The 288,358-nt window shown below is 40.3% G+C and overlaps 1 protein-coding gene across 5 annotated transcripts; it reads right to left on the reverse strand.

Annotated features, from left to right (window-relative positions):
• Positions 1-2,547: 2,547 nt before the first annotated feature.
• ALCAM (activated leukocyte cell adhesion molecule) lies at positions 2,548-121,943 on the reverse strand. Of its 5 annotated transcripts, XM_075104581.1 has the most exons (17): positions 121,594-121,943; positions 37,036-37,136; positions 34,043-34,262; positions 29,883-29,947; positions 29,365-29,452; positions 28,310-28,492; positions 24,053-24,180; positions 22,218-22,347; positions 16,437-16,549; positions 15,398-15,533; positions 15,189-15,322; positions 13,588-13,720; positions 12,817-12,855; positions 12,401-12,518; positions 10,429-10,485; positions 5,608-5,724; positions 2,548-3,909 (listed from the first exon to the last, which is right to left on the reverse strand). In XM_075104581.1, the coding sequence occupies exons 1-16, from the start codon at positions 121,697-121,699 to the stop codon at positions 5,637-5,639; spliced, it is 1,839 nt and encodes a 612-aa protein (XP_074960682.1). In that variant the 5' UTR covers positions 121,700-121,943; the 3' UTR covers positions 2,548-3,909; positions 5,608-5,636. The 5 variants fall into 5 exon arrangements, with proteins under 5 accessions (XP_074960682.1, XP_074960654.1, XP_074960672.1 ...); XM_075104553.1 differs by lacking the exon at positions 10,429-10,485; XM_075104571.1 differs by lacking the exon at positions 10,429-10,485 and having other exon boundaries at positions 13,588-13,716; positions 15,185-15,322.
• Between the last annotated feature and the right edge of the window lie 166,415 nt (positions 121,944-288,358).

A 288,358-nucleotide genomic window follows, 5' to 3' on the forward strand; every position in this document is an offset into this window, starting at 1 on the left:
GGTTAGGAGAAGCACATAACTAGAAGTTATGCACCTCCTGTGTTCCCTCCATCACCTTCTGCCTGGAGGAAAAGATCTGTGTGAAAAAAACCTGTATTGGGCAATTCTTGGAAACAGCCACCTGGATGGAGACACATGCTCGTCAAAACAGAGCCCAGAAACCATTTGCACAGATGTGGTTGACACAGGAGGTCATGATCTCATTTCATATGGCGCTGCTTAATCTTAGCTGAGATAATTACATACATATGGCTGTCTAAACATGAAGTCAACAGGAAGGTACCCAGCCACATGTGGTACTACAAATAAATCAGATTTAACTCTAACAGCCAGCAGCTGAGGATATTAGGTGAGTATCGGATGCTCCCTGATGAAATTTATCATAAAGAAAAGAACGAGACAACAAATTTACATTTATTCTTGCTTTGTCTGTCTCTATGGGCTGGTACCAATATGGCTGAGACTCACGTTAGGATCTCATAATGCTCACGTAATAACCACTATAGAGTTTACTTATTTGTAAGTGTATTTCAAAGCATGACAGAATGAAACCTCTCTGGCCAGGAAAAGGTGTAACATATTGCCTAAAATACCTGTAGCGCTGGGTTGATGCTGGCAAGTCATGGCTAACCTACAGGTGACCAGGCGTGGATGGCTGGTTTTACCGGCAAGCAGTCTGGTAAGCATCGAACGCTAGCGAAGGCTCTGACCAGCCGTGAGCCCCAGCAGGGCAGTGCCTGGCGGTGCGCTACAGCCCTAGAACGGAGGCCGTTCGGTAGCACTTGGAACCAGAACAGGAGGTCCCTGATGCGTTGCCTTTTGCCGCATTGGCCCTACATACGCTTTTCTTTCTTTTTTTTTGTTTTTCCCAGAAGGCCTCACCTCTGGCCGCACCATTATCATGTTTCTGTGTGAGCGTTTTAACAGTGGTTTATATCCACTGCAGTACAGCTATCGTTCTGGATTTATTGCTTCTGGGGAAGGACTTACTGAGCTGCTGGGGAAGCCCGTGGGGTGTTTTTGCACGACGCTGCCTTCGCCGCGTGCAGGCACACCTGCTGGTTGGTGCCAAACTCAGTGGCAGTTTCCTGTACAGCCACCACACACTCCCTTAACTTCCCAGCCTTAAAACAAGAGGATCAGCTATCGCCCGCTCCCCCTTGCCCTGATTTTAAACCCTTTGTAAGCAGGGTTTCTTTTTCCTTCCTGTGTGTAGCAAAGTGAAGGTGAACTCCGGAGTGGCGTACGAAACCAGATTTGAACGGGCCCCCTAAGACTCATTGCTAGGGTATTTTTTTAACCAGGTCACAAGTAGAGACCCGCATGATGGCCTTCTGGAAGGTTTCACATGCCTGCCAGGCACGTGCTTTCCTCCACACGAGCGCCCGTGCTCTCTAGTCTACAAGAAGGCCTACACACCCACACCGAGCCCCTCGGGCTCCGCGGGACTTTTCGTCCCAGCCAGACTCTAGGGAGGCGCATTTGCAGGATCAGAGTCGGCAACAGCGCGAGCTCTGGGTGAGCGCCCTCCCTCGTGTCCGTACGTGCTCTTGTAAACGGAGATTTCAGACAAGCGAGTGAAGACATACTTCAGTTTTATTGTTGTTTAGGCATGGATAGAAACATTAATTCTTTTGCGCTCTTGGTTCTTGAAACGTGCCTACAGTGAAGTCGGAGCGGTGAAAAACCCGGCTCCTAGGATTGACGACTTAAAGTGCATAGGAGATCTAGCAGAATCTCAAAAGGCGAGGAGTCGGATTTATTCCCTTTTCGTAGCTGTGGAAGTTGAAGGACTTTTTTTTTTTTCTTCTCCTCTCCCCTGTATTCCCCAGACAGCGGTATGAGAATTTTCAGCCCTTCCCTATGCTTTCCCTTATGGTCTTTGGAGGTTTCTTCTCTGCATTTAAGAACTATTTGTAGTGCTATAAACAAAGACAGGTGATGTTTGCACGCTCCTTCACAGGACTCCGTTACAGCTTCTCCTGTTTAGAGTCACGCCCACTGCGTCGGTTTTGTTTTCTTTAAAAACGTGATATCACTTGGCAGTGTTCTCGCACCAAAAGAAAAAGATATATTTGTATATAAAGTAACTTTTTTGTGTGTCCACGTTTTATTTTGGAAAAACAGGTGTTTAAAAATTTTAGAATTTTTTTAACAAAATTCTAAAAAGAAAAAAAAAATCACAATATTTACAGAGATAACAGAATGGCTTAGCCATGCAAAACAAATCACTTTGGTTTTTTTCCCCCCATTTTACTTTGGTTTAAATATTGACCAAGATTATAATTTTTCCCTTTTTGCCAAATAAACCAGTAACAAATCAAAGTTTAGAGGCATGTAACAGGATTTCCCTCTAAGATTTTGTACAGCATAGAGTTTATAGGACATCTTATGTATTTAATCCATGCCAATGCACTACAGGAAGCTTTTATTAAGACATCAGTCACTACTGCCCAGACATGTAACATTTTACAAATTTACAAGTAACAGTGTTTTCTTCCCCCTAGATAATGCAAAAGTGGCAAAATACATTTCCTAACGTCCATCTTTTTCTTTTTATTTATTTATTTATTTATTTATGCCTACCAGTCTATAAAAACTTACTTTTTCCCTGGATATTTGTAAATGGAAACCTGATGTTCTGCTTGCTCTGCTGCTCCTCCCCATCAAAGCCGCCTGTTACTTTCTTCCAGAAACTCACCTTCCGCACAAGATGAAGCTTCTCTCCCTTTAGCACAACCTCCTATTGGCCATTTACCCTAAAATGTTTTCTCATCAGTACCATTCTAAAAATTCCCTCTCAAGCATAAAACATGTTTATAAAGTTACAAACTTGAATGTAACTGAAGATACATAGACATTTCATTGTTACAATTATATGTACTGTTTGATAAATTAGGTACCAGTTAAAAACACTCAAATTATCTCAAGGTGCATTCAATATCTGTAGCATAGTTAACAAAAACACACAAAAAATATATATATATTTTCCATTTTTGTGGGGAAAAAAATGCAGCTTTGATATGACCGCTTTTTGAAAAAAGTTTCCAATTCTGACTGGTATCTCTTTTGAAACGAAGAAAAGGTACAGTACTTTAAGGCAGCGGATAACATAAAGGAATCAAGACTAATCCCGATTTATTCCAGTTCCTTATCCTAATTCTAACATGAGAGACGACTGATAACGTATCAATGAAATGTGTGATTTGCTCTAGAAGAAAGGCATTATTAGCCACTGTCTGTACACAGGCTAGGAACTTCTCATTGTGTTCCTTGCTCCATACCCAGCCTGCTCTGTGGAAACTCTTTATCCTTTCTGGCTGTTTACCTTTGCGTGGTTTTTAAAGTGTTCGCTTTTATTAACAATTTAGTTTATCCTTGTCACAGCTGTCAACCTTCCCCTTTACTGTGATTTCACGGAACGGAAAAGGAGCTCGACGTTTTCCTTTAAGACAATCTTACACTCTAGGTACTTGCTACAAAGCAGAGGCTTCACCGATAACAATCAGAATTAGACATGTACCTGCTCAAAGGGTGTCATAAAAACAAGTGAAATAAAACCATTACACTATACATCAGATTAACAGCAACTCCCAGAACAAAGCCTTACAGTGTATAAAAATAGCTACGTAAAAAATTTACATAAAGGCAAACAAAAAGAAATCTTCAGTGCAGACATTTACCAAAAAATATTTCGAACAGAACACAACATGGTGACCTATTACCATGGCTGTTGCCAAAATTAGTTTGTGGTGGTTTTTTTTTTAGCTTGATATAATTGTGTCTAAAATCCCTTTGAAAACTTGGTAGTATGATCTGTTTAATACTTGAACCATGAATAGCTGTCACTTCTTTGTATATGTTTAAATACAATCCACGTTCATGCTTCAATTGGTCTATATGTATTCTCTGAAAATATGAAAGACAAAGCCAGTTAAACATTTTGAAATGTGCTAACCAAAATAACTACTCGGTATCTAACCTTCGCATAAAGAGCTACGTGAACAGTACTTTCTTCTGCCGTTCAATGACGAGAACACTTTCTTTCCCGGTAAGAATAGCTGTTGCAATATCGTTCCAGTAAATCCAACAAGGTTATCTGGTAAGTAATGGATTTATGGATAAGCTTTCTTTTATGTAGATCTACTGATCTGAAGAAATAAAGTAATTAGAGTAAAAGACTGCACTGAAGGCACAGGATGATATTTGAACTCCTGTGTTCAGTAAATACCCTCAGCTAATTTCAGCCCCATCTAATCACCTCAATATTGCAATGTTGCAGAAGGTACCAGATCTAGAAGGAAAAGAAAAAATACAAAGCAAGCCCTAACCACAAAGATTACAGAATTTTCTCATAGAATTGCAGTAGAAATGCTGGGTGTTTACACTGCAACATTTTCAAGATCCAAATTAATATTTCACTTCCAAATCGTTCATAGGGCATAATCTTGGTATTCCCAGTTCCCTCTTTCAAACTAGTAAAACAGTGACGTTGCTAGCAAAGAGCATACAGCAACGCTCCACCTCTTCATATACTATATAATCGTTCTACCTAGTGAATTCTGAACACTTAGTGCAAAAATAGCGCCTTGTACTTCAGAATTTCAGACAATACTAGCATACTGAAATCGTTAATAAGGAGAGCTGTCTTTATTTGAAGGAGAAATTTTTTCATCTAAAAATGAAATGAGGCAACTCTCACAACACACCCCACTGAACACTTGCCACTCTCGTTGTTAAGAGCAGTTGATGACCAACTCAAGAAACCTCAGTACGGTTAGCTGGTTTCCACACTCTTGCGCTAGAACAGCGTTAATGTAACATGGCCTTCGTTGGTCAGAAAAATGGGCTGAACCCCTACCTTGGGTACTACGGGGAGCGCAGCAGTGGTGTATGTATATGTGAGCACCAGGTGGTGCTATTGGTGCTTTGTAACGCTCCCGGAACTCCCAACAGAACTTCTGCATCTACCTGATCATTTGTATATGGTTTATTTTATAGAGATCCCAGCTTGGGAAACCGTCACAACCGTTGCATGGTTACTAACTTAAAAATACAGTGTCTTCTTCCAGGGTAAAATTGCTAATAGCGTGAGTGTGTGAAATCTTGAGTAAAAGAACAGTTTTTTTGGTCTAAGCAAAGCTTCATGCCTCTTGCAGTGATGATGAGTAAAGCTGACTGAGGACTTAGAAACTGTTGCTTCCAGTAAGGGAAGAAGGTTCTTGTGAGCATTTCAAGTCATAACTCAAAACCTTCTAAACCATACCTAAACATACTCTTCATATACATACACAGGCGCATGTATACCACGGTGATATATCATACCAATTTGTACTTCCCCAAGTATGTGGATTAAAATAAAGCCAAGTACTAAGTTATGTCTAAATGTCAGGCTTCTTTAATACGTGCGCATGCAGGTATGAATTCTTAACTGGCCAGGGGCTCGAGTCTGCCTGTCCTAATACTGCACCACTCAAAATCACTCCACTGGCTCTCAAAGGGGAGCAACAGACTCCAGGCTGCCGCTGTGATGGCTAGACAGAGATCACTACAGAGAAATGGCGGACAGAGAGATGTTAAACGCTGCAGTATGAAACACTTACTTACCTGGAATGACGACTGACATATTTTGTCTCTTAAGTTTCAGATTTATGATTGTTTTCTTCTAGTTTTTTGTTTTCTTCTATATTTCCAAGATCTTTGTCTACATGTTTTGACGCTGTCCTATAATGAAAAATTGAGGTCATTTTTACAGGTCTAGAGCATTTCTTTCCATCCTCACATCAACGACACCATCTCCTCCCCTCTCAGCAATAGATGAAATTCTTACAGTTCTGATCTGAGCAGAGCAATAGGCTTGCATATGTCTGTAAATAGACCAATAGCACCAGTTCCCCCACTGGAGCTAGCACCATGTATAAGCATGTTTTACTTCTGGAGGAATTCAGAATCATTCTGAGCTAACAGACATTTAGTGAGGTTAAACCAGTTGTACAGATCCACGTTTCTTGACAAATTAATTGCGTAGGTTGTTTCAATAAACAAGAGTTTGCTTTAAGGCGTACTAAAATGTTACAAGTGAGGCTAAGATATCTTGATCAACACAGCAATCTTTTGTGTGCTTGTAGTAATTGACTTTCAGAGCCCGTGCCAAACGGAAGCTCTTTGAAGAAATTAATGAAAATTCTACCACCACCAAAAAAACTCACTCTGGCTTCCAGATCCGTGCTGGCTACGACTGACAAGCTTTGGGTAAAGAAGAGATTGTGTAGATGGTTGGGGGGGGGGGGCGGGGGGGGAAGGAAAAAAAAAGAGGTATGCCTCATTTAAAATAGCAGGTCTTCCTTAATGCAAGTAGAGGAGATGAATTAATGAGTTAAGTGCTTAGTTTAGCTTAGCACAATAAAACCACTAAGCCATTCATTTAATGTGTGAGAAGCCTCACTGTCTGCCAAGGTGAGAGATTCCTGCAGCGCTGCGATAACATTTTGAAGGCCGCAATTTTTACAATGTAAATGGGCAAATGTGTTTGAGTGGGACAAAGTAAATCCCTTGTGTCAAAGCAGATTATTGTATACGCATTTTCTCTATGGATAATTTGTCTCCCCTACAGAAAAGTAACGTCTGTTGTGACAGATGCGTGCATATGCTCACCCTTGCTTCAGGGTAAAGACCCGTAGTGACACTGACTTGCAAAATACAATGAAGACACAGGTTAGCAAGCTAGTGTGACATGTCACGCTGACACCATGCAGGTATGTACCTCCCCAAACCGCTGATCCAAATATTTGCTAGTGGAGTGTTTCTGTGCACATCCTCCATCTGAGCAAAGGCCGCCAGCAGTGGCTAAGCACTACATGTGCCCTGAGCTGGAATTAGCCTTGAACAGTACTGTTAAGAGAGTACAGTTTAGTTCTTGTCTCAGAAGAGCACCTGAGAGGGTGCAAACGCACCTAACCCTCGACGCCTCTGGGAGTGCTGCTGAAATGCTGCTCTCTGGGCTGGGGAGCAGCGTGTGAGGTGGAGGGCCGGGGGGCACGGGATTCCGGGCCCAAAAATCCCACCCAATACACTGAATGGGACCTTTCTAAGATCTTTTTGGTTTTAGAGTAGGTTATTTCCTGAGCGGCTATAAGTCTTGGTGCTTCAAAGCTGCATTCACCTTTTACTATTGGTTTTAGAGTGCCTCTGTTACGTTTGTGGGGTTGCCAGCAAGGTGTCTGTGCTGAAAACCCACTTACTGCAAAGATCCAAACTTCTGCTTATCACAGACAAGTTTAATTTTTCAGAGGTTGAGATTATGTCACAAAGTAACTTGTTCTACACTGGTAAATTTCTACTGTGCAGTAACTTCCTACTTTCTTCTGGTATTCAAAACCTGAAACATGTGATGTGCACAGAAGGAAAGGATATAAGATGCAATGAAGAAGAAAATTCAATGCTTTGGTAGAGATTGGCCTTCTGTGATCTTAACCTTTAACAAATCTCTTTAATCCTAGTAAAAAGCTCAAATCCTCAATCAAACAAATCCCTTAAAAAATTAAAAACTTTTTTTTTAAACTGTAAAAAAAAAATGTTTGTTTTGGGTAGAGCACAGGATTTGGCTCGTCATGTGGCTAATGAACCTTTTCCATAAAGAAGCCTTACAAAATTGGAGACAGTAGGGAAAGAGATGGAAAGCCAAAGAATCTGGACTCGGGCAATTACCTGAGCTGCAATGAGTTGGAGGCGAGAAAGCGGTATATGCACGTCTGCCCTCGTGTAACCGCTTATGTCTGTTGTTGGAAACAAGGGAGCCGACTGGATGGACTATTGGCATGGCTCAGTGTGATCTTGGGTTTTTGGGGTTTGTTTTGGCCTCTTATCAAGAGTTTTACAGTGCCCAAAGCAGACTGGATTTCATATGCCCTGACACTAACAGCAGAGGTAACTCTAGCTAGCATTACTGGTCTTTTGGTTAATATTGTTCAGTGACTAAACCCAGCAGGTTCTGCAATGAGATCAGGTTTTGATTTTTAAAGTGTTCTATTTTTGTTCTGGATTCAATGAAACTATGCCCCTGTTCACTAAAAGTCACCTCCATTTTCCTAAAGCCAAAATGGGTGAAAAAGGGAGATTTAAAAGGCAGGCAACCAAGAACTCTTTTGAAGGATGGTATATACCACTTGCTTGAAATGAGAGCAGCAGTAGTTTTTAATGTCTGACAATCAGATGGATTTCGATTCTCAGTGCCCAAGACTGAAATACAGCAGCTTAATGCTGGTGGTTTGGTGATCTTGCTGACTTTTTTCTTCTTTTTTGTTCCCCAAATACTGATATCTAGGCGGATTCACCAGCTCAGCACAAGCAATACTGCTGCCTTTTTTAGTGCTATCTAAACAGCGTTATTAAGAGACAGAGGAGGAATTTTGCACTGAGTTGCAGCAGTGTGATCCACTGGCTGTGCTCTGCCAGCAGCAGAGGAATAGGCGACCCTGGCATGGCACCAAACCTCAGGGCCCGACAGACGTGGCCTGGGTCTGTAACAGAGGAACGGCCCAAAACATGGGTTTCCATCACTTCCTGAGGTGACTTGAGGCAGAGGACAAACGGTCCTTTGTCAGCTTAACATTCAACAACAGTTGTTCCTTACTTTTTTTGTGCATTAACTACTGTCAGCTTGCTCCATTTGCAACTCAAGACCAACTTCCCAATGATATCTGAGCAGCTGGGCAACACAGTCCGGATGGGTGCAAATATTCCAGAGGATTTGCTGAAAAGGGCAAGACAGCCCACTTTGCCCAGGCTGTCTCACACACTTTATCTATGGTTCCACAAACAAAGCCTGCACCTTAGCATGCTCTGGCCCCATCATTCTGAAGAGTGAGAATTGACTTGTATGAATATGATTTTACTTGTGTCTCTACACTGTTTGTTTTTTTTAATTCATTTGTAAAACATGGATCATTCTTAGCTCTTGCTAAAATTATGAGTCATATTTTATATGCTTGCTCTTCAGGAAAATAATTATCCGCAGGGAATCCTAATCAAAATATCTCTGTAAGTAGTACCAAAGTGAGGTTTTTAATTTCCTTTGGAGTGTGCGTGTGCGCACGCGCTGAGGGGCCATTGTTTTCAGGGATTTTGTTTAGATAATGTTCATAGCATTGTTTTTAATACAAAGACCATTTTCCATCTCAAATGTTTTGCCTGCACATAGATGTTGTTGGGTTTTAATTTCTGATTTCTTTTAATCTCGCAAGCCTAGTCCTCACCCTCAATACTGTTTAAGGAAGGAAAACTGCAGTGCTTTTGTCCTTGTTGCCCAAGCTTGCGATAAGGACAGGTAATTATTTTCAAATGTCCATCAGTAGGAAAAAAAGGCTGAGATATTAGAAAAACATTCCAGTTTGGAAACGAGTGACCATTCTTTAATTTGTGCCACTTTTGTTGTAGTTGTGTGACATGAAGTGACACTTTCAGAGATGGGAATTGCACAAAAACCAACACAAATGCTGAGTTTGTTCAAAACATACAGCAAGTTTCCTACGTATTTGACCTGCCATATTTGGATTCATATGTTAGTTTCCTTAGAAGTACCAGAAAAGCAGAACTGTTATGCGTCAAGCATTCAGTTTCAGAGACACTAGTAACATTCTTGATTACTCTGACCTAAGAAGAATTTAAAGAGTTTGGTGTGCTCTGAGTATGAACAATCTTAAGGCTGCTGCTGTGCTCTGCTTTGCTGCGTTTTGAACCACTGTAACCTTGATCTAGCTTCACATGACTTGAGATTTGTGCACCTCCAAACCCAAGGAGCAAAAATGTGACCAAGGTCCAATCCACACACGAAACTTCCATGCCTAGAGAACAGGGATACAGGATGCTGGGTGCATTCTTTTATTTCTAAACCTTTAATTTGTGCTGTACTCCCGGCTGTTTCTGGCAAGGTGAAAATTTAATATATGAAGGATTTGCTGAAGATGGGTGTCCAAGACTCACTTGACTGAGGTCTGACACAAAAATTTTAGAAAGATTCTGAAGTGCTAAGTTATATTCTGTTTGGTGCAAATTAATTTAAAAATTCCTTCTTGGAGAAAGGAGAAACCTGTAGGAAACAAGTCTTTGGCCTTCTGCTCAGATGAAGGAGAAACATAGCATGCTGGGGTAGGAAGCCTCAACTCTTTATTCAAGAGGGGGCTGGTTGCGGCATGTGGAATACAGATGAGTCCCTGATTTATGGGATAATATTCATAGTGAAAAGAATATGTGGCAATAATCAGCTTTTGCATCAAGTGGAGCTGAGGCAGTGAATAACTGTATAAGTGATTTATTGTGAATATATTCCAAGGCTACAAGTATAATTCCTACTTAGTGTGGATGACAAGACAATAGAAGATTATACAAACCACAACACCAATAATGAAAAAAAAGTAATGTTTTTCTTGCCTCGGCAGACTTGGAAAGTTCTGTGCTGCTGCCTTCTCAGACTTTCCTTTGGCGTCACTTTGGGGATAGAGATTAGGTGAGTTACTGTTCAAGGGTGGGTTCAAAAAATAACTACTAACACTCTTGGCCTGTATGGAGATGGAGGGATTGAAAGGTGCTTTTTGCACGGTCTACCCTGATTTCTAGTCTACAATTCATGCTGAAAACTCTGTCAGAATAGGTACTGACACTCTGCTTGCTCTTGCAAGTATGGTGTGCAAAAAGCAGAGAGGATAACAACAGATCAACCTAAATATACGCTGAGAATAGGAGATTGTCAGTGATGATGCATCAATTAAGGGCTCCAGAGGCCAGCAACCATGCATCACATAAGACGACTATTATTTAACTAAAAAGGGATTTTTATTTTGTTCGCAGTCAACCTGTCTAATCAATTCTAGGTCTAATTTTTAGTCTAAGCTTGTAGAAGAGAAGTTGAGCATGAGGAAAAGAAGTGGTGTCCAATTAAAATAAACTGTATCCTATCTTTGAAGCTGAAAGAGATATCTTAAGTCATAAAACTCTTCTCATCAAAGAACATGCTATATTCTAAGATTCCTGTTAGCTCTCCCCACTAAATAATGGTACAAGAAAAGATACATCACTTTCTTTGCCCTCCTTATACCCAAACCACCTCTTCCAAAAATCCCAAACCAGTGAATCACAGTTTCATGAGTCCACATTCTCACACTCAAAAGGAAAGACAAAAGAACATGATCCTAGACATTATTACACTAGCAGCAAAGTGTGGGAGAAAGAGCTTAACATTATTAGGACTTTTTAATTTCTACCAAAACAAGCATAAGCTTTGCAAAAAAATATTTTTTTCCCCTGTGTAACATCTGAATATGGTTCTGTGCTTGGGTAATTTATAGCAGTTCTTTCTTTGAAAAACTTCCAAAACCTGCTCAGTTATGGCTGGAGCAAAATCCTTATGTATTCTCCAAAAAAGACTATTCGGAAGCAGATGGAGAATTCCTTGTTGTACTTTCACATCAATGAAAACACATTTGTTCATAGTAAAATCCCACTGGTATATTTTAGATCTCATTTAATCTAATTTTAATGAAAGGTCATAGAAAGAACAACTGAACTTTAAGATTGCTTCTATACCTGTACAGATTTGTGCATGTGATGCATAACTACCTTGATCTTTCCTGTTAAGAAGCAGCTCTAAGGTACCCTTCAGAGCACAAGCCTGCCCTCAGTTCTCCCTGGAGACCAATGTACGGGGATAAGGCCAAATGGCATATAGTCACGGCTATCTTAAGATGGAGAAACGTGATTACTTTTTGAGAACATCCCGTTTATTTTCTAAAGTGAGCCTGTGTGATAATAAAGAAATTTGAAAGCAAGCAGGACTCACTGGCAAATCCTGGTCTATGCCTAGGATGGCTAAAACATATTCTTTTGGACGACAGCTTCTAGTTTGTCAGCAACGCAAGGTCTATCTCTACCAATTTTACTTCAGAGATCTCTAAGTATATACGGACAAATGAATTAAGGATCTCTCTTCTCCCTGAGATGGTTTAGACTTTTTCTGTAATTTAATCCATTTTTAAAGCAAACAAGCTGCTCAACTTCTAAGTGAAGAGCTTCTAGTACCAAAAGCCACACAGAGGTAAAATAAGTAGTAGGTACTACAATTAAACGCAAGAATCAGCACAGACTTGGCTGTCACAAAACAGAACCTCATTACAGGTGATGATCTATGAAAAGTCTTGGAGTCCCACCTCCAGGAGATGTGTCCTGTTAAGCATTAGCACAAGCTGATCAGAGGTACCAGGTTTCCTTTCTCTATTAAATCCACCTACTGTAACAGCTTTTCCCCACTCAGACTACTGGAATGCTGCAGGAAGGAAAACAGGTGAACATACATTTCCACTTATGATTTTGTTTTTCAATTAGTATCAAGTTTTCCATAAATTCTTACTTTGATTTCTTCACATAGAGCCAGTAGACAACACCTGCAACCAGAGCAGCCAGCAGAAGACCGACTACAATCCCCACTATTAGCTTTGCCTGGTCATTAACCTTTTCGCTATTGTCATCTGAAGCAAAGAAGAAAAGTTAATGAGGTGACCTATGATAAAGCATGACACCATTTCTAAAGAATTTCCATCAGAAACAAGAAAAGGGGTCACAAAGGAAAAATTTTAAAAAGTAGGTGTTGTTCTTAAAAACACATTTAAGGCTTCAAGGAAGTCACATGCTTAGTCAAATATGGCACTAGCTATTTCAAATCAAGTCCAGCTTCGAGGGACTGTGGAAATTGTTCTGTGATGCTACATAGGTCTTGAACCGAGACAATCAACAGAAAGGGTTACAGAGACAGAAGAGCATACATACCACTTCTATCCTCTGGCTCATCGTATTCTGGAATGCTTACTGAAATGAAAAAATGTTAAAATTAAGACAAAATGTGTTAGACCTGAACATCACTTTCAATTGCCTATTTACAGCAACGACAGAAATGCTGAAACTTAATGCAGTGTTTGCCAAACAACAAGGTAATTAATCAATACCTTTAAGCAGAAGTCTTTCCTTTGTAACTATAATATAGCAACTTGAAGAATCTTTTTCAAAACCAGTAATACTAATCTCTGAAATATTTCTGACTGAGCATTTCTGTGCTACCCTTCCACAAACTGTAGCTTCTCACCACCTTTCATCACTGAAAAGTGACATTTGATTAAAGTCCAGTACGGCTGACATCTCTTCTGAATCAAGGAATACCAGTAATAATAAACTGGAATTTGGGGACTAAAAGATTATGTAAATTTAGTAATGAATACAGACTTTAATCTTCGTAAATAATGTATTATTTTGCAATATTTTTGTACTATTATGTTGTAATATTGTGTTGTAATATTCACAAAAGTAAGTAATATATTGCGTACACGAGATAGCTAGCCAGTCACGAAGCCTAAGTGACTTAATCCAGAAAGCTATCAATAAATTTTATGTAGGGCCGATCCAGACTGGACTCACAATTGCTTGACTTAAGACAAAAAGGTTAAATATCTTAGTAACAACAATACTATGCAGACCTCCTCTTCATTTGACTGTGAAGTGTGGGTAGTTTATGTGAAACTACAATGGTCTCTAGAAGACACTCACTAGCAGAGACGTTCAGGGAGGTCACAGTCCTTTCCAGCTCATTTTCTGCAATGCAAGTTAAAGTCACATTTTCCTCGGGAGCAATTACAATTTTACTGGAAAATTTTCCATTAACATATTTGGTCTCCTCTGTCTGAAAAGGTAAAAAAAAGAAGATTAGTGTCTGTGAAAAATGCAAAGAATAATACGTACATTACCTGTATTACACATTGAAAATGTTCAGAGGGAAGTAACTTTCACCTAATATTGCAGTTTTCCAAACAATAACGATATAAATAATGCATTATTTCATTAAATGGTAATGTGAGTATTTGCAAGAAAACACTTTGGTGAAGATATCCAATTATAGCTACGTTTTGTACAGTGTACGCTGTAAGACCACTGATAAAGAGGCATTTTTGAGAAGGTTCACATTCTGTATTTGCTTTTATTTCTTTCAACTACTTGAAAAATATTCAAAGGGACAAAATTCTTAAAGAAAACCCAAACCCCAACTTCTAAGTTCTCATTTCTTTCCATCTCGCTGTTTTTCATTCCTGTCTTCATAAGGAAAATAATCACTGTAAGTTTTTCACTTTCTGGCATTCCAAGTTGGTTCCACACTATGCGTTCTTTTGCCAGGCTGCACATATTTAGTAATACCTGCAGTGCCTGTACTGTCATAGTGAGTGAAATTGTTCCTTAAATTTGCTGTACATCATTCTTGGATTAATACAATGTCCAAAGAAAATGATTTTCAATCATTTACATGGCTTCAAGACAATTCCTGGCCTATAACTTCAAGTAAATGGACAAATTTTGACAGCTATACATAATTTCTGTAGGATTACAGCAAAACCTAATGGAGTAATGAAATCTACAGGAGCACTGTGCATTGTAATTCCAGCTTCTGACTGGTTCTATAGATGTCTCATTTATTTCTCCTGCTAAGGCAAAATACTTTGCATGTGATTTGGTAATCAACATGAAAATATGTCAGTTTGCTCATTTTCCAGGTATTCTTCCTGCTGCTTATGGGTACTCCTTATTTCTCCCCCAGGATGACTGCATCATGGTTCTGTTTCCAATGCAAAACAACAAGTATAACAAAAACAACTACAAAAATTAGGATAAAAACTGCAATGCACGTAAGGAACTATATTGACTATTTTCTGACTTGTACTTGCCATCTTTAATTACATTCCACCCAGTTAATGCCTCCATCAAGTACCCTTTTGCTTTCTAATACAAGTTCTATAGTTCCATCATTATTTGTAAATTCTGTATGCAACGGCAAAATTGCCACATTACCCAGATAAAATGACTAAGTACCCCCACCTAAAAATGTATATTTCATTTGTAAACTTTTCTTTTTCCTTCCAGCTTTGGCTTGTAGCCAGTGGATCTTCCGTGCCTTCACCTGCTCTATTCAAAAAGACCTTTATAATCAGAAATCATCCATGTAAGTACCACGTAGCTACAGCTACCACTTAACCTTCTCTTAGATAAATGAAATAGACTTAGTTTCTTCAATCTCACTGCCTGGAAAATAGTCCTTGGCTTTAAATCACATCTTCTGTGCACTATCTTTTGGTGAATAAAGTAATAAGAAAGATACTTGCTTTATTTATGATGCTTCCACTACCAGTAACTGTCCATTGCACTGCTGGTTTGGGGAAACCTTCCACATGGCAGACAATTGTTTTAGACATTTTATTTGTGTTGGTTTTCTTTGTCATTTTGATTTGAGGTTTTCCTACAAGAACAATATTACAGTTAACCATTTTGTTTGAAAAGGATCATTAATAACCATAGCTATCTGCTCCCTTACCTTCCACAATAAGTTTAAGTGTCTTTCTTTTCTTTAACCCTTCAACCTCCTGTAGAGTAGTTTCGCAGATGTAGTTTCCAGCATCCTGATATTGAAGACTTGAAAATGATGGACTTGTTTGCATTCTGGTATTGTCCTGATAAAGTAAGGAGTTAATCTCTGAATTCTAACTCCGAATACATTAACCTCTAAATTACAAATGTGACTACTCTCAACAGAGTTTTTCATATGCTTTGGTTGATTAGAGCCTTACTGTTGAAGTGTTCCCCCATTTATAACCACATTCAAATAGCTGACAGCAACATAACAGCATGAAAAGTGGAAACTACCGGAGGTTTATAAAAGCCACCTCCCTTCTTCTTGAACAAATTTGCTTTCAAATCAAGGGCATAGATGTGATCAATTGTTAGTTCTGAGCTTTTCTAGTGGGCTAGACAAAAACACAAGTGGTTCAAGCTGTGTGAGACACAGGCAACTCTCCCTCTAGGAACCAGGGTTACGAGATCAACGTATGCTACTAAACAACTATCAGGTATCATTATTTTTAGTACCCAGCAGTATAGGTTTAATTTAAACCCACGATCTATGACAGCTACCTTTTTCACCAGCCACTGAACACCAGTTGCTAACATCTGATCCCTCAACCTGCCTTGCTGCCCTTTTATTATGGTTATTGCAGCCAAGACCAAGCCTGTCTCTGAGAAAATGATTAATGAATCCAAATTCCTCCAAATGGGCTTTCCTTCTTAAAAGGATCTGATCCTGATTCTCAAAGGGCAAAAAGTTGTACAGTAGGCTTCACTTCTCTCCATTTGAAAATCGAGCCGATAATTATAGTAACTGATTTTCAGTCATCAACCTGAGTCAGTAGCTCTCATTTTAGCAATATGTGTAAGGCTCGTTTTAACAATATTCTTTAAAAAGCCCAATAAATGACTGACTTCCTTCCTTCCTTCCTTCCTTCCAAAACACTGAAGTAGCAGCAGTAATATGAAGAGATGAACACTCAGATGAAGTGTGAAGTAGATGAATTACTGACCTTTATCCAAAACACAGTTGCATTTCTACTAGAAGAAATCGTGCATGACACAGGCAGGGCCTCTCCAATCTGTTTTGTGACTTCTCCGCTAGGAGTAAGCTGCAAATCCAAATCTGGGATAGAAAGAACATTTGTCAAAAGTTCATCTCAGAATGCCTGGCCACTTCAAAGGCTTACCAAGGAAAGAAAACGTTACTCATTAAACCCAAGATTTCAGTCCTTCAATAAAATCTAAATCGATTTTACAGGGGAGAAGAAAGAATTATTCTAAAATAGGCGCTGCAGAACATTCACTTTTTTACTGTCATTACAGGCTAAAAAGAAAGCAAAAACTCACTAATCACTAGACAAATTGATAACTTTTTTTCACTTTGTACTGCTGAAAGGATGACAGGGAAGGTGCAAGAAGCAGAAGGAGTACTTCACATAGCAGCATGTGCATCTTGGAAGGGGAAGCACAGACTGCTGTGAGGGTAGCTTGCTATGGACCAGGTAGGATTTTATCTTTAGCAGAGGACTCGTGCAGGTGGGGACAGATTAACCTGAACAGTAAGCATGGAGAAGAGGATAGGAGGACAAGGGGTAACTTTCTAAAATCTGATAAAACAAGTTGATTTTTATCCTCAGCGTCTGGAGAGAATAAGGATGGTCAATAGAGGGTGAGACATGACACTGACTGAAGGGGCAAAGGGCTAGGGAGCTATACACGAGGCCCTTTGATTTATTTGTTTTCATTTGTAACTTAAAAAGCCATTTTTGTGTAACTCAGAGTCCAAGCTTTGCCTGACCTGTTTTGGCTCGAGGGAAATTGCAGAGTCAGGGAAAGCTGTCTTTGACACAAGGCAGGGTGACAGCCAGTAACAAAGAGGTCATGAAACACTGCTCTAGATTTTTCCTAGTATATGGATCTGGTGGGCTAGCAGTTTCCTTTACAAATAATAATTAAAAAAAAAAAGCTACACGGAAAGAAAAGCAGAGTTTGCCAAGCTAAACCTCTGTTTTGCTCCCCTCTCACAGTGCCTTGCTTGTAAGCCAAGTTGCCTGGTTGAATGACTATCACAGATGTGTGCACGCACACAGACTCAAACGGCAAGCCTGCACGATTTCATCACGAATATAGTGCTTGCTAGAAAATGACTGCAAAAGATCCTTTTGGCTTTTAAGCAGAGTTTAAAAATAGCTTAAGGCAAAATCACAGTTGGTAGGGGGAAGCGAAAATAGTGAGTTTTCCTTAACAAAACAGTGAACTTAGCTACTGGCTGGATTCAGTGGTTGCCCTGGGAACACCATTATAATTAAAGGCAGAACTTCAGGGAACAACTAAGGTCCATCCTCCTGTACTATTAGTCTGCATTATTATCTGTGTTAGAGTCTACTGCCTAGTCTGAGAGGTCACAAGAACTGTACTTGCACCTGTGCATGAGTAAAGCAAAGATCTTACTGAAGAGATAAAATGGCATTTTGTTTCTGTATCCTTACGGGTATTTCTCCCCCTACCTCCCCGAACTAGTAAATGCAACCCAACTGAGAAGGCACTGCAGATCTTACCATTGCTTCCACAAGAAGAAAAAAAAAATAAATCAAAAAAGGATTTGTATACAAATTCAGGTGGTGCATGGGATGTGTTTCTTCTTGCTCCGTTACTCTTGAGCATATACTAACAAGACAGAGGGGTGGTTGAAGAAAAAGCTGAGATTTCCCACCCCACGTGACTTTCCTTCAACATCTACTTAAACCTTTTGTTCTTTGAAGCAAGACAACACCTCAAACCCAAGAGATCCCTGAAGACCATAGAGGAGAGATTCCCTTCACATACACCCCAGGACGCAGAAATTCATTACATTTTTGGCTTTCATCTCAAGCAAGACTGACACTGAGCCCAGAGCAATCCTTCAACCCAGTCTTCCTCCAGGGTACCATGCCTGCACCCCTAGCACCCCTCCCCTTTTTGTGATATAACTGAGACTACAATCCCTCTCACACAGTGGTCTTGGTTGCTATAGAAGTTCAGGAAAATTTACAGTGAGATGAACTGCACAGCTCAGAGCAGTATTTGTAAGGTGATTTATGAGGCAAGTATGGAATTAAGCTACTATTTAACATAGGATCCCCCCTAAGAACTCTATATACAGCAATTTAATTTGCATGAATATTCTGCCTGTTTATCTGTAGGGTCCACAGAGAAATGCGATGTAGGTACTTTTTCCTCTCAACTTACACGGTCCATTAGTAAATTATCTTTTCCTGGTACAGAAGTATGAGGAGAAAATATTTCTTGCATACAGAAGACTGTCAAAATTCATTTTCCTTGCTGTTGAAAGAGAAACTTTGTTGCAAGAATTTTCCGTGCATTTCCCGTTTGGCTTTGAAATGTTCTTCATAAACAAACTTCTCATCAGGCACCATTTTCAATATACACTAGCTCTTAATGTGGTCTCACTTGAAGTCTTGCATTGATTTCAGTGCTGTCTTTGCATACCAAGTAGCAGAGGCAAGCGGCTAAGAATGCGTTGTGCATGTATTACCACATCATGTGAGAGAGGTATGGAATTAATGTGGGGAAGACTGGAGCAAACATTTCAGTTTTGAAACTCTACTGCAGATATAGGACAGGCTCCCAGCATTTAAAAGAGGCCTCCAATGGAATACTGTGCTACAACTGGGAAAATTATGCACAGCACTTGCCTGTAGCCTGAACTCCCCAAATATACTAGCAGACAATCAGAAACTTCTCCTAGTATACCGACAATAGATTTTTTCCATGCAACATTCAAAAGTTGATTTCCCCTCTATTTTCAATGAGTCTGTAGCACAAGAAAAGACTATAATATATACCTACAGAGAAACAAATATGCTAAATTTCTAAAACTTTTCATTTACTGGAAGGTTCGCAAACCTGTTTCCCCAGAAAACACATTTTAGCAGAAAGAAAAAGCATCACTAAGAGGAAGTTCCACAGCCCTACTCCATATGGGGTTGCGTGTGCAGAAACTGTTATAATGAGATTAAAGAAAAGGGAATGTAGATTGAAACAGACACCCATTTCTTCATAGCTGAGGGAAGGTATGCCCGTGCTCTACCACCAGGTGCTTTCCTCGCCTCGCACAGGTACACTTCTATAGCAGTGGTTGTAAACAGCTTTTGCCCTGGCCCCCTCCCTTTTTCTTCCTGGCCTCTGCCAGTTTTGCTCACCTGATTGTGGGCAAACTCAATCAAGGCACAGAGCTGGCAGAAAATTAACAACCTAGTGTAAAAAGGCCAAACCCACAGCATAAATCCCGTCCTGTTGCTCCCTCTGTTGAGGGACAAATTATGCCAACCACAAGCACTCAATTCTGCTGGGCTTCAAACGGGGACCTTGCTACACAGATCTTGCATCAGATGCTTTAATGTCAGTTTTCAGCTTTCTGTGAAGCTCGTAATTTACATTCATGGTAGAAAAAAAGAGCTTGGTATTGAGCCAGAATGTTTTGCTACAAAAATATTTAAGTGCTATAATGTGCTAATGTATTTTCATACCAGCAAGAAGCTACCCTACCTAGACACTGAAAGGAACCAGTGTCATTATAATGCTCAATAAAATCTGTTTGGGAAAAAGCACTATAGCCGAAATGTAACAAATCACTATAAAAATAGATTCACCTATTTAAACTAAAATTATTACATTGCCTGTTTTGTTCTGTGAGATTTTTTGTTCGGTTGGGTTTTTTTTTTGTTGTTGTTTGTTTGGTTTTTTTTTAAAGTGAAAATAAAAAAAAAATCTAAAGTGCCAAGATAAAACGTGAGGAAACAAAAAGGTCTGACTCAGAATGAAGGCTTTTTCAGTGTAACAGCATAGACAGGAATATTCATCCATATGCACAAAGGTAAGCAATAAAGCAAAAGAGGGAGAAAATGCAGGATTTGATAGGCCTTAATAAGTATTATTTGAAGGAGAAAAAACATCATGGAGGCATAAAAAAAAAAAACCCTGAAGACCTAACACCAAAAATATGTAAGTACCTTAGAATCAGAAAGCACTAAAAATTAGGGAGTTATGCTGGAAAACTAATATAAAGTAAGCAATTGAAAGATGGAGGAAGATACTATAAAGCATCTATGGATTTTATTACTTTTTCAGAGGAGTTCCTTCACATGAAAACATGCTGCGGAAATGCTTTAGACCAGCGTAAGACAGGACATGGAAGTAGCGTTAAGACAGACTGTCACACAGCTCCAAAGGTCTGAGCATTCAGGAAATTACAGAACTACTCCGGGCCACTGCACCTCGCCAAGCAAAGGCTTTATTTCAGATAGAGGTGTTTAAGAAAAACAAAACAAAACAAAACGTATCCCAGGTGAAGCAAAGCAGCAGGGAACTAGATTGTACCCATGAGTTCTGAGTAGCTGCACTAGCTGCCAGCACCAGATAGACTTCTGTCAAGAAAATACATGCTTCTCTTCTGTAGTAAAGCTCTTCTGACATGTAGACGAAACAGCAGACAAATGGAAACTGGCTTGTTATAAATAACTGGGAGCTGAGGAAGCCATTCTGTAGAGTAATTATTTATGGAAGTACAAGTAGACACACAGTCCTCTTGGAGTAAAATAAAAGGGTCAGTTATACCACAGCATACGACCAGCAAGCTACCTTTGATAATGGGCAGCTAGTGGCAGTAGTACAGAGCTCCCTTCATATCTTACATACCCTGACTCATGGCAAAGAGAAGGGGTGGGTAGGAAAATAGCAGATGACCTTATTAAATACAAAATATTCATTAAATGGAGTAGTGTAATTATTCATGTACAGGTATATTCATGTACATGCACTGTACTTTTTCCAAGGGAAAAAAAAATCAAACCCAAGTATACAAACATGAATTTTCTTTTTATGTAAAGCCTGGAAGCCTTTAAACTTCATTATCCATCACGTCCCTCTGAATCTGTAAACTATTAAAGGTATTTATGCTACTGGGAAGATTACAGACCATCAGTGTTTCTAGAGGAAACCTAGTACCATTAGACTGAGTCTCATTTCACAGCTGGTGATAGTACAGCAAAGCTTGAAAGAGTTCCTGCTCTTGTTTTCTCACATAAAGACATTAAAAGCAACCACTGAAAAGCAACCATTGCTTCAATGGTTGAACCAGTTCAATGGCTGCTTTTAAAGCGGTGCCGATAAAGTGTGAGTAAATACTCTAGTATCCAGCTAAAGAAACTTTACTGAGCTCTGTAGCTACCACGATTCTGGGAAAAGTGAAAAAAGCAACTTGTCCTATGTGAACATAATGAATTCTGAAGTCTCTTCTCTAGACTCCTTACTCGTTAACCTCATTCAGATAAGATGAAAAGGGTATTAGACTAATGTGAATTTCACTATGAAGAATGACCTTCAGTGATATCGCTGTGGGCCAGCTTGTGTGTCTGAGTACATTCTAAGGCACAGCTGGAGCTATATATATGTTCACATGAGTGAAACAAAATACCAGAATTTTCACTGTATTTGACAGTACAAGACAACCGTATACTATACAAAGGTTACATAAAGCGAGTCTGTATCTAAGCCGATGAATTGAAAAAGTTAAGGTTTTCAAACAGAAATACTTTAGGACGAAGGGAAAAAAATTAGAGAGAAAGAAAAAGAAATTACCTGACACTACTTTTAACCAACCACAACCACATTATTCAGTTCTCCTGTAGGTTAACTGAACTAATCTACCTAAGTAAAGCAGAGAGAGACCATCCCAGAGGGTGCAAGATAGGTTTGCATCCTAACCAGGAGCGCAAAACACAACGACTTACAGTGCACAGTGATGGTGGTTGAGTCCATCATACTTTTGTCAGTCAGAGAGCACTTGTATTCTCCTGTTGCATTTCGCCTCACATCTGTCATTATGTAAGTATCTGAGCTCCTTATACCTTCTGCTTCTCCCTGTGGATGGAAAACAAAACATTTATTGTACAGGGGCCTGCTAAAAACATTCAATTTTGTTGAGTTTTTATTATTATGAGGATCCTGAAATGCTCCAGAATATGTATAGACACAGCATCACTGAAGTGTAGTTGCCTACTAATAATGTTAGGATTATTTCCTGCATGACAGCATAGTTTTAGAAAACACCTGTAATTAAAAGCTTACTCTTTAATTGAATGACTTATTTAAGAGGACATTAAAATACAAAATCTGAAATTTTAGCAGAAAAAAAATGGGAACAAAACAAGAGACTGAAACAGTCTACAAATAAAAGCGTTAGAGAAATCACAACAGCAAAACAAACTGTGTTTCTAAGTCTGTATCTGAAATCATATATTCAGTTTAGGAAAAATAATTAAATGAAGTGTGCTGTATTACACATTTTTAAAGAGCACAAGCAAACCTTGTTCTATCCATATCATGGTATGGAGCCCATAAGGGTATATGCTGACCTACATGCAGTTACCTCCAGAAACTGGTGTTTTGAAGTTCCCCAGCTTCCACCTGATTACAACTGACTGAATTAGGCTGGCTCTGAAACAAGCATAGAATGAAACCCTAATTTGTATCTCTGAATCCAGAAAGGAATTTACCACATTTGTCACAATATCTGCAGGTCTTGCAAAGAAACCATCAATTCCAGCTCTTCTTGAGAGAAAGGACTAACATCAGGTAGCAGGGAAACTGAAGATAAGACAAACTGGGGTGTTTAGCTCACTCACTGTGATCCTGGAGCAAAAAGAGATACCATATGCTTTTCCCCTTGCATATTGTGAGTTTCTAAGGTGACTCACTGAACCTAAATGGCTGTTCTGAGAGAAGAGGACTTCAGCTCCTAGTTTCCCTTGCTGTTCTTCAGCAATTCAAACCTGCCAGAGTCCAAAGTAAGTAAGGATTATGTTCAAAGGGCGACATGCAGTGTTGGAAATACGTGACAGCATGTCACTGCTTTTGGCCTCTCTCAAGATCAGCTCTGCTCACTGCTGCAGTAGGAACAAAAAAGGGATATAAAATAGCAGAGAGAGAAGCAGGACATGGGAAGCAGGACTAGGAATCTGAGAATATAAAGCCACATCTGCCTATGGATTTCACCAATACTAAGAAGATTAACGGAGCCAAAGTCTTTATTTTTCTCAATTCTCATCTTACAGATTTGACAGATTTGTCCTACACTTTCTCCTGTGCTGTTGCATTGGTTCTTTTTTGTGGTGTTATGCCACCAAACAATTAATTAATTAAAGACATTGCTTGAAGATTCATCTGTGAAAGTCCAAAAAAAGCTGAATTAATTTCCTGTACTTTCACTGCTGGATCTTTGGCTGTTACGACAACAGAAGAGGTGATTTTATTCAAAACGGCTTCTTATCAGAATATCTGATGTTAGGAAATGAAGCCTAACAGTTTTTAGAAGGTCCAAACCCCAAAAACCTTCAGGTGGGACGGGGGAAAGGAGAGGTTCTTTCAATATATTTTGCCAACTCGGGTGAGGCGTTCTCAGAGTCTGATGTAATGGTAATGGCCAATGTCTATCTTCAGCTTTAGTCGCATCGAATTCCTTCCTTCATTTGTTATAAAATCACATGTACATTGACATGTAGCAATGTCTGTAGGAAGGGATGATACAGAGTATTTCACTACACAGTGACAGTGAGGCAGGACTTACTGGAATGTAAAACAGGAACTCCTGTGGAGGAGGGTTGCCATTTCCTGAGCACTTCAGAGTGATGTTATCACCTTCTTTAATGGTACTACTTTGTGGCAGCACTTGAATAGTCACCTTCTCTGTTGGATCTGTGAAAATAATGTACACATTTAAGAGCTTCTGCAACAAAACACAGAGTAACACTATTGCATATGATATTCATGGCCAAAGAGTACGTGATTTTTATCATCAAGCAGGTGAGGTATCTGCATGTGTAGATCTTTTTATAAAAGAACTGAAGTTAATAACACTTTCTATATTTTTGCAAATGAAGTAAGCACAAAGAAGCCATGTGACACAAGTCATTTTCCTTCGCCAAGATACCTGTAACTGAAACAGCAGTGATTACAACCATGTCACGTGGTTAGAAGAAAAAAAACCCGATCAGTATGAATAGTTTCATGGTGCAATTTCATTATGAGGGATTAACTTGTCCTCTGTGAAGCTCACTGTTTGGAGGACTGCAGCTATCAGCAAAACAAGTGAAGCTTCAATGCCTTGCGTTAGTACTAATAATAGCCTTCTTGCATTAAAAAGAAAGAAATACGAACTAAGTGACTATGTTCAGCCTATTCTATATGCTGATCACTACAGGCTTTCAGAAAGATGAATTTGGTGAACATAATAGGACCCTTAACGTAGTCAACAGAACTGTAAATGTAACATACTTCTGTCATGTTCAGTGAAGTTGAACTATAACTTACATTTTACTTTGGTAATTTTTTAAAGGCAAACACAGAGTATACTTTAATAGATGCTATTCTTCCTAAATAGAAGCCGAAATATAATTTTTCAAAAACAAAGTAAAATGAACAAAATTAAAGGAAATAATGTGGGCAGATAACTCTCACTGTTTCATTTTCAATTAATACATAAAATTCTACCGAAGATGCCAGTCTTGCATTAAGACACAGTACAGTGCACCTTTATTAGACACTAAAAAAATCTACACAGCAGAGACACCCTTGCCTGACAGTTGATTTTGGGTGTTTAGTGAAGCGTATGCTCTACAGCCCTTCTGACCCTTAAGGCATTCATCATGTCTGTCTTCTGCTATGGGATTTCTCAATAACAGGACCTGCATTCTGCTGTGGCCTCTCGATGACTGAGAGCCCTTACATGGCTTCTCACTCCTCCTCGTAGGAGTGGTGGTACTGGGCTGCAACAAGCCACATCCTCCCTCCTTCAGATGCAACTGCCTTGGCTCCCTTCCACGTCCAAACGGCTTCCAGCTCAATACCTTCAGAGCTAAAGCACAACTTCCGTCTGCTTAGAAAAGGGAAGTCCAGCACCGCTACTGGTGTGGAATTCAACAGATGCAATCAAGTAGCTGGCCAGGAATCACATGCACGTCTCTTGGCAGCTGCTGGGCCAAAATCCCAGTTTCAGGGGCTGTCTGGTGAGTGAGCCTGCTGCAGGAGCTTGTCTCGCCCTCTGTCAAGTCTATGTGAAGGTGACCAAATGTGAAAAAGCGATCGCGAAGGATGTCTAGAAATACCCTGGAATTGTTTATGCTTTGTCTCAAGACTGAAAAGGGATGAATTCTAATGAGAAAGACTTTAGGACTTTAATTTGGAACAAGTTTTTCCACAGAGATGAACAGAACTGGATTAAAAATGGACACAATTAAACAAGAATGACACTCCTGTAAACCACCAGACTTCCCTGTAGGAACATCTTACTCTTCTATCTACTGCAATCAACCAGGAGATTTTTAATTTAATTCTCTAAGCTGGAAAAGAAGAATAGATCTACAGAAGTAAATAGGAAATGACTAATTAAATTGTTCTCTAAGCTGAACAGGTCACCCTTCTGAGGAAGACACAACCTGACGACTGTAAGACACAGTATTCAATGCAATGCTGAGTGCTGCTTAGCATGAGTAATGTGCTCCCCTACTTTCACTAACAGGAGGAGCAGCCTGGTGAAGGCATATCTTGCCTCGCAGTGGCACATATCCCTGGCTTGGCCCATCTTAGCTGGTGCTTTTGTGAAGCTGAGACTTTGTATCTGCTTTCTGCAAGACCAAAATTCTGGGAGCCAGCACCAAAAGGCAGTTATTTAGTAAATGAATGCTGGTACCCCAGACCTGCCATGGCCACAACTGACATCATTCTGCGCAATTTCAAGAAAAATACCAATGCTGGAAGCAGCATGAGTATAAAGTGTCTTTGACACATCTGTTATGTAAAGGAGTTTATGCATAACAAGACAGACGCTTAATAATAGGTCACGATTGGAAAGTTTGCCTGACAAACATTATCTTTTTTACACTGATCAATGCTGAGCAGAGCCCAACACAACTGGGGTCTAGATAATTTAGGTATCCGAGATACCATCTAACCATCCAGCTCCAGGAGTTCTCTTGTATGACTCACGGTACTTTTGGTAGCTTGCTTGCTACAGGTGCAGAACAGAGCCCACAGTTAAGTACTGATAACTACTGCTGGCTGAGCTAAGTTATCCATTTCCAACTAGCACCCAGCTTGGTAGAATTAATTCACTCTTCTTACATTATGTTACAGTGGCTGTCTGCTTCGAGGATATCAACTAGCTATTAAACACCTGAGTACTAGAGACTGCACTAACCCAGAGCTTAAAAAACAACCAAAAAACAAACAAAAAAAACCCCCCAAAAACCCCAACCCCAAACCAGTAAAACATTTCTTAAATCATGACTGAACAGGTCTTTAAAAACATCTTGTGCAGGCATAGTTCTAAGTATCCTCTCCCCATTTCTTTACGATAAACGGGTAAGTTGCAAGGAATCTCACTAGATACCAGAATGAACAGGTGATCTTTATGATTTCTTTTTCTACTTGCTTCAGAGATACAAAACATGATAGTTTTGACAGCCAATCTAAAAAAAACGAGGCTGAAAGACTTCCATTTCTTAGAGTCTGCCATTTTTTTCATCTGCATTACGTTTAACTCAAAAAAAAAAAATCACATTTATTGAGAAAGAAACTAATTAGGATCACTGAACCAAATTAAAAAACAAAACCAAATCAGACATGTCATTATCATCAACTAACATCAGTCAAGAAATCCATCTGTTGAAGCTTTGGATGTCTATTAATAGAGAGTTTCAAAAATTCATTTGGAGATGCATTTGAGCAGAGTAAGGAAGTTAAAGCAAATGAAAATACTCAGAAGGGAAACTGGGCAACCCCATGCTCTAAAGCCAAACAAAGTTGATAATTGAGGCCTCTTCAAGTACTGAAGGGGTACTTAAGGGTGGGTCTGCCTCCCACTGTTGGCTAATTAGCAGTACAATGAAACTGCCCATCTCTGGAGGAAGAACTATTAAATAGTGTGTTACTAGACCAGGATTAAAAGAGCTAGTCTAGCAAACATTAAATCTTTAATACAGAGTGCACGTGACATCTGGCGCAGTGACTATTCTGCAGTGCTGTGCAGCCTTGTTTTTCCTTCACGTTGGGTAGTTCTTCATTGCAAGTGCAAACAGCACCTGCAATCACAGAAATCTGCAAGAGCCTCATCTGCAACAGGTGAAGTAGCCTAATGCATGAAATTGGTGGGGAAAATGGGGACAGCAGAGCATCTCTTGGCAAGTAACAGCAGCAAGCGTAATCTGAGAGCGAAGGAGAGTTACGATTTCCACAGTCAGTCAGTAACACAGTAAGGGAGTTGCTTTAGGACTTAGGCCAGCTAGAAGTAATTACACAAATTCTCTGCTTAGAAGTCTACCAATATTCAAATGATTCATTTTAAATGTAAAAATCAGCATCTTACAGCTGTAGAGAAGCTACTGCATTTTGTGCAATGTAGTCTGCCAGCATTAGCTGTTTGGCGCTGACTCTGCAAAAATGAAAAACATTTGAGCATCCTAAAAACTATGTTGTGTATTTATTGCATATTACAGGACGGACAGAGTCACTCTAAGCAACGACTCTAACTTCTGTTAAGTTCTGAAAAGCCCATTTCACTGTAACTTTTCATGGTTACCGCTTTCTTCTTGTCAATGCAACCTTGATAGTATTCTAGTGTTAGAAAGAAAGAATTCTCAGCTAAATCTGAAGGTAAGTAAAAACCACACAGACAATGTGCTCAGTCCTTCTTGCTGCAAACCAGCTTTGAAGAAACTGCCTCAACAGGCAAGCAGCAATGTCGCTGTAATTTTGCAAACTGTCTCTGATTTTGCTTTTTCCCATGAGGTAAACTTTATACAGCAATAGATACTTTTTAACAACTTACAGTGAACATCGAAGACAACCGGTTCAGACTGTATTGTTTTCTGGCCAGATGGTCCATAATAAGTCACAATGCAAGAAAACTTGGCATTTGCATCTTCTTTTGTTGGCATGTACTGAAGAGATGATGTCATGGTGAAAAGTCCAGTTGATTTGTCCACAATTTTTTGCAAATTTATGACCACAACTGAAAAGGAAATACCGTTTCAGTGTCACACAGACAGAATTTGCAACCTTTTTCCTACATTTTGTTGCGTGCTCTGTATTTGTTATCTGGCTGCAAACATGCAAGCAACATGACAAATTACCCAAGGACTGTACTTGGACTTGTACTTGGACTGGAGTTTTCCTCCACTATTGCCACTGACGCATTCCAGGAACGTTTTATCAACAACGTGCTCCTAACATACATGTACATTTTCAATCAAATCAAAACAAAAAACTAATTCCAAACTGGTTGTGTATTTTTAATATAAATCTCTGCTTACTTTGTAAGCCAGAAAGGCCTCAAAAATGCTGGCAAAATCAAGTTTTAGGATCACATTTATAACTTAATTTTGTAAGCATTCTCTATTTTAGGGAAGGTAAAATATTGTGGTCTGATCAGCCTGTCAAAATCAAAGTTGAAAGGGAAGGGAAAAAACCTGTTCTTCCTAAATATCCTGGACAGTAAATACCTGCACGAGGAGACGATGTTCTACAGGGTCTAAAACACAATATTGGACAGGTGTGCGACTGAAACAGTTAATACCTTAGAAGTTGGATGTCAGATTTCTACTAGCTACATAGGCTTGAGAATAACCTTGCAACAGCATTAACAAAGGCAACCCTCAGCCCCATGATGTGGTTTTAAAGCTGGAACTGAAAGACAGAGGTTACATGGCATAGCTCGTGTGCTCTAAAAGGCCTAGAAGTTTCCTTCCAGTTTCATCTTTCCATATGAGTAGTCTTCCTCAAAGGAACAGTACGTTAGACTAAAGCAGAGCAACTCTTATGAGCACAGTTCTTCATACACACACCTCTCTGGATTTGGGGACATTGGCCATTATTGAAACGTACCTTCATCCACGGGCTGCAAAACTCTCCCATTTTTGTACCACGTAACATTGCCTTCGGGATAACTATCTCGTGCGACACACTCCCCAAGCTGCAAACCAGACAGGAATTATTCGCTGTTTTTCTGCACTGTTTTAATATAATTCTGTTTTTGTTTATGCTGCTTTGGGTAAAAATTTCTAGAAAATTCAAATGCTTAAACCAAACCATTTTTCTTAAGCAGGGACAAATCCCATCAGTGAGGCTTAGGTACAACATGGAAGAGGGTTCGATGATGGGTCTGAGATTAGGATGATCCCCGCTTGCAGAATCAGGCAGGGCCAATACAGCAGTGGCAAGGGAACTACTCTGTGCTCAGCCTGGCTATAGACCATGATGCCTCACAGGCAGGTGCGCATGCAGAAACGCACGCGCACGCCCCCTCTCTGAGCCTCAGTCCATCACCTCTCCCAGTCTTGACTGTCAAGGGACTTCAGGCAGCCATCAGGTATGTAACTTTAGAGGGAGAATGCTGCTCTTACCATTTGTAGCTTCTCTGTTTCCAAGAAGTCTGCTTGATGTAAGATTTCTGGTTGAGAGGGTTGTTCTAAAACATAAATAGGATAAAAATACTAGTGAAGAGAGCACAAACAGCTGTTTGAAAAATAGAAAGTTACTGCAAGACACATGGACTTTGAGACTAAACAGAACGATCTGGTCTGGTATAGTCTTACCTATACTTTGCCATTAAAAGAAGAAAAAGTGAGCTACTTCTACCTCAATATAACCAAACGGATTGAAAAGGAAAAACCATCACCTTAAAATGTGTCATACTTTCCATAATTAATCCCATGTATACTGACAAGATGTGTTTTAGCCAGGCACACTAGTTCAGCACCTGGGAGGACAGAATCTGATCAGATCTATCTGATTTATATGATCCACATGCTGGAGAAGGAACCAGTGGTACAGAAACTATAGCAACAGAAAAGCAGCTTTACTGTAGATATTACTGTAGCTGAGCTGTCACATTATAAAGGAACAAATTCAACCTAATCGTTCTTCTAATGTTCATTTTTCCTAACTGGGATTGTTACATTTAAGAAATTTAGATGATGGAGATAAGTGCAATTATTTTAACTGATTCTGAGTTAGTTATAACTCTCTTAAAAAAACATAAACTTTTTCTTCAGTGCCAGTATGTCTTCTTATTTACTTTTATTATGTTAGATGGACCTCTTAGGTTGCCAAAGTGGAGGATCTATCAGTGTTTCCATCATAAAAAACTACTTTCTAGAGACTGTATAACTTGTGTGTTAAAATAGTTTGGCCTGAAGCCCGGAATGCAAATTTTTATCTCCAAAAGAGACAGTTTTCCCTGCAATTTTAAGAGAAGAGGGGAAGAGTGAGGGGAACAAAAAAATAAATCAATGTTTATACAAAGAAAGCCACTGCACCCCAGTAGAGTAAATAAGCCTACACATTATATACTTCTACAGACTGTAACATCCTTAACCATGCCAGCTTACAGAATGTTTTTCCCAAATCAAGCACCCTATGATATAACGTATGTATGTCAGTAACCCAGCCCAAAGTGAACTTCACACCATCTTGCCAAAACCCCAGTACACTTAAGTTACTAATGTGCAGGTGTACTGTTCCTGCTGTCGCAAAGATAGCAAGCCTACCCGTTTCCACAATAATTAATTCCCTCTGTGTGCGTGTGCATGCACACGTGTGCATGTGTTTGCGTGCACATAAATGCACAGATATTTTTCACTTGGAAGACTATGCCAGGATGGAACAAGAACAACAGCACAAAAGGGAAGTGAAAGGCAATTAAAGAAGCTATCCATTTGACGTTTTCAAAGAACTTTGCTTGTGGCAAAAAACCAACCAACAAACAAAACAACCACAGCTATACACCAAGACCATCACAATGTCTTCAAAGGGCTAACAAAGGTATTTTAAAAAAAGAAATATGTGGAGATTTATTTCTCTTTTGTTAGTTTTAAAGGAAAAAGGTTAACTTGTTTTCTGTAAGAACCTGTCAAGGACAAAGCAGTTTTATGTCAGTTCAAGCAAATTAGGTTTTACAAGACCATTAACAGGCCTTGTGGTCCAGATTTTCAGGTCCCATAAACAGGCATAGTTGGCTGCCCGTCACAGTCCCCAGTTCATCAAACCACAAACTACACCACCTTTCCCCACCTCGGCTTTTCTTCCTTTCATCTCTCATCTCTCCCAGGAGCAGTTCAGGAAGACCTGCTCTGGGCTTTGGACACCCTCCCTGGCCCCGCCAATGCTCTTAACAAGGGAAGGGGAGGACCTCCTGCTCCATAGCCGCTGTATGGCTCTCCCTATTTTGAGTGCTCCGGTGACCAAGCAGATGCTCCAGCTGACAGGCCGCCACCTGCTCTCTCAGAGTAGCCTCCGAAAAGAAACACCTGCTGCCAGATCCCCACAGCCACAGCATGTGCACCAAGGTAATTCACTATAAAAGACTTAATTGGCATTTACTAGCTCAGCGTCTGAAGCCAGAAGAGATTTTTAACTTGGCAACAGCAGAGCCCACTTTGGTGGGTTTGCAGCTTCAGCACACTGCTTATCTCTTGGCTTACGAGCCTGCCAGAGTACTTTGCAACTCTATATAGGCGCTATAGGAGGGAAAAGAGCTCACTGCCTGCAAAAGCCAAGCGCTGGTGCACCAGGACAGCAGCTCATGTCCACTGGGCTGCTCTGCTTTGGTAACTGGCCATTTAATTCCAGAAAAAAGATGCTGACAGGATCCATCTGGAAAGCTGGTAGAGCTTGTTTGAGTAATCCAGCAAGTGAAACTAGCAGGTGGTACCTGTGCAATGAGCCATTTCGGCTCGTTAGTGCTCAGTTAATCAGGTAGCACAGCTGAGGACGTGACAAGCTCCAGTGAAACGCAGCTTCAGTCACTACTTCTGGGATACAGCTGAGTTTCAGGTACACAAGACTTTTGGTTAATGCGGGTTTGCACTGCTGCAGCCAAGCTCTGTTTCTGTGATTCAACGAGTCAAGAAACTCCACTGGTTACAAAAATGAAGCTTGCAGCCTACTCTCAACTTTTTCGTAATTAGAAGCAGCAAGCAAGAACAAAAAATGAAACCCCAAAAAACAGACTCAAGGAAGTTAAACACAAAGAAGTATTAAGAGAATCCTAAATAAAGCTGTGAACTCAAAATGAAAACCTGCAAAGGTATTTTTTCCTTGCAATGCTAAGTTGGCCATATTACTCGCGTGGCATCCTCTATTCTTATCTTCCTTAGGAAATAGAAGCTTCCTCTATTAGTATTAATGCATACAATAAAACATACAAGCTGTGCTCCATGGCTGAGTTAGCATTGTGTTAGTATTTAGTACAGTACACAGTAATTCAAGCAGTTAGCATTTCGTTTCACCATATACCACTGTCTCATCTACATATTTACTGCTGTGTGGTAAGTAAACATGATAATTCTTTATCATTTCCTTTGAAGCGCTGTGTTTACTATGCATGCTCTGAGCACACTCCTCCCTGTTGTCATTAATTTGATTGTTCTTGCAGTCAAATTGAAAGTGAAACACGGGAAAGAAATGACTGTTAACTCCTAATCTACCTTCAAATTCATTCATGCCACTGCAAACTTCTGCCTAGACACCACCACCGACTCCCTGACACCTTCTCCCTGACAGAAGGGTGCCCTTCAGAACAGGAATTCATGTTTTTCAAGCAAAAGTGTGGTCTGTTTGAAACTGCCCATCCCTGCAAGCAACGCACTCCCGCATCAGAGACTTCTTTTGACTGTGTAAATCTGAATCTGAAGAGCAACAAAGGCCAAAAAAAGCTATATAAAAACATGAAGCTGAGGAAGATTTCCACTGCAGTCACAGGACAGCATTTACGATCACTAACCTTAGCCTCAGCAGATGTGCACCCCTAAAAAGGAGTAACAGATGCCTCCACAAGCTGAGTCAGGGTTTGAGGCATTACATGTCTGCTCTGAATCAGCAACAGGAAGAGGCCAGGTTTGTCCACACTCTTGTGCAAGCCCAGAGCAAGACTGTGCCTCAGAGCACTAGGGTTCCTACTGCAGATCAGCCTTGTGATTGGTTTGTAGTGGTATCAAATCCTAATAAAACTTTGCTGTGCTCTAAAACAGAACTGCAGACTGGTCTTCCTCCTGGAAGTTCAGCAGGGGACAAAAGAAGCATTTGAGGCTGGCAACTTGTTTTCCAGCCTCTTGCTCGCTCACTCGCAGTTCATGCCGTTGCATACTAGCTGCTCGGAGCTGGTTTAAACCTGTCCACTGATCTAATCCTGCAGACCGCACACAGTTAATGCTTCCCTCCTGCTGAAAAATTCACTCTGAGAACAAATGGAAAATAATATGTGCTAATTTTACATTTTTCATTTCCCAGGCCAAATGACATCACATAAGTGAGTCATTATCAAAGCCTAAAATTCTCTTTGAGCCAGCACTTATCATGAATAAACTGCAAGTGCAGGCAGTCCTGTTACGTAAATGCCACCAGTAGATTACATTTTTGAAAGCTGCAGAAATTTGCTAGTCTTAGTAATTTACTCAGGCAAACTTACTTTCTCGGCTTTAATCTTTCCCTTAAGCAAAGTTTCCATAATTTACGATTCAGATGCTGATGAATGTTAATGGTAGTAACAAATAGATTTACTTACTGAAGACTTTGACTATCGTTGGCTCTTCGGAAACATCATCTTCTGTAACTAGCATACATACAAATCTCTTTTCATCACTGATTCTTGCATTCTTGATGGATAACGTATAGTTTTCTGAGAGACTCAACCTGTCTTTGTAGTCTGGTACATCATCATACTGTACATTTCTTTTTGTCGATGATCGGAAGGCAATAAATACTGGAGATCCATTTGGCATTTCCTATAGTAAAAGGATAAACACCTCTGTTTTGCATAAACACTCATTTAGAAGTTCCTGAAGATCTGCAATTGGTACAAACCTATAATTTAAAAAAAAAATCCAAACACTACACCAGATGGCTTTTTTCCTGATTAATTTCTCCTGTACAAACAAGGAATTCAGTGTAATATGAGAGCTACTTTAAGACTGCCATGGTACACATTGAGAATATCATCAGTAGAAATAATTTCAATCCTTTGGCTCAATCTCAGCATCGCACATGGCTTTCTCTGATGAAGGCTGGTGTTTCTGGCACCACCTGCCTCTGTGTGTATGAAAAAGTATTTGAAATTGAAGTGTTCGTGAGCCAGGCTCCAAAGCTTCAGTTTCCTTTTTTTTCCATGATTGTTTTACATATTCATATTGTTTGTCTGGGATATTCAGACTTCATTCCAAATGCAGGACTTAATCAGGCATAACTGCCTATTTTATTCTAAATCAGTTTTTAGCACTTTTTAAATTTGTTTTTAAAGGACCCAACAGCTTGTGGCATGGGAATATATGTTCAATCAAACACTGTTATTTATGCATCTCAGGATAATCTGCAAAATATCATTTTCTAGACATCCTCCCTATATTAATAAGTATGCAGTTACCATCCTAAGAAGGAATACAAAGTTGACAGTCTTGCTCAAACCTACCGTATCAAAAATTTATTTTTATGAGACACAAAGTTACAGGCTGAGTTCTCCGGGATTTCATGCCCTGCCCCACATAACATACACAGAGCAGGGACAGACACTGTCTGCCTTTAAATAAAGTGAGGTGAAAGGTTGACTCCATCTTTACATTTGGTATTGTGCTGGGGGCTGGAAGAGATTTTTGTTCCCTTTTGTCCCCTGCACCTTGCAGCACTGATGCGCATAGTGTTCCCAGGACAATATCTCAGCTTGACTGCAGAGCCCACAAAAGCATGACGACGCTGTGACAAGAGATGAGTGGTGTCAGAGCGGGGCAGGGAGCAGGAGGCAACAGCCGACGTGAAGTTTAAATTCCCTTACAGTCTTTCTCTCACTCCCACTTTTAACTCCCGGATTACTCTAGATGTCTGCCACACAGGAAAGAAAGCTTTGCTTTGACTTGATACATGCAAAGTTGGCTGTCAAGCGCAAACAAGCTCTTAACTCTGTAAGCCTACCCAGCATACAAGCACGCACAGGTAGATGCTGAAGGGAGCAACACCTGCTCCTGCCACGGTGAAAGTCTCCCAGTGCCCCTGGGCTCCCACCAGCAACCCAAATTGCTACTCCCAAGGCAGCACAGCAGTGAACAAGAGTTCCTCCTTCTTCCAATGAAATAATTACTCAACCAAAAAACCTAAACCAAACCCTCCCCCTGCTGAAAACAAGAGTGGCCATGCTGGGAGCTACCCTGGGAGAATGAATATCACTTTCACTTGGTTGTGTGGGCTGTGTCAACAATTTCATACCACAGCAATTGGACGGGCTTTTGTGCACATTAGGTTTTGTGTCCCTTTCCCTTTAGAAGAAGCTGTAACGTCTCCATTTGCTGCTCAGTACTTGTCCGAGATGAGCAATCCAAATGCACCGGAAAGAGATAAAGCATTTCTTTTTCTGAAAACCACCTTGCATCTTCATACAGATGGACTTCTTCCAAAGAAAAGTTGGCAGACTAAAAAGCACATTGCAAAAGTTAGGCCCTGCATCTTCTGAACACATATATGAAACAGTTTCGCTGTCCCTTTTAGGGAAACGTCGTCCACAGACTTCTGACTTCATTTCCCAAAACATGTTTGTGGAGCAGGAGCTCTTGAGTGGATGAGGGCTGCAACACCTGCAAACTTCCAGGTCCAAAGGAAGGAGCCAGGGGGGATTATGAAACACCCCCAGCGACAGACCAGTCTGCTGTAAAATAGGCAGGTGGATGCCATTTAAAAAGAGAGAAAGAGAACTATGTAATTTTAAATCGCCTGTCAGAGTAATCACCACCTGTTATTGCTGGTAACATTTTGGTTTGAGATGAGAGGAGATTTAGATGAACTTTACAGTAGCAGGAAAACCAGTTGTCCCAATGTCAGCCTGAGAAGCAAAAGGGTTTTGATATCCTGGAGGTTTGTTTCACGTATGCTTCCAGGTTTCATTTGACTTCAGTAGGCTTATGCTCCTTTTGCCCCTGGATACCAATCGCATATAGGAGAAGCGCATCCTGCAGTGTTCCTACTGGAGGCTGACCAGGACAACCAGGAGAGCATTGGTGTTTTTGCCTCTGTTATCCACGCATCAGAAATGGCAGACCAAAACCACCAGCAACTCTAAGGTCAGCTCTGCCCTCTTCTTCGCGGTGCATTAAACACACTGAAGCAAGAAACAGTATTGAGTGACTGTCAGATCAGTCAGACCTGGGGCCAGCACTTTCCCAGGGATGAAGCACGCCCTGCTTCAGGCACCCCGCTTCAGAAGTATTCAAACGTACGACAACAGCTCTGTCAAGCAAGTGAGACACCACTAGGTAACATGCCAGATCTCTAATACAGGTTGGCAGAGAACTCCCGAATAATTATTTCTCTTGAACAATGAGATTAATTCCTCAAACCTCTAAGCTATGCTTGGCAGAAATTATGCAGATTGGAATCTTGCAGTTTTACAAACACAGGAATGAATGTCTTCATATCCCAGGCAGAAATCCTATCGATTGGAGTCCTGTAATCTCACACACAAAAAACCACACATCATCTTATACCACTCTAACGTATGTAAAGGTATGCTATACTTACATATTTCCATTTTCCAAACATAAGACCATCTGGCACTTCTAGACGACAAGGCATAGTAATAGTGTCTCCATATACTGCATTTACTGTGTACAATCCCAGAGCTGGAGGAGAAACGGAAAGAGAGGAAACAATTTTAAGTGTTTTCTTGAATTTCCATACGCTAACTAGTGTTTGGTTCACAGCTATTACAAAAGCAGAGCCACGTCCTTTGTAAATGGCTATTTTCCAGCATGTAGGACTTATCCCCAAACCTCTAAAAAAAAGAGGATCCCTGCCACTACGTTTGTTTACTTAAATATTATGACCTTTTTGGACTCATGTTTTCTGCTGCAGTCAGTGGGAGACAAGTGGATTTTCAAACTGGATGAACACTCAACTGGATGAGCACACACACTACAACCAGTATCCACAGCTATTGTCCCAAACTTAAAACTTGAAAAGCAAAATCCCTAAACCTTTATTTTCTTCATCTGAAAACCCAGTCAATTCTGCCTGAAGAGGTTATGTTGCAACGCAGTATTTTGAGGAGGCCAGCAGACAAGTGATATTCTGACTCCTGCACTACATAAAAACTTGGAAAAGAAAGAGTTATTCAAATACTGGGTTCTCTTAAACCCGGGAAACAAACTAGTCTGCTCATTTAGATTTTGGAAAAATGAAGTTAAATGCTTCTATGAATTATTTAAGAACAGCTTTTTTGAAAACTCAGCACATTACTGTGCTAATGCATACACATTAACAGAATAAAACTGACCCACTTATTTTCATTGTCCAAAACATGTGAATTGAAGAAAAACAACAGACCCTGAAGTGATGAAATGTTAAAACACAAGGAAGTTTAAAGGGGAAGATGTTACAATTTGGTGCACTTGCTATAATGCACTTTGCTTTAGTCCTCTTTTCCATAGTTCCCCCTGCTCTGGCAGATGCTTGCTGCTCCTTACACTGGCAGGAGGTTTTGCCTCTGGTGCCTGCCCAGTGTTACTGAACAAGTGCCCTGGCTGCCTGCTCTCACCCATGTCTGTGGCTTTTGTCAGGGTCTCCTGCTCAGAGAAGCAGGATCTCCCCCTTTGCCCTCCCTTCATTTTCAACTGGAGTTAAAAAATCAAAGGCTTGCTGCCAAAGAAACCTTATTTAAGAGAGAGCAGTATGATGCTGGTGATGTAGCCAGGCCTCCAGAAACACCCAGGCTTCTAGAGACGTTAAGTCTTCCAGAGATTCATCCCTTCTTGCTAGAGCTGGGAAAAGCAAGCCTGTTCCCATGCACCCCCGAAAGACTGCAGCCACAGACCCCTTATATTTTCCCAAGTCCTGGGGCAGCCACTGGGATGACCTGACAATTCTCTTGTTTTCTGCATGTATGCACTCCACAGGGAGGTTTTCCATGGGGATTTTTTTCATTTTAAACAAAATAATGTATTTTCAAAGAGCCAAACACCGAATTCCTTGCTTACAATTGAAATTAGAATGACTCCAGCACATTCTCCTCAGACGAGGACTTCAGAGCTCACTGTTAGCACCAGCTTGTATTTATCATTTGTAACACAGACGATCAGGCTGTGATTTGTGCTGTGTGGTACTGCACAAAGAAATAGTATTCAAAAATCCTGCCTTAGAGAAGCTTTCAACCTAGACGGCATCTCACGGTAAGTCAGAGAAGCAGGCAAGCAGGCTGGAGCTTAACAGACTAAAGGAACGCAGGAGATAATAGGCACCACTACCTTATACGTGCATATATATACACATATGTATCTTAAACTTTCCTTCCTTCACTGCATTCCTTTCCAATTAAACAACTGCTGATCATCTTCTGATTCTGTTATATAGTTAGTCACAAGCATACTTTAGGTACATCAGTCACACTATAAGGACTGCATGCTCTAATTTGCTGTATGGATTATGAAGACCAGCTGTTTTCTAAACAACAACGGCAGTCGGTCCACTAGATGGTGCTGAGTAAGTGCAATCTCTAAAAATGAAACAAATTTTTTTTTTAAGAAATCAGCTAACTTCCAATCTTATGGAAATAGGACTGATGTTTTATGAATTCAAACTACAAATGGAAGTAAAATTCAAAGCTGGAACGAATTTTTCCCTTGGTCCTCTCTTGTGCTCATCCTGATCTCCAGGAAGGGGAACAATGCAACTTCGGCTTTGGAAGCTGAATCCCAATTTTAATTTCTGCTAGAGCTAGAAAAACCAGTCCTTTCTAGTTCCTCTCTCCCATGGGTGCAAAAGTACAAAGGACTTGCAAATGTATACTCAGCTAGTAAGCTGGTTAGTACCTGTTCAAGTTCCAGTCAAGTGTCATTTAGTAATCTGAAATTCTGTAATGGTATTCTGCACCACACAGAAAAACAGAAACTGCGCCTCCTGCTAGGAGATAATTCTCTGTCATTAGAGGAAAATAAAATGACTCTGTGGCATCTGTAATGTTGTTCTCTGCTAGACACCTGTTTAACCCCTGCAAGTTGCTAATGTAACAAGTACATGCTACCAAAGACATGGCAAAGCGCCTCATGAGTGTAAATGAAACTGCTTCTGGAAAGGATTTACATTTATAGCATTCAGAGCAGGTAATTGGTGAATAGCCTGATAAAGACTGGCCTCAGATTTTAGAACTCCTCTTTCATCTGAAAGGCATTCCTCAAGATAGACACGCCCCCCAAGAATCAGGTCTTGCCATAAATTCTGCCTGAACTAAAATCATGCAGTGTTCTAGGAATTTGTTAACACAGAACCAGAAAGACATAGGTTTTACCTTAAATACAGAGAAATGGTCCTTACAAGAATACAGATGTAAAATTTTCTCCTCCCACTTCTGTAGCAACAAACCTACTACATTTAAGGAGTGAAAACTTGTTGAATAACTGCAAACTTTCACTGCAGGAACTGCAGTAATCTCTGCAAAACAACTTTGCAAACCTACACATTTAAGAAATAAACAAACAAAACCCACCTCAACTAATTTGGAAATTCCTCTCTCTATTGCTATTAGAGGTATTTGTAAAATGGTGGGATGAAGAAGAAAATGATTGTTTAACTATATGACAGTGCTTACCATCAACCATCATTTTCTGAGAGCCCTTTACATAGTTTCCTGCTCATTCTAAGAAAAAGAAAATGAAAGTGGGATCTACAAATACATGACAAATTGCTCCATGCCCTAACGCAACACAGGGTCAACATCAAGGCCCTCATATCTCATTAAATACAGGAGGGCACAAAAGCAACCGTAGGGAATAACACTGCAAGAAGTCACCAGACATCATGCCCTGCTTTGCTGTATTTGTCATGCACCTTTATGTAGCTAATTAAGAGCTCAGTCAGCTCCCCTGCATGATCTTCAGATGTTGCCTTCTAAAACTGAGCCAGTGCTGTTAATAACAGCAATAATTCAGAGGCAGGATCTCATCCCATACATGCCAGGAGAAACTCGACTTGAGCTAGCTAGAATTTCACCTATATACCAGGTTAATCCACCTCACTTTCCTTCCACGTCTTTAGACACAGGTTTGAGAAGGCTGAGGTTTAACTCATTTCCCCCTCTTCGATCCAGTGCTGAAGAAACTCTACTTTGAGCCAGATGAATCCTTTCCATGTAGGTTCGGACACGGGGAGAAAGCAGCAGCATCAGGAGGTATGATGACTCAGAGAAAGATCCTAGCAGGATGCTGCTAAATTGAGGTGGCATTTGCTGTTGATACTGTTACAGTACTTTCCATGCCCCCACGGCAGTGCTAACTGGTATCTTTCTTTGTCCCCTTCTCTGCCTGTGTATCACAGGGGAAGAACCAAACTGTACCCACATATTTAGGTGACAACACAAAAAATCTGACAGCTTAAAGGCAGAGGAGCTACTGTTCCTCACCAAGAGTGTATGATGCAGGTCATAATTAAGACTAATTATTATTTTCAAATCAACAGAGTCATATAAGAGGAAAGGATAGAAGGTGAACATCTAAAAACCAGGACACTGACGTTTTTCCAAGGACACAACAAAAGCTGTAGGAAGTGTGTGGAAAGCAGCCACATTTCCTACCTCTACCTTCCATTTGAAATACTGAGTTTTTCTTGCCACAAACACCTTCTTTATGTGCTTACGAGCAACGTTTTTGTGACGAATGTAAAACAGACCAAGTGCTGTGCAAACACCCTTTAGATGCAAGATCCACTGGAGACTATGAACCTGTATCTGAAAACTATGACTAGCAGAGGTACTGCCCAAAGCACATCTTCACCTGCCTGCTCGGCTGCCTCACAGCACAGCTTACTTCCAGTTACTGAAGCAACAGAAAACTGGGCAGCTGAGCCTCACTCGATACCCTGGAGTCCATCAATTCAAATGACATTTTACATCTACAAAGGTGTCCTGTATTTTCCCTCTGGACCTAATTCTTTATTGCTGATGCTTCTGCCCCGGCAGGTTCCACAATGATGCTTCCTATTACATTCTCTGGACCCAAGGAGCAAGGTCTCATTACCAGAGAACAGCAGGACACATTGGCCACTACAGTTCTTTGCAGCAGTCATCATCACCGAGCAGGGGAGGTCAATTAGCAGCTTTTGGAACGGAAGTATCCAAACCCAAGAGCTATTACGTCTATTTAGTGCCTGCTTCAGAAACTGTAGTTAACTACTTTGGAAACTGCAAGTTAGGTTTGGCACTCCAAATCTTTACCTGAGGTTTTGGCCCTCCCATCTTATCTTCGGGTAGCCCAGATTAGCTTGTATGCAATATGTTAAGAGAGACTAAAAAGCTCTGCCTAATGAAGCAAATATTTTATTAAAGTGCTTGTTATCAGCTCTGAAGTAGCAACAGGCAGATTTTTCTTTCTACTCTCCCCATCACTTCCTAAAGGGATTTCAGCTATATAGGCATACACACAGGTGCTCTTAAGCATCCATTTAGGTACCAGTCAGGAAACATCCACACTTCACAAGAACAATAACTATGTGCTATTAAGATCAAGAAGTCACCTTTTATTAACAGTACTTGTGGTGGTTTTGTTGTTTTGGGGTTGTTTTTTTTTCTAAGGACAAAGCAGTGTATGAGTGACAGCTGGGTGTTGGTCCAATGGAAAAAAAAAAAGTGTCTGGCATTGAGCAAATGAGACAAGGCTTGACAGCAGGTATTTATGTCCCAGCTATGGATACTGATAACGCCTTTGGTGGGTTTTAACACTGAAAAGTATTTTTCCATTATAATTAAAAGCACTATTTAGAGAAAAAATTGGGAGAGTTCATAAAACCACAGATTGGTTGAGGTTGGAAGAGACCTCTGGAGGCGATCTGGTCCAACCACCCTGATCAAACACGGTCACCTAGAGCCAGTTGCCCAGGGCCATGTCCATGCAGCTTTTGGGTATCTCTAAGGAGGGAGACTCCACAACCTCTCTGGGCAACCTGTGCGACCTGTGGTCACCCTCACAGTAAAAAAGTGCTTCGAGGAGTCATGGAGAACGGGGATGTCCCAGAGGGCTGGAGGAAGGCAAATGTTACCCCTACCTACAGGAAGGGCTCAAGGGAGGATCTGGGTAACTATAGGCCCATCAGCCTTACCTCAATTCCTGGGAAAGTTATGGAACAAATCCTCCTGAGGGGCCATCACAAGTCAAATGAAGCATGTGATTGGGAAAAGCCAACATGGCTTCTCTAAGGACAGATTGTGCTTGACAAACCTGGTGGCCTTCTATGACAAAGTGACTTGCCTGGCTGATGTGGGGGAGGCAGTGGACATTGTCTACCTGGACTTCTCCAAGGCCTTTGATATGGTCCCCCCCCAGTCTCCTCCTGGAGAAATTAATGCATTATGGCCCAGACATGGGGTCTGTGCAGTGCGTGGGGAACCGGCTGACAGGCCGCACCCAAAGGATGGTGGTAAATAGCCCTTTTTCAAAGTGGTGGCCTGTCACAAGTGCGGTCCCCCAGGGATCGATATTGGGCCCAATGTTATTCAACTTCTTTATAAGTGATCTGGATTACGGCATCAAGTGTAGCCTGATGAAGTTTGCAGATGACACCAAGCTGAGTAGGGAAGTAGACACTCCAGAAGGGAGAGCTGCTCTGCAGGGAGATCTGGATAGGCTGGAAGAGTGGGCCAGCAAGAACCTTATGAAGTTCAACAAGAAGTGTAAGATCATGCACCTGGGAAAACACAATCCAGGAGTGCAGCACAGACTGGGATCCACCTGGCTGGAGAGCAGCTCTGTGGAAAGGGACCTGGGGGTCCTGGTGGACAGGAAGCTCAACATGAGCGAACAGTGTGCTGCTGCGGCCAAGAAGGCCAACAGGATGCTGGGTTGCATCAAAAAGGGCATCACCAGCAGAGATAAATAAGTCATTATCCCACTCTACTTAGTGCTTGTCAGGCCACACCTGGAGTACTGTGTACAGTTCTGGTCCCCGCTATACAAAAAGGAAGTGGACAGGCTGGAAGGGGTCCAGAGAAGGCCCACCAAGATGATCAGAGGACTCGGAAGCTTGCCATATGAGGACAGGCTGGGAGAACTGGGTTTGTTCAGCCTTGAGAAAAGGAGGCTCAGAGGGGATCTCATCACCATGTACCAGTACTTAAGGGGTAGCTCCAAAGAAGATGGAGACTCCCTTTCTACAGGGATTCACATGGAGAGGACAAAGGGGAATGGACACCAGTTGCTCTTGGGGAGATTCCAATGGGACACGAGAGGGAAATTTTTCACAGTGTGAACAGTCAACCATTGGAATAATCTCCCCAGGGAAGTGGCTGACTCAGCCACATTGGACATTTCCAAGAGTTGTCTGGACAGGGTGCTGGGCCATCTTGCCCAGACTGTGCTTTTCCTAGAAAGGTTGGACTAGATGATCCCTGGGGTCCCTTCCAACCTGTGATTCTGTGATACTGAAAACAAGCCTCTTCACATGAACTACAACAGGTATTCTCACACACAGGTCACACAGATGTACCCTTGGTCATTAATCTTCTGACACAGCACAGAAAACAGAAGATACACTTCAGGATGTCAAAAGACTGATTAAAGTAAGCAAGAAAAAAAGAGGCTTGTGTTATCAAAATTCATGCATGTGACAGCTCCCATTTCAGTTGAGTGGCTATGATCACTTGCTGTTTCATATGCTGGGCATTAAAAGAGGGAAGCTGGGCAAACACTTAAAAAAGTTCAAACATTGATTATCTTCATCATACAAATATGATTAAAAACAATAGACTCTGTGTTTGTGGATATGTTATCTAATACAGGTTATATAAACAATATATTGTTTCTTATCTCTACCTGTTTAAATAGTGAAACAAATCCACAACGTGGGTGACTAGGACTGCAAAAGGACTACTAGTTGCATAAGAATCATCAATATTATCCAAGAGGGAAACTAACTGCAGATAAACATATCCAACAGTATTTAATGTAATACACTTGTAAAACAACATAACAGAACTTGATGAAGGGTTTCTTATTCTTTATCACAGTATTCCTTCAATGAATTTTAAACCCTGAATAATATTAGAGCACAGGCAATTTTAACACCAAAGGAAAAATAATTCTTTATCATCTTATGAGCACTGATGTAATGGACAGCAATTACCCTTTGGAGTCACCACTGCTAACTTCAGCTCTTTGAAGATGTGAAGAAACTGAATGGAAATGCACATTCAGAGTTTTATTTGTTTGGGGTTTTTTGGTTTTGGATTGGTTTTTGGTTTGTTTGTGGTTTTTTTTTTGTAAGGCCCAACTCAAAACATGGTTGCACTCTGGAAGATGTTGAGGTCCTTTTGACAAGCTGGTCAAAGAAACACCTACTAACTCCAAAGACACAAGTAGCCAAACCCACATGAACAGCAGCACTTATGTACTTGCTGATTTTGGCAAACAGTCTGGCAGATAAGGGAGATGGGGCTTGGCACCCAGCAACATCAAGGCATCAGGCAGTACAGATCAGGAAACAGGCAGGGTATTTAAAGCTAAAGAGGTACTGAAAACACCAGAGAGCAGACATTAAACGACAGCAGACATTAAATGACAGCAGAATTCAGCTATCACTCCCCTACAAGAAGTATTTTGCTTGTTTAAAACAGAGTTTCACCTTATGAATGAGGAAAAGGTCCTGAAGGAAAGATGTCAGCACTTCAGAAATCCTCTTGTCTATGAATACTAACAACTTATAGGCTCCTATTCCTTTCTAATTTCATATAAATCAAATGTGTTCCTTACTGGCACAAAGAAATGAGCTGTAATTAGAAACTAGCTGAGAGAGCCTGTCCCATCTGACCAAGGCTGCACAGGCTCTATCACCTTATTAATAAATAAATCCTCAGCCCCCTCCTCCATCTCTGGTCTAGAGGCTGGAGGTCAATCATGCTTCTCACTGGTCTACTTCTGCATAGTTCAGCTAGTCGCACACGGCACAGGATGGACAATTTTCCTAAACATGCATACAGCTTGGCTTTCTACATAACCCTAAGCGTGAGCTCAAGGCTGGGACTTAATGAGTTTAAGTTCAAAGTCCTGTGGAGCACTTTAACCACAGTTTTCCAAGTCCTACAACATGACCAAATAAAACTCTGGGTGCCGCGTGCCTCTTCACAGACCAGACTACTCAATGCTCTTTATTTCACGGAGGGTATTTCTGCTCTAAGATTTCAAAACATCCAGCTGTTTCAGTATTTCATGGCTATTTTCCCTGCTTCCCACAGCAGAATACAGCTTTCACACCTGTACGCTCCCTTCGTGTAAGCTTCACTTGTAGCTTAATTTGGAACTATTTTAGCACAAGCTTTTGCAAAGATTGAGGGAAATTTCAATCTGCAAGGCAGAGGCCTTTAGAAAGTTATGTCCTTCCAAGAGCAGATGGTTTTGTAGTAGACGCTACAGTGCATAGTTTATAGTGGTTATCATTACTGTAAGCTTTACCCTAGGGAGGTTCACACTCAGCATTTCTCTGAACGTCTTCTGTCATCATCGCTGCTAAAGTAGTACACAGGAAAACACAGAGAAGAAAAGCTGCTTCAGTCTGAATGTACCAAAACACCTAGACTGCATCTAAATAATGATGACTAATAACCTTTTGTCAGCTTAGGAACTTCAAATGTTATATAAAAAGCAATAATCATGAAAGTAATCATAATCATCAAAATTTTCTAGAATTTTTGATAGGTATGCAAAAGAAATTTGTACACAGTCATACTCCTTTAAAATTCAAATGTCCATCATTAAATGCATTATCTTCATCACTTAAACAGATACGGCTTTCCAAGTCAGCAAACCTTTCAAACTACATAAAAAAGCTGTTCCCAGCATTCACTTCTGCAAAGCTTGAGACCAAATGAGCAGTTCAAAGCTCAGTAACTGATGTAAAATGCTACTGTAAAATGAATTACTTGTGTCAGAGCATCATCCTTCCTACCTTCCTTCCCACCTCAGCCTCTGTTCCAATGCCCAGCTCCAAAAGGACAAAGCTAAGACCAATATCTCTGAAAAGTGACCAGCAAAGTTCTGGGGTGCTTGGCAGCAGTAAGCGCATCTCTGCTTTTTAATCTGGTCCCTTTAAACCAGGAAAGCTCAAAAATCTACTAAAGAACTGGACGGAAGACCAGTGAAAGCCACCAGTGCCTTTGTAGTGCATTGGCTTTGTTATAGCAAAATTTTTGCTTCAAAGGGAAAGTCCTAAGCTGCTCTCCACAAACCAACACCCCAAAATATCACCTGTGATTTCAAAGGATCACACTATTTTATGGAAACCCTAGCTTTTGGCTCAGAATTATGTAACTCTGTTTCTCGATTCGGTGCTAATCCAAAACCAGTCAGATTTGTCTTGCAGGCTGATTTGCGGGTTTTTGAGTAAATCTTACAGGTTTTAAAAAGTTACATATATAGGGATGTTGCTGTAAGTAGGAAAAAATGTAGTGTAGTTCCAAGCATATATTTACAAATAGGGAAAAAACATCTACCTACTTAAAAATGTTTGAATTAGTACAAGGCTAGCAGAGGCAATGTTTCCACAAGATCTGGGTTGAACCATGTCAAAAGACACATCTACCGTTGTAGCTGGTGGTAGACAAGTAGTGGTCAGCATCAGAAAAGCCAGCTGTGTTTTTTATGAGCACTATACAGTGCAAAAAGGCTATCCTTCCCACAGTTGATGCTGCAGCTGAAAGGCCACTGTTAACAATTTACTTTGATACGTATTTTTACAAAACATTGCTTAGGATAGTTCTCATAATTCACAGGAAAAGACAAGATGGCCAACATATCTTCTTACAGATACTTCTGTTCAAGACATAGCCATGACTAAAGGAACTATCATTAATTTTTTTTAACATACTGGAAAACTGAGTATAATTTATTAAAATAGTTCCCAACATATGGTGTGATTTTTTACAAACAGTCTGGCACATCTGCCAGGGAAGTGAGTTGTAGCTTACTAAAGTTGGATGATAGCTATCTGTGAAGAGATGAGCAGCAAATGTAAGAAAACAGTTTCTGAGTCAATACTGCAATGAAATTCAACTTTAAAGGGTATACCTAATTAGGCAAAATGGGATCAACAAAGCCTGGTGAAACTTCTCACTCTTTCCGAGGTCAGCCTCTGGCCACTCCCACAGCATACTTCTGTTACACTTCTCAGTTGCCCTTCCAAAGCACTTTTCTATTTGCTAAAACTACTCCAATTGTTTTTTATCTTCTTGTTATGCTAGTCAGCAATGCTGCTGTGTATTGAATAGCTTAAAGGGACTTAAAAGTTTCTATTAAGTCAAATAAAACCTGTAGCTCAAAAATAATTCTCTAAAATCCCCCATTATATTTTGCTATGAATTCTTTTTTTTCATTTTTTTAAAAAAAGTCAATAGATAGCATACTAAAAAAGAGCTGGCCTTCTTTGCTTTTTCATAATTTGATATTGACAGTGTGGATCAATACACCCCACAGGCTAATAGTGCAGAAAAAACCACATAATTTATACATAAATGCTGAATAAAAGGCTAAACAGCATATGTTTTTCATATTGGAACTATGAGAGGTTTTGTTTTGGTACTTTAAATAAGAGTACATTGCCCTGTCATCCCAGATTTTAAGCCAATGCCAAGTTGGCAGTGCACCACGGGAGAAGACTTTCTGAAAAAGGAGGCAGTACTTCTGCTGCTTGTATCCTCCCCTTTGTGTGTGCTGCTGCTTCACTGCAGTGAGAGGCCTGGGAAATGGGGCTGCAATTGTGGAGGCACTGGAGCGCAGATGGCAGAGGGGGCCCAAACCTGCTGGCTCCTTCCAGGGGCATCTGGAAGTGAACGGATTGTTTCTCACAGGGTGAGACACTTGGGCTCCCTTCCTACCACAGGCATTAACTTCTCCCCATCAGCCTGCACAGGATTAAACTGATGAGAAGCATCTGCAAGATGACAAGGAGGTGGTGACTCCATCCCACTGGTCAACTGCTGTTTCTGGGAAAGCGCAATCACAGCAACACGCTAAAACTTTCACTGTGATCGCTATTTAACAACAAATAGTACAGGGGCTGAGACCATGAGCCAAGGTGCTCCTCTCCAACTATGGAAAACACAGGAGAAAAAACCCTTTTCTTTCACACACATTATGGTCCATGTATGCTAGTATAGTATATATTAGCTTTTCTATATACAACTATCACTTGTAAGGGCAACCCTCTAGATATTGGTCTGTGAGGATCCATATGCAGATAAAGAGAACAAATCGCAGATGGACCTTGTATAGATGGTTGTTTTGGAGTTAGGCTCTAATAAACATATAAGCCTTACTGATCTATGCTCCGATTCTTGCATCAACACAGAGGAAAAACAGTTCAAGCAAGCCCCTAGCTTTGGAAAAGCAGCCAGTAAGCGGCATTTTCTTTCCTCTGGCATTGGCCAGATATGAGGAAGCAGTAAAGAGGTATGAGGAAGCAGTAACAGTAAAGTCTGACCCTGAAGCCATCTACTCCCAATCAAATACATGGAAGGGCTCCATGGCCATGTGGGCAGAGCCAACAACAGCATTAAAGCTACTTGGTTTTCCTCACTTGCTTTCTGTGCCTTTTGTACTTTCACTTAGTGAAAATTGCATGGTTAACATACCTAAGGCTTGGCAGTGCAGTAAGTGATAGGAATTATCCATACCTCCCACTAAAAAGGTAAATAAAAGAAAATACTGAGTGTCTTGATAAGTGAAAACTTAGTAACAATTTATATTTTACAAAAAGTGTACTTCCCAAAACATGTATACATTTCTTTAAGCACGAAGGAGTCTCAAGAGGAAAATCAAGGTACGAGAAAGCAAATCAGAGGATCATTTGGCAAAGTATGGTGGTTGGGGGAGAGAAATCACTGATCACTCTAGTTAAAAGTAAATGAATGCAATGGAAAAAAATTAGGAATTAGGAAAAGCAAGGTAACACAAAAAATTAGAAAAAACAATGTAGTTAAATCAATGTCACTGCAGTCATCCTATGCAAATGGATCTCAAGAGCAGACACTGTTCTAACCACTCTCCTCTTGTGAGTTGTCTGCATTCTGCCTACAGTCTTCCTTATAGGAAGAGGCACTTCTCTTCTGCCTGTCTGGGATTCTTCCAAGCTGAAAATTAGTGCCTGACAGTTTTCAATAATATAATTTTTTTTAACCATGCTTGTTGTTCCTCTACTTGAAATCATGATTTGCTCTGTCAGGTAATCCTAAAACAAAGAAAAAGGTCAGATCTCTACTACCCAGTACATTCCAGATCTGCAAACCTCACCCTCTCCATTGCCTGCACATTCACTTGGGCTTTTGCTTACTCATGCTGAACTATCCTAAAGTTTGGCTCCCCAGCTTCTGCCACAGGCTTGCTAACTGCTATCAGCATTCCCCTCTGCAGCAATCGGGGTTTCCAGCAAGCAGGGAAGAATCTGCAAAGGCATCATTTTTGCTTCGCTTTATCAGTGCTCTGGAACATTTGCAGAAGCTCCAACATTATTCCTGTAATAATCCCATACAACCCAATAAGTAAGAAATAAAATATTTGGTGAATGCAAGGTTGACAGGCAGCTTTCAGAAGTGCACAACGCAGCTTCCACTGACACTCTGCTGAGACGGGCACCTGAAATCGTGTATCCAATACTGTGTATCACAGAGACATGGTTCTTCCTACCTGCCCTTCATCAAGGTGGCGGGGTCCACAGCTAATTAACAGGCAGTATCCTGCCATACTCCTCTACTGCAGTCACACTTACCAGACCTGCTGCTTGCTAGTTTTAGCAGTGTTTATTCCCAAGAAACCAGCTGATTTCACCAACAGAGCAAACCATAACTTGTGACTGTAATGTGTACAGAATATTATGTTCAGTGAATGAGCTTCATTTACTTGTGGTGAACACCATGAGCTAATCACTTCCAGAAAAAAAAAAAAGAAAAAAGTAAACAAGGCACCTTACAGAAGTTACAACTTTAAAGGGCTTAGAGGAAGGACAGATTTGTCCTTTTGTCCCGCTGAGTGGGTGGAAAAAGCTGTACATGCTTTTAACAGAAAACATCCAGCCCTTCCAAATCAGCGAAGTACACTGGTAAATGGAAAACATCAGCTTTATGTGCCATCAGGTGGCTCTGGTTGGATGGACACCCCCCCAGCTGATGACAGACTTTTGGCTGCTCCGTCTGTTTTCCAACTGCATTCCCTGCTGATAAGGGTGAGGACAAAGCGACACATATGAGATGAATATAGCCTCCCCGAATCATCAACAGGTCTTTGTCACCTGGAGACAAGATCTATCATTTCACTGACAGCACAATAACATAGGTGTGAGCGGGGAAAAGCTCATTGAAAGTATAATGCTATAAATTCTTATGATTTATGCTAAAATAAGTGACTGACAGCTCCTCTGAGGCTCTCTTTAGATTTAATGGGCTCCTCACAGACACAGGTTTTTAAATTTCACAGATGCCTATAGCCAGCCCTGGTACTGGCAACTGTCTCCTGCCGTAGGAAGATGAGCTGAAGCAGATGTGCACTTTTACCAACAGGAGAAATCAGAATCACCTTCCTTTCTGTAAGTTTCGTCTTTGCCTGCCTTTCTTAAGCTGTATGCTGAAAATTAACAGGTGTGTCAGCAGCACAAACTGCAAACTGTATATAAAGAGTTAACATTATACAGACTCTTATTCAATGGTGAAATATAGGCATATGGATATAGAAATAGGTAAGGCTGGTGTGACTTCAGTGCCCATCATTTCTACTTGTGGATATTACTGACATGTGCGATGGTATGAAATGCTGCTGAACATTGGGGTCTGTTTCCATCTCCTATTTATTTACGTATGTACATGCATATATAAGCTAGGATCTGATGTGCTACTACTTTTCTTCTTTGCATGAATTCTTTATTGTTTTTATGAAACACAACCCCCCCCCCCCCTTGCTTAAAATAATGCTGTATATATAAAACAATGCAGGTCAAATCTGGTGGGTGGGCTCACAGCTTACAATGATTTTTCAGTATAACATAACATTAGACCATATAGGCACTGTCCAGGTACTGAACAAATTGCTCTAAGTCTCAGTTGCCCTCTGGAGAAAAGTATGAAGGTTTAGAAAATGTGAAGTATGGTTCCTACTCATTTTTAAATGAATATATGAGTTACTTTCTAGAATTTTAAACTGTAGGCATTACTTTATGCAACTACAGTATTGCTATAAAGCCTAAAAGCAGCAGCATACGCTTTAAGGCCTGTCTTTAGTCCCAAAAAGGGTACCAAAGAGTTACTGTAAGCACGTGCAAACAGAACCAGTAAAGAAGGTCAATCTTTCAAATATTGACACACATACTTATCTTCAAGAACAAATTCCCACAGCATGAGGACCGGGGGACAAAACACCAGCATTGCTACTAGAAAAGAGTTATGTTGACTAGGCTTCCCTCCTCATTATTACACGTTGTGGTAGCTTCCTGAAAGCCCAGGACCCCATTTATAAGATAACAGAGACACAATCTACCAACTGCTCAGGGATCCAGCCCAGCCCAACCTTCAGTGGAGCATTTCAGGACCCCCACGGAGCCACTGTTACTTCCAGAGCGTAACACCTGCTCAATGAGCCCACCAACTCCAGGCATACAGCACATGCCTCTGCCACAAATAAAACCTGGTACATGGTTTGCAGGAACAGAGAAACTTTGACTATGCGGGTAATACACTATGCTGGTTTTAGGGAATGCGTTCACTACATGCCATTTGTTTTGGCATAGTCCTGAAGAGCAGTATCAGAAATGATGGCAGCTACACAGATTTGGATGCTTGTAATTCTAGATTCTGATGTGAATGGTTGAGTAAACAAGAATTCCTTCAGAGTAACCTGCCTGAGTTAGATGCGTGGCTTCCAGCACCGAAGTGCCACACTTACACTGTCACTGAAACTCTCTGTAAACATGTATCTTGGTGTGAAAGTCGGCCGCTTTCTCTAAATACCTGTCAGAAACTCTTTGCAGAGAAGGCAGTCGCGTTTTAGTTAGTGTGACAGCTTCTGCAGTGCATTATACCCTTGTAAACTGCATTAATGACCGACTGCACTTTTAAGTACAGTTCAACATACTGTTTTGACCCTCATATTTGGGCCATGATTACCAATTTCCTTATCTAGGTCCTGCTGCCATTCATATCACCACTCCTCCCCGAGCAGGAACACAGAAGACAGGTATTCCAAGTTGTTATTTTGATTTGTGGCAGGACCTTTTACCTGTACACTGCTAGTTATCCATTTTTTGACAGGAACCATGTACTAGAGCATTACAATTTTGCAAGAACCATCAAAGACAAGGTGTTTGCTACATAGCCCATATGTTGGCCAAGCACACAAGCTACTGCAGTGCCAGGCTGAAGCAGATCACCTATGGAAGGGCAGAGCCTTTATGCACACTGTCATACCGCAGTACTGCAAAGTAAATCCGAAGCACCTTACTTCTTTCCTAAGAGGCATCTTGTGTTTTCTGCAGATGAACAGCATTCACACAGGGCCTGGCAAGGAACTGCTTCAGCTTTTGGTAAGTTAAAAGCATCCCTGAGTCAGTCAGTCACAAGTCATCCTGCTGCGCTGTGGTTCTCAAAGCATTCGTGCCTGAGGAGGCTCCTGGAGCACCCACTACCTACATACAGCCTTTCTTAACCACTCCTCTGGGTCAAGAGGAGTGCAACTGTGCTGGATACTTGGCAGAAAACACTTCTGAAAGGCCAAAACCATCTCACAGCTACTTCAGGCTATCTCTTAGCGTCAGGAGGGGTGCTAGGATAGCTCAGTGGGGCAAAGGATCTGGCCCCAAAGACAAGAACTTGTTATTCTGTCCTTTGTGAGGAAGCAGAATGATTTTTAATGGTATCCAGCTTCTGTAAAAACATGCACTAATTAGCACACATATTTAAAAAAATGCTCCTATACCAAATTAATCTGATGAAATCCTGAAAACTAATTATTAGTTCTGGAATCTTTTTTCCTTTGTGGAGCCAGATGGTGCCCTCCCTAAAATACCAAGGCTAGAGAATTATTTATGCGAGCTTTGGCCATGTCTGAACAGCTAAGGGAATGATGTATGTTTTTAATGCCCTGATACTGACAACCAGCCTTTTTACTCTAAATTAATGGGAAACAAATGTTGCAGAGTGAAGATAAAAGTGATTTTGCGAAGTTTTATCATTTAGAATTTGCCTCTTTTAAGAGACCAGGATCCTTGCTGAAATGTCAGTATTGGCTTGTCTGACAGAACAGAGGGATGCCACGGCACGTGTGTGTGCTCATGATGTGTGTGTTATGGGTTGTGTGTGCATGCGCAGGAAACCAATAGTATTTCAGATAATGTATCTAATTTTAGGTTGGTCTTAACCGGGCCTGGCCAAAAAAGGAAAAAAAACCACCCCAAAACCCCACAACACAAAACCAAACAACAAACCAGAATAACCCAAGCCACCCTCCAGCAAAGTTGCTGCTGCCTTTAGTTTCTCAGAGGTACAAATCAGCTTTCTAGGCTCATTTCTTTCTTTAACTTTTTTATATGCCTTTTTTCCCCTAACTGCATTTGACATGCAAATTTAGCCTGAAAGATAGATGTTCACAGCCTAAACCAAACCCATAAAATTAAGTGACAGCAGAGAAGAGGCTGGGTTTTGAGACCCGGTGCAGGCACCGGGTGCAGCGCCCCTGGAGCAGGGCTTCAATGCACCCCCTGCTCAGCAGCCGGTCCTCAGTCGTTCCTTCCTGCCAGAGCAGGATGGGGACCCTTGAACAGCAACCCACAGCTGCTGCACACAGGGGCTGCGAACCTGGACCTTCAGAAACAGCGCTCAAAATCATCCCTTTAAAGAAGTCAGTAAAAGCCTAAAAATATCAGACTTCCCAGTCATAGATTACTGTTTTCACCAATGGATCTGAACACAGCTTCCCACAGACATAACTGCTACTACACTTGTTTCAAAACAGCAAATCAAAGGTCCACAGACACACAACACCTTGCCCACCATGGGTGAGGAGGGCTGCCAGGTGCGGCAGAGCCAGGACAGGTAGGAAGAAGCCATGAACAGCTGGCACAAAGAAGCTTTGAATCAGGTGACAGACAACCAGGCTGTAGAGTTGTAGGAGGGTTCCTGCAGCACCATTCACATTACACCCTTGGCATTATCCTATGACACCATTTAATAAGCATCATGCCTCTGCTTTAAGGCTGAAATACCAAATCCCTAACAGTAGCTTCACACGTGAATCTGCATTCTGTGCACCAACACATTCTGCTCCAAGAATTATTTGTCCTCACTAGACAGTCCATATAAGTATCTGAAATTGGCTGCTGCAGTATTGAAATGAGTCCAGCATAAAATTAATACCCAAGATAGTTATTTTTAAAAAAACCCTCAATATATTAAGTACTCTACAATCAAAACAAGGCACCTTAAATCAACCTGAATGCATTGAGTAGGTTTTCATTATCTAGATTTATCTTAGGTACATGTCATTTCTTTCTCATTAAGTTGCAATATGAGCCAATTTGTGCATATAAAAATATTAAAACATATTTTCTTCTCAGAAATGACTAAAATGTGATAAAAGCCCACACAATACTTCCCTTGCCTTGAAGTCTTCAAGAGGGTACCATATGGTTTGTCTGAATCCCTCAAAAGGAGGTTTCCTGAATTCAAACTTAATTTGATTTGGCAGCTTATTCTTTAGAAGATATAAATTCTCATAACATATTTTGAATTATATTCTATCTAACCAAACATTGTTTTGTTGTCATAAGTACAAGCAAGCTTTTACACATTTTTCATTTTCAGCATAAAGGTAAATTCTTCAGCTTTTAGAATGGGCACTAGTATTATTGTCAAACACTGCATCTGGGCACATTATTAATAAAGTAACATTTCATAGGTGCCTCCCATGCCTCCCCTATATCTCATGATATAGACACTCCAAAGATCTGGAGTATGTATTAATCTCTTTCTTAAACAGCCATGCAATCTAAGCAAGAAAGAGAATCAAAGGAGAAGAGCCTTATTCAAAACCCTTTTTTTCTACAGGAAAGCTGCAGCACAAAGCTCTCATGACCAGCAGAGGACAGGCAGGCAGCACTTAGCAAGGTGATTACTTTGGGTTGGGTTCTCCACAGTTCTGCTACAGAAGACCATCCATCCTAGGACTTGTCTCACAGACCAACCAAAATAAGAAAATCAACAACTAATGGCTTTTCTGAAGAAATCAGCTTATGGGCCCAAATGAAACGCACTAAAATATTCTGGGTTTGTTCTGGATTTTACACCAGGCTGAAATCACTTCCTTATTTCTCAGGATGGATACAGCAGCTACAATAGAAATCGCTGTTTAGCTACACTTCAGAGAACAAAGTAGTTTGTCAATATAGGATGCTTCTGTACTCCTAAAAGTAACCAAAGTACAGTTAGTATGATACACCTTCCAGCTAAGGCAAACAAAGCTCGCATGATCGTGCTGCTCATGAGTAGCCCCCAGAGGAAGCGAATGTGTTATGAACTTGACAATTTCCATTAAAGTTTCACAGGCAAATAGGAGATACTTCATAACCAGGAGTGCTGTGAAGCTGGGGAGGAAGGGAAAAAAAAAAAAAGTAGTGGCCAGTGGGAAAAAAGGCTGCAAAACAAGCTTAAATTGACAGGCTACCAGAGCATCCACCCTGCGGAGAAGTTTGCAAGGCTCCCAGGAGGAGACAAGCTTCCATGGGAACCTCCACCAGTTTCACCTCCTGAGGACACACTGATGGGCATGAAGCCATGGGAAAAAATAGCCATTATTAGCTCTATTGCCCCTCATTTACTCAGTTACCTCTCTGCACCTCTATTTTCAGCCATTTCTGTGGAGAAGGGTAACCTGGCACCAGCTGTAAGGCTGCACAGCTGTAGCTCTCTGGGAGGCAGGCACGTGGGAACATCACTCCCAGTGTAATGGACAGATGGCAGGAAGATACAAGGGAGCATCAACCCCTTCCCGGGTATCTGAAGAAGTCGTCCAGCTGAAATGAACCTTAACAGGCAAGGTGAGCTACGATTGTAGACCCGTTTTTCTATCTCCAGCTACTAAGGGACAAGATAGTGGTATACTGTTCTAGCAGAAGTATCACTTCATTAAAGGTATTACTTAAAAAAGCAGGAAAACTACAGGGGACAAAGGTCTTCCACCAAAAATTACATTCAGGTAATTCAGAGGGTGCAGCAGATTTGCTGTATCAAGACACAATCCTAGCTAATCTTACAGAAGCAATTCTAATTAGCCAGGAAATGCGGAACGGTTCCTTTCAGACTGGCTGAAAGAACAGTGGATTGATTTAAATCAAATCACTGATTTTAATCATGGATTTAAATCAACCAAGCAGGACATCTTGATTTAGCTCATCAACTTTAATCTTGTACTTTTTACTTTTTTCCTAATGAAAGCTCATTCATTTTGTTAAGATAATGTGGGGAATTGTAAAAAGCACACACGTTATGTTAAAATGGATTAAAATTTTTGTTCTCACTCAACATTGATGACTTGTGACAACAAAGTTTGAGCTGATTTTTCAAATGTTAAAAAGCATCACTTTTCAAAAATCATTCAAATTTGAAAGCTCATACATGAAACACATTGCAAACTATTTTAGAGATTGTAATAAATGTAGGCCTTGATAAATATAAAGGATTTCTGCTTATGTTTCTTCTAAAACTATTTAGGTAGAACACCCCAAACTTGCAGCATCATAGACTTTTATCTATTTGTGTCAAAGAACATTAGAGCCCAGTAAAAGGTAATGTGTTACGTTATTTAGGGACACCTATCGATAGTATAAAACCTGGTATTACCCAGGACTCTCTCTCTCAAAAAAAAAGGTAAAAGCTGTCAAGATACTATTTTGGCCTCTGTTAAAAAAAAAAAAAAAAAATGAGGCAAGAGTTGGTGCTGGGATCACAATGCTGAACTATTCAGAGTACTTCAAATACAAGGGAGAAATCCTGATTAGATGCTACCCAGAAAAAAAAAAGAAATCTTCATGATGTATTGCGAGGTAAAATAATCCCAAGCAAGTGTCAGCAGAAAGGAAGAGGACACATACAGACAGCACTTGTGCTGGAAAAGACCCAGAGGTGACGAAGAGCAGAGCGGATTTCATGCATAGGTACTTGTAATACAATGTGGCAGCAATGTAGGGAAGAACAAAATGTTGAATGAATGAAACAAGAGGCATTAAAATTATTTAAGGGATGTTTCAGGAGTGTGGGCTTACAGACACATTACATCTGGTATGCCCAAGCATTACCAGTGCACAGCATTGGTGGTTTATTCAATATTGTTTCCCTTTTTTCCTTTATTTAGAGCCTTGCCAGAAACAAAAGTTGTCAGAAAACACTCATTTTGTACCAACGCACACCAAGACATACTTCTCCATAGAAAACTCTGCAAACCAAATGTGAAGTTACATGATCTAAATACAAGACAAAAGTGCTCAAATCTTGTAGCCGAGTAATTCTTCATTTTAATTGTACGGACAATTCTGACTGTTTTTGTTAGGGAAAAGTTTCTGATAAAAAATATCAACTCTTAATCCTTGTGAGCTACTATTTAAATCTCCACCAGAGTGCTAAGGCTCTGCTGAAAATGAGCAATGAAAAAATGGTGACGCTTTATTCATTAGCCCTGCCCTCAGCAGGCATTCAAAGCTGCAGACTCAGAGCTGCCGATTTCCATGTCAATGTCTTAAGCGCCTTTCCCTATTCCCCTTAGCTCTGCAAAGCTTTGAGAGAAAGATGGAGATGGAGCCCATCCCAAATCATTCCAAGCTAAAGCAAACCTAAACAAAACTTAAAAACCCCTGCAAAAGATTAAGTATGTTTGATTTGCTCAGCCATATTCTACCTCAGCAATCTCTGAGGATAATTTTCCCCTTTTACTGACAATGTTTCTGAATAAGAAAAGATTTACATTTGAATTTGAAATGTTAAGATAACTTTGCCATACTTTTCCTTACAAACTGTAGGAACCGAAGCACACAAGTGATAAGAACAGTCAATCCAGAAGCAACATTCAAAAGAAAATAAAACCAAGCTATGGTGGGTAAATGATTTAGATTTAACAAAAACTCCAGATTGTTGGCTTTGGGTGTACTTGTGTCAGATAAATTAAAGTACAGCTTAAACAGCAATGCAGAATTTCTTTTGCTTTACGATTAGGAGCTTCAGCTATTTAGTTTTGCCTATTTGCTTGGGAGATAATTTTTAAGAGCCAAGCTATATAATCTATACACTAGCTGGACTCTGGATAATTGAAGTTATCTTCTGGCAGCTCCAAGAGGTTAATAGAAGAACACAGCTGCGGGCTGATTTGCTGGGTACCGTGGCCTTGGAGGGTTGAAGACTATGCAGACGTTCAACAGAAAGTCTTTGCAACATCTCGAATAGGTCCACCTTTCACGTAACAACAGCATGTAACAGTGACAAAAGAAACCATGGGTACGACGCCACCAAGTTAAGAGTTAAGTTGGTGCCACAAGGGACAAAATAAACCGTATGAACTACAAACACTGCTAGTATATTAGTCTGTAAGTGTCTTTTGCTCACTAATTCTTCTTCCCTGCATCCCTCTCCCCCATAGGATTAGACAGTGCAATTTATACCATGGACCAGAGATGTTTTTGAATGCTGACTTGTTTATGTCACCCTCCAAAGTTAGAAACCAAGTTAATGTAATTTGGTGTGGATGATTCAACCTTGGTTTCCCCTTCCAGCAGAGCAGGGAGAGAGAGGACAGAAAAGCAGTCTCAATTTCAGCACTTCACTTTCTCCACTTAGTGTTCACACCTGCATCTTTTAAAATCACAAGTTTCAACTGAAAGTAAATACTCAATGCATTCAAAAATCTTAGAAAAAAACATACTATCGTAAGAGAGCTTCCATAAATCACACTATTAGAGCAGGACAATGAAGCTGGTTCAAATGTTATTTCTCAGGGCACTGAAGACACCTCATGAGATAACTCTATCATCTAGTCTCACACACAAATTCATCATACAATCAAGAAAAAAAGAAATCAGAATGCTTACCTACACCCCCTATGAACCTCAGCCTGTACAAGCTCCTCTGACAGTAGGAAAGCTGTACAGTCTTACGGCTGATGAATGTATCTTTCAATTCATGTGTTTATTTTTCAAAAAGTAAGTAAGCTTGCTAAAGTCATCTATTAAAGGAAAAAAAAATAACAAACCAATAATAATAGCTATTCCAGCTGGTTTTGTCATACCTAGCTGGATACACCTATGCTAGCTGTCGTAGTGAGCGCAAACAGACGACCAACTTTCCCCGTTTTCCATCACAGATGGAACTGCTACATGTAGCCACTTATCATACCAGAAACACATGTTTAGGAATAATTACTGAAAAATCCCTTACTCTGTACTTTTCACCAGATATTATTTTACAGATTAATTCAAAGCATAAAAGCTAATGATAAGATAAACTACAGACTTAGCTGTTTTCTCTTTGGAAGGACTCTTGCTGCGTGCTGATACACCTGTTTCCCTGCCTCTTCCTTATTTCTTCTATTCATCTATCAAAGAAACAAGCCCACTCTTGTCTTCTGGATACAGGCGCTGGAGAGGAGTGAAGTGCGTATTAACAAGCAGCCTTTTAGCTCAGTCATATTCAAAGGAGCAACACGCTAAAGATAACACTCATGCAAACTATTTTTTTGCCTAACTTCATGTTGTAATTTTTATGAAGAACACATTTAAACAGGTATCGGCAGTCCTATGGCTTTTTAATCCTAGGTATTATTTTTAAATATCTTCGTATTTATCCTTTAAAAGCTGAATTCAACAACAACAACAACAAAGTCTTCTGAATAATTCCTTCTTCAGAATTATGGTTCATCACCTTAACTTGTGGTTTGTCTTTCACCAAACACAGAATGCATCATTCATCTTCATTCTTTACAGAGGATACGCCATCTTAAAGAGAGTTTACATTCTCCTGTGATAACAGTTGCTTCCAAACGAGTGGATAAAATTATTTCCATTTATAACTTGTTTTGCTGGTTTAAAAAAAAGAAAATCCACATGAAAGAAGCTGTATAAAAGTAAAATTATATTAAAGCATTAATTACTCCTAGCAGGAAAAAACAAAAACAAACCCAAAAGAAAATTCAAGAGCTTGATTATTCAATTATTATTTGGGTTTCACTAATAATAAATTAATTAAACAATTACGGTAATTAGCATTTCACTGAATATTTTAGGCCAAATACTAGATCTTTGATAGTTGATTTTTGCCTAAAGAAAAACTATTTTTAATTATAAGATTTACCCATCCAGTTTTAAAACAAATGCATTCGTAATCTTTTTTAGATATTAAACTTCCAGCTATCATCTTTCTGGAGGGATAACTTTAAAATTCATATCTGGTATGAGCTGGAGCCAACACATCTTATTTCAAAATAAAGCTACACTGCAAATAGCAAGTTCAACATTTCATGGATATGTATGATATATTCCTCAATTTTGAATGACTTAAATATACATGTCATTAAGTGTACTCTTCCTTTCCTAGTCACAAAATTTTACAAGCTTATCATCCTGGGAAAAAAAAAAAAAAAAAAAAAGTGTTGCAAAGACTTGAACATTTAGATTTTGGCATATTCTGGTGCTTATGGACTGGAAACCTAACCACATTTGTGACCAGGTTGTGACGCTTCCCTTCCCTGCCACCAGTCTAAAACAAGAGAAGGGATCCAACTCAGCTGTTCCAGTGCAACCAGTCTGGCAAGTGGAACCCTGATATACGAAGATGCTTACACAATTCTGCACAACCCTACATATAACTAAACAGAGGCCTATAAAGATGCCAAATATTTGATCTATTAGGATTCATCATTCTTTCAGCAAAAACTCCTGTAAGATATCATGGAAGGGGGAATGAAACAATATGAAAGATTCAACCCAGCAGATGAATATGGGACTCAAAGCATTAAGAAGCTGCTGTATGCACTCTGAAAAAACCCACAACATTTTAGATAGAGATTTTATATTTAGGATTTCTGGAAAGAGAGAGGGGGGTTACATCTAGGGTATGTATGTACGTACATAACCGTTTATGTATATGCACAATCACACTATAAATTCTAACTGATTTTACTGGGAAATCTTCTTGTCTATCTCAGACTCACATATTAGCTAATCTCCAAACACAATAAAGAAAGAAAGAAAAAAAAAGAACAGGTTAGTGAACTCATTACAATCTCTTGAGATTTCAGCCTTCAAGTTTCCCCTCTTTAAATGCATGAAGAGAAGATGATACGCAATAATTGTAGCTTTGGTTCTGATCTCAGTTGCGGCTGCATAAATCACTGAAATTCAAGAGTTATTCCAGATCCATACTAGAGCAACTGGTTCTACATTTCTAATGTCATCATGTACGTTTTAAAAATCATAGTGGAAGAATTTGTTACGGCCACCAAAACAAAACATTAAAAGATAATAATTTCAAGTCCATATGTCCTTGCCTCCCTCCCTGCTCAAGCCAGTAAACCCGCCGCAGCATTGTCTTCCACACTGCTTCTAAATTAATTCTCTTAAATGCACCAGTCAGTTTTCATGTAAAGCAGGGAGAAAGACTTTATGTAAGCTGAATACCTTAATTTGAAAGATTTACTGCTAGGAAAATTATACATTCTGTATCTAGAGTAACAAGCAGAGTATCAACAGAAAGCCATAAACAATCTATGAATATTACAGAAAGGAAGGTCTTTTGACTAAAGATCTGAACAAGGACACTCATATTTTTGTTCTGCCACCAAAAAATAAATCATTGTGCATTCAGCACTTGGGGCAAAATACTTTCGAACCTTTTTTTTGTGATTAAATAATAATACATTCTATAAAGAAATCATTCTTTAAAATGTTAGATCAGTAAAATGATCTAACGCTTGATTACTGATAAGCAGTTCAGGTTTTCATGAAATATCTAGTTTTAAACTCGGCTAGGTTAAACACTGAGATTGCATATGTGATAAATGATGACAAATGCTATTCTGTCATAAAGGCAAATACTTGTATTTCATTAGTATAAAACAATTACCACATTTTCCATATCATTAGAGTTTCAGCATGAAGGGCACAATAAAACCAACTCATAACAAACCATCCATAAAGTAGTCCCAAGTTAACATGCAGAAACAACATATCCCCAAAATTAAAAGCTTAGCAGTAATAGCAGAATGGTGACTCCTATGGTGCTCCACAAAAATGAAGGAGAAATATAGAAAAAAAATAGAAGTCTTGCATGGGAAGTAATGTTTGAATAGGGTTAGGAAAATGGTGAAACTCCTCATCAGGGAATCTCTTTGCCACATTTAAGCAAGTAACTCCTTAATTGCTATCCAAGAAGAGTTTGCTACAGCTCAGTAAATCCACCTAATGTAGTCACCTGTCTTAGCTCTGCCTCCTTTGGATGCACACACTTCAGATCTTGTGCATGTATCTGGGAAAGCTTCCAGTTAGGAGAATGGCTCTTTATGCAGCCCTCTCGGATCGTAGAAGTGTAGCTTAATGGTTAAGACTCAAGATCTTTCTTCACAGCTTGCCTACTATGCTCACAGTTCTTCCTACCCATAGAGGTTTAAGTTACTCAAACAACATATGGAGTTAAAAGATTACTAACCTGTATAAAGAAAATGTAAAAAATCCAAACCCCCAAGTCCTAGGTATTTTACATTAAGAAATTTAGGTTAACCAAGAGGCACGACCAATTCTTGTTTACAGTAAGAGCATTTCTAAAATATGGCTGAAATTCACAGAGATAACTCTGTCTTCATACAGTTATTTGGTTTTTGGTTTATTTTTTGAAGTATATTCATATCTAACCCAGGTGCCCAAGTTAGAAGTCAGTAGCTGGACAGCAGTTTTCTTGTCTGACATTTTCCTCAGATGTATGTAGTGCACTTAGGTATATTTATTAGTTATTGAGTGTTGGTTTTACCTATAGATCATGAAGCAGGTTGGACCTGTCCTGTAACATCCTTGAAAATCAAAACGAATTCTAAACCAGGCTAGTTTTAAAACATAACGTCTACCTAAACATATACAATAAATAACTTGCTAACACCCACGTGCTTTGGGAACAAAAGAAACCTTGACAAACAAATGCCTTTTTGCCCAAACGTTTCTCCTGCCTTCGGTCTTCACCAAGCAACTCACACGACACTCTCTGTTCAGCCGCTTTCAGATCAATTACTTGTTTCACAACAAACCAAGAGAGATAAGTAATTTTGTTGACTTTTGCCAAAACAGGCCAACACATTCAGGTTTAAGATGGAACAATGCGGGCAGCAATGTCAGAGGCCCAGGCCCACCGAAGCACACTAAATTTTACCCAACCCTTTGTGACAATTACAGCACCCATCCCCCTTTGGCTGATTCGTGTTTCCACTCTAGGGATATATACTACAGGAGTAGCTGCCTCCGAAGTATCCAGGAAACATGCTGTTTAACCCAGCTTCTAACGAGCATTGCAAAATAACATCCTGCCAATGCACTGTTAGTAGAAAAATTCACCAGTTTCCACAGAAAAATCTGAAATTAGTCTGATACTAACAATTCTGCAATATTTTTCTGGGGTTTTATGACATGTCAGCATTATATATCTGGGGAATAAATAAACTGAACAAACACAATAGTTTTTCAGGTGATTCTTTAAGTCACTATATGTATTGCAAGTTGAAATATGAATTTATAAACTGCTTCTGAGATTCTAATCTCTAGCTTTAAGTGCAATCAGTGAAAAAAAATTGTTATAATTTGGTGCCCAACTGTGAAAACAAAAAGCCATTTTCTGTTTTGGAAAAACAAAACAGATTTTGATTTCAGCTCATTTTTCATGAAACATGAGGTGGGAGGAAGCAGCTTTAAAGTGCTGCTTGTAAGTGTCACTTGGAGGCATGGCCACTTAGAAAATTAAACCCCTGATACACTGCATTACAAACGCAATCCTGGGTCTCCTAGGTATTAACCTCATGTTCTCAACACAATTTGATTTGACGGGGCTGCCTGTCACAAAACTACAGAAAGCAAGAATTCATAACTTTTCCACTATAGCACGTTGATCAGTTCTTCTAACAACTTACTGCTATTCCGCCTATACATAAAATCACTATGTGCAAATATCAGAATTACTCCTCTTCAGCTGCTTTTATATTTTCTGTTCAAAAATTATGTGACAGCAAAAAGCAGTCAGCAGAGCAAGCATTAAAACACACATATAATCTACATGATTTTATAGAGATGTCAGCTTATTTTTTATCTGTTATAGCAGATTTGCAATCTTTCATACTGCTCAGATAAAAGATACTACAATTTCTCTCTGCATTTCAAACGTTGGCATTGTTAGAACTATTATAGTGGAATGAAGTAACTTGAAGGCTCAGCCTCTACTCTACCAGGCGCTACACATCGTTGGAGGCAGACTGCCACAAACACCTTGCAAAACAAGCAAATAGCAGAGGGAAAAGACAAAAGGTAAAACATTTCTTCTTCCATCTCTCCTCCCCACACCCTCCCCGTCCTTAAAAGCAGCCATGGAAAGTAGGATCCAGTGAGCAGACACCAATCTGCTTTCGAAGTGCAGAGCTGTACTGCAGAGCTAGGACTGGCACGCCACATGCCACTGCGACGGGGCTCTTTGGTTTGCCAAGAGACCTTTACACGGTGCGCATGCTATTGCGGAACAGGTCACACCTGCTTCTCACAGTCTCACCTGCAGATAGGAAACTTCACTCTTTACAATGGTCTTCCTCAAGCCAAGGCATGAAATTGGGAAAGGGGCAGATCCACCTAATACAAGGGGCCAGAGACTGAAATCACCTTCTCTAACAAGATCAGCCCAGGAATTCAATTCTAAATATGCTGCTTCTGTGGTACCTTGGTTGGTTTGTTTTAAGCAGTGAAAACGTGTCTTGAGGGAGATGGGAAGGAGTAAGAGGCAAGGACAGCTTTCTGCCTAGGGACAGCACATTTCACAGGTGCAAGAGATTTTAAAACCTGTTATGTTCAGGGCTTGAAGCCACAAGCTCTGCGACAGCCTAGAGGCTGGGTCCGGACGAGTCAAGTCAGACAAAACAGACACTAAGGAGAAATAGCTATTTCACGCTTCTCTAGGTCTGGCTTACACAAATGGCACCTCCCTGTAAGGTCCCCTGTTACAAACCCCCATGGATGCCGCCACCAAGGGCTGCTGAAAAATGAACTGTTAGGAAGGATGCACAATCTGCATCCTTTGGTGCAGGATGAGCAACCATAAGCAAGTGATTCAACAGAACACCCAGTGAGGTACTGTTCTGCTCTACAGGTCTGAACGCTTACCACAGATATCTACGCTATTTTTAGACCACATTTGTCTCAACTTTACGCTTTCAGTCTGCAAAGTGTACAAAAAGGGAAGCAGGGTTGGTAAAGCTGTTCCTAGACAATAGCTGTATTATTTTTTAACAGAATAAGTAAAAGTAGCAGGCACTACAGAACAGTACGCCTTAATAAGCCACAGATATATCTTAATGCAGTTAATTGTTAACAAAGAACATTTATAAATCATACTCCTTCTCAAAAATGTTAATTCAGAGATATATTTATGTATGGAACACGACAGCACACCCATTAACATAAATTTAGAGAGTCAGTATTGCTTTTTGGGTGACCAAGGTGACATACGATGGGAAAAATCTGATTTCCTGAAGTTGCCCCTCAATCACACTCTGAGAAGATATCCAGCTCAGCAACCCAAGGTTAAGCACAATCAATTGCACAGCTACTTATGATTATTATGTCTCTACACAACATAACATCCCCTAAAATTCCATTGTCATGGATAAGTGAAATTCTACAATCTGTTGCAAACCCATAGAATCCTCCATTAATTAAAATCATAAATAATATATCTAGAGGTAGAAAAAAAAAACCCTAACCAAAATCCATCTCAACTCATCAAATTCAAAGCTGCAAGTTGTCAAAATAAACAAATAATTTTTTCTTACTATCTGAAGATAACTCAGGCTCCTAGAAGACGGGAAACAAAACCCTTTCACACACTTAGAAATTACTTTTTTTTTTTTTTTAATCAAAAATTTTGAACAAGGATTTGTAATAAGATATTTAAAATATGGATAACCTTAGTTGTGGATTTCTTCAGCTTGCTCCAGGAATTTAGGTCCCTCATCTTAGAAAACAAGCCAAACAGAACCAGCTGAAAAGCATAGGCCCTTTGGTGTATGTTAAACAGACACACGTGCTTAAGTTAAGAGCATTTTCCCTAGCTTTTGCAAGGTATCATCAGACAACCCCCAATCCACTGCAGGATCCACAAGACAAGTTATTAACTGCAATACTCACGCTTCTCTCACTGTTCTCTTTTTGTCCTGCCCAGCTGCAGAAAACAGTGGATTATAAAGTATTTCTTCTTTGTGTACGTAAAATAAAAGTTCAGGATATAACTCAGCCTGCCATTTCCCCAGCTAAAAACTAACCTGAACTGGACTCATCTCCATCTGGAAGGAACACACGACAGGACATTATGGGGGATAAAAAACAACCTCACATAGGACTTGTTATAGACTCAACCCACGTGCTTTTTCACTAACATCAGCCTCCCCAAATAATTCCACTGCACTCTAAAAACAGATTGTTAAGAAAGTAAGCTGTATAAATACATTTTTTTTTTTTTTGTGCTGTTAAACATACCTGAAGTCCTCCATGTCATTTTAAACAGTCTTATAGTCTAAGGCCCATCACACAATTTTTAAAAGGAACAAAGTAATGAATTATTTCTTCACTCCGCTGTATTTGTTGGCATGTCTGCCAGGAGCTCCATCAAGGCTCCCAGTGCTCCTTTGGACTTCCACTTGCTGCTTGCAGGCATAGAATGTTAACAGTAATGTGCTCTGAAAATCTAGCTCTTGCCGAGTACAGAAGGAGCACTCCCAATTCTTCCAGTGTGCATCACTCATAACTTTGTTTTATACTGAGGTTTTTGGAAGAGGTGGAGAATACAGCAAAGCACAAGCAGAAAGTTAGTCAAAGACACATCTCTAGGATTAGCCAGCTCTGGGTGGACACATAACCACTGTGCACCTGAAGATACTGTAAAATCACACTCATAGAAAAGTCTGGGCTGAAGGAGTTTTTAGAGATCATCTAGGGCAACCTTCTTTCTGTTCAAAGAAGGGCACAGATCAGGTTATTCATGGCCCTGTCAAGCCAATTCTTAAGACCATTTATAGTGAAATGCTACATTTTTGTCTAACTCCTTCTCAAATTAGGTTAACAACTGTAAGAAGAACACTCAAATACCAGACAGGTGTTGACTCTGATAGAGGCCTTTCATTTTCACTGATTTTCATTTATTAAGTCTTTTCACTGAAGGAAGAACATCTTCTAATATAATTTCAAAACAGAAAGTAAAAGCAAGGTTTAAAAGTTTCTTCAAAACCACCCAATACCCTCCTGCTCCAGAGTTTTAATTACAACATGGAGATAACAATACCAACGAAGACACAGGTCCACAGATTTGACCAAAGCATCCTAAAGGCCCTGTGTTTCAGGTGCCATTTGGTGCAAAACCCAAGCCACTGTACTGTTTTCCAGCTAGAGACAGAAAGAAGCTGCTGAGCTGTTTTATAATTATTGTGAGACAGTGGAGACAGTACTCCAATCCCTCTTTTGTGTTAGACTTAGGTCTGTCTAAAGCTTGCTGACATCAATCAACTTCAATGAATGTTGGATCAGGTCAACACCTGAGAATTCAAGCAATTTAATTAAGGCTTTGTCAATCTTAAAGTTTCTTCAAGAAGCAGCTAGCCATTAACTGAAGAGGACAGGTTGTTCTTTTAAACTTGTAAGGCTCTCCCTCCAGGACCCGAACAAACATTTTAGGTCCTTAATCTACAGTTAAGGTTAATCTGTTTTAACAATTTCCTAATCAGCTAAGATGCTCCAGATATTGATGAGAACAGAAGCAGAACACAGCCTTGATTAACTGAAGGGCAAGTTAACTTTTCATCTGAATCCTAGGACACTACAAAAAGAACAGCTGGGACAAGTAGGAAAATTTGTCTCCTGAAGAGTAAGGAAAGATCTGAAACACTGACTTCTGAGCAGAACAAATAACTACAGGAAAGGCACTTGGAAAGAGAAGAATTACAACCAATCAAGACTAGAAGGCTCAATGGTGGTTCCATTAAGAAACTCAGTGTCAGATTAAGACCACAGGGAAGAAAGACCTTCTGAATGGCAGCGTTGTTAAAAGGAGAATTTTAAGAAAAAAGAAGAGACAAGAAAGAGATATGACTTCAGGGCGTGAAAGAAGGCTTTTTTTTTCCCCCTGAACTCCGCACCTGATTGCTAAAATAGGCGCTATTTGCACTTTAAGTGGCCACCTCTATAGATTTTATCAAAGACATTTAGTAGGAAACCAGGATCACCATCTACTTGTTAGGAACAATTACACCAGTAGTGTAAGAGATGCCTGGGCTGCCAGTCTCCAAAACACATGAGCACCAGCTGGGAGGGCACTTCATCTTTTGAGGTTGTGAGAAACTATTCTGACCTTGATACTGGGAAGCAAGAGAAACAGACTCTGCAGCCAAAAGATGAAGCCAAGAACTTAACACTTGGTCGTGAAAGGAGTCATTCTCTAGCACATATGCAGACAGGACACAATCTATACCATGAAGTTCGTATGAAGGAATGCCTTACTTCATTGGTATCGTAACCTACCACTAGCCATAGCATCTATTATGCTAAGTAGTAGCATTTCTTGTAACACAATCCGCAACAAATCAAATGAAATACATCTCCAAAATAAAAATGAGGGGAAAAAATGCTGATTTACTATTTAAGTAATGTCACTCGAGCAATCTGAAATTCCTGTTCTTGTTACTCAAGGTTCCTCTCGTAAATACCACTGAAAGAAGCAGATACGAACAAAGCATTGGCAAGGAAACTATCAGGAAAAAAAGTGAGGAAGTACAAGCAACTGAATGACAAGAGGTTAGATGACAATAAAATATAACTGATAAATTTTTAACTGAACTGAATGCGATGCAATACCAAACACTGACAAAATTAACAGGTCCCATGAAAAATTGTTTCATGCTGTAAAATAAAATTTTAAACAACATTGAAAAAACTTAAGAACCCGAATTTCTTCTGACTCTATTAAATCACTAAATACTTTGAGGATCTTTAGCTTCCTAATCTGTAAAGAGACGTTTGGGTACTATAAGACATTACACAATTCTGTATTAAGGTTTTTAGAAAATTACTGAGACCAGCATCTTTTGTATATCTGTTGAAACTGTGGTTTAGTAAGTTGTGAATGTTGCTGTCTGTGTGTTTTAGCAACATCAAAATCATCTCTTTTTTTTTAGCATGCAAATTAATTGATTCATGAACAGTCCTTCTTGAGCTGTACAAATAAGTTGTTCCTACCAGTATCTAAAGCATACAGAAAATCTACAACAAAAACGCATCTGAACACACTACCACTCTTGCCTTTTCTATTCATGCTGTAAAATTGCCATTTCAGCTCCTCAAGAACTGCTTTAAACTACACCCCCCACTTTTCTCACTTTAAAAGGTAAGTATTATCAGGGCTAAGTACGCATTTCAAAAATTTTACTGATTTTTGTATGCTGGTGTAAAGCTTCCTGACTAATTTGCTATTAAAACACAGAACTCATAAAACTCAAACTTAGGATATTTATTGCACTGTATTTCTGTAACCCCCAACAGAACCATCTACAGCCATTTTCTTACTCTAAGAAAATTAATAAAGCAGTAATCTCAGGTACGACTAATCTCACCTAACTGTAATTACCTTCAGTATGGGCTTTTATACCACTCTACCATCACCTTTATGCTTAGTTCAGAGGAGAAGGTACTTCTAGGGAACTGATAATGAATGGTCTTCCTTATAGTGAATCACACCCTCTTTACTGTGAAAAAACACCGTTTGGACAGCTGGCTCAGATGTACACATCCCCAAGCGGTCAGCTAAATTCCTGTGACTCACAGGATTAATTATCTGAATACTCAAACTATTTGTAAAAAAAAAAAACAACAAAAAAACCCAAACAAAACAAAACAAAAAAAACCAACAAAACCCCCCACACAGACAACAGTCATTATAAAGAAGTTCTCAGCAGAAGCTGACAGTCAAATATACTGTGCATGACCTTGTTACCGTTCCCAGCCCTGCCTCAGACGGTACCATTACACACCCAAAGCTACCAAAAGTGCTCCCTACAGAACAGGGCTACCCAGCAAATCCACACTTGCCAGGGCTCCAGTTCTCCTTGTGCAGCAGACCTCCTCCCTTAGCTGTACAATGAAGTGACTTTGCGTATCTGAGGAGGTCCACATACACAAAGTAACAACACACTATTATAGAGCCTGAAAGACTCTTCACTTACCTGGTTTTCATTCACATGCCTGTAAATAAGTATCCTCACTTCTATCGCACTGGTACAAATATTCAAGCTGATTTTGTAGAGTCACTTGTTTGCAAGCTGAAATGCTGAATATGCAGTTTCAGTATTTTAGAATTTTTGCAGGCAAAAAGTAAAGGTTTCTAGTAAAAACGCTGACAACTTGCTGCAAGAGCTAGCAATATCTTTAAATTTATACAACTAGGAAAAAAACCAGGCATTTGCAAAATCATGTCATAGATCAGTGTTGAGAATATTACTTTTCACAGATAACGTAAGTGATGGATTTCTTTCCCCAAAGACCAGCAGATATTTCACAGACATTGAATACAAAACAGAACACCACACAGGCATTTCATCTAGTCTGCAGTATTAAAACATTCGAAGTGTTTAGAAGATGTAACAATGACATCAATGTAGAAAACTTTGTCATTGACACATCCGTATATAGCAACCCATATATACAGATTCTCTAGATATCTCAGTTAAAAACCTACATAACTTTTGAATTACTACCATACCCCCAAGATTAAAAAAAGATGCAATCATTTATGTTACTTCTTCAAATTAATAGCTTCCGTTAATAATAACTAGAATTAGTAACACAATTTCGCTGTTAGCAAATACCAATGAAATTTCCTAGTGAACATTTGTGACACTGCAGATTTGGCTCTTACAATAAGTAAATAAAGGTTGTAAAGTAAATAAGAAAAAAGTCGGTTTATAATTTTAAGACTGCAACAATTAAGAACTTGTGAACAGCTGATTTTTAAAAGGAAATTCTGTTCCTGTGGGAAAGATGGGATTAACAAAACAACTCCTTTCTATTCATGTCTCTCCAACAGAGGAAAAAAAGATAGTATCTTTTTGTCTGTAACTCACAGAAAGGACAGAGGCACTTTCTGCTTCAAAGGAAAAATCCCCATTTTTTCCTCACTTGTTTTTGGACAAAGTTTATCTAGCAACATTCTGGTGAGGCTAGAAATATCAACAAAATATTTTAATATTTATCTGTTTCTATCTACCATCCCAAACAACATAGTCATCCGCCACATGCTCTCCCTTTAGCATTGTAAGCTACTACTCCTCATCTTGTGATAAGTAACTCCTTAAGTGACAGTAACTCCTTATGTGAAAGGTTTAGAGGAGAAACCATGAGGAGTGGCTAAAGTCACTTGGTTTGTTCAGCCTGGAGAAAAGGAGACTGAGGGGAGACCTCATGGCGGTCTACAGCTTCCTCACAAGGGGAGGAGGAGACGCAGGTGCTGATCTCTTCTCTCTGGCGACAGGACCCAAGGGAATGGCAGGAAGATGTGCCAGGGGAGGGTTAGGTTGGATATCAGGAAAAGGTTCTTCCCCCAGAGGGTGGTGGAGCACTGGAACAGGCTCCCCACGGAGGCAGTCACAGCACCAAGCCTGACAATATTCAAGAAGCATTTGGACAATGCCCTCAGAGACATGTTGTGAATTTGGGGTTGTCCTGTGCAGGGACAGGAGTTGGACTCAATGAGTCCAACGCAGGACATTCTGTGATTCTATGATCTTTTACAGAGCTTCTGGCTCTCTGAAATGTCATGATCTTCTCTTTCTGATCTAAGCTCTTTCCGATACACATGAATTTTCAAATTTCCTAGCATTTTTTCAAGGAAAGATCACCCTAACTGATTATGACTGAAGACTATCTCCCGAGGTGGTGAAAAGCTGAGGGAACTTGCTTTGAGACACAGCCAAGAAACATCTAGTTTTGATGTTTAAATGTGCTATCACCTCTCTCAGACCAATGTCTAATTGTAACAGATCCTTTTTTGCAGACTGCACTAACACAACACCTGATCACATTTGTTTTGCTAGTGCATTGGTACATCCTTTGCCCTTTGGTGGGGGGGCAGGAGGATCTGTATTATTTACTACCCAGGTATTTTGCCTCCTCAGAATATCAAGATTAGGTATTTGGATGGACATCTATCCACTCTACTGAACAGGGAAATCAGCTGATACCTACTGATCTGGGGGACGCTTATAGGAATTTAATCTTCTCACGTATCTACACTGACTGACTTGTCACTGGTATCAGTAACTCTGTGAACTTTATTAACCGATATGTGACCCTTCACAGGGAAGGATAAATGCTGCCATTCTTTTTCTTCAGGGAGATCACAAAAGTAATGTATACAAATAACAGTCTTCCCCCCACCATACAAATAAGGATAACTTATGTGGTACCATGTGTTGTCAACTCTGTTCAACTTGATGGTAGAGAATAATACTGCTGGGACAAAAATGGATTTTGTTACATGTTCTGACCTATGTCTGCATTTTCCTCCTACAATGAAACAAGTAACAACTGAATAAGATTGTTCAAGCATAAGCTATACTGCCATCCAAGAATCAAGGCTGGGAAAAAGCAGAATTGATGCAGATTATATCAACATACTGTATTAAGGTCACTAGACATATACTCTCTCCAGAGTTTTATTTCCTTCTACCTTACACCTTTGCACTTATTCTGTGAGAGCTGCACATAAGCTAAGAGCAAACAAATCCTTGTTACGACCGCTGTATTTTACATCCCTTCTGGAGTATGAAAGCTACCTCTGCAAGGTATGTGACAACAGACTGTAAAGGTTCAGGGGTGTGACTTTACCCTGGCTGTCTTTCACAGCCTCATTCAGGTTTTAAATTCAGTGGTTGAGGTACAGCATAAAAGCAGTTTCTCCCAGAAGGGCTAGATGCACAGAGAGGAGTTGGATCTCTCTCCTGTGTCTTGGACAAACCTCTTGAGTGCATGACAGAAGATAATCACAAAGACTGACAGATTGGGATACAGTGGGTTTGCATAGGCTTTTATTTTTCACTGGGTAGATAGCTGTTTTGTAATCGATCCTTTATGGTCATTAAAATCACACACTTTATTTCAAAATCAAGATACATGCTCTTGAAGATGAAATGAGAGCAAATAGACTGGAGGCTAACTCTGTCACTCCCCTGCCCTTCATTCCAGTACCATGGGAAATGCTTAAGGAAATCAGAGGAGAGAAGAGGCAGTACTCTACAGAGACTTGGGACACAGTTGTCTTCCTTTATCATAAAAACTGTGAACTAAAAGAAGTCTAACTTTACATAGGAATTTAAAAGAAAAAATGTTTTGGGGCAATTTTAAGTGCATTGGTTGCTCCCTGAGAGATGCCAAAAAGCAAATCAAGAGAAAACACTGCATACTTACTGGCTCACTAATATGTGACCTTGTCAGAATTAATTTGCTCATGCAGTGGGACTACCTGAGTGATCAATTCTCCAGGAGACAGCTGTCCAAAATCGCTAGGGATCTCCCACTGGTGAACTTCAAAAGCATAACTGATCTGTTATGGCTCTGTTTCTGGGCAGGAAGCACTTACCCTCCTAGTTTTATCTGGGAGGAGATCAACCATTAGCTGGTCTGGTCATGTAAGCATCAAGGAGCTTCAGTGGGGAGTCCTTTGTTCCCAGTCTTGCTTTATAGAATCATCGAATCATTAAGGTTGGAAAAGACCTCTAGGGTCATCAAGTCCAACCACCAACCCAATACTACCATGTCTCCTAAACCATGCCCTGAAGTGTCACGTCTACACATCTTTTAAATACCTCCAGGGATGGCAAATCTATCACCTCTGGGCAGCCTGTTCCAATGCCTGACCACTCTTTTCAATAAAGACATTTTTCCTAATATCCAATCTAAACCTCCCCTGACTCAACTTGAGGCCATTTCCTCTCATCCTACCGCTTGTTACCAGGGAGACGAGACCGACACCAACCTCGCTACAACCTCCTTTCAGGTAGTTGCAGAGAGTGATAAGGTCTCCCCTCAGCCTCCTCTTCTCCGGGCTAAGCAACCCCAATTCCTTCAACCTCTCCTCATAAGACTTGCTCTCTAGACCCTTCACCAGCTTCGTTGCCCTTCTTTGGACTCTTTGTATCATACTGATCTACCTGTTACTGCTTCTTTTCTCTGTAGATGAGCCCAGGCCATACCTCCTCACGAAGTTTCCAAAACTAGAGTGGGAAAGGCAAGGAAAACCAGACACCTCATCCAACCACGTTCCCTCTTCCTCCTGCCCTTTTCTCTCCACAAGCAACAAACCAGATACTCTGAACAAAATGAAAATAAGTTTTCTGTAGATCTCCCTGTTCCACCCACCAAAAGTGCATACACACATTCAAAGCAGGGGACAAGGCCAGAAGTTTCACCTGATCTAGAAACTAGCTCTAGAGAGATTAATCTTAATTAATTACATTGTGCTTTATAATCCAGCAGACAACATGACACATGTGCTACACTGGTTTCGACGATGCTGGAGAAAACTAATTAGCTGACAAAGGGGTAAAAATTGCCTTTTCATCCTTTTTTCCATTTAAAATTAATTGCAAAACGTGTACGAGTGTAGTGTAAAAATGCTGAAGTCAATATAAAAATTGCACACGTAAGGACCCCCATGTATTTGATATATATTTCATACCATTTTATTTTTAAATAACAAAGATTTTTTGAATGAACCAGTTTACAGGCATTTTTGCTATATCTATATAAGCTACCTAGGAAGACCAGTATTAGCATTTCTATTTTTCAGACACAGAAGCTGAACAAAATAAAAGAAAAATAAACTGTTTTACTGAGGTTTGAGCTTAGAGAGCCTGGACTTCATATCCACCAGAGTAATGAATTTGCAACCAAACATGGAACTTTAGATGTCACACCAGACCACAGTCCAGGGTGTTTATGTACAGGGTCACCAGACTGACAGACACACAAACATATCTGCAAACATCTCAGACCACTGGCCTGACATCAGTGAGACCAGCAAGCAGAAAAGGGAGGTGCGACTAAAGGAGCTTAGAAGTGTCAGGGAGACACACACCACAGGGAGACAGCATCCCTTAGCAGCCTGGGCAGCCCTAGGTCTTCCCACTTCCAAAGCAGCTGGAAGAGGAATGCAAATGGTGACTCTCTAATTACCAAAAGCTAAGCGGTAAGAATGTTACTTAACAGACTGAAATTTGTAGGATGACGGTAATGGGACCTGACCTCACTGCATTAGTTCCAGCAGTTATCGGGTACTTTAACTTCCCCTTGTTTCAAATGTAGTAAGCCATTCATTGTTTTCTAAATAGGCACAAGAGTAAGCCCACAGTGTGTGAAACTTCGTTTCGAGAAGGAGAAACAAAATGATGACCCAGAATAGTAAACCTGTCCAGATCTCACAATCCCTAGATTAAAGCCCAAGAATTGGAGAACACAGGCTTACATATTTATGATAATCTACAGATGTCTGAAAGCAAGGCTGGTATAAGACTCTAGACTACATGTGCCCATGTGGTGACAAATCCATTTATGGTGCCAAATTAGTTTTCCAACTTACACTGCTGAGCCCACAGGAAAATCTTGCTCCAGTCATTCAAAATCACCATAATTCAGCTTTGGCAGATGGTTAGCAATGAAGTACAACACTTGGTACCTTATTTTGATGTTGAATCCAGATGAGAGTAGAATATAGCAACCGAAATACACAACTTCAAAATAATACCCTTGAACAATAAGGTAAAAATTACTGACATGTTTAGAAAACGTTGAGTACTGCTGTCTTTAGTGACATTTCTTATTGCAATTGGCAACAATTTCTCAGGAAGATCCTGAAATAACAAAAGTTTCAGGAGTAGGAATTAAACAATTGAAAAATTACAAATTTGCAAGTAAAACCTGTCAGTTTTCTAGCATAAAGACTTTCAAACTCAACCCGCTAGATTATTTTTGCCCAAGAAGAAAAGTCCAGAACAGAGGTCTCTGGTCATGAACCCACAGAAAAAAAACACCAAAGAAACAGGTAATTAAGTGTACTTTTTTTTCCTTAGAAGGACAAAGCACAGGATACCTGCCAGCATGACAGTTTATTTCAATGCAACTACTTAGATGATCTGTTTGTCAGTGAAAATAAGGGCTTTAGAGATCCCTGCAGACTGAATATATCAAAAGGTATGTACAGTTCTCCTTATATTGATGTTTTCATACAAGGTTCTTAGAGGGAGGTACAAAGAAGTCGTAGCTGGCTAGGAGAGACAACATTACAATTATACATTCATATGTAAAATAGAGGCCACACTGGAAAAAGATCAACAATTTAGAGCATTCTCCTGACAAAACACAACTGTCTTATACAGTATATAGGTATATATGCATAAGATCTCCACCTTGTCTGCTTTGAATGATTGAAGTGACCTGGCCTAAGTCATTCCATTTCTGAAAAATGCACACCTTAGAAACAGCTCCGGGGGGGGGGGGGGGGTGAGCGTTGAGTTCTAGCGCTTTGCATTGTCATTCATACTAAACTGCCTTTTTATAAAAGCGGACTTGCCTATACTGAGAATTCAAGAGTCACGTTACAGCTCTCTGCACAGAGCCTACCCTTGGAGGTTTGATTTCAAAAGCCAGACATCGTATTGTGTATTCCCTGCTGACAAGAAGTCAGTCAGAGCCTATTACATCACTCTTCAAAGAGTGGTAAAGCAAACGCAGGAAAACCCCTGAAGTGATCTGATAAATGATTTTGTTAGTTAGTTTGGCACCAGTGTGTCTGGTATCTAATGCTTATGTTACACAGCCTACCAAGTACACCATATTAGATTCCTGCTATTTTGTGTCAACAAGAAATGTATGCTGTGACACAGGCCTTTGTAGCGAAGTATGGGAGGAGAGAAAAGTCAGAGGGGAACACAATACATTTCCTAAATACATAAGGAAATCACTGAATTGTGCTGGGATTGTATATTGCTAACAGGCTGCCATTAGGAACAAAGTCACAATTCAGACTACTAACCCCAAGCATATCACATTGCACCAGCATTGCCTAGTTTTCAAACACAATTTACTATTGGACAAACCCTCGAAACCAGGGTTTCAAAGGGTCTTTGTCTTCCCTTAAAATACATTTCACATAATCTTCACATATACCCAACATCAAGACTAGGAACAAAGAAGGGAAGCAAAGGAAGGGCAATAATGCAGAGATTAACCTATTACACAGAATCATCACAGATTAATTCACGTTGGACAGGATCCCAAGAGGTCTCCAGTCCAGCTCCCTGCTCAAAGCAGGGTCAGCCATGAGATCACATCAGGCTGCTCAAGGCTTTATTCAGGCAGGTCTTTAACCTTCCAACGATGGGAGTCCACATAACCTCTCCAGGCAACCTGCTCCTTCCCACTGAAACTTTCTTACCCTCCCAGTGAAAGTATTTGTTTTCTTTGCTGTCCCATTTCTATTTAAGACCACCATCTTTTATTCTCCCCCTCTGAACCTCAGTACTGAGCCTGGCTGTCTTTTATGGAACCTCCTCCTAGGGAGGAGGCTGCTTTCAGGTGTCCCTAAAAGCCACCACTCTTCCAGGCTGTACAAGCCCGACTCCCTCAGCCCCTCCTCATACAGCAGGCCCCCACCACAATTGCTGCAGTTTATCCGTGTCTGTCTTGTATTGGCAGGCCCAAAATCAGATGCAGGATTTCAGATGTGGTCTAGTGAGTACCAAGTAAAGGGAATAACCACTTCACTTGACCTGGGGCTATTCTCCTGTTAATGCAGCCCAGGACAGTGTTTGCCCTCCGCTTCAAGGGCACACTGATAGCTTGTGGTCAGCTTGTCTATCAAGACCTCTGAGAGATGTTGGTGAAAAGTGAGAGAAAGAAGGCTCTGAGGACTTCGTATCTGTGTCCATTATCACCGAATCACCTGTCCTGATCAGCAACAGGTTCTCATTTTCCTTGTTTATTCTTTTACTGCTCACACAGTGGCAGAAGCCTGCCTTGTTGCCCTTTCACTTTCAGCTCCAGCTGACTTTGGCTTTCCTACCACAATCACTATGAGCCCATGCAACATTTCTAAATTCCTCCTTTGTAGCCTGCCCCTGCTCCCAACTCCCCAGTGCTGCCCTTTCAAACTGAAGCTCAGTTGTGATATATCTACTTTGCTTCCCTGAATAACAGGTAGAAACATTTTCATGCTTGGAGCAGGGTGGGGGGGATGTCAGCCTCAGGCACTTGCCAGGTCACCTGAGATACCCTCAAGATCTTGAGCTCCATCAATTCATGTTTGCTAGTCATTGATTACATCACCAACCAGTTTCTCCTTATTCATGAACCACAGACCAGGAAAACAGTACCCCTAGCTGGTCCATGAGCATCCATGTTAAAAAAAAAAAGTAATTCTAAGTCTACTTCAATAACAATTTTATAATTCTAAGGTATTAAATCTTGTGTACATGATGGATTTGTGAAAAATGAATTTAAGCTGCCTCTAGACTTTAAAGTCTCTGAGTACTTGAGTGATTTGTTTTAGCTACTTTGCTCAGTCATATACTTGGGGCCATAGGAATTCAGATACAGAGCTGCACTTGATAGCAGTGGTCACTGTATCCAGACTTACAGCAGTAACGAGCCTTTCAATGTCTTGAGATTAGTCCATGTATTAGAAAAATAATGTAATATGAACTTTCAGGCTAAGAAATAGTTTGGTATTTATTGAAGCTTAGAGCAAAGCACAGGGAAATAGAGACTAAGCTGAAAAATAGTATCATCAGTATTTCAGCCTCTTTTTACTTAGTTTACCTAAAGCCACCAGACGTGTGCAATGAATAAACAGTGTCTACTCTGCAGAATCTCAATGAGCGTTAGAAAAATATACACTTGAGTGCACGAGCTAAATATTGGCAGATGGAATCCTGCATTTGAATATATGGTAGTTTTGTAGGTAATGCCAAACTGAAAAGAACAAATGCAAGAAGTGTCCAAATTCTTCTTTTAACTAAATAGCATACTTTTGAATGAGGAAGGGTAAAGCAGAATATTTCCTTCACAGGTAAAGCTATAACTAGCTTACTACTACCAAAAGGCTTCTCCGCTCCCACCCCTAGACAGTATTGGCTTTTTGTGCAAGAGACAGCAACCTTTCTACTCCAGCCCAACCCAACTGTCAGGTACAAGTAGTGACACTGGTCTTTTTTAGCAGTGCCATGCTTGATACTTTTTTTGGATGAGGCTTCCATTTAACATATTCAGCTGTAGCTGATGTGGATGACTGTCTGCTAGGAAGAAGACAGATGACCCCTCTATTTTACCCTGAGAGGGAGCTGCATTGATTTTGCAATACCACCTTTTCACTGTTGCAGTTCATGGTCTGGCATTTTTGTCAGTACTGCCACTTATTTCTCATTCTCTTTCTGTGAAGAATTCCCATCTATCGTCCCACTGAAAAATTTCTGTAAGAGAACTCTATGGGAGGTCACATGGAAAGAGGAAGTTATATTTATTTACTGTATCTCTAAGTTGATTTTATTCCCTCCATTCTCTCACAGATTTCACTCACTCACACTCTTGCAATTGCAGACTTGGAAGTACCACGGCACATGTGTCCAAACGGTCTGGTCAGGATCTCTTGTGTGCAGCACAGATAATATGGGATGCTGCCTATGAATTCCTTCTTATATGACCAGCTGGGGTCAACATTTGCTAGGGCACCATCCTTTGCTTCAAGATGTTCCTGATTTCAGCCTTCATAAATCTTAGGAGGGGTTGCTGCTCATTGTTTGCTTCTCCTTGTTTGTTTGAAACATATATTTGCTTTTCCTTTGTGAGCTAACATGAAAGGAAAAAAAAAAAAAATCAGGTGATATGCTGCAGTCTTACTGTGATCATTCTGTTACCAGCAAAAGACAGGGTTCTGAGCAGTCATCTATGTTGTAGTCTTACAAGAGTGCAGGCCCTCTGGTCTTGCTATAAGCCACATGTTCTTGAATTTTACTACTAGAAATGGTGTCCTGGGAGCAGTATACCCAAAACTGTGTCTGTTGTTATCAAGACGGGCTATTCTTACAGTCCTCATCCTGCTCTTTCTTTCGGCACTTTCACAGAAACACACGTATATACATTAGCACTTCCACTTGTACTTCATTCATATGATCTTCATAAGTTCAACCAAATTCAAAGTATTAAGACTGAAATGTGCAATTTTCCTTCCAAGTTCACATAACTGTTATGAGGTAATCAAGACTTGCCACTTTTGAAACTAGTATTTGTTGCATTCATGGTATTTTTGAGGGTCTGAGTAACACTAAGTGTGCAAGGCTTAACTTTGACAAATAGCTTCTTTGTAAAATGCCAGAACCAGAACCCACATCTTCACTCTCTCCTAGATATCTGCGGAAGGACTTTAAAATCTCTTTCACACAGATCTAATGCCCAAAATGCATCAATACTTGTGTTTACAGTAATTGCCTGCAGCACCAAGACGAAAACCCTCCAACACTTATAGATCTGCAGGTAGCTTTTCTGTGTCTAGAAAAGGTAAAAATCAATCCTCACATTGTCAGTGTTAATGAAATAAACTACCACCATAATATAACTGATTTCACTTTGGTCTTTACCTTGTACTGGTACTTAACAAGCATGTGATGATCAGCACACTTAAAGACTTACGATAATAGTTAAGGCACAAAACTTTCCAGAATTTATACGACACATTGTTTCCATGTATTTTGTCTATTTTTTAAAACTGCCTCTAGAGCTGTCGCCTAGACCCTGAAAGCCTGATTAGTTCAATTAAGCTAATAAAGGAAAAAAATAAAGCACATCTCAACCTTCACTTGACATTAAAAAAAGTGTTTACATGGCACAGTTCTTGGCTTTCCTACCCAGCAGAGCCTCTGCAACACAACCGATTAATTAAACAGTGCTGAGAAGTTAACACTGAAGGTTACTGATTAATTGTATGTTAGAGCTGTCTAATCAAGTACTCAAGGCAATAAACAAATACAAAGATAAATTATACACTGATTAACACAATTATTTATAGTTTTATTTTTAACTGCTTGCTTGCCACACAACAGACTTCAACCCAAATAAACAAGGGGGGGGAGGGTGATCAGGATCAGTTACCGCATTTCCCAGCTGGCTATTATGGCTGTTTTCCCTTGAAGTGAAATATATTCTTATAATCCTACTTTGTGCATGGCCATCACATAAGCATATACGCTGAATGAGCAGCCATACAACATTCATTTATCATGTATTTTTGAGTACTACTGCTTGCTAATGCATATCTCCAAGGGCTTAAATTCAGCATTGCAAACAGCTGCTAGCCTTCATTAAGGGAAAGCAAGCAATCTACTCTGAACACTACAGCCTTACAAGAGGACAAGATTCAGACCCCAAAATGATCAACAGCTTTTCCTCTAATTCATAAGCTCTTCTGTCTAACAGCGAATCTCTCATTTCAGGGATCTTTGTGTCAATGTTTGAATTTCCAGTCCCCAAACTGCAACACTTCTCCATCTGTTAAGGCTATTTTCATGGCCGCCTCTAAATCATCACATAATTCATTTCTCCATTTGACAATATCAAGAGATGAATACTAAAATGTGCCCTCCCTCCATAGTTCCTGCGTTGTCCATATATGCCACAGAATAAATCTTTCCCTTATAAGCACTGGGGCAAGTTGATTTACCCGTATCATGGTTCAGATAGGTCTTTTGAAGAAAATGCTTCAGGAAGGGCTCTGAAAGAAGGATACTCCAGAATCATTCTTATTTTCCCCCCAGTCACTGAAAACAGAAGTTTGCCTCCTGCAGAAATGTCATCAGTTCTCCTCCCAGACCTGCCAACCCTGTCTGATTCATACCAAAAGGTCAATGAGAAGACTCTGCCCCTTCTGTGTCCACCAGCCACCTCCCTCCTCTAAAGGAGGAAAAAAAAAAAACCCCAAAACACCTGTGCTTCACAAAAGGCAACCATTACTAAGAAAGCCCAATGGCTTTTACCCATCCCCTGGTACTTTCCCCAGGATTTCCACTGTGCCATAGAAAGATTTATTAGTCATTTTAATGGGCAAAGCCCATTCTCACTCTAAATATCAGCATAACAGTCTAAAGTCAGCACAACTGCCCAAGTACAAATGTCTGTTCTTGTCCTGTGCTCCTCTTTTGTTCTAAGCCACTGTATATCCAATATAACTACAATCAAATCTGCCGTTAAACAACTTCTCAGCTATGAACAAGACAGTTCAAACGTTCCCTCTGTATCTGAACAGACCCGTTTCCCGTCTGTATTACACTAGTTTTACAGGACTCCCTGTCACAAGACTGGTTTAAGACAAGAAGCTCAAGCATGTTGTGGCAGCTAACCCTGTGTCCTCTAATTACACATCTACCACAGCTTGCAACAAAATCCACAATGGGCCATGAATCTCCCTCTTTCTGCAGAGTTGGTGTGCATGAGATCTGACAGCTCCAGCATGCTCATCCTCCCCCACCCTCAAATAACTGCTGTTTGAAGCTGCTCAGGGGGGCTGAAAATACAACAGCCTCAGGAAGCGTGGATCAGCATGAAGTAAGAGAGAAGGTCAAAGGCTGATTGATGTCAACACTGAATATTGTAATAAAATATTAAGATTTGGTCAATTTACATTGATAAAAGTAACAAATTTCATACTAGTGCCATGGTCTATTTTCTTCCATGGTAAAATTACCTTTAGAATTTCTCTTTGCCTTTTTTTTTTTTCCCACTCTGGTTGCAATTACAATCAATCAAGAGCAAACAACCCCATCCCTTAACTCCTGAATTATGGATTCTGTGACATCAGTGTAAATTATACATTCAAGAATCTGTCTTTCCTTGTTTCCAAAAGTGGTTAATTATATAATGTTGGAGAACTGCGTTTTGGAAGGCTAATTTTCATAAGAATCTTTAAATGTGCAATAGTTTGTTTGCTTTAGAAAACAGTTTCACACAGCAGAAGAGCATGAACACCCAAAGAATATTGAGCTTTGTTCATGTATTCACCAACCCTGTAAAGATGAACCTCACGCTCATCTACCAACAACTTTTCTCCAACCACAAACTCTCAAACCTACTCTTTGACCCACATGAGCACAGCTCTCTGGCACTCTGGGTTTCCCAGTATTACATGAGAGTGTGTCCCCTCATGAAATTTTAGATTAAACTTGAACCTGGAACACCTGTTCCCTACATCCTAACATACATGCAAGACGCTAAAGCATGCAGCTTACATTCAACAACTGTTACCACTCACTAAAAGAAAACTTTTAATTAATCAAAAGGCAGGCAAGAGCTACTTGTAAAAGATGTTGAGTGTCCATCATTGCTACAACAGATATGTATCAATCCTCTGCCATTAAAATAAAAAATTCTCACTGTACATTTGCTTCAAGTCCTGACACAGATTATATGGGGTTTTTCTTACTTTTTCTCCCAGATTGATTTAGCAGGGGTATTTAGTCTCTTATGCTATTAGTATAGTGGCTGTTGTACTGCAAGTTTAACTGGTTTCCTTAATTTTGACGTAGAAAAATAATTTTATTGTCAAACACACTTGCTTCTTCCTTTAATCATACAGCAACTTTTACTGCAGTTCTTTAAAACATGCGAAGGAAAAGAGAACACTAACTTATCTTCCAGACTTCTGTGGCTAATAATACTGTCTACCACCTCCTCCCATCTTTTTCATGATGCTGTGTTGCAACACCACAATTCTTCCTTGTAGCTTTCCACTTAATTTGTCACACAGTATTTCCAAAAACTGAAACTACATGGGCTTCAGGTAATCAGTCAAACTGTTTGCACAACCAAGGCACTTTTAAAAGCCTACATTAATATGCCCTACAGCTGATTAAAGTTCTCACAGCACACATGCCAAAACCAACAGCATCACAAAACAGCCAGGTAAGAGGTCACAGCTTCAGCAAACAATACCCAGATACTGCGGAAGTCCACACCTGCGGTCAGGAGACTAAGTTTAGAGCAGAGCTCTTTCCTCTGTCAGTACAACTTCTGAAAAATGTGTCAGATAACTGCTCATTTCTATTTCAAATGCCTAGTGACACTTGGAGGTTTCAAAGCACTTTTTAAGGGCTTGTTTCTAGGGGGCATTGCCCTCCTGGTGAAATAACTGAATGAGTGCTTTTGATACAGATAACTGCAAATCTCCACGTATTTTTCCATTGCAGGGACAGAACAACAGAGCTCTTGAGCTAACCTGTTCAACTGACTTGCCTTAAATTTCCCCAGCAAACCTGTCTGTACAGGCCTGTAACAAGCAGCAAGCTGTGTACTAGTTTTATGATCCATGAAGACAGAGCTGGGCAGTAAGCGTTAAGCAGATAGACGTTGCTTCTTGACTAAATATCTGAAAAGGTTATTTTCCCTGTAGCACATAATCAGAAAAAAACAACCCCATAGGTAAAATAATCCCCATCTTGGGGGTTTGTAGCAAGATGATGGCCTGGTATTTAAGAACCAACACAAGGCACAGTATAAATAAACTCAACAATCTCAACAGAACACATAGACTCTTCACAATCCTCATTTGAGAGGCAGCAATGAAGCTGTTCTTCAACAAAGCCATGCTTTCTTAGTCTCTAATAGCAAAGCCCAAACACTAGATCTGAGAAACATTCACGTCATTCACATGGATCAAAAGGCAGAATTTTGTGTAAGGCTGTATATGCTAAGGCATTTAAGTTTTGACGTTTCCGCGCAGGAATTTCAAAAGAGCATATCTGTGGGTGGTTTTTTGATGGATTGTGTATCATAAAGAGCAGAGAGTCATCAAGGAAAAGCTACAGCTGAGCTCAAGATTTGTGTTTTTCATTAACCAAAAATTACCTGAAACTTAAATTATTGAGCTCAGTGTACTGTAACCTGGTGCTACCCTCATAACCTTCCTCCTACAATAACAAATCTAATTACATGTCTTGCAATGAAATTTAGTTGCTTTAAAATACCCTTTGAACACAAAATTAGCTTCATTGTTATCCTTATTGTATCATCACTAAATTGCACCTGTGCAAGTGCCTAAGTGCTCTAATTGTAGGTTTATAGGATGAATGCCTCAAAGTAACTATCTGAACTCCATAAAAATGATTAGGGCAATTGCTCTTGGGTAAAAATGTTTAACACAATGTCAAAACCATACAGTGTTTGCTTATTTGTTAAGTAAGCTGTTCCTGTTGCTGCCTACAAATGTCTTCCATCCAAGCAGTGAGGTTACTGTCAGGGAAAATAGGAGAGTCTTCTAGGTTTTTTTCCCCCCCCCCCTCTTTCCTTCTTCTAATGCGGGTACTAGACTCCCACTACAAGTTAGAAGGCATTTGCAATTTGCAAAGTAACTTGTAAACAGCAGTTGAAGGAAAATCCAACACACATGGCATCTTCTGTAACAGTGGATAAAAATAATAACAAAAATCCTGCTATTCCAAATAGAATATGCTTCAGTTTGAACTTTGACCTAAGTATTTATGAGCAAGAAACTTCTGTTCATCAAGGAAACCTTTGCAAATCCCTTAATGCCATAGGTAAGAGGCATGTTTATGAGAAAATTGTGTTGCCTACATCTTTAGGAATATTTTAACTTTGTTTTAACAGGACTGTATACTGATGGATCTGTATGAACAAAACATAGCGTTCTACAACAACATCACTATGCAAGCAACCACCAGAAAGCTCATATACTTCTCTTCAGTGGTCACACTGAGAATCCAGAACCTCACCCTATTTTTCAGTGAAATGTTTTTCCTGAAGAGCAGTTTGCTGTTCATGTGTGTGAGGTTGAATACTTGAACAGGGTCACAAAGCGATACCCAAACTAGACAGTCTAAAAACACTGGGTCTGCAAAGGTGAAGTTAATTTCTAGTTAAATCTTTTGAACACTAAAAGCTTCTATTTCAGAACAGCTTAATGGAGAGACATACCCCTCCATTTGCTCCCCAGATGTAATGCCCTTATGATAAATAATGATGGGGTGGGATAACATTACACAGGCTACATCTACACCAGCGAGCTACACAGAGCGAGGGCACAGGCTCCCCACGCTTGTGGTGTGGTTTCGCACGTGCTCCAACACAACATGGCCGTGCTGAGGCGCAATCCAGGCAAAACTGCACCGGCCAGACTTCACCAGCAGGATGTTTGGCTGTTGGACACACACCATGCCCTACAGCCTGCACTTATCACTGCCCAGTATGGATGTTGCCTCAAGAGGGAGCGCAGGGAGACTACAGATGACTGCAGCAACCCTAACCGGGGGGCAGCGGGAAGAAGCAGAAAGGCAGATGGCAGGAAGCTCCACGTCTCTAGGGGAAGGAGGGGAACTGCTGGATAAGAGAGCTTGGACGTTTCGAGATTAAAGATTACTAACAGCCTCCCCACCCTTCCCCACTTCTGCACACTAATGCTTTAATTCAATTTTCAATAGAAGAAAAATAATCTTACAGACTTTTACTCATGGTCATATGATCCATCCAGGTTTGAGTTTTAAAATGGAAGAATAGGTGTTAACCAATTTGAGAACACTACCCACAGCAAACCTTTATTTTCATGTGACTACGAAGCGGCTTCAGTTCTGGTTGGTTCAGAGTTGGGATGAGAGGAGTTAATAAAGAAAAAAAGCTGTGAAATATATATTTCTGAACTATACTTTTGGTAATAAACCATAAGCTAAACCTGCATATTTACTTTGCAACTTAAATTACTGCTTCGTAAGTACAACAGTGAAAACTTCTTAGCAAGACCACTTTATCCTTTGTGTATTCCCATAAGTAGGGCTTATCGAACTTCTAGACTTGGCATAAATTAACATAGAGAAGATTTACAGGCTTAAGAGAGATTTCCTGCCCCCTCTCCCGATTTTTACAGACTTAAAAATGGCATGTACTAAAACGCGAAGTACAATTATTATTTACGTTCTTTACAACACAATTTAAAAAATGAAAATACAAAATACTTCACTGGCCTGATATTAAAAACTCAGAAGTATCAAAGGAGCTAAGTAACCCAAAAATTTCATCTGTGACACAACATTGCCAGCACATTCCAACACTCAGTTCACGTATTATTACCTTTAAATGTTTAACAATTCCAATTAAATGTTACGTTGCTTGAGTGCTTCTCTTCATAGCTCTACTAATTACTGTACACTCTTTAACAAGGGTATCACAAAAACCACATTCAAAGCTTTATCAAACAGTAAGAACTCTCAGACCTACCTTAATTTGAATTATATGGCAAAAAAACAAGTCTGCTTATTACCAATCTATCTTTCTTAATAAACCAAGCATTTTCACATACTTGTAATTAGCCAATTGCTATCACACACGGAATTATAGTGACTAAACCTAGACATCTGAAAATGCTAAACTAGGGAAGTTCCCTCCCAGCGCTTGGACTAGCCCATACCATTACACAATAATGCTCATTTCAGATATTACATAGAAAGGCACTCAGAATCTGTTCAGAGAAACAATATGAATATATATTTAAAGTTCTACCATGCTAGTTTACATGAAGTCAATCATCAAGAAGCACAGAAGAATTTATTCCGGAGCATGTTTTGCATCACAAAACATACTGCTAAATATGAATTTGAGTATTGCTGAAATAACAAGATTATATTAAACAAATGGTTTAGCCATATAAAGTTCTCTGCCTGGTTTCTTCTGAAGTCAAGTAAAGGTGAATGGCATCTCACTGTGGTTACCATCAAAAAGAACAGATCTATTGTTAGAAACACACAACCTGTTCAAATAGATGGTTATTCAGAGTCATTTGTAGCTACACTATAAAAATCACGGCTCCTTTTAAGAAATTCAGCCCCAGTTTAAATGGTGGTTTTGTTTTTGTTTTGGTGGAGCTTGTAAATTTAACAAAAAACACTCGGGACAGAAACGTTACAGACTGCAAGAGCCGCACTTTATTGTGTTGGAAGCCCAGCAACAGTGTTTGAGAGTTTGCTCCCCTACTTCTGTGTTACAAGTCACATCCCTCACTAAGCAAAGATTTTGCTCCAGCCATCTGGACTTGAGCCAATAGAGGACACAAAAGCTGTCACACTTTTGTGCCAGAAAAGCTGCTTTTAAGTAAGAGAAAGTGTTTCTCTGTTGGTCTCTGCCACAAAGTTTGCTGGATTCTAGATGCACTCATTTTCAGAGAGAGAGGAAAAACGCGTCCCCATCTTTTGCGGCTACCCTGCCCTTCAAAAGGACTAACCACTTCTGCAGTCACCATCAGCCACACAGCCATGTACTCCGCAAGGCAGGTAACAATGCTGACTACTAAATGAAGACTGAGGCAATTCTGAGGGTAACATTTCCAAGATGACTTTCACTAGTGAAATCAGGCATCGCACACACTGATTAAAGATAAAAATCTCAACTCTCTAACCCATTTGTATTCTAAAACCCAATTTTTTGCACAGCCTTAGAGAACTGAAGGCACTTGTAGTTACTGGGATACATTACAAGAGTAGTGACAGAAAACATGTTAAGTCACAGCTTCTCAAACATTCTGCAGGGTTGTCAGGAGCCACTATTGGCATTCTTGATCTCTTTTTAAAAAAAAAAAAAAAAAAAAAAAGGACAACGAAAAAGAATTATTGGGGCTTTCAGCCCAGAAAAGAATTGCCCAGAAAAGCTAGCAGGCTCTTTAAATATCTGTCATCTCAGTTTCTTTTGTTTATCTTGTGTATGTACATGCTAAAAAAACCACTGGAACACCATTAATGGCAAAAATACCTAGAACCAGTCTGATTTTTCACAGTTACGTAGTTAAAAAAGCTAAACAACCTCTTATCTATTGCCAAAGTTGTGCCCTTCTTAACATAAGGAGCTTGGGTGACACAAGCCAGAACTCCTCGTCTTTGTCCAAAGTCACACCTCATCCCTAAAGAAATCCCCCTGCAAGAACACACAAAGATGCACCTTCAGAAAGAAAAGAAACAAGAACTGCTGAGATACACAGATGTCTCCTCAGTAGCCAGATATTATGTGCCTTCTTTCATCTCTTGCTAATTCTCAAGTCATTCGCCGGTCCAATTGGCCAGGCCAATGCAATGCCTGTTCAGTCCTATTTAGATATCGAGGGATCAAACTGCCTGTCTTCCAGAAGGCTGCAAGCATACACTTCATGATTTTTCATTGAACTACCTTTTAAGACAAGTACTTTCTTTAATAGCACACAGTATACTTGATACATTTGCACAGTAGTGTCTATTGCCTCTATTTAAAAACAGGTATTTTACTTTTATAATAAAAAAGGAGAAACTGTCTATTAAGAAAAAAACCTAGATTTCATTGTTTTGGTCATAGGTCAGATGAGATCCATTCAGATCCAGTATCTTTCACCACACTAACATTTCAGATAGTACTAGAGAATTCAAAATGCATTTGTAACCTAAGCACACACCATTTTTAGAAAGCTATAAAACTTAACCTTTGTAGGATATGAATAGTGCTTCACATCAGCTTTTAAAATGGCTATTAAAACTTCACACTTCAGGTAAAAAACAGTCTAACACTTTGGATCCTGACATTGCCTTTATACAACAGATTTCTTCCTGCTACTCAACAGCATGAAAAAAACCCCAAAATATATTCTAAAGATTACATCTTTAGACTTTCAAAATGAAATCTAAGCAACTCCTGAATTTGAAGTCTGCCAAAAAAAAAAAAAATCCTCAGCAGTAAGAAAACAGCTTTATCTCATTTCTGGCACTAATAGAGATGGATGTCAATTAATTAAGACTTCAGTGGTGTTTTTAATTTTATGAAAAGCTTTTTTCTGTAACTTTCAGATGGCAGAGAAAGAAATATCCTCCCATTCCTCCATTGGTTTGTAACAGCATCCAAATCTTTGCCTACACACTGAGAGGAGATTAGGAAATGAAGTGAACAGGGATTTCGTCTGATACAGTTGTGGACTAGACTTCCAAAAGCTTTTTGTTCATGAAGCACAGCCTAGACAGTTAACTGACACTGAACCAATAGATCAGAAAACCACTGCAATCTGTTAATCTAACACCAGCTACAATAAACTGTTCATTTTCTAGGTCAGACCACAGTTCTATATGGGAACATACAGGTTTCTTGGGCTCTCCTACGGACAAAAAAGCCTCCACATTGTATTGTCAGTGTAGCGAGCAAGGGATCATGGTTTTTCTCTTCATACAGAAAAGCAATCAAATACAAAAAAATCTCAAGGCATAGAGCTCATGCCTCCAAGAATCTCACCTTCCAGCAGAAACCTCTTTTCTCCTGTCAAGATTCATGCAAGTGTGCTGCACAACACAGCAGAAATCCACAATTTAGAAACAAGAACAGTATGCGTATTGGCACACACAGAAGGTTTGAAAGAGAGGAGTTATGGCCAGGCAGTAACTGTTTCATGCTCTGGTAATTCTTCATACAGAAGACAATTCTAGAAGTAAAGACCCCCCCAACCAAATTCACTGGTTTTGCTAAATGAAGAGGGGGGAACGGAACAAAATAAAAACACCAAACCACAAAACAAAAAAAGCACCAAAACCACACCTCAAAACCCTCACTATCTACCAGTTTCTTTTACAGGCCCATTATAAAGAACATCAACCACAAAATAGGTAAAAGCATGCACTTTTACGTCTCACTCAACTCCTGGGGATGTTTCAGACACTCAGGTTCTGTTTCTTCAGCTGGCCAGAGCAAAACTAGCACATCATAGTACCAAGCCCAGCCACGAGACAATAAAGCCACAAGAAGTCATGACCCTCTCCGTCTCCCTTACTGACATGCTATTTCTGTAAAGAAAATTACTGCTTCTGGGAGTTGAGACACTTTCCTAGGAGTTGACGCATGCAGGCTCCACTTCTGCAGCAGCAAACACTTATGGATATATATGGATATATTAGCTGTTCAGTCCCCATGCCTACCCCACAGGTGTACTGTCCAAGGCGACCCAGACTCACCTCTCCAGTGCCTCAGGAACTTAAATCATGGCTCCCACACCAAACAGCAATCTCCCTAATTGCCAAGCTAAGCTTCTTTAGCTCCTTTGTGAAGTAATTTATTTTGGTTTTGCTCACATTTTTTAAATTTTTCATTTGTAGTACATCAATTTTTCAGGAAAATAAAGATTCTAATTTTTTTGAGTTTCTGGGTTAGACAGCTGAGGTCCAAAGTCTTCATATGCGCAGACATATTCCTTTTAGCAGACAGATCTCTAACCTGATTGTATTATGTATGCTTTCTGCCAGCTTTATTTGATCACTTTATCTGTCCTTTCCTTCCATGTCCCTCCCACACAAGGTGGGAGCAGGGAAAAAGGTGGCCAGACACATTATTTATTCTTGAAACAGTCTCTTCCCACACAACCATACTAGAACAATTTATAATCTCAGTATTTGAATAAGACTTCTCAAAAAATTCTTTCAATCAGGTTAAACATAAGAGAGATGTCCAGTTTCAGCCCTTCAGGCTATTAATCTCTACACAAAGACAATTTGGAAGCCGGGCACATTAACATTACACTTATTTTACAGCTAGACGTGATTTCACTATAAACCCCGTCTTTCTACTGTCTCTTGAAGATTTAGTTCAGCATAAGGAAAAATGCCAGAACTGAATTTATCAGCTAGCCCCAAAAACTGAGAAGTCATATTATATAGCTCATGTTATAGCTCAATGTCTGGATGTAAAATACAGAGATTTACAGATTTTATTTTTTTCCTTCATAGCCTATTCTCCTGACTTTTTTCTTAAACTGTGGGTGGGAAAAACAAAACCATCCCCCATACTGTACAGTTTTTACTCATGAAATATTTACCACTTCCCAGGAAAGTCAGTGCAGCAATTCTCAAAATATTTTTACACTTCTTCAGGGTTATTTTCATCATTAAAAAAAAACCACACACCCCTAGCGAACACAAAACTAAACTGAATAAACAAGTTAAAAAAGAACCAGTTTAGCACTTCAAGACTGTACATTCTCTGCTTTATAAGAGAAATACTACATGCATAGGTTGTCACTGTCTGCTACTGCAGGAAACTGGGTTTCATAACCAAGGAGGCTGAGATTTCAGCAGGGCCAGCCATCATTGGTTACCCTATATTTTATCATCTCACCACCAATTTCCTTCTACTGGGGAGAAATGAAGGCAAAAGACACACATTCTACTTATCTTCCATATTGGTTTGTCTTATGAAAAAAAGAAGAGTTTTGATTGCTAACTCCAAAGTCAAAGATCAAACTCCAAAGCAGTAAGCCTTACAAGCCATTACAGTATTGTCTGGGGTTTTCTGTGGTTTATTTTGGCACTTTTTTTGTGGTTGTTGGGATTTTTTTTTTGCTTTATTTGTTTTTGGTTTCGAGGGGGCATTGTTTGTGGGTTTATTTGGGGTTTTCTGGTGTTTGGCGGTATTTTGTTTTGGTGTTGTCACGCCATCCCGTCCCCCTGCCCCAAAATCCAGATGAAGAAACAACTACTTCTGCAATTTATTAAGTCACTAAAACAGTCAGGGTCAGCTAATATTTAGTAGAAATAATATATAACAAATATTTTGCAGTAAATTATGGACAAACCTAAAGCTAGCCTAAGTCTCATTACAATGCCATTTTTGAAAGTTAAGTCCAGTGTCACTCCAAAGAACTACGCATATTCCCTATTTAAATCAATTAGCAGGCAGGATTTTTTTCTCTCTCTCTCCCCCCCCCCCCCCCCCTTAATTTTGTCACTGCTTTTACACTAACTGTGTGGGTCATGGCAAGAAATGACGCATGTTAAGAAAAGGAAAGCCATTAGTCTTAATTTCATAATTACAAGGGAGTAGACCCTGGCTGCTTGGAATCAGCTCTTCATGTCAGTTCACAAGTGCACAAAATGAGCAACCTTTATTCCAGCTAAGTGAGAAATAGCAGGGCATTGCTTTACTGGCACTTAGAAAAATGACTGCTTATTTTCAGCAACACTGAGGACAAAATAATTGGTGAATATACAGAGTATCAGAGGAAATACATTCAAGATCATTCTGCTCACAAGATGCTGGCTGGGAATCAATATTCTTCCACAGCCTTTTAATGTTGTTACTTTCTCAAATATTCTCCCTCCTTAAAAGATAACCAGCTATTACAGATACTTGTATCCTGACATTTGGGACAAAAATGAGCAGGTAGACTCTCAGGAAAGTGGGCATCCTTCAGTCCAGCCTACTTGAGGTGAATCATGGAGTCACCCTATCTCACATCAGTAATTCATTGCTCTGCTCCCTCAAGGTCTAGTTAGTCAGCAGCAAAAGGAACAATTTTTTATTATTATTTTTTAAAAGACATGTGGGTGGGGAAAGCTGGAAGTGTACCAAAAAAAAAAGCATGTCTTCTCACAGAAGCATTACCGAGATACTGGAAAGATCAATTTTGGCTTCTTCATTCAAGTCAGAAGTTTGCAATAAATCAGAGTCCCCAGACTGCTTAGATCCCTTCTCCTGTCCTACAAAAATGGTGTATGTATGACTTCAAAGTCAGCAGATCTGACATTGATAAGATAATATAGGAAATCACATCACACTGACTTTTCACGTGGTATTTTTCACCATACTCCCATACTTTCCTTTCTCATTTATCTCCTCTCTCGCTACATTACTTTGTCTGAGTTTACACTCCATAAAACATTAATGCATTAATTTTATCCCTTAATATAGCTCATGTTTTAAAACAAAAATTAGTTTTAATGATATAGTCAGAGCAATGAAATTATTTCCTACTTCCAAAACACTGCGAAAAGTGATTACACGTTTACCTTCAAAAATCCTTTATGCTGTCTGAAAAAAACTTTCCTAAACTTTATACCTCCAACTGTGTGTATTCTCTTTTCAATGAACAGAAGGGGGGTGGGGGGTGTCATCTTGGGCATTGTAACACCAAGGACAGTGAGCTGAATTGTGTCTTGAGATATCACGCATTGATTCTGAGATCTAAGACACCCTAGATGTCAGGATGTCTTCAGGTAGGAAGAAAGACACCCTTTCCTCCTACCTGAAGCCAGCTGTACATTTATAGGTTCCTTTCAATCGGCTGTAGTAAGCATATTCTTGCATGAATGCAAACAGAGAAAAATTTACTGATGATGAACAGAAGGGAAAAAATATACCCAGTAACATCTGAACTAGGTTCAGTTCTGCAGAGCTGTAAGAAAATATCATGTATAAGCAGATATGACTAAGTCTTTAGAACAAAAGTCCAGAACTTTCATGTGCCTTAACAAATACCCATCAAGTTTCCTATCCACACCCATCTTGCTATATTCCTGACCTTTTAACAGATCAGCCTTTTTTCTTCTCTAATAAAATGTCTTGTCCCCAAAACTCACTGTATTTGTCCTTACACTAGAGAGTGTCTGATACTTGAAGAATGAACTAACCTTCTAAAGTTAAACATACTTCAGGAGTTAATACATGAAGAAATTGCTGTATCAACCACTGCAGCTTTAGTCAAGACAATGGCACTATACAGCTCATAACCAACTCAAGAGCTCTACTATTCCTGTCACTATGTTCATTCTCAAAGCAAGTTTTGACAAGGATGAATACTAAGTTCACCACACAGGAAATCAAGCCTAACCACAAACGGGAAGTCATCAGTGGACTTCAAAATACTTGTCTTGACACCAAAATGCTTTATTTCAATTCTCACCAATGCTCTTTGCAGTATGCTAATGAGACCCGCAGGCTGAGCAGAGAAGAGACCTTGTCAGCAGAAAAAAGGAGAATACCACATGGAAAGATCTGGGTGGGATTCCCTTAGGGGTGGAGTAACAGAAACAGGATGAAAGTTACAGAAATGCAAGGTCTCCAGGGCATCTCACTTGGAAACGCCATATAAGCGGACAAACCTAGGCATGACAGAGAATGACACAGGGATGATGGGCTGACAGCTCAATGGAAACAGAAACAGGAGCCTAAACTATACCTCAGGACATGAAGTACTAAAGTCACTGTACAATGACCACAGTGAAGCCTCATCTCATCAGCACATTTCTGCTCGTGTATTTCCAAGAAGCCCTAATTTAACTTGAATAAGTAAAAAGTATTGTTTACTTACAGGAAGGGAGAGTCTTATCATATGGGATAAGACTAAGCAAGACGACTTTGTTCTCTAACCACATTGGGGGCAGATCTCTTAAGCTGCAGCTCAAATACTGCCATAAAACTTTAATGTACCATCACCGAATTCTGACAAGCCTAAATTTTCTAGCCTTCTGAAGGGAAGAAGCAATGGCAGAAAACTTCATCATGTTTAAAATGACTGCATCAATTCATGAATGGAATTTATATTATCACCTGCGACTATGTGGGCACGGGCTTAGTGACCCAAGATGCCTCTTCTGGTCTTAAGTGTACACCTCTTTCTTGCTAACGTCACTATAAATCTTCCCAAAGGAAATTCCAATGTGGGTATAAACCACTTGCTTCACCCAAACATGCCATGCCCTCTGGCCTGAAATTAGCAGTGAACACTTGAACTGGAAATGTAAGACTCCTCTGAGCCTACTTCCATTTTCCAGTCTGCTGAATTTTTAAACAAATTTTCCTATAAGGAACTTCTTGCTGCCTAGCCCTGTATACATTTAATATAGATCCATCAAAAATTTGTTTCTCTGTCTCCCTGCTCTTCCATGTCTTCACTGTTTTCTTGCTTAAAATAGATGTTTGCCCGCCCTGAATTTATTTGGCTTATAACATACTCTAGCCTAGTGCTTCAAGCAGAAGCTTTAGAAGCTGCCAGGAGCACATTACATGCCTGGTACCCCTAGCACTTCTCATGCAGCACTGGGGGTGCACCACCAGTCTGAGAAGGCATGGATTCATCCCTGGTCATGCTTCGTGCTCTGCCTTCTCCTCCCCCTTTCCTGTTCTTCATTCTTGATCTTGAAATACATTTCTGAAAGAAAAAGCTTTTCTGAAGTGATGTTTTGGAAGTGGCATGCTGTTGCTTTTTTAGCATTTAATAAGCCAGTTTAACAGCAAATCTTTGTTTGCCTGCATCTTCCACCTGCAATTTGTTAGTGATGAAGCTGATGCTTCCAAGCTGTAAGGTTTCTCCCCAAAAAAAGTGGTATTAAACTAACTTTCAAATTACATAATTTTATATATCTTCTCCTACATGTTCTACAAATATTTCTTTGTCTCTGTTGGAGTAAATTTAATCTAATTTTATTATGTGGACTGGGGCTCATCAGTGCATCATCTCTGCTTAACTCACACATCTCATACCAAACATTACTCTTTTTCATGACCACTAACAAGTAAAATACCAAACCCATTACTCTTCACATCAATACAAAGAAAAAAAAAACCCAAACACTTCTGAAACAACATCTTAATTCAAGTCTGGAAGTTCTAGATTTGAGATTGGTAGAGGAAAAAAACAAAACAAATCCCAACCCTTTTTAAATAAAAACATAGGTTTTGAACCAGAAACCTAGAACTTGGCCTTACACAGATAAATAGCATGTCTCTGGAGGCTGCAGTACGGAAGAATGTACCTGCATACCATTTTCTAATTGAGTATCCAATTCAAAGTTTCTACTCATGCATTCAAATTAAACTAGCTAAAGCACAAATGCCCAGTCTGAGACACAAATTCAATTATAACAACGCAGTTGCCGAATTCTTAATATGGATGCTTTTCTATACTTATGTATTTAATATAGACAGAAAAAAAATAACCCTGATGAGACATATGCAAATTAGACTTCATGGTCCCTGATGTATATGATAAAATAAGCAACAAAAAGAACAGACAAATAGGAGCTCTGGGATTATTTTTTTTGTTGTTGTTAAACACAAATGCTTTAAGAACATTTTTATGGGACAGGCATGACTGTTTTTGTCACTTTTTCTGAAGAGTTTTCCTCTCAGTGAAAGAATTGTGACTGCAGATGTCAGCATAGAGTGATGATCTCAGACTGGTATTCCTGGTATGACCACAGGTAGCTGAAATGATAGAAGAGGTCCTTAAGCTGAACTACTGCAGCTTTTACTCTACTTCCAAATTACTTCATGCGCTTAGCTTCTGTAAACACCTTCCAAATTTCAACTAATTAAGAGCTGAAGTTCTTCAAACACTCACTCCCACAGACACCCCAGTCCAAGAGCTTTGGGAGGCTTGTTCCCTGCACAGCCTCTGCAGCAGTTTGACATACTGAGCCAACTCAGCACTTGAACACCACACCCAAGGGCCACAAACACATAGAAGTGCAACCCATACCTCCATTTCTAGCAGACACCCACAACTCAACAGTGAGCCGACTCTTCCCATAGGTTACGTGGCTAGTCCACAAAAAATCAGCCCTCTTCAGAGGAATACTTCTCACCCTACTTAAAACTGCATTTCACAGGCACGCGTGTCAGCCCTACTTATCCAACCAACCCACTGGTAGCCCACTTCAGTGACAGGCAGCAGAGCTCTCACAAAACTGTATTGTGTGCTTTGACAGTATAAGCCTAGTATTCAACACAATAGCTTGAATAATCCATTATTGCCCTTTCATAACAATCTGTGATTCTTGTTTGATATTGTGTGCTCACAGGTCAATACATTTCACCAGGTCCCCAAAGAGATGCTTTGATCTTGTGTTGGAAGCATAAAGATGTCACATCATTTTGTGTCAAAAAGGGCACTTCAATCAAAAGCAAAACATACAGCTCTTCCCTTTGCACGCACATACGCATCTTACTCCTGCCTACAGTGTTATCTAAACAGTGTTATCCAAAGACTGAATTTAAAGGACTTCAAATAGAGTGGTCTCAGCTGACCTGTAGCCATGGAAGCCTAATGTTACTGTTTGGCAGATTTTCAAAGATCAAGGGTAAAACCTGAAACAGAAAAAGCAAGCAAGAAATTCTGTAAAGCATTTGAACAGATGGCATTTGACCATGCACCATGAGCCTACATTTAGCTTTACATCACCTAAAAATCTATCAACAGACCCAGGTAAAGATTAAACAGACAAATGTTGCCTTCCACTTAGCCAAACACCATCACAAGCCAAACTCGACCCCATACTGAACACAAGCTTTTAGCAAATTATACTTCGATGGAAGAGAGTTTTATATGGTCCATATTTCCTGTTGAACAGTTAGACATACTTTGTCCTATAAATTTTCATTTATGTAAGTAGCAGTTTCACGAATGTACTTTAAGATATTTTCTCCTGCTCTCCATACTTTATGCATTTGCACTAACTGCCCTCCCCATTTCTGTCCTTTTATTCTCTCATCCTTTGATCACAAATCTTCCTGTATGACAATCTGCATTTTTTCCATAGCTCCATGATCTGCTGACACCTCTTTAAAACAGCAGAAAGACTTGAGATGCTGTGATATACGTAATTTGAAGTAGAGAGGAGAAAGTGATTAACGTAAGTTTGTTGCATTGTATCTTTCAGTTGGGTGCTTCTGGACAATTAAAAGTGTGCATTAAGCTAAGCATAACACTTTTGAAAGCATATAGCTATTCGTAAAGATCTCTTGTGCTTCGCTTTATTTTTTTTTCTAACAATATTTAGCACAACTTGCAAACATCCATAAAGAACACAGCATCAATAAAGAACACTTAAGGTACTATATTGCCACTAACAAACTAGCCTAGTAAAACTTCTGAAGGGCAAAACCAAAACAAATGCTCACAGGAACACAAGAGCAAGAGCAAAGTACAGCAATCAATCTTGCACAAACATACCAAGCTTTCATAGTCAACAAGACATTTTCTTGAATGTATTAGAGCAGGCTATTCAGCCCTAAACACTAAAAACCTAACGGAGAACTTTGATGCCAGACTGGAAGAGACAGAAACAATTGTATTCGTTTATAGTCATTTTGCATGTACAGTATACCAGTACAGAACTTCACTAGTTTAATGTTTTAATAAAGAAGTGACACACGAAACATGCAAAGTGGATATTGGGCCACAGTGATCTCAGTGGTGGAGTTGCTACCTTACAATGGGACAGAATTAGTTTGCCACATTAGAAATTCTCAGTGACTTCCCTATTTAGCATGCTTAATAATAATAAATAGTATATACAAAGAAGCCCCACTATTTGCAATGGTGAAACTTAACTGTCATGTTGCATGAGTTATTCCACTGCGAGGATTCACACTGCAACAAAAACTAAATACTTCCCAAGATCAGTGGAAGAAATTAAGACAAAGATAAGCTCTTACTGGGACTTAAAAAAACCAAAGCAAGCAAGCAAAACCTCAGCAGGCAAGGTGATTTGATTTCAGCTGACAGAAGCTACACATCACCTAACGTCCACTAAGGACATCACTGCCTACAATAAACAAGCCCTGCAATTTGACATCAAAGTAGTTTTGAAAGAACAGTACATTACATGAAGAAACCACTATTTTTCTTGCCTTTCTGAAGTTTTACAATGACTACCAAAGGGACATGAGAGACTCTAGTCCTAATCAAAGAAAAAAATAAACAAACACCACCACCAAAAAATCTCCCCCCAAAACCTGCTTTACTGGTGTAGACAACTTAATTGGAAGAGCTCCTAAAGTGACCTTCCAAGCGGTGAAGTGTAATTAGGATGCCCCACTTTCACAGCATGTAAATGAATTAAAGCAAGAGAAGGTACTGGACAGCTTCCTTAGTGCTTAAAACGCCCAAAGGTGTTTTTGAAACCGGCTGTGAAGGGACATATAGTCCATCTTGGAAAAAATTCTCTTAAGAGGACAATTCAAGAGCACACAATTAGCTAGACACTGTGCCTCCTGAGAGAAGCCTAATGTGCCTCTTCATTACCTTGCCTGATGAGGCAAGGCTGTAAGAGAGCTGTACTGAAACGGGGGAACAAGAGCAGGATTGTCAGGGACTGGGAGGGGAGAAAGGGAAGGGAGGAGAGGAAAGGAAGAAACAGTCAGGCATCAGTTTCCTCGAACTGTGGAAAAGAGCAGAAAGTCTGAGGCACAGGAATGCTTTTATGGAGAAGTGCCTTCAAAGCAGCAGGTCCAACCTTGGCAACAAGTCACTCAGTAGGAAGAAGAAAGACTCAGGATGTCGAGAGACCATGCTGGTGCAGAAACCACTGCTATGCAGTGGTATGCTCTGCTTCGTCAAGTTCCAGTTCAAAACATCATCTAACTTGTATTTTCAACACAAAAATGCAGACAGCAACAGTAAAGTATAAGTAGTATCAGGCATGCAGGAAGTAAGTCACACACTATATGAAATTACAGTGATCAGGCGTCCACACATACCACTGTGTTCTTCCCTTCCTTAAAAAGTTTTTACTGTACAGTAATGGACACGGGACAGTTTCATTAATATGGCATGAACACATCCGCTTCAAAGGCTGTGGAGGTTCTAGATGAAGAGCACAGAGAAGACAGTTTCTTTGTATGCATGTCTTGCTATTAGCATACAAAAACACCAGTTCAAACATATTCTTATCCCACAAAACCTAGCCATTGGACAACAGCAGGTAACAGCTTAATTAATGAACTTGGATAATGGCCCTGCCTCCCACCCCATACACTTAGGTACATTACTCTCAGGAGGAAAAAAACCTCCAGGTGAAACTACATCTCTTTTCCTCCAGTCATTTTCTTGCAACAGATCCCTATTACACATCTACAGGTAGCTGACACTACTCCTGTACAGATAAATCAAAAAGAAATCATCCACAATTAGCTTTTGATTTGATCAAAAGTAGGTTTTGACTCTGTGATACCTTTCAAGTGAAAACAGAGGTGCAACACCTAAAACTCTGAAAATAAAGCAACTTCTTTACTATTTACCTGGTAGAGCTCTTGAGCCTAAGTATGTAGTTTTTTTCCATCTGTCATTCTGACTTTGCTATGCTATGAAAACATTCAAGCACAAATCAGGCAAATGGGTCAGGGAGTTCAACAATAACACAGAGATTAGAGGTTAAATTTCTATGGTATAACTTACTACTTTTTTACTTCCTGGTTCCAACTTGCCTTTCTACAATGACATCAACTTCACCATGACTGAAAAAGTGACCCTATGCTGAATGAAAATTTCAAGATTACAATAATACCTGCATTTCCATTATAATTACTTATAACACATTGGGGCTTTTGAATGTAAAATAGGTTTCCTTCCCCTACAAAGATTATTTCTCCCTCAATTGCACCTTCTCTCCTTATATCTATTTCAAATTTATTATAGCAGCAATGATCTGAAAAGTATTTTGAGTCAAACTGTCAACATTAGACCATAATCACATTTTTCTTGGCCACCAGCTAGTTAGTTTCTTTGCTTTTAATATTCTGAGAAAGGTAGGTATACCTGTGTCTATTTTATAAACCTATGGAGAAATTAAATAGAGTATGAGAAGAAACAAAACTCGAAAAAAACCCTACATATTTTAATGCCTGTTAGAACATTAACGTCAAAAGAAATTGAAAGCTTGGAAAAAAATATATAAATCAGCAATCAAAGCGGGTTTTATTGAATTGTCCTTGTAAGGTGCATGACTGCCTTCCTAAGCAGTTTAGTTGGATATTCAGTTGTCTGTAAAGCATCTTTCATCACTCTGTCCCATAGAAGTTACCTCACATCCCAAAGGAAGGACAAGAAAAGAAGGCACCTGCAGAAGTACATGCTAATCTTAGGCCTCAGTTTATGAAATTCTCTAGCAGACCTTGCTTTCTTTGCATTTCAACTTGTGCAGCTTTTGAGGAAGATAGCAAAACAAAGAATTAGCCGCATAGTAACATGAGAGAGTTTAAAAACACAGTCAGTATGCTTAAACCCACACTGAAAGTTTAAAAAACTTCTATGTTTCCTTAGTGAGACACAAAAAAAACCCCAGAGATGGCAGTGTTTGGATCATCATCTTTATATTGCTCTCTTCTAACCTGTATTCTGAAAAAATGAATTGCCAGCAAAATGCTTTTTGTCATTGATTTTTAAATTTAAAAAATACTTTTGTAACCGATCATCAGGAGAAATTTATAACGAAAAATGGGCTTTAATAATATTCAGTACACACAGAATCACAAGGGCTTATTGGTAATAAAAGACTTAATTACAGACTCAATTATTGATAGACATAAATGAAGTACAGTTATATCATTTTTATTAGCTGTGCAAAATATCAACTACAAAGCAAAGAAACCATTCCTGGGCTTTATTACCTAATGCCAGTAAGAGATTTAGATTTTTGTTTATTTATTTATGAAAAAGAGTTCTACAACAGCCCTCATTCCCTCTTTCACCCTTCCCTTAGCTTTTTCAACTCCATCCCACCTGTCCTTTCATCCAGTAACAGAAACCTTCACAGGCTCCTTAGTTTTTTTCATTCTGCCACTTTAGATGATGACAAGAACAGGTTCCATCGAGTTTTTTACCTGGCCAGAAGTAAGCCAGCTGGTTACTGCTCCCCCAGCCCACCCCTACAGCAGGGCTGCTTCAGGTGCAGCAGCAGCTTTTGCTAGTGGGACAACCCCAACTGACCAGGACAAGGAGGTGATGGTGGTGCTGAACCGCAGTAAAATCCAAAAGCCTCCTCTAATCTCTACAAAATGCAGAGCTGACTCATGTCCTGCTGTCCACACAGGACTTTGAGAAAGAGTCTTGAAAGTCTCCAACCACTTCTGTACAGCTCAGGCACCTCTGAGCTGATGTTCAACAAAGCAGCAGCAAAACTAGAAGGAAAACCGTCTCACTGACAATGCAGCTGTGCAGCACCTCCATTTATTAACTGCTAGCACAGCCATTCACTCACACAGCTACCATTGTACCACACCAAATGCTGTGCTCACTCAAGGATCCTTGCACAGCTCCAAGCAGCTCTTACCACCCCAGAAAACCACTGCCAGAAGAAAACTTGCCCTACCCTGTAATCCCCTGCTCACTGAAGAGTTTGTTAAACAATCGATGTGATCTGGACTCCCTGACATAATTTGTGCAGAAAGTTGGGGCAACTTGAGAAGACTTGCGCAATCCTGGAGAACAGAAAAACAGCCCCACTAAATATAGATATTGAAACCTGAAAGCGTTGAGCCGCTCAGGCTAGCAGAGGCTGCTATTCTTAGCATTGCTTCCAGTTAAATAAAGATTTCTGGTTAAATAAAGATATCGAGTGTACCTTGAAAATGCTTTCATTTTCATTGCTGCTGCAATCTGCAGCTGGTAGTCAAGTTTCCCAGTGAGGACCTGGGAAGCAAAAGACAACACCAGTCTACAAGCTTAGAAAGACTGATCGTTGCCACAGAGATTCAAATAAATGTTATCCGTAAGTTCTAAAAACAGAGGAGCAGTCAGGCCACTTTAATATGTCAGTTAAAAAAATATATATGATCATAGGAGACAGAAAATGCAGTTAATGAGAACCTGACTAGTGGCAACGAAAGGCTCTCTGAAAAATAGGAGGGCAAAATACATTGTGATTCAGAGACTAACTGGTCTACAAAAGCTAGCCTTCGACAAGAAATAACAAATAGTTAGGGTAAATAACTAGAAATTAACACAGAGCAAGAATTTCTTTCTTAAAAACAAGCAAAAACTCAGATACAGTAAGCAGTTTCAATGGAGTTTACAGTGCTTATGGGGAAATGAGAGGTACAAGACCAGCAATTTCATAAAAAATTAATTTTACCCTAAGAAAAATAACTGAGAAATAAAAATAAATTAAACGTCCTACTGGTAAAAAATGCCTGCCTTTGTGGTCTGGCTAGCAGAGCAACTTGATCCCACCATTTTTGATGGCTGAAGTGCCAGATATTAGGAACTTTAAAGAACTTAGGATTACACTGCACACAAGATTTTTTAAAAAAATACTTCAGTGAAAGAAGTGACACAGAGCTGTGCAACTCTGACACGATATGCTGCCATCCAACACAAAAGCAACAGAAACAAAGCCTGCAGAAGCCTCCAGAAATACAATCACAGAAGAGAGGCAATAAGCAAACAGCAATGCTAGAACATTTGAACAAAAATAAAGGAGTGTCTGATAAGGTACTTCATGAATAGGAACATGAACGCTTACATATGAACAGTGAACGCTGCCTTGAGTGGGCTAGTAGGACTGGAAGATTGGAAATCTTTTGGCAGAATGCATTCATAGTCTGTCACCTGCAACAACTAACTTCTGCACTCAAAGAATTTTGGATCCCTGTTGAGAAAGTCAGAGGAAAATCAAAATAAAAAAAGTTATCCTCCATTACTATTCCCCTTATCTGTAAATTCTGACCGATGATGTGGATAAACTAACCATACAGGGATGTAAATCTCCTTTAAACCCACAAAGCTGAAAGTAATCTATGCTTACAAGTGGGGGAAAAAAGTGTTCGACTAATGAGGAAGTATACGCCATCATCTCTGCCACGGGATGAATGCAAATCGTGCTTAGACATTGAGGGGCATGATCCTCATCTTTCACAAGCCAGTTTAAAAGACTTCAGGGAAGAGAAACATTTCTCTCTCATCTCCGTAAAATGTAGTGTGCAGAAATACACTGAGATAATGTGTAGACATTTACTGAAAATTATTACAGCTTCTAACCTTTGCTAACAAGTTCCTGGGCTAGGTAATTGATTATAAAAATGAAGCTGCATTTACCATTTGCTAACTTCTGATAAGCAGCAGCTATATAATTGATTCTCTTTTTCAGTATGCATCCAATTCCACTAATTTGAAAGTATGTATGTGAAACATTGATATTTTATCTATAGTTCATCTGTTTCACTGCCTACTTCCCCCCTATGAATAAAGACTGAACTAAAATTGCCACAAAAAATGATACTGGTTACTTCAGTGGATTTGGTGTTATTACTGGGTAAATGACCCAAGGAAAAAAAGGATAGGCAAGGTTACCTTACCTAGTTTTAATACTGAATAGATAAAAGAAAAACCCTTAGCGCATAAGTCTATCTTTCTTAAACAGAAATTTAAAAGAAAAAAGCGCTACACCACCCCTCTTTCCTTCCCCAAAATCTGCAAGGCACCCCCACAGGCACACCTTTCCAAGTAAGTGGACACTTTCCATATGGGACACGCAAAACCAAGCTGCATTGCTAGCTTACACCAGCAGCCTCTGAAGGATGGGTATGAGGGGAAAATTCCAGAGTTACTTGGTATAAGGTAAAACATTACTTCAAAAGTCACAAATCTGTACAAACAGGTACACGACCAAAATAATTCTGCAGGCAAAGGCTCTACAGGAGATGGGAAAGTCCCTTCACGAAGGCTATAATCTTCTTTTGACTGTTGAAAGCAAAACTGCAAATAAACTTTTCCCCAGTGTAAGAAAGAACATAAAAGGGACTACTTTTCTGGGAGGAAATCTAGGAGTCAGAAACAATCATTAGTCATTGTCTCGATGATACAGATAGATGTCCACCTCTGCACCACCTTTCTATGACTTTCTCTCAGAAGACACACAAAAAACATTCCAGCTTTTATTTTTCCCACTTATTCTCTTAAAAGTTGTCTGCTTTCCCTTCTCATTTCTTCTTGTTTCAACGTCTGTTCTCATTTTTCTCCATGTGCTTATGGAAAAATAAGAGACAACTCCTTTAACACATCTCCTCTATTAAACAACAGCAAGACTCTACCCAACCTCCATTTTCTCCTTCAACACCTGCAAAAGAACTCTAATCTCTGAAGCATAGTTTGGTAGACAAATTCTGATTAATTAGCTGTATCAGAATAGCCTGCTAATATAAACACAGTTTGCATCAGCACGCGTATTCCTGCCAGCATAACAAACAGCTCTCCCTCCTTCCTCTCCCTTGCTTTGCTTTTGACAGTGCAATCTGCTCGCGAAACCACATCTATGCTAGCACCTGGCCTAGGATACAAGCATCAAGGAAACATACATATATTCTTGAGCAATGTGATCCTCTAATAAAATACTCCCTTAAAGTCTGTAAAATAATTAGCCCTGATTATTCTACCTGATACCTTATCTGATGTGTTTCCTCTCCAAATCTTCACAAAACACCCAAAGCTTGTGTTTAATGACCCATAGGGAGAAAAAAGCAGCATCCTTCTCTCCTTTACATAGTCTCCTGCTGGCCCAGAGCACAAGACTCTCCACGTGGTCACTCATACAAACAGGTCAAGGCAAAGGACTCTGAATCCTCATCACGTTCACTTCTGAAGGACTCTGACTTACTTCACAATTTACAGCTGATCACTTTTCTCCATGCCTTAATTATTCTTAGACTGGGAAATTCTGCAATCAAACAACTCCAAGGTGTTGTTTGAGATGACAGATGAGCTTGTGATTAGAAGATTCATGTTGTCATGCTATTATAGGCATGATTAGAGCAAGGCAAAAAAATATTTGTTTAACCCTGTTCAGATCTTCACTCCAATTCTTTCTTTAGCCTGAGCACAAGTTCAAGCAGAAAGCACTATGCCTAAAAAAAAAATTAAAAAAATTAAATCCATCTTCCACCGACATGTCTGTCTACTGCAAAGAGAACAGAGAACTAAACTACTGTTAAGTAACTCCTGCTTTCTCACAGTAAACTTTCTATAGGTCTTGCTTCCTATCACAATTTTATGCACTGTGACCCAAGAATTTACAAGTTTCCACTTATGTCAAGACATTTTTTAAATGATATAAGTCTCTCTTTGATAGTTGTGGTGATCTTTCCTACACTTCATCAGTCTTCCCAGTCTAATGAAAATGGATTTCCAGTTGGAACAACCTAAATGGTTATTATTCATGGTAATCTAACAAAATTTGATTCACTGAAAGTTAAAACAGAAAAAAAAAATACAAGTTCAAATTAAAACTATTCTGGGAGTTTATTTTAAATAGCAATAACAATATAGCAGTACAATATCTCATTGCAAAGTGGCACACAAACAACATATGAATGGGACCATAGCTAAATTAGACTACACTGCAAAATAAACAAGTAATCATCACAAGATTTGATAGCCATGCATTTAAACATACCCTAATCTCAAAGCTAATAAGAAGGCATAACTATAAAAATAGATCTCTCATGGTAAGTCTCATAAAAGTCTCAAAACTGCAAATCCGCTCTAAAGGATTTCCTCACATTTTAATTAACAATCATAAAAATATTGTGATGAGATAATCTCAGTTTATATAGAAGCATTTTCTCCATTTAAAGTTATACTCAAGAAAGCTTAGTAAGCTGCATATTCCCTGCTGACAGCCACAAAAAAAAAAAAAATATGAGAAAGGATATATTTGAAAAAAACATGCGTGTGCAATTTAAAAAAGGAGACTTAAAAAGTCAGCTGAAGAGGTGAACTTGCATTGTACTCAGGAAGACTGAACTAGATCAACTCCCTACCTAAATAGTTTCTCTGCAAGCTGTGCTAGCCAGGGATCCTCTGCAAGGAACAGAAAAATGCTGCAACTCACAGACAGTATCCAGCATCCTAACAGCCTCCACACCACCGCTTACAGCCTACCATGTCCTCCTGGGCTACCTCTAACCTAAAAATTAGGTCCTCAATATATTTAAATATGTGAATAATTTTGAAGCTGGGTGTTCAAACACACACTGATCGTGGCCCAAAACTATTGCACTAGCTTAATTTCTGGATTTTTGCAACCTAGCACAATTGCTGTTGTAGGTTCACAGCATCTGCTCCCCACCTCAGTCAGACACAGCATGAAAAGGCTCAGACCAGAAAATACGGTTGACAGTTGCAATTTCAACCGCAGTGGGTCACATAGCTATATTTATTACGGCATTCATATTAGACAAATAATGTTACATTTCTTTGGAACTGGTAAAAAAAGCACTGTAAGAGTATGGGCTGCTTCGTTCCAGAGACAAGGGTTTCTTGACCATCTTGAATGACCACAGCGTAAGGTACACGTTACTCCAGAGAACATCTGATGGCTCAACAGGGTAGAGCCGGACATTTAGGCCACCCAGCAATTACGCTCGGCACAGGACACCCTTTCCCTGACACATTACCTCATACACCAAGCCTCTTATGAGGACTAGAAGAAAACATTCAGGGTTCCCACCCCACCCATGAGCGCAGGCCACGTAAGCCCACAGTAGGAGCACTTCAGCTTTGCAAAATCCCTCTGGGGAAGCAAATGTCTTCCTGAGGCAGGAAGTAACACTGAATTATATGACTGACAAGAGGGGAACATAAAGAGCAGAGTATAGTGGCGTGGCAGTACACGGTCTTGGCCAAAGGGGGCGGCCTGCTAATTACAACAGGTGAAAGGAAAGGGAAGAGGCAGGGTAATTGCCAAACCCAGGAGAGCGCATGGTGATACAGACAGGGAAAAACAGGCACTGCGTGTCTTGAAATTGGGTCTTGCCCTGCTCTCTGGTGTCTTTTCTCCCTGCTTCTACTCCTCTCCCTCAAAATACTCCTAGCAAGGGTTCTCCTTAATCCCACCATTTTCCAGAAAGCTTTCTGTTCTCCCGCCACAACTTGTTTCACTTGCAAGCAAAAATCCAGCTGCTCTTTCTGCACAGATGGCTTACCTCCTCCATCCAGATTTCTGCCCCCACAGGCCTTTTGGCCACAGAAGGAAATGAGGTACCACACTCTGGGCTCTGCACAGCTGTGGCCAGGGCCCTTGGCTTCCTTCCCCCTGCCACCACCCGCCCGCTCTCCAACCCCCAGGCTCTCTACTGCTAATGCCACTTCCCTCTACCTCTTCAGGGGCAGATCCAAAAGCTGGGCTCCCCTCAGGTTCAGCTGACTGTTCTCTGGCAGCTCACACCCACAAGATGTGCAAGTCTCACGCATGCCAGCTACAGCTCCTCCTGGCCATCAAAATGGCTACCCATCCTGTCCAGGCAGCATTCTTCTACAGGCCTTCCCAAATGACATTTCATCCTTTCCGGTCGCTGTTGCAAAGACCACTTTCCATGATTTTTCCATATTATTTCTTTTCACAGGCTTTAGGGGTATACCTGATTTAATACTCTGAAAGTAGGCTACTTGCCTTTTATTTGTGTATGCCACTCCCTGCAGAGATGCTGATCTGTGCCTTCGGCCCAATCATCAATTACTGACAGCAAACTTCTCAGCTGGTTCATATGTGCTCCACTCAAAAATGTTTGCTTACAGAGCAGTGGGAGAAAAACCTTTAAATACAAAGCCAATCCCTCTTCCTTTTCACATTAATATACCCTGTCAAAGATTCAAAGTGCTGCTCTTGCAGTTCTAAATACTCTAGCTTTCCTTAATTGTTCTCACCTCTAATGCCTTTGCTCTCCAGAACCTACAGCTCATAAAGACATATAATAGTCAATGACACAGTGAAGTTTAGCAAACCATATGCTAGCAAAAAATATTTTCTATTTCTCAGCCTGAAATGTTCCCAATGATCTTTTGATGTTCAAGTGCAGTTTATAAATCAAAACCACCTCTGTTATGTTGTTTTGTTTTCTTTAAACCAAAGATCTTACACTTTTTTTCCTTAAACATCAGATGCTGAAAGAATAAAAATCAGCAGGTAAGAACTTCAATATTCCATTTTTGTATCTTTTTCCCTTTCCTATGATTTTGTAAAGATAAGTTCAGACTCCCCCCCAACAAAATGGCAGAAAAGCAGCAGCTTTTTCACATTCATCTCAAGTGAGAGGCATGCTTAATCTGCATGCCAACTCACTTCACAAAATTTTAGACCTCCACCCATTTGTCTCATCAGCAGAGGAGATCACACCTGGTGATATACAAAACACAGCCCCTAGAAGCCATAGTTAAAACCCACACAAGGGCTCAGTCCCAGGGCTAAATCATGCAGCCACTGATGCTCCTCAGCTGCAGCAGTAGCTGCTGGTGCTGGCCGACACTGCCAGGCTGCCTTGAGAGTCACTAAACACTCACCCTAGTCCTTTCCTGCAACAGAGGGAAGAAATACCATCTGAGAGAATCACTGCTGCTCCAAGTCCTGGCAAGAGTTGCCTGAGCTTTCTGAACCTGGGCATGTGCTGTTCAGGTTCAGATCACATGGCAATTCTCACTCTCCAAGCCTTGCAGGGAAGAGTTTGGCTACCCCAACACAGGGAGAGCTCTTTAATGTACAATTTATCTGGTACATCTGCAAATATAATTTGCACAAGGTTAAGCATTGCAGATTCACAAACAGCATGTTGGTAATCACAATTACCAAGGATGTGCATCTACTGCAAAAGTAGCCCGTATAAAACTTACTAGACTTGGAGTTGCAACTAAATTACTACCAAGCAGGCAAAGGTCACAAAACATTCACTATGTTTGAAATGTAGCTCAAGCAAATGACACAATGCCACAAGAAACACAAAACTAAAATAGTTTTTTCACCACTGAAGTACCAGAGTTTAGGTTAGACGACTCAAATCCTCTTAAATGAAATGCATGCTGTGGTACTTCCACCCTAGCTTAACAGCCCAGGAGCACTGACATGTTCAAGGGGAAGAGTGGCTCTCCCAAACCACTGTCAGTCCCAATTCACAACAATTTCCTTCTGTCTACAAACATCACTGTTTGAAAAGCCTGGCATACAGTCCCACTTATGCCAGAGACTGAAACTGATCACTTTCCTCTTTCATTACACGATACTAAGAACACTCAAACAAACAAAAACCAACAAAAATCCCAACCCCAACCTTTACCCCACACCCAGTCCTCAGCCTTCCCTGAGCAGAGGGAATAAAAAAAAACTTTGAGTTTTTTTCCTTTAAAGTTGTTATTGAGGAAGATAATGGGAAACTGCTGAGCTGAGCATCTTATAGCAGATGTAAGATTCAGGTCTTAACCTCTCGCCTGGAATTAATGCAAGCCTGGATAAAACTTTTGTTTTTCTACTACCTACACTTCCCTCCTTTCCTAAGGATAGATTAATGGTCTACCCTAAAGAAAGAAAAAAAAAACAAAACACCAGAAACCCCATCCAGACTTTATGAAACATTTTAGCATGAAAAATAAAGATTTTCATTGCAATACTCCTCTTAAAGCTTCTATTACCATTTTCAATTAGCAGGGTCCCTCAAGTTTTATGTAGGGTTTACTACATTGTCACAGAATTTGCAGACTGTGAGCCACCAACCTCCTTCTATGGTTATGAAAAAAGTCTGTGCTGTACAGTATGTCCAAGAAAGTAACAAATATTTATTCTATTGCACAAAGAAAGCCTCTTCACAAGGAGTCATGGTCCTCAGCACGCTCAGCGTTTTGCTCTTTCACGCTTACATGAAAAGCTTCTCAGAACAATCATTGCTCTTTGCAGATGACAGCACCTCGAAGGAAGACTAGCAACCAGTCAAACAGCAAGAAAAAGCAAGCTATTTGAGGCTTTTGTGAATTAGAATCCACACCTAAGAGAAGGCACCCCGCCATACCAAGAGGGGTAGGTTTTTATACATACTTACACAAAACTTCCAAATACGAAGCTTATACACAGCCCTCAGGAGTAACCATATATAAAACAATAATTCAAGAAACAGCTTAAAAGCACTACTTCTGCCTAGAAAAATTAACAAGCTTTTGGGCTGAACCATCAACTTCAGTCTTCGAAACTACTCCTACATCTAATAAAACTGGACTGTGGATTCCAGCTAAAAACAATTCACCTGCCTCTCCTCCCCTGTGTGCAGATATCATCCCTCACAACACCCGGCTTCTTTCTGGATAAAGCTTCTGGCAGCTCACACTCACCCATTCAGCATTCATTAAAGAAACACACTGTGTTATTCATTCCTCTATGCCCTGTGCTGCTGATGCAATGGAAAGAGCCGAAGATCATGAGCATACCAAGCACGCTGAAGCCCATCTTCTGTACTCACATATGGGCATAATGATTAAAAAGTGACCCCCAGAGTGCTTTGCACACCATTCAGAGCAGGAGGAAAAAAAATCATAAAAAAAAAAATCAATGTTCCTAAAGTAAGCAGATACTTCTCTGCAGCAGTTCAGAGGGTAAGCATATCCCCAGCAAAAGGAGGGAATTTTTCATGCTTGGGAGGAATACAGACTCTTCCCTTTCCCTCTCACACAGTGGAAAGGAAGCTGCCACCACAGACACTACAGGTGACCACCATTACAGAGAGTTTTTGACCTCTGGCACTCGAGCTGCGTGCTGTCCAAGAGTAACTACAAACCTGCCCTCACCAAGCTGTGCTGCCACAGTGGCTGCAGCAGTGCTCCGAGTCCCTGGCTGTGGGACAAGGACAGCCAGCAGGCTCTGGAGAGCCTAACGCTGCCAGCATGCCCTGACACCCAGCTACAGCCCCACTCCCATGACAAGAGCTCTGAAATAACACAAGCCACATTCCCCCCACTCCTATCCCTTTGGCTCTCAGGCAGACATGATTCATCTCTTACGGCCCTTTGACATACCAACATTTTGATACATAGGCCAGAATGTCTGCCTTTCCTGGTCTTATAGCAGCTTCCTTGTGGCTGCAGACACCAAGGCTTACAGCTCTTTTGAGATAAAGGATGAACCTTCTTTCTAACAAAGCAGGCATGCACTCTGTTAAGATGCATAGAAGATGCCACATAAATTCTGTGAATCTAAACTAAAACATGGTTAACCTGCTTCTTCTGCATCCCTGGTTATCACCTTTGCAACATGCCACTTATCCTCCACTATGTCAGAAGCTTTAGACTCCTCCCCCTGCCGCCCCCAGAAGCTGTGCAGAAGTTTTAGATTTAACACTGCAGGGTACTTAAGAAAGTGATAAGCAATGACAAGAAATGACCTGCAGACACAACTGAGTCTGGATGAAATACCAGAACCTGACCCTTACCAAACCTGCAGCTGAACTTTCAGAAGCCCCGCTCCAACATCAGAGGTTCACGTAGTCACTTAGGAATTTGCTGCTATGGGGCACCACACATTAACTGCGGTTAAACCTTTAGGGTAAAGGTTATACTAAGGACTTAAACTTCAAAGCTAAGACAGAACCTGTTGCGTCATTCAACAGTAATGTGATGAGCAAGGTCAGTCTAAACTGTGGAACAGTTACCCCTCCAAAAGGGCAAAGCCCTGTTACAGAAGCCATGTCAAGAGCTAAACTACTAGGGCAAAACATTTTCTGGAAATTCAAATTATTTTAAAAAAAAGCACTTATAGTGGCAAAAAAAGATGCAAAAATGTAAATTTATGCAACAGTGAAGTCACTGTCATTAGTTACTTATATAGTGGTGACTGTTTCAAACTGTAGAACTGCCTGCACAGCAAGCTCTGCCTAACTAAGCGTTCTTGTCTGTGCAGAAACACAACAGTAGAAAATGTAATTCACTCATATAAACTGGAAGTTCGTAGAACATTCATAATACCGACTTTTTTGTTGCTTCTCTGAGTAGGTAGGGTTCAAGGTTAACAATAAGTTGTGCAGTAGTTTGAGAACCGAGGAGTAGTTAACCAAACTTGACAAAAGTCTCGGTCATTAATTCAAGTTGGAAAAATTATCTCCTTGCTAACCTTTCAAGCTGTCAAATGTTAAGATGCAAATGTTTTGATTTACGTCACCAGTTGTCAGCACACCACTTTGTTGGCAGTGTCAGAAACTTTCAGCTTCCCCAATTTGAGAAAGCAAATCCCATAATGCTGTGTCAATCAGTGACTTTTAAGATAATACTTACCCTACCGTCTTCTCTATGTGCAAGCACTTGTTATGCAATTTGTCGTGCAGTATCAAGAATGAAGGAATCGATTCAGAATCATTCTCTCTTCTCAAGTTACATGGCTACACTGAAGTTCCCCAAATCCTGCCTAAATATTCCACTTTGCTAAATGCATGCTGGTTTCTACATTTCATGAAAAAAAATCCCATGCCAAAATGGAGTAATACCTAGGCTACTACTCTAGATAACGAACAACAAAATAATTCAAAAACTGCTCTTAAAGAACTGCATCTCACAAGTGACTTTAAAACCTCACACTTGCATTCAACTATCCATTTTTTAAGCCCAGTTCAAACTGGGTACTCTCTGTAAGCTACCCAGTTACAGAGCCTTATGTGAACATTTACCATTCCACCCCACAGATAAAACTGCATCAACCTTCTCTTGTTTTTCTAAAATATGAGCCTTAGCAATTCTTCCTGGTCAGCATGATAAAGTCACTCCACTCAACAGCAAGTTCTCAAAAAATAAGTTGTTCCACTTTCTAAAGAAAACCCCAAAAACTCAAATAAACCACAACAAAAACTTGATATAGGTCAGTCGTATAAAATGGCACATTTAAGTCTAGCTGTACACAAGCTACCTCTGTTTTGTTATCTAATATCTATGGTTATTCACGCTAGTTAAACTGAAAAGTTAGGAAGAAAGTATGTAACTTCAGCAGCAAGTCAAGGATTTGTCTGATTGAAGACTGAAGCCGTCTTGGAGGTGACTCAATTTAAAGGATTTTTTTTTTTTTAAGAAAGAGCTGGTCCTTAATGGGGCTTCATAACTAGCAGCAAAATAGTCTGATGAGAAATAATATTTTTAAAAGTAAAGGATCCAAGAAAAATATGAAGTCCTAGGTTTGCAGAACAGTTATCAGCTCTATATATGTACCTGTTTTTGTATTAGAGACATGGAATGGGTTAAAAGCATACCAGCACATTCCTAAGCTGGCTTTCTTTTATAGTAGCTCAGAATCCAGACTCTGTTTACAGAACAGCACACACGGTCCAGTTTTCCTTCATGATGCTAAAAGAACTTACTGAAAAAATATGTTTTGTTAAATAAAGGTCATACTTAATACATCTTATTGGAAGTGTTTGAGCTTTCTCTCACCACAACAGTCTATCTAGTACAATCATTCCCTTATCCTGTTTGTACCCTATTTCATGCAACACCATTCCTGGCCCATTTCACCCCCAGAAAATACCCTCTTTTTATTCTTTTTGTATTTCTCTGTGAAGCCCCTTCCAGACAAGGAAAGGTTATTTAAAAACCTGGTTCTGTAACATATCCGTTTAAAACACACGCAATGCCTTGCTGCAAAAGAGAAGTATCTCTAATTGAGTCATCTTTTTGAGTTTGCCTATTACGCGATTTGGATTCGTCCTTCCTTCTCCTTCATGCAACAGGAAGCCTGTGATGAATGTAAGATGCTTTCAGAAACAAAGCCTGGCACCACAGAACATGGCTAAGAAGTGAAGACTTTTAGCATAACTTTCCCAGACCTCTGGCTTCAGCTTGAAAAGCAGACGTGCTGCTTCTAACAGTAAGGTTGCGGAGCTCCCTCTATTGAATTAGCTGCCAGTATCTCTTCAAGTTTAAAACATGCCAACTATGGTCAAAATCAGTGTTGTCTTAAAAACCCAAAACTTTCCAGCCCAGACAGCTGCGCCACACCCGCCAGGCACAGTGTATAAGTGCGCTAGCCATGGGAAGGGGACAACCGCCACGCACTGCTTCTGACACATGCTGAAATGTCACCAACCTGCCAGGGCTCCAGCCCTGGGCATTTCTGCTGCCCATGAGACCCAAGGAAATTTTTAAAATTTGACTGACATTTGAGTGCTTTCCCTCAGGAGCAAAATTGCTGTGACCCACACCGATGCTTAACAATGCCAGGAGAAGCTACGCATGGGACTACCACACCACAAAACACAACGCGTGAATGCGGTTCAAGCATTTGAAGTTTTTCTTCACCATAAGGGGTTAACTATACACAGTACAACTTAATTGAAAACAGATTATATGGATATATAGACTGCTGAAACACTCATTAAATCACAAATGCACTTTTTGCTTGTTATCAAGGGAACAGCTTAGTACTTCCATTGCTATTGAAAGCACTTCAAATGCTTTCTAGCCAAACGTTACAGAACTGTTCTAACCCCCGATAACCTCTAAAAATCATACCCTAAAGCTGTAGGCGCTCTCTCTCACTCTCTCCACTGTTTTATCACTTTTTCCCTTTTTTTACCCCTCAAAAGAGGCGTATTTCTTATCAACAACAAAAATACCAGCTCAGTAGAAGCAGCAGATGTTTTAATAAGTAAATATTTATTTGCCTTTCTGGAGACCTATACACACGATAAGAAAAGCAATTTAATCTTACGCTAGGCAGATATTCCTCTAAAGAGCTGCCGCTTTAGAGGGGTAGATTAACATCCACTGGGGTAGCACCAACTGCAATTCAACCCACCTACAATAAAACACACTGGGGAAGAAGAAAAATAAAACAAAATCAGAAGAGTAAAAAAAGAAGAAATTTGATCCAATCGCTGCCAGTAGGGGATTGTCAGCATACTAGTTGCACTGCAGTCTCCTCTCTAAAAGATGAGGCTCATTTTCAAGCATATTAAAGACAGGAATGTACAGCCTCCTTTAATATTCATCCTGTTCTTATTAAAGAAAAGCTACCAAGATAAAGAATGTGTAGGTCAAAGCCTTGTCTGCAGGGAAGATAACGCTCAACAATTTCAAATCAAGGGGAGTTGTTAATGTTCAGTTTTTCCTGGAAAAAAATCACGTTCTGCTTGAGTCAATTCTAATTATCACCCTACAGCATTTACAGTTCTTGAAGATTCTCTCATTTGAGCATTGGTGCATGGAAGCATATCTATTTTTCTTGAAAGCAGAGGAACTTGAGAGAAATCAGCACGTTGCAACAGGTCCCCAATTCTCTTACAAGTACGGCCTTGCAGTTTACATGCATTTTTAATAAAAAAAAAAATGATTGCATTACCAGAAGAAAAATCTATAAACTAGCCAACCCAGAGGAACCTTCAGGAGCACTGAAGAGAGAGCGTGAAGATTATGGAGTTTAGATACAGTAGTATCTCTCAAAAACCGGTACGTCTAGCCCTGTATCAGGGTTTACAGAACTGAACAAGACCATGCTAAAAAGCCATACTAGCGATGTTAAACAGTTTCCACACTCGTCATTGTAGTATAAAAAAACAGACCTCCCACAGGCGAAAGAGCAACGGAACAAGCACTGCAGACCAGCTCCTCTGTGGCCATCACGCTTACAGTCATGTACTGCAGGTCACAAAAAGGGGAAACTGAATAGTGATGATCCAGTGTTAGGAGAGCTGGTTACAAACTATAGCTCCTACAAACTCAGCAAATTCAGTCTCTCAACTGTTAATAGGCTTGAACTATATACAGGTAGGCCTGGCTCCTCCATAGCTGGTTCCCTATTCTGCAATCTGCTTTTGCTTCACTCAGCCAGGCCAAAACAACTTTGAAAAAGGAAGGTCCTGGGGTAGGAACCTAAGGAAAGCCCATGGTGGTGTGACGTTGGTATGACCAGCAAACACGTTGAAGCTGTTGCCACTACAGTAATGTTCATTTTTATACGAGGTCTTTCTGCACCGTATGTAATCCGATGCAACATTATGGAAATCTGCAGCAAGCACTCTTACAGCTTAAGACCATAAACCACGCTACAGAAGTCAGATATTTGTAAGAAAATAGAGAAGATTGGTTTATCCTGATCACGCAGACATAATTTGCATTATGTAAAACACAATGCTATTTTCTTTATTTTCCCCTTCACGTGTCATCTCGCAAAAATATTTAGAGATTCTGTTCCCCGAAACCTTCTGCTGGAAAAAAGCCAACAAATAGCTTAACTCCTACTGCCAAGACAGCTGAAACTATTTACTCTGGGATTACACATTAGCATTCTAGGTTACTTTCAGGAAGAAGAATGAACTGTACTGTAAGGAAAGGTATTAGTCTTACACAGGTTGGAAAGCGGAAATAAGATATCTTGGAATTAAATATGACTTACGACAGAGATATTTATTTCATGAACAAAACAACATATATTTTCTCCAGTAAAAATCAATGGGCTGAAATTTCAGAGATTTACAGACCCAGATGATTTCTGTTGCTGCCGGCTGCCTTACGAGAAGTGCTAGAAACCCAACAGAGAAGGGGAAAGCACAAGAAGAAAAATAATTTATGTTGCAAGACTTTTCTAGCATATTCACAATGAAAGAAAGAAAAAAAAACTTTTTAAACATATCAAGCACTTCCCAAATGATTTAACAACTTATAGTTCACTGAAAATTGAGTCTGGCTTTGCTACCTGTGTATTGGACCACAGACACATAGCATATCAAAACATATATACATGGTGTAGTCGTTTCAGTGTCATGTGAATGAGAAGACTACATATTACAGCCTCCCTACCCTTACGCAATATAGCAATATGTCACAAGTCTTCAGTAATAAAACACAGTATGAGAGACCGAGCTGCTTAGTTATAACTCACCAGAAAGTGGGGGGAGGGAGAAGCTTTACAAAGGTCATGATTAGCTCCTGATTAAAAGCTGACTTCCTTTTCACATACAGTTACCTCCTCTAGAAAAGTATGAGATTTTAATTGGTGTTCTCATTTAGGCTGGCCTAGCCTCCTAGTACCACATGCCGACTTGGACCCCCTCCTTTTATTTTTTTTTTTTAAAACAGCTATCTTCCTAGGCAGTTTATTCTGTGAAGAAAGAAACTCAGAATTTCTCATAGGGATCCCCAGTCAGCTTGAATATTGCTGGAGAGCTCTACACCTGATGCACATCGACTTTTAATATGCTTTTAATAGCTTATCTATTGCTTTCCATACACAAACCTGAGATGGAACTCCCAAAAGCCAAGCACCAAGATAGAGTAATATATCCAGAATTTGTTGTAGATGATAGCAAATTACCTATCACCTAAAAGAGCTGAGATAGCAAGGGGAAAGAAATGTGAAGTATACAGTAATATCAAGATCTTTTTATAGATATTTTTATACCTCAGTATCTTTCATACTCTGCAGAATAAAGTGAAAACTAGAGGCTTCAATCTTACATTAGGCATTCCAGGCATTTTCAGTACTGCAGGCAAAGTTTCTAAGCTAAGGTGGGGCTGGTTTCTCCCCACATCTATTTGCCTGCACTCTGCTGTTAGCCTGAGCTTCTCCTCGAGGGAGCAAGGAAGAAAACAAAGAGCAGAAAAAACGTAGGTAAATGATTTTACCTCCAACCTATCCAGATCATAAGTGGTCAAGTCCCATCTTTCTATGGACCTCCATCAAAGCAACCCTTGAGATGAAATATTTTATGATTTCAGGTTTCCTTCAATAGGAAAACTGTAAAGAGTCACACAATCAGCGAGATCATTTGGTATTTACTGGGATAAATCTCTCCACAGGGGCCAAGTCTTGCTTATGAGAAGCTGAGGCGTTTATCTCTCTGGATACTCCACACACCTTTAAGGTTTCATAAAATGAACAATCTTTCCTGAAGATTTCCCTGCATCACAGAAACCAGTATTCTTTGTAAACTGCTGGTGAGACACCTCACCCCTGCAAGATGCAAGAATCATCTTGCAGTGATTATACACTTCATTTGCCAAAGCAAAAGCCCAGCAGAACAGCCAGGCACATTGCTGATGGTTCCGATACTGCTTTTGCTTCTGTTCGGAGCTTTTTTTACTATTCTAATTTAAATTAAAGCTTCGGCAGCCTTACTTTATTGGTGTTGCTCGTTTTCTACTTAACTAAAGGCTTGAACAAAATAAACATAAATATATAGCCAGTGCAAAGGATCTGTTCTTCCGTTCCGATGAGAAGGTACTGCCTGTAAATGGTTAACTGGAAAGCACGTAACCAGGAGGCAGGGGCCAGGAGCGAAAACCCACCGACTCCACTTCTGCAAACCCTCCGCCGTTGCAAAGCCAGGCACTTGTAGGCAAAGCCGTTTCTTAAAGCAATACAAAATGTTACCACAGGCTGACGCTCTTTCTACAAGAATAATGAGTCGGTCTCCGCGTTGAATGCGGAACTCCTCACTTCACAGCTTCTCCCTCAGACTTCACTTTGACGCTCAATATTTACAAAATAAAGCCTACAAACACCTCATGGCCAAAATATTCCCGGAACAATTAAGAGTATTCGGCGCTCCCCGGCGCCTTCCCGCTTCCCCAAGGCCTCCAGAGGGCTTTTACGGGGTGGCGGGGGCGGGAAGAGAAGTTACCCACGCGAACCCGATCCGCCGGAGCAGCGTCACCCCACGCGGGGCTGCCAGCAGGCGCGGGACCCGCGCTGCCCCCGCCGGCTGCCCGCGGCGGGGAGGCCGGCAGCGGGGCCGCCCCACGCCGCGCCCGGACAGCACCCCACGGCCGCCCCCCCCCCCAACCACACACACACCCCCCGGCCACCCACGCACCCACACCCCACCCCCCCGGCAAGGGCGAAAGCGGCGGGGCAGCCGCCGGCAGCCGGGCACCGCCACGGGCGGCACCGAAGCCGCCTGGGAGGGGAGAAGCGGCTGAACCGCCGAAGTTGGAGACGGCGGTGGCGCGGCGACGTGCCGCTCCGCCTGGAAGTGAAAGGGACGCCGCGGCGAGCCGAGCCCCGGGTCTCCCTCCCGTGACAACGCCCCGGAGGGACCCCGCCGCCCCTTCCCACAGGGAAAGGCGGCGAGTCCGCCACTCCTCAGCCCCCCGCACCGCGGGGCACAGCCCTTGCCTCTCCCTCGGGAGAGGCGGCATCAGCCCGCCCCGCCGGTCGCCTTCCCCAGGGGCCGGCGGGGGTAGGAGGGGAGCAGCCCCCGGCCGCTCCCCGCCGAAGCGGAACGGGGGATGCGGAGGGCACCACCGGCCGGGGGCGACCCCCGGCGCACGGGCACGCCAAGACCCCGCGGTAGGTGTCGGAGCGCTCCGGTGGAGGGAGGGCGGCCCCGCCGGCAGGAGCGAGGGGCGGGCGGGAACCGCCACCTGCGGCCCCGGCCTCCCCTGCAAGCCAAGTTAGGCGCGGCCGGGACGGCGCGGTCGCGGTCGCCCCTTCCCGCGGGCGGGCGGGCGCTCACCCTGCGGCAGGCGGTGGGCTGCGAGCAGGAGGCAGAGCAGCAGCAGCAGCAGCGGCGGGCGGCGGCGGCAGGAGGCGCAGGCGGCGGCGGCGGGGGGCTCCATCATCCCGCCTGCCCGCGGCGGGACCGGGAGGCAGCGGCGGAGCGGGGCGGCGCGCCCGCGGGGGGCTCTTCCCTCTGGCAGCGGAGCGGAGCGGCGACTTCTCCCCCTTCCGAGGCCGGGCGGCGGCGGCGGCGGCTGTCCCCCGGCGGCGGGAGGAGCGGTAACTTCCCGGGCGCGGGCGGCGGGGCGGCTGCTCTCCCTCTCGGCGCGCAGCGAGGAGCGACTCCGCACCGGAGCAGGTGGCGGCTTCCCTCTGGCAGCCGAGCGGCGCTCCAGGACTGGGAGCTGCGGCGGGAGAGGCGGAGCCGGGCGGCGGCGGCGGAGCTGGTCCGCCCCCGCCGTCCCACCACACGCCGCGCAGGCAGGCAGCGGGGCGGGGGGAAGCCCCGTGGGCAGCCCGGGCCGCCGCCCCGCCAGGACCCGCCGGCCCCCGCCTGGCCGGGGGATGGGGGCGCCCCTGCCCCGGGGCTCGCCGGGCGGGGCGCGGCGCCCTGGGAGCGAGGGGCCGCTGGGAGGGGGCCTGGGCGGCGGGGCGTGGGGTCAAGCCGACACACACACACGCACACACACCGCCCCCCCGCACACACCCACCCGTCCTTGGCATCTGCCCCGTGCGTGGGCTTCTTTCCTGGTTCTGTGCTCAGGATGCGTGCTGGGTGGCAGTCTTTCAAATCAAAAGCAAAAAAAAAAAAAATTAGTTATAACAATGTCGTTTTGCGTTTAGAAACGTGATGGGTCCTGCGTTATCCTCTGCCTAGTCAAAATGAAAAAAAAATTTCAAAGATGATAACAATCGGATTAATCTGATTTAACTAATTTAGCAGAGGACTGGGTAAAGGGAAGGGAAGGGAGCTCACACAGTGGTCTTCGCTGCATGAAGAAATGCACTGAAGGGCAAAGGAGGATCATTCGGCACTTCTGGAAGTCGGCTGCCCTAAAGGTCAAAAAAATTCCTCCTCAAAGTAACGTAATCCAGAAACAGCACTTTCATGCACAGTGCTTTATTCTCTTCCGATTTCGGTCTGAGTAAGCAGGGCTGTTCTACAGGGAGGGAAATGAGCACCCTGAAGTCACACAGCAAGTTTCTCGGCTGACAGTACAGCATGATCAACATGTAGCCCACGCTGTCATATGAAGTAAGGCTGATGCCCAAAATCTGAAACTATGAATAATGCACACCATGTCATCTCTCCAGAGGGACTTTCTAGTAGTGAAATCCAAAGTGTCAAGTGCTTTATCTTAACCATGTGACGATGTGGATTCTTAGATGGGAACTTCCCCAAAACCCCTGGAAATCAAAGACAAACTTAACCAGTCGGTTCTGCAAATATATTTGCTAGTCTCCAAACAATATTCACGATGACTAACAACTAACAACACTTAAACATTACCATGATTCAGTGTAGGTTTAGAAAAACACAGACTGTGTATCTTTTTCCTCATGTACTGCACTTGTTTTCTCTGAAGTGGGATAAGGATATTTCACTTTTAGAACTTTAAGTCTAAAGCATTGTTCTCAGTTCAAAACACCCTTCAGTTCTTCCACAGTATTATTATTATCATTAATATTATTATCGTTGTTGCTATTAATCTATTTTACTGTGTAAGCCATGCTATGCAATCAATTTTAGAAATATTTTACTTTCTAAGCTTACTGCTCAGGAGAGCCCCGTCGTCCTTTGTTTTCTCAGCAGACTTCTCTTTATGGGCATACTACTTGAGTTGATTCCAAAAAAATACTACTTTTAAGATCAATAATCTTTTTGTCTTCATGTTGAGGCTGATTAATATCTCCCATTTAGTGGGGTCTTTTTTCTTGCATGTTTAAACACAGTAAAGTACTCATTAGTAGGAATATTTAGTATTTTTATTGCTGTAGAGCCTGGAGACACCATCAAAATCTTGAGAGAGGTGTTGTATAGAATTGCATTGACATGACCTCCTAATCCAGTTTAAAGTTGTATTCCTACTATGTTTTTTTTAACTTCTAGTGGTTTTAAAAGTATGTGCTGGTTTTGCAAATGTGTTGGTGTTACAAATTAAGGCTACAAATTAAGGTTACAAATTAAGGGCCTAATCCTGCCTTCTTTATTGATACGGGCAAGCCTGTTGAAGCTAGTAGGATTGTGGCTGGGAGAAAAGACAGAAAAGTGGAACTCTAAAAATTATCTGAATGCGAACAAACATAGAAGAGGAAAGGGCCTATAGGCCAGAATTCACTGGTCCTCTTAGTATATATTTTGTTTTAAACATGACAATGGTAAGATCAATTTGTATAAATACAAATACAAGTAATGTAAGTAATGTAATAAGTAATGCCCAAGCACCTTCTTTTTAAAGCAGATGATTACCTGTTCCCCCATTTGCATCGGAATAATGAGTAGTATATATTTTCTGTCAGTGGGAGTGGGGATGAGGAAGTCTTCGTGAATGTCGCAAATAATTTCCAGTGGCGTGGTGCAGGGCCTAAAAGGTGAGTTGTAGGGCCATACATTTCAAACAGGCAAAACTTAAAGAGTCATTTTAAAATTTATGGTTAAGACAGTATTCAGAAATATTATTTGATGACTACTTTGCTCTCAGATCAATACTGAATGTGTTGTTTAAAGTCTGTAAGAAATACAAGAAATGAGGAAGATTACATTAAGGACATAATACCTACATCAGAAGTATTTGTTTAGGGTTTCCCTCACTCTGTTGTCATTTCTCTTCAAAGCTGCTTCTACCTTTCACTTGAAAGAAGCTCTTTGAATTCTTAGTAAATAGAAAACATCTCAAGCTCAAATTACTCAAATGTTTTGATAACTTTACAGGAATTTAAATGTGATTAGAAATTGTGAAGATAATTACTAAAGATCTCTTTATATGCTATGTCATTTCAACTGTCCTCAATTCTGAGATTTGTAATTAATGCCTTTAATGTCTATTGGGTTGACATAATATAGATTTGGGGTTTTTTTCAAATTATTTTCTTGGGCCATGATCCTCTTCCCATTGAAGTTAATGGGAGTATGAGTGAGTAACTGATCTGTTGGGAAAGCACCAACTCCTGGCTTTAAAGTCCAAAATAAACATCTATTTTGAAGAAATTAAAACACTTACTAGTGAAAAAAAAATCTGTAGAAAATAACTCTGTCTTTGAAAACCACTATTAATACTAAAAAAAATCTTTGATAAATGCTTAATCTTATCAAACCATAGATTTTCCATTTATGTGTCAAAGTGGATTAAAAGTGTAATCCATTATTAATGGTTGTGCATCGTAACAAAGAGTCTTTGTTAAACTGAAATATCTTTTCCCATTTACAGCAGATGCATAAAACAGTTACTTTGGAAGCAAATTTCTAGCAAAAATAGTAGAGAATACTGTTGAATAGGGCACTGCTCAACACTGCTTCTAATTTAATCCATTGTTAATAGTGAGTGAATAAGCTTTAGTCTTGGGTGGTAGTTAATATTATGTCAACAAAGCTGTGCATGCTGGCTTGGCTCAACATTCAGAAGTACAGTTTGCAAAATGGAAGCCTTCTGTTGTTGAAACTGCCCTTGAATTATAAGACAGCTATGCAACCTCCAGCCTTGTATTTCTGTAAGTCTAGTTCTGTTAGTTTAGCTGGACACCATTAAGTTAAAGGTGTTAGTTCAGAAGATACCTCCATGGGTATAGGTTCTTGTCATTTGCACTGATACTCATTGCAACATACCTAACACCAAGGATTAAGCATGAATGTAATCTATGTTGACATTTACAACATTGCTGAAGGATTTGTTAGTGAATCATCTGGGATTTGGGCCATATATTCATGACAATTGGGAAATCCACACGGTGTTTCCTGCTCCCTTAGGCACCTGAATTCCTTTAAATACCAGGCCCCACCAAGGCTATTGAAGTCAAGCAGCGTCTTTGGCTGACTTTGCTTGATTAAGGTACAAACTGTGATAGAAGAATACTCATGTTTGTCAGGAATTATTTTGCATTGCTCTGTATGGGCACATGAGGATAACTGGTAGCAAAGTCTTTCTGAATTAGATCAACTGTGTATGGTACAGTGCCTCTAGGTTGTAAGGTATTGCAAACAGAACACGCAGGAAACAAATAGAAAACAGACAAAAAAACAGACTTAGGCTAAAAATGAACTGTGACCAATAGTAGCAAAGTGGAAAGCTTACTGGCATTTCTGCAGCTATCTGCAAATTTGGCTGTCTCTGATCTAAGTAAATGAGACCCACATATTTGGAATAAGTAAATAGAACCTAACAAATTGCAGTGGAAGAATACCCAGAATCTGTGGTTCCAGTATTTCTTCACTGCAGAAACGATCCTACTCAAAAAAATCAGGAAATGCCTGCCAGTATTGTTGTTTTAGTCATCAGCATAGCAATTAAGCTCCTGAAGCAAACTTATTTTCCCATTACCCATGTCCAGTGCACCTGATTTTCACATAATTTAACTAAAAGACCAGTACTGTACAAATATTCATTAAAGTGACATTACACTTGCATTATATACAGAATGCCTTCAGCTGAAACAAAAGTTTCAGAAAATATGAGTGGAAGGTGGGAGCAAGGAGCTTGAAGATCAGATGGTGGTTATTATCTTTAATAGTTTGTGATCTGCCTTAAAAAAACAAAAACAAAAAAAACCCGAACAAAACAAAAAAACCCCAACCAAACAAGAAAAATATTTGAATAGAAGTAGGTCTTATGCACAAAAAGTACAAGAGGCACAGTGTCCTGACATGTTATCTGGGAAGCGCGTAGGGAGCAAAACCAATCCAGTTCTTTAGGTTGGGCCAGTGTATATCAACTGCTGGCCACGTGTTTGCCTTTTGTGAAGGCTCAGTTGCCTTTTCCTCTGCCTTTTTTAAACCAGGTTTGAAGCAGGTAAAAGTGAACAGTTTTCAGATTTCAGGTCTCTTTTTTTCTTTACGAAAGCTGATTTTGAGGGCAGAGAATTGTTTTTGTATGAAAATCCAGTGGGATACGCAATGGCAGCATGTGAAGAGTAGCACTGATAATATATTGGAGATGTAAAATAGCTGTAATACAAAGAATAATATTGATAACCCTGCTAAAATGTTAATGCTGTGTTTCCCCCTTTCTCAGCACCCATAAGACCAAATTATTTGACTTTGTTTTCTACTCCTTGATGGTACTTAACTGTAGAAGGAAAACACCTAATGCTATTGGAAGTGACAGACCCCCCCATACTAAGGAGCATCCTTGACAACACACTCACATTCTGCCAAAAGAACTCCTGCAAGTACTTCTGCAACATCTGGCTTGCAGTGCTGGCGTGCTGCGAAGGAGCAAGAAAGAGCGAAGTGTCATGTGATTTACAAGGATGTCGGTGGCTTTCTCTGCCCTGTTTGGTGGCTCCAGCCAACTACTGGAACTTACCCCCGGCTGGACTGCCATGTGTGTCAAGCGGTGCGGAGCACAGCTCTCAGAAGGGCTCAGCCAGCGCCTGACTTGTGGAGTTGCTTCTTGAGCTGAGGAGCCTTTCCACAGGGCTGTTCATAACAGAGTGCAGTGGGGTTGGTCTTGGCGTCAGCCTTACCTGGAAGCATCCCCCCACCTGTTCCATTGCTGTCACTTGTGGCTAAGGCTTGGACAAACTTGACTCTTGCAAGGTCAGCTCTGGCATAATCTGGGCCAGCTGCCAATTCTGGGCCTCCGTTGCCTGGTTCTACCCATGCTGCCAACACAAGTGCAGACAGCATCCTGGCAGAGCAACAGAGGAGACTGGAGGCCCTTTCTGGCCAGCATCCTCCTTTTATCTCTGCCACTGTGCTGTCAGTCAGGAAGCAGTCCGTAATCGTTTTGAGATTATGTGACATCCGATGAGCTGGTGTTGGAGCTAGCGTTGGAACGGCATTAGGAGTACCATAACAGCTTCTGGAACGTGGGATAGTGCGAATGGGAGCTCTGGAGGCATCAGGAGGTGGGTGCTTCCTCATGGACTGCCCTTGCTGGGGTGCTAGTGGGGAACAGTCCAACAGAGCAGCAATGGACGTGGCCACAGGTACTCCCTCCTGCAGTAGCGGTGAAAGACCGTTTGAATATGGTTGTATTCAAAATTAATGTTGACTTCCTTTTTACAGAGGCTATGCCTGGTTTTGGTGAAACATTTCAAATTCTTACTTGGATCACTGATTTCTGTATAACCTATGTAATTTTAAAAATCTGCTTGATCAAATCTAATCAGAATACTGATACTGATCAATTTTTCATCCGAGGGTCTTACACTGATTAGGCCTGAAATCATGACATCTTTGTAAGATAGGTACTCAAATAGGTTTCACTTTTGTCCTGCCTTTCATTTGAGGAATTCAGATACTTGTGAGAGCATTAAGTGCTTGGCAGCATGTGACATTAGAGAAGATACTGAACCCTAGAGAGATTTACCGAGGTCTACTTAAAAAAGCAATGGTGATCTAAGGACAAAATTCAGAGTTCCTGGGTTTCCATCCTCAGCCCCAAAACTAAAAACACTCACTATTTATACTTGTGTTAGATAGAGAAAGGTAATAAGAAGAAATGTAAAGAGCAGAAGCAAGGCTAGTAGTCAAGTCAGTGAAATGCACCTTCCTGTAGCAGTTAGTGTGCTCATGTTTAATTTTCAAACCTAGCCAGGGGGAGGAAAGTGGAGATAACCCATTCAGAGCCATCGTGCATCAGAGCATGTTCCTGACATTCTCCTTTACATTATGAAAACAAAAATGAAAGGAAGGATGGAAAGGAATGAGGTATATTTAATAGAAGTTTGGAAGGCAAGAAGTGAAAGAACTGAAAGGGAATCTGGTCTATAGCTCATTCTGATCAGCAGACTATTGCCAAGTCCATAGGGGAATGCAGAAAAACAGACCTCTAGTCCCATCTCATCTCCACGTAATTCTTAGCTATGATAAAGAAGGGAGTACCCGTGGACTTAGTGATACGAGAAGCCAGATACAAAAGTAAAAATCCAAAATGGAAGCAGAAGAAAGGGAGCATAAGAGGAAAGGTAAACATAGAAAAATAATTTTTTTTTTTAAGGGCTACTTATTGCCACTTATTCTCAATGTGTTTCAGCATCTTGCATTACAAATAGTAGAGTTGATACAAGAGGGATTCTTGACAGAAAATAATTTTATAGTGATGGAATACTAGGTGACTTGGGACAAATCTTTGGCTGATCCGAGCCTGCACTTGATCCATCTAAGTAGAGACCAAGTGGTTTTAGGTCTGCTTGTGGCTGAAAAAAACAGTGAAATTTGCAGCAGCCCATAGGTCTCTGTGTGGAAGATGGACAGGACAACAGGCAGCTTGGAGCCTTTCATTCCTCCTCAGGACTGACTTGAACCAAAGGAAATATGTTACCCCTTCTTCAGAAGGAATTTTCTTCCCTTTTTGCCTTGGGTGAACCAAAGAACCTGGATCAAGCATTGAAGACTGAGGAGTTAATGCTGAGTAGCGCATGCACATTTGCTGCGCCACACTGCAGGGCTCAGCTCCTTCAAAGAGCTGCTTCTCTGAGCGATGCAACAAAGTAAAAATTGCGAAAGAGGGATTAAAATGAAGAGATAGTACCAGATTCACATGATTTGCAATGCTAGCACACTGGATTCTGTACATCCCAAACCTGAGCAGTTTCCCTATGTGACAGGTGTTACCTCAAACCCTGGTTATCAGATTTCCCCTGCAGTCTTGATGGCAGTCGCACACTTTGTTGCGCTGCATGCCTTTTAACAGGAGTAGCTTTCATTCATTAACTTGGAGGAGAGGGTCAGCAGGAAATCAATGATGCTTTTTTTATCTAGCCATATGCAGAACCATTAAAATTAATCCACTGACTATGTTCCAGCATTGCAATTTCTTCCTTGCAACCTTTATTGCAGTGTGTCTGCCCCTGATTGTGCTACGTCAGCATTTGCAGATTAGAAAGAGCAATTCCTAAGTAAATGAAGAGAGTTGCTTCTTCCCAGTCTGCCAGTTACCTAGGGTAGGAATAGGCCTGTCTCAAGGGATGAAAAGGCCATCGGTCAATCACATGTTCCGTAGAGCTGTGTTGTTGCCAGATCCTTGGAAACATGTATTTGATCTTCTGTCCTTTAATGGATATCTGTGCCAAGGCCAGATTTGTAAATTATTTTTTAAATGCTTGAAGATTGAGAGGCTTTTCAGACCAGACTGTTTGGATAGCAGCACAACTTAGGAGAAGATGTTGGAACATCTCCCTTGTATATGCAGTGCTGGTCCCTCAGAAGGTAAAACTAGCCCTTGAGGAGGATACAGTGATTAAAAATGTTGAAAACAGGGGTTTTTATCGAATCAATAGAAATGTGCCAACTTATTTGAAGGTGAGGAGGGATAGGATATCGACCGTGAGAATTAGCCATGTAGGAATGATGATTGTTGTGTAGTATATATGTTGCATTAGAAAAAAAGCGTCTGAAGTGCTTGGACTCCCGTTAAATAGCTTTTCTATTTCAGAGTAAGGAAGAGCTCCTGCTACAGGGAGTCTACAGATGAAGTAGACAGGATGAGCAAAGGGTCGTTTAAGGGGAAAGAAAAACGTTATTCTTGTTTTACAGATGGGGCAATGAGGCATTGTGAGATTGACATGATTCTCTGGAGAAAGAAATTTTTAAACTTAAATGGCCCTAAAGTCTGCATTTTTGCATATGTCAAAAATCGCAGGAAAGATATTCTATAAAAATTTGCAGAACAGTTCATCCTTAAAAAAGAAGAAAATTGTAAGATCAATCTAGGAAGATTTTTTTAAGGCATTGCCAATCCACTATACCAAATGTTTCAGGATTAAACAGAAGTGCATCCACATTAAAATATGGCCAATAATATATCATCCTTGTTCAGTTTAATAGGTTACAGTATTCTGCACATTACATTTGTACATTAAAGGAAGAAACAATTGTAGAAAAAATCAAATCAAACTTGAAGAAACTTTTCATTTGCAGAAATGAAAGTAGGAGATGTATTTTCATAAGAATGACCTTTTCATTACCTTCCAGAAACTGTGAAGATGGCTTTGGAAAGGAGATTTATGACACTGAGTATATTGGCAGAAGATGTAAGCGCAGGTTGTTAGATTAGGGGCTAGTGTTGAGTTACATCCTAGAAGGTAGTATCAATGGCTGGTGCATCCTTATTAGAGAGGCTAACTGGGGTAGCTGCCCCATGTGTTCGCAGTGGCTAATTAATCAGTGTAGTTGTAGAAGTAGTGCTGCAAGTGCTTTTTTAATTTTTTTATACAGAGTGCTGAGAGTTTCTGATAAGGATGGATAACTAATAAACATATTTTGTCAATTTTTGCTATTTAGTAGCGCTCTACAACTCAAAGGTTGAAAGACAATTGGTATTACCTATCTGAGGATCAAGCTCTGAAAGAGGTGGCATCTAGTGGATTCAAGGTCAGATTCACGTTCTGTCAGTAAGCGTGAAATGACTCTTTGCTAGGGATGGCAGTCAAAAGGATTCAAACCTTCCTGGCACTAATGTTCTGAAAAACTGCAGTTAGTAACAAGAAAGAGAGTCTACCTGTTTTGCTGAGGACAGGCTTATCAAGATCTCTCTGCTTCTCTGGCTTGCCTTTGAACTAACTCTTTTGTCTATGACATTTTTCAGAGGGCAATTTATTCCCTTGATTCTACTAACCAGAGTTCAGATTTATTTTCAGACTTATTGTTTCACTTATTCTCCCATTGTCAAACAGTCTCCTGTGTCTCATATTGACAAGATATTCCTCCTGCATTCCATTATTTCTGTTGCAGTTCTCTTGCACTCTCAGTCCATATGTGTGCCTATTTCTTGGTCTCTCCTGCACTTCAAGTTATTTGTCTTAGCCCACAGGCAGGTTTCTGCTTGTCCACAACCAGGCAGCCTTCAACCTGCCAGTCAGCTCTTCTCTGCATTCTTTTCTGTGCACCTTCCTCTGGCTTTCACCATGAGCAAGAACCTCTTAACTCTGGTTTTCATTTCTACCATAAGTTGCCTACTCACTGGATGCTGAGTTCAGCAGCATGGGATTCTCCTGTTACTTGGAAATTCATCTGTAGTCTTACACTGGTTTTTGCTGGGGTAAAGTTAATTTTCTTCATACTAGCTCCTATGGTGCTGTGTTTTGGATTTGTGCTGAAAACAGTGTTGATAACACACAGGGATGTTTCCGTTGCTGCTGAGCAGCGCTTACGCAGAGTCAAGGCCTTTTCTGCCTCTCACCCCACCCCACCAGCGAGCAGGCTGGGGGTGCACCAGGAGTTGGGAGGGGGCACAGCCAGGACAGCTGACCCCAACTGGCCAAAGGGATATCCCACACCATATGGTGTCATGCTCAGCATATAAAGCTGGAGAAGGAGGAGGAAGGGGGGGATGTTCAGAGTGATGGCATTTTGTCTTCCCAAGACACCCTTACACGTGATGGAGTCCTGCTTTCCTGGGGATGGCTGAACACCTGCCTGCTGATAGGAAGCAGTGAATTAATTTCTTATTTTGTTTTGCTTGTGTGCACAGCTTTTGCTTTACCTCTTAAATTGTCTTTATCAACCCGTGAGATTTTGCACTTTTACCCTTCTGATTCTCTCCCCCATCCCAGTGGTGGGGCAGTGAGCGAGCGGCTGGTGGGCACTGATCTGCCTGCCAGGGCTAACCCACAGCAAGTCTTGTTCCTTCCAGAATTACGTCTGGCCCATTGTTTGATTTGCTTTTCTGTTTTAGACTTTTTTGATTCACTCTGTGCTAAAGGTGCTATATAGTCATTACAAGTAAACAGGCTTATTATGGCTTTATATAGCTTTATTAATAGATAATGACATACACAGAATAGCGGTCATGACACATATTCACGAACAAAATTGTATATTCAATAAGTAGCCCCAGATATGAACTTGCATTTGTACAAGAATAAGGATGTTTGCAAGTGTAAGATGCATTGTGAAGATCCATTTGATCCTCAGACTAAACTTTTGCTGGCTGTTCTTTGTAAGACAGTTGTAAAACCTATTTAAACAAACAAAAGCATATCAGAAAATTGATGCATTCATCACAGTTCTTCTACACCTTGCACACATTCTAGTATAAATCTTCGAGCATTATTTTTTTCTCACATGAATGAAAGGTCAAAACAAAAGAAAAAGAAGTTGGAACAAGGAAAAGGATGCAGACATTTAATAACAGTCCTTTTATGGGTTATCTGGGGAAGGAGATTTGAATTTTCATCAATAAAACAGGGAAGCAGTGTACAAAATTTCAGTTTTCTGAGAATTGAGGTGAGGTTTTAGAGAGGCATAAGTGCAGTAGTAGATTACTGAAGTGAATGCTGCTGTTAAGCAGACAGGTTTCCACTTTTTTTTGAGCCACTGCAACTAATCTTTGCATACACTGTGGGTTCTTTTTTGCAAATCATATTACTTTGGAGAGGGATGAGCTCCTTGAAAAGCAAAATAGTCTAACAAGACAACCAGAAGGATTTGAGCCTCTAATCGAGCTCATGCTGAATTAATGTTGCATTTTCAAATGCTGCTTGATGACATGAGGGATGGCACAGCCATGTCATTCTTATATTGTATGAAGCAAATTCTGAGGTCTTAAGAGGTTCTTTGAGATAGCATCTATCTCACTCAAATCTAAGTGCCTCTCAAATTAACAAAAAAAAAAAGAGAATAATAATACTTACACTTGGCTTCTAGGAAGTGCTCACCATAGACATTTCCAACAGCATTTTAAGAAAGGATGTCAGTGTCATTATTCACACTTTTCAGATGGGGAAACTGAGGCAGGGGATGCGGTGTGTTTTCCTAAATCAACCAGTAGGTCTGTAGAACATTCAGGAGCAGCTACAGTGTCCCATAAATGCTGATACCGCTCTGTAAACTTTACCATCTTGTTTCTTTCTCTGAATGTTCCTTGAGTATAAGCTGTCCTTGAGAGAAACTCCTGAAGTGGGCCACTTGACTTCTTTGAGAAACCTTAAGAAGTCTGAATTGGAGAATTTTTTAATCCAACGCCTCTCTAGTGTTGAATCCTTCTTGCCTTTCCCAAAGTCTATGTGGAGCCTTTGCAGAAGCCATGGATAATCTGGAAAACTGTATTATTAGGAGGCAAGCAGCATGCTGATTTATTTCCTTTGCATTCAAGTCATATACTGTGGTCTTTGTTATTTCAATAGCTGCCAACCACAAGGACCTGAATGAAGAGTGGGGAGAAGGCTGAGCCAGAGACAACAGAAGGACAGCTAATATATTGGCACGAGGTATTTGTAATGGGTGCATTATCCTCCTGTGACAGCAGATTACCCTCTCAAGGTATTTGTTCAAAGACATTACTGAAGATAAGCCCTACTGAAACATGAGGTTTTAGATAGTGTTGGTTAAGTGTGACTTTATGTGTAATGAAATAAACTGTGATTAGGCGATTTGGATTTTTTTATTTTGATAAAAACATCTTTGAGATCTTACGTATGCAATCTCTAGGGCATGCTATTGACCTCTAAACAATGTGGAGGTAGACAAGGCTATTTGGAAACCATGGGGGACAGAGGTACTTTTCTTGTTCAGGTACTTGTTGGGTGACTATTACAGTTAATGTAATAGTCATTATAATTACTCAAACTTGTTCTGACCTTTTCATCCTGAGGCCCTAATTCCTGATCAGAAGATGAGTGGTACCATCATCCTTATTAAGCATTCATGGAAGAGGGTGGATGGAAATGTGTGACTCTTGGTGTGATTCAGATTGTGGAGGTTGTTCGCAAATGAAGGTCTGTAGGAATTGGCTCTTGGTTTCTTAGAAGAATACCATCCTCCCCATGCAGAGCAGCTGCTGTTACTGATGAATCCTACTGTTTGAACACGTGGAACACAGCAGCAGTGGCTACACATGAATGTATATATGTGTATATCAGGGAAAGAGTAAATTGGAACTCGTTTTGGAATTTCCTCCCCCTTCTGATCAGCAATACATTAACTTGAGAGCTAAACCACTCTTTACCAAGTTAGAAAAATGATTCAGTTACAGCTGGTAGGAGGCTGAATACAAAAACACAACAATGAGAATGAGTTGCAGAGATACATTGTACTCCTGTTAACTCACATTCTTGTTTTCGGTCTTTTTCATTATTAGCTTTAGAACTATTTTATTTTAGTAAAGTAACCTTGAGAAAAAAATATCACTTAATGTAAAGCTTTGCCTAGGAAGATAATCTTTGCATAACTGCCATTCAAAACTAATTAATTTTGGTTATTCAGATTTAGTCCAGTGGCACGTTCAAGGGGCAACCCTCGTCTTAACACTCCTGTGCACCATATGCAAGCTGATCTTAAGAAACAGATTATTGTAGAGTTTAATATGAAATTGAGATTTTTACTTGTCATTAATTTCTCTATATCAAAACTTTCCTGGATTATCAAAAGTTTTGCACATTTACTGCTTACCTGAGGAATTATTTATGTACTTACTTAAATCCGTCCTGTTTGTCTTAAATGTCTTAATAGCTGTATGTAATATAGTAATGTACATTGCTGTATAAATATATACTGTAATACAGTAATGGCTGTATTTTCCTGTTTTTTAACCAAGCAAAATTCCTATTAAACAAGATTATGGCTTAATTAAGATACAAATAATTTGATCCAGTATTCATTTTGGTAACAATTCTAGTTTCATTTTTTCCCCAATTTTCCTATGTTATCACCTTCTCTTTGGAAAAAAAATAGCTGAACAATATAAGCAAAGCAAAGAACTTATATGTGTCCGAGTAACCGACTAAGATCTCAATTTTCCATTGAGACTGAAACTTTATTTGAACTCTCCACTAATGCTAAATCCATGGTTATCAAACTGTTCCACAATACTGTGGGAGTGAATAAGGCAACTATTTTTTTGAGATATTGCTTGTAATTACTGGAAAAGATAGGGATATTAGTAACAACATTCAGAAGATTTATAGCTTGTTTGCTGGTGCATAGGAGAGTAAGTGCAGATCACAGAGAGTTCTCTGTTATGAGGTCTATGAATTAAAGTTGTTATCCATAATTTATTATTCTCCATGTGCTTCTAGTCTACATTTTAGTTGGAGAGAAAAAGTAGACAGACAGAGTAGGGAGGAGTAACCTTGAAAGAGTAAGACTTGCTTTATATAATTACCATCTTCACTCTGTCCCTGAAAACAGATAGAGAACCTTATTGTTATTTAAATACTTGATCACTATCTTGCTTTAAAGAACCGGAGACCCATTCATTAAAACAGAAAAACTGCGGCAGCCCTCTTGCCCAGCTCCTGTGCCTTCACCTTGAAGCTCCTGTGGAAAATTTGGAAGATTAGGAGAAGCGACAATGAACTCCAGAAAGAGTTCAAATAGAGCTACCAGCTTAGTAGGATCAACTACTTCTATTTTTGCAAGTATTTACATACCTTTTTCATAAATAGTGCTCCTTGGATCTAGTGCACAGGTCAGGACTAGTGTACTTCCACATGCATTTCTAAAGTTGGATAAAAAGAAAAGGTAGCACTAGTTTGATAGATATACTTTTGTTTATTAAGTCCTAGTATATTTTTCTCACTGATTACATCTATACTGATATAGATGTATGTGTTTAGAGAGAGAGAAAATTGTACAGTGCGTCTTAAAAGAGGAGAAAGAAAATTACTATAATTTCTTTTAAACCGAGTTCGGGTGAACTTGATTATCAGAATACATCATTTAATGCTGTACCATGTAGACCTGATATTAGCAGCACATCAGCTTCACTCCAGTACATCTTTCTTCCCACAAATTTTAAACAAGTAATAGTTTAATAATTGAAAGAAAATGTTTCCTGTACATCATCTTCTTTCAGTGTCTCCAAATTGGCTTCTGAACTCCTACCCTTGTATTACATGGTGCAAGTTCTGCAGAAAAGGAGTAGCTTCATCCACATATAGACATGTTGGCTGGCTGATTTTGTAGGTAATCAAGATTTAATTAGGTAACATAATTGTTAAGTTAGGGTCTGCTTAAGCGGATTATACCTCAACATTTTTAAAATTGTCATTAATGTTCATAAAGTGATGATGCAGCATTTTATAGCCTGTCTGTGATTTGCTTTGCATTTATTTACTAGTTATTCATTCTTAAATTTATAAAACAAAAGTAGCAGTAAGGGATCTGTCTGATCATTCTAGATTCTTGAGACATATATCTAAAAATGTAATAAATCTATGCCAAAAGTAGCATCCTTGTGAAATGAGACGAAATCATCGGGTAGGTAAAAAAAAATAAACCAAAAGGCTTATTTTCTATTTTAGAAAGATCCCCAATGCTTCAATAGCAACTGTTCTAATAATTTGAATCTTGTGTCAAGTCCTAATGCACAAAGAGGTGGCTTTCAGTAGTGCTGAGGAACCCTTTCAAAAGAGAACCTGAGAGCTGCTGCTAATGTAATGCCGAAGGACAGAGTTCATCTCCTCAACTCCAGACGCTTAGAAGTCAGACAACCAGAAGAACTGAGATTCAGTTCTCCAGCTGGTGACTGGAGTAAGACTCTTCCAGAGCAATTCACCTTGTATATTGTTTAGTGCAACGGAATCACAGAAGTGTTGACATCGCTTCTTGATTTAGTCTTGAAATTTAAAAATAAAGTTTCTCACCATCACAGTAGTGAGATTCATTTGACAGACTTGTTAACACACTAAAAAAGCTGGTTTTATTATTAAAATGTATTCCTAAGCATCACTTATGCATCCTTTGTCCCTGTATTTATTGCCTTCCCATTTTTTTTCTTGCACTATCTTTATTTAGGTCTGAAAATATTTTTGCATGTGTTCTTTATAGGTTTGAAAGTATTCCAGATGTGGCTGCTCACAGGCTTACATTAAATTGTTCTGTTTGCTGGACCTTCAAGGGCTCAGGTTGTGATGACAGTAATGTGTTTTCTTACAGTGTCATGGCTGAATATCTGAAACTATCTAGATAACTGGCTTCCACCAAATATAATGGAAATTAGCTACCTTAAGTACCTTTGAAAATCTGCACCCTTGAACGTTTGGGGTAGAAACATTTTTTCCCCTATTTAACTATGGAACAGTATGCCAACTTATGGTTGTGTTTTAGCAGCAGTAATTATACTACCTCTGCTCACTGTTACTATTTTTATACGGATATAAAACGTTTTTGTTTTATGTTATTACTCCTGGACTTGTTCAGTCCAGAGAAGAGAAGACCTGACAGCAGCTTTATATGGAGAGGAGAGGAGGTGATCAAGAAGGTGGAGCCAGGTTTCTAATGGTGGTGCATGGTGGGAGGGCAAGAGACAGTGGACAGGAGTCTAAACAGGAAAAAAGAGCTTCAAACTGGAGACAAGGAAAAGCTTTTTCCCTAAGAGGACGGGGAGGCAGTAGAGCAGTTGCCCAACAAGGCTGTGCTACCTCTGTCCTTGAAGGATTTCAACTCCTGGCCGGACAAAGCCATGAGCAACCTGGTCTGCCTTCGCTAGAGATCCTGCTTTTGACTTCCTGAGGTCTCTTAATCTGAATCTTTGTATGATCCTATGAGCCTATCATTTTAATCACAGCAGTTTTAAAATAATAATACTGGATCAGCTAAAAATGGCTATTGCATTAAGATTGCGAATGAATTAGTCTAATCGAGCAGTTCTGTATAAACTACAGAATCAACCCCTTCCTTGATACTCTAAGTACATTTCTTTATAACTTCTGAATCATCGTAGTGATGCCACATCTAACGGCATGCAGGTGCTTGAATATATTTGCTGGAAAGACAGGTTGATTTTGTTTTTGCTGTCTAGCTGTTGAGATAAAGAGGTTGGCAATGCCCTCATAAACCATAAGAGAGGGAAGCTTAGGATTGCTAGGGTTTTAGCTGTTAATAAATTCTTCCATTTCTGGCAACCAGCAGATTTTTCTGGAAAAGCAGAACTCAGTCAATATCATTTCCCAAATGAGACTTCTAACAACTAAGATGTATTGCACTACAAGAGTTTTTTCTGCATGGGTTTTTCTTTAAATCACCTGTTATGGCAAAAGCCAGATATACCTTTATTCCATAGTATGAAGCAGTGTGTGTTTATATTACACCTTAAAAAAAAATCTGCTTCTATCCTTCAATTCAAAAAGTCCCATCAGAATGTGCTTGTTTCTGCGTTAGATAAAAATGAAAACAGAGAGGGAGAGAAGCTACAGCTTTTAGATTTTTTTAAAGACACTGATTTCAGCAGCTGCAGAGAGTAATTATTACAAAGGCTGTAGTCCCAATTGTTTTGAGCTGATGTTGTAGCCATACTGTAGCAGATACTTAGCAGATGCAGACTGAAGCACACAACTTGAAACATATGGCAAGATAAAATCTGAAAGCTATGCTAGCTAGGTACCATAAAGACTTTGTGAGGGAAAAGAACCTTAAATCAACATAGACTTTTAAGGAAGGACAGCAAAAGTGTTATGGGATAGAAATGATGATACCTTTCTATCACTTCTGCATCTGTAGCTGAATTCTGGAAATAGGAGTTGCTGTGTTTTATTCTAATTGAGGGAAGTTAACAATAATTTTTTCAAGAATTCCAAATAACACTCATAATCTCAAAGCTCAATTATTGCACATTCTATTATTTCAAAATCTTTCTTGCTATGGCAGTATTCCCAAGAAGGCAGAATAAGATTTCAGATAGTAGCAACAAGAAAATAGATTTCAACTGAAATAGATCTTATTAGCTGAGTAAACCGCTGAGAAAATTTCTGCTTTTTGGAAATTCTTTAGGAAATTTCCACTGAAGCATAATATAAATAATGTAGCACCTGCCTTTTTCCCCGATGGACATGTTTAGTTTTAATTTCTGTGGTAGAATACATTACTGAAATATAATTGTCATTCATTTCACTTTAAGCATTCCAGGGCAGAAACAGTTATGTGCATTTTAGAATGTTTGTAGAAAATTATATTTTATGAACAACATATATTTTAACATTAATGGTTATCATACCTTAAAACTGAGGCCTTTCCTTTCACTTGCATATACACACCTCCCCCCTGCCCCGCCCTGACCTTAAATAGGTGCACGGACAGTAAGAATCTGTTATCTGTATTTGTCTGCCTGCTACCTTGGTTTTCCGTGGGCAACTACTTAATACTCTGCTCTGCTAACCATCGTTATCGCTCTGATTTTCTATCTTTCACCCTCACCCATCTTCTGTTAAAACTTACCTAGTTATGACTAGGTGCCTAATCATATTGAAGCATCTCTGACAAGCAGCAGTGGACATCGGCAGAACTACCGTAACATGTGGGTTCCACTTCACTGTAAACTACTCATTTATGTTTTCTTCCATATATTTTGCTGAATGTATTTCTTGTTTCAATATAATATTTACATATATAAAGTGCTGAGAAAATGGATGCTTTTGTGTACAGTACAATATTTCTTTTCTCTTTCAATGCTGTTTGGGTATCACACTGATGCTCGTAGAACTGTGTGGGTTGTCTAGAGTGGGGTTTGCAGCAACACCTTCCTTTTGCATCTGAGCCTTTAAGATCTTACTTTTCTGGTTACTGTTAATGGTACATTAGTGGGAAGGACCTCATAATGCAATGTACTCTCCCTGTCTGTATATATTAAGTGCCTGAATGCATCTTCTTTTTACTACAACAATTCTTGTGGAAAAAATCATTTTGCTATCCATGGACCTGCTATCCGTAGCCCTTTTCAGAAGTAAACCCTCAAGAAATAGCACGGTATGGCTGTATACATCTGAAACACATGTTCACATCTTCAGAGAGGAGAAACACCGTGCATTGTGGCCAGCAGATATTTCCTATTGGCAAAGAATGATTTTATGTCAGATTGGAAACTGCTAGATGCTATGAATGGCAACGATGGTTCCAGCTGTCCCTTCAGCACAGAAAAAAAAAAGTAGGAAGTGCATACACACCGTGTCAGAAACACTCACAACATTCTGGGTATGCATGTAACTGAAGTGAAAGGCACCTCACACCTGCTGTTCAGTTGAGAGATATACCACAAGATAACAATGACATGGCAGAATGTGATAGCACATGGAAAGTCTTTTCACCAAAATGTTGTAGTCCATATTGTTTACCCTGTAAACCCCTCAATGACAGGGAGTGTGGTTTGACTGAGGCTTTATGTAATCTTTGATTTAGGTGAAATTTCTGGCTTTTTAGGAACATGTAGTCAAGGATTCGGATGAATCACTCGGGTGTTCTGTTAAGACTTTTTTTTAACCTGAGCAGGCAAAAAAGTGTGCTTCCAAATATACTTCTGTGAAGTACAAAGATATGGTCTTTGCAAATGTAGGTAGGAAAACTGGTGAGGCCTCTGCTCTGTGCTTGACTGAGTCCAGAAAGGAGAGTTTAGGTTCAATAAATGTATGTGCATTGTCATGATTAATATTATTTTTGTCACTATTATACTTAGTACTTTCATTATAATAATTTTTAAAGTTACTTAGATGTATTACCCTAGGTATATCTACTAAGACATCCTGTTTGTTAAGAATTTAACTACTGTACAGTTTTATGGGGGGAATAAATAAAGCAGATGAAAAAGCAGCTGGGGAAAAGTGAAATGGATATGGATTTTTTTTCTTCATAGTTTGACCCAGGTTGCCTCATCCATGGAATTTACAGAGGCCGCAGATGTCGCATCTGACTAAGAGTTCAGTTCAAACTATCACAGGAGGCTGGATCAAATCTTTCATGAAACCACAGCCTTACATGTAGTAGTTGCTGCGGTTGGGAGTTCACTACATGGTGTTCCGGGGCAGAAAGCTGAATCCAGCGCTTCGTATTTTTCATTGCTTGTAATTTGCATCTGTCTATGAATTTGAGAGGAGAGCCCATGTGTTTCTGAATTGTTCATTTCTATGCTCTTTTGCAGTTCGACTTTTGATGTAGCTGCAGTACTAGAGAAAGGGCTTTGGAATAAAGATTAGTGCCCCATCCTGCACAATTAGCATAATATACGTATCTGGACCTGGTTCACGGTCTGTGGAAGTAGGTGGGTAGAGTCCCAGTGACTTCAGTGGATGTTTGAATCAGGCTCAGGGAAGTAATGGTAACTGTATTTGCCTTTGCATAATTGAAAGCAATACGCTGTAGTCAATGAACTCCTATTAGATAACAAATGCATACAGAAAATGTACAAGTATTTGAAGTTAAAAGCAGTGTTCACTTCCCACCCCCCCGAAAATCTTGCTTTCTTGATGTCTTAGAGAAAAATATCAATCAATGAAAAATGAAATTAATAAGTCTTATTGGAGAGGACATTTTAAGCAATGCATGCATTTTACACATACTTTTAGGTGAGCAAGAACTTTTTCATTAGACAGGTAATTTCTATGTTAAATCTGTCCTTGTTTTCACTCGTGGTGAGGACAATACAGCCTTGTAGCTCAGCCCTCATTTTCAGAAAGAAGTTCAGGCATAGCAACATCAAATCTAGTCATGCAATTAGCATGCTCTGCAATATTACTACTTTAGGGACAGTAAAGTTTATAAATCAGCAAAACAGTAGTAAAAAGCGGTGCATTTTTAAAAGGGAAACACTGTTTAGAAGAATAATGATTAAGTGAGATGGAAATGATGTTACTCTTAGCAAAACAATTTACTGAAACATTTTGAAAATGGAAATGCCAGCAGGCAATTTGTTTTGTTTTGAAATAGGCTTCAACATTGCCACTGTGATGGTAGGATGAGGGAGGTGTGTGTACAAACACACGCATAGATGCAGATGAATAAAGGTACATGCGCTCACAGATCTACACATACGCTTATATGTGCATACATATCTGCATAGAGATGATAATCCTTTCCTTTGTATCATTTATGTTCAGCTCTTTAAACCTGATACCTGTTGTGGTAGCAACTCTGTCTTACAGCCTCACGGCAATTGCATAATTGGAAGCAAGGCTCTTCTTACAAAACTAATAAAGAGTTTTAAAACATGATTTAAAAGAGTTTCAGTAGTACTGAATTTAGCTTAACAGAGCCTCTTCCAAGCTCTTGTTCTACATACAGAGCATCTCAGGCAAATAGCAACAGCAAACAGAATCTTTCTGTTGCAAGTTGTACTGTAGGGGCTATTCCAGACAGTAGTCAAGAAATTTGATAAATTCATTATTGAGGTGGGAAGAGGGAAGACGCGGAATGGAGACTGGTGGACATAAAGCATAAAATAGTAAGAGTTTCAAAGGAAAACTGTTGAAAGTCAGGTGTTCCAGCACAGAACTCGGGATCCTGTAAGCTCATCATTGTGTGGTCTTCCCCATCTTATTTTGGCTAAGTTTACTTCTTGTACAGCATTATTAGTAAATACTGAAATCCTTTAATATCAGTTTCTCCGGTTTCCTATGTTATGCTTATGCTTATAGGCTTTGGACAAGCTGAATTTGGCACAGCCCTGTGACTCAAAAGGTGTTTGGAGTATTTTGGAAACCAAAACACATGTCAAAGTGCATTTACACGTAGAATGCACATGAAAAGGATCCCTGAGTGTACTGGGGATGTGTGGGGAGGCCCCTGACAGGGGAAGTGGAGGAATGGCCAAATCTACATCATAGGCTTTCAGGCCCTAGAAAAGAAGACAGAGCTGTCCTGCTAGCATGTATGCATCTCATCCAGCAGAGAGTGTCACGCCAGAAAGGCTACGCTTCCTCTTGTATTCAGGATAATTGCTGCAGTTTAAACCTGATGTTATTCAGAGTCCCCTAAAATTTGTATCTTTTTCTTATTGCTTGGGTTATAGTAGTACATTAGTGAGTTAAAGCTAGAGGCAGTGGTCCAAGTTGTTTGAATGAGAGGTACCAAAGTGGTGGGACCAGTACAAGAAGGAAGACGCTGTGTACCTGGTGTCCTGGCTTGTCGTCTACCAGATAGAGAAGTATCCAAAATAATACCACCATGTTTCCTCCCCTGACACTCAGTTAGACAACACACTCTACACCTTGTTTAAGAAAAACTACATTAGGATAAGGTAATATGGAGTCTTGGAGAATATCTGTGCAGATCCTGCTGTCTCTATGACATATAAACAACTTACTAAAAATACCTACCTTCAGTGTCAATCTTTACATCTTCAAAGAACTGGAAAAACGTTAAAACTCATAACCCAGCTGGGAGCAGGAAGTGTATATATTATTCTTAAAATATCTTGCTTTTATGAGTGAAACTATTAAAGCAGATTGCAACCCTTCTTGCCCAAGTGGTCTAACATGTCACTTCAGGAAAAGATATCCTGTGAGAATCGATATAAGGCTGTTTGCAGAATAAGGAGCTATGCAGCATGTATCCAGGTGGTGTAACTTGGTTCTGCTTATTACCTTGCCAAGGGCACAAGGGGAATCAACGTCAGAGCCAAAATGGGAACTCAGATGTTCCAGGTGATAGTTTCAGAAGTATTGATGTGATATGTTTATTTCTCCCTTCCAGAATTTTCACATAAGCCAGTTCAGACAGAGGAATTAAGATAATATCTTTGGGTCTCATCCTATGCACCTTGCTTGCTCCTGGCTGAAACCCTCACCTCTGTACCTTGTTCTATTTAACGCTAAGCTTTTGTATTTGTGGCTCAAACGCTATCTGCAGAGTCAACAGAGTATGTAATTCCTGCCAGCGCTGGCCGCTCTGTTACTGTGCTGTGCAACTGTCACATTTCATCCTTCGTCAGCAACAGCTCGGAGAGGCAGTCCTTCCTAATTGCAGCAGTTAGTGACATCAAAGATCAGAAGATTAGGTATGAAATCAGGACACCAAGAACGGGTGCCTACGGAGTTTTCCTGGCTGACACACACACATTTGATGCTTGGATTGACCTACACCTTCAGCAGCTTGAGCTCTCCTCTGGACTAGAAGATTCCAGAGCCACATTGTGGGGAAGAGGCTGCTTATGGCATAGTTCCCCTGAAATTAGGACATTAATTCTGGTTAGGAAGCCTGGGCTGCTCATTGACAATGCTGTGCAAAGCATCTGTGCAAGCTGAGGATTCTGCCTGCAGCATTTCAGTGATAGGAACAAATGTACCTCACCAAGAAATGACCCTTGGGACACCAGGAATCTGTCAGAACCTCCTAACACAGCTGTTTCTGATGCGAACATCATATTTTGCTCAGAAACTGAAGTTCTTTATCAGTTCATAGGCAGCCTGCTCTAGCTTTATGAACTTACTGGAAAATTCAGAAAGTTATTCGAAGACACGAGCAATATTGATGCTGCACTCAAGGCAATAATTGGGCTCTGTACCAATGTGTTCTTTTATATTGTATTGAAGCAGTGAAGCACCCTATGTGATAGATTTTGAAGATATTTCTTGATTTACTTTTTCTTCTATTATTTTATCAATACTTTTAACATGGCTTTTTTGTCAAAGTATGGAATAGATCCTCATCTTTCACTTCTTTCTGTAGGACTCTGATTTAAAATAGAAATAATGCATGATGAGCTAAGAGACATTTTTGGTAAATCCTATTACTATTCAAAAAAAAATAACACCCCAAAACCCTAGTTATCTGCTGCCAGCACAGAACAGATATTAAAAAGAGGTGGAGAGGATTTGTAGTAAACAAGTACAAGAAGTCTTTCTTATGACATCCAATTAGAAGTCTTTCTTAAAACATCAAATTATGTTTACATTATAATTTAGCTTACGTATCATCCTGATAAAACAGGATGAGTGTATATTTCTTTTGTCAGTGAGGAAATGGCTTCACTGTATGTTGCAAAAGCACAGAGAGATCTGAGCTAGTTTTAAACTCTCATGTCAGGGTAGACACCTGTACTAACAGTTGCATTGCTTCTATACCAATTCATGTATCTCTACAGTGTATAGAATTATTCTATAATGCCCCTGACTTATAGATAGCATGCATGGACGCCCCACATATTTCCTATATATTTTTCCTATATAGTTTTCCTATCCAGTCACAAAGATTATCGTGTAGATTTTGACATTTTCCCCCAAATAATGACCAAAAATTGTAGTGTGGGTCAGGAAATTAATACCAGACAAGTTCCATCAAAATCCTTGGGAGTTTTTGCCATTAGTGTCAGTAGAGCTGGGATTCCCTCCGCTGTGTTTTTTAGTAAAGATACCCCTGGATAAACTGCAAGGGCAAGCATGGGCATGTCCAGTGGGAGTGCTGATCAAATCATACTGCTCAGAAGGAACAGGATAAATCTTCTTAGTGCCATTAGACAATACACATCTTGCCTTGCTTCCAGAAAGCTAGTGGAAAGCTCTTTGGCCCCAAGTTACAAAGGGACACTAAAAACCTGGGAAGCCCCTTAAAGTCTTACCCTGGGCCAGCCACACGGATTCTCTTCATTATTAAAATCCCTACCTTGAAGTAATTTTGAAGATTAATGGAACAAGCTCTTCAAATAAGTTTAATTTTCTTCTCAGATAAAATTATATGGAGTATCAAATTACCGTCAATGTTGAATGCTTTTTTTCGGCGTTCCAGCTACTCTAGCTACATGTTTGAGTATCAGCTTTCATTCTAAATTAAAGTTTGCATTTTGCATGTTTTTCATGTTTTTCTTTGCAAACATCACCGGATGGCATTTTAAATGGCAAGGCCAAAGCATGAGACATTTCCCTTGTAGGGAAGCTCTTGTAGGGCTTTTAAGGCTCCCAGAGCCTCTTTTAGTGGGGTTTGAGCAGCTCAGTACGTTTTCTGGTGCTTAACTCACTTTTGAGATCTGAACAGATAACGCTGAGTAACATAAAAGGAGAGGGAAGCAGGCTGGAGACATTCTTCAAAGCAGAGCTCTAAACAAAAGAAATATGGGGTCCTCATCCAGTCCGCTTCACATTCTTGGTGTAACAATATCAGTTCCTTCTGGTTTCCTTATCTGGGAAAAGAGATAGCATTGCTTGCTTACGGCACACAAAGGCTGTGGGAATGAATTGATTTAGACATACAGGCTGCTTTTGAAAGCCTGGAACATTATTAATATGAACCACTACCCGCCAAAGACATGACCAGCTAACCACTGCACGCTGTGTGACAGTGCTTTACAGTATCACTGCAATTATTTCCAACCTGCAGAGGATTAAGGAGGCCGAGCAGAGCTTTCTATTCAGCAAATTCATTTTCCACTTTATCCCCAAACTGTATCCTTCTTCTTGCTTTTGCTCATCAACATTCAGTTTCTAGCCAGGGTGCCTGTGGGATCTGCCTGGCTGGCCCACGGTGAGACTTTAAGGGGCTTCCCAGGTTTTTAGTATCCATTTGTAACTTACTTGGGGCCAAAGACCTTTCCGCTAGCTGTGTTGTCAGAGGAGGAATTCATGCTGCTATTTTTAACGTCTGTAGTGCAGTTGTATTTCCCTGGGGCTCCTGGAGGCATTTATCCATCTTAGGCTTCCTTCCACAAACCACTATTCAAGCACTGCTTTCGAAATGGCAGCTGGCTGTGGCAGGCGCCGGTTCACAGTACTTTAGTCATGACTGTTGCTTCACACTTGTAAGTAGCACTGCGCTGAGGTTTCTGTTGGTTTTTTTCACACCCCCCCTAATTGCTTCCAGCTCACCCCTGCACAGCAAGAAAATATTTCTGTGCCTTGTTGATCTTCTGGATTGTGCAGATATTTTGCCATTGGCTTTAGTACCATACTTTCTGTGCCTTCAAGCTATTTTAGTATTTTTTGCTACTCACTTTCCTTCTGCTTCAAAGCTCTGCAGTTATGCTTTGTTGGACAAGTCACATTCCAGGAAGAGTTAAAGTAAGAAATAAGTTGCTGGCAAAGGTGTGTATCTTTTATATAAAGTAAGTGTAGCAAGCCAGCATGTTGCTTTAGCTTTTGCATGTACGTTTACTGTTAGCAGTAGTTGAAATATTTTGGGATGGACTATTTCAAATATTCATCTGATTGAATAGAAACATTTTGTAGGAAAAAAACCCACAGTTTAATCAATGTTCTGAATGGAAAAAAATATTTTGTGTTTTTGTTTTGGGAACATTTTTGCTGTATTTTATCTTAATGTTAACATTTTGATTCTATATTGTCGTATGCACATTCTATAGATTATTTTGTGTATGTATTGGATAAAAATTTGAACAAACTAAGTGCTTTGATAAGCTTGTGCTACTGTTCCATGAATGTATTTTTCATCTTTTGCATTATTTTGGGTGGGGAAAAACCCCCCAAGTTGTCATTCTTCAGTCTGAAGGTACAGCAGGAGAAGGCACCATGGTGCAATTTCTCACGGTCTAGAAGCCATAGTGCACCAGCGTGTCCTGGCACACAACTCTTGAATAGTATTTTAGATTTACTACATTCCATTGAAATCTCTAGAAAATTCCTGCCTTTTTCCTCATTATACAAGACTTTACAATTTCAAAATACCACAATGTTCTAGAAAGGTATAGCAATATAAAAACATGAAGATATTTTATTTAATCATGAAGTGATTTGGAGATAGACTGATGTAACTTGGTCATCACTAGTCTAGCACTCCAATACTCTATGACATTTAAGCTCCAATATTTTGTTTTTCTTTCCCATAGTCCAAAAGGAGAGGTGCTTCAGTCATACTCTATGTTGTAGACCACAGGCTTATGTTTTTATCTGAAGCTCTTTATTTTCACTTGGTAAAAGCTGGACAAGGGATTTTAAAATGATGAAACTCAGCCTGGGCTTTTCTGGGGAAAATATTTCCATATTTATTCCCTTTTGTATGTATAATATTAAAACTTACCCAAAAATCAGGAGGAATAGGAAGCAGGAAACCATCTTCCAGTAAACTTGTAATTGCCAGCACACCTTTCGGTATGCGAGGGAAAGCGAAATGTTTTATCCCACAATGGGCCATCATAGGCTGGCCCCATAAACAAACTTGGATGAGTTTAATCAGAGATGGACTTTTGCATCCTGTTAAGTCAATGGGTATACTTCTATCCATGATTACTCCTCTGTCACTCTAAACATGAACTGCCTCAGTTTAAACTTCCATGCATAAAAATCAATTATCTCCAATTTTGACTGCAATTTCACATAATGTTTCAGTCCTTTTCAGAGGAATTTCAGGGATTTAATTCAAAATCAAATTATCCCTGTGGATTTTTGAATGGGAAGGAAGGGATGGAAGTGTGATTTTCTTACTCTGCACAGAGTTGTAGGAAGAACTCAGATGTTTTGCAATCAAAATATTATGTTGAAATATTGCAGACAGTATTACACTATTTTGATGAGCCTTTTATTAAAAAATACAGTGGCTTTTAAGTGCTACTTAGGTGTTTAACTGGATTTCAGTGTATTAGTTCACTTGGAGCTTTTAATAAAATCTTAGAAATGTTATTTTATTATTTTGTCATGTTTAGGAATTTTTAATTAAAGATTTATTGAAATTATTTTTTTCACATTGCTAACACAGCTCTTGTTCTGTGAATAGTAAGATAGAATTAAGGAAAAGATAGTACTATTATACTGATTGCTTACATTTTGTTGCAAGAAAATGCTCTGTAGCTTTTTTTCAATCCTTAGTGCTTAGCAAGAACTTCTAGTTTCGTCTGATACACATGTGATTTCCATTTTTTTTGTGGGTGTCTGCTGTATTAAAATACAGCACGTAGCCTTTGAAACCTTTTGAAAATGAGAATGCAATTTTTTTTAGACATTTTTACTAAGATTTCAGGATCTGGTAATTGTTCGTAACCATATAATAAATTAAATATAGCACTTTCACTTGGGAATTTAGAAATGCTTCGTGAATTCTTAGTTCTATTCACACTGTTTGGTGGAAGTTACTATTTTCTCTGTTTTGACTTAGGGACCACAAGTGGCAGAACAAAATGTGGTAGTAGAGGCTGCTTCCACATAGTTTTTTCACAGGTGCTGTCACCCCTAAATATTCCTTCTTTTCCAGTCAGTTTCTGAGCTGAATAGATTTCAGTTCAGAGAATGAAAGCATTTCGCACGCAGAAGGCCATCACCACTTTTGAAGGCAGCAGGAAGACGCTTGAGTGGCTGGTTTCATTGCCACTGCAGTCAATGCGACTAAAATTTAGGCGCTGAGGGGCCAGAGCCCAGCCTCGTTGCCCAAGGTGTCGGTGGCTGAGTGCTGCTCCGTGCCTGCTCGTCGGGAGCAGGGCAGCACTGTCCCTCCAGTGGAACTGCTCATCCCATGCAAGGGCTTGCAGGGCTCAGCCTGTAAACTGCAGGCATCTCCTTCTACATTTTGCTTCCTGCCTTGGTTTCATGGGCTGAATGGAGGTCAGGTGTTCTTAAACTGATAAAGGAACCCTTGAGACTGAAATTACTTGAGCATCCATATGATGAATGGCTGAAGAGAAATCAAGAAAAGCCGAGCTTCAGCTTGGCATCCAGGAAAAACACAAGTGTATGTTTTGTGCCAGACATCTGTGTTTGTTCCAAGGAAAGCCCTAGGAAACAGACTCTGGCCTCTCTCCACCTGGAAGCTATGAAAAAGGCGTGAGAGCTCAGTTTGCTTTTACTTAGCGTGTGCTGTGTTATGTCCCAGGATACTGGAAACTCTTAAAAGTGGAGCTTTGCTGATCACCAGGTGCACTGTGTAGTTTCCAAACCACTATCCTAAAGTGTGCCCTGGCCTTCTGGCTGGAAATAGAGATGGTATGCCCTCATGGCATCGTACTTTAGAACATTTATATATACATGCAATTATAGTGTGCTTCAGGAATGTGTAATGTTCTCACTATATGCAATTAAAGGTTCTCCATAAACTCCGCAATCCCTTTTAAAATCTACAGCCCTTTGATGTGATACATGTCATACTCTATGTTCATTGGAATATGGGTGAATATTTGTTTCCAATCCCTTTGTGCTTTGTTGTTCTCTTAAAGATGAACATCACCTTCGACTTCTCATATAAAGAAAACTTCTGGTTGCTTGCTTTGTTTATTTGCTTGCTTGTTAACAGTTGTTGCTTGTTGTTTACAGTTAAAAAATCCACATCTTGCCTATTCTGAAAGACTTCTTGACTGAGCGAGAACAAAGCAAAATTCACATCACAGATCATAGGGTGTTCACTTTAAAGTATAGTTTGGTTTGTTTTTGCCAGCCTCTTATAAAGAAGTAGAAGAAAAATTGTCTTTGATAAAGCATTCCTTTCTTCAATTATCTCTTATAGGAATTCCCAGTTCACATCTCTTTATCATCCAAATGATTCTTCTACTAGAAAGGTTTCAAGCTCATTTTTTGTCTTTGTTAAATCACATTTCATTTCCCATTGGTATGAATGGAACCTTGAGACCTGGCTCATGTTTTGGCAGCCTGAGATGTTACAATGCCTCTGGACAAATCAGGAGGGTACCATAAATCTCATTTATTTAACCGTTTCTAGGGCATCTATAACAGTTTGCTTAATCTTGAACATAGAGAACCTAAGTAAAGATGTTCTTATATTAATCAGGTTGGTAGAAGAGAAGCAAGATTATAATCAAGTGATGACTGCCCTCAAGAAAAAAAGGGTCAGCCTGGTATATGAAAAAGATGGTGAGGCAGAGGTGGGAGGCAAGAAAGCAGATGATACTCCTAGTAATGTTTTGTATATGGCATTTCAGTAGATTCTGTTTAGCTCTAGAGAAAGTAATAAATTTGAAAAGTAAGCATGTTCCCCAGATTCCAGCTGGGCTTTGTGGCCCACCAAAGGAGTTCCAAACCAGGTTCTCACTGAAGAAAAGACAGCTTAGCAATAGAAACAGAGCTGTACCTGAGTGGACCTTATTTTCCAGTTTCAATGTATTCTGTATAAAACTGCCAGGCTATTTCCCCAAACATCTTCATAAAGTGAAAAGTGGAATTTTAGATTTCAGAAATATTTACACAGGCCAGATTCTGCTGAGTATATGTGTATGGGTTGTTGCATAAGAAATCAATAGCTACGCTGCAGTCATGGGACTGCTCACTGTATAAACATGCATCTGTTTTCTGAAATTCAGGATTAAAATAGAAGATGGAGAGTGAGACGAAAGGTGCCAGTGAATAATGGGACTGCACTAGAGTTTCATAAAATTGTAACATGCTTTGATGGACATTTCCAAGTGTTAATTTGGAGGGAAGTTAGATGTGTAAGTTCAAATGAGCTTGTAATATCGAAGAAAACTCATGCACATGTACGCGGCATGGAATTACCCACCTGCCACTGGGTAGCCACTGCAGTGTGAGTCTTTAGTATGAAAGCTATAAGTTTGATGGAGGCAGCTGAAGGCCAGCTTGAGTCCAGGATGGCCATAACCTTGCTCATTGGCGTTTGTCGACTTCTGTCAGCTGTCTCTGTGACATTGACGTAAACATGGCTATGTCAAGCTACAAAAAAGCACTGTACCATCATAGTTTAATTCATTTATTTTAGCTCTGAGAATGGCTGGGCACTGATAACTGTAACAGACTACTTCCTGGCATAGTCGTTTAAACATGTTTTACAGTAATTTGAATATCTTGTCTATTTAAAGGCATTTTTGGCTCGATACAATTTTAAGTCAGGTTTGAAGCTACTAGTTAGCTAACTTAGAAAAGCAAAAAATGCTAAAAAAAACCCCAAACAATCCGCCTCCTAAAATTCCAGGCGTGAATGACATACTTTCAGGATGTCTAAGCCAAATTCTTCAGTCTTCTGAATCTGTATTCCAGATATATACATGGGCATCCCGTCAACATGCACAAGAAATTACATGCCTAGCTATAGTTCTGGCACCGGTGCAATGGGTGTGTATGCCCCCATGCAAAACAGTGGCCAAGATTTCTCCTCTGTTGCCTCAGCGTAAGCATGGAATAGCTCTCTACCATCTTCAGTACCAAATCTAAAGCAGTGCAAAACAGATGGACACAGCTTCAGAGCTGCATTTTAATCAGAATGCTACCATTTTGAGTGTAAAAGTGTTTTATTTGAATGAAGGCTGATAATTCCTTAGAAGAAATGAGTTTTTATTTTAAACAGAATTATGATTAGAAATAATTATGTCAGAAATATTACCTTTGCCTGCGTAGAAGCAAGTATATATATTTTAGTAATATGTTTAAATTATGTCAGAAAGCATATTTTTGTAATGATTATTAGGGGTTACATGACAGTAGTTATTTCATTATTCATATTCAATATTAACAATTTATTAAACTGTAATAAAAGTACTCAGCTTCATCCATTGCAGGCTGAAAGTTAGGACTGTGAAATGTTATCCTTGAAACCTATTAAAGGTGCAGAGTTAGGAGAATGTAAAAAAAAAAAAGAGGAGAAAGTTAGGATGAGGTTTCTGAGAATATAATGATGATAGAAGGTGACTATTCATTAGACAGTATTTTTATTTTAGCTTCCTTCTGATTCATTAAAGGTGCCTAGCTGGTCTTTATACTATGCCTGAGTTTGTGCTAAAATACAATGTGGAAATGTGAGAAGAGTTCTCCAGATATGCTACTAGAGTGAGACTTGGGTCTACCTTTTGTCTTGTCTTACCTTGCCAGTTACCAGCTTGGTGACACATCACATCTTTATACCTGTGCTGAGCTCAGGCTTTGGCTGGTTTGTCTGTTTTGCCTGTAAGCTCTTCAGAGCACGATCTTTTGCTGGCTTGCAACAAGAACAGCTGGGTTATGTGCTTGGTAAATGCAGCTCTTGTTTCTTGAGTACTTCTACAATGCAAGTAAAAATGGTTACATTAGTAAGTATAAAAATTACATGTTCAGAAAAAACCCAAATCCCAACAGCACCACCACATCTCCAGCTGCTGTCTTCCTGCTCTCTGGTACAGTCTGTGATTGCCATCCCATCTCAACATCAATGGCATCCTTCTGCAGTGAAGTCTGCAGTCCTGTGTTCTTCAGGTTACTGCTTCCCAACTAAAGCTGGATTTTTCTTGGGCTCTGAGCATGTGGAGCAGGGGCAGAGGAGCGAAGGCTGAGCTCTCTGGAAATCAAGGCCCGTATGCTACACTGAGTCTGGTAGAGTTGGCAAAAGCAAGGTTTGTTGGACTAAGCAAAGACAAATATGCCAGTCAGGGTCTGTTGTTGGGAGTATCAGTTTAGCTCCCTCACTACTTATTTTAAATTAAATGATCAAAAGGAAGGCAGTAGTCTCTGCAAAGGCCAGATTAAATATGAGCGCATGTGTATGAGCTGGAGAGCAATAGGTCTTCCCATTATATTTTTAGAACAAAAACGTTGACTCTGTTTTTTAATGTGGATAATAGTGCCTAAATTTTCTGTAACAATTTGGGGGGGTGGAAATATCAGTCTTTCACAAAGGAATTTGTTAGCTTTACCTTAATTTTGCAGCTGGTGACCACAGCATGCAGAAGGGAAGCAATGAACCTTAATGATTACATTAGACTGGTGAAAACAGAGCATCCCAGGAGGTATTTAAAAGATGTGTAGATGTGTCACTTAGGGACTTGGTTTAGTGGTGGACTTGGCAGTGTTAGGTTTATAGTTGGACTCAATGACCTTAAAGGTCTTTTCCAACCTAAATGATTCTATGATTCTATAAATCACCTGGGTCCTAGCCTATTGCACTGCCCTTTAGATCAGAAAAGAGATGTGACTTGAGGGTCTTATGTGTAAAACACGGTGCATTGCTTTGAAAAAAATGACTTATTTGCCATGCTGAAAATTTTCAAAGCTGGCTATTTAGAACAAAGGCTAAAAATTTGCCTTGTTGTAAAGTCATTTTTATGGCAAATAGCTTCCAAAATGTAGGGGTTACTTTTGATTGTTTTTATTTTATGAGACTGTGTAACAATGAGGAACTCACAAACTGAAATTAATTGATACTTAATCCTGGAAGGAGTATTAAAGTCACCTCACAGGGACACAGGCCAGGACAGAGAGAAGCCAGGAAGGCTAACAGTGCTCAGGATCAAAACTTGGTTGTGCTTGTGCCCAGGTTCTTGCCATGACCTATGGTACATCTCCTCCTCAGAAGGAAAAGGGAGGATAAACACCTCTGCCTTTCCAGAAAGTACTGTGGCTAGGAAAATTAGATACGTTTCACTTCCATCTCTATTAAGCTATGTTGACAAACCAGACTATTGGCCAATTTTGTAGAGTATTAGTAATTAACTAGGTAACCTAATTATCTGAGCTACTTTGGCCTCCCAGAAGAAAACGATTAGAATTCTATTTCCACATATTTAAAATAAAAATACTGCACAAAGACAGATTTTATTGGCTTGGCCAATGGTTTGCAAATGAATAGTAAGATACAATGCATTGCCATTTGAAGTTTCATTTGGCAGCTTTTAATAAGATCCCACTGTTTATGGATCAGATGGAGCATAATCAGTTTATTTACTTTTTCCTGCACAAAGCGTCACTTTAATGCCAGTCTGCTGAGACTGGCAGAGACTGGCAGAGACACAGTTGCATCATTAGAGCAAAGGTGCCAAAAGGGGTATTCGGCTCTTTCAGATCTCCAGCTCTTCAATCCCATTTATGCCAGCAGGCAATATTTATTAAACACCCTGAAAACCAATTTCAGCCAATTGAAATTACACTGGCAGCATAAAATTTTATGTGATTAGCAGACAGAGCTGCTGGTATGAGCACAGGACAGGTTAAAGGAATCCTTAAAGTCTGATTGCCGTGCTAACTGCAGGTCTCAGCACCTCACTTTAGACACGTCTACATGAATGGGCATGGTAGATCAGAGCTTGTGGTCCTCTGCAATGTCTGGATGAAAACCAGCTCTAGTTCAGACCTTGAGATGTCCTGCCTGGGTGCATTAGTCTGAAGGGCAGAAGGCTGCATCTCTGGCTAAGGAGAGCTATCCACTTTATCGCAGGAATGCTCCAGGGTTATTCTAGGGTTGTTCTGGATGGGACTTCTTCTCTAAGTCTCTGTTCGGGTATGGGATAGGACCTTTACTACCATGGAGCAGAGATTATATTACTCTCCCTCCTGTGGTGGAGTAGCTGATGAGGCTTTCTGCCTCATAGAGTTCTAGATGCCATTCAGTGCTCTTGTAACGACGGGCAGAATCATGCTGGAAAATATTTCTCAAGGGCTTGGAAGAGAAATGGCTCTCTGTGTTGCTTCATGTCCTTTAGAACTGTTGCTTTTCACTTTTAAGGATGAAAATGCAGCTTGTTGCTGCTCTTGAGGGCATCATTAATCAGGTCTGACTGAATGATCATCAGTTTAGTAGATTTATGTGTATTTATTGTCATTGTAACATTTCATGTGCAGTTACATCCATTACACAGAGTCTGTGCAAACCTAGGCAGATGCAGATTCAAGGCTTGTCAGGTGTATATTTCCTTTGCTGGATCAGGGGCAGGTTTTCCCCAGCCAAGCCAAAGGGTCTGGGCTGGTTTTATAGGTTAAGATATACTTAATATTGATAGTGTTTGAAATAATACATGAGGGCACAAACTGCAATAAGAATCCAGTTCTGCTCAGCATTGTAAGAGCACATAGTAAGAAGAGTTTTACAGTCTAAACAGGTATATACAGGGGAATATTTGTTTGGAAAAAATGACAGAATAACAAAGTGATGTGTGCAAGATCTCACAGCAGATTGGTTGCAAATCTTGGCATGAACCCGTAACTCCTGCTTTCTGGGGCTGTTCCCTTGTTTCTCTCCAGCTCTTCCTGCTAATATAGAGTTATCATCCATACATGGATACACAGATGCCACAGTGGACCACAAAGCCAGATCCTCAGCTCATTAAAAATCAATGCTTTTTCATTATGCCAATAGGGCTACGCTGGTTTGACTTATATGAGGACTTGTCAATATGTTTATGTTAAAGTTTCCTACTATTTTTAAGATACAGAACTCTAAAGTCAGGACTTGCAAAATTTCCTGCCTAATTTAGGCATTAAATCTATATGCAGGCTGAGAAGTGTATGGCCTGATTTCTGACAAGTGATTCCACCAGGAGCAGTGGTTGCCTGAATCCGTTGTAGTCCAAATCACTCATGTCATTGCCTACATATGAATGTGGGTGTTCAGCTTCAGGCCACCTAGTCTGAAAAATTTGTCTCAAGTATTGCTGTTGGCTGCTAGACATTTCAGTGTAGTCAAACATTCCTGTTCCCTTTGTTCAGTTCACCAATCCATCCATCTCAGTTTTCGTTAAGGTGCGTGGCTCTTACATTAGTTTGACCTTGTGTAAACAGATAACCTTTGCAAAATTCAGTTTAGCTTTTCCATAGGTTCAGAATAGGAATGGATCAGGTTCTATATTTGAGTCTTTATCCCACTGGACTGTTGCTAACTTAAATGGTACAGGACAAATCACCTATAAAAGTAAATTGGCAATAACACCCTCATTGAATTAAGCATAATGCTCTCAGGTAGGTTCTCATTCTCAAGATGGCTTACTTCTAAAATCAGCTTATTTCTGAGGATGGTTACTTTCAGCTCAGTTGCCAACATTCTTTAATTTTCAATAGTGTTTTGAAATGACCTCACAAGGTGATATAATAACTTTTTACAAGGAGATCTGGAGACTGTAGGAACATGTTGGGCTGGTATTTCACTTACATCTGGACGTACTGTGAGTGACATTAACACCACAGACACATCTGCTATTCCTAAGGGGCTGAGGAGACTTCAGTCTCAGGCAGATGCCATACGCAGGGTTGACAGAGCAGACCAAGAATCGCCACAAGTTATTGTAGCAGTGGAGAGGTGGATGCAGGGGAATTGAGCAGGGCTTATCGTGGTGCTGTGTGATGTGCAAAGTATAACATAAAGCATGCGGCTGTGTTTAGTGACTTAGAAATAAGGCATAGATGATGATGCACTACATACATATCCGAAATATAAAGGAGTGACTGTTTATGGCCTAACTTCTGTCGCTCTCCCAACAGCTTGAAGTCTGGTTCACAGTGACTGTACCTCTATAAATACCTCTATAATTCCACTACGCTTGAGCTCATCAAAAAGACCAAAAGTGTCATTAAAAACGCAAGCAGTTCCTAGCTAAGTCATAGGTCTACCTAGAAGTTCTGAAACGATAAATCCACAGAATGAGTAATATTCTGTGGGGGTTTGCATTTGTTTTGTTTTAAAACTCTTAAACAGTTGTTACATGCAGCTGACGGATCTGTCAAGGTTTTGAACTCTGCAAACAGCTTTTGATACATGTCTTTTATAGTCATCTAACTAGTCAGTATCACCTGCATTATTTTTTTAATAAACATCTTGTTCCTCCGTTTTGAAAACTTCTTTAGTGTTTTCTTTTCAGTTTGAAATGTAAGTTATCTGCTGTAGAGACTAATCTTTCTGTCCTCTGCCATGGTTTCTCTACTCCCTTGTTCTCCTCTGTCTTGGTCTTGTGTAAAATTCTTATTTTCTGCCATGAGATTATAACTTGTTTTGACCATTTACTTACTTTTTTTGATCATTATCTTCCTACTGTGTTCTGTCTTCAATTTTTCTTTTGCTTCAAAGCTGCCTAACATTGAATTAAAAGAATAAGAGCAGTTAACAATGGCAAAGTAGTGCATTATCACTTACAACAAATTGAGTTGTTCATTCCAGTGGTTTCGGTGGCCAGCAGTTCAGCACCTCTGTACATGCAAACTGTTTCTTACTAACATCTCAATGCAGAACCGTCTGTAGGTATAGGCAAAAACAGTCGCCTGAGACAGCAGATTGCTCTGTAGCCATCATGTGGTCATGACCTTCTGATAGCTCTGCCTGTGCCAGAGCACTGCAAAATCAGGCTGGTTGCAGCTCTTAATGAAGCTGACGATAGGGTGGTTGATAGGCTGGGGGACAGCACCTGTTGTTGGAGGTGAGCACAAAGCTTCTACCCTTCCCCAGACAGCAAAAAGAGCACTAAACAAATCTATAGAGCTCTAATGCTGGGTCTCTCACCCAGTTCTGTCTTCATCTCTTTTCCTTCCTGGGAATTATGGCTTTGCCTTGATCACGACACTCACTCCTTTGATTCAGCTTTGCTTATTCTGCATAGAAGCCTCAAATTTGAGGAGAAAGCTTCCCAAAGCTACTCAGAAACTCAAGAACATAAAAGTCACAGCTATTTTCAGTGTAATGAGGCTCTAAATTCTTCAATCTTTTGAAATCTCCTCCCTAATACATAAGTTCAGTTAAACCACAGTAATACAGCCTTGTGGTTTGGTGGTTTGCTTTTAAAGTTCACCCACCACTGAAAATTCTCTTACTGGAATGGTCTCTGACATGACTGCAGGTTGGACCATGGTTTCTGCAATTTAGGGAAATTATTCAGGGAATAAAACCAGGTGTGCTGTGGGCTAACTCCGCTCCCCTTGAAGGCAGTGATACAAACAGTTGAATGGAACACCTTTGCCTATCCTAAGTACTTTTGACATACGTAATGCACTAAGAAAGAATGGTTTGCTAATAAACCAAAGATGTAAGCCTTTCCTCTATTGCCTGACCTCAGCAGTGAGGAGATGATCTTTCCAAGTCCCATGTAGGGGAGGTGGAGCATGATATAATTTGAGTAGATGCTAGCAACCACTAGTTGCAGCATCAAGGGAGAGGACTGATGGGATGTGCCGGAAGGCTGGGTCCAGCCCCGCAGGCTGTTCCAGAAGAGCTTTGTGGGAGGAAGCACTTTCTTTGGGTACCATTTCATCTGTTCTGACCTACCATTCCAGAAATTCCTTCTCATGCTGGTGTTAGAGGGATTGTCCTTTCTTCAGAGGAGACTACTCCTCAAAGGCTGCATTCTTCTTAATGGTCCAGGGCCTGTTTTCTGTCTCCTAGCCCACATGACACAGCACATGACAAAACTCTCTCTCTCTGTTTGGACTCCTATTCGGCAATATTGGCAGGACTGCAGCCATTCTGCTTCTGCATGTGCTGTATCTGGACTTAATTAGAGATAAAGCTTTATTTTTGACAGCTTTGTCAAAAGCTTTTGTAAAAAGCTACATTTAAATAAAAAGATGAAGGAAGAATAATCTCTGAGAACTCACCAATAAAGAGGTGTTGCTCTGCATTTGTTGCATTTGTGGGGGTATGTCCAATATTACGTAATGGCTTATTAGCTATGAGGCAGTAGCAAAATACGGGTAGCCTTTCAGCTATGCAGAGTATAACAATTTTGGTAGAAAAGAAGAGAAAGCAGGGGATTTGAGGTCGTTTGGGGGTCAACTGTCTAGAGGCAACAGGGTAACATTTAATTTCCTAAACTACATTGATCCAGCTTGCTGAAAATAAGTCAAAGAAGAGATAATTTTCACATTTCATTAAAATTATAAGAAGACCTTGTAAATTAATTTATTGGTAGTCAGGTAAAGTTTAATTACACGATGCAAAGAGAAGGTGGCATCTTTCTCAGTGCTGCTCCCCTGTGGGTAACTTTCAGAAACAGATTCAGAACATCGTTAAATCATAGACTCTGGAGACTGCATTGGCTCTGTGACCATTTATAATCCAATTAACAAGAAATAAATAAACAAATGCACAAACAAATCCCAAGCCCCATCCAAATTGTCAACACAGACAAAAAAGACGTTAAAGTTTAACTCCCGTAAAGTTTTCTTTAATGAAGAGTATGCACTAAAGTAAATACCACAAAATTGCTTCTTATAGCAAACTGTAGGTATTAGCATATTTAGGATTTGAGATTTTTTTCTGAAGCACTCAATGGTCCCCAATATCTTTCCAGTCAACTCCCTGTTATTGTTCTCCTGTTGTTTGCAAAACACAAACAAGAAAATGAAAAGCATTACAACATTTCATCATATGCAGTAGGATTTAAAGCTGCTTTGAAGAAATTGCACCTCGTTATCTGGAAATACAGCTATCCAGTCTGAAAAGAGCCCAAGATGATAGAATGCAGCAACTTGTCTATTTAGAACCACAAGCAACTGTAAGTTTATTTCCCTAGTGCTCTGTACTCCATTGGTTCCCCACTGAATACAGAATGAACTTAAAGATTTCTGCCTTAGGTTCAAAACCCTACAGAGGATTTGCTGGGTTTTTTTTCCTTAGCTGTAATAGGGACCTACTATATTAGGTAGTTTGCAAAGTCATATCTGGACAGTCCCTCCCCTGACACCATTGAGGAAACAAAATGGGAGGACTAGATTGCGTGATGACTTTTGGGCAAGTTCACAAAATAAGCCGGGAATAGAGCCAAATCTTGTGACATTCACACTAGTTTCATAGCAGCCAAATCACACGCGCTGCCAAAGCTACTCAAGTAAGCACAGCTTTCTCTATAAGCTTCATTTTTTATAAAACTTCTACCATAATAGTGAAATTTCTAATCTCAGGAGGTGAAACACGATACTCTTCTGTCAGTTGCAAAATTTATTTTAGCAAGCAATTAGTATATCAGCCCAGGAAGATCTGTCAGACATGCTCGTTCCTTTGATTTAACTTTCCAACAACCAACACATTTTTCCAAATCTCAAGCTTAAGAAGGAGAAGAAAGAAGAAGAAAAGATGTGGGAGAAAATCATTATTTCCTTAAAAACTATCTGGCGTCTAGACAGCACAGAGTTGAAGGTAATGTGCACAACTAGATTAATAGGAAGGAACATGTGGGAAAAAATGTTGTTAGATATTACTTATTGTTCCTATATTATGTCATTTGGTCATCTTGAAAATCTTTTACATTCTGTCTTCTCCAATTTGAAACCTCAACCTGAAAAGCTTCCCATTTACCTTTTTGTATTGTGTTTATATTTGATGTGTGCATCCACATCTGGGTCTGCATGCCCGTGTGGGCTGATGGCCACTTGGAGGCCTACTTCAAATAGTTTCCCAGAAATGGATACATAAGCAATCTTGTTTTGCAACTGTACTTCTAGAAGACCTAGGAGATCAACCTCTTGGTTGCTATAAATTTGGTCAGCAAAGGTTTACTGAACAGACACTAGGCATCCTTCCCCTGTGCCCTGGACAGTACACAGAACCCAAACCATGTGATGCAGCCTTCACAATAGGGGGCTGCATCTATCTCAGTGATTGTAGAAAAGTATAAATATTTGTCTTCCATAAACTACATTAAGAAGGTAAATGCTTACCTTAATTATGAATGAAGTGCAACAACTGCCTGTCTACGCAGAGGTACTTTTAAAGGGATGTACATTTAAATATTTCTTTGTTTGAAGCTTCAACCTGTTACTTATATATTTTTATTAACCAGATACCTATGTTGCCTAAGTGTGTTGATGGACGAGTACTTCGAAAATAAAAGAACTGTGATTAAAGTTCATATTGTTATTAATAAAAAACACATTTGACTGAGGCAAAGCTTGGATCACATGAATGTGTAACTGTATTATAACAGATCTGCCAAGAGGTTTGCAGGATTGTAGACAGAAGATGAAGTAATTAATTAAGGAATTACATCCACAAGGTGAAAAGTCCCTTAAGATAAGTACGTCAAGAACTGTTTTAGGGAAAGGATCTAGGGTTTCTGCATCTGAATAGTTTTATGCAAATCTTCAATGGCAATGCTTGTGTGCATATGACTATATTTGCCCTCTTGCATAAGTGCTCTCAATTCTGCGGTCTCAGATTTTTTGTGACAGACCCTGAAAATCTCAGAGGCTGTTCCTACCTGATGCTCTTCATCAAAGTAGCCTCATACACACCAACAGTAGATCAGCAGTCAAAGCACCTAAAAGTTACAGGAGGAAGGCCTTTCAGGTGGTGAAGATCAGGGTGAATGTTTCCTCAGGGAAAGAAGGGCTGAATATAGGTTAAGAGAGCATAGGACACAGAGCCCTTGGCTTATGCTGATGAAGGTCATTTGTGTCCTGAGCTCTGTTTAAAGTCCCCTTTAAATCACTAGGTTTAAAAAATCTAACCCAAGCTCACAGAGAATAAGACCTACCAGACCGTGGCTTTCCGGACTTGTGCAATAGCATATTTTGGTATCAATTTGACACAGGTAGCTCCAGTTCTGTGTGGTGCTTTCCATTCTTCAGTTGTGCTGGTGTGAGAAAAAGGGATTCAAAAACATTTCATTAGTACATGGGTATCCTCGCTTCCTATAAGTTATTTTGAAATATGCTATTTGTACTATTCAGATGATCAAATGCTTGGCTTAAGACACATGAAATATCCCATAGTCTGCGCACACACACGCACACACACACACACACACACACACAGAGTAATCTCATGTAATACATATACAAGCATTCTCATTATTGTTTCTATCTATTTTTAATACCTTCCATTGTGTTATTAGGAAAAATCTGCATGTGCACTAGCAGTTGTGTGCTTAGTGTACTTATTTCATAAACGCTTCTCTTTTTTATTTATTTTTGATTTTTAGAATCAAAATAGATTTCCTTTAATTTGGTGACCTCCTTATTGCATTCAACATGCATCTTTCCGCTCTTTTTTTCATAGTAGATGATACCTTTTAGCCACCAAACTAGAATAATTCCACATTCTAGTCTATTTTAAGTGGCATTAATAGTGATCTATGATTTGTTTTAGATAATGAGCAGGTTGAGAGGAACACTTTAGGAGGATTGTATACCATATGTAAAGCAAGCAAGGACACAAACAAACAAATAAAACAGAACAAAAGATAAACAGGAACAATTTCCCATTTTCTTTTCACTAGTTTCTGGCAAGCTGAAATATTTATTGCTTTTGTGTGTATTTCAGTGAAGGGTTCTTCTTGTTTAGGAGATAACTTTCTCCTCATCCTGAAATGGAAGAAGTAAGACAACAGGGACAGTGTATGCTGTTTAAACATAGCAGATGAAAGAACAAATAGTAATGACCAAGCATTACAATACTAGAAAGCAGAAAAGAAAACCAAAACAATTCTTACAGGTATCTCTCTTGAAGACTGGGGATTGGGAAAACCTTTGCCTATCTTGTGCATCTTTTGTATGAGACGTTTTTGGAGTACCGCTGGTGTTGCAAGTTATTTTATATTTGGAAATTTGCAGCACACCCAGGTCTGAACCAGGAAGCATGGCTGTGTAACGTGCCATGAACCACCAAGGAAACACCTCCTTGGTGTGTGCTCGGTGATCTGGGACCTGTGATCAATCCCAGGTGAAAGAGTTCTATTAACAGAAAATTACTGTTGATTACGATCTATATTTTCACACATTTTTAATGGAATTTCCTGCCATTGTCCAAACACACTTTTTTCACTCCAAATAGTGGAAACCCAGTCTTGGGCTTACAGCCAGGGGTGGGCTGTGAATGCGACATCTCCCTATATCCCAGCCTACCCAGTTTCTTGTGGTGCTTTGCCCCAGCTGGACTTAATTCCTTCGGTAAGTTCTGGCATTTTTCCCATTGATGAGGGTGATAAGTCTCAGCTATGCAGCTCAGATAGTAAAATGTGAATATTAAAATCCAAGTCCACAGCCACAGTCAGAAAGTTTAGGAGGCATTCTACAGACAAAATACATTGGTACAAAAAACCCCAGGCAGGGTGTTTTCAATGATCCGAGTAACCAGCACAGTAAAATGAGAGCATGAATTTCTGCAGACAGTCACCCAGGCACATTTTGTTCACCAGACTGTCCTATCTATTGAATCAGCTCTGTACATGGAAGTGAGCTGTACTGCTTCCTAACACTAACACTAATTGTAAATGGAGCTATTATGGAGCCAGGGAAATCATTACGATGGCTCTTTGTCTAAGTCATCAGGCAGCCTGTAAAACATGCCGTGTTTATGACGGTTAGTGTTGTATGGCTGCAAGAGCTGTATATCATGCCTGTCACTCTCGAGAGGCACCTGCTGACTGTTCATATGCCAGCTTGTAAAAAAGGTACGCAAACAGCTTAGCTACAAAATCTTCCTTTTATGTTTAATGGAACCAATTTGAACTTCGGTCTGTGACCGTGCAAGTAATAGTTAAAGAGGCTGTCCTTTTAAGAATGTATGCAAGAAAAATAAATCCTTTGCCCAATGCATAATTGGTTCTAGGACGGAAAATTTTAGACCCATGCTACTCTTAAAAAGTCATGCTGTATTTAGATGTAAACCATCTTTTGGTGCTTTGAGCCCCAGACCAAATCCTACGGAACAGAATTACTACTCCAAGTGTGCATGCAAGGAGAAGAGGTAGTATCCCCTTGTCAGTAGTGGTTCCAGCCTCCCACACAATGTGCTTGCCTTTTGGCCCTGTGGTAATTAAGTGGATGAGCAACAGCCTGGCTGCTCGGTACCTCCCACCCTATGCCTTCCATTGCGTGGCACAAAGAATGGATCTCTGCTCTGCAAATACGCTGCTGGTGCTTCCCCTGTTCTTGCCCACCTTGGTTTCCAGGGTCATGGCAGGGTTCAGACCTAAGAGAGTCAACACTTTTTCTGCAGCAAATGCGTTTTAGGAAACGTGGTAAGTATCCTCGATTTCCGTATTTTATGCAGAGGTGCTTGAGGACACATATAAATATCTGCAAGGAGTGTTTGTGGGATGCATAAAGCTCTGTCCCTGGCTTTCATGCTCACTCATCCTTAACCCCTCCAGAATTAAGAGGTATACATAATAAATGATTCATTATGAGCGATTATCTCTGGAGATTTTTTTAATCTTATCAAAGCATAGACTATGTCAATCATATGTGAAGTCTCAAATGGAATTACTTCTCATAACCAACCACTCTTAAGTTTGTATCTCATTTTTACCGTGTCGTTTTAAAGGAAGATATGATCCTCAGTGCCTCTTTTGCAAACCGAGGGAAAGAATAAATGTATTTTAAAATCCATCTTCAGGACTCAGAGCCATCAGCTGAACAGCCACTGGAGTCTTAGGATTTCCAATAAACTTTAATCAACAGAAAATCAATCACCTCAGGGAAAGATATCTGTACCCCAGTGGTTGCATGAAAACAGAAGAGAGGTAACACGTATTAAATTAGATGCCTTATCATGTGGCACAGTAAGAATGGTGCTAATCTGCATAACCCGTTGCAACAATAGCCTGTGACACAACAAAGTGCATTGTTAACTTTAATAAATAATATTTCTGAAGGTACAACAGATGACCAGATAGCCTTTGAGGAAAAATAAGTGGGGAAAAAAAACCAAAGCCAAACTTTTGAGGCTAAAAATGGAATAGACATCCAATAATTATCAAGGTTCATGGAAACTGACTTGAACGTTTCCATTGTGAATTTCTAATATGCATGTAGGGACCCTACTATTGAAAATTTGACGAAAAGTAGACAAAAAGGATTTTCTAAAACAACGTTAGGGAGTAAGTATGCAGCCTGAATTGCGCAGCTTCCATTAAAAGTAATGTGTCTTTCAACATGCATTTCTGGCATTGAAAATGTGTCCTTGATAGCTTCATTTAATCTCACCAAAAGAAATTTCATACTTCAGGTAGAAATGTGCTAAGTATTACGCTATTACACTGTACAAGAACAAATGGGAACAGCCTTAATTTTGTTAACCTTCTCCATACGTAACGCTAATGCGGAGCACATTATCAGTGGAATCAGTATCAGTGGAACATTGATACCCCCAGACAGTATTGCCCAGGCTGGCAGGTTGGGAGCTGCCTCCTTGCTGAGCCACACGCCCATGTTTCCTTACCCTGCCACAGGGTGATAACACAGCACCATGGCCCAGGAAATACTCTTGGACCTTTAGCTAGAGGTAAGAAGGAAAGGAGTGGTTGTACTTGACCCAGATGGCTGGTGCTGGGTATTGTACTCAGCCAGTTTCTCTGCAAGATCAGTCTCACTCTAGTCAGCACGTGGGATGGTGACTCTGAAAGAAGGAGGGAAAGGCCTCAGTGGGAATTCGTAAAGGAGGAACTTCATCAGGTCTAAAAGCATCCTAGGGCCTTGGTAGGATGCTGAGGAGGTCTGGGAGACTGTGCGGACTGCCAGTGAGTCACCAGCTGGAGACTTGTTTCCATTCAAGCCAGCAACTTCTAAATCTTATTTTTCTTTAAACAATAAGTGTGGAAGGCAGATACATCAGAAGCTAAAGCAAAGATTTCCAGACTCTTCTAGTGATCGAGCTGGTGTTTTCCTTCTGCACTGTGCAGGGGTGGTGAACAGTAGTGCAAGAGACACATTCAGGGCTAGTGCTTTGACACTGACATGATTTTCACAGGCACGGAGCAGATCCAGAGACAGGGTGTGTTGAAAGGTAAATTGTACTGAGGAACAGCTCCCCCGAGTCTCAGCAGAAAATAAATATTTTTCTCCTGCAAATTCAGATACCATTTATGGCCTAATATATATTTCTGCCCAACCTATAGCCTATTATCATGATTGAAAAAGCCCCATCTGATTTGGCAGGACTTCGAACCAAATGTGTTGAGGACTTTATTCCTACGTAAAACTGTATGTACTCCATGTACATTCATAGAGCATGGTTTATAGCCAGGTCCTACCTAAATCAAGACCTTCATTCACAAAAACATGCAATGAAAACATTTGTCATTTTTTCTAGCTTTATGTCTCTCTGGTGCCAGATCTCATAAATATGGTATGAATCTTTTATAAGCAAAAAGAGTTCATTTTCTCTTCGTGCCCACACTCCCTCTTGTAAAGCAATGCTTGAAACATTCCTGTTCATATTATCAAAAAATAAAATGCAAAACCAAAACGGGCGTGCGAAAAGTCACCAAATCTGGAAAATTTTAGTACAAAATGTGTTTCCTTAGAAATTTATGAATGGATCAAAACAAGGTGTCAGAACGGCAATACATGTGGGCTAGTAAATTTCAGTATAGTAATAGTGTTCTAGCTAGAATTACATCTTATTTTTCAGTCGTTCATTTAAGCCTTGGCTCTTTAAATAAATAAATCACAAAATGAAGAAACTAAGGTGGATGTGATTTTGACCGATATTTTAAAAAAAAATTATTTTATACTGTATGAGTATGTCAGTGAGCAATCAGATAAGCACAGCTCAGTCTGTTCTCAGTGCGCATATGTTCATACATGCAATGAAAGCAACATCGAACTCTGTGTTTTTAATGGAAGTGGTCTGGAGCCAAGATCCTGAGCAATGCAGGTGCAACTGGAATATCCAGTGATGATTTGGCCACATGTATACGAATTTCCAGAACCTAAAATTGGCAAGAAGGGAAGGTCCCACCTGCATTTTGTATGTGACAGGTGCAACTCAGTCTGTTGACTCGCAGTAGCAAATGTAGCATCATTATAAACTCTGCCCCATTCTTTGTTAAGAGGCTTCATGCTGTGCTTGCAGGGGAGGGTGCAATACACAGGCTTTTGCCTTTTTCTTTTGTACTAAATACCTTCAATTCTCTTCCAGCAAAGGCGTTGTGGAAGGGAGTGGGAGGTGAAAGACTGCAGCAAAGTTTTCGATCCTAAAGTCCTGCCTGCGGATATATGTTCTTAAGTCCTGGAATGACTAACTGCCATTTCTATACGTGTAAGACCATTTTCAGGGGTCACAGCCTGGAAATGTTAGGAATCAGTGTTTCAAGGGGGCCTTTTAGCATTCCTTTGTAAGAACAACGTATAAATAACTTCAGCTGGTGGTCAGATGAGTGAAGCATGAAGCATTAATGAAATGGAGTGATATTAAAAAGCCACTGCCTTGATAATTGTTGTTCATTAAAGGTTAGACCATGTGGGGAAGCCTCTAACTTATGGACCATGTAGAAGTGACTCTGCCTGCCATCACAAGAATAAATTGACACAGGTCTTTATAAGTCCTTCTCGAAGAGTAGTACTTTCATGTCATAGTGAAGAGGCATCCCACGGCCCTCTCACTTTTCCTCTTTTTCTGGTAGAACTGGCAGGGTATGCAGAAAGAGAAAGACCCTTAAAAGAAAGTCATATACTTCCCAGAGCCTGGGTAGCTCCACATCATTCTCTGGAGAGACCATTTCCTCAGACGTGTATGTTAATTTGCTGTGTTCTGTTTATGTTATTATTATTAATATTGACATTGTGGTCTCACCTCTGGTGGGTGATTCTCTTTCAACCTGTAGAAAGCCCATTCAGTTCTAGTTTTCTGTGTGATAAGGCTGTTGAAGAGTTGTCAAATTTCATGCCAGAGGTGTCTGAACTCTAGTGGTAGATTAAATAATCCCCACAAACCACATTGCTGTAAATGCTTCTAAAGCATATTAGGACTTTTTAGGGATGAAAAGCAATTGTAAAGTGCAGTTATGGTTATCATCCAGCACTTAGGTGTTATTGTAACAGAACAACAACAAAAAAAAAAATATAATGGCAACAGACATGATTATGTGATGTGTTGGTGTTTGGTAACAAACACAGCTTCTTTATCATGTGTGAAAGTACAGAAATAGTATCTCAATCAAAATTTAGTAATATTTCACTGTCATCCTCTAGACGTACTTGTATTTCTTATTTACATTTAACATCAATAAGGACCCAGAAGCACAGCAAGTGAGAAAGTAAGATATTCTGGAGTTTCAAAGTGTGCTTTTCTTCTGAATTAAAATGAAAATCTCAGCTAAACTAAAAATTTTAATCTATTTTATTCTGAAACTCTGAACAGATTTATTTTAATAATGCTGAAGTAGAATATTATATTAAACCAAAAGTCTTAAGAATAATATGTAAATAATAGGAAACCTTATAAATTAAAGATAATAACAAAATTAAATTAAGTGCTTCCAACTATTCAAAACACAAAGTTTCAATATGACTGAATCAAAGCAAAAGGTGAAACATGATTCAATTGGATACTTGTCTCTCACTTTTGGGATGAAAATTGACATATGTCTATTTTAATTTGACATTTCCCAATGTGAAACCATTCTCTTGAAAATGCTTTGGACAATATATTAGTTGTTAAGAAATCACATTTTTTGTTATTATTAAACTGACAAATTAGAATAAGTCTTTGCTTGGTTCCTTCACTCTAAGTAACAATGAATATTTGACTCTGCCTGGCAGTTACTGCAAAGCATTACCGTTGGCAGGACTTCCTTATGGTAGAGGAGAAACCTCTCAATCAGATTCCTGCAGGCTATGTGCCAGTGTCAGAAACTCTGCTTGGCTTAGATGCAGGTCTAAAGGGATGTAGCAACCAAGCTCTTTTCTCATCCTTAGGACTTTTCTTCGTACAAAGTTAGTGCTATGCGAAGCTAGAGTATGAAATTACAATGTGATGGTGTACACAACTCTATCTACACTAAGGAAGAAGGAAATGGTTGTGTGGCCTTGTCTGGTCATATGTTTTGGAAACACAAGTACCACACTGACTATTATTAGTAGAATGAGAGTACAGAATAACAAGTAAGAGTACAGACACATTTTCTTACCAGCAAATCCAGCCTTAAGCTAGGTACTCCAAACTACCACCTTGTGTAGACATTTTTATGAGCAATAAGAGAGGTAGCTTACTTAGAAATGTGCTTGGCTGTTTGAGAGCCAAGCTGTTTGGTTCTCAAAGCTATTTTGAAAGCTTTATGTCTTTGAAGATGGGTTGAGGTACCTCATTCATATTTGTGGCATTAATAAACTTCTCACAGAGATTGATTTGGAATGGCGTGTGTTCAAACCCATAATAACTTTCTAACTTGTGCAGCCTACTCTTTAGACCCAATTCCCTCAGCTCAGGGTTGACATAGGGCCACTGGCAATATTATTTTGCGGCTACATGTACCCTAATGCTTAACACGTCATCTCTTTGCCAATCTCAAGACAGACTAGCATCAAGCAGCTGCCACCAGCAGCTGTGGGCATTCAGCACCTCTGAAAATTAGCTGCAGGGTATCTTAAGTCTGGTATTCCAAAAGCAGTGAATCATAAATTAGAAGCTGCAGTTCAAAACATAGCTGTAGTTCTTGAATTTTTCATAAGAACTACTACAATTAAAGCCTTATAGTAGATAAAAATAAGTGGGAAAATCAAAAGACTTGCTGTATCCACTTGAAAAGGAGAATTCGTATGAATGATACTCACTCTAATTGTTTCAAGTAACATCTTAAAAGTAATGTTGATAATTTTGAAATAATAAATAAGATTAGTAAATTATCAGTTAAATGAAGCCATGGTGCAAGGTCAGCAGCTAGTGTGGCATCACACTAAATAGCAAAATGAGCAGATAAGTTGGTTAAAAGTTTGATAAATCTACTGGGGGTTTGGCAGGAAAAGCTGAACATCAGTGGTAGTTAAATTGGGATGGAAATATCTGAAAAAATTGAATGCAGAAAACTAAGAACTGAAATGCCTCATTTACCCAATTTCACCTTACAGTTTCTTACCCAAGATCCCACATGCTTATCACATAACACAGTTTAAACAGATAGTGAGACATAGCCCCTATTTCTGAATTGATATTGGTACTTAACTTGGTGTCAGATATAATCAAGGGTATTGTTAGCATCATATTGCTTATCACAAACTATGCCATGCGAATTGTAAAACAACATCTCCAGGTCTAGGAAACCCCTTTTCCTCCAGTCAAGCTTTGTAAATAAGAAGTGCTTAAGCCATCAGAGTCAGTGGGACAACATCCAAATCAGTTCCTGTCACTGAGCTGTCTTAAAGATCCCTGATTTTTCTTCTAAAAACTTCATGGATGTGTCCACATTAGTGGTTTACTTTGGACTGGTTTTGGAGTTAATCTCCTCATTGTCCACACTTAGCGAGCTTTCACAGCATGGACTAGTCTCAGAGTGTTCAGAGTGGATTTCTTTTAGATGAAACTAAACCAGGAGACATGCTCCAGTCATGCTTCAAACGCAATGGGCTCAGTGCATGGGGCCAGACTAGAACTTGTCTGAAGTAAAAGCTCTCTGAACTGCAGCTAGTGCAGACACCAGTCCGTAAGCAGCCTCTGTTTCTGTCTACAGATCTTCTCTTATTGGCCTACATTACCTGATAATGTAGACGTACCTTGTCTGTCCATCTGCATTGCTGGCTGGAGATTTTCTGTGAGCCAGGCTACCTGTAATTCCTACGCTGCCTGGCTGCATGCAGCATCAAGACCCTTCTAAGACTTTTTTGCTTCTGCAGGGTTTGCGGAGGATAAAATGAGCTTTGCAGTAGCCTTCCCTTGAACCCACTTTAGATACAAGGCAAGGGCGGGTTCGAAGGCAGTAGATTTAAGACTGGGAGACTTTGTTCTGTCTCCACATGGACTTGCACCAAGTTTTTAGGACCTACGTGTTCCCCTTGCCTACTGGAGTGAAACAAAGCAATAAGTGATTACTGGTTGGCTAGTGCATATCCTGAAAGAGGTGCAAAATATAATACAGCTGTTCCTCACCTGTGTCTTTCACAGGATTCACAACAACACAGGCTTTGGGGTTGAAGGAGTTTTGGGGAATGAATCATAGAATGATTTGCATTTGAAGAGACCTTCCTGGAGTTATTCTTCCTGCTCTTCTCATTCCCAAGCCCAGTTTCTTCCTCTTCCATCTTCTTCTTGGAAAGAATATTTTGCATTGACTCATAGGTTTTTGTTGTCCCAGGAATCCTGGAGCACTCTATTTGCTTTTAATAAAAAACAATGTCTGTAGTAGTGGTCTGTAAACCTCACCAGTTCTAAAAGATATCCATATGGTGTTCTAAAAAATCCATATGGTGTTCCTATATCAGAACCAGTGTGTTGGAATCCAGAGAAAGCATCCACCCAGTGGCTTAAGAACGCAGCAATTCTTCAGTAAACAAATGTTACAATTGGCTGTGTAGTCCTTCCTACAGAGGGAAATGCTGGTGATTCCTCCTCTCTGGGCTTTGTCTGAAGGCAGAGGAAGGTACTTCTCATGCCTGTCACCAGAAAGAAGGAGCAACTTAGTTCACACTCTGGTGGTATGAGTATGGAAGTTCTCTGTAGGTACCTGGCTAGTGGAGAGGATGGTTGTGGTGATTGTGTACAGACCCAGTGCAACTGCTGAACTTCCTTGGGTATGCTCTATTCAGTTTGTGATTTCTGCTAGCAAAGAGATTTCTGGAGAGGCTTTTTTTCGTGTGCTTTTATTGCATCTTTCGGGAACCTGCTGCCTATGAGCAGCTGCTGGCCAGTACAAAAGTTGTGTGCTTGATAAGTGGCGCCTTCTGGGAACTGACTGTTGGCCTTTTTCTGTCCCTACAGGCTGTACATCAGCAGTGCACATTTAAAACATGGTGGTGGTATCTTCCTGGTGCCTGAGAATTCTGAGGAATGTGAATTACTGATCGATTTTGCTTATTTAATTTCTTTTAGAACACTACGTCTTGGTTTCCTTGGGTTTTTATTTTGTATGATGGCTGTGTTAACAGACTGTGTCTCCTCCTAGCAGCTCATGAATGTTAATATTTTAATGTTTGTTCTCATATCTCACTTGACTGTCAAAAAATTAGTATTTAGCAGTACATTTAGTGCAATGTATTAAAGTAGTACTATCTTAGAATAAATACATTATGCCTCTCATGCATGATATGAAATTTAGAAAGAAACCAGATGCTAAAAAGAAAGGAAAGGGAAAAAAAAAAAAGACAAAAGCGATGAAAAAGTAGCCATGGACACCCAGAAGCCAAATTGATGCAAAATGATGTAAGCATCATTTGAACAAAAGGGAAAGAAAATCAGTTTGCATAAATAATATGCATAAATAATACTCCTTCTCCTTACATGTTGATATTATTTAGAAGAGTGCTTATGGGACTGGGTGGTGATGTCTTTCATTTTTTGGAGAGGGAAGGTCGTGCACGTGCTGAAGAACAGAAGATAAAAAAATAAAGCAAACTTAATGGAGTATCAAGGCCTCTGCTAGTACTCTCTTAGCCCAAGGAAACTGTAAGAAAATGTATAAGAACAAATGCCCAGTGTTTGCAAGCTTGCTTTCTCTGTTTCTCACAGAATTGGAGGAGAGTGGGTTAGGAAGGACCTCACGAAGTCAGACTGAGAAATCTGCTGACAAAAATATTTAGTGGTTCCTTCAAAGCGGACTTAAAAATAAGGGAATAGATTAAAAGCAAAACTGTTCATGAATGATTTTGACATAATTAAACATTGCTCACACTTCTAAGTGTTCCATGTGCTTGGCACTGGTACCTCAGGGCAGGATGTACTGGAGCCCTGACCTCTGCAGATCAGTGTTACACCAGTGCTTGTCCCTTTCTTTTTTGCAGAGGGAGGTAGCTGAGTAGAGAAAGAAGCACCAATATGGACAGTTAGTGGACAACCTAGTTCATTGTGTTTAACTGATTTAGTTCTTTTCAAGAGAGTACAATGCAACATTTACTGCTACACAGCATGCAGAAATTCCTTGTGCTTTCTGCCATCATAAATAAAATGAAATACTCTTTCTTTGGCTTTTTGACACTGTAGCAGAAAATTACATGATACTAATATTATCCTCCTGCAATCAGTTTGGTTTACATTGAGGAGATCAGCAGTATGTATGAACAGGGAGGGCAAGCTGTAAATCCTCCGCAAGCAAATAAAAAATTTTTCAAATTTCTTATAAGGAACCTTTACCCATAACATTTTTCCTCAGAAGAATACTGATGGCAAAACCATCACCCTATAGTTATATATTTACTATTGTTTTATTTTGGAATTCACAGTAAGTGGGACTCTAAAAAGCACTCTGTGTTGACCTCATTCAAATCCTATTGGCATTACATGGCTGCAAGGACAAGCCACTTTTTCGGAAAAATCCACCTCAGAATCACTTAGGCTGTATTTTCACATGACAGTAAATATAATTTTAAGGCGACTGTAGAGAATCAAAATGCCATGGCCACATGGCATAAAGCGCTGAACCTGTACAATGTCTCCCTGTCAGTCTAAGTTGTTCTAAAATATTAAAGGGAAACCTTTGTTCCAATAGGTTTTATATCAAAAGGCACTGTTTGTTCATAGATAGGATAAAGCTGAAATACAGCTCAAGACATAAACCCCATGTTGTTGGGTTGCTCTGGATAGCTGTAGAAATATGGCTAAGTTGCATTTAGTCCTGTAAGAACAAGGACTCATAGCTGGATGAGCATGTACTGTAGTGATCTGTAAAAGCAACCATGGAGCCAAACCTCTTTGCGCAGGAACGAAGATGTCATTGTTTTCAACACAGTGTTACCTCACCTGTCAAAAGAGGGAGGTCTTTGCAGGTGTATGGCAGTGTCACATGGGTGAAGGAGTGTCCTTTTGTGATTTGTTTTGGGGCAAAACTGAGAAGAATCACCCCGTGACTCCAGCGCTGTGTTGCTGTAGATGCTGAGAGTATCTTTAGAATTTAATCTACTTTACCATCTACAAAAGGATCATCTAATGCAGTAGAGTCATGCACTGTCAAAAAATAACCTGAGGTGTCTGCAAGCTAGAGTGTGGTCTGCTCCGTTTGTCAAATTTGTGAAGTTAGGGCATTTTCTTGCATTCCCTCTGCCTAGATCCATTGTAATAAATTTGGATTGCACATCAATTACTGCAATTTATGACTACCCATCTCTCCATTCTGAATATGTATGTGATTTTAATTTAAGGCTTCCTTACTGTACCATATTTATTATCAGTTCCCTATTCTAACCAGCACTGAGATAACTGCTATTGTACACTCCTAATGTCTTCTCTTTTCAAGGTCATCAGTTTCGTGACATCGCTGAAAATGAAGTAGGACGTATGGTTCTGTTTAATCAAATTTCATGCTCTGTTGCCACCTTCTTATGGCCTCAGTGCTAATTGATCAAGTTTTCAATTAAAGTCCTCCATCTTTGTTTTAATTCTTTGTTAAGGTTTTTATTCCATTACATGGTTTCTTGAGATCTAAGTTGTTACAAGTGCAAACTGTCTCTGCCTTTCCAACTATCTAGTTACAGTGATTTAGCTATATAGTTCTTCTTATTTCCCCTTTCTTATTATTAAAACCCTCAGTGGACTAGCTTCATCTGTTGGATTTAGACTTAAAGTCCAAAAATCTGATTCATCCATCAAGGAGAGGTGTTGATGTCCACCCGTCAAATTTATGTCATGAATTGTCATGGCTAAAAATTTCTCTGTGTCTCAGCACCTTCCAGCCATCTTGCTTAGCCACAATTAAGCAAATCGGTGTTCCGAAAGGAATATTGAAATGCCTCTTGCTAATAAATGGGTTCATGTCTGGCATGTGCAGAAAACACTGCTTTATGGAGAAGTTTTCCTAATGAGCAGTGGTTATGTTTTCATTCTTTTATTGTTTTTATATTAATACGGTAAATATATATTGGTGCGCAAGGTTTATTATTCTTTCTGTAGTTTATAACTCTGTGTTTCAGCCCCTAAGTAGCCCTCTATCAAATGTGTTCTGAAATCCACTAACATGTTCATTTTTAAAAATCAAATAATCTTTTGAATCAAATGTTTTTATAAGGCCAAAGAAAATGTGCTGACAGAATCCATATAAACACATTTTTTTCAGGGAGGTTTTGTTCAATTAGGGGCAGTTCAGTTTTTTAAAAAGGTGGTGGGCTTTTTACTTAAGTTCTGATACTTTCAGTTCTGACAAAAATATAGACCAGATCAATCTCTGAAAAAATTGCAATGAGTGTCAGCAGTCTTAAAAGGTTTATGGTTTAGAGTCTTTGCAATATGAAACATCTCACTTTATGATAATCTTCAAATAAAGCATGAAAGCCTATAAAACATTTTCCATTTCCCTCTTTAAGATGCAAAATCGGGTTTGCTTTCCAGCCACGGCTATCTGAATGTTAAAACAGAGCCAATGCATTGCTACAAGTGACTGTAGCAGAGCAATTCCACACTGGCTGTGCTAGTACATTTTTGTATGCTGTTTTAATGTGAAGTCCTGTAGTTCTTAATCTCTTCCCCCAACATTGTGTTGAAGAGGGTGCTATAAAACTCAGTGCTTTGAAAATTTCTGGATCATGTAATGCTGAATATTCAAGCAGTCACCAGGGGGAACCCTAATGTGTCAGGGGTACTTGAGCCGTGGGGCTCAGGTAGCACAAGGTGAGATCCTGCTTCCATTGTAGGCGGTGCCAAAATTCCTACTGATTTCAACATGGTCAAGATTTCATCCTTCCATCCAAGAGGAAATCAGTCATAGACGATGGCATTGTCCATGGCATCAAACTCTGTCAGTGATCCATTTGGTTTCTTTGGGCAAGTTCATTGACCACAATAAGCAACAGAAGTACCTATATCAGCACAAATACTTTTATTTGTAGAGGCCATCTTCAGACCTCTGAGGCATTTTTTGAGGAATGGTAAAATCCATCTAGCCTGTATCTGGTTTTTGACAGCAGTCAAGTGCTGGATGCCTGGGGAAGTTATAATTACAGGGCAAGCATACAATGGTGCTTCCTTGGCATAGTCTCCCAGCTTCTGGCAATCCATAGTTTTGCAGATTCCTTGGTTATAAATGTTATTTCTGGGTTTAACAGCTTTGGTGGACTTACTTCTATGAATTAGCCCTGTTGCTTTTTGAACTGGTAAGAATTTACAGTATTTAGAATATCCTTGGGCAAGGTATTTCCCAGTTTAACAGTGCTGCTTGAAAAAGTGCCATCTTTTGTTTCCAGCCTGTCACCTGATAATTTCATTTGTTGCCCCTACTCCTTGCACTATGAAAAATTGAAATAATAATTTCCCAATGAACTTCGCAAGGTCATTGACGTTTCTCTTAATTTTTGTCACATCTACCCTCGGTTGTCTCTTTTCTCTGCAAAAGAGTCTTAATCTAGTTTTTTCTACTTTGGACACTGTTCTTTACTGTGTGATATCTTTATCTTCATGTTTTCTCATCCTAGTACAGTCTTTCTTACCAGAAATTCAGAACTGCAGGCAGAGTTCAGCTATGGGCACACCAGAGGTTTATACAAAGGCATAATTACATTTTCAGCCTGGTTCTCTGTTGCCTTCCTAGTAATTCCTAGCATCCCACTTGGTTTTCTTGGGCCAACCAATGTTTTCACAGAACCAGCTGCTGTAACTAGGTGTTCTTACTCCACAGATGCTAGTTCAGAGCCCATTCTTGCACACAACAAGTTAAGTTGTGTCTCCTAGGTGCACCACTAAACATTTACCAACACTGCATTTCAGCTTTCATTTTATCCTCCACTATTTTGTCATCTTTCTGTATGTCTTTACAGCATCCTTTTATTTCCACTCTTCTGAATAATTTAGCATTAACAAATTTGTCCTCTCACTCTTCCCTCCTTTTTCTGGGACATTTTTGAATATGTTTATTAAAAGCCTTTTGAGAGAGAGCTTGTTGAAAGCTTTTTGAAAATCCTTTCACTGTGCGTGAAAAGTCTTTGAAAAGGCTTGTACTCACCACGTACAATGCCTACAAGTGGAACCACCTCAAATGGGTGAATGCTTTTGTGCCTGAATGTTTCTGTCCTTCACTTCTCCTCACAATAGTAGAGGTCAATAATGCCCCTCTTTTGCAGACTATTTTAGGGGTTTGGGGAGTAAAGATCATATAAGTGCTAGCCATTAGTATTTCTTAATTTACCAATTTCAGTAATGTCTTATGTGGTGAATGCTTGAAGGAAGCCGTAGGAAGAGCACAAGCTATTCTTTAATTGTATCTGGCAGCCATAATAATTAATAATTGTAAAGCAAGCGTTGTCTATATTTGAAGTATGCAGCTACTACAGTGACAGAAGATTATAATGTCTCTTTGCTTTTAAAAATCCCTCAAAGCCATTATGTTCTTTATTAAGCATATTCTGAAGTGTATTTTCTTATGCAAGTGGGCAATTCAAGAAGTGCAAAGATGAATACACTGCAGTATGCATTTAAATCAAGATTAAAATAAATTCAAAGACAATTCAAATTATTACTAAAGTTAGTAAAGCAAATTCCCATATCCTTCCCATGATTATTCAACACCACTGAACTTGCAAAAGAAAGACTAAAAAAGTCCATCCCCTGCCCCAATAAATAAAGAAGGCAACAATAAACCTCTTTTATTGAATGCTTGATTATTTTAAGAAAACCTGCTTGTTTTTTAAAATGTATGCTGTATTCAGTCTTGACATGGTTAGCCACAACATGTAATAAATTTTAAACCAATTTTGTCTGTGAATGCACACTATTGATTTAAATAGCATTTATTCACACTGGATTGTTTTAAGAGGACAGTAGCTCAGCAAGTCGGAAACTTTGTGAGCCTCCATTTGCTATCTGCTGAATACTAGAGCATGCAAGTGCTGTACTGTCTTTTCTCATTCCAGCCTGAGTAAAATGGAGTGTTCAGCTGTTTCAGAAGCAGATTTGGCACCAGTGTGATGTGGGAGTCATAACCTGGAGGTGCTCCCCAGCACCTATTATCCTCCAGACACAGAAGAGCCAGTGCGAATTGCTTTCAGTCCTACCTTATTTCTTTAACCAGAGTCGCATGTGAGCTGAAAGGTGCTCACTTCTACTATTCTGAGCCATCCACCCTACAAATAATTAACAAAGCTCTCCTGGAGTGTTCTTTGCCAAGCGTTAACAGCAATATCAGTTCTGCTGGAGACAGAACTTGGACAAACTCATCTTTCCTTCTTGGTTTCAGCCCTAACTCTGCTATCACTGCATTCTGTGTCATCTAGGTTTTGTAGGCACTGTGCTCTATCATGATCAACCAAAGCCTTAAGGAGAACACAGGGAATGAAAATGTAAATGATACTGTATCACTAGTATGTCCACAAAATAGGTGAGAAATTCAGTTGGCAAGGAGGGGAAGGAGAATAACATGTGAAATGTCCAACTGCGTATCTCCTTTACAGACATTATAGTAAAGATCAGTAAATTTTGGCCAACCCAAGATAAATATTAATTCATCTAGATGTTGATATGATGGCCTTGTTTAGACTGCTTTAATTTTTTGTTTTCAATAGACACCTAATTTGCTGTGTCCAGGGTCATGTCTTCCAGATCATGCGCTACATGTACCTGCACAACGGAGGCTGGAAGGTAGAAGGAGGCACAGGACTCCTTAAGCTGCTGCTTTCTGGGTGGAGATGCTATGAGCTTTCTGCCTCAGGGAGAACACCTTACTCTGTTCAGTCTGGGGTAGTATGTCAAGGGTTTTTCCTCCACCACAATGCTCCTCAATGTGCACAGGTATATTAATTTTTTGCTAGAAAAGTAGAATTTATTCATTCCTTCCCCTTTTCATTGTGCATGCTTCTCTTACCACCTGAGTTTCCTACCTTCTTTGCAAGATAATGACAGATAGTCATTAACCTTTCAGTGCCCTTGTCGTCTTTAAGGGTTTGGTTGACCATGGCCAGAGCGCAGTGCCTGCACATCTTAGCTGACACAGAACACAGAGGTCTCTGAGCTCTAGCCCAGTTGTAACACCAAGTGGTATTCACACCGGTGACTTTGTATGTGGGCAAGAACTCATATTACATTTAAGGTTAATGCTCTCATATAACCTAATAAATACGTTTGGCACAGGCTACCCTACATTATCCATTTAAGGTGACTCTTTTAAGCCAATTTATCACTAGTAAACTAGCAGAAGAAACCATGATTCTTATTAACAGCTGAATGGTACACTTGTAATCTCTATTTCAAAAGCTGCTGTGGGAAACAGCCTCATAGCTTGCTGTTTCTTCTGCAATCCAGCTGGCTTGCACTAAGCTGATGGTTGCTGTATTAAAAGCCTAAAATAGCTATTCTTAAATTTAGGTTTTATTGAATTTAATCATTCTATTTTTAAAACTGCCCTGCAGTTAATGATCCAAACAGATCAATATTTATAGCCAGAGCTGTGCAAACTAAATACATTAATAAGTAAAATATATATACTTGTACTTTTGCATAAAAGTTAATTAATATGATATGAATTGTACGCATTTTTAATAGGAATTATCAGCTAAGGAAAATAAAGTGTTTACCTCTCTCTGCAAAGAAAGAGAAATTCTGTTTATTTCCAAAGAATAGGTACCAGATTCTGATCTAATTCTATTTTTACAGAAGTGAATTAAGCTCAATTCCTTCAAGCAATGCCTTCATTTTAATGAAGTAAAAGAGCAAGATCATGCCTGTAGGGGTAGTATCAGTGAGGCTGGTCCTTCTGGTAAGGGTTGGCAAAGAATCAGATGAAGGTACAATAACTTTGCTTCTGAAAGCAAGATATTACACTGTGCATGAGGAAACAAGCCTAGCCATTCAAAAAGGTTAATTAGCTGAGACTCAAGCTCTTGATGGTTGTGATGATTTTGGTTCTGGAGTTAGCCAGGTCACCCTTGGCTCTGCACCTTTTGCATGGTGCTCCTCTGAGCTGTGTAAAAACTACTCCAGAGCAAAATTGCCCTTGATGTGTTTGCGTAGTCACCCTATCCATTAAGATATGTCAAAGACCTCCACAGACATGACAAAAGCGTCAGTAGACTTTGCAGTCTAAAATAAGTGGATATATGCCATATGCATTTCCTTCTTCATATGTACGTGGAGAATGTACCTACACTGTTGATTAGGTGGACAAGAGTGAATTTCTGTGACTTTTCTATTCCTTCTGTATTTTGGCTCCTGGAACAAATTTGTCTAATTCCTGGGCTGCTTTACTTAGGACAGTAATGACTGGATCACAGGTGGATTCCTGGTTGTCCCAGATGGTCAGAGCTCTCTCCGTGCCTTGGGAAGGGAGAAGAGAATTCAGGAACACACAATGTCAGGTCATCAATGCTGGCTTTATACAGTGAGAAAATCTCCTGTGAAATGTAAAGTGTGCTTGGGAGGAGGATCTGGACCCATGAATAGAATAGGAATAAAATATGTCTATTCTATATAACTAGAATAACATAAGACCACAGCTCATCCACTTCTGCGCCCAGGAAAAAAAAGTCTTGTTTTCTCTGCTTGAGTTGTCAGTTCAAGAACCTGATGCTAGCAGCTGCCATGTAGTACTTGTCTGTAGATACTAGTTGGTCAAGACTGATTCTTCTAAGTTGCAAGTACAGGTGTCTATATGGAGAGGTTTAATTTCTTCCTAACTGCTTCACATACACTTTGGTCGATGTTAAGTTGGTTCCACACCTTAAAAAATTTAAAATAAATCTGTTCTCAACATTAATTGCCAGCAAGAGATTCCCTCCCTCCTCACCTGTCCCCAAAACTGCTATGAAAAATGGTTGAACTGCTAACAGAGATGAGACAAACCCCTGAGAACACTTCTGAGAATACATTTGTCAAGTAGAATTTTAGTCAAGCCCTTTCATGAAGGACCTAATGAGTATGCAGGAACTTGCTACTGTAACAAAATAAAAAAAAAGGTATCCATGCTTGTCTCGTGTCTGCAGATCTATCAATACATTTTTCTATGCAAGAGGGAATCCAGAGCCCCCACGACTTGTTTTCCTGCAACAATAAAGCAGTGGTAGATTATTCTCTAATTAAGTTTTAGATTTCCCAGGCAGGAAAAATCCATACATGCTCAAATTCACCCTCATCCAATTCAAATTCATTTCTGAAAAAGCCATGCTGGTAGATGGCTAGCCACTATAAGGCTTTTTGCAGTTCTGAATGGTGCAGCTGGTCTTGTCAGCTCAGTTTAGACAATTATTAAAAAGCTGAAAATCCCTGGGGGAAGTTGTTTTGCGGCTCAGTAGGTTTGGCAGGGGTGGCAGTACTGCCCAAGTTGCCAAATTCCTTCCTTTTTCTTACTCATGGTGAAAGTGATGCCTGTGTGTGAGGAGCAGCACTCGATATTTCCCCTTAGTGGCTAGGCAAGCAACAGTTACAGACCAAAATCTGCAAAAAACTCCTTCCTGTGTCGAGCTTTGCCTCTAGAACTGTCAGCCCAATGTGTTCTACTGTGTGGCTCGTCTATGTTTCCCAGTTTGAACACAGGAGCCAAAAAGTCTGTTCTTGGAATCTTGCAGTTTTCAAGATTTCATTTCCAGCTCTTATACTCTCTTCAGGAAAGTCTGACTCTAGAGTTTCCCTGGCTCCGCTTTTAATTCTTTCTTTCCATTGTATTTAAATCCAGTGGCACCTGTGGATCTCAGTGTGACTCTGATTTAGATGGCAAATGGGACAAGGAGGGATGCCATCTCTGTGGTTAGTCCTTCATAACCACTACTACTTGTTTCTGGAAATGAGAAACAGGTGCAAGAAATGATGAGGTGTGCAAGGGCCAAAGTTTCCTTGTTTAGTGCAGATTTCTGTGGGAAGTTTGCAAAGACCTGTAATGTACTGCTCTGTGCATGGCTGTCTGTCTTCTGGGATTCTTCAGCTACCTAGTGACATGGAAATCTGACCCTATTGCAAAATTTAGCTTCAGAAATTATGCTTTGTAGTTTTGCTTAAGTTTCCACCTTTCCTAGTTGCACAGTACCTGATCTTTGTGTAACCCAGTGCTGTATTATCCTCCCCAGCCCACACTCTGACAGCATTTAAAAGAGGCGTGAATTTTCTCTGTTCATCTCTGTGGGATGTGTAATGCCCCACACCTAAAATTTGGATTACTATTTTGCTCCTGCTCATTTCAGCTAATAGAGCCAACTAATAAGATTCTTTTACTCTATGTTCCCAACATAGGTTACATAGCCTGTGTTAGAATCTCTGCATAATTGTTTGATACACTAACAGGTACTGGAAGAGTGGGAGTAAAAGAACGGGTTAGGAATTTCAGCCTATTTAACAAGCTGATTTTGCCTTTGCCTGACAGAGGAGATATAAGGAGAGGCTGTATCACAACTCCTTCTTGAAGGTCGAGCCACCTACCTTGTTCTGGTTTAATTGGACTGATCAAACATTTCAGTTTCTGGCTTTCTAAATTGATTTACCTATTTTTCATATGTGATTCTGCAGCACAGTGGTGGCAGTAAATAGATGGTGCTGAAATCTTGACGTTTACTCCATTTCATAGCAAAATAAAGACAGAGCAGGTGATGAATTAGAGGCCATTTCTAAAAATATTTCTAGAAGATGCCACAAATGTCATGGTTGCTCCCAACAGGGTCTTCTCCCAGAACTTAAGTCCAAAGACTCCAAGATACCACTTGCATTTCCCATACTGTGAAAACCTGCAGGTTTTTGTTGCCATATCAGACATTGGTCTTGGATTTGACTCCCTCAGGTGTGGTAATAAATAATACAATGATAGAATAAATGATGATTACTGCTACCATGGGTGTTGTGTATGGGTGTACTTTTGTTGCTACAACCAAAATAAATCATAACAAACTCTATGACTATCTGATCTAGTCATACTTGGTGTTAACACTGACAAAATTTCAGGACCCCACAGACTTTTTACAAGTGAAGGAAGGCCCAGTTTGCTATTTCCACTGCTCATTTCTTTTCTAGAGATACCCAAGCCAAGAATCAATTGGATTTTAAGTGAGTTAGGTTCCATCATCACCACATCAGTTGCAGTAGTTTCCTGAGATATGAAGATGCATTCTTTCTTATTCAGTCTTTTCTTGTATTCAGGGAATTCTCACATGTCCAAAATGGGCAAAAGCGTTGGAGCATACCATTCTGGAGAGACTAGAGAGTTGCACAATCACCAACCGTATGAAATTCCACAAAAGCAAATGCCAGATTCTGCACCTGGGACGGTGTAATCCTGGTTATGCTTACAGGCAGGGGTGAAGAGGCTGGACAGCAGCCCCACAGAAAGAGATCTGGGGGTTTGGGTTGATGGCAAGTTGAATATGAGTCAGCAGCGTGCCCCAGCAGCCAAGAGGGCCAACCATGTCCTGGGGTGCATCAAGCACAGCGTAGCCAGCCGGTCAGGGGAGGTGATTGTCCCGCTCTGCTCTGCCCTGGTGCGGCCTCACCTCCAGTGCTGTGTGCAGCTTTGAGCACCTCAATATAAGAAGGACATCAAACTATTAGAGTGTGTCCAGAGGAGGGCGAGCAAGATGGTGAAAGGTCTCGAGGGCAAGATTTCCGAGGAGCAGCTGGGGTCACTTGGCTTGTTCAGCTTGGAGAAGAGAGGGCTGAGGGGTGACCTCATGGCAGTCTGCAACTTCCTCATGGAGGGCAGCGGAGGGGTGGTGCTGATCTCCATTCTCTGGTGACCGTCGGTAGGACGTGAGGAAATGGGATGCAGCTGCATCAGGGGAAGCTCAGGTTGGACATGAGGAAAAGGTTCTTCATTGAGGTGGTGGTCGATCACTGAAACAGGGTCCCCAGGGAAGCGGTCATGGCACCAAGCCTGTCAGAGTTCAAGGAGCATCTGGATGACGCTCTTAGTCATATAGTTTAGTTTCAGGTAGTCCTGCAAGGAGCAGGGAGTTGGACTTGATGATCCTTACAGATTGCTTCCAACTTGAGATATTCTATGATTTCTGTGATCTACATCTACAAGGAATTTGTTACTTTCAGTCAGTGTACAGAGCTGAAATATGAAGTCTTCAGAGCTCACCTATTTCAGATCCAGTTGACTGGTAGCCTAAGTAAATAAAGTAAATTCACTCCAGGAGGTCGTAGGCGATTAATTTGATTTCATGACCATTGTAAGGATTTCTGAGGACATGCATAGCCTGTATTCTTTTTATAACAGCTCTGATCATAATCTCTTTCCAGGAGAATGAGAAGAATTTGTATTTTATTGTGTTACTTGTGTCATGATTTAGGTGATTGAGAATGCAGACCATGCCTTTGCTTTTGTCTGTTCTGGCTTGGAAATTCCCTTTGTAATCAGACGCTTACTATCTTTGACTGTAATGGAAGGAAAACAGCCCTTGACACACAAGAAAGGACTAATGAGAAAGGTCAGGTGAAAGAATAGCTCTTTGGAGGAGAAGCTGGGTTTGAGAAACAGGATAAAACAAGCTACAAAGCCAGGGCAAGGTGAACATCCCAAGTGGGATTTGGCATCAGCCCGGAGGCTGATGCTGCACTGTATCACTGTTCCAGGCAACACATGGTCGGTTGCACAAAGGAAACAAGTCAGCCAAATGATCCCACTCTTGGTATAGAGGCCTTTAGAGTCAAAGGTCTGAGAGACTTTTATTTCATCCTAAAGGGAAGAACTCAAAGCAGGAACAACGTGGCTTCATCTTCTGATTCCTGTAGTTGTTTGCAGATTCTAAAAAACAAGTGAACGTTTTCTACCCAGGCTGAACATCCTTAGGGTAGGGAACGGACTGACTCAACCATGTATCAACTTGCAATGTGTATAACCCTGCAATACAAGTCAGCAGGCATTTGTTTTCTGTGCCATAAAAGACCAAGCAAACATATCATTATTATTGCTATTATTTTTATTGGTTTGTATTTTAGGCTTGTATTGAGGGACTGTGAATTTTTTTTTCAAAGAAGGAACTGGCAAAGAAGATGAAGTGATCTAATAATTTGTAATAATGAGTACTGCATTTGTGAGTACTACAGAATGTTATATTCTGGCTTTTGGGACCATGCATGCATTTTATAGGGGAATAAATAAATAATCATTTGTGACTTCAAAATGCAACAGTCTTCAGAAGGGAAAGGGAGAGAAGTGAATGTTGATTCAGAAGGGAGCTACTGTTCCAATTTGCCATAATTTTAACAAGAAGAGATCTGTTGAGTGCTTACAGGAGAACAATGCGTAGTTAATACTTCAAGTTAAGTACTGGCTTGATTTTTGTCTTCTTTATTCTTGATCCAATTATGAGAAATCTACAGAAATAATGAGAAATTATTAAAAGTTTTCCAAATTTCAGACCTTGTTTGAGGTAATGAGAAGGAGCCTTAGATTTTAACACCTTTATATCTTGCGTCAGTTTTCAAAACTGGATGAATTTCCCTATGCAGTTCACCCCTGAACTTTCACTGTAAAATCTGATCTATTACTACAATTTATGGCCAGCTGGATATTGATTTGCTCACACCAAATGATAACATATGCTAAGAGCAGTCCCATAGGATCAGTGGAAAGACTTGGGCAGTAAAATGCAACTCAGATTTTCAAGGTCTGGCCTTACAGCAATAAAACGGGTTAATTTGAAAAGCTTTCCAGAGTTTGAGAATTATTGATATTCCCCATTTTGAGGGAAACCAGGTCGAATTATTCATAATGGAAATATGGTTGGAACTTTTGTTGGATATGAGAGCTTGCTATTTGCTTTGGATGAGAAGAGGGATTGTAAATGTTTTACTTCCCTTACTGAGAAGCAGTAATTCACATGAATAGTCAGTGATACAGCTCAAAAAAGGGAGCTGAAGCCTCTTTTGGCCTTTAATAATTATAGGTCACATAGTGCCCCTGGCCGTAAAATAGATATTCTCACTTCAGGAGGTATGCTGCTGACCATGGGTACAAAAATTCAGTGTCTAGCTGGTGCAGTAAGCTGTGTAACGAGTGAGTGCAATTACAAAAATCTTCTAAAGGCTTTTTGAGGCCTTTTCTAGGCACAGAAGACCCAACCTGCCATGCAGAGATCTTCTGGACTTCCAGGATGAATCGCAGTCTAGATTCTTTGGCCCAAAAATTGTTCCTAAGACAGCCAGAACATCACAGCATAACCTATGAAAGTTATATTGTCACCTTCCTAGTTTACACTACCAGGACAGTCTTTCAGTGAAGTTAATAATGGAGGCTGAGTAGTAAATCAGCACACAGCTGCAACAAGTCTTCTCCACCATGAAAAGGACCAATCATACTTGTATGTGGTAGAGAAGACATTCCCTAGGAAAGAAAATTGTCAGGTGTAAAGATGCCTGGACCATGGACATTGACATAGGAAGGTCAGTTTTCAGTATTGCAGCCATGCTGCCTTGGCTGTGCTGCAGGCAGAGGAGTTCTGGGGTGGTGTACCCTGACTGTACATGGAGTGTAATGCAGGACAATGACTGGTGCTGCACCACCCCACGACCGCACTCTACCTTCCAGGGTAAAAACATCTGGATATCTGAGCTGGGAGAGAACCAGTATGTCCTGCAAAGGATCCTCTCATGCGAAGAGTAAAGAATGAAGAGAGCAAGGTGTGCTCAGATAACACCTGTCCTGCATTTGAGACCCAGACAAAATTGCTGCAGATGACATTCTCTTTCTGAACACTTCTAGGCAGAGTGCTCTGAAGCAAGTGTGCCATCAGTCTGCTCTAGAGAGGAAAATCATCTTGAGGGGGATACCTGGACCAGTCTGCATTACGTGGGCAGGGATCCATGGACCACTGCCTGAGTTGGGTACCTTTAGCAGTGTGGATGCAGCCTTCGGAACTTCCGCTGATGCTACTTTGCATCATCATAGGTTGTGACTTGTTGCAGGGTTGATCTGTATTTTAAGAGGACATAGACATTTTGTCGTTAAAGATTCACCACGTGGTTGCACTTGTACATGTCCTTCCCTCTTCAGAATTCCTTACTGATGTTTATTTCCCACCTCTGAAGTGCTATGTCACCTTTTAAGAGAGAAGTGCTAGACAGGAACTGGTGGATACAGCCTCCAAGTGATGTATTTATCATTTTAGGGTAGTGAAGGCAACATTTGTTAAAGTACCAGATACAAGCCACTGAACAAGAAGCTAGCAGTGACACTGCCAAGGGAGTAGGTATAGCAGAACTAAAAAAGATTTTGTGGCATCCCATACACAGAACTGAGTCCTAGCCATTAGCTAACACCAGAGTCCATGGCTCTTTCCAGGTGTCCAAAGCATGAGGGAGTCAGTGGAGATGGATATCAGAAAGCAAGAGACAAATGGCCAAATTCAGCACTTCTGTATACTCTCTTTAACTCAGAGTAATTACACTCAAGCCAAGGGAAATATTCCTGTCAGTATTATTAGTAGCAATATTTGACTCAAACTTTGGAAAGTAAGGTTAGTCTTTGACACAGTAAATATTCAGTTTTCTGTTTACCTTCTTCATGTTAATGTTTTAAAGTTTATGCTGTAGTAAATAATATAATAGTACATTTTTATTAGACTGTGTAGACACTTTTACATTCAGTTACTAGCTCTTTAGACATTGGTAAATGGGTTGTTCTCAGAGATGCTGATCTTTGGATATCCCTTTTCTCTCCAAGTGCACATTCCAAACCACAGACCATTTCTCTCCTTTAAATCTTATTTTTTCAGTCTTCATGTTTTTCTTTTTTTTTTTTTTTTTTAAACTGAACAGCAGATATTATTTGAGTCTGCAGTTTTTTAGTGTTTGTTTTTGTTGGGGATGGTATGCATGGATATTTTATTAATGTACAGAAGCAACATTCTTTATGATTCCTTATGATTCCTTCTTTCCTTCCTCCCCTCAGAACAAGATATATGAATTAGTGCAAAGTAGTATATAAGGAACTTTTTTAGTGGTTTTTGTGATCAGTACAGAGCTAGCACAGAGCCTTCCAGAAACTCTTGGCAGGACCCTGAAATGATCATCACAGATGAGTGGCTGATTGCAGAAGCTGAATCAATCTGTGATTACATTACAATATAAGGGCCAGTTTCTGCAACCCCTTATTCATGCAAGCAATCCTAATGGAGGCAAAGTTAAGAAGGAAAAGAAAGCTGAAATAATCAAATTCCTTTCAAGCATAAAAAACATCCTGAGGAGTGAAGGGGTTAATGCCTTGAAGACTGCCTTTCCCCCACATTTTCCGTCAGCTGTATAAAATGTGAAATGAATAGAATTAATTTAATAGTTGCTAATGGCTTAAGCAGAAGCAACCTCTGTAAAGCCCAGTTCCAAAAAACCTGTAGGTATTGCTGACTCATTCTGCCATTCAGAAAGGATATTTCTTCCAGTATTCTGTTTAACTTTGAAAGACCAGAGAGAAGTTCCTTAACCAGGAGTGGCTTCTGCAGATGGATAATTTGTGGCATATATATCTGAAACTTTTACTTGAAAAAACAGTGTATTCTGTTATTAATTGTGAATACCATAAAAAGTGTAATTGCAGCTAGCCCATGTTTCCTTTGATATCCCTAGCCCAGTTTAATAATATGGAAACATGACATGATGTGTTTAAAAGACAGAGGATTACGTGATAAATATGTAGGCACAAGAAAACATAGTGGGTTGCATAACATGCCTTCTGCATTGCTTATTCCATGATTCCAAAAAGCATTTAAGAATCTGTGCTTGAATTTAAACTGTATTTTTAATAAAGCCTGTCTCAATGCAAAGCATTTAAGCTTGAAAGTTGTGGTCAGGTTGTACTGATGGAAATGGAAAAGGTGCATCTGAATGGATCAACATGAAGCAAATATGGGCTGATGCAAAGCCCACTGATACCCGAGGAGGTGTATTCAACCCTTATTTAGAGCATTTGCTAAAATGGGGTCATTCAGTTATTCATTCCACACTGCTCTAATGTACCCTTAATGTGGATGGGGCAGTGTTCAGGTGAAAGAAATACAGGGTATGCAGTCTCTGCCCCACCTGACCTTAGATTTTGCACAGGGATTAGAAAAAGTTTTTGAAGTACATTCCAGCAGGAGAAGTATCTGTCATTTTCCCCTCCTTTCTTCGTCCTATAGTATAAAGGGTCTTGTTTCTCTCCAGGTTCTTTGCATGTCAGGAGACTGTCTCCAGGCACCCCTAACTGCTGCCACCAAGCTCTGCCTGTGGAGTTAAGGGAGAAATTTTAAGAGCGTCCTTGGGGCCCATGAAAGGTACTGAATAATCAGGATCTGGAAGGAGGGTGTAGGAAGAGCAAATTAGTTTAAAATTTCTACTTTTTTAATTGATAAAATCTGTATATACAAGTATTTCAGCTGTTAAGGATGTTATTTCAGTTATCCAGCACATAACAGTGTTGCCATGAGGGCAAGAAAGAGTATGGCTCTGTCTTTCCAATGCCCTTTCATTTCAGAAACAGGCAAGAAAAGATTCCTACTAGACACTGGTCCCAGGGTATGAGGGGAATGTGTGTGTTTAGGGATTTATACGACAAATGTACCTGAGGCTGCATGTGGTCTCAGTATTGGTCCTGCAAACTCTAAGATGAAAATGTCATAAAGCTTCCGGTCTGCTTTTCAAAGAGGCTTTAATACAGACTTTTGAATAGGCTCATACTGATGCCTTGGTTATGGAGAGAACAACAGGAGATTCAAGATGCAGGACTGTGGCATAGATGATGTTTTTTTGAGCAGAGTACAAGGAGTTAAACAGCAGTGACACATTTAAAGTGGTTTCACACTGGAATGTTGTAAATCCTCATGTTTCTCTCAAGGTCTTGCACACAAAGACAGATATGAGATGCACAGAGCCATGCAGCCTGGCTAGGGTTTGGCAGCCTCAGGACTGGGTTTATATACTATTTTACATTTCTGTTCAAATAAGTTCTCCTAAAGCTTTAGGCATTCCTGAAAAGCTACTGCAAAAGGAACAGTGTATTTTCCACAGGCTCCATGGCTCTATGGGAGAACTGACTATGCAGCCTATCTAGTGTGGAGGGAACTCTGTCATGAGTGGGGAGAAAGCTCAGTTGGGAAAATGTCACAGAAATAGGCGGCTCCTTAGGCTTGTATAATTTTCTGACACTGACCAGCGATAGGGAGACATTCAAGCAAGGATGACTTAGTGCTGTGTTTGATCAAATGTAGTAATCTTGGCCCGGGAAATTCATTCAGATGTTAATAAAAATGGAAAACCGTGAAATCACGGCATTTGCAGGGTGGTAGGGAGGCTTTGTCTTCCCTCCTGCAATTTACCCTCCTTCATTGCTGAGGCCCAAATAACAATGTGGATAAATGGCTATTATCACAGGACCTGGGTTTATATGCCTTGTGCAATGGTAGGAGGAAAATTAATACAGAGGCAGCAACCTGATGAAAGCTATTGTAACAACAGCCATTCTTTGTGAAGTGCCACATCCTAAACTGATTTTCACTAAATGTTTACAATCGTGTATCTCTGCGTCTATGTGAGAGATGTTCTTGTTTACTGTATGATTTCATCAGCTCCTACAGCTTCAAACACCACAAGGCACCTTGTGGCAAAAGCTCATGGATTCTCAGTCTAGGGGGATTGTACAATACCTCCCTACCCCCCAAAAAAACCCAAACTGGAGTTTGTGATATTTCTTGTTTTATTTCACCTCTGGGGAAAAAAAAGGATGTGTGGCTGAAAACTACACTGAAAAGAGAGAGGGGCGGGGGGAAATATGCTCCTAAAATGTTTTGAAGGGTAGAAATTACCTGCTTTTTGTGAGCTGTGTGCAATATATTCAGTCTGGGCATTAGTTATCCAAATTACCTCTTCCTTTTATCTAACATAAAAAACACTGTCACACTCTTAACTAATGTTTCATTTTTGTGTGTAGATGCAATATCGGATGCTTAATTAGGCCAATAATTATTCACACATTAGTGTGAACTTTTTGAAGTATAATGGTAACTTGTTAAATGTATAATTATTACCACTGATAATTAGCAACCTTTTTTTTTGTGTGTGCATCACCGGTCCTGTAGAAAAATAATGTTTGCAGTACTGAATAGCGGAATTCAGTGAAATTCACAACTCCTCGCACAACTTGAATTAAGATTGAAGACTTGACCTTGCTCAGGTAGAAGTCCCAATGTATTGTAGTCTTGGATACTCAGTTGTACTCCATTTCTAAGAAGCTGCTATTTTGAATTTCCTGCTAATTTAATGCCTTTCTGTTGTCTTTGCAACAGGAAAATTGCGTCCTTTGTGTCATTGTTATGAAAACCTTTAAGTATCCTTTGATGCAACTAATTCTGTGTGCAATCCTTGCTTTTTTTTTTTTTTTTATTGCTTGGAAATTCAAATAGCATTTGATTCCACAGCTGAAAATCTCTGTGAAGAAGTTTATTTTTAAAGATCCAAGTCTGATGCATATTTTCCATTTCACTTTAGAAATTTGAATGACAAAATACTTCGGCAAACTTCAAGATAAAATGCTTATTCCTGCTAAATGCTTTGGAAGTACTTCTCTAGCCTGACCTATTCTTTTTATTGCAGTGCCTGACTGTGTTGCATATAAATTTTCGTGTGTGTGTCCCCATATATATAGGTAGGTATCCATCTATATATGCTCCCTGCGTGTACAGTTTATGTGCACACACATTCTTTAATATAACATTAAATACAGAACCATATGTTATACAACATTATGGCTTCACTATTATTTACTCGGAAGTTAAAACTTTCAGAAGTTGAGGTACATCATGTAATCATAACTCTGGTCCCGTGTATTTTACAGTCTTTAACTGGGTGATCACACATTACTTCTCAAATAATGCATCCATGTGCAGCTTTATCTGTGTGCTTAGAAGTTGAACTATTTTAAAAAGAGATATTTCTCCACTGCCTCCCCCTGTAGCTTAACCTTACGTTGTTCAAAGTCAGTGAAAGCATTCTTACCGACTTCTGTGCTGCAGGATGTGGAACTCTACTCCCTAAGCTAGTCCATCCTCTGTGCAAATTTAACTTGGATGTGGTATTTCAAACCCTGAATTGTCAAACTTTCCCTTCGTTGTTTTACAGGTATAGTTGCATTTGCATGAGTTTTATTTTGAATGATGTATTAATTTTTAATAAAAATTATGAAAAACATTTACTGGGACTACTACTAAATTCCATTCTGTTGCTACAAAAGACTCCTAGATGCACTTAGCTTTACACATAGTAAAGAGTCATAATAAAAAAATTACTATCCAATTTTTAGAAGAAGTTTATGTTTTTGATTAATTTTTTTAACATAAACTTTCCAAGGACAATTTTTATTTTTATTTTTAAAAAAAAGCCCAAATACAAATGATTCTGAATAAAAATATTTTTATTGGACTGCTTCACCTTGGTCCTTAGTAGAAGTTGTAAATGAACACTTTTACATACACCATGCTCTTCTCTGGGCTTATCTTCCCACCCAGATTGTATTTTCATATTGTCTTCCATTTCATCATGAGAAAAACCTACAGAATATCAAAAAAGGAGTATTCAACTAGAAGTCCCAATTTTTGAAGCTACCTAGATTTAAGAAATAGTTTGGACACTTAGAAAAACACCAATTATAAATTTTGGATCAAGTTTCAGATTCGAACTGCTGTTTTGAGTGAAATGTAGAGGACTTTAGAGGTCTCGTCTAGATACAGTTCCTCCCTAACCACGTTACAAAGCTGAAAAGAAATAAACTAAAAGAGAATGATCAGGAAGAGCAATTAAAAACTAAATAGTTCCCTGCTGTATTAGAGTGGCAATAACCTTTTGTTGCCTTGATTTACTGCTTTGTAAATTGGGAATATCATGGCTGTTTCTGATGTTTACACAGCACTTAACAGATAATTAGGATTGTCTACATGGTAAGTATTTCAGCCATACGTGGTATTTTAATGGCAATACCCAGACCTGTATATGGAAGCAGTGTAAGACCACAGTTTTTGCATACGTCATCTGGGATAAGAAAAGATGTTTTCTTCATTTTCCTATAACCCATATCCTTTCCTCTGCTTGGACTGTATGAACTTTGAAGAGCTGGTACCTGGAGCCATAATGGGAAATTTTGGATGTAAAGATATCCTCACATGAAATTGCTTTTTCTGTAACAGCTGGATATAGATCTTGATGATCAGTGAATTCAGTCCAATAGGAGGATTGTCAGTATCCCCGGTAAAGACTGGGACAGACAAGGAAGTCATTGAGACTGCTGCTCCTTTGATCTCCATTTGCATAGATCATCCAATAACACTAAAATCATGATGCTACATATAACAGGGCTGGAATACTAAATACTATATGTAACCACTGGGCCGTATTTCCCTCTTTTTTTTTTTTTTTTTTTGCATAAGGGTGATATATAAGGAATGAGAGAGTAGAACCTTCCTTTTAACTCCTTCAGCCTTGCCTGTTCTTTGGCCAACTGGGTCATCTGTAAGGCGCTGTGCCTTAGGAGATTATTGTCTATGCAGGCTTGGCTGGAAGCACATAGCCCTATCACCATGCTGAGCACAAGTTAATATATGCTGCCTCTTGGTAAACCTTGCTCATTTGGGTTCAGCACCATGCTAACTTTAATTAAATGGCTTATAATTCAGAGCTGGCTCATATCTTGGCTCATATCCTCTTTCATGGGAGGAGTGAAATTTGACTGCCCACAGTGATATGACAAATCCCCACAGTTATCACTGAGGTTCTTTACTGAGTTGGTATAACTTGGCACTATGACTATAATGGCCTAACTTACTAGAATCAGTGTGAATGTTTCATTAGTATTTGCCATCAGATGTTCAGGGAGTCAGGGAAATGTACATTAAAACATTGCATCCATTAGTCAGAAATATAAAAGAAAATATTTTATCATCTGGTGCACATTTTACCTCCAGAAAGGTGCCACAACAACAACAAAAACTTTTTGAGAAAATAATATAAATAACATATGAGAAAAACAGCCAACAGTTTCATAAAGCTAATCAAGAATATATTTTGATTTGGACTGAAAATGATGCAATCTTCCTTTTTTTTTTCTCTTGCAGCCGTAATTTCTTTTCTGTTTTAAAATAATGATGAGAGCAATTGACATCTGCCAAAAGCAAATGATATGTCAGCTTACCATAAATTCCTTGTCAAGTCTGGGCAGGTGTAAAATGCTAAATGTAAAATTAATTGATCAATTTAACATGCAATGGAGCTAAATTGCTCCATATGATGGAAATACTCATTTTTGCCATGTTCAGAATACCCTTTTCAAGTGCAACTACTGTACCACTAAACAAAGACCATGCAATGGAGATGAATTTCATAGTCATTCTCCATTGTTGCAAATTATTTTAATTACTTCTGCAAAGGGCAATTGGCACAATCAGCAGAGGTTAACGGATCATCTGGGAACATTGATTTTGCCAATTCATCCATTCTTCAAATGTCAATATTAAATTATTTTGGGTTTTGTTACAAATATTATAAATATACACAGCTATAGCAAATGTAAGTGTTTTCTAGGGGAACTTGCGACCTCAGGGTTCACAAGCTAATACATTTTTTCTGGCTACTAAAGCTAAACTGAATGTTAATGCAACATTTCTAATACTATAATCTGAAGTCTTTTGTAAAAACAATATGTTTGTATTGCAGCACAGGACTGGATTTCTGCAATGAGAAAGCATAATGTGCTCAATAAATATTGGAGTTCTTGGCCTCCTGCTGAGCATTTGATATTGAAACATACCTAGTTATAGACTTTGAAATTGATGCCCCTTTTCATTCTGGGCTGAATTTGCACCTTTGCTACAGCAATTTCACTTTGCATCTCTGCACATAATTATTGTGAGACTGATTCAACAGGGGAACAATAAAGAGAGAGAGGGAGAGGGTTCTGCCTGAACAGCAGGCAGTGTTGTATTATTTTAAAAAACCAGAAAGTTTGAGGAACTAAAACAGTAAACATGACAAAATGCCCAAAACAGGACTTCAGGCAGTTGTTTTCTGGTCCTCTCTTCCCCTCAGGGTATGTGGAGCTAAATTTCTGTGAAGTGAGTTATAAGTGTAAAAGAGAGTAGACTTTTGGCCTTTGTGGTCTCTTCCTCAGTGGAGTAAGGAATTCTGTATTAAGCATCTGTCACCTGTAACCGTCAAGCACTTAGGTGCTGATATGGATACCTGAGTAAAAAATTGCAGCAAGGGTATAAGACAGTCTTGTATCTTCCTAACCCAAAACTCAGTATCAGTTCCTCCTTATGTATTAACTCTTCTAAGAATTCTTATTTAGCTCCCAAGGCAAATGGACTCAAGAAGGCGACTGGCTGTTTTAATTCTGCACCAAGTCATCATAGCTTTAAGTCATAAACAGCTGTAATCTTTTCCTTCGTGGATATGCGTATATTTTTAATGTTCATGTTAGTGCTGAAATGCCATCAAAACATGATTATTTTGCATTGGGGTAATGAGCATCTCAAGGAGACAGTCACAAGCTGAGCAGATCCTTAACCCCTTGGAAAGTGGTGCAGTACAAGCACTTTGAGGACATACTGATTTAGCAGCACTCCTAGATTTAGGAGGATGGTGGTGGTCCCCCAGAGGACATTTCACTTTGCTGGCATCCTCTGAGAGCCGTCTCCATAGACTGGCCACAGGAGAGTCAGATTCTAGGCATAGTCCTACTGAGAGAGTCATTGACAAGAAGGAAGTTCTTTCAATTAAGTTAAGAGCAATGCATTTCTCAGTTATGAAATTTGGGCCCTTTTGAACCTGATAGGAGTTCTGCTGTCATCTTGCATCGTGGATGGTGTTTAAGCACCATATCTGCAGTAAGCTAAGTGGTTGAGTTTAGAGAGAAGTATGAGAACTGACTAGTCCACAGAAATTAGCGGGCACATGGGAGTAGTCTGGGGTTTTGGGAGGGAGGTTTTCCAAGACACATAGGAAGTTACCCCCATTTCAGCTGAAACTAGCTACTGAATTTCTCCTTTGTGTAATAACAGATCTCTCCCAGTGTCCTTATTATGGTTCATTCAATGTAAGAACAATAAAAGTGTACACAGAGTCCCAGCCACTCAGGCACTGTAGATCCATCGAGTTCAAGATCTGCTGAAAAATCAAAACAAAATCATGCACAGAGGAGTCTTCAAACTTGATCTATAATTAACTTAAAAAAAAATAATTCTGTGCCAGTTCAAATCCTTATAATATATGGTACAATGTAAACTGACATACAACTACTGATGTTGCCAGACTTGCATCAGTCACCAGCCTGATTATCTCACGCATTGGGCCACTGGTGCCAGAGATGTAAAACGAAATTCCAGACGGTGCAGTTTTTCAGTGCAGTGAAACCAGAGCCTTTTCAATTCTCATCAGCTCACTTTCTTAGGACACATCACCTTCTAAAATTTAACTTTGATTTTACTACTTGGCTCAATAAAGGGGCAGAGTGGCCAGTGCGATGATGACAGATTTTTATATGAAGTCGGTATCACTTAAGAGTATTGATAAATTTCTCTCTCTTCCATCACTTTAGATATTCAGATTTCCTACACACATTCTCTGGGATGTCTTCTTTAGACATTAACACTCTCAATGATCTTTTGCAAAATATGTTTCCAATTCTCTTTTCTAAGCAGCAGAAACGTTGCAATTAACTTTCTATGGAAAAATGCAATGGGCTACATTCATTTCAGATGTTGTACCCCAGCAGCGACAGCTGTGATGTGTGTTGTCAGTGGGAGAGTGGGTTGTTACACTTACTGGTTGTTGGTCTTCGTTTGGTCCTCTGACTCATAAGGAACTTTTGCTACAGTTGCTTTCAAATTGCAGTCCTCCTTTTTCCCTTCTTTTTCCATGGCCATTTTTGTACACTTGCCTATTGATTTGCTTCTCTTTGATAATTTTCCTTCTGCAGGAATATAGGGTTTTATATCCTGACTCATTTTTCCTGAGTTTGAACCACTGTCTTCACTGCCCTTCACTTTGCTGAATTCATTTACATCTCTGTAAGGAGTGGGAGAAAAATAGCACCCTTCAGTGCTCTATTTGCTCCTCCATTGCACAGGTGTAAATGACAAGAAATGATATTGTTAGGAATTAGGTCTGGCTCAATCTACTCTGGCGCTGAGTTATGCTTGCAATTTGAAGTTCAGAAAACACCCGGAACTGTCAATTTCCATGTTGTTCAGTGGTGCAGTGGTATGGAATAGCATAAAATCTTACTTTGATCCATAGTCACTACATGTTTGTGTGCTGTAGTAAACTTTAAGCAAACCTGAATTTAGACACAAGTTTATAACCCCTGGATCGGGAAATATTGTCTTTGAGAGACCAGGTTTTGCTGCAAACAATTCATGCTACTCTGTGCATAGTCTTTTCTTGTAAACAATTCAGTCTTCCGTAGGTTCGCAGGCATAGGTTGGTGTTGTTGGTACGAAAGAGTTTTCACTTCAGCTGGCCATTCTGCCCTCATTAAAAGGGCATTCGTTTGCTCGCCTACCAGTTTCTGAGCTATAGAAATAACACGCTGATATATTAAGAGAAGTGGGAGTCTGTTTACTATGCTGGCTTAGAAACTGAGGTCACCCAGCAACTGCTTCAAGAGCAGCTGAGGTCTGTATGGCCATGGAGGACTGGGACCTCAAAGAGAAGATGGACAGCTAAGAATGGCAAGCACTACAACTCTTTCCTGGTAAACCACCCTGCTTGCATATCAGATCCCTACATGTGGGTATATTTTGAGTTCACTAGTTATTTTGAGTTGATGCATTATTCTGCCTATTTATCCAGGCTTCCATTCACAAATCCAGTGCATCTCAAAGTTTTGGTTTAATACTAGTTTATTAGTAAAGTTATTACACTGAATAACTTAAAAACTCTCAGAACTTTGCTCTAATGATTATCGTTAACCATGCACTTCTCAGAAAAAGCCTGTGCGGTGGCCTCAATGACATGCAATGTTTTACCCCGGTTTTAAAATAAAATGATCAGCACTCTGTCTTTGGAGACACATTCAGAGCTGGGTCCTATGAAGTTCACAAAATCACATAACGGTTGAGGTTGGAAGGGTCCTCTGGAGGTCATCTGGCCCAACACCCTGCTCAACAGGGCCACCTAGGGCCAGCTGCCCACGACCATGTCTCTCTTCCAAGGAGGGGGGCTCCACCACCTCTCTGGCCAACCTGTGCCAGTGTTTGGTCATCCTCACAGGAAAAGTGTGTTTCCTGATATTCAGAGGAAGCCTCCTGTGTTTTGCTTTGCGCCCATTGCCTCTGGTCCTGTCACTGGGCGTCACTGTAAAAAGCCTGGTTCTGTCTTCTTTGCATCCTCCCTTCAGGTATTTGTGCATATTGATGAGATCCCCCTGAGCCTTCTCTTCTCTGGGATGAACAGTCCCAGCTCTCTCAGCCTTTCCTCATAGGAGTGATGCTCCAGTCCCTTCATCATCTTCATAGCCCTTCACTGGACTCTCTCCAGTAGCTCCAAATTCATAGTTACCCATACATTTCTGAGGGTGAAACTTAGCCCTGTGGCTTTTTTGTTTGTTTGTTTTAATCATTCTGGCTATTTCAGGAACACTTAAAGTGGAAAAGTAATGAGAGAATAAGAATATCTAATTTACTCCCAATTTCTTTTTTCCTGCTAGATCTGCTTAAGAGGCTGTGGTCTTGATCTAAGTCATCTAAGAAATGAACAAAGGAACAATTTATATGGGAGATTAATGAGTGTGAGGGGTTTTGGTAATATGGCAGTAAGTACTACAGAAATGTTATAAATACCTAAAAATTCAGCACAGAGAGGGATGGGCAAAACTCCAAATGGTCGTCACTATTGTAAGATGGAAAATAAAACCCTTAATGGGCAAAACCTCTGCCTGTTATTGGTAAGAAGCACTAAAAGTAGCCATTCTTAGGAGCACTTGTGGTTGACTAGCACTTGTTATGCTACAGGAGAAGAGTAGTAGTCCTGAGGAAGAGGTTTTCTTTTGTCATATCAGCAGTTTTAAGTAGAGCACAGATGCTTTATGCTTCCAGGCTTGGTTACATTAGAAGATGTATTGAGCACAGAGCAGAAGATTTTTTTTTTTAAAAAAACGTAAGTGTTGTGCCAGGAATTAATGGTGTGAGTAGTGAAATGTTCATTCTTTCACTTGTAGAAACTGCAGGCGCTTTTCACTTTTGCATGTGATTCTAACTGAGGTGTAAAGTCACACATTTTCACAGAAGTCACACAGGGCAGAGTGTACAATAGCAATTAAGTATTGAGTGTGCATATGACTAATTTGTTAGTGCCATAAGGAAACATATGTTGTGGCTCCTTCCTGGAGCCACTTACCACATGCCTGTGTTATAAGGCAGAATGAGAAGCAGCCCCACAACGAAAGAGGAGCTCATTACAAAACAACATGACAAAGAAGGAAGCAAGTATATGCTGACCAAGCCAACACGAACAGAGCCACAACAGAGGAAAAAAATGTGAGGGAACCTTCCACGTTGAAAAGAGAGCTCAGGCTGCCTTCCAAGGGCAACTTCAAATAATAGGTGCACTTGCTCAACTTTTTTTTTTTTAAATTAATGTACAATGCTTAAATGTATTTTAAGGATGAATATGGCTGAAAAAAAGCATATAATTTATTTCTAATTATCCCATCAAGGTCAAAATGGAGATAGGTTGTGATATTTCTTTTTCTTGCTTGGTTTGAGTTCATATTTGCCTCTTTACAGTGTCACTTTGATTCCCTCCATGCTTCAGTCCTGAGCTGTGGTTCCCCTGGTTGTCTTCACAGCCTCAAAACAGCTCATTCCTATTGAGAATGAATTTGAGCAAAACTGAGCAAATTGCTTGCTTCAGCATCAGTATAAATATATGGGATGGGCTGCTTCTAAAGAGCTGGTAAAAGCACAAGGCCAGGCTCACCGGTTGACCTGGGGGCTGGTGTCTTCTTTGTTCTGCTCTTCCCAAAGACAGCAGAGAATCCCCAGTTCTTCCTGACTGTTAGAGGCTGCAGAGATGGTCCCTTCCACAGTCTTTATCCTGCTGGGATTTCATTATCCTTGAAATATGCTGCTTCAAATGATGTAACTAGGCTTTAAGGGTACAGTTGCAGAAGTTAGGTACAATTATACAGCTTGATTACATCTGCCATGAAAATTATTTTTCAAGCAGCATTAAAAATAGCATGCTCTCAGTCACAGAGATAGTGGACAGAGTTCAGCTGCAGCTTGGCAACTGGATATTGGCAGAAACTTTGTACCATATTCATTGAATATTTGCACAAGCAGGGATTACAACAGTGACAATAGCATGAATTTGTATGTTAAATACAGGAATGCCTTCTAGCAAAATGACAGAGTGACTGGTAATCCCTTCTAATTCTGTGACTTGCTACAAACTTAGCTTAGCTATTATTTTACCTGGCTCCTCACATGAAGATGTACCAAGTGCAAGTATGTTTAAAATAAATCTCTTCAGGATTCTTCATATTTCCTTTCCCACCTTGCATGAATGCACCTCACCAAATGCATTGCTACTCTATGATACTTCTATCAGACCTAACTGAACAGGAATTAAAAATGTTTAACGTGGCTTTATAGTGAGAATATTCATGAATACAAATCCATAGTTTGCTCACACTTAACATAATCCAGGTACACATTTCTCCTGTGCACTCATTCATGGGAAACATAACACAGATGAAAAACCCATATAGGCTCATGTTTTATATATTTGACCATCTGTGCTTGTTGCTGCCAGGAAAAAGTCCTTTGCCTTTGCTCCTATCATTTTTATTGACACTCTTGGCAGCTGGGGGTTTTATTAGCTTTTCATTATTTTACCTACTTTTAGTCCTTGTCCCCTCTCTTTAGGTCCATGGCTGTATTTTAAGAATATGCCCCCTTCTTTCCTGCTCTTTTCTTGCAACTGAGCCTCCTGTTTGGTCATTTTGTTTCTCATCTTGGCAGCTGCCACCCCCTCTGGCTTTTCTGCTTCCACCCTGTGGCTTCTTAAGACTGCTACTTTAAGCGTGAGCACTCCTCATTTCTTCCCCACCTCCTCAGTGTTAACTTTAGGGATTTGTGCACCCAGTGGCAGGCCTGCTGAAGCCGTGGATCTCCAGGAACCACCCTGCTGCATTAGCAGTCATCTTCACATTTGCTCATCACAACTGTGCTGCTTGCAGCTTGGAGGTGACTCTGACTCTGTTGTCCCTGCCAAAGAGGGCAGTAACTTATTTATGGCTAAAACAGCAAACACAAAGGACATGTCTAGAATTGACGTGTGCTTCTGTGTCTGGGCTTGTTGAAGTCTGCCCATGCTACTGTGAGCACGACCCACCTGAGCACCCAGGGTGAGCTCAGCTCAGGTGGTGACCAGCTCTCCCCAGCAAACACATTCATCATCTTTCTGGGCCGGGCCACTCTTCTCCAAAGGAGGATCTCTGCATGTGCTCTGAGCAGCATGGCACAGTCTGCCTCCTGCCCATGCTCCTGTTTTGAGGACAGCCGGGGATGCCTGTGAGCGGGCTCGTGGGAGCTGGCTTCACAGGTTCTCTGCCAGGGGTGAGCCCAGGTGTGCTGCTGGACATGCTCGACTCAGGCCAAGCAGCTTTTGGTGAGGTTGGTACTCACCTGGCAGTCCAGTTCTGAAGGTTGAGCTCTGAGGCGTGCCCTGCCCCTTGGTGCAAAGTGCTGCTAATTGTGCTCTTTGTTTTTCATTTTTATTTCTGAACTCCTTTGGCAGGGCACTGTCTTGTATAGTTTAAGATGAGCCCCAAGGGGCTCTCAGTGTATTAATAATACTACATTAAGGTGCTGGACGCAAACAGGAAAGGCCTTGGCATTTTTTCAAAGAGCAGAAGTTAATTTCTTGATCCAGAAATGCAAGTTGGTACTCACAAAATCATAATAAAAAAGAAATCAACAAAGGTTTCTTTAAAATCATCTTTGGTTGTCCAAGCTCTGGTCCACATACCTGCGGGTACTTTTTCTTGGTACATCTCTAATCAGGGGTATGTAACAAATAGGTGAACAATTTATCACATCTTTAACAGGCTGGACAAAAGAAAAATCAAGATCATGTTCAAAACCCATTTAACAAAAACTCATCAAATAAAATTATTTGCTGTAATTGTGGTCTCCTGGATTTTGATTGGCTGCCAGAAAATATTATTTAATGCGCTCAGAAATGAAGCATTGGTATTCCAGTGGCACAATATATCAGAGCAACATCAAAGCCGTTTATAACCTGTGTGGCTGAGTTGCACATGAGGTTTAAGAAAATATTCTGTTTAAACACACTTAGTTGCAGGGGTTTTTATGTTAAGCATTATCAGGGATAACAATATTTCATTGGAGGCAGATGACTATCCAGAAACGTAATTAATCATGATTATTTATGTCATACCTAATTATCAAGAAATAGCCCCAGGGATACACTTCACTTATATTTCAGAGCCTTCAGACTGTAATTACTTCGCTTTTTTTAAAATATTCTTTCCATACTCTTGAAGAAATTTAAAACATATTTATAAAAAATAAGGTCAAAGGGATAGAAATAAGTAATGTACAATCAAATAATGAAAATATGTGCATTTTGGGAAGTGCTGAGTTATTATGAGGAAGTATATTAATTTCATTCTCTTCATAATTAGGTAAAATAAATGGCTTTCTACTGTAGTTTTTAATATGTGAGCACACTAGCATAACAGCAAGGGCCTTAAAACATAAGCCTTTTAAAATTCTGTTAATGTAGTGTAAAGTGGATTAAAAGTTGAAAAAAAAATACAATCCTACCTAAGGGTCTGAATTCTCAAAGACATTTCATTTGTAAATTTTGAAAGCTATTTTTCAGTGAGGACCTTTCATATTCTAGAGAGTTTCATAGCTTCTGGTGTTGCTGTAAAAAATATTTAGATGCATTTCTGGCTTATTATTTATAACCCATTGTGAGTAATTAAAGCATTAATAGGAGTTGTAAAATTAGGTAGGCAATGTACATGAGTATGTATGTGTGTAATTTACATTCCTGGTTGTTAACAATATTGAATACTTTTAAAATGAAGTAAGGATAAGACTGAATATAGGACCTCAAAACATGCACACACTCATGGACCTAAGCTATAATTTTATTGAAGGGCATACCACACCACAAAGTCATTCCCATATAAATGAAAACCTGGACATTTATTTTTACAAATAAGGGTTTTTTCCCTTGTTTTTGTTGATAAAAAAAGACAACAACATATTTTCAGCACTGCTATAACCAGAGGCTGTTTTTTGGGAACATGGTTCTTGCATAACAGATTTGCAGAACTATGCTGGAATGCATGTCATTATACTGTCTGGGAAAGTAGGTTGGGGGGGTGGGTTGGATTTGGGGACTGTTTTGGTTTGGGTTGTACTTAGGAAAGTTATGTATGACCAGGCCCAAAATTCAAAGTATATTTGGTAATTTTATTAGCTGACAGAATATTTTAGAGGTAGTCATTCAGTACCTCTGTGTACACTCATTGGTGTGTGCTTAATGTTAACGTAAAGCTGGGGTCTACTGGCCTCAACTCGCGTACTGACAGCTATGCGTATGCTTAAGCATAGTTTACACCCGCACCAGAAGCCTCAGTACAGCTGTCCTTGAACAGAGTCATGCTGGCTTCAGTGAACTGCCCTGGGACTAAACATTTCCATCCAGCTGTCCTGTAGTGAGTGCTGAATCTCCTCTTGGTTTTGGCAGGAGTGCTTTAGGACCTGGGTAGTTTCACTTTTTAGGCCTAGCCTTACACAGGTTCCTTTGACTTTGGAATCGTGTTTCGCTAAAAGCTCTTGTTGTGATTTGCCCATGATTTAGTTAAGTGAAAGCAAAGTGCTTTGGCAGCTACCTCATTACCGTATTTAACACCCAGGCCCTGGTTTTCATATCTATGTATTTCATGACACAGTTTTGAAACCTCTGCAGGGTTTGACTTTACAAAACCTTCATTAAAGTGAAATTAGAGGATTATTCTCTTTGTGAAATTATTCAACCTGCTTAAATATTAAGGAAAAAATACTAAAGAGGGTGTTATTTTAAAATGCTAAGAAGGAATGCCTCATGTTAATGTTCAAAGTCAACAATCTCCTCTTAACACTGGGGCAGACAAATACAGAAATTGTTTGCTAGTATGTAATGTAGAGACAGCCCTCAGATAGAGTCCATTACAGTTTAATGACAGTGTCATATTTATCTAAACCAGTGATGAAAAAAAATGTGTGTTTGAACTGCGACCCTATGTCTTCTGTGAATAATCATACGCAAAACTCAATGTTACCTGGGGAAATATTTCCTTGACAAATGTCTGATTTTTTTTTTACCTCCTATCCCAAAAGGTATTTTTCTTCTTTGTTTGCTTTCTAGCTTTAGCTGGACATTTCTTTTTCCACCTATTATTTAAAACATCATTAGAACAGAAGGCAAAGTGTTTGGGTAATTGAACATTCAATTAATTAAACCAACTAATATTGAAAGCCAGTGTTATAGATTGGCCACTTTCACATGGCATTTCCCCCCTCTTTTTCTATCACTTCCCTGAGATTTCTGAGCATTAGTGTCTAAGTGGTGCACTGCTACTTACTGCTGATGGACAGGAGCAGTCTTCGCTTAATAAAGCACTAAGGTGGAAACAATGATCTAGTGACTTTTTAGAGAACATTAAATGTTTCATTTTAATTTTTTTCTCCCACTTGCCAGCCTCCAAAGGCAACCCCTAGGTAAGGTGCAGTGAAGCTTATATATCTGATGTTGATTCATCTTATGCTGAGGTGAGCTGAGGCACTTCCCTGAGCAAAATTTCCTGAAGCAGTGAGTAGTTGAGGTGAGAAGCTATCCATCTCCAAAAGGCTTAGGGGAGTTCAGCTACCAGCAGCACATGGGAAATGAGAAAAGAAAAAGTAAAAATGGGAGAGAATTCTAGAAAAAGGGAAAATGCTCTTCATCTAAGCTAAACACGCTGTTTTTTTTCCAGAAGCAGCAGTCTTATGTCTGGGTCTAAACACCATCCCCACGTCCCGGTAGCTGATTCGATCCATGGGTTCTGCATAAACTCCTGGGCCAGGCCAGACAAACACTTCAGCTTTCACCATGTCTGCTTTCCCCAGGTTGAAAACTATTCCATTACTTTCCTAAGCACCCTTCACTGATTTGAAAAGTGTGCCATAACTGCTAGAAATCTGCAGCTCAGTTCTGGTTGGTGAGCGATGGTGATCATGATGTTGGTGAGGCAGAGGGGTCTGCAAAGCTGGGAAAAGAAGACACTGGAGGTCTGATTTTTCTGTAATTTTGATCAGCATGCAGGAAGAAAAGGGAAAGGTCAGGCTTACCTTTTCCAAACACACAATGGAAGAAGGGGGATTATTATTTTAGGCAAGGGGAACATGAAACGACCCACAATAGAAGTTTTTTGAGAGGTAGACATAGGACGCTTTAAACAAATCTATTCTTCAAAGAAAAATCCTCAATATTTTTCTTTGGCACATTCTCAAATGTGTGCAAATGCACACTGCCTTCCACTGAAGATTTTGAAATAAAACAGGCATTTTTTTCCCAAGAAGCTTTGTTTGCCTGTATACGACATTGTGAAGGCTGTGATTATCCCTTGACTATTTATTCTTCCCAGTGCTTTCATTCTTCTTCCATTTATTATTTTCCATCTTCTCTCCCAAGGTTTTTTTCTGCAGGAAGAGAGATTTGGCTCATGGCATCCATCCTGTGTTATTGGTCTCTGTGGTTGTAAAACCTGGAGTGTGACTTCAGTGAGAATTCCACTCCAAGTATAAGCTAGGAAAATCTCATTTTATTCAAAAAACTACAACCTCAGTAGGGAAAAAACCACAGAATGCTGGCAAATAATCTTCTGTTTGTAAACATATTGTTTCCCGCCTTTTTATTTCAAGTTTTCCCAGAGTGGAAGCCCATCTTTTATCAGACCGTTCTCTCCTGCAGTCTTCTCAAGCCACAGAAGAACAGAGGAACTGTTGTAAAATTACAATCTATTTGGATATTTGAAAACCTATTAAAATGATGTATACAACTTGGAGATAATTTTAAACTCTTCCTGGAACCTATTTCCAATTGCTAAGGCTCGGAAACAATCCAGGTGAAAAATGCTTTTATATGATACCAAGCTACGTATTTTTTACAGCCATATTAGCCACTACAGATAATCTCCTAGTATTTGAATATTAAGTGCATGGTAGACACATCTGTACAGTTATTCAGCTGTGCATCCCTCCCAAACAAGGGAAATGGGGAAGCTTATATAAATGAGCCCCTATGTACAATTTTTCTGTTATTCTGCTTTGTTTTAAATTCTTTTAGGGTAATCTTACGGAATTAATCAGATTATGATAACGACCTTTGTTTATTTGCATTAGTCCATGGAAGTAATGACCTTCACCTCCAGATTCATCCCAGCTACCTTTAGTCATTTGGAACACGTAGGTTGTCTCCCTATTCAGTGAAGAGAGGCAGTGAGGTCCAGAAGCTCCCTTGTCTTAGAAACCATTGCTATAGGACCTGTCCCCAGAGGGCCTGAGCACCTGCAGTCCCCTAACTTCAGCGTTTGTGCATCCCAAAACTGTAGTGTCCACACCATTATACAACTGTTCTGCAAGAAAATGGACTATGTCTCTTAAAAAAACCCTTAGACCTCTCTGTATGAATCTATACACTAAACGAGTGTGTAGAAGTCCCCTGATCGTTTAGGATTTCTGTGTAAATTTAAAGACTTTTCTGTAAGGATTTCATAATATTGCTGCACTTTCATACTTGATCATTTTTCCACTTATTTTTGCAACACTCCCCTAGTTATCTGGCCGCTCCAGGCACCTCAACTGTAGAGAGAGAAGAGTAGCAGTAATCTCTACTGAGAGCACCTGAACCTTTCTACAGGAAATTAACATATAATGGGGCTGTGAATAATGAAGTCAAAGGCATCTTTCTCCCTTGGTTCCCACCAGAAGTCCAGCCTAGAAGGTAATTATGGATGACCTCCACATACATGCTACGTGTATGCATATGGAGACATAGATGACATCCATCAGTACCATGCCTTTTAGTTCAAGGGAATCAGTCAGAAAGCCTGTCCTGTATTTTTCAATTGATAGCTGACTCAAACTGACATGACTATTCAGCTGAGCTATGTAGTTGGGGAGGCTCATTTTATGACAACAAAATGTTTGGAATTATTTTTTCATTTCAGTAATGGAAATTAACATATTGGAAGAATCTAAACATTCATTTGTGACACTTTTTAATCAGTATTTCCCTTTTTTAAATTTTTAAAAATGTTAATTTCCATTAAATTTTCACTTAGAAATGTTTTCCTGATTTACATAGAAGGAATAACAATCTTTTATGAATTTCTCAGATCGGAATTTTAAAATCCTGCATTGGGTAAAATGAAATATTTTGTTAAGTGAAAATTTTTATTTTTGAACTTGTTAATTCACTACAAGTTACCATCAAAATGGCAAGACCAAGCAGCTAGAAGAGTTATCCACCAGTTGTTACTGCTGAAAGCTGTTTAAAGACAGGAAAGTGTCTTTATTTCTAAGATGAGTAGACTAGTTTTTCACTTTGTCTCCTTCTTCTTACCTTTTATATACTCATTAATAGTTAGATATTTTGCTAAAGAACTCAAAATGGGTGTTTTTGTTATTCTTAAATGCAAAACAGAACCAATCAATAATTCTGTCTGCTGTTAAATAGACCTAGACTGTGGGTGGTGTTAACAGCAGAGAAAATGAACAATAGAGGATTAACAAGTATTTTGATTGCATTGCTTGTTTAAGTCAGCTAACATGCAACAGTATTTTGTAGGATTAAGCAGGAATCTTTATTTAAGAAAATACACATCAAAGGGCTGGTATTTGGTTTTTGCCTTTTTTTTAACCTTCTGTCTTTTTTATTTCAAACTCTTTACAAGTGTCACACTCTTTTTTTCAGATATCTATTGCATTCATCCATTTTCTGTATTTATTCAGCTTTAAAAACAGTAGGTACTCATGTAGCCAGTGCAATAATTTTGAAAAGCCTCACCAGAACCTATTGAAGTCAGGAGAACATCCTTCACTGACCTCAGCAAACATGTTGTTTAGAAGGAAGTTTCAGATGTCAATTGAGCATTGCGATAAAGTCTTTCAAGTGTAAACTTGGTAGCTGCATAGCCCCTTCTCTTTATGTCACTTCATTACATCTCATTGCAAAAGGTCAAAGCAATAGAGAGTGACACATTTCCTTTTATTAGGGAGTAATGGCAAGGAGCTGTTGCTTAGGTTAGGCTTGTCCTGCCTGTTACTCTCAGTGTCACTGAAACACAGCATGGAAATTAAAACATTGAAAGGAAATATAATAATTGTGAATTGCCATCCTTATCCACTGAATAGTGGCGTCTTTTCTAGAGGCTGTATTTCCTGTGGCTGGTGACAAGCTCTGGCTGAATGCGGCTGAGCCTTAGAAATGTCTTTTTTTTTTCAGTCTGGATCTTTATATCTGAGTAATTATGAAATCTCCAGAGCAGAGAACTCTTCAAATCAAACATATGCATTGGAGCAAAATATTAATTCAGCAAACATGACACAAGATAGTGCATCAATCAATTTGTAACCGGCCCCTTTATAACTCTGCAGTATTCTTTTCCTGACCCATAAATGTCACTCAGGAACACAAAGTATTTTCTACTTCCTAAAACATAGAAACTTTAGATCCCTACATCCAAAAGCCTGAGTTTTTATAATTCCATTCCAAACTGCAGTAAAATGCTGAAAATTCAAAATCCCCAATGAAAATGGGCACTGTTAGGCATGGCACTGTTCTTTTCGCTAAAACTGGAGCACTGTGCAGGAATTTGGACCTTTTCATATTATCTTGTGTTACACTTCTATAACATATGGTAATATGTAATATATTTTGAAATACAAACTTATTTTGAAGCTGAGCATCAAAACATTTATTTCTGGAAAAACTGAAACCATCTACTTCTGTTGTGTCAAAAAAAGAAAGAAATTTTTTTTTTTTTTTCACCAAATCAAGGCTCTTCTTCAGAACCTGTTGATCTTAAGGGATTGACATATTCCTTCAGGATATTTTCTAGTAGCTCTAGCTGTTTGACTACAAGGGTCTTGCACAGCAGTTGCTCCTATCCTGATTTGGGTTTTGGATGCTGCCACAGTGTAAATAGAGAATAATAACAAATAATAATCATAAGTGGAAAAGGAAAAAAGAAATTAAGAAAGCGTGAGGTAGCTTTAGTGTAGGCAGCAGCGTGTCTCCAAACTTTCAGTTCCCCTGTGGTCATGTTCCGTTTAGCACTTAGACTGCTTTCCTACATATATGTATGTTTTTCCTGAGCTAACAAATATTTCTTCTTCTCCTTAAGGATGAATTTTAGGTGTGAATGAACATGAAGACAGTGTGTGTGAGAGGTCTGACTTCAAGGGTTGCTGATCCCTTCAAAAACATTTTAAAAGTAGCTTAGATAAGTAGAGGAAAAAAGCTAGGGAAGTAATGTGACTCTGGCAGGAGAGAAGGCTTTGGGGGCCTCATCTCAAAAGGAACAGTCAGCTTAAATTCACTATTGAACTAGTGGGAAAAGAATGCTAACGAGAAAGAACAAACCAACCCTGGCAGGTTTGCTAATGTCCTGATTCACGTACTGCGTCAGGGCTCTCTTTTTGCTTCCCCTCATCTTTCCAGATCTATTGCTGCAGATGAAGAAGGTTTCTATAGAGGAAGTGAGCAGCTGGAATTAACCTTGTGCCCATGAATTAAGCAAACATTTCACTGAAAAGGGAAAAAAGATGAAAGAGAGAAAGAGCAAGCACAAGAGAGACAAGCGAAACAACATGCTAAGCCAGTTGGTAGACTGTGGTCTTTATTAGCCAGAAACAACAATGATCACTTAGCTGCTGGTATTTGAAATGGAACAAACTAGTCCTCTACAGATCAAAGCACCAAGGGGAGAAAAGCAGCAAGGAAAAGAAATGTTCGTATTATCTAGCCAGTTAAAACACCTGCACTATCTGAACATCTACGTAAAGCTTGAACCTAGCAGCTTTACAAAAGTGGGAATAGGATTAGTTTCCCATTTAAAATGGACATAGACCCTTCTGATTGCATGTAACTGCTTCTGCAGCTGACAGGGCGCAGCCACCAGGTGTGTAGGAGTATGCCCTGTCTGAGACCACAGCATGACCATGTGGTGCTGCCAGGCAGTGCCGTCTCACGTGGCTCTCCGATGCCCTGTCATCGTGCCAGCTCCACAAGTATTTCCGAGCTGTAAATGGATTTGAAAACAGTCATAATGACCTGCTTGCATCAAATCAATCAAAATTCATTACAGAGGTAATAAAGGTATGTTAGAAACTATCACAGATTTTCGTAAGCACACCCTTGGATTTCCAGTTCTTTGGTATTTAGAGACATTTTCAGCTGCGGAGCACATGCCAATATCTGGGTAAAGTGAGTGAGCAGAAGTGTGTCATGAAAAGAAGCAATAATATTTCACACTGACTATTCAACAAGCTAGATGAAAGAACAGCTGGCTGAAAAGAGACTACATTGTGTTATGCCACATAGGAGTGCATATTTAAATGACATAGAAAGCCATGCTAAAAGAACATGAATACTAGTGCCTCTGAAAGCATGCTGATGCCGTGGAGTGTTGACCTGACCTCAGCACATGGTCCCTGCCCACATAGCATTTAATATTGACATAGTGGTGCTCCTATCTTCCTTGTGTTTTTCCTGAACCTGGTGATACTGCTGCCTTCAGCCCTACCCAAGACAGTAGGAAGAAAAACCAGCTTATCCCACTTCTTCCTTTGAATCCATCTTGGGTCACCTTTGCTTATTTTTGGTGGCTGTTGCTGGCAAGCTGTCCAACTTTACTGACAGCCCAGTGCTCGCAGGGCCAGGAGAAGTTATGCTTTTCTTTTTGGCCCAAAACTGAGCTCCCTTTACTAGACTGAGCTGTTACTGCATGCAAGTGCTAGTATAACAAAGGGGTCTAGAAATTGGGAGTGAGTTTGGGAAGGCACTCAGAAATATGCAGGGACATGAACACAGGAAATGGTAAGAGATAAGGAAGAGTTTATGTAGGAGAGGAGTGTATAGGAATGATCAAAGAAGTCTATATGTGTTTGAAGACTGTAGAGCTACATGTCTTCCTGAGAAAAACAGGAGGCTGCTTACATGTGTCCAAAGATCAGTACTGCATGGAGAGAGCTGGAGAAGCTTTGCATGGCCTAGGATGGGGGGCTGAGGAAGGACAGCCAGGCAAAGCAGTAAAGATAAGCTGAGTTCTGGCTCTCTTATAGGCTCTTGGCATGGCCTAAAACACATTTAGTCTTTCTCTCATTACTTTCCCTCTTCTGATGTCCCTATTTTGTGGAGTTGAGTCAAGAAATATTAATCCAGGATTATGAGGTCTTCAAATGGTTTTGATGATAAGACTCATACACATAGCAACATAGGTAAGACCTGTCTATCGGCATGTTGCTGTAGCATCTGTTCAGTATGCATCTCTGGGGAGGAGCAGGACAAAGAGGCCCATGTGCCTTATGTCTTGGCTGACAGATCTGGAGCTTGGAGTCCAGGCAGCAGAGGCTCAGATGGTCAGAATAGAAATCTCCAATTCTGAGGATCTAACCTGGGTCTGGAAATGCAATAGCAGAGGATAGGAAAGTTCATGTCTCTTTTTATTTGTAGACAGAGGGAAAAAGAATACCAGTCTGAGTATGTACAGGTCATGTATGTGCATGGGTAAATTTGGTGGAACGGCATCTGCAATTGTGAGTAGATTCTGGGCCAAGGCAGTAATGCATTCAGGAGAGGTTTAGAGAGAAAAGGCTGCCAAGAGAGGAAAGCATGTCTGATCAGAGGTTGGAATCAGCACTTCTGTGGCTGTGGAAAAGGATTATGTGAGAATTTTGGTGATAGAGGAGAAGATGGAGTGGGGCAGAGAGGGAATGAGCACAGAGAGCCACAAAATGGGAAACCTGAAAGCAAGAAAAGAGCTCTCTAAAAGGAAGGAGAAGAAGTCCTGAAAAACACAGGGAAGAAAGAAAGGAAAAAGGTAAGATAGGAAAAGAAAGAAGGAGAACAAAGGGCAACCACTTCTGCACTGGATAGAAAAAAAATTACCTTAGGAAAAAAATAATTTAGAAGGTGTCTTGGAAAGAATAAAGATGACAGAGAAAAAAAGAACAGAACAGTGTGAAGTAGCAAAGACAGAGAGGGAGACAAAGTACGTGCAAATGAAGTTTTTAATTAGTGCAAAAGATAGATATATCTACAGAAAAAGAAAAAAAAAAAGCATATGGATTGAATATCAGAGACACTCATTTATGTAGGTCCCTTCAGGCTCAGGTTTTTATGTCTCATTTTCACTACTGACATTTTAAAGTTGAACACAGTTCTTCCCTCTTGGTCATTCTGGCCATTTCCCCCCTGTTGTTACTATGTATATCATTGCTCCAGTAACACTGAATGATGTAATACACATTTTCCACATTTATATTTATACCTTTGCTTATTTTTTGTCATTGTTTTCTGCTGACACTGATTCCCTTGTTAAAACGATCTTTTTATCTGTACTGACTGCAAGTTTCTGGATGACAACTTCTCTTTTATCTGGGGAATACTTTTTGGTAGAACTGTTGGCACCCAATCACTGTGTATTTGCTCTGCAGCTCTCAGCACCACTTACCATGCATACCTCTCAAGGAATGACATATGTTTCTAAGGAAACAGTGGTGGTAAAAACTTATTCAGGCTACATTTGCCATGAGTTTGTTCATGGGCAATATGTTTTATGAATACTGTTGCAGTTTATTTTTCACACAGATGACTCCTATAAATTAGCTTTTGTCAGACAGACAGAGAGTCATCAGTTCCCATTCCAGTCCCTGACACTAGCACAATCTGTGGTGTTGAAGTCTTCATTAAAGAAATTGGATTATAAAATACTATCTGTCTCAGAAGCAGGTTTAGTTAATGGTAGTAAAATATAATAAACATCTGAAAGTCCTGATAACTTATTTTTTGCTGTTTTGAAAGGCTTGACATGCTGTTTTGTATTGTAACTTCCTCCAGTTCCCTGTTTTTGCTAGGGAAGCTAATGTAATGAGGGAGGCAGGAAGGTGGATGATAGTCCTGCCTTCAGCATGGGAACGTGGGTTTGAGCATAGTTTTAAAAAGGGATCACAAGTTTGCTCTATGGTTGTATATTATGCTTTTGCAGGCTCTGAATGAGTTTGATACATGCCATGAAAAATTTCTAAAGAAACTTTGCATGGGAGGAATATAAGGTCCTATCAAATTAAACCAAAAGGTAAACTTGGGATACTAACGGTGTGTATTTTTCATGCTGTAATTGAAGGGATGACCCCAGAATGGGCATGTATGCCTGAACAAACTTTGGTCTAGCTAGCGCAGGAGGAAATAGCAGTGGAGATGTGGTAGCCCAGACCTTGGCATCAAGTGGGTCCTGGAAAATTTCTCCAGCTCATAGCAAAGCTCATGTCACCTTGTCTTGTCAATCTTGTCAATTACCTTGCCCACTGCATGGGCCCTGTAGGTGGTTACACATGGGGGAGAACCTGTAACCAGCCGTAAATAGGATGGGATGTCTGAGTGGCCTGGCCATTCGCAGCGTGCATTTTCCCCTCACTCTCAGAGGCAGCGAAACGACACTAACACAAAATCCACGCTGCATGGAGCAGACCCTGCTTCTGCCCAGGGACTCTGTGACTGAGAGTACAATGGGAAGAAACAGCCAAGACTTGGATTTTTCAAAGGCACGTAAGAGAAATGAGGCACATGTGAGTTCAGTTGTGAAAAGTGCTGAGCCAGTTCCCTGGTCTTCACTCAGGGCAGAACGTGTGGCTTACTTGACAGGGTCACCCAGGATCTCCCATGGGAAGACCTTAGCTGTAAGACCTTCTGTCATCACCAGCAACCCTCAGACATTGCTTTTTTATGTGATGCTGCCGGAGTTTTCTTCTGTACAGGCTCAACACCTGAGATAATCACCCCCTCCCCCAAACCAAGAGAAAGAAGCTCCTGGGCTGCAGTGAGCTGTGGGCAAGGCTTGCAAGGAGTGATCAGAGCCAGAAATCTTTCTGAATGAAAGAAAAGGACCACGACAATGGAAAGCAGATGGAAAGAAAAAGGAGAGCTCCAACCAGCCAGCTCACGGTTCAAGTTTTGAAGCATTATCAGCCACAAGAAAAGCCTGGGAACACAATCTTCCATCAAAGCTCTCCTGCAGAAAAATGGTTTCTGGCCTCCTTGTCAAACTGCAGTAGATGGTCAGCATGTTTGAAGAATACAATGCCTTTCTCTACTAGTAGACTTGTGTATGGGACTGGTGAGAGAGGGGAATACAGTGGGGGGAGTAGGGGGAATGTGTGTGATAAAACCTGTAGCAGATGGATGCTCACTGTATTTAGGGTTTAGCTCCTGCTGTACTAGGTACTGTTGGATTTGCAAAGAAACATGAACTTGCTTATCATCACCACATGTAAGATCACACATGAAAGTACTTGAAGACTGTGAAGATGCGTAAATGTATTTATGCATGTCGCACAGATGACACCCTTATATGGCTGTGTACATCCCATTAAGTTAAAGTAAATAAATAACTGTTTTTCTGTTTCCACTCTTCTAACTGTGTAATTATATTTCTGTATAAAGGGAACAGTAGGAAAAGGGAAAAGTAAGTGTGGGTTTTCTTCCATATAAACATATATGTGTGTGAGTGTAAGTGTATATTTATAAGTAAAGAGTTCTACTACAATAAAGCCAGCCTGACCAAACTGTTTGTCTGCCTCTGGGAGATTTTGTGTTAAGTCTTGTGTTCTTACAATCTCACAATGATCTCAGATAAGTAAACTGCACCTTTGTGAACAGAACAGAAGAAAATCTATTGTTCTGATGTTTATCTATTTGCATATTTGGAAAGAAGTGAGATCTCATTCTCCATTCATTGCCCTGTTTTATTCTTCAGTTTATCTCTGCATACATTTTCTTTGACCATCTCTGATGCAGACACTTAAAGTAGTCTTAATGAGTGGAAACCCACTGGTTATTATTAAAGCTCTTTAAGCAATGTAAGGTTTCATTTTCTTGTGTAGGCTCCTTTTATTCTTAATTGTAATGATCTCATTCCCTAAAGTGTCTGTGCTTCCATTATTAACTCCTGTTAATAACTTGTATTAATAATACACCATACAAGTCCCAGTCTGTGCTGAAACACTGCAAAACAAACCTCAGTCAGGAAGGAGTTTTGTTTTAAAAGGAAACAGAAATATTCCACTTAAAAGTAAAGCCAAAGACAATATTGCGCTGGATTCTCCATTATGCTGATACCTTACTCTTCTTGTCCTACCAAAAAGCACTAAACATGTCCTGAATAAACACTGGCAAGGTCCTAGCTTGAAAGGATGACATAGTTGTGGTACGAATTGGGAGTTAAAGACAGATTGCCCTTTTGCAGTGCAATGCCAAAGCTGGAACCCTGACTGTGGTATCTTTAGTTGGAAAAATTGTAAGTCTTCTCTGGATTTCTGAGAGATCACTACAGAGCAGAATGATCTCACAGAGATGCAATATGTGAACAGGAATTACACCATAAAGCTCTGAATCAAATTGTCACTGCCACGCTGTGGTAAACGGGAGCATTGGTGCAGTGAGAGGCATCACTGAGCTGGCACCCACCTCACTGCAGCTGATGTAAAAATAGTTATTACTGCATCTATGAACCACACTATGCTGCCACGTATGTAGTCCTCATGCAGGGGTTGGAAAAGAGGGGAAGAGAAAGGGGAAAAAAGGAAGAAGCATGGAAGCAGCCACAAACTTACTGCCATCCAGGCATGCCTTAAGCCTCCATCCAGGTGTGCATGAGTGGGCAGAGAGGCCGGGCAGAACTTCTACCGGGGGCAGGAAAAGGACTGATGGGCTTTGTCCTGCAGCTCCCAGAGGGCAGCCTGGCCAGGGGTGGAGGGGTGGAGACTGGGGCAGGAAAGAGGGATTGAAGTCAAGTGTCCAGGGTACACAGCAGCTGGAGGAAAATTGTCCTTAAATCCTCCTGGTGCATGTGGACTAAGTCTTTTCCTTTACTAGGACATAAATAATTCTGTTTATCTTTGCTTCTAAAATTAATGTTTGCTCTTTTTTCCCTATAGTAATTTTCCTGTTCTAAATATGCATGTTGACCACTTCAGCATGTTGCTTTTTTTGTAGGGCACTTGGTAGTACCTAATTTTCCCATGCTTCTTGTTAAGGGCTTGAGTCTGCATCTTAATTTTAAGTAGCACCTTCTAGACATCTGACTCTTTCAGCACTGCCGCCGGTGATGCTGAGCAGAGAGAAGCAGGGACTGATCCCACGCAGAATTACTGTGGAGGAGCTAAGACCTTGTTATGCTGAGAGCTGAGCTGATGCCTCTAACCAGGGAAAAGTCTCCCTGCCGTGCCCTCGGGAGCCTGGCCGGACATGTCCTGTGGGGTGCCTTATCAGCACAGTGCCTCTGCTTCCACGTCTGGCAGCGCACAGTGAAGGCAGGGATGAGCAAAGTGCTGGAGTCTGTGCCTGGTGCTGAGGTGATCCTCTTGCCTCTTCTACTAAATATTTCATCTGAACCAAGTTCGGGGCTCAGTCAGACTGGCTCCAGAGCCCCTGAACACAGCCTGCATGAGCGAGACAACAGGCTCAGCTCAGCTGACCTCACTCCTCCACATAAACTTGCTACCCCAGCCCTTTGGGAGTGGGGCATATGCATGCAAAGGAGTGCTTGCTAGCTAGCTATAGTGATGTCCCTGAATAAGGCATTTCCTTCTATTGTATCAACTGTTGCTTCTCCTGCTAGGTCTTTTTCCCCTCTCCTACACTTTTCTAGCTTGCTTCCTCTTGTGGCTTTAATAAGAAATGGTGTTGAGCGAGGCAGAAGCAAGAATGATTGCACAGAAGGGATATCAGGTGTCTGAATTCTCCCTGTGTAGACAAGTACTTCTTAGTAGATATGGTCAAAAAAATGTTTGGTGGAAGCAGCTTTGTGTTAGATAGTATCATCTTGTTCTAACCGGGACATTTTGCAGGAAATGTTGATTATAATAATATTTCATTTTGAATAAAATGGAAAGTAATGAAGCAGCCTCCTCACTTTCTGTAATGCAATATTTTGAAAAGAGTGAAGTTGATCAGACTGGAACCCCTTGGCTCCATTTTGGAATGGCTTTCACTGCAAATTTTGCTTTTAAATGAAAAATTATAACTGACAAATGTCAAAATAGAAAGTAACATTTTAATTAAAAACATTTGTAGGGCAAATTCTGAAAATAAACATTCTGCTCTGATCTAATATGGAAAGATACAAAATCCTGGGCTGTCTCTCAGACAGAAATTCTGGCTCCTGCACAGCTCGGATAATATCCAGAGCTCAAGCATAGCATTGATCCTAGATTTCTTGACCAGTAAAACTGCTTTTGTGTGGGGGAGTGTGTGGGTGTGTGTGTGTTTTCTGCAGATGGCTTCTATCCCTCTTTATCGTAGCAGTTCCCAATATCAGCCGAAAATATCTGCACAAAAGCCTCTGTTATGTCTCTGGGCTTGAATACTGGCCAATGTTACATATATGGTGAATAGTAACTCAGTATCTTGAATGGCTATCTCTCTCTTGCATTATACTGACATAGCCTGAGCTGGATAAAATGCAGGGTGTAAACTGAAATTGAATGAGCCATAAAGACTTAAATTATTCATTTGGGAAGTATGTTCTGAGTGTGACCAAAACCCCAGAGATCAGGGAAAAATAAATAAAAGCATTTTCTCTTTTGTTATTGGCTTGTAGCTTTGCTTACTGAACCCTGTGCTGGGCAGCCAGAAAGGTCCTGCAAGGGGCAGAGGACTCGAAATTTCCATTATGCTATTGCCCTGTAGCAGCGTTTGGTATAGGTGAAGTGCCTTCTAAAAGCAGCCTCTACATGGGGCACACAAAATTTGCAGCAGCTTGAAAGCTACATGGCTTTGCCTCTCATTATGGAAGAAATAAAGCTTCCTTTTACACATTGCCACAACAATAGGGGTTCCAGATGCAGTTACAGACTGGCAACAAGAAAGATAAGTATTTTCTAGAAGTAAGTGTCATTTTCCATTCCAATAACTCTATATAATTCTTTGTCTGTACATGTTCCTGATTTTAGGATGAATATATCTGATAAGAGGACTGCTTGTTCAGATCCCCTGCAATGCAAGGGAAGAAGGGTGCTGGTTTTTAGAATAAGATGTCAGCTGAAGTACTTAGACTACTCTAAAGTATATGTATTAGTATTTTTTAAAAACTGCTATCTAGTAGTCACCATTTACTTTCCATTGCCTGCAGTTCACAGAGTGGGAGAATATACAGCTTGAGAAAACAGAGCTGAAAACATCTGCTCATGATTCTACTGATTTTTACTGCCTTTCCTTACAACACAAACACATTTCCCATGGCATATATCTCAACAGTTTCTGCTGAGCCATGCAGGACTGTTCCTGCCCAGTGCTGGGAGGTGGGCTGCACACAGTGATGGTGCACCCTGACTAACACAAAGCTTCTCCGAATGGCTGGGTACCCTCTTGCCACAGGATCTGGCTGTGTACTGGGGGTCCCCAGACCTCCACAGCTGTTGTTGCAGCTCCAACAGCTTCTCCTTCCTGCAGCCCAGGCAGGGGGCTATAGCTAGCAAAAAGGTTGTCAGGGCTCAATGATTGCATTGGTGCATTAGTGATGACTTTAAGTGAGAGCAAACTCTGTGTGGCATTTGAAGCATGGGCGGGCTTCAGTTGGGAGGGTCTCATTCCTCTTGTTCAGCTAAGCCCGTGGGATTCCTGATCACGCAAAAGACTTCAGAGCTTAAAGCATTTTCCCACCTCTGGGGTACGTTTGGAAGCGGGCAGTCTCACATGCCTGAACGCTTCAGACCAGCACAGAAGAGAACAGTTTGGGGCCACAGAGTGACCCCTTTCCCTCTGTCCAGACTGCAATGCTGCCACAGTGGTTGTGCCACATCCGGGGAGCGCACAGAGCCCACTTCCCACCAGCATGGAGCCGGGCAGGGAAGACCAGAGGGGGTGGCTTACCTCTGTGCTCCAGCACTGAGAGGGAGAGGCTGAAGCAGGAAGGGATGGGATGAGACAGGGTTGTCAGACATAGCATTTCAAGCACACTGTGGTGACAGGGAATTTTTCTCTGTCATGGGATCATGTGAGCAGCCCTGTTCCACCCACCTGTATCATTACTGAAACAATGGATGGCATATCTTGCCTGCTATTGTCTGGGTGGCAAATACACTTTAGGGAGGGAATGAAAGGTGGGTGTGAAAAAGCTTGACTGCTATAATTGTATCCTATTAGATTAAACATTTCTCCCTCTTATCTGCACATTGATCCAGCCTTAAGACAAGGGAGGGAGTAAGGAAGATGTTAGCTGGGGGTGGTTCACTTCCTTGTTTTGTGTTTTGTTTGTTGTTATATTTTTATTTTTTAAACTGGAAATTAATATTTAGACTATCCAGTATTATGTGTAGTTTTTAATGAAACAAAATCATTCAACCCTTTTCTCCTCCTTTTAATTTCAACCAGTCCCTAGGAAGCTCCCCTCAACAGGCTAAACGCTCAGATTTAAATTACATTTCCCTGTTCACAAAAGCAATGATTTCATATGTGATCTGTGTCACTGGGAAAGGTGACATAATTCTTGGGAGGGATAGGATCTTGTAGGTTAGGTTATGAGAGTCTTGAGTTACCACATGAACCTTATTATTCTGGGTAGGTTCCTCATCTTTTTTTTATGTTTTCATCATATTCCACTGAAGGCTTTGACGTACCTTCAGAAGCAGATTGAACGGTGACAGGCAAAGCAATTTTCATCTCTAGCTTCTGTCTTGCCCCTTTCTGGGAAACTTCTGCTCCTGCAATACAGACTGTGGGGCCTCTCCTAAACCTGTGCAGTTAACAGCCAGGATTATTAAAGTAAATCTTAATTAATTTTGATTCATGGCAGCATACCATCCTGGAAAATGTGGTGGTCAAAAGGCAACTCAAAAGCCACCCAGCCACCTCAGCCACGGGAGCAGCTGCTTTCAGGAGACGACAGAGTGGATAACAAGAGAGTAGAGATCACTTCAGCAGCAGGATTTTAATCTGACAGCAAATGTGTGGCAAGATCCTTAAAGCCTCCTAAGGAACAAAAGTTACAGGACAGCAAAATATTTTTATACTTGTTCCCCCATAACTGTAATGCTTCTTTCCCCCTTGTGCCTGCTGAAGTTCTTGGTCTGGTGACAAGGATGGTGTTGCAAGCTTAAGCCATCTTCAGTGTTTTCTTGTATTTTCCAATAACATTCCAGTATGAAATCTGAAGGAGGGATAGCAGCATCGTCTGTCATATTTAGCTGCTGTGAAATTGTGTGACAGTAAAGCACAGGGAGGAAAACAAAATCTTGAAAGCTGATAATCCCTGCACTTAGCTGGCTACAGAAAAAACAGGTTAATCCCAAAATATTGATGCTGTTTCTGGTGCTGACATACCATCTGCTCGTCTTCATGCTAGCTATGACCGGATATGAACTTTAAAGTCCGTCTCGTAGGTGACATTTATTTGCGTCTTCAGACATTTTACCTTCATGCAAACACACTTTGCCTTTCCCTTGTAGGACCCCACTTGCTTTAGTGGTGCTGTAATTAACACACGGCAGCAGACGTTAGGGGTTGGCCTGGGGTTTTTGCATTCTTTCTGGAAGGGTTTTGGTGGACCCTGAAGACTAGTTCTCAGGTGCAGCAGTATGCTCTCCTGTTGTGTTGGCGGTCTGTTTGCCCTCTTCCCAAGTGGTAAAAAAAGCAAGAAAGGCTTAATTTTGTCAGCTATGAATAGGAAGGGGAGAAAAAGTCCTGCTGAAAACTGGCTAACATGCTTAGAGAAGCTGGCCCAAGAACCGATGGGTAAATCCCCAGCAGTGAGTTACCTTTTACAGAAAGAAGTTGTATGAGGACAGTACAGTGACATTTTCAACAGAAGCTAATATTAAGCCTAGCCAGACTGCAAGCAACCCATAAATCCCTCTATTTCTGTAGTACGACACATTTTGAATGCAGCTGCCTGACCAAACTGGAATGGAAATAAAAAAAAATAAATACATTCTTTTGGCTTGAAGGAAAAAAAAATAAATTACTTCCTGAGAGCATTGCTGCACCTTGCTTTAGAAAGCATCTTCGTTTTGAAGTTTTCAATAGCAATAAAACAATTTATTTAAACTCCTTCTAGCAACCCACAACCCAATTTTCCTTTCTCATTACAAGTGTTTATGACAAACACATCATCCAGGATTTGTCTGTGTATGGGGACATGAATACAGTTTCCTTAACTAATGGGATTGCCAGTTTTATGCTAGATACGCATTTAACCCATATGTTTGTAATACAATTATTGATGCAATGGATTAAATATGGGAACTACAAAACCATACAAGAAATTAATTCCCAGTCACTGATAAAGCTAGATGGATTCATGTGCACTAGGAGGAACTAGTACAACAAATAGAAAACGTAAACTGTGACAATATTTCTTGCTTTATCAACATTATGGGAAAAAGGCTGTATGCCAAAAATAGACCTGTTTTGGAGCTGTATTGAACTACACTGTTTTAAATAAACATGCATACAAGTGTGTGCAGAAATGTTGTTAAAAGACCAGTTTTATGACTGCAGAGTCACTTTACTAAAAAACAGGAAGTGTCAGAATTAAAATAATGTAGAAGATAAATCTGTTCCCTTCATTGTGTCTGTGTATTATGACATAGTTGTTAATGACACAGTCACATATAGATTTTTTTTCCAAAGGACCATACTTCATTCTTCACGCAGGACTGATGCTACTCACTTAATCAGCAGTTATTCAGTCTCTTGTTTACTCCTTATTATAAGATGAGAGTCCCCAAGCATTATTTACTGCACACTATTCAAATCCTTCTCTAAAGACAGAATTTTCAGTTGCCTTCTGGGTTTTTCTATTGAGCTTATCCCTGTGGTATCTGGGCACATTGCAATGAATGCATTTATTTATACAAGACCCTTGTGAGAATAAGGAATATTATTAGCCCTATTTTACAGGTTCACAGACAAAATTTTGGTTTTCTAGTCTAAGGCACCTACAGCCAGATTTTTCCAGTGTGCTGAGCTTTATCTGTTTAAAGCAGAGCTCAGGTCCTACTGAGTTCAGCTGCGCCTGCAATACTCACCATTTCAGCAAATCGGGCCCCAGGGTATGAAGTCAGACACCCAGAAAATAAAATATGCAGAAGTACTTTCTGCTTAGAGAAAGTTTGCTTTTCTGCTGTTTCTGGCTTCTTTTCTGACCCGTTCCTTCTCCCTGACCCCCTCTTCCATCTCTGACTGCTGCCCTGTCTCCTCCTCTCAGGGCCGGTGAGGGGAGCCAGGGTCAGGAACAGCCATGAGATGGCTGGACAAGGCAAAAAGGCAGAATGCAGATGTTGGACAGCAGGAAGGAGTTCAAAGGATGGATTTATAAACTGCCTGGGCAGGTAGGCATGGTATTAGGAAAGACAAAGCTCAGCTGGAGTTGATACTTGTGAGGGATCTCAAGGAAAAAAGAAGAGCTTCTGTGCTACATTAGCGGTAAAAGGCTGAACAAGAAAAATGTGGGAGTGTTGCTGAATCAGGCAGATGATTTAGTGAAAGCAGACAGAGATCAGCCTGGATATAAGGAAAAACTATTTCCTAGTGAGAACAGTCAGGCAGTTGAGCTGGTTGCTGAGAGAGGCTGAACAGGTTCCATCCTTGGAGGTTTTCAAGGAGGTTAACTGGATAACGCCCTGGTAAGCTTGGTCTGACTTCTTGACTGACCCTGTTTTTCAGCAGGAGGTTGGACTAGGGGACTCCCTAGGTCTCTTTCCCACTGAATTATCCTCTGGTCCTGCAGTTTCATCTCGCCTCTTTTTTACAAGAATGTTTATCCCAAACAACCCATCATCTAAGATTTGGCTGTGGTATTTTTGGCATTTGAACTAGGTTGAGTTCTCAGAAACTTAATTGCAAGAAACCCACCTCAGTCCTGGGCTGGCTTATGCGCAGCAGGGTGGGCATCTGAGAAACAAAGTGCTGAAATTTGGGCTTTTACTTAAATTTTCCCTGCACATATGAACTGAGAGATTACCTTCTTCTCTTCCAGTGGACTAAAGCAAGGTGAAATTTGGGGGTTTTACTCATGGGGATAGGAAAAGGTACATTCCTGACGTGAGGACCACAGTTTCTTTGAAATATGAGGATGCTGGTGCTTTTTAAAGTGAGGTTGGGAAAAAGTGCCAAAAAAAAAAGGGAAAAAGGAAAATCTTGGTTTTTTCCCTTAACTTCACTCTTAGATAAAGAGTAATTCTATTTCCCCAAAATAAAGAAAACCACTAACCAACAACAACAACAAAAGATGATCAATTAATACTTCCACCTAAATAGTTGTAGTCTAACAAAGTTGTAAGCAATGCAGGTATGGCCTGGTGTGGAGAAGAGCCTTAAAATAGTTCATGATCTCCAAATCACCTAGACCAAGGGGCTTTCTAGAAACGCTTATGCACGTTATGGGCTGCCAGAAAAAAATGACAAATATATACTGGCCTCAGCTGTGGTTCTGTTGGGTGCACAGCCTGAAGTGTCTCCCTCTTCTCACTCAATAAATTTCTGCATATTGTCTTGTGTTCAACACTGTGGGTCACATGAAAATAAGAGAAGTCCTCAAGAGCTTTTCCATCTCTAAATGGATTTCAGAAATTTGAAAGTGCATTGCCAATGAAGATATAGTTTCAAGGTTGCAAAATACAAAAACATTGCATATGTGTAAAGAGGTACCCTCTCAATTTGTGGTTCATTTTCTTTCAACCAATAGAATAGTTTTCAGCTTCTGTGAGGGCAGAGGACATATAGTTCTGTATGAGAGAAATTTACTTCAGTTATGTATACATACACACCCTCCCACACAAACACACGTGCACACAGGTTTGCATCATTAACTAAGTAAATTTTAAACCCTGGAAGGCTTTGTGTCCTTCACTAGATGCAGTGATATAAATATTATTTCCTTAGTTGCATGCTTATTGAGGCCAGCTCTGAATTTCATATGAGGCAGTACCTCACTCCCAGAGTGGAGATCTCTGCAGAACCAGCATCAGCGCTGGAAAGCTGAAATCCTGACGTAGTGGCAGGAACTTGTACACCTTCTGTGCATCCCCTTTCTAGCAGGAAATATCTTTAACATGAAAAATTCTTTGCATGAGCGAATGGGGTGCAATGCTCTCAAAGTGTACATGCATGTGAGTCCAATGAGATTTCTGGGATGTAGATGGGGCTACTAAACCTCAGCTGCTCAGCAAACAACAAAAGCAATCAAGTTGTGGGCAATGCAATCTTCTCCAGCAGCCTCAGGTTTTAACATTTTCATCTCTGGTCACCATGAGCAGTGCTGGTACCCTTTCTAGCCCCATGCTGCCCACAGGCAATAAGCTGGGAAACCACTTTGCCCCCTTCTCAGCCTGGTTCCCAATTTCATGCTGAGCCATGTCCTGCAGCATGACTGAACTTCAATCAGGAGGTGAATGAATGCATAGATGGCACAGCAGGCTTAATCCCTGTAACTTTAATTTTCTTTACCTTTATAGACTGGCAAAAGGATGAGGTAACTTTTTTTTAAGGGAATGAATCCTGTGGCTGTAGGGGATGGGCTTCATTGAAGTAACTTTCTATTTACTATCGAAAAAAAAAAGCTTTAGGTTTATTGGAATCTTTCAGTGAAAAAGCACAGAAAAAGCAGGTCATCCTCCTATCTCTTATTGCCTCTGCTTCTTTGCTACCCCTTCATGCTGTTTGAGGGGTACGTTTTGACATCTGCTCTTCAATTTGGGCCTGTCCTCGGCACTAATTTTTAGTTCCACTGGGAGCATTTGAACTCTTAAATAACGTTTCTCTTATCATTGCCACACCAAGTAGTTACTGCTACAAAAGAGGTGAGAGATAAAGGGAGGCACCTGATACCTCCCAGCTGAGGAAACTGCTGCTACTAACCTTCTTTTTTTTTGCAGAACAGTGAGTCATGCATTAGGGTCGAAATAAGATTTATTTGCCTGAGTTAGAATAAATAAATAAAAATTGAGCACAAACAAACAGTAGTCACTGACAGTCAGTTGGTACCTAATGAATCATATTCTTGGGTTAGCAGAGATTCGTATGTTTACTGAGTAATTTTTCCCTAAGTGCAGTTGCTCTTGAAGACTTCTGTGCTGGTAATAATTCTGTGATTATAACCCTTTCTATCTCTTAACCCTCTTTACTTTCTGCTTGGCAATTTTGCTTCTTTAGCAAAGTCAAAGAAAAATATGTCTTCTTAAAGCAAAAGGGAAGCATCATGTGCATAGTGAAGCATCACTGGCATGTGGCTTCCTAAAGCTGTGGCCTCATAGCCAGCTTATGATTTTGGGTTGGACACTCTTATGGTTTGGCAAACCTTGCTGGTGGCTTGGTATGGACATTTTTCCTGATTTTTGGTTTCTAAAGTGCACTAAAAAGATAAAAGTATTTAATGAATAATTATCTGGTACAACTTTGCTGTGCTCTCTGTTGCTCCACTTGGCCCAATGCCGTTACACCAGGGACAGGGCTGGTATGGGATGTCACTGTGGAAATGAAGGTGCTGGAAAGTCATCTGGCTCTGTGCTCCGATAGAGCCCATGTGGGGGAAGAAAAGGGGAAAAGCTCTAGTTAGCAACCTTCTGTTTCTTTAAATGGGAGATATAAAGCTGAGGAAAGTTTTTAGGCAGAGGCTGTGCAGTGAAGGGAAGAAAGATTCACGGTAGTTTTCAGTGGTAATCCTGTTCTCCTTTTTGTAACAAACTCCTTTGTGCAGTTCAGAAGAAAAGAAGAATAAGAAGGGGCAGGATGGGAGTATACAAAGCAACGAATGCTAGAGAAAAGGTAAATCAGTTATGCCTACTTACTGTAGGACAAACGTGCAAGATAATAGGATATTGGGAATGTGTCTGCCAAAGCAAAGGAGCCAGGGAGAAAGGGCAAATACAAGTGAGAGTTACCTATTTTCTGAGTTCAATGTCCACAACAAGCATTCATGAACAAGCCTAGACTGTTATTTTTAAGGTCTCCAATACAGTTGTTGAATTTCACATTGATGCCAGGGCAGAGGTGACTGGGATTTGTAAAGGGACAAAAGTGCAGTAGCTCAAGGTGATAAATCAGTTGTCTAGATCCATTCAAAGCCCATACATGCTACAAAGGCAAAGAGCATATGAGTGACATCTTTGTAACCTGGTAATCCAAGGCCCCTCCAGCAGCTCTTGCAAGTGCACAGCGAAGCCCCTGAGCCTTGGCTTTGTGAGAAGTGTGTGCTTCAAGGGGGGCTGCTGTGGAAGATGGAAACCCACTCTGTGCAGCCAGCAGTCCCACTGGTCCCCATGAAAGGTTGTTCTTCGTCAAAGAAGGAAAAGGTGCCTAACCATGCAACAGGGTTGGAAGGAAGCTGAGCATTGAGACTGCTTGCTTGGGCTTGGGCTTTATCTCCATGCTATTTAAAGTGTCAATATAGCCCTCATGGGGTGCAGCCTGCAGCTTCCCCAAAGTCCTTGCCCAGTTTGGCAACAGCAGCTGACGAAGAGCAAAGGGTTGTTGAGGGTTACTGCTTCTGAAAACACTTGGTCTGAAGTAAAATGAGTGAGATGCTACCCAGAGGGCCTAAAGGGAGAGGAAGCTTACAGGGATGACATTTCGGCTTATGGGAAGTATAAGGAAGGACATGATGTAATCACTCCTGGACATTATCTTAAAGGCTCCTAGACTCCAACTAAATATAGAAGAATGTACACTGTTAGAAGTATGGCTGTGGCATTTAAGGTATATCATTGCTGAATATGGGTGGTGAGCAGATTAGCACAAGCACTGTTATTTGAAAACCTTGACCCAAGCTTATAGGATGTTCCTGAAACGCGCAGGCAGAGATGTGAAAGAGCACAGAAATGATGCTACTTGGGAACTTTGACTGGAATAGATTACAATCAGTATCACCCTCTCATAAGACAATCTCCCTTTTGGTTCAAACCCCTTCTGTTACTTGGGAGTCATCAGAGGGCAGTAGAATTACTGTGGTGGAAAGTTATTGACTTCCAGACTTCTGGTAGGTTGTAGTGAATTATAGTTACTGAACAAGCTTTTATCTAAGGTTCCTGCAACTGAGCAATTAACTTTCTGACTCTTACACTGAAGCAATTCATGTGAACAGATTGTGGTTATGAAGCAAAACGCTTAACAAGTCATAAATTGTGAATCAGTCGTTGATTTGTCCTTTTTAGCTTCTTTTATTTTCTGAACAAAACATACATTTTCTGCCTGTATGTGGAATGTTTTTTTTCTGAAACATTGAAATGTGCATGTCTTTGGGATATAGAAGAATCCCCAGAAAGACTCACAACCCCATGCAGTTTACCATGTAGGATGAGAGGATTCCTCTGAGGAACAGACATCTGGGCAATCATAACTAACAAGATTCCATCAGTTATGATAGAGTGTGATTTTATAAATTGCATTTACCACGAATAGGAAAATGTGGCTGTGCAGCCACAGGTAGGTCAGGCAGGTGAGGTGGAGCAGGCTATATAAACTAACCTCCTTTCTTATCCTTCCTACTTGTACAAGTAGCCAAGCCTACAGAATAAGTAATGCAGCTCTTTTGCTTGATGATACTTTTACTCCTCTGTCCCTGCTTTGCAGAGCTCAACAATGTTGCCATATAAAGTAGCATCGCTATCACAGAAGCTCGCCCCATTTGAATAGATGGGACAGCTTCAGACTCTCTGCAGATTCAGGCCTTGTTAAATGTAGACTTCTTTGGCTCACAGCTGTAAGACCTACCTAGATGGTAACTTTTAAAGAATAATTATATGCCTATTTCCTTTAAGAATAGTCCTTGCATCTTCCCTGGAGGATATTGCACTATGAAGATTATGGAGCAGAACAAGGTAAGAAAGGGCTTCTCTGACTCCTTCAACTGCTTAATATTTAACTATATGACCTTTGTTTAGAAGTAAAGCCAAGCTAATTAATGCATACTCCAATAGATTATATTGCCTATGACTATGACGTATAATGAAAATTTAGGAAATATGAAGATTGAGTGTGGATCAAATGTTCCATGTACACCATGACAAGGATTATAAAACCACTTCTTTGCAAATGTCTTCTCTCATTCATTTTATGGCACTTTGCATCACTATGAAATTATGTATAATTGCTTGAAAAAACACTTAGAATTCTGGCCCCTTGGGGTGCAACTTAGTCAGAGAGAGACAAAAAAGGGTCAGTGTTTGAGTAAGGAATGAAATTTTCTGCACTAGTACAGCATGTTCCCTAGAAGTGGAAATATTTCTGCAACACCTCCCGCAGGAGGGCTTATCCTGGTGGTCTACATCCTACGTACTTTTAATCCAAACTTGAAATATTTTCTGCCACCCACTGCTTTTGCATCATCGTTGTCCTGTTATCTGAAAAAAAAAAATGCTTCTGATCAATTACAATTCAGAAATGTCTTCTGTCAAGTTTCTAAAAACGATTTTTAAAAAATCTTCACAATGTCCAAGTGAGTAAAATGAGTGCCATTATCTCCATTTTCAAGGTAGAGATATGGAGGAAAAAGTCGAGCTAGGGTCCTCTGGATGCAGGGTTGTAACAGGACTGAGGAAGGTCTGGTGTTCTTGAATCCTAAGGTGGTGGTTTAGACAGAAAGACACACACTTAAGCTCTCTTGCAAGCTTATACATTGTCTTAATGGCAGGTTGGGCTTTTTTGCTTCACACGCACAGAATTGACTTTCTGTGATGGTCAGCTGGAGTCTTTCAGCAATTAATTGAAAGGTTAGTGTAGGAAGAGAAGATAATGTCCTTTTTCTTTATGAATCCTTTCACATGTATGGACTATCTCATTAGTTAACTTTGTTATTTGACAGTTGTGGAAAGTGTCACGAGGTCTGAATAACTGCAATTACTGCTCAGCTTGTTCTCTGTGCCTTGACTTAAATGCCTTTAGGCATTTTGCAAATCTGACGATAAAGACTGATATGCAAACAACATCCCTGAGATAAATGGCAATAAATGTTCTGTATGACATGCTTTATATGTGAGGTGCTCAGATAACACAGTGATTGGTGCCTGGTTAAACAAGTGGGGTTTTATTATCTTTCTCTGATCCTTATAAGTTGGATCTTATGTTTTGAAAACTGATTTGACATCCAGTAGGACTGCTCAAACTGGATGCTTGAGAGAGGTTGCACTGTTCCAGTGTTACAAAGGCAGACAAAATGCAGAAGAGCGGCTATGTGTCAGCCTTTGGGCTGTTGGCTTTTGCCTTCATCATCAGCAGAGGCCTCTGGGTCTGCAACCCTGCAGTGTTACGGTGCTGATGGTGAGCTGGAGGCTGTGCACAGGAACCATCCTGGCAGCTGCAGAAATGAAAGGAGGAAATCAACATTAACATAGTCAAGCCTGACGTCTGGCCAAGTCGTGTATCTGCCGTCCCAAATCAGAGCACTCCATGCAAATATGGAAATTGTTTCAAGGCCAAATCTTAGTTGCTGATATTACTCACAAGCATGGCATTCAAGTCAGCATAGCGGTGAGAGTTAGCTGGATCTCAGATCTAACTTTGCCTTTCTTCTTCATCCATCTTTGGAAGGCATCTCTACAAGTGGTGTTTCTGTTATGATTTTAGGTTTGCCTTTGAAGTGACATACCAAAATGAGGAAACCACCTCTTAGGTTATTCCTGGTTAATGCTTGCTTTTCTTTCTAGATTAGAAATAACCCCATATTCATCCCACTTTTTCCTTTCCCCGTCCCCAAAGAAGAGTAGCCTCTAACTTTGTGGTTGCAAATCCAGACCTGAAATCTGTGGCAAGTTCCTTTCTCCACCAGGCAGTGGTTGACCCTTGTAGGAGAAGCTACATGTTGCATGATTTGAAGAAGCAGATTTTCTTTCATCTGCAAGATTTAATAGCCTGAAGATATCCACACTAGGCCAGCAGTGATCAGAATGTTGGAACCGTCATCTGAGTGTTTTTGGTAAAACACTCAGTGGTTTCAACCTGGATGTGAAAGGACAAAAAACTACATCTCAAATGATAAGATTACAACTGGATATTAGAACTATGCTGTAAGTACTTGTTTCCTTTTTTTTTTTTTTAATTTGTTGTAAAAAAAAAAATTGTGTTGAACAGAAATATTTTCGTAATTTCAGTGAGAACCTCCCCCCCCTTTCTTTTTTTCATATCATCCTACAATGTTTAAGTCATTAAAGAAGGGTCACACCATTGAATTTCAGGCAGCTGAGAGATATCTAATTTAGTAGGCCTATCTACATAGGCCTTTTGAACAATCAGTGGAGGCAGAGAGGCTTTTGCAGGGGCATGTGATATTTGGGTCACCTCCTGAAGGATGGTCTTTCTGGCTTATGAACATTCAGTGCTGATCAGCACTGGAGCACCCCAAATTCACCTAACCAAAACCATGCTTCCAAGACTTTTATTCCAGTTATTTGACCTTTTTCCCGTCCTTTTCTTTTGGTCAAAGGGAAAATCAAACTGTGGTAGTTCAAAAATACTGATATACAGTATTTCAATTTTTCTACATTTTCCTCTTCCCTCTATTCTTCTGGCTAAAAATATTTGCTGTATTTGATGAAATTTGTGACGCGCTTTTTATTGCCTTGGAACAGTGTTTTCTAGCTAAGAAACCTCTCTGATGGAAAAACATTCAAGGTTAAAGCCAGCTATAGATCAAAAAAGATAGCTTCCATTTTTCCCAGAGTCTTTGGATAAATACAACTTCCAGTCTCCCAGGCTGTTAACTTGGAGCCTTTCACCAGTGTGTAATTCAGAGAGCATTTGAACAATATTTCAGATAAGCAGAGGAGTATCTTCGCCCCTTTAGGATGCTGACTCCACCTTCCTCAGTCTCCTTTTGCTGATCTCCTCTGGGGGAAAAGAGTTGAGTATACTAATGACAAAATGGCAAATGTGCAAACTCCCTCAAGGAGTATTTAAAAAGCTGCTTCATCACAGCAGTACGACATGGACATGAATAGAGGATTGTTCTCTTACTTCAGATTCCAAGCAGCCATCGACTTTATTGCATATTTTCACCTAGGCAAGTTACAAATTAGTGACAAATATGTTTGAAAGCTAGTCATTACCTCAATCAGTCAGTTATTCAAAAGATGTATCAGTGTGATTAGTAGCTTTCAGTTAATTATAGGAACAATAATTAGCTAATAAGGGAGTCCTATCGTTCATATAATCCTGATTTTAATTTTTTAGGGACAATAATTTTAAAATTTCTTGAATCCATATATTGAGAAAACACCTAAGATAACTTTTAACATAACTTTATCAAGTTGTGAGAAGTGCTTTGCTCTCTTCTAGCTCTTTTGATCAAACTTATACTTCTGCCATCTTCTCAGCAGTGGGTTCTCTTGAAAATTAAAGAATGTATCTTCAAATGTAGTCTTAGTAGTGAATTGCCTTGAGAAGGCTGAGTGTCACACAGATTATTAGACAACTTGCTGCTTTTAATCACTTCACCCCTGGACAAATCTAAACTGATGCCAAACACTGGCAAAGAAAGATGGGTATGTCAAAGGCATTAGATCTCATTCCTATACTCAATTTGCTCTGAAATTGCAGGTGCAAGACCATAAGATTTCATACTTCTCCTCCCTAAAATTAGCATCGGAGGGAGAATGCATGGTGCAGGCATTTTGTTTAAACAAGATTCTACCTGTTTGTTCCTTATATTTGCACTCCTTTGTCAGGACCTTCAGTGCCAACTTGTTAAACCTTTATAGCTCAGTCGTGTTCCCAAGTTCTAAAAATGAAAATGTCCAGATCCTCATGGGTAAATAGGGACCTAACTCACTGTGACACCCAAGATGTGTTTGCAAGTCCAGCAAGTGCATCTGGCTCATGCCCAACAGGGTCAAGCTAAGGATAATAATCCAGCATTTAGTGCTGAAGCCACTAGATATGCTGTGTGTGACTAGGGTAGATAAAACAAGCCGGAAAGAAGCTAAGAGTTTTCCAACAGCTAAGAAGGTGACTGTAAGGCTAGAAGTAGAGGTACCTACTTGTGGTTAAAAAGAGCAATTCCACATTTTCCCATCTCCACAGTCCATACTTGACTGACTGGCTGGCTAACACAGGCAGCTAAACCACCAAAAACCTAATCCCACAAAACTACACAGGGTGAGGGGAGTACGGCTCTCCAAGAACATGGGGAGTGGGGCAATGGGATCACAGCTTTCATCTGCTGTGAGCTGCTACTTCTGCTTGCCCGTATTGTCCATCTGAATTATAAACACAGGCTATTTCACTTCTATAGTGTGGCTGAAAACTTTTCAGCCACTCCAAGTAAAGTACTAATCTCAGAGTGTAATATACTCCTACAACTAGTTACTTGTACCTCGTAATCAAAAGGGGCCTTTGGGGGGCCATCTTTGCAACTATCCACAGACTTTTCCCAGTTCTCATACCCAGTGAATGCCCTAAATGTTTTTATCACATGCTAGAGACAAGGTTTTAAAAGACTCCCCCTTCTCCCCAGCTCTCTTGGTATTTTAAAAACCATATGATCGTCTAAGGCATTTGGTTTCAATCTTTTTCATTTCCAATTTACCTCTGTCTTTACTCTGAAAGTCTGTCTTGATTCCTGCTCCAGTTCTAGCTGCCCTGGGCAACAATTGTATTAATATCACTAATACACCCCATTTATTTATTTATTTGAAATAATAATAATAATAATAATAATAATAATAATAATAATAATAATAATAAAGGATTGATAAAACCCAGTTAGATCTTAGCAGACCATGATCATCTTTAACTTAGCATAGTCTACTGGTGAAGGCAATAGAATAGAAGCCAGGAAAATCTGTGTCTGACAAAAATTCCCTCAGAAAATCAGGTAAGCTCTGTATCACAGCTTCTTTATATTTGATGTAGGATTTATACCTGACAACGTGTTGTGAGACATCTATACATGGTATGCATTATTTTGCAGCTCTCCATTTCCTTCTCATAGCACCTAAATACTAATTACATAACTTGGACTTACAGTTTTGGTGAGCTCCCTTGCATGCTTTTCAAACAAAACCAGCCTTCATTATCTGTTTTTCTTTCTTTGTTGTACTGGATAAATAAAAAGGGTTAGAGGAACACAGAAATCCTGTTGTATTGAACTAATGGTACCTAGTTCTGTTAATGCATTAATCATCAAAACCATAATTTATATATAGTTTTCAGACTGATTTTAAAGAGCTCTTGTCCAAATACTGAGAGGAGTAAGAGCCCTTGAACATTCAAACCAATGTTCTTCAATGCATAGATCAAACCATGGCATTGCACTGGTTTCTTTGCAAAAATGTGTGAAATGTCTGCAAGTTTCATCTGCATATAACACTGCAGAAAGGTGAAGATTTTAGGACTGATTTACCTGAGCGTTTCTGATTATTTTGTCTGGATGTGTGTGACACTCTCTAGCCAAATCACAGCACCTCTTCTTTTCATTATTGCTGTTGTTTCTTTGCAAGACAGCTGCAGAACCCCTGCTTGCATCCAGCATTGAAAAAGGTCCCACTGTCCCTTGTGCAACTTCACTTAATAACCTGATAATTATTTTGTCCTTTCCCTATCCCTGCTGCCTTCCCTGTCTCTTCCTTCTAGTTCAATCCAGACAACTTCTAACTCATCCCTCAGGCCTTTTGCTCTCTCTGTTGTGAAAATTTCTCCACTTCTTTCCTCTTTTCTTTTTTCATTTTCTATTTCTTGTGAGAGGCATGGAAGGAAGCTGATGGGAGGTATTAGTCCAGGGAGTTGTTACTGCTGCAGAAGGGAGAAAGTAAAATAGGTGTCATTGCAGAAGAGAAGGACTGAGAAAGATGTTGTGAGTGGTTACACCACCATCTCTGGTACTTGGCAGATGGAGGGGTGAAGAACAAGGTGCCAAACTGTGGCAGCCACAACTATGGAAAAAGCTGCATCAGTAAGAGGAAAAAGACTAAATTAATTATTCTGGAAGCTAGGATAATGGACAAATTGGAGTAGTCACAACCAAATACACCCCTATTGCCATTCTCTTCACATAGCACTTTGGGAATAAAGAGGTCCTTGCTAAACCTACAATGATCAGACTCAACAGCTTCTTCGTGGCTTCACAAAAGCCACTTTTCAGGACAAATTTATCATCTCCTCATACTCCTTCCTGCTGGCACACTCCTGAGGCAGGAGTAAATAATCTTTGAGCTCAGTCAGTGCACTTGCTTCATTTTCTAATCATGTGACCAGGCTGGGTGCCTGTGCATGACCAAGCACCTCCACTTGCCTCACTTGCATTCCCTCAGTACCACAGGATGGATGTCAGACACCTGGGGCACCCTGAGACCTTTCCTCAGAGGCCAAACATCACCAGCTAAAAAGGCACCTGGCTATTCTAGGGAAGCTTGAAGAGGAAGTAGTGTGTCTTTGGCATGTCTCCATGTCTCTTCAGCCCTGGGAAGTATGGACGTAGTCATTGCACCAGTACAGAGCACTGGCAGGGAGTTACCGACACTCTGCAGGACAACAGGAGCCCACAGGTGTTTTAAGAAACCAGCCCAATAAACTTTGAAACCCCTCATTTGGGCATCATTGCTTGTAGAAGACATCCAGTTCCCCCAGGACTGGAAAGGGTAAACAGTTGTCACCCACCTACACCTAGAAAGGTCTAAGATGTTGAACGTTATAGCCTCTGAGCCTGAAGTCTGTGCTGGAAGAACATGTCCAGCCTTGGCAGAAAGGAAAGTCTAAGGTGAATACACTGTAAGAGGGGATTTCCAGTATTCACAGGGGACCAAAGGGTGAGGAGGGGAATAAACAGAGCATTTCAGTGAGGAAATGCTCAGACTTGTCATGGTAGTGATTCAGTGGGATTTGAAATGATGGCATATTCTGAGCTCTCTGAGCATTTCTCTTGCATCGGCACTGTGGCCTGGCACAGGCTGGTCCTACTCACTTATCTTACTGTTCTTTGCCTAGTTCTTGAAAACTTTACACCTGTATGACTGAATGAACGGTTTGTTTCTTTTTCTGGAAAGGCATACCTTCTTATGCTGGAAAACAGAAGCAATGCAAATGTTATTGGATCACTCTGATTCAATTACTCTGTGTAATCTTGGATTTAATCTCATTGATAAGAATTTAAGAGGCTCTGAACTACTTTTCCTTTTTCTTTCTTCCTATGCTCATTTTTGTCATCACAGATACTGGAAAGCACTAATTTTGCCCCTTTCTCCCAACAACTATAGCAAAAAAAAGACTTAAGTAATTTTAAATGCATTTCTTGCATTTTGTCAGAAGCTCTTCTCCTCTCTGGATGCGTATACGATTGCATACAAAACTCCATGCAGTTAGTATGGACTAGACAAATACAGCATAATGTTCCTGTGTGAAAGATTCCCTATAAATGTGATTCTTCTTGGACATAAGACAGGCTCTTCAATAAAGAGAAAAGAAAATAAGGAAAGTTCGTGACATAAGGAACTGAAAAAACAAAAACTCTGGCATGCTGAAAGATGGAGGAGTGAGGAAAAAGCAAGTCAAAGATCTCTCTTTTGAAATCTCCCCTAACTGGCAAATCTCTTCTATATCACCATGGTACTGCAGCACCACGAAGAGACAGATGCTCCCTGAAGCAGTCAGCATCCAAACAATTCAGTGTATTTCTGGCCAAAGCAAGCAACCTGAATTATGCTAGAAAACTACCCAAACCCCAGAACATTTCATGGTAAGCACGTCATCTGCTTCCTCTTAAAAGCACTATGAAACAAGCAGGAAAAGGAGGGAATTTTTACCACTTTTTCAGGGAAGAAGTACATAAAATGCAGAAGAGAATCAACTCACAGACTTGGTCTGAAAGAAACTTTTCCTCTGACACAGGCAGAAGAACATGCTGTACGTGCTCTCGGTCCCTGCCAGCTGTGACCTACTGGATAGCAAAGGAGTAGTGCTCATCCACACCATTACAGTGTGCGCTCGCACAGCAAAGGACAGGCGAGGTCCCTCAGCTGAGGGGTCTGAGACAATCTTGCTACTTCTTTCCTGGTTTCCAGCATTTCCTCAGTCTTAATGCATCTTAGCATGGCAAAGCAAATGTGTATTTTTTCAAACATGGGACATTTCCTATGCTGAAGTTTGTCTAGAAGAATTTCAGCAACCTTGGTGACTGCAAGTCACCCTTGGAGCCCATTCAGCAACTTTACTGTTTCTCCATGCTAGTTAATTTACTGCTGTTATCTAAATGTTTTAGTCATCCTGGAAATATTTCTGTGTGTTGATAAATTTTGGTGGTTGTAATAATTAATGCCTGCTGGATAAAAGGCATGTCTATAAAGTGCTATATGTTTTTGTGTAGGTAGCTGCATATAGATGCAACCACAGGCATTCAATAATCATAAAAAGAGTATGAATGCTGAATTCAGACCCAACGTGCCTATTGATTAAAATGCCAATAGCAGCTATGTATTGTAAAAATCAGAGGCATATTGCAAAATTATATACTGAACACACAAGTAAATGACTTGCTTAGATTATGTTATTATCCCTGATGAAAGTAGTTCACATAATTGTTCTGTCAAGCAAGTTTTTTACATCGCAAGTTAGAAAAATGTGGGGAAACCTGTTAACCCCACTTGTCTGACCTGTTCCTGTCAGAACTATCTTTAGTTGGAGCTTTGGAAGCAACAAACCACATAAAGTCTACGCCCCCTTTCTAGCATTATTATCCCCCCTGCTGTTTTAATTTATGTGTTTAATTTTGGTTTGCTGGGTGCAATATGGCTAATTGCTTGGGAACTGTGCAACCTTATAAGTGAAATTTTGCTTTTATAATTTGTAGCACATCAAGTGTAATAATGTACATTTAATTTCTCAAAAAGATAATTATGCTAATAGAATTATTTGAATAAAAATTCACACTTTATGCAGGATAATGTCCTCTACCTCTTAATTTATACTAATGTAGGTCTGTAAGGAATTTTTAATAAGCTACTTCAACCCAGGGCCAGGAAGGGCTGGACAGGAGCAAAGGACTGACACGTCTTAAATGGGACAAAAAGGCATCAGAGGGATTTATGGCAAAAGCTGTCAGAAGTGAAGCAGGTATTGGATTTGGATAGATGCTAGAAGATGCAGCAACCAGCCCTGGTCACATGGGAGGATGTGGTCTTGCTATGTTTAGCTTACAGAGGAAAAATAAAGAAGGAAAAAAGACACTGCAGGTGAGCAACTGCATTGCATGCAAGCAGGGTTTGCAAGATACAAGCCTTCATGCAACAGCCCATCACCTGCCCCAAACGCCTGGTACATAAGCAGGGCCAGTGCCTTGTGAGACTAACCTTCAGTGAGCCAGCACCAGGACAGGGCACCCAGCGTCTTCCAGCAGCCTGGAGAGGCTGCAGATGGATGGAAGGCTGAAGAGCAGGAGAGGAACAGCACCTCTCTCAGCCCCAGGGAAATGCAATTTATTTTTAAGGCCATTCATTAGGCACCAGTGAGGCATGAGGGCTTGGAATTGGCTAGAGAGGGATAAGTCACCACATGTGCTGCTCTCTGATGCCCAGACAACCTTCATGCCAGACAAACTGCGTTTTAGCTTTTCAGCAGTGTCTGCAGGAGCATTTCTGACTAACAATGAAGCTTTTGGAACTGGGAGGGCCTATACTGAGGCCAGGCTACCCAGCAGCGCTGCTAAGCTGCAGCCCATCATGGGCCAGCGTCTCATGCCACTATCACCATCCTGAGTGATGCACACCCAGGCTTCCATGCTCCCTCATCCTCTGTACACAGCTGAAGTACAGGGATTTTGCTTTTCAAGGATGGCCACCACATTGATTTTCCTGGAGACATTAGGATTCTTGCTGCATTGGGCAACTTTGCTTGCAGCTGGGAAAGACATGCCTTCAGCTAATCCTCTTTGCATTGAGTCTATAGGAGCCCTACGCAAATGAAGTGTTAAAGCAGTGTAGCAGTGTTTTCTGTATTTTATTTTGGAGTAAATCAATTATCAGTGTGGCCAGGTTTAAAAACATTTGTGTGATGTCCCTCTCCTCCCAGAGTAAACTTCCATCTCCTGCCTCTTGCAGGCATTGCTCAGTGAAAGGCTGGCCACTGGTCTCTGTGAGCATTAAAACACACTGAAATCTTTTGTGGCAGTCTACAGTTATTGCTTTTAAAATCGTGCTGTTGGGGGTTTCCAGTGTTGAGTATTGCATTTGTAGTAATTCCCTAGCCTTGGAATGAGGAAACTATTGCACATCTTTTGTGAGCTGCTTAAACAGGGAAGTATGGTATGTGGAAGTGCCTAAAGGTGGTGACTTTCATACTAGATTAATATAAAATACCATGATTAATGCCTAGACTGTCAGTTCATATTTTCTCCCTTAATTACTTCAGGACTTTTTTTTATATGCCATAAGTATATTTATAGGTGATAAAAGAGCAGGATTGGCAGCCTAAGAGCTTGAAAAACTATTTATCCATGGACAGGGTGTAGTTATGAGTGGCAGGTTTTGCAAAATGCCTCTGTGTGTCTTCCCTTTACCAAGGTACTTGTCCTCCTTCTCCTTCCACACTAAGTTAATCATCCACAGGGCTCGTGACTTCAAGGTCACAAATAAGGAGACACTTTTTGCAGTGTATCCTTTTTGCTAGAAAAGACGGGGGCCCGATGTCAAGCCTATTCATTTTGCAAATGCTGGCCGACATTAATATCTGAATACTTTCCTGATTTCCTCTTTTAGGTACGGGAAATAGCTTTAATATCTTGGATACCTCAATGTGGTACTGTTGCCTTTTAATGTTGATCCCTACAGACCATCAATCCCTAACTAGTGTTACTACTTACTGAAACTGAGATGGTTTCAAACTAAGATTTATAAGTAAAAGACTCCCCATCTTCTGACTAATTCCTCCAGTTGTATGGTTCCACTTAATTTTTTAAATTCCTTGGGCCATCAGCCACCAGTGATTTGATTGGGGAGTACTTAAAAAATTATTGGATGATAAGGCCTCATACTTCTTTTATGGAGATGAGTTACTTAATGTTGTCAGAACATTTTTTCTGAGAATTGCTTTTTTTTGGTTTTGTTTTCCTTTGATATCTTTAAATATAAAGTGCCTTATAAGTAGGGAAGAGAGAACAAGTTTGCGTGAAATAAAAATGGCTATGGCTCTTCACTGAAAACACATATTGAGGCTATTTTTACTTTCATTGCTGAGTTTTGCAGAATAAACAGATTACAATAAACAGAATACAGAGAGGTGATAGCATTATTATTATTATTTATACAGCACCATAAATGTGCATTCTGCTTAACAGACAAATAAAAGACATCTCAGGAGATCACTTCAAGTTCAACTTCAACATAAAGTACAACTTTGTAGTGAACATTTCCTTCTTTAACAGTTGCAAAGAACAAATGTTTCAGACTGGAGTGCATTAAACTGAGGAACCGAAATCCCTATGTAGGGTCAAAAAGAAAGTGATTTGATCGCACAGCTTAAATGTATAGGTCAAAACTCCCTCTCTGATAAAAATTCTCATGACTGCATTGGAGGCCAGAGCTCACCCAATGTTCCCATCAAAACTGCTCGAGTCCAGGAGTGCCCTGAACTTTTGAAGATTAAGCAGATTTTTTTTATGTTTTTAAAGGCGATGGCGCACCGTAGGTCATTACACCTCACAAAAATTGTTGCAACATATCAAACTCTGTATTAAGAACACCACTCACTTTCAACCAAAACCTTTATTTTTTAAAAAATATTATTCTTTAATATTTTAAAAATCATAAACATTGAAGTGGCCCAAGCCTAGGGAAGCTCTGTGAGAAGGGAAAACCTGGAGATGAATTGATTTAGAAACCCCAGTTGGAGCACTGACCTGAGTGAAGGAAGACAGTTGTGTAAGCCTGTCTCTCAAGGTGTTGAGAAGGTGTATGCACACTGTTGTTGCTCATAGACATGAACTGGGAGGCACAGCAGTGCAGGGAAGAGCCCACTCCAGAGGAACAAAATATTCCAAATGAACAGACTCAAAGGAAATTAAGTGAAAATATTAACCAAGTAACAAAACAAATTAATTAAAATAATGCTTTAAAAATACTAATTAAAATAAGCGCCTATCCAGTATAATGTTTACATATTTCTGAGGGAGGAAAGAATGTTTGTCAAACATTTGTAAATTACAAGGCAATAAGAAACACTAGCAGGTGTCAAGTCTATTAGGGACAAATCATGGTCAAAATTCAGATGTTAAGTCAGGAAGGAACATGTATTTCAGTGTATCTGCGGCTAAGATTTTCGGCAAGATGCAAAGTTTTTGTGAGCCAGAGAGACACCTCCTCAGAGCAAAGCCTTCATTTCATAGCTTAATTGGTAATGTAAAACCACATTAATGCAAATGTGGCAAGCAGATTTATCCTAATCTCTGGGCAAACTGGGTAGTACTTCTAGATCGCCTTTTTCAATACCTGTGGGACTCACCCAGCCAAAAGAAACAACTTCCATGCCCTTTTCATAGTCAATGGGGAGAAACAGTCAACTTTATAGTACAGTTGTTCTCATGCTGAAGTCAGCATCTGATCAAATGAACTGTGTACCGTGTCTGTTTTTCTCTGCTGTTCACAAGAGGTTTAGCTTAGATGCAGACATTGGCATTGAGGATGGCTAACACACAGTGAGGAGGAAGACCCCTAGCTTTGTGCCTGCAGAAAGATGTCTCCCTTATGCCACTGCTGGGGCACTGAACAGTTACTGCAGCAGCAAGCAATGAGAAATAATGCCCCAATAAGAATATCGCCCTAATTATTCAGCTTTTCATTTTTACACAAAGGTAAATCCAAGTCAAAACCTTTCCCCCTGAATAAAAATATTCAGAGCAGGTCCCCAGAGCCACACTTCGTCTGTTGTCCCTGTTTACTCACATAGATATCACAGGAATGCTGAAGCATACTGCCTGGATTTTGTAACTCCCCTAAACATGAAAGTATGTTATTCTTTCTAATCTTCACTATCAACTAGCTAAGGGTTCCTGAAGTCCCATATAAGAAGTGATGGAGGATAGACTTCAATACAATCTGAATCTGTACCAGAGAACAGTAGTAATGCATTTTTCTGTGCATGAGTTTGTTTTGAGCATATGCATCATCCATGCCCTGAACTCTCCACAGGTTGTAGAATTCTACAGAGGATGCTCCATTATGGCACTGCAGAAATCTTCTGGAAACCTGTGCTTGTCTTTAAGTCATGAACAAAAATTGATTTGTGAAGTCCGTATCAAATGCTTCATTGTCAGTAGGAACACTGCCTATTTTTTAAGAGTGGAAGAAAAAAGAGCAAAAGTCATATAATTCTCACTTCCAAGTAAGACCTGCATATTTTCAAGTAAATATGAATGGTAACAAAGATGTAGCACTGCATTATATTCTCAAATTGCAAACATTAGTGGGCTCTAAATGTGTATCTTTCCAGATCTGTACAGATAATAGGGCCTTTGGTCCTCAACTGTTTATCCATAACAAATTTAACCACTTCAGAGTTTGGAAATTTGTCCTTTTCTATTGGTTTGACCCAGGGGTTAGGAAATGACCCTACTGGAAAAAAATCTTGACTCCTGTGAATTCCCTAGGACTTTTGTAGTCAATCATGGCTGAAGTGGGATTTCTCTGAATGTCTAAACCAACCAGAAGCAAATAGCAGCAACCTGATAGAAATTTTGGTAAAATTAAGGAGAAAATTTCTCTTCCAGGGATTAGAAAGCACTGAAGCTAATTCTGTTGAATTGGAGCCCACCTTCCGACATACTTTGCAGTCCTTCCCAGTATGATCACTGATTTCAAATACCACCTGCAAACACTGTAGATGGCATCCAAAAAAGCAGGGGGATCTGGTATTCCTGGCTGACATTTATTATTACAATCTGTTTTCTGAGCAAATGCTTTAGGACACAGTCCTTTTTCTGACCTGAAAAATAAAATCAGGAAGATTATAAAGCAATTCCAATGAGGGAAATAAAAATTGCCCTGAATGTTTTGTTTTAAAAGTCTCAATCAACAAATAGCCTCTAAATCAACAAACAGACCCTAAAGCTGTTTGAAAGCCTAATACAAAATTTCTGTTTAAGGACTAAAGGAAATTTCCCTCTTGTGTATGGAAAGGGGTTCAGCTAGTGTCTCAAGTTCTGCTCCAGGTGGTTTTAAAACTGACTATTTTATATCTGCTTTACCTTGATAATCCTTCCTAAGACCATTGAGGAAGAGGTCTAGGTGCTCTGAGGATTCAGAGATAAAAAGAAGCCTCCAAAGTGGTCTTAGTGCTCACTTCAGCTGCCTCTGGCATTCATCCAGCAAAGTACTTAAATCTGTTCTTCACTTTGAAATTGGCTTGGCAATGTCAACAGGGCTTCTCATGTATCTGCAGTTAAATACCAGCATAAATTACTATTTAGTTCTAACTCCTCTGCATCAAGGTTTGAAGTACTCAGTAGTCACTGTAAGGCAGGACCTTCTTTTATGTTTCTGGTGATGACATTAACAAGTTTTCCCTTTCAACAAATACCCTGGTATTTGGCTTGCTGCATAATGCTCAAAAGCTTCTCTGGCCCAAACTCTTCCCTTTCCATGTTGCATCCATATAGCCCCACTCAACCCATTCAAACACCTTCTTGGTACCCACACAGATTTACTGCAGAAGCCTGTGCCCACGGCTGGGAAGAGCTGACCCTCAGTAAAGCCAGCATGGCTTTTACTGATTAAAGAACAACTCACCTTCTCTAGCTTTGCCCTTCAAGTTCTCCCAGAAATCCTTTTGTCCTTAATAGAGAAATGTCTACAAGATGAAACAAAGCACAATCTTCTGGTGACCCTTGTTTGAGTAGAAATCTAATAGCTGTCTTGCAAGCTGGGGAACCACCATTCCTTTTTTTTTTTCCCTTGGAACTTTGTAAAACCTAATTGGAAAGCAATCACAGCCCAGCACTTAATAGACTTTCACATTTCAATAGCAAACAATTTTTTTTCTGTGTTCAAGAGGCACATCCTGGGCAATTTGCTCCTTTTCATAGAAGGTAGGTGGTTTGATCTTGGTTAGAGAGAAGGCTAGAGTATATAACTTTTATTACCTACTTTATATGAGAATAAATGCTTTATAAAAGTTATGAAAATAATTTCTTATGTCAGGAAGGGTGAAACTTAGTTCTAGTACTCAAGATGCTTTAATTAGTATTCCCTGAGTCTGTTTTCTCAGTTGTCTCACTACAACTGGATCAGTTTTATTACCCAGAAGAAATAATTTGCTCTTATTAAGACCAAGTACTCTGTTCTATAATTTAATATGTTACATTCATCTTTGACATTAAAAGGCCTGAGCCAAAGTTCACTGAAATCAATGGAAAGTCTGCTAGGGACAAGAGGGCTTTGGATCCTTTTAAGGGAGTTTTAGTCTGAAGAAGCATCTATACCACAGTTGTTATGTGCAGCATACCTAACTTAGATATTATTAGAGGTGTAACTATGGTAGTACAGGGCTCTGTGGGGCCAAATGGTAAGTATTTATGCAATTCTTTGAGCAGGTGGGGCTTTTTTTAGTCTAAGCTGAGTTTTTTGCTGCCATGGTTACATTACTAGAAATACCCGCCCTAGTTAGCTTAAATTTAGCTTGCGTATGGCTACACAAGTTGAAGTCACTCCAGTATAGACATATTTACTAGAGGTTTCTTGCGTTATAGTGATATGGTTTTGTCCCTTAAATCAGAGATACATCTCTGTCTGGTTTTGCTTCATCACTGGTTGGCTCACGCTTCTGCTCACCTGTAACAGAGTGTTCTTTAGCAGTATTGTTGTTTTCAGTTACAATCTGTTTTCTCCTTTCATTACTTTAAAAGGTTTTGATACTCCTCCTTTTCTGATAGGTAAATTTTTCCTAGCCACCTGTGTTTCCCTGGTGGATCTGCTAATAGCAATATATTAATCCCTAGATGCATTATAGCTTAGTTGAACACCGTTATATTAGCAAGTGAGCTAGAAGAACCCTTCTAGCGCAGTTTCTTAGAGACTGAATAAAAAAAAGTCATTCTAGAACTACATTGGTAATAGGCAGTACAAAAATTGTGTTATGTGCTGGAAGCATTATTTTCCTCCAAGTGATACTCAGGCCTAAAGCTTAACAAACTTATTTTAGAAGTGTCCAGTATGCCTGCTTATCCGTCTGAGAGTCCTGAAGATCTATTCTAATTTCAGAAGACAATTAAAGTCCTACAATAAACACCTTATATATTAATTTAACAAGGGAGAAAGTCTTTTATTAGGTTCATTGATATTCAGCAAGGGACAGTCTGATGTCTGTAAGCAACTTTATGTATAGTCTGTTTTCGTTATGGTCTTGTATGTCAAATTGAAAATACTTTGCCATATATCCTAATGCGTCATTGAGTGACAGATACAAAGCTGGTTCAGACCAAGAAGGGGCTGCCTCATACTTTCAGCCTCCTTTGCCTTGACTTCAATGTCCTTGCTTTGGAGCTAAAAACTTGCTCTCTCTAACCTGTCTGTAATGCTTATTTTTAGAAAATGTAATGAAGGTTCCTTAAGGAGGCAATTTTGTGCCCTCATTTTCCATTGCTTTAATTTTTATTTGCTTTTTTTTTTTTAAGTTTGTGACGATTTAAGGTAGACTTAAGTAATTTCTTCTAAGTTTCTTCACAAGCGCGACAGCCACAAGTTTTTAAGGAGAGCCCTGAATCAAGTGAGTGAGGCATAGAGCGCTCTGGCTGCAACAACAGATATCATGAACCCGGCAATTAATTTTCAAGTCATGGTACTGGAACCCTTCCACCTTCTGTGTCCTCGATGCATGGACTTCATGAGAAGTATTACTACGGTTTCCAAATGGAAGGAAAAATGAGGGAACAAATTGAGCAGTTATTAAGAATGGAGCTATTTTCCTGATGAAACATGACTCATGCTGACAATCGAGATTCAAAGTACTCTGCAGATTTAATAGTCATAAGTAATATTTCACTAGTGATAAGTGATGCTTGAGAAAGATAAATCTTGAAGGGAAAGAAATCCTGCCTGAGTTTGTTCAGGCACTTTTGTATCATTTTTTTCTTGAATACATTTACCACAACATCTATAAGAAAACAACGCCTAGGCTTTGGGGACAGCTGAACTTAATTTCTAAGCCTAACACATGCACGTCCATATACATTCGAGTTTTATTCCATTCCCCTTGTACTTTTATTTTTTTTACTTCAGAACAGAGCCTATTTCTATTGATATGCATGAACTGATTAAGTGAATCACCCTGATGCAACCAATTAATAATGTATATTCTCACTTATCTTGAAGGGTTAATGAAGACAACAGTTTGTAGGCAGATTTATAGCATTCAAAATACCTGTTATGAAGGCATGAGCTCAGAAGCCAAAGGAGGCACAGGCAGACTTTACACCTTATTGTCTTTTCTTCTTTGGGAGGTTCAGAAATATAATGATTCAGAAAAGCCCTTGTCGTGAACACGTGTAGATAGGCAGGACTTATTATGTATTAATTATAATCTACCACAAGCCCATCAGAATGCTGTTGCTGGACCAAAGAAAAATACCTCTTTACTGTAATCTTTATGGTATATCAAGCTATCATAGTTCCTTCTATGTATGTAAGAATGAATGAGTGTATTACAGTATAACTGTATTAAAGTAGCTTTTGCAAAACTTCTCAGCTTTTTCAGTGGGTTTAAAAAGCTAATATCAGTACTGATGTAATATAAAAGAAAGATTTTGTTCTTACACTTTTTTAAATGTGAAGTGCATGTTTGATATTCTTCATACAATGCTGGTTTTTAATGAGGATAAAGGCGGCACAAGGTGTCTGTTTCTTGACTGATAGAAAGGCAGAAGGAGAAATTAGTACTGGGAAAGAACATTATTTGCTTCTCTCAGCATGATCTTTTTGTCTTCAAATCTGAACCCTTTATCATCATTATCTTTGCTCTATTGAAATCTGGGGGCAGGGGATACTCAGGTAGCTGGATATACCTCCAAGCATGCTCAGGTGTACTAAAAAGCCTTATGTGTGAGCTCCTAGGGCGATTATCTAAACCGTTAAGTTAATCTATTGTCCATCTCCTTTATACCAATGCCCTGTTCTTCTTTTTCTCTGTTTTCAAGCTGGGCAATTCTCTTTTCCATTTCACCAAAATGAGAGTCAAAAGCCTTTGATTTATACCCTTAGTTCTCTCATTTACAGATAGTACCATTGCAGAGATTTTTGACTATCCATTCTGCTTTCAGGTAAGGTTAAAAGTGCTCTGGATCTTGACAGCTATGCAGCAGCAGTGGGCTCAGGAGAGCTGCAAGAATGAGTCATGTGTCCTCCAGTGGCAAGTTGGGAGGAATTCGTATCCTTGAGCTGCAAGAGGTGTTTTCTCCTCTTTCATTTCAAAAGCAAGAGTTATTCCTAGGTGTTCTAGTCAAATAAATTGATCAGCAAAACAACAAGTTTCAGGCCAAGAAGAAAGGATATATGTTCTGAAGCTCAACCAAATGCATCACATCCTTTCCAATATGAGGACAGCCACACTTCTGTCTATATTTCTCAAGGTAGCTTCTCTTCCCTTCACCTCCAGGACCTGTTTGAAGAAATTGCTGTTAGCTGGGGTGCCCAGAAGAAAGTGGGCACACCTCTTTGCTTACACATGCCTTGGCCAGCCAGCTTCTTTCAGCCTGTGGTCCTCAGAAATGTAGACTGCAAGCTGCCCTCTGACAGCAGGTATTTATGCTATAATTGTACAAACTTCTTACTGCAAAGCCAAGAGCCTTTTGTTGACCAGGCGTCACTAGCAGTGGGCAGCAGAGCATTTGCAGTAAGGGAGGCGTGCCAGGCCATGCATACAAGGAGAAAATTTCAGACATGCACAAATCCTACTGAATATTGATGGGAGTTAGGCACCTAACAGACCCTTTCTGCCTCTGCACACCTTGTCCTGAGGTAGAAATGTATTAGTCATCTAGGACTGAGTGCTTCTAAGGTGGGTTTTTTTCTGTTGAAAGGAAGGGAGGAAGGAAGAAAGGTAAGAAGGAAAGAAGGGAGGGAGGAAGGGAGGAAGGAAGGAAGGAAGGAAGGAAGGAAGGAAGGAAGGAAGGAAGGAAGGAAGGAAGGAAGGAAGGAAGGAAGGAAGGAAGGAAGGAAGGAAGGAAGGAAGGAAGGAAGGAAGAAAAAAGAAAAGAAAAGAAAAGAAAAGGAAAAGAAAAGGAAAAGAAAAGAAAAGGAAAAGAAAAGAAAAGAAAAGAAAAGAAAAGAAAAGAAAAGAAAAGAAAAGAAAAGAAAAGAAAAGAAAAGAAAAGAAAAGAAAAGAAAAGAAAAGAAAAGAAAAGAAAAGAAAAGAAAAGAAAAGAAAAGAAAAGAAAAGAAAAGAAAAGAAAAGAAAAGAAAAGAAAAGAAAAGAAAAGAAAAGAAAAACCAACAACATTACTTTCCACTGAGTTTATAAATGTAAACGCCAGAAGGGTTCAGGTTCCCAGCCTATATTTTTGTCCTAGCCAGACTTTAAAATATATTTAGCTATACTCATATATAAACTACAATAGTGGATATCAAGGGGTTTTATTTCTCTTTTCTGACAATCCCTTTTTTGTATTAATTGCACTAATACATCAAAAAATATTTTCCTGTATTTAAAAGTGTTAAAAAAAGTGATAAAAGTTGTTATGCTTTACGGATAATGCTAGCCCTTAACAACCCCACATGAGTGCTGATAGTAATGCTATGCTGAGGTATATGGAGAGAAGGAAAGGAAAGTTTTTAATGTTTTTGTGTTCTTGAGACTTTTCTTTCAGCCCTGCTGGGAATAAGGTGGTGATGCTGCATTCCTTTACGTCCTGCCAGATGTATGGCACCTCAGGTTAATACAGCCTACCTCCAGCACGCTGAATATATCAGCCCGTTTTAGACAGAGCTCCCAGAACTAACATCAGGAAGCCAAGTGGAAGACCAGGCACAGGGGCACTTTTAGGCTGGCTGTCAGAGAAAAAGCTCTTTCTGAAGATTTTTTTTTTGTGTGTGTTAAATTTATTTTGTAACATCACTGGAGGGCAACAGGAAGGGTCAGAAGTAAAATGAGATGGCAATTTGTTGACAATATGGGGAAAATGTTGCCAGTGGACTTTGAAGTGGGAAATGTTTCTTAAAAGCAGACCAGATGGAGGTTGATCATTTTGATGCTTGCAGAACACAAAACAGACAGATTGTCAATTACCTAAAAGACTGCACAATTTGTCAAATATGAGTTGAACAACAAGCAAAGGAGAAGTTAACGGTAGAGGGGAGTTCAATGAACAAGTTGCCTAGCTGTGTGAAAATCTCTAGCAAAACATATTACTTTCAAGCATATTTTTAACCCCAGATAAAATATTTCCATTAGCAGTGATGTTTTTTCTTGGTCTTGTTTTTAAGCTGGATTTCCCAAAGAAATATTGTTTAGGCACTAACTGTTCACCTGTCTTTTCATCTCTTGCCTTAACTTTTAAATCAACTGGCAATTCTCGGCAAAGGGACAGGGATCTCAGATACATGCACTTCCTACACAATTAGTGCATATAGACAGTTTGATGGAGAAGAGAACACTCTGCTAATGTCTTTGTGCAGTATGAGCACAAACCGCATTAGGTGTTAGTGAATCTGTAATGGCACAGTTTGCACTGAGCAACAAAGCCAGAGAAAGGAAGGTTTTATTCTTTGTGCCGCTCATGCAGTGGTTTTATTTTTCCACAATCTACTAAATCAATAGCCAGTATATGCAAAAAGATTGTCACATTTACAAGAGGACATACATTAAAAACTAATTACCTTTAATTATTATTATTTCCTATTTAAAATATTTGAAAACCTGCTGTGGTACATACTTCTGTAGGCATCCAGGGAGCCACAGAAGAAATAGCCTGATCTATTTTTTCTGAAGTCAACCACAGCATTTTCTTTGCCTCAAATACGGTACTACATCTGACCACTGCGAATGATATTATACGGGAAGTACATGACAGATGAGCTTGTAATGTTGGAGATGAGCCATCAAAAAACCTGACTGTATGTGGTTTTGACCAAAAAGATCAGGCCAAGTATCTCAGAAGAGCCTAACAGATAAGCAACATGGAGAGGAATCTTTATACATTCATGTATACACACATGGATGCATAGTAGGGAGAAATGCATACCGAGGGAAAAAAGGGAATATTTTGTTATGTCTAGAAGTCACACAGTTATAGATGCATAAACAAGGAAGCTGAGATATTAGTCAAAGACAGATATTGAACAGGACACCAATCTGACCTAGACCCAGTACAAACTGAAACTATTTTAGATAGCAGTAATGCTCAACAAATGGGGCTAGGGGGTGTGTTTGCATGCATGCGCACACACACATATATGTGTGGGTGTGTGTAATACACTGAAGAAGTGCCAGATTGGTGTTAAACTGCAGGCTAATTGTTTATAATCTAGAAAATACTTAGAGTAACATCAGCAAGAAACCTGTGGGATTATCATACAAGCACAACTCTTGGGGCATCAGAAAAGTCTTTGCATAAAGCAAAACCAGCTGGCAGAAAGGAAGAATAATTTTCTATAACATTTGAACATATTAGCTGTAAAGAAAGCCTGACTAGAAACTTAAGTCATGACTGTGTACAACAGGAGGCAGAGGTCAAATAAGTGTTGCATATTCTGAATTCCACAGGAAACACCCCTCCAGAGGACACCACTCACAAGCTTCAGGGACAGTACTGATTAAAATGAAAGAAGTAAATACAAAGGCAGAAGCAGTAGCAGAGAAAGTCAACATATTCTGAGCTGGCTGCTACCAATCAAGTTAGTACATTGCCCCCTATCAGCTGGCAATTCAGTTTTCCCTCAGCAGAGCTGACTACATGCACTTTCCCAGTCTACTGCAATGGAAAGTTCAATCACCTCCAGAAAGCAAGTTGCACTCCCAGACAAATGATATATTCATGAAATACCCCAGATCATTTTAAGAGCACTGTTTTAACTTGTTTGAGACACAGCCTTATTGAAATCTTTGTCTCAAGGCATCTTTAGGCTCTCAATGAAGTCTAGGGGATTATTTAAAAATATAGATATTAGAGACCATGTGACTATAGTAGATATTCCACAATGTCGTCCTACAATGTTTGTAGCCTAAGGCTACAAACTGGCAGGTTATTTATTCTATCTGGCAAAAAATTATAAAAAAGCACTAAACTCAGACCTCACTGAAGTCAAAAGCGAGACAGGAAAAACTCAAACCCTCCAAATGTTGATGTGTTCAGTGAGGCTGGACTGACTATGTACTATATACTGACTATGTACAGTATATGTTTATATACTAAAGCACACATCTAAAAAGAGATGAAATACAAGGAAAAATGAGAGGGAGAAAAGACCAGAGGGCCTAAAAAAGAATAGCTTAGTCTGAGGATCTTGAAAGACACAGTGATGAGATCCAGATACACAGAGCTGAAGGAGCTCTTCAAAGTCAGTGTGAGAAAATCACTTTCTTTCCACTCAAGATGATATTGCCCACAAATCTACGATGCATTTTCTCACATGCATAGACCAGACCCAGGCAAACTGATTTAGAGGTAGGGGGTGTAGGGAAGGGGTATGCATGGCAGACTGACAGCCTGAGCACACCAGTTGCCTAACAGTAGTTCACTCACCTGCCACTTGCAATATCCTCCACACAGGAGGTACTTCATATGAAAGCAAATGAGGTGTTAGCTGACTTAAGCAGTGCAGAGGTCACTGCTGATGAAAGGCTAGTGAGCAGGAATTCAAAGGAGCAGCTTGACAGGAATGCAATGGCATGACAGGAGCAAAAAGAGTTGAGCATGCTGCCTGCATCTATTCCTGAAAAACAATACAGAGGGAGGTGAAGAGGCTCACCTATTTTGCATATAACCTAAGGAAAGACAACTCAGTGAAGGAGGACCGAAGAAATCAAAGGTGGGTTGTCCAAAAGAGATGACAGTGGCAATGTGCTTTCTGCTGAGCTTCATCCCACCATTTGCTGAGGTCACACAGTCCCAGGGCAGCAGCCTCGCATCTGTGGTCCCGCACGACACCTTATGCACTGGCACAGGGGGCTCATCGTATCTGCAGACACAACTCATGAGAGAAGAAATCCTGTTATCATAGAATGGAAACTGCTGCTCAAACACACATATTTTCTTGAAAACAGGGGAAGGTGATAAGGGTAAGAACAAACTCCTGGGCACACTTTAGAACAAGGTAAAGTTTAGGTCTGCTTGAAAGTTTTCTGTCACTTTTATTTAATGACAGAAAACAGGGGTTTCAGCTAGTTTATATATTCATGAAAAGGGCTGATTTCTGTCAAAAAGCTTCATATTTTTAGAAAGGGGATTAGAAGAAGATGGATTTTTTCATGTGACTGAAAAGACTGCAAACAGTTCTTGATTGCTCTTAATGTTGTCTCAGTGTAAAGAGCTGCCAAAATTTTCTCTATCACCTCCATGATTGAGTACAGAAATGAAACACAAGCCAATGAAATCTATTTTAAACAAAGCCTTGTAGTCAGCATTGCCAAAATATATCTTTATCGTTAAAATAATAACTAACATTGTCAAAATATTCAAAAATAGGAAAGAACTCTCTGTTATGGCCCAGCTCAGGGAAAATAGGTGTCAAAATACCTGAGTGACCTTTTGAAAATATTTTATGTTAAGAAGTACAAAGCATGAAATTGAAATCATATCCTGCTCCTTAGTTAGTGTCACTGTGTAGAGATAAGAACCAAACCACTTGCTTTGAGGTCTGGAAAAGAATGCAGGCAATAAATATCAGCTTCTGTTATTTCTCCTTAAACAAGAAGCCCAATATTTCAGCCTACAAATCTCAAGCCACCTTCAATTGTAGCTAACAGCCAAATCTAATCTAAAGACTGGGGATGTGGATGAAAGTGGGATACATTTTCTGTCTTATCCTGAAGTCTATAGCAAGAATAGTCTTCATTTGATCCAGAAGAACAGCTTATAGCTCCAGGACTCGAATACCTTCCCTGTTGCTCACTTAGATCCCTTGCTTGCAGGAAATCAGGTTCCTGCTGCCAATTAGGTTCATCATCATCACTCATCCACAGAGTCTTACTAATCTGAGAGACTTTTATTACTCTGTGTGTGCGTGGCTACACCGAACTGGTGTTTAACCTCATCTCTGCCTGGTCATGATGTGTGGTAGAAGAGCACACACGCCTTTATGGATATGGAGGGGCAGAAAACTGATGGGTAAATGGGTCAGCAGAAGATGTTTCTTCCCTGCTTCATTATGCCTTATGTCATGCCTGCCACTGTGAGACCTGTATGTCAAGATTTTTTTCTTGAATAGCACCTTTAGTTTCCCGAAGGGTATCTAAAAATGCTAGGATTTGGTATAAATAGTGCAGTGCTGAAATGAAAAAATAGGTTCACCATTTTGTTTCTTGGTTGCAGACATAGTAGTAGAGTCTAACTACTGCTGCTGTATTAGACAGCTGTTGTACTGCCCAGCACATGTCTCTGTCCTAGAATTATGTTTACCAATGGGTCAGAACCAGCAGGCTGCTATGGGAAGACTGAATGTAGGCTCTTGAGCCTTGGAGTTTGTCTCCTTTAAACTCCACTGCTGGCATCTCTTCTGCTTTGAAACTTCCCTTTCCAAATGGAAATGTCCAACACTTTAACTCAAGACTGTATTTCCTCCTTTGCTGAAAAGACGGAGTGGGATTAGAATGAGGGAAAGCTTCATCCTATCTTGTTTTGAGTTACAGCGGAATAATGCTTCCAAGCATCTTTTGCCCATTGGGCCTCCCAGATAACTCTGTCACTAGGATGAGGAGGCCCCGTGCACATGGGAAATAAGATGCATATATTCTCAGGTTCATCAAGTAAATCTTTCATTATATTCAGCAGGTCTCAGAGGTGCTTTTTGTAAAAGACAAATATCAGTTTCTATGTAGATGGATATCTATGTAGGCACCCAACCCTCCCTCACAACCTGCATGAGGTATTTGCTGTCTGAAGTGTGTAAGTCCCTTTCAGTTACTTCCCTTGTTCTATTCAGATTTCCCTCAGTATTTTTGGTTCGTTACTTTTTTTTTTTAATGTGCTTGCCCTTGTGCTTAGATTTGCTACCCTATTCTTAGGCCTGGCTAAGGTGGTTTTGGTTGTATTGCCATTGAGCATCAAGATAGATAAAATTATTCAGATACAGAAGTGCTTTCAGAGAAGGAGGCTGTTGCCATCAGATGGCTGTGACGATTTACAGGGAGGGAGTTCTCACATGGGAGACGATTCCTTAAAAGAATAGAAAAAAGCAAGGAAGGAACATTGCAATAACTCAAAGAACAGGACTGGACCTTGTTGAAGAAAAGAGAACTAAACAAAAGACCTGTTAACAACAGAACTTGGAAGATTCATTTTGGTATCTCTTCAGCTTTTGCGGCATGGTAGCGTTCTCTGCAAAGAGTGAGATTTAAATGAAAAGTACAATTTTGTCCTTTTCTGTTTGCAAAGATACAGCCACTGCCCTGTCCTCACAAAATGATATGAAAGGAATCTGGCTCTGAGGCTTCCCAAACACAATGGATCCATTTAGCTGCCAGAATACCATGTGCAGAGTCCAGTCCCCCAATTTCTATCTCTGTTTCCAGTTATTGCATTAAAATGACAAGGCCTGTCAGGGTGATGATGCTGTCCTAATTTGCTTGGGATGGTGATGCACTACACAGTCTTTTTTTTACCCTGTAAGTGGCCATCTGAAATTTTGAGATCCTCATTGTTTCATGTGCTGTGGACTTTCTATCTAGAAAGTTAACTTGTTTCAGAAAGAAAAAGTCATGCTTTTCTTCAGGTGTAGGAGGTGTATTTTCCTATACCACAGGTAATGTGAAGTCTGGTTTTGGTTAATTGGGCAACATCTTGATAGGTCTCATGTGCTTTGCCACCCTCAGTTTCTGCTGTTACTCTGCCTCTCCGGCTTTCATTTAAACTGCACTCACTGAGCACAAGTCTGTGGGCCAGCCTGGGGAACCCAGGGAAAAATAGCCCTTGAAAATCTGGGCTTGGATTCTTCCTGCAGACTGTCCAGCTGTTCCCATTTGGCTTTCCATCCTCTATATTTTTTCTGTGTACTTTTCATTTGTGGGTTTACATTTGCTTATGTTTTTCTTTGATTGGCAGCAAATACCTAGTTCTGTTCACTGACATTTAAATGAGAGAATCACTTCTATCTAGGATTATTCCCATTGCTGAGTGCACTGGAGTCTACTGCTGGGGTAGTTTCCTTTGCTTTGGTCATGTAACTGTTAGTCAATGTATTTTGCTCTGGCTGCCTCATTTCTGGAAGCTTGCTTCAGACTTCATTGAGTTTATTGCCTACACTGTGTCAAACTACAGTTCATTATTGTCGTCATTTTATTAAAATAGTCCCTAAGTGCACCAGATTCTGACCACTTGACTGCAATATTCCACAGAGATCTACTTTATTTTTATATTGGTCAAAGCCAACAGTAAAGCTGCCATTAGCAGCCAAACTAACGCCTTTGTGAAGTGCAGCCATGCTTTCCCAGTTCCTGGCATTTAGTTGTTGACTCTTGAATGCTGTATCTCGACACTGTGTATGTATTGCTTTTGCATACCAAGGTGAAAACGCACTTCTGTTACAGAGGAAGCAGCATTAAGACTAGTTGAAATCCAGTTCTATACTTAGAGCTTCATGCATTCTTTATAAGTTTTGTGTTATCTTTTCTGATCTGAAAAGGAAAGCAAGGCATTTGGCCTTTATGCCATATATTAAACTCCAGAGTGTTAAATAGAAAAGGGAAATGTGAATGACTCGATAAGTGATCTTTAATATGTAAAACATGCTGTTTACCTTCTTCAGATCTATAGTAGAGATACCGTCTCTTTTATGTGCAGTGCAACAATTCAAAAGTTTGTGTGTTTTAATGCCAAACTCACAGGGATGCTATAATGAAATGCAGATTCCCAAGATCTTTATAGCAAAGTAAAAGAAAGTCAAAGAGAAACTGGAAACAGCATTTGTGGTTAGTAAGGTGTGACAGTTTGCAGGGCTTTTGTGATTCTAGGACAGTGTTGTGTAGTAGAGGCAAAATGCAGAAGTTTTAGCAGTTGTGTTCTGTTGATATTTTATTGTTTCATACAGCCTCAGCAATAACACTGTGGAGCATTTTAGAGTTTGTCATGCCTTTATGTTGAGCTTTTCCAGGGAAAGTGGGAAAACATGTGTACAGTAGTGTTTATCTTGTGTGTGAACGACTGTTCTTGAAGTATAGGCATACTGAGAATCTCATTTCAGTGCAAGTGAAGCTCTTTAGATAATCATGTCTGGATATTTTTAATAGCTCTTGGTTATATCTTATCCCCTTTCACTCTAAGTATCTTTGAAAACACTCCAAGTGCTCCAGGCAAATGCTTTGGAGCAGAGCTATATGCGTAACAACTTCAGGTATTATCAAGAAAAACTTTAGATAATAAAAGAAGTTCAGACCTCGGATTTCCCAGTCTTCTACAATGAAGACCCACTGGTTTCACTGCAAAACTTTTATGGAGGACTAAAAATATGCAACCTCCTTACCAAACTCAGTATGAAGGAATTAATTTTATTAGCTTTTTGAGACAACATAGAACAGCTTAATCATTAAGTAGGGCTGGGAGCTGAGTGTGAGGAAACAAAATCATGACCTCAATCATATTAGCACCATCCAAGTGAATAAACTGGCCAAATTCAGTGTTCAAGGCCCTGCCTCAAGCAAACAGAATCAAACTATTAATGTAAACAAAAAAGTTATATTTGTTTAACAGGTCAGCATTGAGATTAATCAAAGAGCAGAACCTTATAAGCATAATTTTGCTTCCATATCTTGTAAAAAAAATTACAGTCATAATAATAGATTCCTTTCCCAGAGACTGATTTTACAGCAACTCAAAGTAATTACACACATCTGGTGATAACTTTAAAAGCTGCAGTTATAATAGGAGCTAAACTAAAGACTACAGATTCCCTGTGCTATAATAGATCAGGTTTTAAGCCATGTCCATTGTGACACCCTTTAAAGGACAAACGCTGCTGCAAATTTAGAAAGACTCAACTGTAAACTTATTTATAACATTGTTATTATTAACATCTGTGTTACAGAGATCTTAATTTCCCCAACGGTGGAAAAGCAGCGTGAAAGATTTTGCTGCACACCTCTAATTAAGTTCAACCCAATTACAAGCAGTGTTATATGGTAGAAATTTCATATCACAGTGTCCTTGACTGGACTGATAGTTAATCATCGCAGATGAATTTTTACAGTAGTTCTCAAAAGCCCCCCTCCCCGCCCCCATATAGTTATATTTGTATAAAAATCAGTTATATACATTGCAAAAATGTGTAAAGTAGACATTTTTCATCATATAGTTCAGAAATCTGTCACAGTCTCTTGGCTGGCTCATCAAACTCTGACCAATAATTCATCTTCCCTGCTCAACTCAAACATCCCAGATGTCTTGGTAGTGTCATACAGCTGTCATTTTTCAAGTAATCCAGCAGAGAAGAGTTTCCTTTCTTTCCCAAAACGTACATTACCTCCTCCCCACAAAATTTCAAGACAACGTTAGGTACTGGATTAGTGGCAGAATTAACATTTGATACTTCTCAAGCCTGCACACAGAGAAATGGGGACCTTGGGAGCTGTGTGCTTCCACTGCATCATGAGGGTTTGGCAGTGCTTTTGTTTACTCCCAGTTATTTATCTTGCCATTATACTCTTATCTGAATGCCTCACAATCTTTTGGGTCCTCAGAGCAACCCTGTGAGATAAAGGACTATTCCCCTGTCACAGGCTGGGCAGCTAAAGCCAAAATTTTCAAAGGCATTTAGTACATTGTATGGTGGATCAGAGGCAGACAGGGAGAGATGGAAGGAGGAAAAGGTTATCAATTTTAAGTGCTTTAACAGTTCAAATGCAATCCTAGGCCTGACCTAATTATATTATGAAGCCATAGGACTCCCAGTAGTGGATGCTGCTTACTCTATATACCTGGCAGTGAGAGGAAAAGCATTATCAGGGGCTCCCAAGGGCTCCATCGTTAACTTACCCAGGTACTCAGGGCTACAGGCTTGAACCATTTCCTTGCTGTGTTGGAAAGGTAGGTCCCTGAGGAGCCAGAAACATCAGTGTAGTTGTCCTAGAGCTCCTCCTCTCTTGGCTCACCAAGGTGTGCTGTATGTGTCTTGTGCCTCTTACCTATAGGAACTGCACGTGTAGTTGTAAGAGCTAACATCTCATGGCTTACTAGTCAGTTCCATCTTCCAGGAGAGCTGGAACTGAAGTGGTGAACCAGGGGCTCCCAGATGACCATTTCTGGCTGTGCTTTAGTTTCTTGTACAAAGGAGTCCTTCTCTGCTGATCCCCAGGAGATAAGACTTCCCCTTCCACACCCGGCATGTGTAGGAAGAAGAGGGGAGGGTGGCAGGGGAAAATATTGCCACAGAGCTTAACTTCAGCCCTCAGTAGCACTGGGATCTATGTAGCTTCATGCAGAGTCTCAGTGGGGGTCTCCAGCAGCAGGCTCTTCACCACCATAGTGACCTGACCATCAAAAGGATCATCAGCAGCTGTTGGGAAGCATGACAGTTCTGCATTATGGTTACAAGTTTTTTGGGGAAAATACCTTTTGCAGCTCATGGACATAGGGTCAGACAAAAAATAATACCATAGCAGAGTGCCTGGGAGCCTAGGCTAGACAGAACCCTGGCTTCTGGGGTTATTTATATTTTTCTCATTTGAGTACAGAGAAGACTGATTATATTATTTTAGTTACAGGGTTGTTTTATGTATTTCCAAAAGTTACCAGAAATCATCTGGGGAGGAGAACAGAAAAGGAATATGTACGCCTTTGGGGCCGTCTGCTGAATTAGATTTGAGGCATCGGGCTTTGTAAGTAGAAGTAGAAGCAGATCAGCTAAGCAAAAAGTCTGACTTAAGATTCAGACACTCATGCTTATGATATGTGCAGAACAGAAAATGAACTTGTTTATGTGTCTCTGTGTGCGTATGTTTGGGGCTAGGGCATTTGGAAAGATCTGTATAAAAATTCAGTCTTTGCCTTTATCTGACAAGTAATAAACCCATTCCCAACTCAGGACAAAATCCTCTTGCCATACCATCAACCCCTGCTTCACTGGGCTCGTGGCAGTGGGGTAATAAAAGAGAAAATATTTAAAAACGCATTCTAAAAATATTGTTGGACTATTTCTTCTAAAGTACCTTCCTGAAAAGCCAGGCAACTTACTAGCATCAGTCCAATTACAGGACCCAGAGGGAAGGGGAATTATAAGTAATAATTTTAGAAATAGCCCCAGGATGCACTGTGTGCCTCTGAGACAGGAAACCCCAAAGGGCATAAGTCTAGAATAGAGTAGCTGGCTCATTCCCAGGTAGAGAGCTGCATTCTCACTGAAAACCTGACAGACACACTGCAATGCATATATCTTAAAAGCAGTACCAGTGGCACTTTGCCATTCGGAGCTCATTCTCAAAAATAATTTGGGTTCAGGAGAGCAAAACTGGCAGCCATTTTGGGGATAAATCCTAAGTATCATTGAGGCTCTGGTTCAATATCCCATTGGAATGATTTCTTGGTTATTATGATTCAGTGTAATGATCTAATCACTGTTCTTTCAATGACCTAAAGAGCCATGTAAGTTCATAGAATGCGTAGTCCTGGGCAAAAACACCGGACTTGCACAGTCCACAAGATCACAAGCGTACATAGATTTTTTGTAGGATGTGGTCTCAGGAACAGAACTCACCTGTGATGACTGTAGTGACTTTCAGTATGAAAGAGTATATTGTTTAGTGAATGTTTTCTGTGATGCTACCAGACAGGGCAAAACATGCTCATGCTTTCAACTCTATTCAACAAATCAATACTGGAGGAGTTTTCTTCCTCCATTTTAGTTCTTAACTTTCCTTGCTCCAGTTTGAAGTAGCACAAAGGAGAAAGAAGGAGTCACTTAGCATTTGAGTTTTGGAACCAGCTCTTGTAAATCTCAGCAGCCAGCCGGCAGCTGACATCTTCTAATGAGAATGATCCTTTTCTGCAAACAGCCAAGTTCCTTCTTCTGGGTTCTGCTGTTGCCAGCATACTGCTATAGAAAGACTCTCAGGGACAAAAATACGTTAGAAAATAGTGGCAGGAAAGGAAATAGTATTGGCTGCAAACCTGTCAACCCAAATCAGATGTTAGCTTCCCTTCCTGCTTCCAATTTAGTAGAAATATGCTAAGGATTTGAAAATGTGACTTTTCTTCAAATATGATCCTATTTTTCACTACCTAAATTAAAAAGCACCATTATATTAGTGCTCTCTCTCTTTTGAGTTTCTAAAGTGAAAGAAAAATATCTTGGTTTTAATAGGATGGAAACATAACAGCATGACAGTCATTTGCACCTGAAGCTTCCTTTTCCTCTCACTTCCCACCCCACACCCCATTCAAATCCACAAAGGCCTTTTTCATGTCAAGCACATGAGAGCTTTTTGTGTGGTCAAATTGTTTTTTGCAGTCAGTGATAATTCTGCCTGCTGATAAGCTTTCAACATACAAAAGCAGGACATGCTCTTTATATGCCTAATTTTTTTAAAAAAAATTTTACATGAAAGAACAAAACTGAAAGCTCCATAGGGGGCAGGGAGAGAAGAAGTTGTCTGTATAGATATATGCCTCTTGCTTCTTCTGTGAAATCCTCCATCTCAGGCTCCCTTCAGCACTGCAGGTCTGGAAGCATGCAGCACAACTTACCAGACTTCCCGTGATGTTTGAAGTTGTCCTTAGGCTCCAGCCGTGGGAAGCAGGTAACTTGGGCAGGAAATTCAGCTCACATTCCTTTTTTTTTCAAAGCAAGTTACAAGTACTCCAGGTCTCAGAGAACAGCCTAAAACTATGACACAGGTGTACCCCTCTTGCTGGAGACAGAATGCAGATTAAAAATATAGTTTAAAACCCTTTATGATCTTTAACCTAATGTCTTGGTTGTCTTTCTGGGAAGTAGGTGAGCCAAAAAGAGTCCACAAATTATTCTGGAGTGCTTTGGTTTGGCAGTCGTGAGCAGACAGGTAGGCAGATGTCTGATGTTTAAAAGACATGGTACACAAGAGACAGCCACAACTATGTGCATGCAGTATAGAGAGGGAAGCTGGCTGGAGGCCTTGTGTTCTCTCTATAAATTGCCAAAGGGAATGAAATTCAGGGTAAATGCTCAGACTTTTTGATTAAATCAATTCATTGCCACTACCCAATGCATCTTGTGTTCTCTTTTAGTGCAGCCCATTACCTAGCAATAGTTGATACCATAAATGACCTGTACAATCTTCTGGAGCTCTGGGTGAAATAAGGACAGGCTGGTCTCATTATTTTCAAATTTCCCTACTTTTTTTTACTTCAATCAGGCCTTTAACATCCTCTTAAAAATATTTTTTTAAATATATTTATTGTATGAGAAGATAAAGGCATTCATTCTGGAGATGCTTAAATAATTGTGAATGAGGTAGATGTAGAGTCAAGCTGAAGTAGATGCCTTGTTAAAATGAAATTGCTGTATAGGGGACCTACTTGTAATGGAAGAAATAGCAAAAGGTAGACAGCAAGGTTCCTATGTACTTTTACTCTTCTGCCCTTTTCTCTATTCATCAGTTTGGCTGGTGGGGAACAGGCCATTGTTTAACTCAGCATTGCAGTCAACTAGCCCTGCTGTCAGGACCTATGGACAACATCAGAAGTTAAAATCTACATTTTGGGAAATGGTGCAACAGGCCACAGGGTTGCTTCAGGCTCTTCAGGCAACACAAGGAAAACTGAGAAATTAAGTCATACTCAATCTTTCCCCTTTTCAAAGGAACACGGAAATGTTCTTAGTATTGTCCTGGTGAGTTTGTCACGTTGATTTAATGCAGTAAAAAACCAATAATCTATCCTATATATATGGCGCACAAGATAGGATATGCAGGCACTCAGAGCTGCCCAAGTCCTTGCTTCTCTGGAGGTCTCTGGAGTTGCACAGACAGCCAGTCCACTTCTCTCATCTCCAAAACGTCAGCGAAAAATGTTTTATAAAGTTATAAGCTCATTTAGACTGGAGGCAGACAGTCTTCCTGGCCTAGCGCCCATCACAAAAGTAAACAAGAGACACTGCAGAAAATTGCTGGCTGTAAAATACAGACGTACACACACACATGCACATGCACTCTTGGAAGAGACAGCTAGACCTTTCAGCCTGTCTTTATCTGTTCAGTAGTTCTAAAGAAAACCAGGCAAGACTCAGCATCAATAGCTGAACACTGAAGTCCGACAGCTTGTGTAGCAATTGCAGTTTCTATTTTATGTAGCTGGATATAGCAGGGAAAGAAACAACAACAATAACAAAAAAAAACCCCAACAAAACAGCAACCCCCTCCCTCCCAAAAAAAGCAAAGGCAGAACTGCAATGGGAACACGTATACATGTGTGAACCTGTGTGTACCTGCAAGACCTTTGTATTCCTGCCTTCCTCCCAAGACCTAAATAGTCATGTGGCTGATAACCACAGCACAGGCACTAACTGAAACTAAACCCAGAGCTGGGATGCTCACAGCATTGCCCTCCCGCTGGTGTTTCCCAATATCTGCACACAGATCAGCTGTCCACAGCCTGGCCTTTCCTGGAGGCACTTACTGGATGTTCAACCAGTCACAATGCTAGACGAATTCCACTCCTAATTCTCAACAGTTAAGATTTTCATCAAACCAACTGTGAATTCTTGCCTTTCCTATTAGGTGGGCTTGGTTTTGCCAAAAGGATTTTCAGCAGCACTGTGCCATGGCTGCCCAATTGGATCACAGCACTGAGCAGAGCTTGGATGTGTCGGTGAGCATAGCTCCTCCTTCCTGGGAAGTTCAGGGCATGGTCCTTCTGCTAACCCCCAGGAGGCAAGCGAGGTGGTAGGGATGTCTCAGCCTTAGAGGGAGAAATGGGGACATGCCAAACTGCAGGGCTAAGACCCACTATGATCCCCAAATGTGACATGAGGCCTGCTGAAGGTTTTCCCAGCCCAGTGTGCTGCTTGGAGCAGTTCTGTGAGGCTGGAGGTTTTCCAGAGGAAGCTGACCCAAGGAGGGCAGGTTTCAGCCCCCTGAGACCACTGCCCACTTCATTGTGCTGTTGGCTATATTTTAATATTCATGGCCAGTGGAACTCAGGACCATTTGTGACTCCATACCAGCAATAATGCAAGGCAGAAAACCAGTAGGTGTGTATGAGATGACAGTAAAGTAGGGTCAAGTATAAAAGAAAAACACTTAAAGACCTCTTTGCAAAGAATGGTCATTCAGCCTTTGTTTTGCAAAGATTCATGCCAACACAACACCCTCCTTCGAGCAGCAGCTGACATTTCTGGAACAGCAAACTATTTCCAGGGGATCCTGGTGGACACCAAGCTGAACATGAGCCAGCAATGTGCCCTTGTAGCAAAGAAATCTAATGGTATCATGTTCTCCTTTAGGCAAAGTATTTCCATAAGGTTGAGTGAGATGATCCTTTCCTCTAGGTAGCACTGGTGAGGACACATCTGGAGTTCTGTGTCCAGTTCTGGGCTCTCCAGTACAAGAGACAAATTGACACACTGGAAAGAGTCCAGCAAAGGGCCACAAAGATGATTAAGAGCATCTCCTATAAGGAAAGGCTGAGAGAGCTGGGACTGTTCAGCCCAGAGAAGAGAAGGCTCAGGGGGATCTCATCAATGTGTACAAATACCTGAAGCGAAGGTGCAAAGAGAATGGATCCAAGCTCTTTACTGTGGTGCCCAGTGACAGGACAAGAGGTGATGGGCACATACTGAAACACAGGAGGTTCCCTCTGAACATCAGGAAACACTTTTTTCCTGTGAGGGTGACTGAGCACTGGCACAGGTTGCCCAGAGAAGTTGTGGAGTCTCCCTCCCTGGAGATATACAAAAGCTGTCTGGACATCATCCTGAGCAACTGGATGTAGGTAGCCCTGCTTGAACAGGGTGGTTGGATTGGAGGACTGCCAGAGGTCCTTTCCAACCTCAATCATTCTGTAGCTCAGTGATTCTGTGAAAAGCTTTGTTTTGCCTATAGTTTGCTTTTTCTCTCCAGCCATATACCTTTCAGTCCCACTAAGAATAAAAATGAGGAAAGCAAAATTAAACATGAAGGAAGATGTAAAAGGGATTTTCCCATCTGAACCTGTTCCTTCCCTCCCACTATTGTCTTTTTTTCTCACAAAGGGCCTGATCAAGGAAAAGATGCTGAACATAATTCATTAATGCTCAGCACCTCTCACTCATCCCCAAGTGCTATCCATGACCAAATAACACTGTTGTTCCCGCTGTCCCATGCAAGCATACACACACACACCCCCCCCCCAACAATCCAGGCTTGTCTTCAAGGGAAACAGTGTTGATGTATAGTGCATATCAATTCTAATTTTGTCTCAAATAGAAAAATAAATATATGATTCCATCATTCATTTTTTTCCCCTCCCTTTCCCTGATTGTCAATGGGAGGTACTGAGAAGTACATCTGCATGAAAGCAAGCCAGCTGGCCACTAGTTTCCAGCCCTCATTACCAAAGATTTGGATGATGAAAAAATTTGACAAAATCTGAACTTTTTATAAATGATAGCCTAAAAGCAGAACAATCAGCCAGTCAGTATTTCTTTACCCACTGCCTTTCTCTTTTACACAGCTATACAATACCGCTATTAACACCCTGACCAGGATTAGTCTCTTATATCCGTATTGAGCCCTAAATACTGTTTTACCTGCCCAGAGTAAAAAAGACAGTCCTGTTTAGACCACAAGGGGTTCTAGGTCTTCCTTTTTACATAAACAGGGTTTGTTTTTTTTCCCCCTGTAGAGGGCAAGAAAACCATTGTGCTATCATTTCTTTGCAGAGGGCATCAGGAAATGTTTCTTTTAGGAGTTTTCGCTTGCTTCCTGTACTGGGGAAAATCCTTAGTTTGCATTGAGCTATCTGCTCTGCTCTCTGTTGCGAAGTGGGCCATGGTACACCTTCAACAGAGTGCTGCAATGGGATGACTCAGGCTAGCATCACCTAAAGCGACCGTGGCAGCCAAATGGAATTGTGGCAGCAGTGCAGGCCAAATGCTAAATAACATTTACAAAAACTAAATAAAGTGGCTGAGCCCAAAGGCAACATGGAAGACAGCATTTGGCAATTGCTCTTTTTAAGGAGGTATATTTTTAATGGTATTTTTATATCATGCAGATATTGCAAATATGAATTGCTCACCAGTGAACACTCATCTTGCAAAGATTCCAGCACTAACTGGATCTTACCTTCTCTCATAAAAGGAATATATCACAGAAAAAAATAGGACTATCTCCCACATGGTCAGGTTTTAGCAGAAATTAAAATCTTAAATATCTCCCATTTACTGCTCTGTTGTTAACCAGTGAAGTTAGAGACCCTGGAAAGTTGCCAGTTAGCAGCTAGTGTACAGGAGAATCACTGCCTATTCTTTCTGTTATTAAAGACAGATTTCTTTAGCTAGGTAGCTCTGCCCATGCAGGATTATCTTGAACAGGACAGAAAAACATTATATCATATCTTTATCATATTATCACTTATAATTCAGGAATGTCTTGGGGTCTCAGTCAGACTGGGGCTCTATTGCATAAGGCCTGGTGCAGACAGGGAGTCTATGAGCAGTCACAGGCTTCGCAGTTTTAGTCTGAACATTTTTTTATGAAAACCATAGCTGCCACATAGAGATTACTGCCTGAAAATCTCACTTTATTTTTAAAGGAGTATGTTTCTCGCCCACAGTGCCTGGAAATGAAAGTCCTAAATGCTCCAGCACCAGAACACATATAAAAAGACTGTAAAATGAAATTGTCTGCTTTCATGGTGTTAAGTCAGTCCTGTGATTGATTGGGGAAAGGAGAGGGGGTGAGGAAGGGAAGGTGTTATTCAGGGTTTCTGAACGCTGGAGTTGGGCAGAACTGCAGGTTGCTGTTCCTCCTACCCATTCTAAAATTTAGTGATTTTAAACATACGCCATCTTAATCAGACCATCTGTGGCCAGAGTATAGGCCAGTAAAAACTGGTTCCCTGAGACCTGCATCAGTAGGCTGCTGCATCATGAGATAACAGAACACTGGTATCCAAGGATGTTCAGGGATATTGCACATTCTGAAAAATACAGTTCATATACAATTATATTGGTGTGCTTCTGCTGCTGTCTTTGTGACAGCTATTTCTTCAATGCCCATCCTATTTTACTTTGGTTTGTGCTGCAGCTTTGGGTTGCTACTCACTCAGAACTCACAACAGATCTAGGCAAAAGTATTGCAGTTGACCATGTGAAACACTAACCCCTCTTTCTAGCAAAATCAAGACACAGATTAGCTTGCAGTCATGCATAGTCGCCTTCATTTCAGCAGCTCGGCCTTTTGAATGTACAAACCAGCCTGATATCAGCAAATTTTTGCATGGGTGCAAAGTTCCTTGTGCACATTCTCTACATTATTTCTACCACAGTAGTTCTCAGGCATGACAAAAAATTATTTTATTTTCTTTACTGCTTGAGGATGCGCCATATTGGTGTTTGCTGGATGTGGACCTCTTGCTTCAGTATTCATGCCCCACAGTTCAGAAAGAAAAGGCTTCCATATGTTTTGCTTTCTGAGAGACTCCTTTGGCCACTGCTCAGAAACACGTGAGTTATAGCCAAGTTCTCCAAGGCTAAGTGAGAGCTGGGAGAGGCTCTGGAGGTTATTTTTTCACACAGAACCCCTTGAGGGACTTATCTTGGAGTTAAACTTTGCTATCTGGGCAACAAGGTTAATCCAGTAAACTGGGCTTGAAAAGACAAGATTTAGGTAAATGAACGGACAAAGAAAGCTACAGCTAGCGAGTGGAATGAAAAGGAGAGAAAACTCATAGCGTGTTCTTTGGATTTTATGGGTAATTTTTCATAACGAAAGAAATTTTTGAGAGTCTTTGACATTTTTTCTTAGTTCCCCTTCTAAAGATAATAGAATCATAGTTTACATTTCTAACAAGATCACAGTTGGGACCTTTCAGATTTCAGAGCCGCCTTCTGGTTGTTTTTTTTTTTTTTTTTGGGTGGGTGGTTTGGTTTGGGTTTTTTTCCTTCTTTATACCCTTCTGTTGTATTTCTCTGATTTTTCATTCACCTTTCCACATTTCCTCCTTGTCTGGAAAGCAAGTACTGTCCATCAACATCACCATCCAGTTTCTCAACTGTAGAGCTCAGACTTTGTCTTTAAGGGTTCTTTAGTACTGGCCTGAACATCATGTCTATAAGAATGGTCCCATGATATTGCTTTCCTCTGAGGAGCCACCTGTGATCCCCTCCAATGGTGCACTGAAAAAGCCATGAGCTTTTGTCCAGAAGCGGCTCAGCCTTCGTGGAACCAGGACACTGCAGAGAGTATCAGGTAACTGGAGCTGGAGGTGGTAACTTTCCTGTTTGCACATCAGAATGAAAACTGGGAACACCCAACACCTGCAGACAGAAAGATGAACTGGAAAATATTCTCTTCATGTCCATTTGTTCTAAGTTTCTGTTCGTTCTCCACCCTTTCGTTACCCGTGTTTTTCCTTATTGTCTTTTTGGATCAACAAACCAAGTTAAATATTGATCAGTGGATCTGATTTTTCACTCTCTTCTTACACTGGTAGGACTAGAGTTACAGGGCCAAGAGGACTATTCTAGCAGAGAAAATAATCTGATTCATGTAGTTTTGATTAGTGGGTTGTAGGAGTGGCATATTAGGTCCTGTCCTTCATCATGTCATTGATGTTAGAACAGCTTAATCAAAACCCATGGGAAGGAGAGCACAACCGCGCATTCCTTCCTCTGGCATCCACTTCCCTTTGTTGTCATTCAGCAGTTTAGGGACTTCCTGCAGTGCGGGCTGTGCTTGGTTTAATAGTCACTGGTGAAAGGAAATCAGATCAGTGCTGGGATCTAAGCAAAAGCACCCTGGGTTTCAGCGCACTTATGTGCATGCTTAGCTTACACGGGTAGGGGTGGAAACCACCCTGCTTATTTGTAAAATGACCTGGGGACCTACAAAAGTCTGCTCTCTCAAATCCATCACCTGCTGTTAAAGTGGGATTACATCCCCTCTGCCACAACACACCCACCCCAGCTGGTGAGTCATTCCTGTTTGCTCTCACACGACCACAGACTACTCTAACAGCCTTTCCCCCTTTCATGGGGCAAGGAGTGGTTTGGTTTCTTAGCAGCATGTTCGGGTAAAAAGGAGAGCTGCGTGTAGAGAAAGGCACTTATTGTAACTTGTGTTTGCACTGAAAATTTTGAAAGCACAGTGCAAACAGGGACATCAAATATAAGCTACAGCTCAAATATGGTCTTAAGTCTGAAAAGTGTGAGAGATGACCTCTACCTTGCTGTTAGCGTTGCTAACAGGACTAACATAACATCTGCAGTTGTGTGTAGACATCATGATGGATGATAAATTTTCTGGTTAAAAGTTCTTTTTTTTTTTTCCCAACGTAAAACTTTGCATCATTTAATCTCTGATCATACTGGATGTTTAACCACAGTGTACCAAACTGTACATTGTGGATGCTTTTTCTTTTTCCTAAGGAAACCATAATATATTTCATTAATAATTTTTAGGTTACTGAAACTGATACACAGATACACACAATTGTATAGGTTGGAAAAGGCCTTTGAGATCATCGAATTCAACTCTAAACCTAACACTGCCAGTTCACCCCTAAACCTTGTCCCTAAGCACCACATCCAACCATCTTTTAAATACCTCCAGGGAAGGTGACTCAACCACCTCCCTGGGCAGCCTGTTCCAATCCCTGACAACCCTTTCAGCGAAGTAATATTTCCTAATATCCAACCTAAACTTCCCCTAGCACAGCCTGAGGCCATTTCCTCTCATCCTATCACTTGTTACTTGGGTGAAGAGTCCGACCTCCACCTTGCCACAACCTCCTTTCAGGTAGTTGTAGAGAGCGATAATGTCTCTCCTCAGCCTCCTCTTCTCCAGACTAAACAACCCCAGCTCCCTCAGCTGCTCCCTGTAAGACTTGGTTTCCAAACCCTTCAGCAAGTTTGTTGCTCTTCTTTGGACACGCTTCAGCACCTCAATGTCTTTTTTGTAGTGAGACTGAGTGACACAGGCTGAGTGCCCTTGCTAGCACACTGTCCCTCTAGTCTTGGTGTGTCCTCCCTCAGCTTGTCTTGGGCAAATCTGGTATTAACTCCCTCCCACTTCAAATCTAGTTTAAAGCTCTGTCAATGAGCCCTGCAAGCTCATGAGCACAGACCCTCTTTCCCCTTTGAGAAAGGTGAATCCTCTCAGATGCCAGCAAGCCTGGTGCTGTGTAGGCCATCCTGTTATCAAAAGAAACAAAATTGTGGTGATGACACCAGTCACAGAACCATGTGTTAATAGACTGGGTGCATCTGCTCCTTCCAGTGTCGCTGCCTGAAACTGGAAGGAGAAAGGAGAAAATAACGTGTGCTCCAGAGTCTCTTACCAGCCATTCCAAGACCCTGAAGTCTCTTCTGATTGCCCTTGGACTATGTGTTGCAGCTTCATTGCCTCCCATATGGAAGAGCAGTAACGGGTAATAGTTCAAAGGCCGTACCAGTCTAGGAAGTTTCCTAGCAATGTCCTTAACTGGGGCCCCAGGGAGGCAGCAGACTTCCCTAAGAGGAGGGTCTGTCTGGCATATTGGACCCTCATTTCCCCTCAGAAGGGAGTAACCCACAACTATAACCCATCTTCTCTTCCTTATGGAGGCAGTTTTGACACAGGGGTAGGCCTTTCTGACCCTGGCAGCACCACTGGCATAGATGGACTGTTATCCACGTCTTCCATTGACTTGTCTTCTACCTGCAGAGCCTCATACCTGTTATACAGAAGCACCTGGGAAGGTGAGGTATGCTAGAAGGGTGTTTGCCTGCTACCTCGAGTGTGGACTTGCCTGCATTCACTCTTTTCCTTTGAGTTACTGCCTTCATCCTGGTGGGGGAGGGATACAGGAACCCCTTGATCTTGTTTTTTCTCTGGTGGCTGTTTCTGTTTCTGTTTCAGGGAGGCTAGAACATGGCACCACCAGCCTATCTCTTTCTCAGCCTCCCTGATGCTTCTTAACCTTTCTACCTCCTTGCATAGCTCTGCCACCATGCTGAGCAAATTGTCCACCTGGTCACACCTCACAGTCCGTTCTCACAGCTGCCATCCATTACCAGTGAAAGGCTCTGGCACTCTGTCCAGCCTGAAACTGGATGGCTGCATGTTTCTGTGGAAGCTCTTTCTGGGTTGCCACATCCATTCTGGTGAGTGCAGAGGGCATAGCTTTCTGCCAGGTAGATACGATAGCTGAATTCCTACTGTAAGGATGATGACTTCTGAATGAACTCGCCTCTTGGGCTGGTAGCCCTTCCTGTGCACCCTTCCACGTGAACTGACATGCCACATCCTGGTTGATGCACCGGACTATGTTGGCAGCACTCCTGGTTGCTCATGTTCCCCAAGCTGCTTTTTGTAGGTGTGGCCTCCTGCCAGCTCCTGGTGGGTCTCTCCACTGCCCTGGTGCTTCTCTGCCTCAGGAAAACCACTGTGTGCCAAGATATGCCACTCTGCAGCGGATCGGGCTGGCTCTGGAGCAGCTCCCCTTGGCGAAAGACATATAAGAAGCAAGCAAGAACATAAATAATCCAAAATTTAGAAAGTAAGTTCCTTCACTCTGAAGATGTGACCGGTAAATATTAGAAATATGCTGTGTAACTAAATATACACCATGCAACTTTCACGGAAGCAGAGCAACAGAAAGGCTAAATCATAGTGAATTTAGGGTAGGACAGGACAAATAGCTGAGAAATAGCTGAGAAATGGCAGCAGGAAAATTAATCTCTGTAAAACTGCAGGTGTAAACCCAGGAATCAAAGAAAGAAAATATCATGAGACAGAGCAAACTGCTAAAGAGATATAAGAAATGAGTAACAGAATAATCTCAAAAAAGTGATGGTCTAAGTTTACATGGTCTGCCCTTTCATGCTTCAGTATATGCTTCAGTGACTGTGACATTGGTCACAGGGTTCTTCAGTCATGTAGCAGGGGTTAGCAGGCACTTTCAAAACACAGAGCAAAGATATGAAGACCTGCTGTTCTGGTTGTCCTAAGGAAGTGAAAAAGCTGAAGAAGCAAGTTTTGGCTAAGTTTGAAGCTGTCCCTTGAACGGCTCTCCAAAGAAGAGCCTCTGGTTCCTTGTGCCATACCCCTCGAAGCCTGCTGTTCATTTACCTAGCAGCCTCTAGCAACCGAGCATCAACTGGCATTGTTTTCCTCAGGGAATTATGAACCTACAAATTGTACATCTCGTGATTTTGAAGAAGGAGTATCTGAAATGAGTAACTACTTGGGGCTGGGTCCCAGACCTCTTCACTTGCATTGCCTCACAAGACCATCTTCTATATTAGCAAATAAATTAAGTTTAAAAAGAGAGTGAGCTAGCTAGTGAGGGGCCTAAAAGCAATACAGAGAATCTGTCCAACTGAAGATAAATAGACCCAAGATAAGGGTCCTCTTTGAACTAGAGAGAGTTTATGAAATTAATATAGATACTCAATCCTTCTGAAATTTCTGTGAAAAATTTTATGACAGAAGTGATGCTGCTTTCAGTCAAACCTGAAACGTCACTTTTTGTTTTCAGTGCTTTCTATTTTGGTACTTCTGTATTTAGGTGACAAGAAGGAAAGAGGCACAAAGAGCAGTGGCCTTTGAAAGCTTCTTAGTTTTACCTAAGATAAGCAGATACAGCTGTCTCAGACTTTTCGGTATCATTTGTACTTTTCTGTGCTTACTACAGGAAATTCCTTGGATATTAAAAACACTGAAGCTATTGAACTGCAAACAGCAGCTATCATTGGCAACTGCCAAGTTTTTAAGAGTCTCTGCTGCACAACTTTTCCACATCTTGTCCAGGATTCCATTCAGATTCAAATCATGGTCAATAGGCAAAGTCAGTTCCTTAATGCAGACAAATGAACATTTCTCATCCTATTCTCCCTTAGCCTCAGCCTGGGAGGATCATTGTTCATCTGTTCCTGAGTTGCAGGAAATGGCTTGGTAATTTGGGTGCCTCTGTCACAGACTATTATGAAATTCTGACATATGCAGGCTGCCAGTAAAATGTATAAGAAAGCCACATCATTGCTGACATCATACGGGAAGAACTGAAGGTAAATCTGCAAACCACAGTTCTCATTTGAGGAGTTCTGGAAGCATTCCCACCTCTCTCAAAGTGCAGAGAGATGTTCACTGAGGACAGCGGGGCTACTCACAACCTTCAAGTGATGCATCTCCTCCAGGCAGCAGACGTGCCTGTGCTTGTTTATTGTTTCAGCCAAGTGCTGTGGAGTCAGAGAAGGCTTAAACAAACTGTGGAGACGTTTAACTCTGTTTTGGGTCTTGTTTTGTTTCATGTTTTACTTGGGCAGACTCAGAGTTTTCTTCCCTCTTTCTGCAGTGAGGGCCTCGATTTATAACAACATGGAAAGGCAATCATCTAGACCTGCCCCAGTTGGATTACACACTATGGAAAGTGTGTTTAATTATGAAAAATTAAAGACAAGGGAGATATGTTTAGACTAAGAATGTAGACAGTTTCTTGGCTAGAAGCAAAGCTGAACAAAAAGGGTAAGAATTCTAGAACAATAGCAAAGGATTTATTTACATTTTTTTAAAAATCTACATATGTTTTCACTTAAAGCTCTTGGGAGGGTCATTTCAAAGACTAAGACTCCTGGCTGTTCACATTCATCTCTAGCTCTGCTTCCCCTGCTTGCAACTTGAATGTTAATATGCAGACCACAGCAAAAGCAAATGCGTGTCAGGTGTGACATATCAAGTGACAAAAAAGCTCAGTCACAAGAAAAATATTTTAAATTGGTCAAATACTGTGAGGCCTTGTAGTAACATTTATTGGTGTATTTTGCATAGTTCAGGTCACAGGAGTTTCCCTGAAAGTTCCTAGTCTTGCTGCCATTGCGAAGTAAAATTTGTAATCTTAAGGTGTATTCTTTTTAAGCCCTCCCGCATCATAGAATGAAAAAAAAAATCCAACCCTTTTTTCCAACGTTTCCTTCAAAGTTTTTTTTTGTTTGTTTTGTTTCTGCTTGCTTTACTATACCTTCAATGTGGTTTACGCTTAATCTCCTCTTTAACTCTCTAAAGCCTCCATAATCCTTACCCTACCTTTCTGGAACACCAAAACCCAGCAGTATAGTTGATCTGCAGATTTGAAGATGGGCCATTAGAGCTATTCATCACAAGCAATGCAGCAGTTTAAACAAGAAGAGTGTGCAAATATATGCCATCCTGAGTCAGATTAAACGTCCAGCTGCCCTAATGTTCTGCCTCAGTAATGTAGGGTCCATGACCAATTTTCATGATAACACAGAAAAAAAATCAGCAGAGAAGAAAACTACAGCAATGGGAGGGGATGCTCTGGATTTCTTCAGCCAAATCTTTCTCCTTTAGGGGGGCTGATGCTCATGTCACAGAGCTCTCAGGCTGCAGCTCACCTGTGGAGCAGGGACAGGGATCAGCCTACCTATAGCTTACCTTCCCTAAAGAGCTACTATTACTACATAGGCACCTCATGCTCTGAATACAAAGGTCAAAGCTCTTATCCATACCTGGGAGTCTGGACTGCAGGGCGAGGTAACTGGCGGCTCTGATTATTGTCTGAGAGCTCCGTGACAGCCAGAGGAAGAGGGACCAAGGGGAGGGGTCCAGGGACAGAGCCCTGCCACATAGGTGATTTTGCCACTCTGGACCTCAGAAAAAAAGGGCTAAAGACTTCAAACTCCTTTCTGAGTGTTCTGAAGTTTCCATGGTAGGAAAGCACTATATGTCATTAAACAAAAATAAATGCAAACTTCCCTGAGCGCTTTGCTGCTTGGCATATGATGTGTGCAGACTCAAGATAGCCAACGAGAATTTCACTTGAATTTCAAATGCAAGAGGAGGATTCACAAAGTCATGGAACAACTGACTGATTACAGCCATTGTGAGACTTCAGAAGATTTGTGGCAGCCTTTTAAACAGCAACCTTCACCTACATACACATCCACTTACATACACCTGTATTGGGTGCCAGAAACATAAGTAGTACCAGGACACTGATTTTACCGGTGATGGTTTAAGTTCTACACTTCAAGCCCCATGGAGTCAGGTAGTTCATCTGCCCTGAGCTCAAGGATGACTTTTACCATCTGTGCATTTAGTACTGCAACTATACCGCATAGTGCCTTTAAGACTTCAAAGAGTGGCACACCTCTAATTGCTGAGGAGAAATAATGGCAATATGAAGAATCACCACAGTGCTAGTTTTGTCAGCCACACCTAGATAATCCCAACCTATGCAATTTCTGTCCCATCTCCGGGAATGTATGGATCTGAGACAGAAAGCAAGCGGTGAATGCCAAAGCAGGCAGGTAATCACTTGGCAGCAGACTCCTTTGGCTTAAACTTTGAGCCAGAAAATGGACATTTTCATGATAGTGGCATACAGACAGGATTCCTTGAGGGAAATAAAACTTGTTCTCAATCTCTTCACAGGTGACAACCCCATCTGCTTTGTGCTTTGTGCTCCACGTGCTTGTGTCAATTGCATCTTCAGAAAGTAACAATTTAATGTAAAAATGGTTTCCTAGGTATGAGTGGAGGAAGAAGAAATAAGTCCGGCATTAAACAATGAATCGACAGATTATAAACTGCATCACATCAAACATTAATGCTCATGATTTAATACCACAGAGAAAATGGAAGTATAAAGAACATATTTAATTTGGGGGACAGAGGACAAGAAACATGAATGACTCTATTGAAAAAAATGTAGTATTATTGTTTTCATCCTTGCTTGCTTTGTACTAGACAGGAATCCATTAACATCAAGTAAGGCCTATTTCTAATCCCCTTGCTGAGCCCCAACCCTCGACCCAGGAGAATTTGTATTGAAGCAGAAACATGTCAATCATTTGGGCCAATTAAGCACAATAATAAACATGAAACAAGGAAAAAAATGTGGGCAGTATTGTCAGAACAAGGAGAAGAGTGTCTACACATTTTGAAAGCTTGTCTAGATTACAAGGTTAACTCAATGAAAAATCACCTACAACTTGTCTCCTAGGTCTGAGGGATATTCCTGATCTATAGCTTATTCATTTCCTGTACTGATGACACATGTGTTGAGTATACAGCAAATGGTAACAGGATTTCATTTCACATGTATTTCCCTGAGTTTTTGTTTCCTGAGTACTCCCCATGCTCCTGTAGTATGCTTCAGGTTAATGGCAATTCAAATGATCACTGGGTTTATCTGGAAGCTTGTGAAATAAATCAAGTGCTATTTGCATGCAGCAAGCTTACTAGATATGCTGGTAACAGTGGTCTTGGTGATACTCTTAGCTGACAAGGAGATAGTTAAGAAATTTATGTTTGATTTTTAGCTGTTCGCTAAACTTATCTTGTAAATGGTAACACATTTTCGTTTGACATCCAAAAGAACAATGTCACTGATTTGCAGAGGGCATCAAAAATTCTTCTGAATTTTCATTATTTTTCTTGATGGCCTACTTTTCCTCCCTCTGCCTGCTCAGTGACCCTTCCACATTAATTGTGTGGACCTGCAGCAAGAATTTATACCTAGCTCTACAGGTAAAGCAAATGACAGGAAACAGAAGCTGTGCAAATTGCCTCTGAAGGCAATGTACATACACCGCCTAGAATGTATGGGCTTATGTTGCCATGCTATTAAGAAAGAAAAGGTAAATTCTGAATAAATACAGTAGCTGTGAAAAGTAGAACCATCCTGAGATTAGCTGAAGGCCTAGGCTCTCTCTCTAGCAGTAGCCCAGCTCCTGAGGTGATCAAAATTCTAGGAAGAAAAAAGCCCATGTGCAGCGTGTACATATCCATGGCATCTCTCGGGGGTCAGAAAGCAAGCGGGAGAAGATGGGGGAAGCCTGGTTTGCTGCCAGCTCACATTTTCATTTCAAACAAATGTGTGTAAAGAGTTTAGACAGAGTCCCTGTAGACCTCGATAACAGTGTTTATCTGCTCAGCTTCAAAGAAAGCCACAGAAGGACTGTGATGAAATCTGGTGCAATTGTCCCTTTCAAAGCCACGAAAAAAAAAATTCTTTCTTGTGCTGGAAAAGACTGAAGGATCAGTGAGTGTGGGCCTGAACGGTCCCTATATTGAGGCATGGTAAGCCATTTATCATTGCCATTTAGGGGAACTCTGATCTGTCCTTTGCTTTTTAACCATGAATGGTAGGTGCAGAAGCCGTTTCGCTTGAGGAGTTGATCTACACTCCCCCAGCCACAGTTTTTGACATATGTTTGTGCAGCCTGCTTGTAGGCCAGCTCTGATTCATGAATTATGGTTTTATTTTCCTTTTATCATTCCCTTTGGTTGAAGCAGTGTCTATAAATACCATATCACCCAAATGCTGAGATGGTGGAAAACAAGTTAGGAATGCTGTATGCAGGCAAATACATCCTGCTTTCTCCCTGCCTCCCCAGATAAACAGCCCATCTCTGGTTATCCATCCTAAAGTCACCAATACTTAAGCAAGTGGCTGGCAGGTACTAAATAATCAGAGAGGCCAGAAAGGCTTTTGGGAATACCAAGTCCCTCCTGCAGCCTGAATAGTACTGTTGTGCTTTGTGATGGTCGTAAGCATGTCTGAGATTTTTTGAGTTCTGAAAAAGGCAAGCTTCATAGCTCATGCAAGACCCAAATGAAGCATACTATTCTCAAGGAGGATTTATTTATTTTTAACCTTTCTAGCTGTACCACCAGTGATGCTGACATTATGCCATTAACTTGCTCTTTGCATTTTAATGATAACTATATATGCATCCTTTGCATAGCTGTTCAATCTAATCTACATTTGTTTCCAGCCTTTTTTTCCCCCCTCTATCTTGATCTAGCTGGTAAATCAATGAGGCTGCTCTTTAGATTCAGAGTCTTTGGAGATTAGCACGACTGAAGAAAAGATTATAAAAAAAGGGAGGGGGGAATCATTGCACTTTTACAGTGAAATACTGCCAAGGAGCTTGCGCAAAGAATACAGGGTAGCATACGTTTGGAAACCTTGGGATATACCTACACTGCAACAGGCAGTAATACTGACTTGTGTAGCTTTAACCTGAGCTGGCTGACAACGCTGAACGTTTTGCACCATGGGCTTAACATGGGCTGCAAAAGTCAAGCAAGGATGCTAAAGATGTTCTTGCCAGATGAGGTAACCATCAGCAGCGCTACTACTACTGGCACCAAAAATAGCCAATTTGAAAGTTACTTGGCATGTGACACCACAGTGAGCTCCTGTAGGCAGGCAGAGGCACAGCCAGCACTGTCTTGCTTAAGAAAAACAGCACAAAAAATCCCACCAGCTTATTGTAGGGGGATAGATGATGTACATTTCAGCCTGGGAAGAGTTTGTAAGGTCTGTAACGACTCTCCAGAGCCAGAGTTCAGCTGTGCTGTCTGGGGAAGCTGGTATTCCTTTTGAGTCAGAGAAAAACAAGAGCTTCAGCTTTTCAAGTTATGAGCTCCTTAACCTTCTGCTGTACAAGTGTTTACTCAGCATGCACTCGGTGTTAGCATAAAATTCACTCAGGGCCTTAATCAAAGGCCACTGTAATCAATGTGAAGACTAGGAGGAAAATAAGCAGTTCTTCACCTTCTAGGGATTTTTCAGTGGAAGGTGGGTTCCTAGTTCTTTAAGGTTGTCTTGAACTGTGTTTAACCTTTGAGCTAGGTTGAACCAAGTTCTTTAGCTAGCTAGGAAATAATGAAGTTGTCATCAAGACTAGTCACTTTTAACTCACCAGCTAAAATGATCAGGTATCCACCTAGAGCCCTGTCAACTAGATGAAGCTGCTTTATGATTGAGGCTAGAAATGACCTTAAAAAGACTTCCAGTCTCTGGAGTCAGAAGGCTTAACTAGATATCTACCTTCCTGCGCCCCATGAAAAGTCCTGCTACCTATTCAGTGTCTGTGTGGGAAAGATTTCCTTATGTATCTGGAGAATGCCTAGCACAACAGCCACTGATCCTGACTGAGGCCTCGTCATTGAGTTACAGATGAGTAAATGATAATTTCTCACTTGATAACAGTGGATGTATTTCCTGTGGTGGATCTGCAGAGCACCAGTGAATGTGAGCTGAAATTCGGAAGTGCAGCCTGGGCATTCATAGGACACATGACTGCCTGGTCCTAGTCAGTGAGGTCAGTGAGCTTAGCCACACTGTGACAGTCTGGCTTCTCTGAGCATACAGACAAGGAAACATGTGCATCACGGCTCTCCAACTGTCCATGTAACAAAGCTCACCTCCACAGGAAACCAGAAGTTATGAGATGTATGGCACCAAACTGACACCCACCCACCTGCAGGCAGGACATGGCTGAGATGCACAGTATAAGTAGGAAGTGAGGAGAATGTCATGCCTCTCAGCTTTGGCACAGCTGCTAAGTCCATCTTGGACCACCAAGCCCCAAAAGGTAGGGACGTTTAACCCTGCTCTGATGCTTTATACATTTTTGTTAAATCAAACTTTCAATGTGAGTAAAGATCCTTCTTTTTTTTTGCCAGCTCATTGTATAGCTGTTCACTTATGCTGCACAGTTGGATGGAGTTTTGTGCTATGAGCTGCAAACAATTTCAGTGGCAAAGGGAAGGAAATAGCTATCTCACCACTGCAGCAAAAAATCCATCAACTGTGATGCAACAGTTCAGAAGTAGGGATGCTTTCTTGTGTTGCACTGGCAAGAACTGTTTTTATAGCACTGTCCAGGTGATTTTGCTTTCAAAAGGTGTGCACTGCACGTATATGGACTGAAACACAAGCAAAAAAGTCTCTGAAGAAGTCAGATAATTCAAGCTTTGAGAAGAAGGTGAAGAGGATAATTAAGTAAGGATGCATTCTTAGCATTATCTCTCAAAATATAAACAAGAAGAAAATGCCTGTGATAGATTTTTTTGCCTTCACGCTGGATACCTTATCCTAGTACCCAAGACACTGTCACCCTGTATCCATATTTTCTCAAAGGGTTGGATTCATGAAAACATGGTAGAATGGTTCTTACTTAGCTGAGAGCAGGACACCAGGTCTGTCCTTGCTGATATAAAGCATCATTCTTGAGGTTGTCCTCATTTAAGTGAAGACTTCAAGCTCTACAGTCCTAGCTACAAGGCACCTTGCCTACAGCACCATGTCTGCCTGTTCTGTTCTCCTTCTGTTGTACAGTGGAGCAGAGGGGATCCACAGGATCTCAAGCTATCATTGCCTAGAGTGCTCTCAGCTCAACATTCAGTGCAGCTCTTGATGACTGTGTCACCCATGTTCCCCTAAACACAATATATACACCCATAAACACAGCTTAGATTTCTCTAGAGGGAGATGTTTTTTTTTTACCAGATCATTATGAACAGCTACATGATAACACAAGTTTCTCTGACCAACACCACTAAGTCTTGCCTATTTCCCAATGCACAGGGCCCTAGTCCCACCCTTTCCCCCTTCTCCAGTCTTCACACCTCCCTGCTGTCCAACAAAACTCAGATGTCTCAACAAGAAGTGCAGCCACTTAGGCATCCAGCGCAACCTTTCAGCATCCCTGAGTTAAGAAAAGGTAGCTGCCTCCTTTCATCCTGTGACAGGAGTCTCAAATACATGCAATAATTATCCTCTGGAAGTGCCCACATGTTTGCATTGACCAGAGCAGGCTATGTGCCATGCTTCTGGATTTCTGAAGCTTGAGGAAGTTGAGCTCACCCTTTTATATGCTTTGAAGGTGTTGCTCTAGATTAAATATAAAGGTCCTGTCTATTGTTAATCTCTACAAATGTCCAAGAAACCTGAAGTTTCTTAAGATACTTTTTTCCATTTGAAAGCCCAATGTTATTTTACTCTTTTATATCCAGCTATGCATAAATCAATGTCATTGGTGACTAAGCACATAACTTTTCCCTTAGTAGAGTAAAACGGGGTTCCTTTAATCATTTAAAAATATTTAGTCTGATGGGTACTTCCTGTGCAGTGATAACTCCCCATATCTATTACGTAAGTCATCCAAACGAGATCTTTTGTTATAGGCCTACATAGAGACTGTTTTTTTAAAAAACTAAGATTCATGTGAATTTTGATTTGTGCCCCATCTGCCTCTGGTAATGATCCACAGACAGATATTTAGATTTGGAAAATAGTTTGAGCTGTCTAGTGAATATTTCATGGCACCCACAAGATGACTTCTTCTAAAAGTCATTGGCATTGGTAAGCACCGAGTGTACGAATTTTGTTTTTTTGTGAGAGACAGAAGAGTAAATAGTTCTCAAGAAAGCTGAGAGAAATTTAAAACCCAAACTCAGAAAGAAAATAGTTATCTTTTACAAGGATCAATCATGCCAGTATGAAGGGATGTATTATCTTTACGGAATCTTTTTTACAATTTTTTCCAGCTAGGGGTCCCCTAATATTTTTGAAGCCATTCGATATTTTTTCTAAGAGTATCTGTTGTGGTTTAGCCCCAGTCAGCAACTAAACACCACACAGCTGCTTGCTCACTCCCCCCACCCCTGTGGAATGGGGGAGAGAATCAGAAGAGCAAAACCAAGAAAACTTGTGGGTTGAGAGAAGAACAGTTCAATAATTAAAATAAAATAGTAATGGTAATACTAATGATCATGATAATAATAATGGTAATATAATAAAGCAGAAAATAACAAGAAAGAGAAATGAAGCCCAGTAAAAAAAAAAACAAACCAAACCAAACTACAAGGGGTGCAACCACTCACCACCCGTCGATCAATGCTGCCGGTCCCTGAGCCACTATCACTGCGTCCCCCCAACCAGCTTCCCCCAGTTAATACACTGGGCATGATGCCATATGATAGGCAATATCCCTTTGGCCAGTTTGGATCCACTCTCTTAGCTGTGCCCCTGCTCCTCCCGGCTTCTTGTGCACCCAGCAGAGAATGGGAAGCTAGAAAAGTCCTTGGCTAATATAAGTACTACCCAGCAACAACTAAAACATCGGTGTGTTACCAACATTATTTTCATACTAAGTCCAAAACACAGCACTGTGCCAGCTACCGTGAAGAATATTAATTCTATCCCAGCTAAAACCATGATGGTATCACACTTCAGAGGGTTGGGCAAATGGAACAGCAGAGGGTGTGTCATTCAAAAAAGTATTATCGGAACAGGACACACTGACAGTGCATGAAATGCATGGCTGGACATCAACCAGTTAAAGAGGCAACTCTTTCTACACCTCTAGAAATGAAATACAAGCTAAATAGATCTGGTTCAGATAAATGACACTGATAATGGTCTTCTAGGCAGCATTAAAATAAATTAATATTGAGCAAGAAACTCATTGAGATACTTCTAGTTGATACCCACCTTCCACCGCGCTCACTGTTCCACAAAATATCTACATTAAGTATGGCTGATATTTGCCTTTACAATGACAAATAAATATTTTTAAATAGCCATTTGTTAGTCCTTCCAGCCATGCAGATAGAAGCCTACAAAATACTGAATGATTCCACAAAGGTCAGGATCACCTTTTTTTTCCTCTCTCTTGTAATAGAAGAACAAGGAGATACCCGAGGAAATAAAAAAGGTAATAACTGTCAGACTGATAAACGGCAAAATTTGTATGTTTGCTGACCTCAACACAGCTGAGGCAAAGAAAGATACAGAAAGGAATTAGTCATATCTAAGAATAATAAAAATATCTGCTGTCGTATTACTCACGGGAAGACTTTCTGAAGAAAATCCTTGTTCCTGATTTAGGCCCTAAGTGACTTCCTGTTTGCTTGGGTTATAAAGAAACTTCCCTCAAAGGCAGTAGATTGCGTATTTATCTATTTTTGTAAGTGTTGTAGCTTTCAGTGAAGACTCTGATGCTGGCTGCTATCGGGCACCACAAAAGAACACCTCTTGCTTTGAAACAAATATGAAAATGTTTGGAATGGAGTCTTTCTGGTGCTACTCTATAGACCTTTATGTCTGAGGCAGATCTGTAATTGCCCTTGACAAAATTTTCACTGGGGGAAAAAAAAGTGTCTGATTTGATGCATTTGTTTTGATGCATGTTTATTGAACCTATTTAGGCATGACCAGGCTCTCATTCTGGATTGTGTAGTAGATGGGCCATTGGTAGGTGTTTATGGTAGGTGTTATTATGCCAATATGCAAGAAATATTTTCTCCAGCTTTTTGAATCCAGAATCACAATTGACATTACCATCAGAAACGGTAGGAGAGGGCCTTGATGGGCTAATGAGATTCTCAGCTCCATGTCTATTTAGTTTTTCATGGCTGTTAAAAACGCCCTGAAAGAAAAATCTGCGGAATGCTTATTTTGTCACTGACTGTGTTGTGTCTGTTTCTTCAGAAAAATGGAAAACTTCAGTTTGCAGCATCTTCCACTAGAAGTAACTTAGTGCCAGTTTAAACAACATGGAAAGACTTTACTGGGATCCTTATTCATATTCTCATCTATGACTGTCTGCTTGCAGTTTCTAGCTATGAGAACACTTAGATTTTTCATGTATTACTCAGACTTCATACCTTATGAATATGAACAAGAACTTGGCAAAAAATCACATCTCTTAAGAAAAAAATTCAAATGTCTTCCCTTAAAGAAAAAAAATGCATTCCATCTTTTAAGTCTAAAATTTCCTTTGTGTACTTCCAACAGACTATTTATTTTACTGTCGTATACATAGCGAGTGAAGCAGAAAAGATCCCCCAGTGAGGAAATGATGGCAAACTTTCGGAGGTACTAAAGCATACTGAAACACACATTATTCCAGTTCAATTGAAAAACTACTCTAAGCCTGCAATTCCACCATAGTACAGCCTTGTACAGACTTGTACGAGACATGAGGGTATATGGTATTAACGAGACAATGAACATCATCTTCTGAGATACTTAACAAAGCGGCACTCATGCTGTTAGTCACCTCCAGTTACCTTCAGTCACCTCCAGCACCTATGGGCTATATGATGTCCAAACTGGGGACCTTGTATGTGCACAGAAAGAATTCCACACCTCAGAAATAGGGTGTGAGAAGTGCAGAAGACTGAGGAGGAAACCTTTTAAGAAAGACAATAAGGGAAAGCTAAGGTGCATCTTAAATCTTACTGCTTCCTAAGATTTAGGTGTGGTTTCATTCATGATTCACAGCTCTTGAACTCAGTCATGAAGATCACTATTTTTCCTCCCCATATTCAAGGACGATAGACCTTTGTAGCCTATAGTGAAGGACTTATGCTGAGAGTTTAAAAAGCAGTTCCTACATGACATCCTGGCAGGAGGGTTAAACAGAGGAACAGCCCACATGTAAATCTACCAGAGCTCAGCTGTAGGGTAGGTGACAAACGCTCCAGCACTGTCAAAAGAGGTGTACTTTTACCTCTGGCCAGAAGCAAAACTCCAGTTCCATGTTAATGCCAGGTAATTTTGAGGTTTTGTGGCTTGATCAAAGGCATCAAGGTGACAGAGAAGGGCCCCAGTCTCTAAGCTGATCCCACCCTTCATTTTGCGCAACTGGTCCTGGCAGAGAGACCCTTGACATCAAAGCAGCCTTAAAGTTGCTGACTGAGATAAATACCCTATTGGCATTGCCTTGCTGAAAATTCAAGGGTCTGGCTGTCCCTAGGGACTATTCAGAGATTAGGTAACAGAGAGCTACAAGGTCAAGGGGGGAAAAAGGTGGTCACTTAGAAACTGAGGAGTGACAGAGCTGAGCACGGACTCTGCTGTGCAGTGTACTAACCCCCCACGCACAGACCCACCCAGGAATGCAACCGCAGCTGTGTACGATTCTGGACTGCTCAGGTAGGTTAGGCGAAGTGTACAAATAAAGCTGTAGGCAGCAAATGTCTTATGTCTTTATTGAAATCTTCTACGTGAAAGAATCATAACTGTATCTCCCTTTTACATACAAGAGCAGGGGCTTGGGGAGAGGGGTGCTTTCTCTCAAGGCTTTCAGATTAACAAAGGATGTGTCTGGAGGATAGTCAGTGAATGATAAAAACTGAGAATAGAGAAACATTCACTTCTTGGCTGGGAAGTTATCAAACTTGTAGAGCCTAGGGGCTATCTTCAGATGCATGAGCAGCTCCCGTTGAAGACAAGGGAAATGGTGTGTCTATGCCTGTGAACAGAAGTTGATCCTCCCCTAGGTACTTTAGAAGGAAGTATTTTCTTGCCTCTCTCTAAAAAAAACCAAAAAAGGTACTTGATTCCTCCTTCAAAAGCAAAACTTAAATATCATAAGCCACATTATTACAGATAGCCTTGGTGCAGTGTTCCCACCCTCTAGGTTTCCTCTCCCTATCTCTTTGTTATTTAAATAGAAAGTTAGATGTAGTACACAACTTTAAAGTAACCTTATATGGTAATTTTGCTGCAACAGTAAAAAATGATCAGTTTCTCTGTCAGACAGCCAAACAACACTTTTGCAGTACTTCTTGCACTGACTTCCAATCTTATGAACATTTGGTCAAAAAGCATGTTTCTGTTACAGTCCTCATCTCAGCAATGATGTCTGAAGTTTACAACACTCTTTTTGAGTGTAAACCAGGCAAGAGCCATCCCCAATAAAAATAGCAACAAGGAGAAAATCCCGGTGAAGCAACTCAAGCCAATATTTGCAGCATGTCAAGGCTAATATAGGCCCTGACAATTCAGAAGTAGGTGATGCATGCTTTACATGCTTGGTACAGAAGCAAGGTGAATAAGAATAAAACAGCCAGTCACAAAATGCTCACAAAGGCCCGTCTGACACCATTGTGCATTCAGCCATACACAGTGATTTGGGGAAATGCAGCCTTCCTCCATCGCCTTCGTCCTGATGACGTGATGGGAGGAGGAGGGCAGCTATTCCACTGTGTGGTGGGAAAGCAATCCAGAGCAAGCCAAAGCACTACAGAAGGATACAAGTCCATTAAGGGGTGCTTACATAAGGGAGAAAGTTAATTTTTTAAACTCAGATACTTCTCACCTTCACGAAAAGGACATCTTAACCACAAGACCTTCCTGCTGAGCAATTGCAGGCATTCCTTCTTTGCCTGCACCAGGGAAATTAGAGATAGCGGAGCTATACCGCAAACCTTGGTGTGCAGCCCAGAACAGCCAGCTTTTGTTCATGGACTTAATTTTCTCCCTAAAGAAAGGTCACACGTCAATTACTGTATATGGTGCAGTTCATTGAGAGATTACCGCACGCTATCAATGAGGCCATAATAGAAGTCTGTACTGCATCGGGAAAATCCAGCAGTTTGACTTAGCTGATGGATGCGTCATCCGTACCCAATATCCTGACTGCTATTAGAAATGAAAATATCTCTTCCTTTAACTGCTTCAGACATCTCATCTGTTCTTCTGGGTGAATGTACCATTAAATGTCAGTCTACAGGCATATCATTTGAGGAGGGGGTGAGTAATATGCTAAAATGTTCATATCTGAGTGAGACACACAAATCCAAAAGCAGGCACATAAATAAATGGCTCAACAGTCATAAAGACCAAGCACCTGTAATGCCTCTTGGCATCACAGGGAGCAGCATTTCCAAAATCTCAGAGCGGGGGCAGCTGTTCAGGGATGCAGCACAACTTGGTATGAGATTGTTGGCAGGAGGACTGAAAAGGGCCCTGATTTTCTGTAGGAAGTGTTGGTAAATGGGGGTTGCTTTACTGTGTTTCACAATATGCTCTCCAGCACTCTTATACCTTGGGTTCTTTGTGAACTGTGGATGGTTTGGGGAGTTTGTCTGACAGGGGGTACTGTCAGGACAGGAAGAAGAAATGAGTTAATGGCACAGAGACCTCTTGTCTGACTGACTGCTCTGCACAGGGTGGCTGGAGCGGGATAAGCTGCGCTGTTTTTCTCCTAAAACATGTGTTGCAAATGTGAGGAAGTACATCAGGACCCCTGGGGCATTTTTAATGACATCAGAACGGATTATTTAACCTCAAGAGGTTAACATTTAATAATTAGGTTAGAACCTGCTGTTATCAGGCTTGTCAGTCTTCTACCACTAAAAGAAATTTTAAACATCTGTGGAGGCCACAAACTGGGGGAAAAAAATTGTCATGCCTCAAACAGTGGACAAGAAAATGTATAAGGAAAATGTTTTCAAAAGTATCCTGGGATCATTTACAACTAAAGTCTTTCAAAATGAAGTTTGGTACCTAAAAATGAATGCCTAGTGAGATCTAAAAATTTTACTGGAACTTCTGCAGATGATGCAAGATATGGGTTTTAAATACCTAAAAAACTCCTGTCAGTCTGCTTTTAAGTTATTTACATGTCTTGAAGGTCTTTGGCCTTAAGCAGCTAACTCCCCTAAATTTCTCAAGTCCCTGGGTATCTAAGGGAGGTTTAGTCTTCTATGTAACTAAGGTGCCTTTGAAAATTGGCAGGATTGCTTTTGCTCTGACACATCTGTTTGAAAGTAAAGGTTGTAAACTCATTATACACTGACACTAATTAATAGACAGGAAAGCAGCAGCATGCACATCTTCTGATAGACAGGAAAATGGTGTGCTAAGAGTCTTTGCGCCAGTCTTCAGTGTGCATGAGGAATAGTCACCAGTAGATTGAGGGTTAAAATAGAAACTGAAGTATAAAAATCACAGAGCAAGATGAAGAAACACTTGAAAAATAGACACAAAAATAAAGCTTGCATCACAGCTTAGACTAAATTAAACCAGACCTGCACAACATCTGGCCTGGAGATGGTATGCTAGCATCTGAGTGGCAGCATGCCTCATAGTCTGACAGGTAGTCAAGAGAAGGTACATCTCAGGCTGACTTGGAGCTCTCTCACTCAGCATCGCTAGCTGGGGATACCTGCTCGGCTTCTCAGCCTGCAGCTGGGGCATCTTGCATGCCCATGCTTGATGACAAGGCAGCCCATAAAAAGGAGGGAGGGGAGGCTGGGAGGAAGGCTGCAAGGAGGTGGGAGAGAGGACTGCAGCAGGAGATGACACGAAGGTGTAGGGTAGGGGGCATGGGGATGAGCAGGATGTTGTAGCAGAGAAGGAGGTGGGTAGGTGTTGTGTAATTACAGATGTAAATACACTCCATGTAAATGTGGGTGTGCAAAGGAACAGAATACTGAGGTCCAAAGCTGGTACACTGGTCTCACCTGTCGCTGAGCTGGGGAGCCCTGAAGTAAACCAGTGACTTACACCTGAGTGCTTAGACACCCACAGGCCAGAGCAGGACAAGGTGTCCACCCTTCACACAGTGTTCAGGTTGATCTGTGGTACCTCCCAGGAGTGGACAGCAGTGACTGTCCTGACCTGATGCTTCTGTGCTTAATGCAGTGGCTTCACCACTGATTCCTCTGGGAGGGGGAGAGCCTAGGTACCCACTTTCTCATGGAGCTGAGGCAGCTAGCTACCCTTTCTCAAAACCTCCCCAGACCAACAGGAAGCAAATTATCACCATTTGTTCTCCTATTTTTCAGCTACCAAGACTGCTGAAAACTTTTCAGTTTTGAAATGTCACAATTGTATAAGAAAGAAAAATGCATTTAATTTACTTATTCCTTTTCTCAGTTTTACAGATCTGACTATCTTTAACGCCACTCTCAAAATCCTCAGTGGCTTATGAGAAATGGAGTTACTTCTTTTCTGAGTGCCTCATGAAGCTAAAAGAGGACAAGCTTACTTTAGACCATTAAAAAAAGAAAAGAAACAGCAATGTAACTAGGGACTGCACAAACTAATTTGCCAAGTCACTCTGTTCAGCCTCCTAGCTTTACGCTGGACTTCTTCCACATTGCCTTGCATTATTTTCCTTTCGTCTCACCTTGTAAAGATTCCAGTCCTGCCCAGATATCCACATGAAACTTCCAGCAGGTGCTTTGGTCTGTCAGTGTGATTTAAGTTGTAGTCTTCTTATGTTGGGGCTCCACTGTTGCTAACGTTCCCATGCTTAACTACCTCACGTAGCAGAGTTCAGCACATGTGCAAGAGTTTGCAAGACTGGCTTTTGCTTGAGAACACTTATAAAGAGACATTATATGAGGGCTATAAATATTTGGAAAGCGGCCAAGAACAAGTTTTGAAACTATAAAAGTAACACTGGGGGTGAAATGACAACTTCCATTGTCAGAAGAGCAGTGCTTTATTACAATTTACTGGATTTTTTTTTAATCCCTAGAAATG

This window comes from Phalacrocorax aristotelis, chromosome 1 (genome assembly GCF_949628215.1).
Source record: "Phalacrocorax aristotelis chromosome 1, bGulAri2.1, whole genome shotgun sequence".
Classification (NCBI taxonomy): domain Eukaryota; kingdom Metazoa; phylum Chordata; class Aves; order Suliformes; family Phalacrocoracidae; genus Phalacrocorax; species Phalacrocorax aristotelis.

What these genes read in the sequence shown, in the direction of transcription:
- ALCAM (XM_075104581.1), bottom strand. Translation starts at nt 121,699, where the DNA reads ATGATGGAGCCCCCCGCCGCCGCCGCCTGCGCCTCCTGCCGCCGCCGC. An exon ending in AAACAGAGAAGCTACAAATG is followed by an intron (nt 29,453 to 29,882) that starts GTAAGAGCAGCA and finishes TCTGGTTTGCAG; the next exon opens with CTTGGGGAGTGTGTCGCACG. An exon ending in CAACTGTGTTTTGGATAAAG is followed by an intron (nt 15,534 to 16,436) that starts GTCAGTAATTCA and finishes TTACTTTATCAG; the next exon opens with GACAATACCAGAATGCAAAC.